The following is a 288,358-nucleotide window of genomic DNA, read 5'->3' as shown; positions in this document are numbered from 1 at the left end:
GCCAGACTCCCTCCATGGAAAACTAATTTGCATTGTGGATATTTCTTCAAAATCATCAACATAAGTTGTTACTTACACAGCACTGATTCATTTAAGTTCTGATGATCCCTCAAAGTTTTAATTAGTTCTGAGAAAATGTTTTATGTGGAAGTCAGAAGTCACTGTAAATTAGACACCCTTCCCCCTTATTACTGCAATTCAACTCTAATAGGAAAAGTCTTGTCTACCGTAATTTAATAAACAATGGTAACCTTTTTATAGAATGTTTAAGCCAACCTATAGAATTACCTAGCTCCCATAGTGTTTTGAATCTAAAAGCACTTTACCAAGGGAGCTAAGTATCATTATCCACATTTTTCTGATCTGCAGAGAGATTAAGTCACTTTCCCAAGGACCCTCAGCAGCATCAGTGGCACAGCTGAGATTACAACACAGGGGCTCCTTACTCTCAGTCCATTGCCCTAGCCTTTGGCCCTTGTTGCCCCTGATATATAGCATGGACAATCTTGTATTCAATTCGACAGCGTTATCTAAGAAACTCTACAGAAAAGAGATAATTGTCTATTATGCTCTATGGATTTATAAAGTTATTTCTTTAGAACCCTATCTTATTTCCCATAGGACCTTATTGGTTTCATCCCAATCAAACCCTACAACATTTTCCATAATGGAAGCTCTGAGCTTCCAGAAAGATGGTGCTGCTGTCAGCTTTACTCCAACATTGTGATTTTTACTTGTTTGGATTATGTCTTTTTTCATAGAAGGAAGTAACTGAAGTGCATGCTGGTGGCACTTGGCAACCCAACACCACACAGAGTTTCCTGGAAATGCTGTGCCTTGAGATTGATTTGCCACTAACAGCAGTATAATGGACTGGTTGTGAATGTTCAAAAGTTCAGGACAGCCTAAACAAATACAGATAATTGACTCAAATCTTGAACCCAAACCAAACCTAACCTTTCAGGTTTGAGCAATTTTCGTAAAATTTTTGTTTGCTTTATATTTAGTTAGTCTTGCCATTTCCAGGTTTTGTCCAATGCCAGAATGGCAGCAGATTGGGGGGTGGAGGGGGAGGAGGAGGACCTGTCCTCTTGCTGTTTCTAGGTGAGTAAAACAAGAAAGCACTGGAAACCCTTGTAAGAAATCATGGTTCTGCAAGAATTCCTCCTCCACTTCTACATCAAGGAGGCTAAAATATTTTAAGACTCCTCATTTTTGGATGCTTATCCTAGGTAGGGTTATCAGATAGCAACTATGAAAAAATGGGACAGGGTGAGGGGTAATAGGCACCTATATAAGAAAAAGTCCCAAAAAACACAACTGTCCTTTTAAAAATGGGATGGATGGTCACCCTAATCCTAGGTGAACTAAACCTTTCGAGGTTCTGCCAGTGCTATTAAAGAGGGTCATTCATCACAGTAGCTCATTCAACATTTTCACAGCTTCAGATCAAGTTTAATGTTAGAGAATTCTGTAGAGATGAAGAGTAAATCCCATGACCGATAATATTGTAAAGGAATAAAAGAGTCTCTCAATAAATACTTCTCTCTCACATACAGTATCTGTAAATTCATATTTTATGCCAAACCCAAAGAGTGTATTTACAGACATCACATTTATATCTAAACTCTGTCACTAATAGGTTGGTGGTCTGGGTTATAGTAGACTAGTATTATTATAATGCAGTGATTTACAGCAGCCTATTTAGAAATGCAATTTTTCTTCAGTTTTTGTGGAATTGCCCTGAAATGTGTTTTTTTTTTATTTGATACACCAACACTATACTTATGGTTTTGCTTATACCTTTGGCATTGTGGTCAATAGGTTATTCTAAGATATTGTATTTCCATTCATGCACAGATCAGAGCAGGCATTTCTCATGCTTCATTTATTGACCTCTATGTTATTAGTTTATACTCTATACTTCTTTTATGCATTAATTCTCAAGGGCTATTATAGTGATATACACTTTCCATTAGAAATTAAGGATTTAAGTGAACCTTTCATTCTCACTTATAGTACAGTAGATGTGTATCATGTTGCTATTTGTAGATCCTTGTTTTACTGTAAAAGGCTTTCTTTCTGATAAGGTAAGCGACATGGATCTTAATTCAAACTGCAGGCATGAACAACTTAATGTGATCATGACTTTTTATCTATCATGTCATCGTAACATTGGTTCAGCCACTTTCTCGTCGTTTTACTATTTCAGGGACACCGACGTGGCATCACGACCCATCTGAGAAAGAGATTCAAGTGCTCATCCAAGCTTGTTACATCCAAGTTAGATCAGTGAGACTCTATGGTAGCATCCTAGCAGGCATCGAACAGTGGTTCAAAACACCTCTGTCACAATTCTCCTTTCATACTGCCACCAACAGCCAAAAACATTTCTCATTTCCAATAAGATATTTGAATGTGAAATACTGATATGAAGCAGTGCTGATTGTAAAATGGATCCCATGAATAATTTTGAATTTTTATTTATGGACTTATTTTTACAAAACATAATTCCTCCCTCTCCCCTCCACCACACAAAATAATTTCAGGTCAACCAAAGCTTTCAATAAATTCAAAACATTTTTTTAAGATTACAACCATATTTTTATACATATAAAATAAAGTGAACTTTGGATCAAAAAGTCATTTTGAAATGAAATGATCAAGAGAGGACCGTCTGTAAGTGTCAAAATGAGACATTTTAATATTTTCTAAAATGATATTTCCAATTTTTTCTGAGCAAAGTTTCATTAAAATCAATATGATTTTGTGGGAAAAAATTCATTATGTCAAAACAGCATTTTCCCACAAAAAACTTTTGACAAAGTTTATACCTTTGGAACTGCTCCCTATGAAGCCAGTCAGGACTCTGGTGAAGTCTCCTCTCTGTGAGCAGACTGTCTTCAGGGCAAGCAGCTCACACGGCTTCACCTTCCTGGGTCTGACCTTGGAGCATTCAGCATCCTCTGCCCCTCCATGTGCTTCCCACAGCGAGTCCGCCCAGGCGGGGTCCTGGAGAAGCCACAGGGTCCTGCACCCCACTTTGCAGTCAGACGTGACTCTTAGCCAGCCAGCAAAATAGAAGTTTATTAGATGACAGGAACACAGTCTAAAACAGAGCTTGTATATACAGAGAACAGGACCCCTCAGCCAGGTCCATTTTGGGGGGCAGTGAGCCAGATACCCACATCTGCACTTCACTCCAGTCCCCAGCCAGCTCCAAACTGACTCTCCAGCCCCCTCCTCCTTTGCTTTGTTCCTTTCCCGGGCCAGGAGGTCACCTGATTCCTTTGTTCTCCAACACCTTTAGCTATCACCTTGCAGGGGAGAAGAGCCCAGGCCATTAGTTGCCAGGAGACAGAGTGTCGGCCATTTATGTACACTGACCCTTTGCTCTGCAACAATTACACCCCCTTATTCCACCACCTAGAGACTTAAGAAATGCATAGGGGAAACTGAAGCACCCCTACAGTATTCAGAGGAAACATTAAGAACAGTCCAACTTCGTCACACCCATGTAACTGATAGGAGGGGTGGTTATCTCAAGACTCAGTTCATTAATGTTTGCAAAGTGCTGGGAGGCCTTCTGATGAAGACTGATACTATCATGAGCAAGTTTGCACTAATTCAGTCATCAGTTACCCTCACTCGAGCTTTTACAGCAAAGATACATTTAATGGGCTATTCTTTTGCCATACAGGACAGGGTGTGATGGCTACATGTCAGCGTTGATGGTGTGCAAGTGCATCTATGGCACAGCGCATTAACAAGGTTACATTACCTAGAAACTCCCGGGAAGAGACGATGCAGTAGCACCTGATCATCTTCATCAAAGGTCTTGTGCTGTGGAGGAAGGAGGAGTTTCCTTTCCACATCACTGCAAGTCACGGCCAGGCATCCCAAGTGACACAGCACTGCAGCACTAACATTTGCTGATGTATCTAGCTAGAATGGAAGTTCTGTAATGGCCATTTGAAAATGTATATTTATTTTGGAGGTGAGAATTTGTGTGAAACCACAGTGCCATCATCTGGTCAAAGCCCCATAGTGGTCCTCGCAAACTTGTTAACACTGGGTTATTTTAAATATAAACAATGTTTTTATATCTGGGGGGTCTCTTGGTGCTTTACATTGAAATCTATCACTTTCATTTTAATTATGTCTGTATTTAAAAAAAAATCCATTTGATCACTACTCCATGTAATGTTTCATCATCATCGCTATCAACCAATTTCCCCCTAGTTCCAGGGCTGGCTTAACAATTGCTCCTTTTATTTAAATCTCCTAGGATGGCTTTTCAAAAGCAATAGATTTTTCAAGGGCCTCTGAAAAACCTTAATCCAAAGAAAAAATTCCCTATGCAGCCCTGCTGCCACAGTGAGGAAGATAAGTAAGAATTTGGTGATGATTCAGATTGCTGGAAAAGTCAACGGGTTGTTTATATCGATAAAAATCACAACCATACATACAACTTAACTAAAAATATTTATCAACTGTTAATTCTCACAAGAGGAAAATTCATCAACACTTTGACCTGTAGATTTGTGGATATTTACTAGATTTAAATCTGCACCCATTGAAGACAGTGGGAACTGGGCCATTGATTTCAATGAGAGCAGAGTTCAGCTCTACTTTATGTCTCGTTATCTGATGGATCCCAGATAATTGCCTGCTCTACAGCTTCATAGCATTCTCAGTCAGGGTGGCGGGAGCTGGAACTGGGGAATGAAGTGAAGTGGGCACCTGGTGGGTTATAAGATTAGAAAGCAAAATAAAATTAAAAAATAGAAAGCAGCACCCTCCCTTCCCAACCCCTCCGCTGCTCTGACCACCACCTATCCCACTGCAGTTCGTTAAGGCCTCCTCACCAGAAGCACCATTTAGGGAAGGCAGGGGGCACCCTCACAATGCACATATACACTCTAATTTTATTCTTTCAAAGTTCGTTAAGGACTATAGTACTGTTATTTTAGTTTTTTGACTCGTCTGTGCATTTCATAATTCTATTTCTCTCTTACAATTAAATTTAATTCTTTGAGTAGTGAGTTCTAAAATGCCTAACCTGACCTGGCTGGAGTAATTACTTTTATTACCATATTGTGCTTTGTCATTCATTATTTAAAGTGGTACAATCAAATAATTGTATCTGTCTAGAATGTAAATTGAGCTTATACTCACTTTAGCAGTGCCAGTTTTTAAAAAATGTATTAGCTAAATACAACTTTAGACACTGTGCAGATGAAGGTCACTTATTTTCAAATTGTGTTTTTAATTATATCTGTAAAATAATTTAAAATTTAAACAAAAATAAATGAGGTTCCAAGTCTGATACTAATAGTAATGATGGAGTCAAATGTTAGTGAGTCACGTATATGATTGTGATTGGTAAACATAAATGCCAAAATAATTAGAAAAATAAATACCCATTCTTAATAAAAGAGAAAAAAACCAATCATGTTAAAATTAAGTAAATACATTTTTAGTGGAGTGAAAAACAATTGACAAACAGAGCAGATAATGGCAGTAACATAGTATGTCTGTTAGAGAAAGTAAGCAGATTGTACACTATCTTTAGTGGGGATAAATATGAAGTATCAAATTTGTGTTTCTGATATCTATGTTAAGGCTCCAAAACTGATACCTCAAGGCTTGGAATTAGGAAGATCTTGCTGTATTATCTCTTGCTAGTTCTAAATTTATATATAAACAAAATATGGCTTTAATTGGTGTGTGGTTGTGTATATTTATTCTTTCTTGATATAGGAATTAGATTCAGTGCTAATTTCTAAATTATCTGTAAAAAAAAAAGTTTTCAAGCACCTAAATAGCTCATGGAATTACAGTTAAAGTCTGCCCTCCCCCCCCCCCCCCAAGTCTGAAATGACACCCCTGCTCCGCACTCATCATCTTTCCCTGCCCATGATCACTTCAGGAGAGAGTGAAACACTGCTCCCAGAGGCTGGATAGCCACTGGAATTTAAGCACATGGAAGGACAAGGAGGAAGAAATTATCATAACAGCCCCGTCCTAAACTTCAACCCTCTACATAGCCACGCTAGTCCTTATTTATTAATTATGTTTACTATAGTTGTTCCCAGGGACCAACCCAGATCAGGGCCCCTTTGTGCTAGGCACTGAACAAAGATAAAGCAGTACTTAGTCCCTTCCATGAAGCGTTTATAATCTAAATAGACAAGCCAGACAAAGGGTAGGGGGAAAGGATATATCCTCACTATAGTCTCTGAAGCCTAGCACCAGAATGCCCACCAGCTTCAGCACCTGTATCCAGTACCACCACCTCCTATCAGTATCCCAACATACCCATTGGGCTCCCAGCCCCATATCCCTTACACCAACCTCTCCTAGCACCAACTCTTACATTTGGATAGGACATGCTTTGGGGTCAGGGACCAAAACAGTTCAGTGATGACAATACTGATCAGAAGAAACTGTCTTAAAGCAGCCTAGCAGATTTGGACTCCAAAGCCCCATTTGTTTTAATTTTTAAAATTAATTTTAAACGCCAATTACTAAACAGGCAGCGACTGTATCAATATCATTTCATGTGCATATAAGAGCTTGTTCAGACATCAGGGCTCCACTGTAAAAAAGGGAAAAAGTTGAACTACTTCTGCATTAGAGAGGTTGACACACGGCTCCACTTTAGATTATTGGTTCATCTGGATTCCTCCAGTCTCCAGACAGAGCACATTAGCACAGCTGCATGTCTTCCATATTCACGACTTCTGCTCTGCCAATAAAAGGGATGAGGTCAGCCAAATACCTGAGCTATTCCTATGCTACCACATGAAAGGGGGGGAGGCGGATATGGAGCCAATGTAGAGCTGGAATTAACACGAGGCAGAATAATTTATGCATGTCAAGCAAGTTCAAATTTTTCTGGCCGATCTTCCACCTTTCTTTGTCCAGCGGAGCATAATTGAGCATACACCAAAGAGAGTCCAAAATCTGCAAGTAGCTTTTCTCTTCTGTCTGTGACACTTCTGAAATATCAGATCATTCTGGTCCATGTCTGGTGTCAAGCCTTGATGTAGATTCTCAGCTGTTCAAACTTCCTTTTGCTATCCATACCTCTTATGCAGGGCTTCTGATTTTAGGTTTAACCAAAAAAACACTGATTAAACACTCCCACATGAAAAAAAATGAAATTGCTATTTATCCAATAAGCACCAGAAAAACACCACAAGTGGTTACTTATATCTAAGGGCTTGTGCGTGCATGGAGCAGTAATGCGGACTTATGGGGATGTGATTTCTAAAGCACACTAGGGTGTTTAGCATTAATTGGCCTGTGTAGACCCCACTGGTGCACACTAAAGGTTCTCTACTGCACATTAAGGTAGTGCTTTTGAAACAGTAACACACTGGGGAATATTATGAAGAGATTACTCATGTGCAAAGAAAACCCCCCTCAAAAGAACTATTTTAGAAATCTACATACAGCTCAAAAATTGCTAAAGATCAACCCCAAAAGCTGAAAATAATAAGCCTCAAAAAACAGAAGATCTACTCATGGGCCACCAACATTCCTGAGTTGTATACAACACAGCTCAGCCCACGGTCTTTATAGAATCTATCCTCCCTCAAGACACCCACTTATCTGAGCAGAACATGAACCTAAATCACCAAGTTTTCTTCTGGATTTGAGAGAAATACTTCCATGGAATTATTGTATCATCACTGAATGAATGAACAAACCAACAATGGATAAAGCCAACATCCCTCAGTGGGTCAGCAACAGCAGGGATCCAACCTGCGAGCTCTGGATCTTTATGCACAAGCCTGTATTGCCTGAGCTAAAAGACACAGGTCAAAGCAGTAGTTGGTTCATCAATCTCCAGATGGCCTAGCCAGCACTGGAGGAGGAACAGTGCCCACCAAGTAGGAATGACTTACAAATGTTATTGCAGAGTCAAGGGTTTTGAAGCTGTGTGTGTTTTGTCAGTGTTCTCTCTGAACTCTTCATTCTCTTGACTGTTTTCTTCACCATGTGGCTTACTGACTAAAAAGTTTGGAAACATACCTAAGAGAAGTATTTTTTTCTGACAAACTCTCACAAAAGGCACATTGCCTCTTTAGAGAATTTTCTAAACTCTCCATAAAAGTAACAGTCTCAAGCCTACTTAATGAATTACTTTGCCAGCTCATGTAGGGAATATGCACAACAGAAAATCTCTAGAGTACAGTATTTAACAATAATTCAGGAGAAGTGAAGCCCTTGCGTCTACATATTTTGTATTATAAAGCATATTGGCTCTCATTTTTCCAAAAGGACTTATCTCATAGCAGATATCTATGCTTGCAATTATTTCCTGCTCAGGAACTAAAACTAATAGCAGATATTAATAGGCATTGCACAATGGCCCAGTGGGTAAGGCACAGGATGGGGGCGGGTGAGGAGCTTCAGGGGCGGGGTCAGTACATTTATGTTGTATTTTGTATCTGTCACAAACTTCATGTGTGACTTAATCTCTCTGTATCTTCGTTTTCCCCCTCTGTAATGTCACTCTACAGTTTATATTTTCTTATCTAGGCTAATTAACATGCAGCACCTATGAAAACAAAACTGATCATTCTGCTTAGCGTCTAATGACTATATATAGGCAGACACTATACATACACTTCCTCTCAAGCTACATCTACACTGAGAACAAAGGGTGCCACTCCTCTGTTCATGCAGCTAGAGCAAGTATAAATAGCAGTGTGGCCGCTACGCACTAGTTTCAGGCCAATCTGTACTCAGCAAAGCTAAGCCATGACTTTGCTGCTGCTACCTGTGCTACTGCGACTACTGTGTATATTTATACTAGCTCAATGAGACCTAGCACAAGTATGCATATACTACTGGGGAAAACACATATCTAGCTCATAGTGTAGACAATCTCAGAGCCTTGTATAAAAGCTTCGCAGTATGGATCTGGAATTTCAGCTATTTCACTTTTGGCCACACGTAAGCCAGTCAAGATGAATTGTTTTGATGTGGATAAAAAAAAAACATGTGGCGATTATATATGATCCAAGTCAGAAACCAGGGTCTCTCCAGAGAAATTGCTATGGGTTATAGACTCAAAAACTGAAAGAAGTTGCAAAAATGTTGAGAGTCAGCTCACCTAAACCTTGAAACAAACTGTTCCCCTTGAGATTAAATCCTCAGCCAGGATATCCCAAGAGAACACAGTGGCAAAATGCTACAACTGGATGCATTGATTTACCGATGCACAAAAGCTCCATATTATGACATTTTCTACTAAGGTCAACAAATGCAACCTCACTTTTAGGTGCAAACACAAACAACATACAGTCCCAGCACTACAGAGATGATTGTGTTAGTCCTCAACCTACAAGCATCTGTCCATGTAGATACAGTTGCAGGTCCAGAGGTTATATGGACAAGAGACACAAAAGAGTGGAGGAAATAAGCAAAACAATGCGAGATTTAGTAGCTACTTATGTTCATGGAAGAATATTTAATAAATACTTCAAAGCACAGCTCTCATTTATTTGAAGAAAATCTAAGAGCCTCCAGTTTGAATGAAAAATCCATGAGACAAACAAAAATGGACAAAAGGGGGCTATTAATCTGGTATTAACAGCCATTAAGATGTTTTAAAGCACTGAGAGTTTGTATTGAGTGATCACAGGTTTTTCTACCATACAAGAAGGATCTCTTAGCTTTTAGAGTAACAGTTCTTTTCCTAGACACATATTAGAGTCTGCAGGCATTTATCTCAACTAGCTAAAGTGAGTACAACTGTCTGTTGATAGATCAAAAAATGAAAAGCTGCCAGTGACACTTACAAGTACTGCAGAAAACATTCTGCACAAGTTCCATCTGGTGTTCATCAATCTAGATAGATTTAAGGATGGCATATGTTAGTGTACTCCAACAGCCTAGAGAAAACTAATCACCTAGCTGTCCTAAACTCAAATATATCATTTTTTCACAAATTAGACACTATTTTAATTGAATTAAGCTCCTCACACTGTATCATCTTAAATCAACCAAAAGCTTTTTGGGCATACCTACTAGAAGCAGTGGTCTGCCAAGACCACTGGCTTGGTTAACTTCAAGCTAGTCTGCAACAGAACTTTACCTATAAGCCAGTGATCCAGCAAACCGTTCTCTCAGTAAAATGCGCAGTGTCTTTGTCCGATGAAACTCTTTGGTTTGTGAGAACATGCTGGGGAGTTAGGGTAGAGTTGTTCCTTCCTTCTCCCACAGAGCAGACATCACCCTCCGTCTGTATGAAAAACGAGATCCAAACACATTTTGTTTTCCATCAGTAGCAAAGCTAAATTGGTTGTAAATCTTAAAAGCTATGTAGCCAAGCTAATTCTTCCAAGACTGAGGCAAATCAAGTCTTGTGCAGTGTTTTATTTATCTCTGTTAGCAAATATTTTCTACCATCATATAAAGTATAGCCCTCCCAGCCAACTCTGTTACAGAAGGGGAAGGTTCTGAATATGTGAAGTAAAAGGCAATCATAGATGCACATATTTGCTAACATACGGACTGAAGATTTACTTTAAAAAAGACTTAATACTGCAGCACTTAACAGCACAGCAAAGCAATGATCTAGTTGAATTCTTAATGGGACGAAGTTACATGTACAGAGCACAGGTGAAAAACAATGGTACCACACAAAGCCTAGTGAACAGAATGGAAAAATTCCTATCCGTTTCAATAAAAATTGGATCCCAAGTGCTCTTTGCCAAGGAGGCAAAACTTCTGTGAATTTTTATATATCTCAAGCATTTCATTTTAATCTTTTCATTGCTTCAATCATATTCTGTAACTGTTACTACTAAACAAATTGAGAAACAAGTCCCAGACACTGTTGCAGGAATAACCAGAAAAACAAATCCAGCAACCTGCCAATGACAGAAAATAGTGAACTCAGTCATTTTAATTCAATTGAAAACAGTGGGTTTTTTCTGACTGTTTTCTCTGAATCTAAAGCCCAAAGTTCAGTTCTCTACATTCCATGGTGTTAAGCTCCTCATTAGTGAATGAGATGCACGCAATCCTGAATGAAAAGTTGGCAGCAAAATTATACTGACTATGGTGAACTATAATAAAGCTTTCGACATCACCAGCCAAGAAGCACTAGAAATAATCCTTATTGGATTGTTTATATTTTGCAAGGAAGAGAATGTTTTAAGCCAACACAGAAAGAAGGTCTTGGATGAGAAGGAGGGATCTGCATAGACAACCTGGCTTTGGTCACCCTTTGTGGCCTTTCCAACTTTTTAAGTGTTGACATTTTATTTGTAGCTGTAGGACTTTCTTCAGACATGTAAACAGGAGCATCTGTGTTTTAGACTATAGATCCGGTTTGGTGAGGAAATGAGCTAATGAGGATAGAAAATGTGGGCAAAGAGTCACAATTTTGTGACAATGTATTAAGAACGTGAAACCTGAAGGCAGCACATCCTGCTACTAACAAAAGGGGTAGTAACTCAAAAGACCAGCTTCCCTATCCCATTGCTTTCAGTACTTGACGCAGGTCCACAATCTTATGTGAAGTACTGCACCAGAAGAGCCACATCCAACCATGCACTGAGAGTTTGGATTCATGGGAACACCCAATCCATGTCAGCATGGGGAGCTAAGCTGATGCCTTATCATTCAGAAAACACATCTCCAAACCATTGCAGACAAGTTGGAAAGGCCACAAAACTTATCCAGAGCCATTCCTACCAGGACATGCCTCTAAAATATTGCAATCCCGATACACAAGAAATGAGATGGAACATGATTTAAACCCACACCGATGTTCTTCATTGAAATATTAGACCCATATTTTTGCATGGAAAAAGCAGCAGCCCATGCAAAGTGAACGGAAATGCACAGGCATATAAAAAGCTGAGACCAACACGGATCTGCACCTTTAGACTGATTTAAATTCAGTGGATCACATCACTACCTTGTCCAACAATAACCAAACCCATGAGGTAGAAGAGTGGGAGTTGATGCAGGCAGAGCAGTGGTACTCAAGCAGGAAAGGAGCTGTTCTACTGAGTGGCTTGCCACTGGTTGCCAGCCAACCTAGCCAATTGATAGGGATGTTGGAACTTACCAATGGCAGATTCTGTGACGTTTCCTAGGAGGAAGAGGGGACCCCAGGCAAGTTTCCCCACAGCCCTAGGCAAGTTTCTCCAATGGTTAACTACTCTCTCTGTTAAAAACGCACCTAATTTCTAGGTGCAATTCTAGTCTGAATTATCTAGCTACAGCTTTGAGCCAGTGAAAAACCGGTGCCAACTACCGCAATAGTAAGAGGCAGTAATAAACTAAAGTAGTTTTAGAACAAACACTATGCCTGTGTTAATTATTGGTATCGATCCTCCCATAGATGTTTACAGTAAAGACTTCAGCAGTTACAGGTCCCTTCAAAAAGTACAGTAATCAAACATCACTAGTGCCGTTCAGAAGTCAATACCTATGGGATAAGAATAGAACATTCTGTAGAGAAATGATTGCACTGTTGTTTCCCTGATTTTTGTTTCAAGTGCCCCATGAGAGCATAGGAGTCTCATCAATGCAATATCCGTGTTGGCCTCTCTCAGTTCCCGCAAGGACTCCCACATAAGTTTTAATATAGTCGCTCTTTCTGCATTCTGCACGTCCTTTTATACATGCAAATTCTAGAGCAACTGCCTTTAAAACATCAGGAGAATTTTAGCAGATACTACAGTGTTGTAATCTCAAATGTGTTTATAATTTCCATAACCTGGCACTACTTTTCAGACTCCTCAAAAATTCTATATTGCCCAGGTTAACTTTCACGTACAATATTTACTCACAACCTTTTTAATGCTAGGGTACAAAATAAAACAGTAGCCACTGCTTTCTATAGCATCTGCCCATCATATTTTCAGCATGGCACAGTCCAGAAAAAACAAATGAAACCCCAAGAGTCATGTTTTACATCACAATCATACTAATGATCAGGAGACCAACTGAGAGTTATTGAGTTGAGTGTAAAAATATTTAAAAAACAGAGGATATGGCTTCAATCCGTGTTTTGTTAGTTTATTCAATGTGTGTCGTTTATTTCTACTACTTAGCACACTACGTTTGGTAGTGTACTTTGTAAAAGCAATTTAGTCTTAACAACTGGAGATCTTACTCTGCTCTCTGCTGTTTTGCAACACACATATTGTTTCACACAGGTCATAAACCAAACAAGAAGTTCAGAGATTGATGTCAATAATCATTCATCTCATGAATGTTGCATTTAGCAATGGAGCAGAGAATTGTAGCAGATTTTCCAGAGTCTTCCCTTCCTTCCAAACACTTGAATATTTATACATCGAAATGTCTAGTTATAATTTACTGAGGCATTCATTGCTTCTATAAGTGCAGGCTTAGCCTGCAGCAAAAACAGTGACTAATAGCTGTGATGGTACATTCCAATTAATCACTACGAAGTACAAATGTACTTATTGCTTGGTACTGTTCTTAGGTGCCAGTTAAGTCCGATGGGAAATTTTAACAACACACGTGTTACCAGGAGGAAAGGACATTTTGCGATGCCTGCAGTATCAATTTGTAGTTATACCATCGAGGACAATTTGCTTTTCTGTATATATCAATAACACAACCTGCTTTTTTAGGATCATCTTCCAGACCAGCGTGTGGAGAGCTGAAACCATAGCTGAAGAACTGGGATGCAAGGACTCTGGATTCTATTCCCATCCCTGGGACAGACTACCTAGCTAGGGTGTCTCAGCCTACCCATCAGTATGCCCATTTTCACCACCGTAGACCAGCAGGGTTGAACCTAGCCTGTAAAACATGATGTGTTTGAGAGTGTGCTAGTCATACAATTGCTTGGCTTAAATATCGCACACATTTATAGAAAGCTAAACCCTGGAAGGGTGCTGACAGCCACTGAAAGAGTGAACTGCAAGTCTCATTACACCCCAAAGTAGTTACAGCTCTGTATCACTTCCAGGTTATTGTTAATGAAGCACTTGCATAGAAGGTTAGAGTTGGAAGAGACCTCAGGAGGTCATCTAGTCCAACCCCTTGCTCAAAGCACCAGGACCAACCCCAACTAAATCATCCCAGCCAGGGCTTTGTCAAGCTGGGCCTTAAAAACCTCTAAGGAAGGAGATTTCACCACCTCCCTAGGTAACCCATTCCAGTGCTCCACCACCCTCCTAGTGAAATAGTTTTTCCTAATATCCAACCTAGACCTCCCCCACTGCAACTTGAGACCATTGCTCCTTGTTCTGTCATCTGCCACCACTTGGACATAGAGAACAAACTCCAGTCAAATCCATAATTCAAAGATAAGAGAAATGCAATAGCTTGGATCCAACTGTGTAGGCTTAAGGTAACATAAGGCATTTAGCAATTAAAAAATTCAAAAGATTCACAAAAACATTCTCAGGACACAGGGTCAGGATTAATATATTGCTTTGAAAAGGCATGTGAACCTTGGAAGTAGCATATGTATCACTGGGTTTATGGTGCCCAGGGGCCTTTTTATTGAACTACCAAAGCAATTCCATACAACAGCTTCAGTACATCCTTCCATTAGTCTAGCTGGTGTAAACAGTCTTACAGACATTTTGTGGGACATGTCATTTTTTGTTTAATATCTACTGTATGAGCTGGAATATGTTGAGTTCAAGGTAATGCTCAGCCAGTTTTAACCTAAATTCTGTCCTGTTTAGGTGTTTGAGCAGGAAGCAGAGAGAACAGAAATAGCTACTGATTCCAAAAAAGCCATCTTTGTTCATTAAAACGCATGTTGTCTTACTCCCTTCCTGAATATATTATCCTAAATCTGAATATAAATGAGAAATGTATAAATAGAATTGGGCATAAACTGACATTAGACTGGTAATTTTTATTTTTTTTTGCGAGGGGGGGGAGGAAGCGGGAAGTTGTTGTTAAAGGAGATAAAGCCTAACATCTGTTTTTAATTCTACCAACTTATTTTTCTGTTTATCCCTTCAGGCTTTCAAGACATAATTCAACACTGCTAATTAAAGCTGACAAGTTTTGTTCATTGTGATGCTTTCTTATGTCCCTGCAAGCCACTTACTCATGTCACTGCTGTCATTGGAGGTGACACAGCTTCTTGATGGAGGGGTGACATGAGGCTAGAGAGCTGCCAGGAGGGATTGGGAACGTTTCACCTTGTTCCCTGTCAGAAAAAAAAAGTGATGGATGCTAGTCACCACTGCGCTGTCCTCATGCCTTCATCTCCAGTCTGGGTCTGAGTCCAGTGATTTCCTACCACAGCTGAAAACACAAATCCGTGGTGGTGGTTCTGAACACATTCACTGAAATGCTACTACAGTGTCTATTCGATGGGAAGTCACCATTTATATATGAAATATACAAACACACTACACACACTTTCAAGTTCCACAACACTAAGGGCACCGCTGGATACCCTAAGGAAAGTTGCAATTTGCGGCTCGGTAAAAAAGCATGAAGCTGATTCAGTGGAGTAACTTGACCCATGTCCAAACATACACGAATTTGTGGGATCGTGTCCTGGCATTATTGACGCATACCCATTGCTTTGTTCCATGGAGGAACAACACTGACTGCTTCAATGTTTATTACTCCACATTCCAACTTTCATCTCGATGGCTTCTCTTGGATCCTTATACTAGTACCACCCAGCTCTTATAGAAAGCTTTTCATCACTACATCTCAAAGTACTTTACCAAGGGGGTAAACATCAATATCCTGATCTTATAAATGGGGAAACTGAGGCACGGAAAAATGAAATGACTTGTCCAAGGTCACCCAGCAGGACAGTAGCCAAACCAGAAACAGAACAAGGCCTCCTGAGTCCAAGCCCAGTATTCTGTCTACTAAGCCAAGCATGCTTTCCCCACCCCCCATCACTGTTTATGGCAAGGGTCTGCATGCTGTGACTGGTGTACTGAGCAGGCACAGACCTATGGAGAGGGCTGACCAATTACTGTGGTGGTGGTTTTTTTCATTCCTTGTGCCTATACAAGACCGGGATGAAGGCAGAAACTCTCAGAGGAGCTCATCAGTGCGTGGCTGAAAACGAATAAGGAAACACGCTTGTAGGAACAGTAGTAAAGTTCTTTGGGACATGCCTTCATTATGTGCATGTACAGCCCTGAGCTATAATGGGGTCTGGATCCCTGGCTGGGGCCTCTGGGCCTCACCTAGATAAATAATAAATAATGATAATAATAGTCTTCACAACCTAACAGTCTTATCAGATTTTTCAGTGTTAGCAGTCCTATACCTAAGGATATGATAGTAAAAAAATATCTACTACATCATTTGTCCAATTTCCAGTGCAAACCAGATTTTAAGCTCTATATAAGATGCTCAAATGATTTATTTACTCAAGAATAAGATCAACTTTCCAAGAAAGTTTGCATTAAAGTTAAAATTTGTCACATCAACTTGATTATGGCCATCCTAAAAATTATATTCAATCCAACAGAACTCTAAACCTTTAGGATACTCTGCACAACTCATTTTCTCATGGGTTTTCGATGAGGATGGGAATTAAAGATTTTTGGATGGTTAGCATGGAGATTGCTACCAAATATTATTTGGGGCAAGTAATGTTTTAATCTGAGTGATTTAGTAGGGACAATGGTATATTCTACCCATGAGGGCACTGTTAATTTTATATTTTGAATATTACAGACAGAGCATTGGGATACATGCTTTAACAATGATTAAATAAATAAAATAATATGAAAGTGACCGCTAATTTGAATCCCTACTTTTAAGATGCAGTTTTATTTGTATAAAGACCACACTTTTATAGCTCAATGCACAAAAATATTGTGACAGATATGCAAATCTGATTTTCAGGCAGGAAAGGTAAAATGCCTATATATGAAAAGTTGATGTGTGATCTTTGAAAGGAGCCTACAGCAGGTTTCTGTCATTTCTTTCTTTCTTTCTTTGACTCAATAAGCTGATCAGTTGCTAGAGGAAAGTTCCAATTTTATCTGGGGTGAAGGGGAAAGAGAGCTGTTCCCAGAAAGCAGATCATCCCAGGTTCGACCAAAAGAGTTCACCTTTTCTTTGCCGGAGAACATTTAGTGCTTCTCAGAAAAAGGGCACATGAATTGTTTAGAGCACAACGCAACCTGAACAAAAGGGTTGCTACAAACTCCCCCTGTAATATGTTGCACAATCATAGAAACAAAATATCTTTACCCATATTAATGCACACATTTTGATAACAATGGTTATATCACAGCTAGGTGAAATTTTTCAGATGAATAATTTATTTGCTGAAAAATGTAGTTTCAGGATGACTGAAACGATTCATGAATTCAGGTTAAATTCAGCATGTAGTTTCAGCCGAAAGATGAAAAGAAATGGAAAAGAAAGTCTAAATGAAATGTTTCAACTTAGTTTCATTTCATTTCAAACTATAGCTCGATTTTTAGAAATGAGTAATATTCCCCCTAAAATAAAATTAAATTAAATGGAAAAAACCCAAAAAATTCCCCAAACATTTTTTTTTTCAGATTTTGTGGTTTGGCCCCCCAAACGGAACCATCAGTTAATCACTCAGTTTTAGACGTAAAAGTGTAATTATTGATGTGGTTTGCTCACAACAGAATCACATCCAAGCCACCAAGTGGTCAATTTCCTTGTAATACGACAGCAAGATTATTTTGTATTTGTCTCCTGCTTTCTCCCTTCACCGTTTCTAGTACTGGTACCACTTTTCCATAGTTACCTAGCCAAAGGGTAAAGTTATTTTTGCAGCTGCCACTTCTTTCTTCTCCTGAAAATGAAAAAGAAAAGCTCCTTCCTCTTTCTTTTCTTCCTCACACTGATAGCCTGATTTTTGTACAGCCTTCCCAGGCCCCAGGACTAAGAGATGTCATTACCTATTAACGTTACATTCCTTAGGTCCACAGGCCAAAATTATATGATGCCTGTTTAAAAAAAGTATATTACTCTGCCATGTTTAGATGCTGAGAGGCTCTGAATTATTCTTTCACAATAAAAGTTTTAGTGCCACTGTAAAAGCCTTACTTTTCTTTTAAGGACTGTAAATTATCAAAAGATTTTTCTTTGTGGCTCTTCTGTTTTATTCTCTCTACTCCCACCCTGCTAGTGCAGCTCAGGACTGATCTAACCAGCCCAGCAGGCAAAGCCAAATAATGGAAGCCTATGTGATGAGCTCACAGTGAAAGTACATGAAGAGCTACTGCCCATTGGCTAGGGAGCAGGAGGGTGCTCTCCAACATAGAAAGCAGATGCATATCACCTTACGTGACAGACAGCCCAAATGAACGTAGCTCGATGAGTGGCTTTCCTTAAAGCGTAACCTCAGGAACAGTTGTACAATGCACTGCTAATGGACAGCATGGTGTTCTGAAGACAAATCACAGATAGAACTGCTGTGATCAGAGTCATGCAGCTTTTGTGTTACTGCCCATTAATACAAAATTGTTATAGCTGAAGTAAAATCCCTCAAAGAGCAGATATCTGTCTTAAAGATTTAAAATACATCAAATTTACTGTAACTGGAACATGGCTTTTTAAAAAACTATTCAATCTACAGCTAGCAACAGAAAACCAGCAAAGTGCATTTTTGTTCTGGCAATGCTTCAGGGATGTGATTGCTCTTCATTTCCTTCTTAAATGTTGAGTTGCCTCATTTAAATGCAGCTTGTATAGCACCCATGCTCACTTCTGGATCACTAAGAAATGGGTCCGATTTGAAAATGTCAGGATCTGGTTAGCAATTCAAATGACCACAGTGGTAATTACGCCTTTTCATGTTCCGGCATGTTGCACTGCATCAAAACTGACACAAATGCCTGGTTTTATAATATCACAGTGTGGAAATAAATGTCCAAAACAATATGAAAATGTACTAGTAAGAGATTAATAACTGTTCTTCTTGGAAGAAAGATGGCTCTTTTCAACCACTATATTTTAAAAAAAAAAAACCTCTCTGATAGCATCTCTCCTTGAAGGGAACTGAATTATATTATCACTCACAAGGCATAATCATTTCTGTCAGCATCAGTCAGAATATTTGAAAGAAGAAGAAGGGGGAGGGGTAGAAGAAACGCAAAAGGTGGGAGGGATGGGGAGAGAAGAGAGTAAGATCGTGTAATCGTATAAATAAGTCCAGAGAAATATTATTTGGAGGTTCCCCTCAGCATTTTGTTCTTTCTCCCCACCCAGTAGAGGAAAATATATTTCAGGTGTTTTATTTTGATCATAAACTGGAGGAATTATGTGTATAGGGAGCAATGCGCTGCGCTATACAACCCACAGCACCAATGTTTACATTTGAAATACAGGTCTGTAGCAATATGGGTAAAGGAAACTTTTTTGACGGGGGTGGGGAAAGCCTTTTGAAACCTAATTAATCCATTCAAGTGTGTGTCTTAAAAAAAACACACACAAACTTACAAAACAAACAAACAAGTGTCCTTGGTGATCTTTGGTACAACGGCTCGGAAAGCCAAGTCATAACCAACTTTCCAGGTTACCTCCCAATTAAGGACGATCTATATTGGCATGGGTAGCTGTCTGTAAAAAAAGGAAAGTCTTAAGGGTGGGAGGGACCCGATAGTTCCATTCTGGTTTGGTTCCCCATTGTACTACCCAAAGTAGGCATGCTCCAGGCAGAAACAAAGTCTCAGGGAGATAAGAACAAACAATTCATGACATTTTTGTTATTCAGATGTACAGGGCCATGTTCTGGCCTTTCAAGTGCCCATGTGTGCTCTCTCTGCAGCATCCCCATTGCCCTCCAGCTGCAAGAGGGACTTTCCAGGGGCAGAGGACCAGTGGAACATCTCTATGCTACCCCTTCACAGAGCTTGTTGTAGGGGTGTGCCTGGGGAAGCACTGGATTGTGTCAATTTTATGCTGCAGGACAGCTCCACAGGAACCTCTTGCAGCACAATAAGGGCAGGTCTACACTATGCGAGAAAATCGATATAAGATACGCAACTTTAGCTACGTGAATAACATAGCTGAAGTCGAAGTATCTGATATCGAATTACTTACCGTCCTCACGGCGTGGGATCGACGTCCGCGGCTCCCCATGTCGACTCCACTACCGCCGTTCGCGTTGGTGGAGTTACAGAGTCGACATGAGCGCATTCGGGGATCGATATATCGCGTCTAGATGAGACGCGATGTATCGATCCCCGGGAAATCGATTGCTACCCGCCGATACCAGCCCCTGCGGTAGCTCTTACTTGCACGCAGGCCATTCCATTTATCTCCTGAGCCTGAGACACGCAAAATTAGCACACAAAATAAGTGCAAGGCACATTTCTTTGGTCTGCCCTTCTCTAACACAAAGACATAGCAACACAAGTAGCTTCTGTAGATCAACTCCACTGCACACACCAGGAGCGCCTCACTCCATTCTTTCCCACAAGCTTCCTGTGTACCACCCTCCCATCCCCCTTTATTCCCAGCAGCCCCTCCCCAATTAGGGGCTCTGTGTGCCCACCCATTCCTCCTTATATCATGTGCACTGTCCATCCCCATTCCCTCCATGCCAGGATTCCCCATTCTTCCCCCACATCATGACAGGGTCTCTGTCTCCCCCGACCCCATTACCTCCCTCTTCCCTCCACCATTTTTATCTTTTTTTTCTGTCTGAGAGGCAATTCAGGGCTTGTGTTCACTTAAAATGCTGCAGCTGCACTGCTGTAGCACGTCAGTGAAAACGCTACCTACACCAACGGGAGGGGTTCTCCCATTGGCCTAAGTACTCTACCTCCTCGAGAGACGGCAGCTAGGTCAAGAAGAGAATTCTCCCATCAACCTAGTGCAATCTACACTGAGGAAGAAGGGGTAGGTTGGTTTAACTGTGTCGTGGATTTCTCACACTCGTGAGCAACGTACTTATACCATGTCAACATTTTTCATCTGTATTGAGAGGATGCACTGAGCTAAAATGGGTGGGTAGTCTTATGCTGGAAGGTGTTCATAGCTGCTATCAATGGGTTCATTGGCCTGTGGACATTTATAGAGGTGGCTCCAACTGCTGAGTCTGCTAACCAGATAGGTTCCTCACTTTCCCCTTCTGGTTTTCCAATATTCGCCACAGTCAAAGGAGTTGTATATATTGATACCTAAATCATTCCCTGACATTCATTATCTGTGGTGTCGAAAAGTTATCACCTTACAGACAAACTGTTGAGTTGAATGTGCCATCGCACTTTGCGACATCAATTATCCACAGAAAAAAAAATTGAAATCAACACACTGTCCACTACACACACTTCTCCCCCCAGGTAGAGGAGGAGAACACAAACCTGTGGCAGATACTAGCCACGTAGTTTCATGCACTACTGAAAGATACTAGTGTGATGGGCCCCGTACAAGAACCTGTATAGAATGAAATAGCTCTCGGCTCAGATGCAGGCCCAGAATTGGAGCATATATTGCAGTTCACTCCAGTGGTTAAGGCCCAGGAATACTGTTTTATAGTCTCATCTCTGACTTGTCATATCACCTCAGTTTTCCATCTGTAAAAGTGGGAGAAATGACGCTTTCCCACCTTAGCAATGCACCTAGAGTACAATAAAAGAGAGAGATGCGTTACTCTCCCACAGAATCCCAAAGCATTTTTGCAAACTACATAAGTTATAGACCACATTTAGTTTTTGCCACCTAATAACCTTTTCCAAGAGCGTGAATATCTGTAAACTACATAAGATTAACACCATCCATGAAATGCAACTATCTCTAAAGCAGGCTGTGGTAGCCAAGAGGTTGCACGGAATGCTGCAGGAAGGAGATATGGACATTTGGGACAAGGTGGCCATGTGCAAATCATCACTTATATGGCAAGTGAATTAAGAAATTGTATGTTCATACACAGCACTCAGGAACCCTGTTTTTAAGGCTCTAGACAGACGTCCCACCCCTAGCAAACTGCAAGGTGTTTAGCTGACCTCTCCTATTAGCAATCAGCCCTACCCAGACTGCTGAGTCAACCCTGCAAAGATACCAGGAGTCCATATATACACTTCCAAAATGCTGCAAGTGATCAAAAATTTCACCAGATGTATTATGGAAAGAGAGTTATGAAGTACCAGGCCTCTGATGCTCGTACAACCCATCAGAGGTAGAAGACAGTAATTCAGTAAATTTTTAATGTGCTAGAATTATCTACACATACATATAGAAGCCTTCATCCCAAATCTAACTGAAAATCCCGGAGATCCATCTTTTCTCTTCTGTTTCAAAGGCACATGCGGCTCCCACTGACGAGCTGCATATTTGGATTCAGGGCAGCATGTGGCCCTGAGTATGGCAATAAGCAGCAATGAGGTTACAACAGTAAATAAATACCTTAATTAGAAGGAGGGAAGCTAAAGAAAGGGTTTGCAGGGTCTTGCAGACATAACTAGCTCAATGAAATTACCTAGTGAAGACAATAGGCACTTTTGTCAGATGAAAATTGTGTGCACACACACACAGGCCCTTTACACACTCACTAATGCACACTGATGTCATGGTGGAAAGCTATGAACTTCCACTACAGCAGCTGTTCAATAGACTTCAGCGTACTGTAGCCCCTAATAAATAGTGTACATTAATGTGTCAGCCAGGAGCATTGTGGGATTTCACGGGGAAGGCTAGCTGAACAACTACACTGCAACACCTCAGGCTCCTGACCGCACTACCACTGAAATGGTTGTACCCGGCTGTTCAGAAATGGTGTGTGCACACAAGCAAAGGGAATGCTTGCGAAATGCTTGGTGCACGTCTGTATTAGAATACCAAGTGTTCCGCAAACATCCCAGGTGGTAATGAAAAGCCAAAGCCTTCTCGTGTAGACACAATGCTAGCAAGCAACTGGAATAGATTTGGGTGAGAACAGTAGGAACAGTAAAGTAGAGAGCAGCGGCTGTGAATTCTGGACAGTGCTCATTGCTGGTACTCTGAGGATGATGTGCCATATCAGCAGGTTATAGACCACATTTAGTTTTTGCCACCTAATAACTTTCCAAGAGCGTGCATATCTGTAAAGATAATTATTTGATAATCAAGTACCCCACACACAGAAGAGGCCGTGAAGAAGAGTTCCAGGCACTGTACAAACACATACTAAGACATGGTCCTTGTCCTCAAGGGCTTACAAACTAAAAATGTTGTATCCTTTATTTCCATGCCTGTCAACTCATTTCTTAGCCAGCAAGAAAATAACCAACTCCCAGAGTCCAAGCCTTCCTCATTGCCTGAAAGCCATGACAATAAGAAGAAATAATATGTACGCAGTGAGTGCCGTTGAGGCTCCCAAAGTAATTTATAAATATTTCTTTATTTAGATCACTTGGGGGGGAAAAAATCAGTTGTTAACAGTAAGCCAGACTCAACCTTCACTATAATTATGCTATTTCCCAATAGCCCTGTGAACGAGGTAAGTTTTACAAAGAGTTTTCACAACCAGCTGCTACCTTTGTAGCTACCACCAGCCTCAGGAGAAAAAGGACAAGAATCAATACAGAAGGTCACAGCTCCAGTCTAGCAATTCATAATACTAAAGACCCACTAAGAAAATCCTTGCATATCTTATATAATGTCTTGCTATGAAAACTTCTCATCTGTATCTTAGTCTTTACCTTTTCTGTTGTATATAAAAATGTATTTATGGACTCAAGGAAATTAATAAATTAACATCAATCAGTGCATTCCCCACCAGAAAACAATAGTCACTTATTGGCAATCCACATCTCCTACAACTTGTCAGCAGAGATTGCTCCTGCACTGCAGTTATTCATTCAACTATTCATGGCTATGAGTTGGTAATATACTGACAAAACAATGCTCAAACCTATAAACCAAAAAATGGCTACAAGGAGAGTAGATGTCTGAATAGGCACAAACATCGACATAGGACATGGTTATTGGGAGCATTTATTGTCCTGATTGCATGGAAAATGAAGCAGAAGATTTCAGAGACACTTGGAATCCATTTCTGAAAGGAATTCATTGCGGAGGCAGAGGGGAAACTTAGATTTATTCTCGAAAACAATGGAGAGAAAACTGCCCTTAGCTAGTACATTCATTTTAAACTTAAATATAAGCTGGAAACCTACATTCTCTGTGGCTGTTTACATGGAGAGGTGGGGGTTATTTAAATAAGCAATCATTTCTCATAAAATTAAGTATTAAAAGGCACAGATCCTCCTGAAACTATAAAACAAGGGGACTGTCCGTTATAATTTACTGAGCGGTTTTTATTTATTTATTTTTGTTAGGACCTGAACTGTCACAATGAGACCCATAAACATTTTCTTTGCCTATTCCAAGTCCTCATAAAAAGGTAGATCAAACATGAAGAGGCACACCAGAATATAAGAATCAATTCCCCGGTAACACTTGCCTCAAATCATGGCTTGGTTTCTTTGCAGGTAATCTTCTGAAAGTTCTACTTTAGAGAGGGCACAGAAGAAGAGATGCAGAAAAATTAAAGCCATTAGCAATTAGACTCAATATCGTAGACTTCACTTTTAAATGGATTATTTCCCATGAGTATTAAAATTAAATTAATACTCATGAGAAATAAAGAAATAAAGTATATTCAAATAGGTATGAGAGAGAGCATTGCAAAGGAGGGTTGATACTGCTCAGAAATTGTTGTTAAAGGTCTGATTCTGACATAGGGTGACCAGACAGCAAATGTGAAAAATCAGGACAGAGGCTGGGGGATAATAGGAGCCTATATAAGAAAAAGACACAAAAATCGGGACTGGCCCTATAAAATCAGGACATCTGGTCACCCTATTCTGACATCACTTGCACCAGTTCCCAACCTTTGTCAATGCACTGACTTCACTGGACTGATGCTGTAAATTCAGTCATTTCCAATGGGCGCAATATTCTTCAGTTCTGACCCTAAGCTGTTGTTTTGCATATTGTCACACATTGCTAAAGGAAAGCCGTGTCCCCATGCAAGAGATGGCTGGAAAGAGAGAGACAGGAGAGTTTGTAACAAGCCTCGTGGCCTTTCCAGGTTTTGTAACCCTAAACAAAGCCAGTCATTAGGTGGAATTTAGATTTAGACAAACAAATGTGATTTTGCTTGTTTGAGTAGAAAGGGAAACCAACACTTGGCTTACGAGAGCATATTCTTATGGAGCCAAATGAAAGGTCCTTAATTCAGGCAAATGCCCGCAGAAATCAACGGGAGTTTGCTTGAGTAAGAACCCTCACACGGTACCCGAGTTCAGCAAGTGCTGCTGGCATACAAAGAATTTGTAAAACAATCCCTGAAGGGCTCCAACTGGAAAAAATTGGAAGAAAAAGTTAAGGCTCTGATTTAAAAAAAAAAATCCGAATAAGAGATTTCTATCAAAGGGAGAGAGATGCTAAGGCTTAGATTGTAAGCGCCGTGGGGCAGGGGCCATTTTTTGTTCTGTGTTTGTACAGCCCCTAGCACAATGGGGTCCTGGTCCACAACTGGGCCTCCTAGGTGCTACCACGATACAAATAAAACAATAATAATAAAGGTAAACAGGAAATCTGGGCTTTTGATGGATGAACACATTTTAATAATTTACAACAAGTACAAGAAATGTATGTGCCTGACAATAGTGCAATCAAATCTAAATTCATTTTTTTAAAAGGTACAGAGAGACCGAGCATGTTTTTGACTGATTAAAATTACACCTATGTTACTGAGATCACAAGCCTCCTTTGAACATTAGCGAATATAGGCTCAGGTCACTTCATCAAGCAAAATAATAAATGTATGAGTTCAAAAGTCATGCAACAATAAATTGGTTTAATTAACGTATTCCTAGATTTACAGTCTCATTTGAATTTTGCAAGACCCATTGTTGTTCTCTTCAGTGAAAAGTCGACACAGACAAAATACGCAGTGCTTTTGAGCCAGTCAACATTAGATTTCTGTTCAAGTATTAAACAGGCTGAAATATTTTATCATGTGAAAACAACAATGTCTTTCTTTTAAGTACCAGGAATTACCCTAATTTTAAAATAATGAAAAGTATTTTTGAAATTCAAACAAGGCAAATTATGGATTTTTATCAACATTCCAGACACTAATCATTAGGAAAGCTGCACCTCCAAGATTTTTTGTTTGTTTTTTATCTAGATTATATTTATGAATCCCTTCCCAGGCAATATGAAAGCAAGACAGAGTCAGAAAAACTGGATGCTAAATCCAGATTATTCAAGTTATTTTATTAAGTAAGTCACAACCTCTCTGTCTCAATTTTCTCATATGTGATAGGATAAAATAAATTATGTGCTTGATGCAGGAATTACTGGGGAAGTTCTTTGGTCTGTGCACAACCTAGAAGGTTATCACAATGGTGATGGCCTTAAAAATATATCCATCCACAAGAAACAACACCTAACAGACACGGGATGCTGTGAAGCCTTGGCTAAGGTGTTCTATGTGAAGTATTTTAATTATCATTAGCATTGTGCAAGCATCACCACTTTTCAATACAGCTCCCTTCCACATCCTCTGCTCCCTTCCTTTAGGCAGAAGGATTCTACCCACACCACCCTTTCAATCTCTAGTTCTGGCACTGCATCCGCCTTGTAAAAAAAAAAAAACCCACATTGTGCATACAAACTGGTAGTATAATGAAATATTAAGAGTCTTGATTTTTAAAGTGGCACATTAGAAACTCAAACGTGGTACATTTCACTTTGTTGCTACTAATCTGGGCACAGAAGCATCTAAATTCCTAGCACTGGGCCTGTCCCAGGAAAAATAGTGGGGATATGGCGCCAACTTTGATAGGAAATAGGAGTGGCAATTTCCTGGCTGGAAGCCTGACTGGCTTTTTTTCAGGAGGGATTTATGGCAACAGAAACATAGGTCTGATGCAGCATGCTCAGGAAGGAGTTAGCTCTGGTGGCCTATTCATCTTAGGTCTTCTAATTACAAGTGGTTGAAATTTTTTTAATGGATTTCTTTTTTCCACTGAAAAGCAGCGTTTTTTCAAAAAAATAATTCAAAAAAAAAAGGGGGGGACTCACCAAAAATGTCCATTTTCTCCCTAAATTTTCAGTCTTTCCAACGTAACTGAAATGAAAAACGTAGTGTTTTCTGTTTTCTAATTTCCGGTTTTAGTCCTGGGCCCCCACACACTTCTTTTTTCTGAGAGCTTATGGGGGAGAAATGACAAGACAGGAGAAAGGAGAAAAAAGGAAAATGGAGGGGAAAGGAAATAAAAGGAGAGAAGGGCGGGGGGGGGGAGAAAAAACAAAAAACAAAATTGAAACCAAAAATGGTCAATGCAATGTTTCACAAAAACTTGGAGTAAATGAAAAACTGAAAAATCATTGAGATTCTTCAGGTGCTTATAGTTAAGCACCTACCTAAGAACTCTGCTGAATTGGGACTTTAGAGTGCAGTTATCAGAGCAGGCCATGCCATCATGTCATACTCAATGAGTCTAAAACTGACAATCCACTGGCTGGGACAGTGCCATGTCACAAGGCTTATCCTTCTGCTGGAACTGAGTATTAGCTCCAGACAAAACGGATGGAGTGGGCACATCAATCTTTTTATTTGGACTGGGATATTTATACCAAGGGTAAGAGGTCTGCCCAGCAGACTTTCTGCACTGCATATTATGCTCTATCACAATAGACTTTTCTGTTTTGCAGGGTCTGTATCTCATTCTCTCACGTTTTTTTGTTTTCCCCCTACCCCACCCCAAGAACCCCTTTTTGTAAACAGGCCATGGGGAATTTGAACCAAATTCTTTACAAGTAGTCACTTCTATGTATGATGAAAGGCTGTTTCATAATGCACACTCTCAAAGGCACTGAATTCAGGATGCACAGTCAGTGTTCATTCTGGCATTTCTTATTTTGAGATGACTCGACTTGCAGCCTTTTAATCTGTTTTAATCCTGAATGTTGTACTTCCTAATATTCTATGGTTTAGTTTGTTGATGAGAGGAACCTTAAGTAACATTAACCAACATTTTTTTGTTTGCGTATACATCAGTTAGTTAGATGTATTGAAAATAAAGCTCAGAAGGCAGCACTGGACAGGAACTCAAGAGAGCTAGGCTCTATCCGAGCTCTGCCACAGAATCCCCGTGTGACCTTGTGCTAGTCACTTAATCTCCCTGTTCCTCAGTTTCCCATCTGTCAAGTGTGGATAATTTTATTTCCTTTCTCCCACCTGGTGTCTCAGCTATTTAGATTGTCTCTTTACTATGTCTTTGCACTGTGTATAGCACAGTGGATCCCTTATCTCAGTCACAGCCTCCAAGCACTACCATTATAATAAATAAATAGATAATGCGGGAGAATGGGCCCCCGTCCTCTCTGCAAAGCATACATGTCCTTGATCAAACACGTCTCATGGAATTAGTGCCTCTCTGAACAAACCTAACAGCTAATCACTCAACATGCTCCTACTCTATCACATGACCATCACCAAATTTTTTTTTTAGCATATTGGCACTAACAAACTCTGAAAATAATCTCCTTATGTCACAAAGTAAAAGCCTCATTTTACCAGACACTGATCTGATTACTGCATAAATACAGCTAATCAATGTAATTACACATTTAAGAGTGCATGCTGCGGCTCCACAAATCGACACAGATAATATATCCTTATGTGCCAGCTGTGTTTCACACTTGCTAGGCTACAGTTTTTCCTATAGTTATTTCCTGCTTTAAAAAATTGTTTTGAAATTCTCTTTTAAATTTAAATTATTTGAGAAGGAATGAACTAATTGTCAATTTACAATACAAAATAAAATATTGTCATTTTACTTATTAGCTTATGACTAGATATTTTTGTGATTAAACATAAGCCTGCCAGAGGAGCCTACTTGCAGGAATGCTAATCAGATTTTTTTAAAATGCCCCAATCATTAATTTAGCTACAATTTGACCACTAAACATTGGAGTCACTTCCACTGAGATCCTTTTAAAAGCTAAAAAAGTGGAACATTCATTGTAATATGCTTTCCCCTCTGAAAACCTGCAGCAAAATCATTTTTATCTAAAACTTTCCTTCCAGAAACATGTGGTTTTGGAGCTAGGCGCTTACCCTCAAAGATAATCCCATTTTCAGATGGAGGATCAATGACATTCTCCTGCATGTAGGTTCACCATTTCCAGGCAGAAAACTACTTTGACATTTCTGGCTGGGTAACCTGCCCTCAACAAATGCGTTTGATGCACATACAGAGCTTCTTGGCTGCTTACTTCCAAAGCCATCTGTCAGGATGGCATAGAGCCTGCTTACTAGGGTGGCGTGCCAGCTTTACTAGGGCAAAGATGCCAACCATAGGTGGTTTTAAATGTACAGCCTGCATAATTCATTCATTACTACCTCATCTTTAAGAAGTTCCTCCTCCATGACAGCACCGAGCATAGGAACTTATCCACAGGAACTTAACTGCAGGAGCAGACCAGTGGTCCAGTTAGTCCTGTATTGGATTCCTGGCAGTGGAAGTGCCACATGGTTCAAAGGAAGGTACAAGTTAAACTGCATTAAAGCTCTGGGTGGATATTCTCATTCAGAATTAAAGTGGCTTTAATTTGGTTTAGTTCAATTCACAGATTTAAAAAAAATTAAGGCCACTTTAATTCTGAATAAGCGTGCTCACCCAGGGCTTGAATGCAATTTAATTGATCCACTTAAAATTTACATCTTCAGTTAATTCAGATTAACTTTCCTCTGTGACCCTGTGTAGACACACCCTAGCACAGTTCTTCTATATAACAATAAATATGGATGTTCTGATTATCTATCTAAATGTCTAATCCTTCTGCAGGTTTGTTTGTTGTTGGGTTTTTTAAATACCACAAAAATGTATTCCCTTGTCTCAGTTTTCATTTTTTTTTGATGCCCTATGACTCTATACCTGCCTCACACCCATTGATGCCTAATGTGCAAAACCAAATTACATTAAAAACATATTGCAGATTACAGAAAAGAATTAGACTGTGTGCGCAGACCCTCATGATTGAAGGACATCCACTAATTGGAGCAGCGAGCAACACTGTGCAGTGAATTAATAATCTAGACTTTTAATTCTGTATACAAGGACAATCTGACATAATCTCAATGCCTCAAAAATAAATTTGTGCTAAAATTAGTCCCATGGCAAATGACAGGTACATGGCACAGGTCCATTCACAAAATATTAAAAAGCAACGATGGAGGAGCACAGTCAGACATGGACCTTTTGCTATGGTGGTGAGAGCCAGCCAAGCTCAAATCAACAGGACTGGCCCTTTTGGTGGAGTTTAGGAGAGGAGAGATATTGCACATACTGCATATTGGGTTGCGTAACTTAAAGGCACCGGGATGCCAAATTTCAAATGACTTCAGTTTCAAAATATATCTTTTCCAGTCCTAAATTAAGGTTTCCACCCTATTGGGACAAATGGAATTGCCCTTTTCTTGCTATGCTCATACCCAAAATTTCCTATTTTTTACCCATTCTTCCCCGGATTTTCTTCTTTCCTGTTCTCACCATACCCTACATGCGGAATTCACATTTTTTGTTTGTTTGTTTCATGAGCTCATGCAGTAATGCCTCTTATTCACAGATGCATTTCTATTCCTCACTCTGTCTTTTCAAACGTTAACTACACAGATGTTTCAGTGTAAACAGCCCCATCTCAAATTATTAATGAAGATGTTAAATAGTATTAGTCTTAAAACAGATCTATTTTAGGATTTCGTACTGCTGTCCATCATTGTATTAGCTGACCACTTTCCACGTGATCCCTGCTATATCCTAACAGAGAGTTTCCCATACCACACTGATTAGTCTGTTAGTTTAAAACCCACATGATGTGAACAAGCCAATTTGTATTATTTTTCAAGTAAGGCTCTGCAAGATATCAAATGCTTCACTAAAATTCAATTTCTTCTCCCTCGTTTTCTCCATCCACTAGTTTGTAATTCCATTAACAAAACAATCAGGATCATACCCTGACTTTGAGGAATACCTTACCAAGACCTTGCTGAAAGTAGACAAGAAACAACCCCATCAACAAATTAGCTGGTCCCACCAGGATAGCCAGTGCAGAGATACTACAAAATTCTGGGCTTGCCTTGTGCTATAGTGTAGAAGAGTATTGCTCCCCCATGTTGCTCAGCTCTTTTCACACAGGAACAATAGCCTCTCAGCTGGATGCGACCATGTGTATAGTATCAGGTACCATGAGACCAACCAACCTAGCCTGCATGCTGGTCTTATCCATCATCCACCTGACATCAGACAACAAGTCACCTTGCAGAATCTGCTCCTTATGGTGCAAGACATGCCAAAACACCACCTCAGCTCAAGGTACCCCATTTGGACAATTCCCCTAAGGATCCTCAATAATCACCTCCAGGCGGCGTACTATGTGGGAAGAACAAGCTTCAAACGTAGCCAATGCTTATCTTGTGACTGTCTTATGAGAGTCTAGTCCCCCCGGTTTTGACCTTCCACACCATCTTTGGGTAAAGCCCAGTTGCATCAGATGCGAAGCGATCAGATGTGCTGCTACTGACCGGTGGGGCCTTCATGATGCCCCACATTCCCCATGTCCAGCTAGAAGATGTAGGCCACATACTTGCATGTGCCACCAACTGTCAACAGCTGCCTGGTTCCCTCATAGGCGTGTGTGAAGTCTCTCCCTCAGTTATTGAATGGTTAAGACACTTCGACTAACAAGCTTGATTTGATTGAATATGTAGATGCAATCTCTCTCACCCCACTCTGTAGTTATTTAGGGGGGAAAAAAATCTTAATATTTGCTGCATTATATTATTAGGGACAAAACATAGAGAGTTACCAGTTTGCAATTTCTAGGATCATGCCTTCCTTTTTGAAAATTAAATAGGACATTTGATTATTCCAATTCAGAGAAGCACTTAACCACATGCCTAAAACCTTTCCGATTCAGAACAGCATTTCCGCTACTGCTTAAATTTAAGCTCAGACTGAAGGGCCCTCCCGAACACGGGTGCTTTTCCCCAACTGGCTCCTCAGTCGGTGTCACAGTCAATCCACTGATAAAATTCTCTTAGTACCAAAGAATGCCTCATCCAGACTGACTAACTGGTACATATTCATCTTTTTCAACAGTTCTCTTACTTGCTTTTAGCAACAGATATTTTTACAGGATCTCTCAGTAACTGTGGATACTTCTTTCAGAGAACATGTGAAAAAAAAACAAAAAGATATTTTGGCAAATTCAAAACCTTCTCTTTCATTCCATTGGGTCTTTCATTTAATTACAATTGTTTACTGTGTTCTGGAAAAAGAGGTGCATTTGTGATTTATCCTCCACAGAACATTCTAGTTTTCTCTAAGAAATACCCCTTAAAAGAAGAATTTAAACCTTAAGGACAGAAAATAAACATTAAAAATTCAGCAACCAGAAATTTGCAAAATGTCTCAAGTTACCAACCAGACAAAAAATAATCTCATTAGGATATGAGTGCACACTTATTAGCACTACAGAATTTTATTCCTTCAAAAGCACAAAAATCCAATTCTGTAACCACCTGCTCCCAAGAGGTAAGAGATTCTACACCACGTGTAACCATCTTTCATCTCATGTGATAGATAATCTTGTACACCATTTTGGAAACCGATACACTGGAGGTGCCTACATAGTTGGATGATCTACTATTTACTGTACTTATAAGGTTCCCATTAATGTACTATATGAGCCTCTCACAATCTGTCACTATATTTATTACAGCTGGTTGCAAAAATTCCAATGAAATATTGTTTGCCAGAATTTGTCAACTTGCCAGAACCAAAACATTTAGTGGCGATAGCTAAATTTCAACCAAGTTCTGACAGAACCCAGGTGGGTTTCCAAACCTGTTTAGTTTCCTGCAAGCCTGTTTACCTGGCACCTTGCCCGACAGACAGCTGGGGAGCCTGGCCTTCTGGGGTCTGCAGCTCCAGGGCAGCTCACCAACCAGATTGCCCTGGAACCAGGGTTCCATACCCTTTCACTGCTAATTTCACAGTTTCTGAAGTATCAAAATCCACTGTGAAATGCAATTGCCTTTCTCCATCCAGCTCTAGTATTGTGGAGGAAGGGTGATGCCATTATCACCATTTCACAGATATGGAAGTGAAACACAGAGACATGAAGTAACTTCGCCAATGTCCCACAGGAAGTCTGTGAACTGAGCCCAGAGGGAAAGGCTACCACTCAATCCACAGGACCATCTTTCCTCTGACTTGGTTTTAACAGGCCCCAGGAAGCTCTGTTTGCAATGGGAATTAGATTCACCTATTTGGGACGGGAAACCACCTGATTCCAAGGCAGCATGAGCCTTTGCAAAGCAATAGTTACAGATCTAGAATCATGTTATCCAGTCCTATAGGATTAAGGAAAAGAACAGATCAAAAAACAAAATAAGAAACATATTGCGTCTTCTCGATACAGCGGTTGTGTTTTGTGATGAGGGAATTCATGTCAGATATAAATAGAGTTGGAAATCAGATTTTAGTACCCTTTCAGCTGATAGCCTTTTAATAAGAGTGACTACTGTAAAAAGCAAACAACGCTGACAAGCAGAGTTACCGGAATAAATCTTACACTGGCATGGCTGTTACAAACCAGGCAGAAATAGGTCAAGCACATGCTCAGATACTATAGTGAAAAGCAGGATATAAAGACATAGACAGACCGAGAGGCTTGCAGCTAACCAGAAGGACAGGTTACCCCTCAGCTGTATGTCACAGCCTGTTATGGCAGTTTCAAAAGAAATGAAGACCAAAGAAAGTAATCAAGGCTTAAAGCTAGAAAGCAGAAATTATCACCATGTCATACAAACAGAGACATTAATCCGGGATATCCATTAGCTACAGAAAGGTGGAAAGAAAGTCAGATCACTGATAGGAGGAGACATGGAGCCAAAGCTGATCAAGAGGTTTAACAAAACAATTACTGAAGCCTGTGCTGAATCCACCACATAGAATTACAAAGCAAATGAGCCCTATTTGAAATGAATACATATTAAACAGCTTTGAAAACAAGGCAATGCCCAGAATATGAAGCCCATCGTAATGTAATATCAAGACATAGCTATCTAAACAATGGAACCACAAATTCCTAGTAGGAGCAGAAATGTATATTTTATAAATTGAATCTGAGAATTCTTGCTGAATATACTCCTCTGATTACAGCTGTTGATTCTCTAGAACAGGAATAAAGTTGCAGCGGACCTTTCTAAGACTGTTCAACATGGCATATGCTAGCTGGATATAGTCAGGGAAGCCTGTCCTACTGCACTTCTTAAATAGTCGTAGAAATGAACTGTACACAGCTTCATTCGGAGTGTGTGCGCAGCCATAACAACGCTAAAAAATATACTCTTGTACCGTTCACACAATTTTCCATACGTTCAGCAATAGGGCTCAGTTGGGAGGATTTTGACTCCGGCTTTTTTAAAACCGCCTCCAATTTCTATGCTCGTTACAGTTAGCTCATTTTCTTCATAATTTAATCCTTTTGAGTCAAACATGCTGGGTTGTCTCATGAAGTCTGAGTCCAAATAGGACTTGGTCAAGTTAACTCAGTAGCCAAGCTCTCTATAAGGAACAGCACTGAAAAATGTGAGCTTTATCATGTAACTGGAGCGTAGATACATTTGTTCTTGGTTCCATTGTTTTGTAGATAGTACCAATCATTTTAAATTCCTAAGGGGCTCATTATGCGTACACACGAGATTTGCCTATGAAACTTCCATTAGCGTTAATGAGAGTAACCCAGGAGATAACCCACCTCAGCTTTTACCTTTATTCAGTTCACATACTGTCATTAAGACGATTCACATTTTCAGTCCTTTCTCTAAGGCAGTTCATTAGACAAAAGGCCAGTGATAACAACAATGAATGGATAACACCGTACAAAGAAAGTGTTCATTCACATGCAACATCTTTCAGGACCAGAGTTTCATTTAGACACCTCACTCTCTCCTATTCAGGACTTGAAATCTTTTACCTAATTATATCAGACCCCACTGGATACATTTGGTCTTGGAAATATTTCAATAATCATAAAAGCATTAAGGTATTAGCAGAAATAGCTTTAAAACCGTCTTGCAGTACTGCAGGAAATAATTGCACATTAGTTAGGCAAATATCAATTGTAAGAGACGGGTACTATAGAAATTATCCTCTTAGCAATAAAAATCAAGCTTTTATACCTTCTAACTGGCAATAGTTCAGGCTCCTAATGTGTTTAAAGGGATTTCATTCAACTTAACTTTCCCAGAATTCTTAGCTACTTCAGTTTGGCCTAGCAGCTGTTCAGGCAGGTAGAAATCTGAGGCCCGTAACTGCTGTAGAGTCCATTAAGAGCGATCCATGCACCTGGAAATATGACGGAACAACCTTAAGAATTACCAGCTTGTATGAAGTATTAGTACAGCAAACTGGCAGACCTACAGACTATAAGCAAATGGTCTTCAGAGCTTTAGTTCATAAAAGGGGACAACCATTTTATTAAAACTTCTCTCGCACCAGGTCATCTAAAATTGACTTTGAGAGAAATGTTGATAATTTTTTCAAGACACTGGTCTTACATTAGATCCAACACACATTCCGTGTTCAAGAGAAACCGAAGGAGCCAGATGGGATTAGAAATGGGTATACGTTTTGTAGGTAGAACCCATAAATGAACTTCAGAGAAGTTTTGATCTGTTCAGACAGTTCCAGTGTCTTACTTCAAATCATTTTTCAGGTAAAAGCCAATTGTGAAATATGGATCTAAAGTCCAACTGTGCTCCAAAAGCTCAGGTGCATTAGGATACAGAAAATCAGGAGCATTAAAATACACAAAAGTCAGGTCACATCCCTCTCTAGTTATGGATAGCTACCATGCTAACTTTGGTCACTTGAGTATTCTCAGTTCACTTCAAAAATCATTTCTCCAAACCTTATAAATGAGAGAAGCTGGGAAAGAAATAATCTGGTTCTTTGGGCCTGTGTTCTGATGCTTGCCTCGTTTTGGCATAAGCCAAATACTTCTAGAACTGTGTGGACAATTAATTTTTTGGTTCACTGGCAATTCAAAAAAAAAAGTTGGGGAAAAAAGTTTCTTAGGGGGTCAAACTGAAAACCAAATGTGTCAAAATTTTCAGCCAATCAAAAAGTTAAAAAAAAAATCATTTAGGGTTGAACAAAATCTTTTGTTTCAACACTAAGGCCTTGTCTACACTTACTGGGGGTTCGATGCATGGCGATCAAAGCATCAGCAGTTAATTTAGCGGCTCTAATGAAGACCCGCTAAATCAACTGCAGATCGTTCTCCCATCGACTCCTGTATTCCACGTGAATGAGAAGTGCAAGGGGAGTCGATGGGAGAGTGTCTCCAGTCGACATCGCGTAGTGTGGACCCCACAGTAAGTAGATCTAAGTATGTCTATTTCAGCTACACTAGTCACGTAGCTGAAGTTGCATAACTTTGATCAATCTCCCTCTGTAGTGTAGACAAGGTCTAAGCCTTCCTAGTTATTTATGGCTAACATAGAAAAATCCTATTTAAACAGGGACCACCAGCTGGAAAAGAACACTTAAATACACTGAGTCACTGAACAGTGATTACATCAGAGCCTTTTCAGAGTTACACATCAATTTAGTTCCAGCTTCTAACCCTCAAGAGCAAATTCTTCGTTTGCCATTTGGTAACTTAAAGTCCTCTATAATTAAATGACAGTGTAAATCCTTGAAGGATATATTTTTATATGAACCGAACGAGCCACCAGATTCAATCCAAGCAGAATAAATCATTAGCCTCTGCTATTTGCAAGTAGATAAATAAGGCCTTTAAATCCAAATCCCTGTCTGTTTAGACAACATGATGGTGAAACCCTCAGAGCTAATGAACAGACTCAGGGCATCTGCAGAGATGGTCCTGGAAATCAGCAGATATCAAGAGATTTGCAGTTTTAAGCAGCAAATGTAACTGTTCCAGGAAGGCAAATTTCTGTTCCTTGCACACAATTAAGCTCCACTGAAGAAATTATTTGGATGGAACCCCCATAGTGTTTACCTTCTCCAGCTCCAACAGGTCTGTTCCTTATCCTCCCTACCTTTGCCCTTCAAGAGTGCTCTCAAGGGATTTTCTGCTCTCTAGAGTGTAACGTGGTTTAGCTTTGTTAAAACAGAAAGAGTATTTCAGGCCTAGGTACTTGAACAGATTCCATTATAATTTTGTAAAGGAGAGCACAAGCCCAAAAGCCAGAAGATGTTCAAGGCTTGTGACAGAAACCCTTATGCTATGTTCTCTTTAGGGCTGATGCCACATTTAGTCTAACTCATGTTCAGACATTTCAGCACAGTCCAGTGTTTCAATGGTGTTTACATCTTTTAGTTATGAATAAAAGGAGACAACTATTGCACTGATCTACAAATATTTTTGGGGTTTCTAAGAGTCAAGGTCTCCCGGGCTCAATGGCTTTCACCTGAAAAGCTGCTCACGGGGTAGCTGGAGTAAGAGCATGAATGGCTTATAAAAGGGGGACCAAAGTTAAAACCCCGGGTTTAAACCACCATAAACTATGGGGGAAGTTTGGATCAGAATGAGCTTAGCGGGGTCCAAACAGGGCTTGGACATTCATATGGATAACTAGAATACTCAGCATTACAACAGTAAGAAGAATCATCCTCATGCTGTAGGGCATAAATCAACCTCTAACCAACTGGAGTGAGGAACAAACTTTCCCTGCAGGAAAGTTTCCCTGCAACTGCCTTCTTCAGAGTTACTTACACCTTCCTGTGAAGCATCTAGTACTGGCCAGTGTTAGAGATGGGACAGTGGACCAGACAGATTATGGATAATTCTAACGTTCCTTTGAATCTGAATGCTGTGACCAACCTTGACTTTAATGGCATGATAAAATCAAAACTGGAGCTTTGGGAAAGTCAGACTCTGGATCCTAACTTCAGAGGAAGAAAAGAATGAGCAGCACTTCATAGGAGCTGCCTGATATCCGACGATCAAGTCCCACACCTCTTGGACCCATTGCCACTTTTAACAACCTGGATTCTTGTTTTGTTTCCCTTCTTCTAATATGACAATATGGATCCTTCATTTGTTTCCTTTGGTTGATGCTATTATTTTCTGGGGAGAGACAATACCATGCAAGTGCCTAAGCTTATTTAACATTTGGCACTTCACTCCCCAGTTACCTGTAGCAGGCAAACAGCTGTCCTTAGTGTTAGCTTCATGCAGTCAAGAAGTGGTCATTGGATTTAGACAGGGTGAGACTCCATTAAGGACTCCATGGATTGTAAAGACTATAATTCAGAGCACAATGACTGATTTAAGTTAGCTATTGAACAGCTTATCACCAGGTGGTCAGAGTAGCTACTGACCAAAAGTTTTAATTTCTAATGATTAATCAGGCACTGATCTGAAGCCAATACACCATTATTTCACATAATGTCCTAACAGACAGACACATCCCCCACAACTGGCACAATAGGATATCCCATTGATGGGGTCAGTGAAGCGGTGGAGTACTTAATGGGCATAGAGCAGGGGTTCTCAAACTGGGGGTCGGGACCCCTCAGGAGGTCGCGAGGTTATTACATGGGGGGGTCGCGAGCGGTCAGCCTCCACCCCAAACCCACTTTGCCTCCAGCATTTATAATGGTGCTAAATATATTTTAAAGTGTTTTTAATTTATAAGGGGGGTCCACACTTGCTATGTTTTTAATTTATAAGGGGGGCTTGCTATGTGAAACGTTTGAGAACCACTGGGTAGAGACTAATACTCTATGTCAGGGGTCGGCAACCTTCCAGAAGTGCTGTGCCGAGTCTTCATTTATTCACTCTGATTTAAGGTTTCGTGTGCCAGTCATACATTTTAACATTTTTAGAAGGTCTCTTTCTATAAGTCTATAATATATAACTAAACTATTGTTGTATGTAAAGTAAATAAGGTTTTTAAAATGTTTAAGAAGCTTCATTTAAAATTAAATTAAAATGCAGAGCCCCCTGGACTGGTGGCCAGGACCCAGGCAGTGTGAGTGCCATTGAAAATCAGCTCGCGTGCCGCCTTCAGCATGCGTGCCATAGGTTGCCTACCCCCTGCTCTATGTTCTAGAGGTGGTATGTCCACTACAAGGCTGAGATAAGATGGAGCAATGTGAGAAAGATTTTTCTGCTGCTGTCTGCCAATTACCAGCTCTATGGATAAACTTCTGTCTCCACTGCTATCTATCTGGCATCCTACCAAGCACTACATGCACTTTTAAATAATATTTTTTTAAAAAAGTTTTAAAGTGATGTTTCAGAGGCTTGCAGGAGGCTGATATTAAAGAGCTGCCTTCAGCAGGCAATGAAGACAACAGAATATTAAATGCTAATAAAATATCAAACTGCCCTGGAAAAAAATGGAAATGGTACTTCCTAAGATACCTGAAGAAATGGAGGGATGCGGAAACAAACTGGAAAGAGATTTGGAGGATGGGTTATTTTCAAGTTCCTTCTATAGTGTGTCATGACAGCTTGAAAAGCCAACCAGAGTGTAGCAGGTTTATTCTATACTGCCCTGTTTATCTTTGCTATGGGAGACATTTATGGCAAAACAATTCAAAATATGGGCCTGCAAGATGTGTTGCTTTTTCTGTGCCACAATGAGTTGCCAGCTAAGCTGTTTTGCCCATAGATGCAATGTATTGGTTTCCAGCCTTATAACACTGAAAACCCAATCTTGCATCCCTTGTTCTTATGATTTAACCTTTACTCAAACCAGTAGTTCCAGTAGCCTTAAGATCAGAATCCGAAGCTGAGATTACACACACACACACACACACACACACACACACACACCCCAAGTGTCATGCTTACCTATAGCACATGGGGTTGCATGGAAATAATGACAGATCAAAGGCAATTTCCCAGCTGTAATAGATTCTCCTTTTTAGTGACTCAGCTTGTTTAACAGCCATGCTATTTTGTTACAGCTTTTATTCAGTACTAAGTATTTATTGGACTAAATGCTGGATAATTTGTTGCAATTTGATTTTTAAAACAGTGATACAGGGCCTAATGTTGCTATTCATGTTATTTAAAAAAACCACTTCTTTAATTTGACAACAAGGTTTCTTGACCTTTACTAATTCACAATTTGCTCCTAATTCCTTGGACAACATACACAGAGTTTTCTACTTGCCTGAAATAAGGGAACATCTGCTAAAGTTCAGGCGCAGCTGGTCAATGAAGCAGTGCAATGGTAGCATAGTCAGTAGTTAAATCTCTCCCTGCAATCAATAAGAATTCCATAAAGGTTTTGTGGAACAGAGGGAAGCATTTGCCCAAGTTCAAAGAGGTTTTTTACAGAAAGTACTGACAACTTTGCAGTCATTACAGCTCGTGTGTGTGTGTGTTCCCAGCATGGGCACGGCATTCTGTTTATTTAAGGTTGTTTCAGCTGAGTAATATAGTTCTCCCATCACAAGCCCAAAAATCCTTTGTTCTGTAGCATTCTTCATACAGCAAGACTTCTACATTTCCAATCCAGAGGTGACTGCATTGCATTGGTGAGCAAAATGGTCCTCTCAGATAAGTCTGTTAAACACTTTGGGAATTCTTCTGTATGAAGGGGTCTGTATGCCTTTATATGGCAGCATAAATTTTTAATTTATATAGATCAAAGCTATTCTCACAGTTTTGCTACCAGAAGAGCATTCCTTCAACAACTACTCCACATGAAAGTAGCACAACTCATATGTTTGGAGCTGGAACACAGTACCTTTTAGCCTTACTTTTCTCTGGTCTCTGTGCGGCTAATCTACATTTTTCTTTGTCTTTAAATGAGAAAGCCAGTCCCAATGAACATCTGTACCCTGAGCTATAGATTATGGGGTGACCATTAGGTCATTTATCTGTGCCAAAGTTCATAGGCCTCAAGACTTATGCTAACTACTGAAGATAATGTCTCACAGGATACAGGCCTATAGGTTCCTTTCATTACTGCTGAATACAAAGACAGAATGGAATGAAGGCAGTGACTATAATAAAAGGCAAGATAGCCCTATGGGCTACCCATCTACACATTCTCTATTTTTTCAATAGCAGAATGAAGCTCTGGCTACATATATTGTGTGATTGGTGTTGCTGTTAAAAATGACACAATCTGCTTAGCTGGACAAGTTACTCTTATTCATCTGTCCTATAGTAGTCCAAGCAACCAAAAATAGAGGAGAGAAAACATAGGGACCTCCAACAGCTTTCTTTGGATCCTGAAACGTACACCTATCAACATCATTTTACTTAAAGGGCAAGGATATAACATATGAAAAATAGGTTTCAGAGTGGTAGCCATGTTAGTCTGTATAGCAAAAAGAACGAGGAGTCCTTGTGGCACCTTAGAGACTAACAAATTTATTTGGGCAAAAGCTTTCATGGGCTAAAACCCACTACATCGGTTTGCATTCAGAATTTACTAGTCTTCAGAATGCTTCATCTTGCAACTGCAAGATTTGCTATATTTTGTACATCCCCAAGCACATTTCACCACTTGAATAATAATACATTGCATTCATGTGACATTTTTAAAAAAAAAGCTAAATATAAATTATTGAAACATCATTTAAGGACTGGTCAGATGATTACTAGAGAGGCATTAAAGCACATACAGTACTGAAAACTATATCCTTGGCCAGAAAAATGGCCAACAATTTAGGTGGGTTCTGGCTCATAATTCTTGGATTCAAGTTCAGAGTTGAGCACACCAAATTTCTGAAGAACCACACTTTGTCCTTCCCAAGGAGGAAATTGATAATGGGCACAACAGGACCCATTCAAAGCCTATTGAAGTGAACAGAACTATTCCTTGAATTCAATGGATTTTGGCTCAAGCCCTATGTGCAGGCAACCATTAACAGGGGTAACATTTCCAACCAGTGTAATGGTCTCTCTATTTATGTCTATTAGACAGGCCATCTGTCTTTCTTCTCCTAGCTTTTAAATGTAAGCCATATGGAATATTAAGGAATATTTATGCCATTTTCCTGTATTTCAGAGGAAGTCTGCCCTGTGCTCTGCAAAAAGTGGTACAATTTGTGATTTGTCCACCCTAGAACATTTTAATGATCACTAAGAGATCTTAAAGGAGCAATGAGAGAAAATACATTTTAATATTTCTGCAACCAGGAGCTTATAAAGGCTTTCAAGTAGCCAATCAAAAAAGTCTCTGACCTTTGCATATAAGTGAACACTTATTAGCGCTACAAAATTTTACTCCCTCAAAACACAAACTTAGTGGGGAATAAAAAAAAACAACAACCAACAAATCCCTGTATTCATCTGTTCCTTAAACCTATGAGATAAGAGAAATTCCACACAAAGTTTAAGAACCTTTCATCTCAGAGACAGATATAGTTCCATGCTATTCTGTCTAACTGAAAATATATTGATACTAGAGTTGCCTAGACAGTTTAATGATTTGTCTATGTACGGTACTGGTATGGCCCCATTAACATGGTGCATAAGTGCGTCACATATTTTTTTATGTATTTATATTTGCAATCCCCCTAAGAGGTAGGCCAATGCCATTATCCCCATTTATAGATGGGAACTGAGGCACAGTGAGATTATGTGACTTACCCAAGGTCAACAAGGAAGTCTGTGAAAGAGCAGGAGATAAAACACAGGTCTAACAACTCAGTCTAGCTCTTGCAGCCTCCTTTCTCACTAACAAGTACAACCAAGAGGCAGAAGGCCCTTGGGGCTCCCAAGAGATGCAACACATCCAGAAATGTATGAAGCAGTAACATGGCTGTATTCAGAATACTCACCATTTGGTGTCATTGAAAAACCCCTCCCGTTCCATAAATTGGCAGCTATCCAGTTTCATCAGAGTATTCCTGAGCATTCTCACAGAGAAAAGGACATGGTCTTGTGTGATAAATGGGAATGTAATACCTTAGAGAAAGAAACCACTCCATTAAATTCTCTGTGCTTCAGATAAAAATATATATATATTTAGTTTGAAAGGAAAGATTGTCCCGTGTTCGGGCCTAGCCAGGGACTTAGGAGATCCAGGATCAATTCCCTGCTCCACCACAAACTTCCTGTGTGACCTTGAGCAAGTCTCTCTGTAAAATGGGGATAATAGTACTTTTCCATCTCACAGGGGTTCTGGGAAGATAACTACCTTAAAGACTCTGAGGTGCTCACATACTATGATAACAGGGAACATATAAATAGCTTTGCTACATATGTATCTGAAGTGTAGTTTTATTTCCCTACCTAAAAGCTCATCTGGTACATTTTTTACAAAACCAAGGTGTCATCAAATGCAGATGTGTGTTTTTGTCCTACTGATACATGGCTGAAAGTAAATGTCTACATTTAATCAGGCAGAGTTCACCACGTATATATCTAAGCCAGATTCTCAGCTGTATTTGTTCTCTGCAGGATGCAGCTGAGTGAAGGTGGCTCATACCACCAACCCCAAGTGTTGAAAAATCATAAACTGGTCCTTTTCCTCCCCAATAAATCATGAGATTTTTGAAAAATAATGTCAAGTATCAGAGGGGTAGTCGTGTTAGTCTGGATCTGTAAAAAGCAACAAGGAGTGTCTGATGAAGTGCGTATTCACCCACGCACGAAACCTTATGCTCCAATACGTCTGTTAGTCTATAAGGTGCCACAGGACTCTTTGTTGCTTTTTGAAAAATAATATAATTTTGGCTTCTTCATATTAATCTTTTGGGTTTTAAACCTTCAGTGTGCACTTAAGTCATAAGATTTTGTCTCTACAACCATGATGCCTAGAAACTATTTTTAATGAAAGTTAAGATTCTCATGTATTCACATGAACCCAATAGAAGGGTCTTTAAAGAAAATAAACACCAAATATGGTTAGAATTGCAATGAAATCACAAAAGCAGACAATACTGAAAAAAGCCAATTGTTGCTCCATGATTTTGGGGCCAGATCCACATAAGCCTCAGCCCTGGCAATATTTAGAGCAGCGATTGGGGATACTTCAAAGAATGCTGGCTGGTTTTCTTCCCCAAGGGGACCATTATGACAGCACGTAACAGCTGGAACATAATTGCACAAAGCTGGTCAGAACACTGAAATATGTTGTTCTGCCAAAGCAGAAACATTTTGCGGAGACAATTGCTTTCCACTAGCAATGTTGCAATGATTTTTCTGAGGTCCAGAGCTCTCTGGTCACTTCTGACCAGAGAGAGAAAGACATGAAGTGAAAACCTGAGCTTTTCTAACCCAAGACTGCCATTTTGACACACCTTTTATTTGTAGAAATGTTTGAAAGGTTGCAGTTTCATTCCAAGGTAGAAAAAAAAATTGAAACCCCGAGGACTTCACAAATGGAATTGTCGTCCTCCAGACAGCTGTCACTACAACCATCCAGACCCATCCCATCTCTGAGACCTCCTACACTACTGGCTGCATGAGGAGGTGCTGAAGGAACCAGTCATGCCAGCCTCGCCGATGCCAGGAGAATCCCCAGCTGAGGAAATGAGTAATGCAAAGGGGCCAGATGCCCAAGAGACAATCAGCCCTTCTGTATTTCAAGTGCATTTTCTCTCCTTGACTTTCAGGTTGATTGTAAAAGAGCCCAGTTCCTGGTTTTATTTTTTCCTTTAGTTGGGTCAAAGGAAACTGGCCCTTTCACAAATAGCCTGCCTCCTGTACAGCATGTGTTTGTGACAGCAGCCACAACCAGAACAGTCTAGTGACTTTTAAAAGACTTTGATGGATATTCCATCCTCAAAAGGATGCTGGACCAAATCAATGGACGCCAACTGAGATCATTATGTATGACTTACCTTGCCCATTTCCTTCCATTTCTGCCTTTGAGGCTCTTTTAGAACACTGAATGTCTTTCTGGGGAATTTCATTTAATATCTTGGCAGCATACTCAATTCCTCCTGTCAGATCCTTGAGGCAGTCCTATAAATAAAGGGCAGAATGCTTTATTACTGGAGTCAGCAAATGAATTGCGCACAATGATGTCCTTACTCATACTACAATATTATTAAAATGTGCAGAGAGTTTGTGGGTGGGAGGAGGGGAATTTAGCCATTGTAGTGTAATGCCTTTGGTTTCCACTCCTTTGTATACAATGTACGTATACATTTTGTATTTTAAAGCACAATTAACTTCTTCCTCTAACTACTTTCTGTCATGAAGGCCCACATTTTAAAAGACTCTTGAATAAACCTTTGCACATGATTTGTTTTGTATTTCACCCTGCATGTAATTATAGGATTGAAGACTGGAGGCTTCTATTTGCCAACTGTGTGCTTTAAGTTCTGTCAGATGCAGGCAGTGCTGTCTAGTGATTAGAACATACAACTTTGAGCCAAGGCTCTGGAGTTCCATGCCCACTTGCCACTCACTCACTGTGCTACCTTGAGGTAGTCACATAAGCACCTGAGGCAAAGACCACAGAAGTCAATACGCCCTGATTGTGTCACCTTTACTTGTGATGAATAGAAGCCCAACAACTGAGCAGTCCCATTAAAATTAAAAGGAACCACTCACAGAACAAGTTCACACTCAACAAAAGAAAGAATGGCAGAGTCAGGCCATTAACATGCCTGTAGCTTAGTTTATCATCGGTAAAATATTTGAAATATTTGCCTGAAAAGGAGTCTTCAGACTTCATACTACACACCAGTTTTACAGAACCACTCATTCATGGATTATTTACAAACAAACAGTGTTGACAAACATCCATGATTTTATCATGATCCTCATGACATTTAAAGCCCAACTCCTGGAGTCATGTGATTATGTAAGAATCTTGGTTTTCATTTTTAAGAAGTTTCTAGTCCTCATGGTTGTGGGAAAGACTCATAAGATGAGAGAAAGAATGAACCACATGTGGCAGATGTTAGTCACATTGCTTAATGCACTACTGGAAGGTGTTTAAACACTATGGCAAAGGGAGCAGTATAAAAACCTCTGTGGAATAGAATCACCTATTTTTTATGTTCCTCCCATGCCCCCACTCATAGCTACTAGGCTACACTTCCAACCCCCTCTTGGTCTGTCCACGACGCGTGCATCCCTTTGAGGTGTCATGCCTCTCTCTAAGGGTGAAATCACACAATTTTCCCATTCTCGGACAAGGTGTTGGGATGCACTCCCCTGTGTATTCACCTGTCATGACCTCAGCAGGTCTGACTCATGTCCAGACCCTGCAAGTCTGTGCCCTCTGATAGTGGTAGTTAGCAATCAACCAACCAAAGTATCACTTATTTAGAACAAGTGCATTTCACACCTGAGTGACGTAGTTGAGCCGACCTAATTCTCTAGTGTAAACCAGTCTTTAGATTCTTACAGAGCAGCTCCTGCAGTGTGCAGAGCATTAATACGTATCAGCTCAACTTCTGACACAACTCAGACTGTCTCACCACCATTAACAAACTCTTCCTCACAAAAGCCACTGTGAGGTAGGAAGTATCACTATCACCATTTTATAGATGAGGCACTGATGCACAAAGAGATTAAGCGACTTAAGGACAGTCTCCCACAAGAAACCACGAATGGAACCTCATTCTCCAGAGTGCTAGCCCGTTACCTCCCCCACAAGATATCCTTTTTCTCTGGCTCGTGGGCCATAAGTATGCTGATGTTGCTTGAAAGGTAATAAGCCAAGGCTGAACTTACTTTCAGTAGAATTAATTCAAATCAGAAAACTAAATTAAATAAAATGTTAAATATAACTTGGAAGCCTCTGATAAATCTATAGAAAATACATGATCAGTAGTGGCTTATTTATGTGCAATACATTTTCAAAGGCAAAAATGTGAGCACTATGTACAGTTCAACATTTTTCCCTGGGCAAGCTATCCGCACATCTCCCCAACAACTTCTCAAAAGCGACTATTTTCCTGGGGTGAAAAAAACATTTAAGAAACCTAATTCAAATACTACATGTTTACCCAAGGCATATAAAACTTTGGCCAGACATTATGCCCAAACAGCAATATTACAGAGCAAGTGCTCACCAGCAATCATCATGAGCCTCTTCTGTGAGAGACGAGGAGGTCATGAGCATTGTGGGAGAGGAGGCTAGTAGCTATGCTGAAGTGAGTCCAATGAGCTTTTACTCTTTGCTTCTAGGAAGTGAGCTGAGATGGTCAAACATTGTTTTTTAATGAAACATCAACAAAGTTTTTAAACTACAATGCGGTCATCTAGAATGGCCAGTAATGCCATTATGACAGAAAATACTTGCCAGGGAATGAGTTACTGGTAGATAGAAATTCAGTTCTGCAACAGATTTTACCCTTTGCCCCCTATTTCCTTGGTCTCTCATTCTTCCTGCTGTAGGAAGTGACCTGCACACACAGAGAGGCTTATGTGTTCCCCTACTAGAAAAAACTCCTCTGCTTCCTTTCCAGAAATTGTTAAACTGATGCCTTCTGACAGTCAGTTTTATGAGAGAAAAATATGAGCCAAGTGGCAATAAATCCCTCATAGCTGGACTGCAATATCTATATTCCTGAAGGTGGAATTTGGTAAAGACTAGTTTGATTAATTGCTTGATACCTTTCTCAGGGTGAAAGAAGGGCTGCATACTGGTATTGTGTACTCTGTTTCTTCTGGCTGTACTTCTGCTCAAAAACGCAGCATTTGCAAGGTTATTATAAATGTGATCACAGTGTCGTTTAGCAGAGAACAGGGGAGCAGTGATTCAAAGGGATAGACCCTTCCCCCCACCATCCTGAACTTTGGACAGGGACAAAAAAAAAATCAAGGCTCAACTCTGCAACCCATCTCTATTTTTTATTTGGTATGGAAGAGCTTTATTATTTACTACTGCTGATCTTATGATGGGAACTCTGTCAGTACATGTCAGACTGCCTGTATGGTTCCAAATGGCCACATCTCTTCATAGAGCCACGCTGTATAAATGAAATTGTGCTTTACTTCAAAAAAAATAAATGACCTGAACCGTCTCTGATTTTCACCAATATAACTTGGCTTCAGTGGAATTGCTGCTCTTTAACATGCAAGAGAAACTGGGGAATGTATGCTCTCTAAACAGCAAGGTCATTACTGACACAACAAAATGTCGGTATGAATGTCCTTTTAGCCAACCATGTTGCACCTCCAGCAGCACAGTTTTCATTCATCTTATGCAGCAAATCTGCCAGATGAATCATATTTCTCAAGTGAAGAACCACTGGCATTAAATCTGAAAGCAAGCTAGATTTGTCTTGTAGTAAAAAGAGAGAGCCTGGGGCCGGGTGTAAGACCTGAGGCCTGAACCAAAGTCAGCAAAAGGCAGAATATGAGCAACAAGGCAAGCCCTGTCATAAAGCAGATGGTTGCTTACAAATTCACTGTCTGGCACACAAACTTGGCCAAAACACAGTTAGCACTGCTGAAACACAGGGACTCTGAAGTACTAGGTGCTGGATATTCATGTAAACACATTCCTGGAAGATGGTACAGGAACACACAGATGCCAACAAAGATGGGAGGACAGTGAATGGGGATGTTTTGTTCAGACCAGCCAGAACAAGGTGTAGAGTTGGTAACTAACCAGGTCAGGAGTTTAATATGTAACTTGCTTATATCAATGGAGGGGCATCTTTGTCCAGCCAAGGGGGCAGCAGAAAGTCCTGCTGCTGACTGAGCTGAGTCCTTGCCACTGGGCATTCACGTGTTCGTGTACCTGTAGAGAGCCTATGGGACACTGGTACTGTGTCTTGTGGACAATAAACCTGGCCAAGCGCCTCTGCCACCGAACTGAGTCTGTGGTCTTTCTGAGTAATCCTGTCGAGGTTGCTGAACCAGCGATCTGCACAGAGCCGGGCCGGCACATGGAGAGAACACACATGCATGCCAACTGACAAGTCTTACCAAATGTCTAAGTAAAAACGCTTCCTCCTTATACTCTTCACCTTCGTGCCCAGCCACATGGGCCAAGCCACAATCCTGCTGCCAATAACTAATTTGACCAGCACTAATTACTAGTTCTGAGCAGACTATTTCCCATGTGCATTCTTCAGTACCTGTATGCAGTAGCTGTACATTTACTCACCAGTATATTCTTCTCCTTCTTAAAGCACTTGCATGGTACTTAACGAACATTTTTAAAAATCACCTCCTCACTCATGTCAATCTGTATAGCTCTGTTGGGTCTGGCCCATTTTATTTGGGGGAGCACATTATTTTGTTCAACCCACTCAACCCTTCAATACATACCCTCATATTTAACTTCTGTATTCTTAATATATGGCTTCCATAAGGCCTTCCGAAGTTCCATATCACTCCAGTAAGTGGTATTTTATGGCTCAACCCTGCCAGCACTTAGGTACATGAGTAACCTTTACTCACATAAGCAATCCCACTGAAGCCAATGGGAGTACTAACAGTCAAAAGCATTATGGTCCAGACTTCTAAAGACATTTAGGAGCCAAAAGTTGCATGTAGAGGTCTAGTGAGATATTCTAAAGCCCCTAAATGCCAAGGCATTTCTGAGAATCCCACTATTTAACCAATAATAACTTAAGCATCTGCTGGATTAGGCCATATGAATGCCGGGATCATAAGTATTGCATGAATATTGTCTTAATACAATAAGCAGCTGGCTTCCATTATTTCACATCAAGTAAAAAGCAATATTATACATGGTTCCTAATTTTTACAAGCCACATATCAAACCCCTTTGTAGACTGAACTCATTTAAATTATTTGACCTGCGTCCATATTAGATGCACATATATTACATAACTCTGTGATAGGAAGGCAAAACTTGTGTTGTAATTTACAGGTAAAAGCAATATCTTTTGAATAGACATCAGTTGATGGTACGTGGAAACTTAATTTTCATGTGATCCTTGCAACAACTATAAGAACAGTAGTAAAGGTTTCAGACAAAATGAAGCTAGAGAATTTGACTCTTGTTAATTTGGCTGAAAAGGCTAAAAAACAAAATGCGCCAAATTAATTAACAAATCTATGCCTATATCTTTCAACAGCAAAAGCAAGTAACACGCCTATAGACTCTGAGCAAATAATTTATTTCATTAATTATTTGGAAACTCACTCTCATGATTCCAGAATATATTACAATACTGAGGCTTCATTAGTAAGAATTAGTTTAACAATGTAGGGCCATTCAGATGCATTAACAAAGAAAGAAAATCCTTTAAATACACTGAATATGCAAGCGTGTGCACACACAGGTTCTTAGCTCTTTTTTAGGATAGACATCAATGTCAAATTCAAGGCTTGAAAGTCATCGCTGTTGACAGGACTCTACTGTGAGGAAACTCATGTATGCAGCAGCCCCACTGACACCATCAGGTGTTGTGTATGCATGTTCAGAGTCTAGATGTCAAGGCAAAACAGAAGGAGTAAACAGGGAATATACCAAAAAGAAAGGGGTGATAAAAGGATTAGCCTTAGTTCTTTGTACTTTTGTTCTTGCTTCCAACTGCAAAGTTAAGCAGCAAAAAAACCACCACCCCACACACACCCATAAATATGAAACCAGATTCTATTTTGTAGTGGAAGAGGAGCTCTTCAGAACCTTAAATTTTTTTTTTAAATAGAAACTGCCATATATGTTACAGGAAATCTTTGCATTAAGGGTTTGCAGAACATTCCATGCCCTGGGGTAAATCTGAGGCCCATATTTAGGTCAAATTTTATAGGGTTTTGTTCTAAAACAGAGCCTTTCTGCTCAAAGAAACACCATTTTTTGAGTGAACTATCCTCATTCCCACACTAAGATTGCCACATTTCAGTCAGCAATAGGAATCCTTTTTCCACTCTAAAATGGCCCTATCAACAGGGCAAATTTGACATTTCCACTTTCAAAATAGGATATATTTTTTAAGTTCTTCCTGGAAGAACATCAGTTTTCACAGATAATTGATCCTGTGGCAGCAGTGAAAGCTCTAGCGCTTCAGGGCTCTCGCACATCTTTGATTTAAATTGCTCCAGCTCTTTATGCACTTTCCGGGGGAAAAAAACAGAGTACAGCTCGGTATATAACTAGTGACCCTGGAAACTGCTCTGGGAGAGCTATTGGATGTACATGCCAAACACTAAAAGACTTCTTCTCTTCTTGTATAAAGATCTGCATGTACTAACCACCGTTCCCCACATAGCAAGACATACTCTTTACTCTCTTGTGCAAAACATATCTACGCAGAAAGGACAGTTGAGGCAATGGGCTAAGATTCAGGAGACCTCGATTCAATGCTCCACTCTGCTACAGGCTCCCTGTGTGACTGTGGGTGTATCATTTACTCTCTTGGTGCCTTGGTTCCCCACCTGTAAAATGGGGGATAAATATACCTCTCCCTCTTTGACTTGTCTATTTGGATTGTAAGCTCTTAACGGGAGATTCTTACTATGTGTATGTACAGCACCTCACACAACAGGACTCTCCTCTTTGTTGACATGTCATGGACTATAAATACATACATTAATACATTAATACAAAACGCTCTTTGTTAAAAGAACATTGTTTAGGATGCAAAGTCAGTAGCTATGAAATGCCACATTTAACATTGTCCATGGAAGCACTATTGATATTCATTCAGTGCACAGGTGCACCCAGGGACCGAGGTTCTGGGGAGGAAAATAGCATGTGATCAGGTCATTAAAGACTGTATCATGCATATGCCCTTTTTCTCTATTGAATTGTTATGGCCTGCTGTAAATAATGGAAGCGTTAGAGAGTCTCAAAAAAGGTCACCTGGAAAGCATTAGGCAACTAAATATAGGGGTTGACTACTAGATCTGAGCGAGGAACGGTTTTCCTGTCCCGTGAGAATTTTTGAGATTTCACAAAATTTTCCTGTCCCCAATTGGGACAAAAAGTTGAACACTAAGAAGTTTTAGCCAGGGCCGGCTCCAGGTTTTTGCAGCCCCAAGCAAAAATAAAGGGGGGGGGGGCGTGGCCAGAGTGCCACCGCCAACGCAAAAAAAAACAAAAAAAACAAAGAGCCGCCCCAAGCACATGCTTGGAACACTGGTGCCTACAGCTGGCCCTGGTTTTAGTCAACCCGAATCCTCCAAAAAATTCAGATCAGTTCAATCAAAATGTTTCATTTCAATATATTGATGCATTAGGATTTTGACTTTTTTTTAAAAAAAACAAACTATACATTAAATTTAAGCAATGAAAAGTCATTCTGAACCATAAAAAAGAACGTTTCATTTTGAGAATATCAAAAGACGTTTCAAAACATTCAAAACTTGTTTTCAAAAATTTTTCCAAAAAACAGGAAATTGATCAGAACTGACCTAATTCCCATGAAGTTTTGGCGAACCAACATTTTCCATCGGAAAAATGTTTTGCTGAAAAACTCTCAACCACCTTCAGTCCCTACCACCTCCCCCTATAATAAACAGCAAGACACTGGGGTATCCTCTTGTGGAATGCACTGTGCTTACGTTCCATTGAGGATTCAAATCATAGGACCTCTGCAAACAGACTCTACTCTCATGTCAAATTTAGTGATGTGTAAGTTTGGCTAATTCCCCCTTACCAAAACCACATTACCTGTAAGGGCCAGCGGGTAACAAGCTTGCGCTCCACTACTCATTGTGGATGCAGACCATAGGAGGTCCCGCCTCAAGGAGTCTGACAAGCAGCAGCCTCATGGCTCTGATTGGCTCCCTGCCCAATATAAACACAAGGGATGTTCCAAGAAGTGTCCAGGCAAAAGCGTGAATCTCCTGTAACTGCCATGATCATTCCTGTTCTTGAACTCCTGGCTTCGACCTCACCTCCTGACCCAGACCCTGAAATCTGACTCAGACTCTGATCCTGGTTATCTACCCCAGCCTGGAACTAGACTATGAACTCCTCTGCTACACTCAGCCTCAGGTTTGACTTTGCTCTAACCATTGGTCCCAACTGCCCTTGTCAGGATTCTGATATTATCGTCCCAGTGTTACATATCACACCATACATCATGGGAAACATCACTGCTGAAATTAGTCTCCTACTGTAGACACATCTGCCCTTGTTTATGGGAATCCAAGCAGGTGTGAATACAATACTGGCTAAGCCTGTCCAGAGAACAACTGGTTGAATTATGGAGGTAAAATCTGCCTCTGCCTGCATCTCAGGGCACTTTCAATTCCCCCCTTTTCTAAAATTCACAAGGACCTTCATTAAAGAGATGAAGGTGCATTAAATCAAGGCAAAAATTAGAGCTTATTTTAAATATGCACTGGTCAGGTGCATTACTCTTGTGAGTCCCTTAATGATTTCAAAAGGTAATCAGTGTTGTTCAGAAATACTCAAGTTTTCCCATGATGAAGTAAGCAAGTTGTCTGGAGAACCAATTAGTCTGACCTTCTGTGTGTCCAGAAATAAGAAATGGTCTCTCTTTTCATGTCAGGTCTCTGTTTTCATGTCAGAGTCTGTCAATTAAAGCTCAGATTTTCTATTAATGTGCATTATCCTCAGGAATATTCACTACAAACAAAATCAATGTAAGCTATGCCCTACCCACCTTTCCTCAGACAACTAGGTAATAGGGTTTTGCTTTGCTTCTGTTGCGCGAGTGGATGGAAACATCATGCTTCGAAATGCACACAGCTTCTGTGAGCACCGTCAGATCAAATACCTAAATCCAAATGTAAATTCAGAAGTTGTGTTTTGCTATAGCAAATTAATGGAGATAGCAAAAGAGGTAACATTTTCACATCCTAAGAATCAATGGAATGTGAACTAAGCATCCAACTCAATAGGCAAACCCTTTTTTACAGTACCCCCAGGAATCCAGCACATTTCCTCTTATGTGTAATCCACAGATCCTGATTTCGCTAGCACTCTGCTGAGTAATTGGTTTCTGATGGATCCTTGGGTGACGATAAAAACAGGTTTTACCACCTATAATAAATTCTTAAACAGTCTGGATTTCTCATCCCCCCAGATCTGTATGATCAAGATATCTTTAAGGCTGTTTAAAAGAACCCACATAGGGTAATAGTCATCAATGGTTTTAGCTCACTTACCAGTTTATTAAGGTGATCTTTATTTCTGTCCAGCAGCGGATGAATGATTTTGCCGCCCCTAGGCCCTGAAATAATTGCCGCCCCCAGCCCCATATGAACTTGTTTTAGTTTTTTTACAAATTCGTTTGAACTAAAATGAACCTAAATATCATTAAAATAATTGAACATTTACAAGTTTTATTATAAATAAAATTACAAGTACAGCACACCCTTGCTTGAACACGTGTCTGTATAGCGCAATTTCACTTACAGCGCGGGACTGCATGTGGATCCAAAACCCCACATTCCAGCGGGGTCTGGTGTATATCAAATATTTATTTTTTATTTTATGTAGATACAGTAAAAGAAATGAAATGTGAGTAGTAAGTACTTACATTTATTTATACCTACACCTCTGAGCGGCAAACTTATTACATTAATTCAGAGAAGTTGTTAGATCCTTTTCAATTGTCAGGAGAGAAAGGGAGTTTAATTTTTTTTCACTGAGATTAGCCCTCAAATAGTTTTTCACTCTTTTTAATGCTGAAAATGATCGTTCCGCTGAACAGTTTGTAGCAGGTGTGCAAACAAACATTTGGAAGGCAATATCAATATCTGGATATACTGAATGAATGTTTCAATTTCAAAGAAGGCTGCAATACCTTAAAATTGACTTCTTTTCATTTTCAGGAATTTTGACATCTTCCAAATATGATCGAAAATGTAAACACTCATTCACGAATGATTCTTATAAATCTCCTTGGTCGCATAGCTGTAATTTTTTAGCATGAACTGTTATATCTGTTGAAGTATAGGTAATGTTAGAGAGAGAAACTGAAATATGCCATAAATTTCTTGATACACATTACTTCTGCGTTTTAATTCGGAGCATACAAGGTTTAGCATTGTTAAAAAGGTATCTACTTTAAATTTATCTCTACCACACATTTCCACTTCACCTTCGTGTGACTCATCAGATTGAAGTTTACGCTTTCTTTTTCACCTTGTGTCAAATTCATAGTTTTCAATTTCAGATTTTTCTTTGGCTTTCTCTTCGTACATATCAAACAAGTCCGGTATAGAGTTAATGTATCCTATTACTGAGTTGTAGAGTTCTACAACTGTCTGTATATCAGTATTAACATTCTGCAGTTTTTGGCTAGTTATATGAAATCGATCCAAGACTGAGCTCCAAAATCCAGCCATAAAAGCTGCCTCAAGTTGATCGAGTTTTCGCTGCAGGCCTGCAGCTTCATTACGTGCAACAGGTTTCTCAGTAGCATCTTCCTTTATTGTATTTAAGGCTTTAATTATAGCATTCCAGTTTTCACTCAAATTATGACAAGCTTCCACTCGAGATGACCAGCGAGTCTCAGAAAGTCTTTTTATTACTTTACTGCCTGGCTTCAAATTAGATAGTTAAATCTCCCACCGGTGAGTAGAGGCAGAAAAAATGAATAAAGATGTTGGACAGTTGAGAAAAATGAACATGCTTCTTGACAACTTTCTGCTGCACATACTCCAACCAGATTTAAAGAATGCGCAGAGCAAGGCACATACACAGCATAAAGATTTATATTCTTACTCTTGCTTGCAACCCGCTATATATACACACCAGACATGTTAGTGGCATTGTCGTACGACTGGCCACAGCAGTTTGCGATATCTAATCCATAACAATTAAAAGTTGAAAGTACAGCATAAGCTAACTGTTCTTATTTGTGGCCAGTATTCGGTAAAAAACAAAGAAACCTCTCCAGTGATATGCCATATCTCAGTACAAAAGCCAATTGATCAACATGAGATATTTCGGGAGCTGAGTCAACGCTTATCGAGAAATATTTGGCTTCTTTTATTTCTTTCATAATATTTGAGATCACATTTGAAGCCATCAATTTTATAAATTCATTACATATATAGGATGAAAGATAAGATACGTTACCTTGACCTTCATTTCTGTAACATGCAATGTGATTTGCTAAAAATGGATCAAATTCTATGACAAGCTCAAGGGCCATCATGTAATTGCCGTTATAAAGTGATCCAAATTTTTCCACGTCTAAATGCTTGAAATTTTCTTTACCACTGCTACAATCCTCTTCAACACATTCCTCCAATAAATAATTTCTTCTTCCATTTGAAATTTTAAATTCGTATCAATTCTTCTGGATCTCTCACCTCTCTTCACCATTGTCAGTACACACATTTTATGTTCAGTCAAATTTTCATGTTCACGTAGTTGAGCTGATATGTTTTTCCAGTCACAGTATCCACTCATCGCCAGACTAGAGATCCCTCCAAATAATCAACATGGGGCACAAAACATGGCTCCTTTGCTCTCTGAATATACAAGATATTGCCGTGGCTTTACTTCACCATTTAAAAGATGTCGTTCAAACACATTTTTTGTTAGAACACACATTTTATCAGTATATTCTGTTTTTGAGTTAGTAAAATCACTATCAATATTTTGTTTAATACCATGCATTGATAAATACTCAATTGTACCATCATTCAATATCCATTGGGCCGGGTCGTCACTTATGATATTTCAATGTCAGATTGAATTTCTGATTGACGTGATTTGTAAATCTCTGCAGTATTGTCAAAGATATCCAGATCAACCTGATTCCCGGTAGTCTCTGACATGCTAGTATTTGGAGCATTTTCTTCAACACTAACCGTAGCCAGAATTTCTTCATTAGTTTCAACATGTATTTTAATCACATCAATATTTTCAATATCAACACCAATATTTTCAATTTTTACTTCACTACTACTCTCAACTATTTTTTCTGTCTCACTGTCAGCACTAACTGATAGAACAAAAGAATCTATTTTGCGCATTTTTGCTATCATTTCATTTTCCCCCTTTCTTTTGTATAGCTTTTTTTTTTTTTTAAACTGAGAACCGCTTAATTTCTTCCTTCCGGTCATATTATTAACATTTAGGATTCTCGCAAGTATGTTTACTAAATGGTGTTGTGCCGTCACTGGTGGTTTCAATACATGCTATTATTGGTAGAATCGCGACGTCACTGATGCCACAATTACAAAAATGCTGCTATTATAAATTTGCCACCCTGCAAATTTGCTGCCCTGAGCCTAGGCCTTGTTGGCCTAAGCGATAATACACCGCTGTTTCTGTACTATTAAAAAATTCACTAAATAGTGTATACTGGTAGTCCTTTTTCACTGTAGTTTTTGAGAGCTCCAATTTATTTTTATTTGACTTGTAAAGTAACTTCCTTCTCTTCATGTGCCAATATATATCTATGCCTGTATCTGTAATTTTCACTCCATGCATCTGAAGAAGTGGGGTTTTTATCCACCAAAACTTATGCTCAAATAAAGCTGTTAATCTTTAAGGTGCCACCGGACTCCTCGTTAATTTATTTGTAGAACATCCCTGGTTGGTAGGAAGCATTATCAGTCCCATTTCAAGGATGTTCAACTGAGGTACAGAGAGAAGGGCCAGGTTTTTAAAGGTATTTAGGCAGCTAGCTCCTATGGACAAGTTACTTAAGGCCTATAGTGAGCCTGTGGCTGAGTGAGGACTTGAACTTGGAATTTGTGAGTCTCAACCCAGTGCCTTAACCATAGAAATACCCCTTCCACAATCACCTAATATTGCAAGTGTGTCTCTATAAAGTTGTACATGTTTTATGGGGAAAAAGAAAAGCACAGTAAATTACTAATATTTCTGGGAACATTTGGCAACTGTCAAACTCATTTGCTTAGTTATTATTTATTGTGTATCGAGAATGTGTTGAACTTTGTACAAGACACAAAAAATAAGGAATTCAACTGGAGTTAAAACAGTCAACTACAGAGGCAGTATGGCCAAGTAAACAGGGCACTAAAATGAGACTCGGAATATGAACTTGAGCACATACATTTAATCCCTCTGTGCCTCAGTTTCCCTGCCTGTAAAATGGGGAGAATGATACTGACTTCCTTGGTAAAAGTGCTTTGAGATCTACAGATGAAAAAAACCACTACAAGCAGCCATTAATATTGAAGAAATTCAGCACCTCCCAGAATAGCTTACAGTTTTGGCTCTCTGCAAACAAATACCTAAAACAACCTCCACTAAGCTAATGGCGAAAAAAAACTCCCTTTTTTTTTAAATACTCCCATTATTTAAAAAAATAAAAGACAGAAGTTGGTGCAAGTTCCCAGTTCTTATCCTGATTTTCAAAATAAAAACTAAGACCTGACTCCCATCCTTTGATCTCTAAGGCCTCATGACACCCAAATGCAGATGACAGTTGCTCAAGTCACATGGTAGGCCATGCTGCCTACTAAAGAGTAGGACTAAGCCCTTAAGCAATATTCCTTCACGGATGTAAAGATCTGAAAACCTACATTTCCTCTGCTTCCCCTCCTCCTCCCCGCCGCGCAAAAAAACCAAACCACTGGCTGGGGGGGGAAAAAGTCTGCTATTTTTATAATTAACTGGTAATATCTTAAAGGAACTTGTGGCAAGGGCATCTGTCAGCAAAATACAAGCTTCTCCTCCACATGTGTTATCCACATCTAATCAGAACAGACAACCAAGATGTTTGGATGAGCATGCTGCTGGGTGACATGAGTTCGAAAGGCAGCCACATTCATGTGGTGCTGTGCAAGATAATGTGATAAAGGGTACAAGAGAAGGTCTCTTCCAAAATATTAACAGGCTATTTTTTCATTGCAAAACCCATTCGGGGGTCCTTTATTTGATCTAGAATTTTAAAAATGGGAAGGAACTTGAACACAACTCCCCACCACTTTAGCTGCATAATAGAACAGCCTTGTTCCCTTGATAATTTATGGCACTAAAAGAAATAAGTCTATTTCCCTGGCTTCCCTTTCATAGAAGAAAAGATCCCTTTAGCCGTGTACCTCCTACTTTCAAGGCCCAGTTCTCCTCTAGAACACGTTAGAAAAATGTTGTCTACAGACTGTTTTTATGTAAAGAAGGGAAATTAAACTCAAGAAAATATTCATTGAGTGTTGTTCCCATTTTTTAGACTAGGTTGGTTCTCTTCTCCCATCAATTTTACACTAGCGTATAATCCACTGGATTCAGTGGAGTTACTCTTGATTTACATTGCTGTGAATAGAGAGTCACAAGCCCATTAGCAGTAATACACTGAGCCAGCAAGCTTCTAAATAAGAAAAGCGGAAGAATTTAAAGTGCTCTATATGCTGCAGGCGGGGGGAAGTGCACTACCACCTAGTTTAAGTATTATTCATATTACAGTAGTGCCTTAAGATCAGGACCCCCATCGTGCTAGGTGCTGTACATACCAAGTACAAGACAAATTCCCTTCTCTGAAGATGTACAATCTAAATAGACAAGACAAAGGGAATATTTTTGTCCCCATTTTACAGCTGGGAAACTGAGGTATGGAGCTATAAAGTGACTCGCTCAAGGTTTCACCCAGAATCTGTGGCATAGCCAAGAACTGAACTCAGACCTCTTGACTCCTAGTCCAGTGCATTAATCTCATGTCTCTCTGTTTCTATTTCCTCTGAATACAACCTCTTTTAGGACAGCAGAGAGGTTTTATTATAAATCAGCAGTCTCTATGAATAGCTATGCAACTAAGGCTATAATTTTTATACTTACTACATATTTTGCCTATTTATATTTTTAGGGGGAAAATGTCCTGAAGAGGGAGTGGGGGGACGGACCTATTTCATCATTACAAGCGCACACATTAGAAGATTTTTGCTATTCAAAAAAGAAGAGAGAACTAACAAACAAAAAAATCAAAGGCTTGCATGTTATCTCACTAAGATCTGGGTCTGAAATAGATGTAGCTGTTACGCTTCAGTGACTTCACTGCACCTTGAGGCAGAAATTACTCTTCTGCAAGACCTCAGGTCAAATATATTGCTCAACCAGACTTCACAATTTTTCATTGTACTTTTAATTAGCACATTTCCAGCTACTTGTAAAGCTATGGCTTTTCCACATGGTCTGAGCATTCTAAATGAAATCACTGTTAGAACATCCAGGTCCAATCACGTACAGCACTTTGGCAGACCTCCGACATCAAATACAATGTTATTAATTCTAGTAGTATTTGTTTCATGGTTGATTTTTTTTTCCCTTTCAAAAGTTGCCGATCATTTTTCAGATTAACACCACTTTAAATTATACATTATTAGATGCAGGGGAGAAAAGACTCATACTCCCTAACTGTCGCAATCTGTTGTGTTACTCTTTCCTGACTGCTTTAAGCAGTCATTTTCCAGCATACTGCTAAGCGGCTTTCCTCACTGTCCAATTTCATCCCTTCTCCTACCAGCATATAGTAAAAACAAATCTCCCCCTCTCTCACACACAAACTCACACTTCATGGTCCTAGGACACTGACAAAAGCTTACTGCTTTGATTGAAGACCTCCTTGTATTTCTAGGTACTGTCCCCAGCCTTCCTGATACTCCATTATAACAGTAACTTTAACTGCATTATAGTAGTCCCTCGAGGCCCTAAATGGACCTTCAATGTACAAGGCGCTGTACAAATACAAAGTCAGAGACCGCCCTGCCTCAAAGAGCTTATCATTCAAGTCCACAAATTAGACAAGGGATGGGATAGGGAGACAGAAGCCAAGGGGGGGGAAGTATCATGCCCAAGGTCAACCTGCAGGCCAAATGCCAAGCGGGAATAGAACCCAGATTTCTTGAGCCCAAGTCCAGTGCCCCATGAGGGTGGACTACATGGTTCTCACTACAAGTATAACTACTCCCTATATTTAATATGGCTGTAGATACACAAAGGGAATGTTAGCTTAACTGGTCTTGTATTACATTAATATATCAGCACCGCCTATTCTGGTGGCTTAGTCGGCATGCTCCATTTGCTGCGCCTGGAAAGAATGGCCACTGTCACCTGGTTGAACTTCCTGGCATTGCTAACAAGCCAACTCCCATCTGGTGACACGTTAGCAGACAAATCTGACCTGGTGATTTGTGGCTCTTATCCTTCGACTACTGGCTGACACAAATGATTTAGCTGTGGGTTCTGCAGAATTTGTTTCCAGCAGAGAAAGTGAACTAAAATTAGGAGTTTGCAGTTGGCTTACTGATCTCTTTCCCTCCTCTTTAATGCAGTCACAGGATGCTTTTCATGTAAATCCAATCAGTGGTTGAATGTGTAGGTATAAGGCTATATAAATGCCAAAGGAGAGCTTCTGGGACATCCTCCACTCGGCAGGTCAGCTGTGCGCAAGAGACATTTGGGCAAGGCTAAGCTCTGACTATGCAACAGCATTTTTCTCTAATGGGGGCCAGGCTGGCCACTGAAAGTCAACGGGTGGGATTTTCTTACAGGCCTTTAGCCAGCCAGAGCTCTGGATACAGAAGGACCTGCTGCCTTCTCTGCCCAAATCAGTTAGGGCTTATGGGAGGTAGGACTGGCTCTTTCACACATCTGACATGAGGAGTGGGGACCTGCCCTGCTGAAATCTTCATAGTTCTAAGTGTCATGCTCATTCGGAAGTTAATGGGAAAGTTCCAGTAATAATCAGGGGATCTAATTTCTTGCCAATACAAAGCATGTATTGCTGCCTGGCTTGAACAAAGAATATTCTTCCATTGTCTCTTGCCTGATTTATATCTACATACATGCATGACAGATACTCGCTTTACCCTTTTGCAATTAGAAGCTGTGCAGCCATCTGCCAGTCTTTCTGTACTCCAGCAACTCTGCATGTGGCGTGCTACAAAAATCACTGGAATGCTGCGTGAGGTGACAAACTATAGCAAATATCTTACAGGGAGACAGTCTGTTTACTTACATCTGGTGGGGTGGAGAGGAGAATTGTATGGAACTTAAAAAAACAATATCTAGTGGCAGAGGAGACGAGATGAAGACACAGGAAACGTTTTCCTTCCTACCGTACTATTTTCCATCATACAATGAACTTTGTGACTTTTGTGTTTTCAAATAGAAGGATTTCTTTACATTTTGAGAAAGAACTAACTGTTCATTTACCTTTTGCATACAGCACTGTGGTCACATCAGTGGTGCTACAGATAAGTTACATAAATAGTAATACAGAGATTTTCAAAAGTGACTGGTGATTTTGCATGCCCAGCTTGAGGCGCGTTAAACAGAGGCCTGATTTTCAAAGAACGGGTGCTCAGGACTTTCTGAAAACCAGGTCCCTTTCCAAGTGTAAAGTTGAGGCCCCAAAAAACAGAGACACTCAAAATTGTTCCACAGTCTTGCAAAAACATACACCCCATCTTAACTTAAGCATATGAGCAGTCCTCAAGGGAACTACTCAGGTGCTTAAAATTTGCCACATGTGCAAATGCTTTGGCCTCTCTGCCTAAATCCCTTTTGAAAATGAAATGTAGGCTCCTAAATCAGTTAGGTATTGCAATGCTGAGCGCAACACCACCTAAATACCTTTTAAAAATCTGGGCTCAAATCTGTAGCACAGCCAAAAATATATCGCTGAGCCTGTATTTAATTATTAGATGATTCTTCTGCCTCTACTAAAACAAAATCACTCATATTATTAAATTATGTCTTTCAGCAATGAGGCAGCTCGACAAACTAGGAATTTAACTGGAGATGTGAATACAATGATGTTATCAAGACTTGATTAATCTTGCTTGTCCGATTGGAAAAAATACCATTAGATTAATTGGCACTACATTCCATTATCATTCTTTGCCTAGAAAAGTGGTCAGCACTTGGATACTAGATGGGAAGGGAATCAGAACACATTTTGACCCCCTAAGACAGTTCCAACTACTGCACTGGTAATTTACATGTGCAGGGGCAGGCCTTTAAGAGAATGAGCCTGGTCATTTGGGCGTTTAAAGCAACAGTCAATCTATTGTGATAGAGTACAAGGAAAGAGGATACCACTGGATTCCAAGTGAAATAGGAGGTTAACCTCAGTTTAACTTCCCCCTGGGATCCATATCTAAACAAGGTAAATCAGAGAAGGAAAATGGAATCTAATCCCATTTTAAAAAAGCATAATCTTGTAAACGAGTGAGAGACTAGGTTCATCTACACTCACGCTGAAGGTTCATCTATACTCACGCTCTGATCAAGCTAACACACTGAAAATAGAAGCATAGCTGCGACAGCATGATGGCTAGCCACTCCAAGTACAATACCACCTGGGACCCTCGGTGCTTACTCAGGCAGCTAATCTATCCCACCACCGCACTCACCCGTCTATTTTTTAGGCCATCAGCTCAATTACAGCTAGTACACATACATCTTCCCGAGCTGGAAATTACATCTCAACTACAGACATACCCTGACTCAGCAGAAACAATACACAGATGAAGTTGGCAAGGGGTTTCTTCAAAGTCTCAGACTAGCAATTTAGTTAAGTCAAAAACGGGCGGGGGGGAGAACAGATAACTTCCATAGGTTGGGACTCAACCCAGTTCTATGCCAACCTTCCCACAGTCCATCTCACTTTCTATCTATGCCCAAAAGCAGCAAATTTATGACCTTTCCCGTGAGCATTTAGGCAAGGGCAGGGAGAAGCTAAGCTGAGATTAACCTCTTGTTTCACTTGGAATCCAGTGGCATCCTCTCCCCTTGTACCCCATCACAGTAGCTTTGAGGAAGATAAAAATTCCCTCTCACCAAACAGGAATGAACTTTGCCAAGCTTACAGAAATGACTCCTATTGAGCTGTTGCCATTAGGCAAGCTGGAATTTACAACCAGTTCCACTTGAGTATGACCACAGACTTTAGACATGGATACTTAGGTCAGCTAGTCCAAGCCCTGGCCAGTTCGCTAACATTTGTACATTTTCTAGTGCGTTGGCCTAGCTAGAGTCAAATTATATGGGGTTTCAACTCTTTCCCAGGATTAATTTTCTCTGCATAAGCACAAGTGAGCCCAAGTATCCTGTCTAGCATTTTGTTTTAAGTGGTCCTTATTTAATAATTGAAGTCCTCAAATTAAGGCTTACGTGGCGTGTGGTTCTCTTGCTGGCCCTCTGCACATGGTGGTTTTTTGTTGTATTGGTGTTTTTTTTAAGTGGTCCTTATTTAATAATAGCTAGAGTTTATGAGGTTAAACCAGGAAATATTTCTAAGCACTAAAATACATTGATAAAAATGAATCATATCTAAATTATGCCAGCCTAGAGAGAGCTGAGATACAGAAACCTGGTGGTAATTTAAGGGTTAACTCAGAGCATACACGGTCTGAATTTTAACGGGTTTATTAGCAATTCATATATGCAACAGAGGCAGGTAATTTATTTATTAGCAAGAAGCTTGAGACAGTACATACTTTACCATTTCTCATCACCCAAAACTAGTACTTTTGTAATATCTTATGCAATTCTTTATATTGTCACAATACTATCTGCTTTTGTTCACTGTGGATTGTGTTTTCAAGTACAACAGCAGCGATACATTAGTGATATTATTCACTGTTCAGACTGAAAAATTGTAACAGATTTTTCAGAAACATCCAGCTGCCTTGCAGAGGCCACTGCTCAGCAATTGAAATGTCCACACGCCCTGAAGCAAAATAAAGTTTGATCCACTAAACCCTATGAGGTATTATCTCCCCATTTTACAGATGGAGAAAATGAATCACCGACTAACTAAATTAGTGTAAATGGTGGGCTTAGAACTCAAGGACTAGTAACTCCCAACATCACGAGTGCATCTCCATAACAAAGATGATCGGTACCTGCAGATAGTGGGGGGTGCAGACTGAGGACAGCAACATCAGCAGATGTTTCTGAGCATGCTCTGTACAAGCCAAGCAGCAAATCTTGGAGGGGGGGCAGTAACCCCACATCCCCCACCCATGCATCACCTCTGCTCCATAGCATGCTGGCAACTTACCAACAGCCTGAGCCAGCTCCACTCCAGCAAATGGGAATATTGCTATTGGCTTCATTGAAGGCTGGATTAGGTTCTGAATCTAACACTAAAGGTCAAATTCTGCCATCATTGGGAGTTGCATGTCTAAATCTGATGATAGAATTAGGCCCTAAATACTAACAGTGCTGTCTGTGAAAACACTCTTAACATGCATGTAGTCTGTACTATTTTAAATATTACTACCATACGAAGACTACCTGTTTCCCCTTTCACCATGCTGGTATTATCAATGAGTATTCCAATTAACAACAATGTGAAGAAAACACTGGTACATCATGTCACATAACACTTCTCCAAGCACTCTAGGTCTGTCTTAGGGCTAGTCTACACTGGCAATGGCTTGTGTAGTCGTGTCAGAGCTCTGCCAGCCCTCTAAAAAAACCCACCTCCACAAGGGGCATAGCTCCCAGTGCTGGTGCACTGTCAACACTGGTGCTTTACAACATGAAACTTGCTAAGCTCAGGGGGTGTTTTTGCACCCCACCCCCCCCGAGCGAGAAATTTGGGATTGTTATAAACCCAGGCTTAACAACACCTCAAAGTCCTGCTGTGCTGCATGGAAGCTATTACTCCACCCTTCCCACACATGTCCATATTCTCTGGTAACAGAAATGAGGGTGGACACGGAGTGAGAAACTAGATAAGACTGTTAAACCAGACAGACCTACGCAGGGTTTTACTAATAGGCAAGCACACAGGGAGCACATTTTGTGACTGGATATGCCATTGTTCCAATTAAGTCAAGAAAGGGTCCTTCAGTACAATCTGTATACTAGTAATAAAAAAAAAACACCAGTACAACAAAAAACCACCATGTGCAGAGGGCCAGCAAGAGAACCACATGCCACGTAAGCCTTAATTTGAGGACTTCAATGGTGCACAGGCCTCCTGCTGGTATGAATTTCACTCATAAACAGTAAACAAAACAGGTGTGGGAGAAGATGATCAGTGACTTGGGCAGAGTAGATGAATAGTCAGGTTAATTTAGCTGACAGAAACCAGCAGTGATTGGAAAGTATTAACAAAGTAGTTATAAGCAATGGAAAGTTTACAGTCATTTAAAGGAGGGACATGTAAATAGGTAACCAGTTCCAGGCGACTATAAAGATTTAAGTAACAAGTTCTACAAAGATGACAAACTCATCGGGTATTAAGTCCACACTTTGAGACATAGCCATTATTCAAATAGCTTTATGCCACAGGAGAGAAATTTATTTGAACTTTCAGGATGATTGCAGCAATATGTAAATCTGACTACCCCAATGAAAGCGTATGGTGTTAATGCGTTGGATGAGTCACAGGCTAGGAATCTGAAATAAGGATAAAAGAAAAATGATGCGATTACTTTGGTCAGACATTCTGAGGGCCTCAGTTTAACAGACTGAGCAAGATGTAGTACATAAAAAAAGTCTAGAATATCATTGCTCAACAGTAGAGCATCAATCTCAGGTACTGAGTATGGTACATCAAATGTGGGTATATTAAGATGGAGACACAAAGAGACAGGAAGAAAAGATGAGTTGTACAGTCCAGAAACTGCAAATTCTACCAGCAGTAAAATTTAGTCAAAGAATTTTGTAAATCTTTCAACTTTGTATTACCAAAAGATCATTTATAGCAGCTTGAAAAATCTGCACAGGCAAAATATATACAAACCTCTTCTGAGTCAATTAATAGTGTAAACCAATTTCTAAAAACAAGTAATTGTACCATGCAGCTAAAAAGCAGGCAGGAAGCATTAGCCAGCACTAGACGAACTGTTAGTGTACTCCTTTAAATATCTGCAAGTCTTCTTTAGCTTTAAAAAGATTATTTTCAGGGGAAATTTTCAAAAAATACTTCACACTGGCTAAATTCTGCTCACACTGAAGTCAATGGGAGGTTTTTGCATTTAATTCAATTTGATCCAAATTAGACCAACAGTGAGTGCTTTTGAAAATCGTATGCAATGTATTTTTCAAATCTTTCAACCACGCATAACAGCTCTTGCCAGCACTGCCATCTTATACAGCAAGATCACATCATTCCTTTCATGCATATCACATAAACTAACGGTTGTGATCTAGAGTTTGGAAAAAAAACACACACTCTACAGACCATCAGACTTCAGTGGCAATGAAATTCATCGAGTCAAGAGCCCTTCTGCCATGAGAAAGCCTTGCTACCAGTCCTAAGCCAAAGATATCTAGGGATTGACAAGTAAAGAGAGATTTTGGCTGCCTCCATTTATTTCTTGTTTTGATGCCTTACAAGATCTCCATGTTCAAACAATGCTGAGCACCTTTCTCTTCAAAGAATGTTCACAGACATCACAAGTTGGACACTTGGAAATGGAGGCAGCCAAAAATCACTTGCCACTTTTGAAAACCTTGGGCCATTTCTTCCAACTTATCTCAATTGTCAGGATAAAAAGTGGCCAGAGGTTGTGTAAGACATCTAGAACCCATACCATGCTAGGACTTGTATAGATCAAAATGGACAATCCAAACTGCATCTGGAAATAAATTGGAAACCAGTGCAGCTATGGGACACTCAAAGTACACGCCGTGCATGAAGCATCATTGAAAGCAAGCAGCTGCATTGCACTAGGTGGATTTATGAAGTGACCTTCAATCATAGCCTCAAGTAGAGTGCCCTGCAATAATCCAGTGTAGATTAGCTAAAGGTGTGGATTGCTGTGGGAAGGTTTACACCCAGCAAGAATGGTCCTCACCTTCAGGCCATGAACAGAAGACTCTTGCCTACCTCTGCTATCTTCACATCCAGGAGCAACTGAGGGGCCACACAAGATCCCAAGCCCCAAGGAGAAATGATGGACATGGCCCTAAATCGAAGGGGCATCCATTACTTTGTCATTTCCGATGCTGGGGGAAGCAGCAGGAAGCTGGGTTGAGTTTCAGCCAGCCAGCTTTCATTCAAGTCCTAGTCACCACAGCACTTGAGTCCAAAGACACAGATGAAGTAGAGGTGTGGGTCATCTCTGCATACCAATGGCACTGCAGCCCAAATCATCTCTCAGCCTCCCATAGTAACATCACATATGCATTGAATAAAAGGGGTGACAGGACCCTATTGTACCTCATAAGCGGGCAGGTGAGCAATCACCCAATTCTATCCTCTGCATTTTCCAAGAGAAAGAACAACAGAACCGCTCCAGTGTGCCCAAATTATCCCCGACAGGCTCCAACAGACACATCATCTTATCTCACAGCCAATGCTATTAAAAACAACAAGGAGTCTGATGGCACCTTAAAGACTAACAGATTTATTTGGGCATAAGCTTTCGTGGGTAAAAACCCACTTCTTCAGATGCATGGAGTCAAAATTACAGATGTATGGAGTTAAAATTGCCTGTATCTGTAATTTTGACTCCATACATCTGAAAAAATGGAGTTTTTACCCGCGAAAGCTTATGCCCAAATAAATCTGTTAGTCTTTAAGGTGCCAACGGATTCCTTGTTGTTTTTATGGATACAGACTAGCATGGCTACTTGACACAATGCTATCAAAGGCTTCTGGCAAAGAATCAGTGTTGATACCTGGTCTTTATCCATAATCAACCAACAACATGTGCACCTAGAATCTGCCTGGCAGACTTAACACTAACCCAATTATATTGCTGGCATGGAGTACCTTGAATATTCTCCACTGTCCCCTGCAACCTAAATCAGCAAAGAAACAGTGACTTATAATAATTCAAAGTGACAATAACGGTCATGCAATCAATAACTGTTATCCTTTCTTAAGATGAACAGAGACTGTCCAGATATCTTCTGGAGCACACTCAGAGCTGCATTCCAGCACGCTGGGTCTCAAGACATAAAACCAAAAGGCGCTTATTGAATGACTGTGCCACAAAACACACTTGGATTCCCCACACAACTGGAGAAATACTTATCTTAGTTTAAGCCTAACTACAAAAAGGAGCAAACAATTACATTGTAAGTTCATTCTTTGCTGGTTATTCCTCATTATGGTCCAGATCCTGCATGGTGCTGATGCTCTTATGAGATCTGGTCTCATATGGTTAACTGCAGCCAGAGGGATTTGTAATTGTTCCACCTAGAAGGGGCAGATGGCCAAAGTGGATCCACCAGCCCAGGTCTTCAATGCTCCCCAACTCAGTGAGGTGGAAAGGGGTGAGGTAGCACCCGAGGGCTCCTGAGGGAAGTCAATCAGCAGCCAAGACCAGTATAGGGTCAAGAAAGAGCCAGGTGGTTTTTATTGGGGGGAAAATGGTCACCCACTGATGTCCCATTGAAACAGATGTCCCACTGAAATCTTGAGAAGGAGAGGTGAAAGGGAGTGGTTTTCACAATTGGCTTGTGATCGTGGGCTTCCGATGTGAGACACATTGAAGAAACCTGATTGTCAGAGGGCAGGTGGGGCTCCACATTTTCTGAAACTTGGCCCTTTGGATAAGTCTCAAACTAGGGACCCAAGAGTCACTGGCCAGTAAAGAAAACTGAGGCATCGGTCCTGTTATCTAACACTGTGAACACAGTCATCATGGCAAAGCTTAAACCAAGACTGAATGTTTTTCTACAAGATATGGTCTAGTTCTAACAGGAATTATTTTGGCGTGGGTTATACAATATAATCTGTGGCCCCTTCTGGCCTGAGAATCTATGACAAATCAAATAAAATAATGGACCATTTTTCAAAGACTTCCCTGAGCTCATTTCAAATTAGGATAAATGTTTACAAGTTAAATACAAAATACTTACATAAGACAGGGAATGTATTCCTGGTGCGAGTAAACTTAGAATATTTATAGTCAGCCTGATCTCTAACTCATAAGGGTGGGGAAGAAACTTGCCCTATGAACAGGTTATTCCGCAAGTACCTACTGCAGGGTTCCTTGCACATTCCTGTGAAGCAGCTGATACAGGATAGGATACAGGACAAGATGGATCATTGGACTGGTCCGGTCCAGTCTGGCAACTCTTACAATCTTCAGGAAGATGTCTTAACACTCTCATTCAAGAGACAGACATATACAATTATATATGCTGAGGTCTCAGAAATGAGTTCCTCCAGCAGAATCAAGCAGAGTTCTTATCTGTTGCATCCTTGGGCTGAAGGGGCGGGGGAGAACTGGGGGATGGAGGGAGAGAAAACCAGTGCTTTCAGCTTCAATCAGCAGCATATTCTGAGATCGCAGATTGCTACTGTGTCTGCTGCAGGATCTGAAATGCAAATGATCAAGAGGCCATTAGAGACATTAAAGATTTAGCAGGCATATGTTCATCCTGCTTTTATTGTGTGGGGGGAGGAGAAGAGGCATTAATTCCAAGGAAATACACAATGAAACAGTTACCATATTCAACCTCTCATGGAAAAAGTTATGGGTCTCATTAAGACTTATTGTTCAATCAGTAATGTTTCATGGAGGCAATAAATAAATATACATACCCCATTAGGCCCTAACAGTTCTGCACATCAATGATTGGGCTTATAGGAGGTCCAGGACATAAAGCATTAAGCTGGAGGCATCCGTTTACTCACTGACCTTAAGATGACCTTCAATTTAACCTGAAACAACCATATTTCCTCAAGGACAAGGAGTCATTCAAATTCCTTTGCAGTTCAATCTTAGGGCATTCCAACAGGAGTGCTGTCAGCTCTGTAGAGGATGAACTAGTGATACAGGTCTTGCAATATGTAATTTCCAGAGCAAAAAGAAGCTAGAAACCTATTCCACCATGAGACCTAAAGGATATTCCTGCAGTTTCATGCTGCAGAGACATAAAGGCAGCCCTTTATTCACGATGTCATCCAACAGCATTTAGGCAATTATATATGTGAAAGGACAACTGAAAGAGCTTTCCTAAGGTTGTTGGAGTTTCAGCATCCAGCTACCAATACTGATCAGTCTTATACAGGTTAAAAAACAAAATCTACTTTTCAACTAAAATGGGACCTACACATTTCTATTCTCTGTCTGCAGGCTTAGGGACTATATTATCATCACAGTCACATCATGTTATTTCCACCAAAACAGCTGGAGGTTTCCAGTGTAGGAAGCAATTATTATGAAAAGTGTCAACGTGTCATTCTCCCCAAGTCAAATGTTTAACTTCATGCTATAGCATTTGACAAGTATCCGGCCCTTAGCCTCTACTGGGGGTGGGAAAAGTCATAGGAGAAAAGAAAAGAACAGTTCACCCACTGCGATGCAAGCAAACTTCTGACATTGCTGGCTGATGCCACAGCTGCGGTACATTTCTGCAGTTTAATTGCTCCGGTGGAAGGCAGTTACCTCAGCAAACTTGAGTCTGTGTACACCAATGATCTCACTGTTTGACTTGGCACAACATTAGACACCACAGGTTTCTATTTAAAACATGCCAATTAATTCTGTACCCACCAAGTGATGACACTAGAAGATGACATTCAAGATTCTAGCAATCAGCAGGGAAAGGCTTGACCTGCCAATCGAAGATATTATTCTATGCCAGAAAAGGCGTGTTAGTCCCTGATGCAGCCAGGCCCCAGCTGTGAAATTCAGACCCTCAAACTGACAGTAAAGAAGATATGGGCAGACCTGGCTTTAGGCCGATTCCCCCGATACCCCGGAATCGGGCCCCGCGCCTTAGGCGCCTTTTACATTTTTTTTACATACCCGGTGGTGGTCTGGGTCTTTGACAGCACTTCGGCAGTGGGGGGTCCTTCACTTGCCCCGGTCTTCGCCGGCATTTCGGTGGTGGGGGGTCCAAAGCAAGTGAAGGACCCCTCGCCACCGAAGTGCTGCCAAAGACCTGGACCACCACCGGGTATTCGAATCGGGCCCCGCAGTTCCTAAAGTCGATGCTGGATATGGGATCCAGCATGGGAGCGAATGGTGCCAACGTAATGTCTTCTCTGTGTCTTTTCCTACTAAGGGGGAAGGGCTATTCTGTACTGTACAAGTTGGAGCGATCTGGTTCACCCCCAGTGTCAGTATTCCTCAGCGGGTGTCTCTTTCCTGGGTCATGGGCTTAACAAAACCTGGGGGCCCATACTCTGTGCATGGCCACCAGACAAGAATGCAGAGTTCCACAAAGAGATTTCCCCCCAACAAATGGGAACCTATTGAGAGAAAAAAAAAGCATGAGATGGACATTATAAGTAAACTATAATCATTCGAGGACCCTGAACCACCTATTCTTCTTTCCACCTTAGCGCCAGAGCTAGCATTATTCTTCTTGAGGTTAAGAACTTGTAAAATGAACTGACGGACCAAAAAAAAAGAATCTCACCAAAAAGCCCTTCAGTATTTTTAAGTGGAGTCAAGACAAGAAAGGGATACAAAACAGATGAGATAGTGAATCACAGTTTCTGTTTGGAAGAAGTGATCTAATGTTAGCATAGTACAGTCTCCAGCTACATGTGGTAAATTAATGGAAACTATAAGATTTAATTTGTGTTTAATAGCCCCAGTCTGGTTTTGAACAGAGTGGTAGGACTTCCTTATTGCTTGAAAAAGACACACATACACTTATGGTGAACAAAGTATAGTATTCTGGATAAGCCCATGCATGTCCTGATATTGTTCTACTATACACATAAGTCTAAGGGTTTGCCCACATCCTGCAATAGCAGTGCGCACCAGAGGGGTGTAAATCTTAGTCCATACTAGTGTGTAACTCACTAACTGGCTTGTGTGGATCCTGAGGATGCACACTAAAAGTTCCCTAGTATGCATTTAGTACAGTTTGAAATAGACTGCATTAATGCACACTAGAGAACTTTTAGTGTGCTGGGTCCACACAGGCCAACATACTAGTACAGATTAAGACCCAGGGTAGACAAGCCCTAACGCAGTCTAAGGCAGTGTTGCTCAACCCAGAAGTAAGTCACCAGAAGTTGCCTGATAGGCCAGACCTAGAGCGGGTCAGAAAACTTTTATCCAAATATTTTTCTGCTGGAAAATGCCATTGTGACAAAACTGGTGGGGGGGGGAGGCGCGGTTGTTTGTTTGTGGCTAGCACCTTGGCAATTTGCCTGAGGGTCAACAGACCCAGGTTCTAGTCCCAAATTTCCCTCTGACTGTGTTACCTAGCATAGGCCCAGCCTGACCATGCCTCATTTTCCTCACAAGCAAAATGAGGAAAATGATACTTGTCCACATTTGGGTGTACAAAGTACATCACTTATTATAAGGCATTATTTTGGGTGATTGCCTAAACATAGAAACATAATTGTTTACTCAGATAAGTTAGTTCAGACTTCTTGCTGGGCAAACCTCAGAAGCCACGAGTTTCTGTTCATGAGAGAGAGAGAGAGAGAGAGAGAGACACGGATCCCTACCCTCCATAATCCAATCAATTTCATGTGTTGGTTTTTGTGATCACAGGCATTGAAGAATTAAAGAGCATCAGTCCATGTTATCACCCTCCCCTCTCCCTCTGAATTATTTCTACTCCAGATTGCGAACATGAAATATTTCACCAGCATCAAGACACCTGTGATACAGTTAACACAGCACACAGAAGTGGGTAGGGATTAACAGAGTTTACCAGCAGATCTTATGGAACAAATGGTTTCTCATTACACCGTCCTCTTTCATGAATCAAGAGAGACATCTGGTGACTACATGGTATCATAGCAGATGGAATTTAGCTCCTCATCTGCAAGAAATTGAATAACACCTGAAATACCCCTCACTCATGCTTCCCACCAAACCCAATTAAGAATTTGTCCAAATATCAGAAGCCAAGGCACCATAAGCTGATACCCTGTTTCTACAGGAATGGGCAGTTACTGAAAACTTGGGGGCTAAATAGACTAAATAAAATCAGAGTATCAGACATTTCACCTCACAGAAGAAGTGATCATGCTTCATAATAGCATGTGGCGTAGCAAGACATATTGTGTCCATTTTACAACTATGGGGACTGAACCACAGAGCAGTTAAGAGTCTCCCTCAAGGTCATATAGCAACTCAGCCTCAGGACCAAGAACAGAACCCAACTCTCCAGAAAGCCAGTCCCGTTCTTTACCCACAAGATCACGCTGACCAGTCAGATCATGAGTGGAGATGCAGCCTGTTGTGATTTCAGTGAACCATTTCTCCCACAGGCTGAAAACTGGCAGAGGAAATGAAAACGGGATCAAATGAAGGAGATGAGGAGATCTCTTATGCAGTACCAATGCCTGGGTGTTCCCTCCAGTCTCATTTATCATCATCACTGAAGAGTTAAAAGACAAGCAGTAACTAACAGGTTTCTGAAACATCTAGACATTGAGAAAGATTGTCAACTGTAACCTGGAAAAGGAAAAAGGATCATACATAGGAATCTAAACAAGCTAGAGAGGTAGGCAGAACAGCAGCAAGATGGGAAGCACTGTACCCGAGTGGATACAACACTGTCCTGAGACTCAAGTTCTAGTCCCATCTCTGCCATTAGCCTACTGGGTGAGCTTGGGCAACTCCCTCCCCTCCCTGTGCCTCCATTTCCCCATCTGTAAAGTGGGGTTAATGATACTGACTTTTGTAAAGTGCTCTGAGATCTATTGGTGAAAAGTGCTATGTAAGAGCTAGATATCACCGTTATTGTTGAAGAAGTGTGAGGGTGTACCTCTGGAGAAATATAACCTGAAACAAATATTCTAGAAGAGGAAAACCTGGAAAGAGACACTGAAAAAAGGGTGAAAGTGGACACCAAGTTATATATTAGTTTGCAATGGGATATGGCAGCAGAAACGGCCAATATAAAGGCCCCAAGCATCATATTAAAGAATGGGGAGGAGTAACAGTTCCCAGACTACTCAACTTTGGTGCCAACGCAACTAAAAAAATTGCACTTAACCATGTGCACCTTCTTACCAGAAAGACACAGGCCTACCAGAGACTGTTTAGAGACTGGCAATGAAGCGATTAGGGGGTTGGAAGGACTGGGAAGATTAAAAGAGTCCAACAAAGTTCACTCTGATGGAAAAGTAAATTCCCAAAGAGTTTAAACAATGAATAACCACCTTTCTATATGGGTTTTGAACCTTCATATAGAAGGTAAAAGAGAATTCTGTCTATTCTATTGAACTCTCATAGAAGGAGATCATTCTCTATTCAATGTTCTAGGCTCTTAGAGGAATTTCTATGGAATCCTATTAAATTCTATAGGCCTTTTAAAAAATAGTGGCTAACCCATGACTAAAGGGCGAGGGAACAAATATAACCAATCACACAACTCATTCCACAATCTCCACCAGGGATAACCACTGGCATTCAGTACCAACTTGGACTCAATTCAGATATGGGGCCTTGAAGCGGAAGGCCTAGAATACCATTATTCAGACTCCCAAGCCACGGATACTCTCATGCAGAGGTGGGAGTAAAGAAGGAAAAATTGAGCCACCTCAGCAAGTTTTCAATAAATGAATTTCCACCATCACAAGAAACAAACAAACACACACACTGTTGTTGGTCATTCTGCAGCTGTGAAAACAAGTTTTTAGCTACGTTAGGCTGAAGGTAAAATGAAAGAGCAGTACTGCCACCTAGTGTTATGATGAAATCTCTACAACTGATTTGCCTTATGCATATGACACAGGTCCAAAAAAATAAGGCTTTTGTTCATTTGTTATAGAAAGAGAATGGAAGATAAATCTGATAGTCTCATTCAAAATACCTTTAACAGCTGGCCCAGCCCCATTTACTATAAATAGGAATTCTGGATTTTATTTTTATTGTTCTTTGGTTTGTTTGGGGGGGGGAGAAGAGTGTTTTTGTAAACAAACAGTGTTCGAAAAATGCCCATGTTCCTTTGAAAGGATTTTTTTAAACTATTATTCACTTCCAAGACATTTATAGCAGCAGCATAAAAGGAGCGAAGAGACATGTAGTGCGTTGGAGCATGTAAGCTCCAAAGATACAGAGTGACACCTTATGGAAACACATAGAATTTATTAGAGATTAAACCAAATGGGATCTATGGAATTTCAAGATTTCTACAGAAATTATATCTAAAGGCTTATAAAATGTAATCAGAAAGGATAGTCCATAAAGCTTTTGAACCATCTTAAATCATTTGAAAGAAAAAAATATATAACTCTATAGAAAAGCTATTTTCTGTTAAAGAATTCCCCATAAAGATGGATGTCTGAACATAGCTGTAATTTATTAAATCTACTTTTTTGTCTAAATTGATGCTTTTATCAAATCTGGTATTAGTTCTATGTATTGTTACTGAACTAATGTTTCAGCTAGAAATGGTTTTAAAAAAAAATCAGGAATTTTTTTTCACAGAATTGTTAGTTAAAATGTGCCCCGTTTTTCTCTAAAAATTTCAAAGAAAGTCTCAGCATGATCTAATTTCAATTCAAACAGATGCATTCTCCATATGGCTAACTTCTATAATCCTGCCCCAGGAGACTCTTGCCTCATTGGAAGAGGGACTTTAAGGAGCCCCTTTACACAGCTCCATCCTTTTTACATAGTGTAAATGGGCCAGTGCAGGGACAAAACATCTAAAAATCAATGAAAATAGAAACTGAAATTCAGAATCCCTTCATATAATTCTGACTTTTGGCTTTACCAAAAGAAGTTTTCAATCTAACAAGATTTGATTGATACCCTACGCCAACTCCTGAGCTGCTCTTTTCTTTCTTCTTATTTCATAGGACTCAGAGAGCTTAGAAGCTTTCATGAGATGAGTTTTCTGCTGACTACTGTTCACTTTCCTTGTTCTGCACTCACCTCGAGTACCTTATTACTAGAGCTGAGTGGGAAGTGGATTTTCCCTGGAAATTCTGGGATTTCAATTTTTTTCCCTTTATTCTGAAACAGAACGAAAACAAAATCATTTTAAAATTTCCTGGTAAATTAAAATTCTGAAAAAAAATTCATTTTGAGTCAATTGACAGTTCTATAAATCAAAACATTTTGCTCAGATTTTGACTTAATTTTGTACATTATAAAAGAAGAAAAAATTGAAAAGAAAAGGCATTTCAAAACAGAAACAGTCCCATTCCAAAAAAATTACTTTTTTCTAAACAGAATGGTGTCAGAATTGACACATTTCCACAAAATGTTTCACTTTTGACAAACTGATATTTTCCAATGGAAATAATGTTCTACTGGAAATTTTCCAACTAGATCTACATATTACTATTGGTGCTCAGAATGTAAAGTGATGGGTTGGATGTTTTAAAAATAAATAGAAGAAGAGAATCTCTTCCCATTTTTTCCCCCTCCTCACTGCCCTTCCATCTGCTGTTTATTCCTCCCTAATTTTCTTCTTCCTATTGTTTCTTTCTCTCCAGCCCTTTCTCATCTGCATCTCTTTTTCCTAGTGTGCAGATTCAACACTTCAGCAAAACAGAACTCTCTTCCAAGGTCATATGCCAAGAAGGACAGACAAGCTTTCAGTAGTACAGATTCAACAGCAGCAAAATAAAAGCTGCAGGGAGTATAGGGACTTAAGGGGGGGGGGAAATGCAGAATTAATGTAGAGTTCAGAAAAAGCCACAGAATTTTCAGTTTCCCCAAGACCAAAATGTTCTCTGATATTAAGTCATTCATAGTGCATACTAAAGCACCAGTGAGCCCACTGGGCATTTGTATCATGTTTTTCACCTTCAAAACATATTATGAATTTGAATCGTTCCAGATCGGAACTTGACACACAAAAAAATCTTTCTTGCACAGGAAGAGTCCACAGCATGTTTATCTGTAGAGTAAAATCTCTGTACAAGTATCATAGATTCACTTTTATTAGTTTAAATTTGAAAAGAAACATCCCTGGCTACAACCTGAGCCTCAGTTAACATCACTTTTCCTCATTTGAGCATATTATCCTCAATGTCAGCAGTAGTGAGAATAGGTTATAGACTGTAGCCTGGGTCATGTAAAAACACACGTACTCCACTTTACAACACAAGTAGTCCCATTGACATCAATGGGATCATTCACATTGGTAATGTTTGCATGATCAGAGCCTGTGTCAGTTTAACTAAAGAAAAAGTACGTGTCATATAATCCCATTCACAAACTGAACAAGGTGGCCTCCTGTAGTAAAGTGGTCATCAAAGGGCTGCATCCATGCTGTACCTGTTTAGTTAGTGGGAGTCCTGCCTCCCCCCACCATATACCAATTCCATTAGAGTCTAATGATTAGATAAAGCAGCGAGTTCTCAGCCTGCAGCCGTATGAGTAGATTTTTGTTGCATTGAGCAGTTCCTTTACAAAAAAAAATCTACAATAGCGGAGCACAGAATTCAGCGAGCCAAGAGATCCCTTCCAGTCCTACATTCCTTACTTTTCCTGTCATCATCATCATCATGAAGAATCTCACACTGGACTAAAGCGAACACTCCTTTTCATTGTGGTTCTATACTGAAGAAGTGGAGCTGGTGAGATACATTAGATGAGTCTTCCTCTAACAGCTGGCCCACATATAAGCTAAATGCCCATAACCACCACCACGAGAGAGTTACTGTTTTAGTTCAAGCAGCAGAGACCAATAGTTCTGGTGCTTTAGTTCCTGGGTTCCTAACCTCAGGCACAACCCATGGCTGAAGGTCATTGCATTGCCATGCAACCCTATGTACACATAGGGTGACCATATATGTCCTGATTTTATAGGGACAGTCCTGATTTTTGGGTCTTTTTCTTATATAGGCTCATATTACCCCCTACTCCAGTCTGGATTTTTCACACTTGCTGTCTGGTCACCCTATGTACACAGAAGACTTCAGGGCCTACGCCTCCAGGAAGTACTAATGGTTTAAAAATTATTTGAAAGGTATATTTCGATAATTTGGCAAAGAATATAAATAGTGTTCCTGTCTTATTCCTAAATGGGAGTACGAATATGAGGGAGGTGACCAGATTAGGGAGTTCAGACAGCTCTAGTTTTATACCATATGTAACAGTAACGTAATTATTCTGCCTTTCTTTTCTGTATATTCAGGGGCGGCTCTAGCAATTTTGCTGCCCCAAGCACGGCGGCATGCCGCGGGGGGCGCTCTGGCAGTCGCCGGTCCCGCGGCTCCGGTGGACCTCCTCCAGACGTGCCTGCAGAGGGTCCGCTGGTCCCGCGGCTCCGGTGGAGCATCCGCAGGCACGCCTGCGGGAGGTCCACCGGAGCCACGGGAGGCGGGACCAGCGGACCCTCCGCAGGCACACCTGCGGGAGGTCCACCGGAGCTGCCTGCCGCCCTCCCGGCGACCGGCAGAGTGCCCCCCGTGGCATGCCACCCCAAGCATTCGCTTGGCGTGCTGGGGCCTGGAGCCGGCCCTGTGTATATTGCAGCTTTAAGTCTCTTAGTCGCTGTGCTGTCTACAGAGACAGGCAGTCATTTTGTGTTTGCTTCAATAGACAGTTGCTGAAGAGTCTCATTCATAATGTGCTCCGGCGACCCCATGTTTGTTCACAAAGAGGTCGCTCCAAAAAAGTATGTGGCAGGTCTTCATGCGTGGGAAAGATATTAGCATTTATGGATATGGTATCCACTGGTGAATGTGTATTTCAGGTTCCCCTCTGTGCCAATCCACAGAGCATGAGTTGTTAAGGCACACAATCATGGCTCCTCAGCTCCAGCAGTGCATGGTTTTAGCCCTAAAGGTACCCAGTTCAGTCCCTGCTGTGTTAGATGATGGCCCACCACACACACACACACACACACACACAGTGGAATCACCACCAGTCACTCATATGAAAATACTACAGCATTCTGCAATAACTGCCTAAAATAATGCAAAATTATCATTGTAAGATTCAGTGGTTCAGACCAATACTGCAGTGCTAATTTTTATTTTTATTTTTTAAGGGGATTTCAGCATCTTATTCTTGCTAGTTTTCTAGGAGCTATTTGGGTACTAAGCAGTCATGTGTCCTCTTGCTGTTATGGCTAAATCCTATCCAATAGGTAAGTTTTCTATATGGTATTCAACGCAGCCCCTAGCAGAACATTGTACAAAATCATGTCTCAGATTAATTCAGGGTGAAATTCAACACCCACAAAGGGTCCGCACAAGATTTTATACTCCACCTAAACTCTTAGATTAAGGAAATTAAGAGCTACATTTTGGCTGGTACAGTTCCTCTACAAAAGGCAAATTTAAACAAAGTCTCCTATAATTGGCTATAAATGCCATAGTATAATGTTGTTTTAGCTGCTGGATTAGATACATTAAAACGCTACAACCTAATTCCATTCATTGAGCAGCATGGCTACTCACAACCTCAAAATGAATTGTGTAATGAGAGTCATTTCATTTAATGTCAGAGTTCTGTAGTTTTTATACAAATGCCACAGATGTTGTGGTTAACTTTAGTCATTAACTATGATCCGATTCATCTTGCTCTGAATGGTAGCAGAACAAAGTATGAACTATCAGAATTACTATCAGAAGGGTGAAGGGTCAGCAGAGTTTAGAAATTTGCCACCTTCATGTGTTCATTATCTTGGATTTATCTGAAATGCTTTGCTTTGTAGGAATCAAGTTGCTTCTGTGGAAAGATCAAAATCTTGACAAAAGGGTCAGCTTTGATACACAATGCATGTTAGTATGATAAAAATTACGACATTAAATTTCTCAGTTAGTTGTCACAGTCCATGAGTCAAAGTGCTTTGTTATTAATTGACAGATTCTGTACATTTGTAAGTTTGTAGAAATAAAGACATATTTCAGTAAAATTATTATTAATTACTGTATTAATGTAGTATCAACAGTTGTGCCCCATTGTATTAAGCACTGTACAGCATCACAGATGAAGGCCACTGCATCTGTATGTCCTCTCATTGGTCCAGCCAGGACATCCAATCTCAGGCTTCCAGCTCCAGAGTCGCTCCCTTTCTCTCTTCCTTCTGACCAAAGTGTTTCCAGGATGCACAGTTCACTGCCTTCACTATGTTATCCCCCATTGAGACAGCCTGTTGGCTGGCTTGCCTTCTCTTCAGAGACCGGTAACAGAGTAATTGCCAATAGTTATGAATTACCCCACAGTTCTTTTTATGTGAGCCCATTTTATTCTTAAGGTAAATGAACTACAGAGAAAACATTAAAAACAATAAAAGAACCTGCATACATGCTAATAGGCTTAGCAAGCATCATTCCAACTCTAACATGGTCTCTGGCAGGATCAGTCCAACACTACACCCAAGAAATGTCCTTTGTGGACACAAGTTCATTACAACTTGGAGCTTAAGCTCAGAACAAGCACAAGCTCATAACATGGTAAGTCCACCCTTTATACAGTTCAGGGGTCCTTGTTGTGGAGTTTCCAGGAGTAGGTAATTAATTAGGGTGACCAGACAGCAAATGTGAAAAATTGGGACAGGAGGTGGGGGGCTATAGAAGCCTATATAAGAAAAAGACCCAAAAATCAGGACTGTCCCTATAAAATCAGGACATCTGGTCACCCTGTAATTAGTAGACAATGGATTTTCCTCCCTAGGGCATAACTTCAAAAAGGTACATTTGAAGTGGGTCATTGGTATTCCCCTTGCCCCCAGATACTTCCTAGGAAAGCCACTTGTTCTAAAAAGCCTTTGAAGTTCTCAATAGCTTCCAGAGAGTGCATTAGTCAGTCTCCTAGAGAAGGGACCCACTTGCAATTCCACAGTGGCACACAAACAATTGCATCTTTAATACAATGAACTCCAAAGAAGTTTAACTTAAGTCAATAAATTTCATTCAGGATATTGCGAGAAACTGTCTGTCACCTCTCCCTCCTACAGAAGTGGTGTAACAAGGGTGCTGATCAGCACCCACTGACTTATTGCCTGGATGGCTGTTTTGCCATTACTTTTCACATTTAACCCCCCCAAAAGTATTACAAGCAGCTATTATTTGGAAAGATAAATATGTCAAGGCTGTCTCCCTGAGCAGTGGCCCTCAATCATGCACTGCTTTTAACAGCAGATGAGATGGGCAAGGGAGAGTCACCAAATTCCTCTCTCTGCCCCTGCTCCCCTGAAGTCAGATCCCAGGGCCTCACCTCTGCTTCTCTGAGGGAGGTAGAGGAGTATTGGTCCCCCACCCATTGAGGTGGCCTTTTGTTCTCCACCTACTGTGTTAAGGTGAGCAGAATGCTCCCCCCCCCACACCCAGCTCAACATGGTAAGTCTATCCCCAAAAGGATTGAATAGCTCAGATTTCCTTTCATCCACCAACCACACTCTTATCTAGATGTTCTGTACACCCTTCTCTCCAAACTGGGTTTCCTCCAGCATGCTTTCCGTACCGTCAAACAGTGACAATTTAGCACATGGGGTTTTTAATTGTGTCTTTGAAACACTCCACTTTAATCCTTCCAACATAAGAGTGGTATTCATAAAGATACATACGCAGTCTTTAAAAAAAAATCCTAAATGAGTAAGATTTGGCTGGTCTAAGGGCATTATTTGCAAGCTCTTATAGATTGGGGGGCAGCCCAGAAAACAAGGAATGAGAGTCTGTGTTACTAATCAAATGAGACCTTGGCTCACCCATGCAACACCCATTCAACAGACACTGGCCTTACAGCAATTAGCCTCATCACCAACAACAACATACCCCCAGGGACATTTATGGAGCTTGTTAATGGGCAAGAATTTGAGCAAGAGTTTAAAAAAAACAAACCACACCGCTAAGGAATCAGGGTTTTTACCAGAGATGCAAATTTTAAGTACAGAGAAGAGCTGAGGAAATGCCCCTGCCTCACTCCTAAACTCCAGGACAGACCTTGCAAGCTGCGCAATGGGGACTGATTTCTACACACCATTGCTTTCAGTGAAGCACCACTCACATCCAAGGCTTCTCCCCCACAAAGGAGCTTGCAGATTCCTTTGCTTTATGCACTTACTAATTTCCCAGGTAGGGTACGTATTCTTTTTATACACTTCCCGTTATCATTTCCTTATGATGTCTTATTTAGTTGACTCTGTTTCACTGATAGAGAAAAAACCCTGGTCAGAGGGAAAGACCTCAAAAAATAAAGTCACTTAAAACTAAGTCTTTCCCTCCATGAAACCTGGCAAGTCTGTTATAATGGTAATAAACTAAAAGGTATACTGTGCCCTAAAACCAATCTATAATACGCCACAAAGTACAGAGCTCCTAAACCTGGGATAGAGCTACTGGCACCTGGGATTAGTTTTCCAACAACTTGTTAAAACCCTCTCTTCCTGTGAAGAATATGGATTTTCTTTTTCTGTGTTTCAGTGGGCCATGGGCTCATTTACCATGTTTTGAAATCACCCTTACTCAAATTAGTACAGCTTATAGCAGAGTAAATGTCCAAATTACATAGAAACTGAGCAAAGAGATGCTTATAAACACTGTAGCTAACCCACCCACTCTTTGCAAGCCACCAGGGAAATTGCTTTAAATAATATTACTTTCATATATGGGATGTTTGGTGTAGAACTCAAAGCACCTTAGCAGGCAAGCATTAGCCTCGTTATAGTTAGGAAAACCAACGTGCAGAGAGAAGAAATGACTTGCCCAGAATCACCCTGCAGGCAAGTGGCAGACCTATAAATAGAATACCAGTCTCTGAGTTCAAGTCCAGCTCCCTAACCACAGACTCCTCCAAGTATTCTGAGGTAATATTGGAAACACACCAGACCCCACCAATTCTCTGAGGGGAAAAAAATGGAGGGAAAATCCAGCACTCTTTATCCTTTCCATCTTAACAACCAAAAACACCACAAGAGCAAGGAGACTAATGTAGCTTACAGACAACAATAAACTTAAACATTAGTATATTTCCTTTCTTTTACACATAAGGCTCTTCTTACCTGTTACAGAGACTCTGAAAAGCAGGTAAATGGTGTCTAACTGCCAAGGCTCACAGGCTAGTTCTGTTCCAGGTGTCTGAGACAGTCACTAATTGCAACAACCACAATCACTGCAAATGTTTTTCACCTGGGCAGAGTGCCATGCCCTGAAGCTCAGGGATAGTCAGGCTCAGAGGGTGAGAGGAAAGGATTATTTTTAAATATCATTTTTTTAAAAAAGGGGAAGTCATTTGATTCATCTTTTAGAATGTTTTCTATGGTATGTAAGCTGTGTGACCGTCTGGCAGGCTTTACTGAGGTAACAATTACCCTAAAGCAGTTTGGGGGTGCACCTTGGAAGTAAGTTCCTACCACAGACAACAATAGAGTGTAAAGGTGATAATGGATAAGGGCTTCAGGCCCTGCCATGAAATGAGTTCTGTGTGGGTTTGGTGAGGTGAGAGGATTTAGAGATGAGGTAAAGGTGGTGGAAGGAAAAAAGACAAGCTGGGAGGGGGGTTGTTAAAACTTGGTCTGACTAGAAGTGCTTTTACATTTTTGTCTCTCACTATGTTAAAAATTTCATTTGAAAATGTGGTGTGTGTTTTGCCCCCCTCAAGCATCCCCTACAGCACTGGAAACCTAAGCACCGCAGCAGAGAATAAAACAGAGTGTTAAAAGAACCTGCCCATTGGAGAAATCCAAGCTGAGTAACCTCCTTGGTTGAGCAGGGAAAAGTGCACCAGACTTTTGAAATTCATTGTAAACAATCCAAAGTGATGCTCACTATGCAGGTAAGGATTTTGATTTGCATCCCTAGCAACCCCCCTAAAGAAGATATAGTTGTAAGGGGTTAATGCAAATTAAGGAGCAGGTTCGGCTTGCAGGATAGGGTTATAGGACATGTATGGTTATGAAACATGCTGATTTCGCTGCTACTGTGTCAGAAATTGTCTTCCTGTCAATCAAAGGGAAGAAAGGAATAGCTTTTTTGTGAGGGTGCCAGGCCACATTTTTCACATTGGGTAAATAATGGTTGTGTAAATTAGGGGGCTGGAATGGAACTGGAGCTGGTAGGGGATTTTTCAGTGAGACATTTTCCCATAGGAAACTCATTGATTACTTTAAACTGAAATGGTTCATGGAAAGGGTTTGTTTCAATGAATACCTTGACCAAAAATTGTTGGCAAGTACATTTCTGAAATGAAAAACTTCTGTTTTCCTCTTCAAAATGACTTTTTTCATTTAAAATTTTAAGCTAATTACAGGTTGAAATAAAAAATGGTTAAAATCTGAACAAAGCGTTTTTATTGGCCCAAACTAAAATTTTGTTTGGTTTGTCAGTTGGTGAAATTTTTTGAGATTTTGACTTTTTTTGTCAAAGTTTGGGATAGGAACATTTTTTGAAACCTCAAATATTTTCCCTGGATGGGAAAATCATTTTCTACCTACCTCTAGCTGGGACTAAAGGGTCACCTTTTAATGCCCAATCTCTAGACTATTCTAAATATTGTGTGTATAAATTAGTAGAAGTTGCTTATTCTTGCCTACTGTAGGGCAACTTCTTCTCCTGATGCCATCGGCCCAACTGTTATGCAGGCCCGATGGAGGCTAATCCATAGAAGAGATCCCATCACTCCAAATGAGACTAGGCTGCTAACTAATGCCAGTGAGATGGCAAGCAGTAAAAACATGGCTTTTACACTGGACAGAGATGCCAGCTGGATCTCACTGAATGGTGTATTGATATGAGCCACAATCATGCTCACTTATTAAAGCTGCAGTTCTGACCTGGGTAGACTAACTCAGTGTTTTCACTGAAGCACATGGCTCTAGTTTAAAAGCCTACAAGAATATATTGTGTAACCAACAGAGTAACTGGGTCAGGCCTGGAGCCTGCAATACAGTACATGTTATACGTGAAATTTTCTAGTGATAAGATGGACTTCAGTCAAGTAAATTCTCTCCTGGGTTTTTACTATTGCACGCATTCCCTGTAAAAGTAAAACAAATGCATCAGTTACAGCAAAATTGATGGGACCAATTGTAACCTCAGATGTACAGCTTACACCAGAAATTTCAGCATCTTGAATATCTGCTCCTATCTGAGCCTACACCTTGCTGCAAATCTGAAGTTCAAATCTAGCCCTTAAACCATGTCTTGATCTTCTCTGCAGATTCTTTTACTGCCTCCTTGAGAAGCTATCTAGTGCCTTTCAAATGGTGGTATGTGATTGGCACACAGTTCACTGTAAGTGACATCTTCGATTGTATTTTCATTTGCTAATAGCCTAAGATTCTTTGGTTGCTAGTTGTGATGATATTGTAGTTCCTTAACGGTGAAACAGAGCTCACTGGTAAAGAATATTGTGAGGCTGGTAGACCAGGTGCCAACTCTTGCACCTGATGTAGGCATCAGCAGAGCGCTGACGAATTCATAGCTGGAAATGAGAACAGTTCACTTGTATGTTAGTATTGTTCAGGATAGGTATTAGACTTATAAGAATGTGTTTAGCCTCTATAAAATGATTGTAAATTGCTGCATGCCTTAATCTTATAACATCTATATCCCATGTTATAAAATAATATACAAATTTTGCTTTATAATTGTAAAAATGCCTGCTCTGAACTTTGGAACCCAGGCAGGAGGAGTATTTCCCCCACCCATCAAGAAAGAATATCAAAACTAAATGAGCTATTGTGGAACATCAAAATATAAAGACTTGGTTAATGAGCCTCTCACCCATGAAGGTGCTATATGCAAGAAAGCCTGCCCCATCAGCTTGACTGCTGGGAGAAGGGGATAGAAAATGTTCTCCTATCCCTATTTTCTCTCTCTTTTAATGTTTGGGCCTTGACAAAGCCAGAGACACTAAACTGAATTGACTGATTACTACAACTCTGTCACCTCTTGGAACCACAGACAGTAACTCGTTAGAGTATATAAATTGCCTGCTTAAACCTGAAAATAACTCTTTCCTAGTTAATAAATCCTTGGTTAGTTTACTATAGGATTGGCTACAAGCCTTGTCTTTGGTGTGAGATCTAAGGTACAAATGGACCTGGGGTAAGTGACCTGAATATTTTGTGATCTTTAGTGTAAGTGACCATTGGTCACTAAGCCCAGCTTGCCTGGGCAGCAGGTTGCTTAGGCTGAGGGAGGCTTTGCCTCCCCAAACAGCCAGGCATGACCCTGCCTCCTGCCATGACATTCTCTGCATGCAGCTCCAGCACCCTAGTACTCAGCTGCGGCCCCGGACGCCCGCCTTCCCATGCTCCGGAGCCAGGGAGGCTGCGGCCCCGGACACCCGGGCGCCATTCGGCAGCCATCCACCCTCCTCCCCTGCCCTGGACTGGGGACGCCCACGCTCTGGAGCTGGAGCACATTTTATACTGGGGCAGTGAAATCAAACTATAAAACATAACCCCACTTTGGGGTGTCTGCCCTGCTTTTTGACAGTCTGCCCTGAGATTGACACTCATGGTTGTGAGCCACTCCAGACACTATGGCAAACATCATAAAGGATTTTTTTATAATGAGGCCATTGGACAGAGATTAGGTTCTCCCAAGCTCTGTAGTTTCCAGACTGACTACACACAGCCCGTGCTTTCTAGGGTCTGCCTTCACTGCACAGTTAACTCCAGCTCTTACTCAGGCATTGCCTCTACCATCCACACACACAAATCTCTCATATCTAAGTTTGGGAGTGCTTTAAACTTGGCCTAACTGAGGGTATAGACTAGAGCCCAGGTGCCACTTTCACTTGGGCAGGCAACCCACCACTTTGCAGTGAGGGTGCAAGCTACATAGTCCTCCGCTGCTCTCCCACAATTTCCCCCATGTGCCCAGAAAGATAGACAAGTTCTCCCACCATTGGTGGCGAAGTGGTTGAGTTTGCTGCAGCACAGACAACCAGAGGATATGCCCCCAGAAGCCCTAGTGTGACATGTGGGCAAGTGCAGTGCCAGTCAGGAAAGAGACTAACCCAGTGCTGAATACCTGAGTTAACTCTGGAGTGAAACCATATCCCTATTGTTTTCTGAAGTCCCTACTCCTTATGTTCCTAAACGTTCATAGAAAGGAGTTCTAGTCATCCTACAGTTATGACTGGACTGCATTATATTTAGAACTAGTCAGGAGTTTTCTGACGAAACAATTTTTCATTAGAAAATGTTGATGCATCAAAACCGAAATGTTTCAGGGACTCTGTTGGTTTTGACGAACTCCCTACAAAAATAGTCACCTGGTTTCCCATCAGCTCACCTGGCAGACTGCTGGGGAGCCCGCTGCGCTGGAATTGGGGACCCCAGAGCTTTCAGTGTCCATAGCTTTGAGGCAGCCTTGTTATATAAACTGAACCAGGGTTAGGGAACTCTGGGCTTCCAGCCTTCCTGATGTACAGCTGGGAACCACACCTAAACCAGGAGTCTGGGAGCTGGCTTAACTATGGTTCATTTTTCAGTGTCATTTTTCATTTTTAATTTTTCAGTTATTTCAGAATGAAATAATGTTAGGTTTTTATTTCCTCGGGAAATTATGAAAATTCTACTTATTCTAAAATGCAAGGTCATTGTTTTCAGCTGGAAATTCTGACTTGTGCTAATTTAAATGGTTGGACAATTAGCATTTCTTCTGCTACAGAACAATGAACAAAAACAGTCAACTTAAGTTAGCAGTCACCATGAACAAGCTTCTGCTCATGTTGCATCAAGGCTGTTCTGTTTGGAACATTTATGTTCCAAAGAAAGAGATGATGTAGAAATTACAGGAGTGGTGAGGGGGTGATATTGCAGAGTCTGCTCCTAAATAACCTCAGTAGTCTGCTGATTTTTTCCATGCTGATCATGACTCCTGCAACATCTCGGTTAAGAATGCTGAACAGTGAGTGACTTTCCACCTGTTTGGAGAGCCTTGCAGCAAGTCTGAGTAGTGATCATTTTCTTTTTTGAAAACAGCTGCAGCTAGGAATATATTAAACTGCTAAAGATTCTGTTGACTAATAACCCCTCTGCATTTCTTATCTGTCTGGTAGTGTGTTGTAGTCATTCGTATACTAGAAAATTTCATACATCTGGTAGCTCAGTAATGATGTGAAATGGTGTGGGTTTTTGTCAGCTTATAAAACATTTGTGTTTCAGGTGCAGAATTTAAAAAATAGATCAGAGATTTCTTATGGGCAGTTTAAATAATAATAATCTGCAATGGGAAAGAATCCTATATTAATGCTGCTCTCTCTCAATGGTTCTTGCTTGTAGTTGACTGGTTACTTGTTAGTATGTTCGAAACTGAGCACTAGTGTCTTACTGCATTTGTAACACCTTTTTAAATAGGATCAACAGGCTTTTTAGAAAGTGGTACTTCCTAATAATGAAAGCACTGGGCCATCTTATTTGACATCTCTGTGTGTGTATATATAGCATCATGAGTGTGCCTGCAGCATTCTACAGTAAGTAAAGATATGGTTCCTGTCCCATCAGCTTACTAACCAAATTGTCTCCCCCGTTGTCCTGTGGTTTTTTTATGATCAATGTGTGATAGCTCTGTGTGCGACCTTGGGCAAGTAGCTTAACTTCCCTGTGCCTTGTATTTGTTATTTGTATTACTGTTGCATCTAGGATCCCCAGCTATGAACCAAGTCCCCTTTGTCCTACGCACTGTACAAACACGGAACAAAAAAGGCAGTTACTTCCCCAAAGACCTTACAGTTTCATTATAGGACGAAAGAAAACCGTTGGATAAGGACTGAGGAGGAAACAATGAGACAATATTGTCTAAATAGATAAGATAGACAGAGGGTGGGGGAAGGGATAGAACACCGAAGCAGAGTGAACAATGTCAGCAAATGTCATGGTAGTTCCATGACTTCTTGTTTTGTTTGGGGCCAGGGATGTTTCTGGTGGATTTACTTAGGAGGGGGTTAGCTAAATGGAAAGAGAGGGGAAAAGGGACAGGGGGAAGAGCAGATGTGGAGTGAAGCTGGGGTGAAGAGGGGATGGGAGAGTTGGAGCAGCCCATCAGCACAGGCGGAGACAGAACATGGTACAGACAGTTCTGACTGGAATAGCCCAAGGTCCCTGCTTTTGCCCCTACCTGCTAGAATCTCTGGCTGGCTCCTCTCTGCTCTTCTCCCCCAAGGACACATGGTGGTTTGGGAGTGGGGAAGGGAGGCACTGCTTGGTTCCTAGTGCTCCCAGAGTGTGTGGCGGGAAGAGGGTCTCCCCTGAACAGTTCTGAGTCCAGTAGGGTGCTTGGAGGAGGTTTGATCCTATCTGGGTCCCATTTTACCCCTGACCCACAATGGATTGGTCCCTGCTTTCAGGGCCAGCCCTTAGACCAAATGGCATCCTAGGTGAGGAGCATCTTTTGTGCGCGCGCGCACACACACACACACACACACATACACACACTTTGTTAAACTTTTGAATGCTTTATTTTTATTGTATTTGTAGGCTGTTTCATGATTTCCATGCATGATTTATCCATGTCATAAAGACAATAAATTTGCACGCTAGGATCTGTACATCCATATTTATTCATGCTGTATATATGCAAATAAAAAAACATTTCCTCTAAGCTTATAGAAACTTTTTAATTTTAAGAATAACTGACATGTCTTAACATCAAGAAATTGAACTGTGCACCAGCATTGGGTGGACCAGTATTAAATGGTGTTACAGTAGGTGACAGCCTTAGAATGTTAGCCCTAGTCCTTTAGTTTAAAGGGTTACTTTTCTCACCTTCAACCTCGCGAACTGAAGCACAACATCAGAGAGACCCAAAAACTGGCCAATGGCATTTTCAAGTAATTGTTACTGCCTAAAACCCAGGCTATGTTGTTCTGTACCAGATATTTTCCCATTGAATTTGCCCCTTGCTGCAAGCTGGATTGGAATTGAGCTTTTCGCTTCCTATACTCAGCTCCTGAAAGTGTCTTTGGAGTCATCTTTTATTTTCTACGGGGGGAAACAAGGAGAGCAAAAGTCTCTGTTCCGCAGGCTTAGAAAGACATTACATGTTAAGCATGGCAAAAGGAGTCACAGTATTTCTTTTATGTTGTTGGGTAGATAAGGATTTGACAGATATCTCTAGTGTCTCATTAAATATGTCCTTTATTAGTCGCTACTTATACTCTTCAAATCTTAAAACACAAGTATGCTTTCACAATTACACAGTAAAACAAGGGTTCACAATATCGCAGCTGGGCTCTCACTTCACTTCATTCTTACATCTCATTGACTGGCGATGCACGTCCCCTTAGACACCCACCAGGGCATGGCTGACAACACTCTAGGAAGCTCAAGGAAAAGTCTGGAAGGTTCCACAAGATTCTGCAAAGGTCCAGGACATTCTAAGAGGTTAGTGAAAAGTGAATCCACATACATAATACCTCTGAAACCTTCTACTTCAAACATTCTTTTTTCCCTTTTGTCGCTAGCACCAAAGACAGCACCCTGAGCCTGGTGCTGGCCCCCCTCTCCCCCCGCCCCAGGTGGTCACCTGGATTGCCTGCCTTTAAATCCAGCCCTGCCTGCCTTGGCTGTAAACAAGGTGTGCTGCTCAGCTACTTCACAGAGTTGCTAGGGGAAGTGTCCCTCATTGTTAACATATCTGGGATCTGCATGTGTAACTCCACTCTTTGATTCTTCCCTGATGTACTCTTTGATATGCTCTTTCCATATTTAATATTTCGGGGAATAACATATGGGCCAGGTTTAGGTCACATTTAGCATTAAGGAAAGTTAAACTCACAAGGAAACTTCTACAAACTCCTGTCGAGGTAAATGTTGCTCAGTTGTTCCTCTTCCCTGTGAGTTGAAGATACATCTTCAGTTTGTCCCTTCTAACAAGCAGCATTAGGTAAAAATGCCATCTGTGTCAAGATAATGCAACATGCTACCATGGACCTGATACAAGTTAAACTTGTGAGAGTCGAGACACTGCCTTTTTAATTACTGGGCTGAATCACCCATCCAGTTTTAATTTAGAAAGAGAATCTGACAACTGAGCACATATAAAGAAGTGGAATTCCTCCTGGACCAAATACAAATTTCTCTATTGGTCACATTAACAGTTTACCATAATATACTGCTAAAAATGTGTTTTAAAAATAGGCTATTCTCAAAAACATTTCCAGGCAATGTTAGTTCATTTGATGTTTGGTGTTCATGTTTTCTTCCCAGATAACCATTTATTGTAACTCCTGATCTATGTAGAGAGAGTGGCCACAATCCTGTTAACCAAAATCTCGTTGACAGAAAGCATTATGCAGTGTATTGCGAGGGGTGTTTTGGTTTGGTTTGGTTAGTTTTTTCATATTATAAGTGAATTTGCTATGGGCCTGATTCTGTCACCCTTGTTCGGGTTGAGTAGCATTCTACTGCATGAGTACTCCCACTGAAATAAATACAGTTCATAAAGTTATTACCCAGCATGAACCGGGGGTGGCAGAATCTGGAACTTTATTATCAGATCAGAATGTCCTCTCATTGTGCGAGGTGCTGTACAAATCCAGAACAAAAACACAGTCCCTGCCCTCAAGAGTTTGCAGTCTCAGTCATCATGGCATTTAAATCTAACCTGCACTGTTTTCATCAGTTTTCATAGCCACTGGCTTCACAAATGGATTTACCATTTCTTAATCACCTGGAGAGCTTTGCTATTTTAAAGCCAGATTGTGAATCCTTTGGCAAAGAGTTCCTTATGCGAGTCATGTGGTGATTGCAGTGGGGCTCCTTGTTGAGTGCCTGCTCACCAGTCTGAGTAAGAAATTCACAATCTGGAGAATTTACATATTTAGTTGATTGCCCCTTAGCATTCACGTTGTCCAGGCTGTTGGATGCTCCCAAGGAGGAGTAAATGATTCCACCACCTGAGGTCTGACTGAACTGCTTGACTCCTGTTAAATATGTGGGAGCCCCATGGTACAGTGTCTCTACATATTTATCCCTGAAATGGAAAAAATAACATGAGTACAACTTCATATGTGCACTGTGTTGGCTAATCCTGCAACTTCTGCTAGCAATGGACTCAGTAAATCTAAAGGGATTAAATTTGTTGACAAGCAACACATCTGGCTGACGGACAGCACTGGACACCAGGGATAGACATCTGTCCTAACTTAACACACCAGCTGGTGCATTCGTCCAGCTCTAATTTATCCAGATGTGTTGCATGTGGACAAATACAATCTTAGTATCCTTGAATAAATCAGAGTAGCGCTTGGCCCTGGTTTTGTTTCTGTAGATTTTAATTTACCCTTAAGTGGTCAATTTAGATAAATATAGTTGGTTAGCTGTAAACCATCACTGTCCTGTAGAGGGCAGTGGTGTACATATGCACTAAATTGCTGTTAATAATAATAGCTATCTATCAAGGTTTGTGGGGGGAGGGGTTGTTTACATGTAGAGAACATTAATTTTTAAAATGGATTGTGCATGTATGGGCAGTTCCATATTAGAGTCTTGTTTAGGGTGACCAGTCAGCAAGAGTGAAAAACCGGGACAGGAATGAGAGGTAATCGGTGCCTATATAAGACACAGCCCCAAATATCAGGACTGTCCCTATAAAATTGGGACATCTGGTCATCCTAGTCTTGTTAAATATTCCATAAACTTCCACCATCATTCTTGCATTGTTACCATCTTTATGTACCAGGCTGAAATTAGGTACCCTACTTAGCAGGTTGAAATTTTGTGATACCTTTCCTGTTAAATCTACAGTTTCTTCATCTCTAAATTCCATTTACAGATGTATATTGGGGGGAAAAAAATAAATAAAACTGCCACTTATTAACCAGCTTGAAGTACTGCAGTAATTTGTGTCTGTAGAAGGCAGGATAAAAGACAACCTGTAATGGCACAATTATCACTAAATAGAACTTCCTAGCTTTTTTTGTCTGTCTGACGGAGAGGTATTCTGTTACATTTAAGAAAGTCATTTCCAGTAAATTTACCTTGAAACTTATGGAAAAATGGTAAGATTCCTGTAAAGGGAGGAAGACATAAACAGAGATGGGTCTGAAGAGCAAAAGTTCTGAAACAGCTCCAGTGATCTAGATTGTTTGGAGCTGATTTTTTGGAACTCATCTGTAGAAGCAAATAATCTGAAAGCAGTTCAGACCCAGCTTTTTAAAAATCTCTTTGTAGACTTCTTCTGCAGTTAAAGATGTAATAGTCTTGTGTGTTTTTATTTATATGTATTTATTTTATGTATAGATATTTTATAAGGCAGAAAAATTAATTAAACCAATCTTGTAATTTAAGGGATGAAAATAATTCCAAACACACACCAAAAGAGCTGCAATTAGGAGGCAATGCATCTTCTCCATTGCATGCTATGAGTGTTTCCCCTGCTGCTTATACATGGTTTAGCATATTTATTCTCATGAAGGTTTTTGTTAAAGATTGTTCACTGCATAGATGAATTCTTGTTAGCTTGTTGTTGCTGACTTCGGAAGCATTGCATATATCGGATCCCCGTTTGTAAGAGAAATAGAGCACTTTCTGATAAATACTGTCTGTCATATTGGGAATATTTCTCAATATATATATAGGTGTGTATATTATATGGTCCCCATAAAAGTACTATCACAGTCTTTAAAGTATTTATCCTTTCAACACCCATGTGAGGCAAGGAAGTGGTGTTATCCCCATTTTACAGATGAACAACTGAGGCACAAAGGCTAAGGCCCAAATCCTGATCCTCAAAGATATTTAGAAACCTAATTTCCATTGCTTTCAATGGAACATAAATACCTTTGAGGATCTGGGTCTAAGTGATTTGCCCAAGGTCTTACAAGAAGTCTGTGGCAGAGTAGGGAATTGAACTTTTAACTCCTGAGTCCTAGGCTAGTGAGCTGTCTTTTCTCCTATACACACCACATGGAATAGTTTCTATTCCCTCTATCTTTGTAATCGTACAGTTGTTGCCAATATACAACTTTAAATTTGGTCTGTGTGCACGTGTGTATGCAGGCACTTCTGTATATATTTCTCTATATATGTATGCCATATGCCCCAATCTTGCTAACACTTATGTATCTGAATAACTCTGCTAACTCTTATGTATGTGAGTAGTCCCCCTGAGTTTGCATGTGTTAAGTTACTCATGCTTAAGTGATTGCAGGATCAGAGCCATCAATCATCACATTCTGAACTTGAGAAAAATTGGATGAGAACTCCTCCTAGAGTAATGAGCATTGTCCATTGAACAGGACTGAAGTTCAAGAACCTTGGGGTTTTAATTTCAACTCTGGCACTGGTCAACCTTTTGGCTTGAGAATCCCACCTGTAAAATGGTAATCACTAGGACTCTGTCCCTCTCACAAAGTTGTTGGGAGGCTTAATTAGCACTTTGAATATGTCAGCCACTAAAACAGGTGCTGCATTATTATTGCGCCAAACGCAAACTTCCCTGGACATTCAGTGTGATCTCAGATTTGAGGGATGGCCTCAGTCCCACAAAATAACCTCTCAACACAGGTAACATTCTGGCAAACCTGTCAGGGGAAGGGTATTTTTTTCCTGTTTGATTGGTTTTAAGAGTTTGGTTTTTTTTGTAAACTTTTTATTAATTTACAAGTTTATTAATGTCTCCATTGTAACTTCCTTACACTGAACAGACCAGTTCTTCAGCTGGCAGGCTCCACTAGTCTGAAGTATATTTTGCTATTTGAATGAACAGTAGCAGTTTCCTGGAATCTGTATTTTAAAAAAGTGACAGAGACAAATTGAAAGACTCAGAGCTGGGTGTCTCACTTGATGAACACTTTCCAGCGTGTTTAAGTGGGTTTGGTCTGTTTTATCTCTTCAACTATCTGTCATATACCCTCCCTAAACTGCCAAAAGGAGGGGGCAGGGAACAGCTGCACATATACTATATCAATACTATCTAAGCAGCATAGATTACAGCTACTGTTCCCAGGAATGCAAGGACATAATTGACAATAAAACCTTTTCTACTCAAGGTACTCACTTAAATCCAGCAGCCTTTTCCTGCTAAACAACATATATGGGGTGTCTATTAAGAGGCAGTATGGCCTAGTCCCAGGTCTGGGACAGTGGGGAAATCACTTTGTCTGTTTCTGTGTTTATCATCACTAAAATAAAATGTAAAACACAGGGGTGTTGAGTGGATGTGTTAATTAAAGTCCATACAGTACTTTCAAGATGCAAGGAATGAGTCTCCATTCCATTATAAGGGTTTAAGTGGGTGTAATTTCATTGACCTCGGTGGAAATATGCTGGTATACAAGTGGCGCAATAGAGTGGAGAATCTTTTGCCCATAGCGCACTGTATAGACATTGCAGCAAAAGGCAGATTTTATTGGCATTAACTGTTGTGTGAGTCCCTAAGAAGGAGAGGTTAGCAAATATCATAAGATTTTTATTTGCAAATGGCAAATATTTGATGGTGGACCCTTGTGCAAGTATTATTTGTTACAACCTTTTCAAATTCTCTCGGTAGTGAATATGTGTAGTGAACAAGGTAGGCTGGTTCAAGAGAAGTAGTTGATGACTGCATTATTCAGACTGAAAATCTAAAGGATTTTTCATGTGTTTATACTGAAAAGAAGTTTGCAGTGCTGATCTAACCATTTTAAGTCCTATTCTCCTGTAGCCAGCAATAAACCTATTAATTCTGTTCTATGCAGGTCAAGCGCGCACGCAACTGTCAGGTAGCATAGATCCAGTTGCTAGATCACTGATATCATTTTAATAGGCTATAAAGACCATGGTACTCACAATAAATGTTTTTGCACTGTGAAATTTTGTCTGGGAATAATATGTTTTTGTGTGTCTTGTGTAATTAAAGTGACAAGTTGCTTTCAAATAAGATGCCCTGTGGGAGCTTAGCAGTACAGTGCAGAAGGTGGTATATTTTCTGTGCAGAATTTCAAATAAATAAGAAGGGAAATTGGCTGTGTGCACGGCAGTCCAGATCTTGGGTTCCGAGCTTTTAGCAAAGATAACGCTCCCCATTTCTGCTTTGCCCAAACAAGCTGACAAGCCTGCTGAGTGGAAAGCCTTGTATTTCAAAGATTCATGGAAAGCTCAGAGATGCACTCAGCAAACATACTGTCCTGAATGCACTCGCACTATCAGCGGTAGCCTAACAGCAGCTGAGTGGTTGGTTTGCCCTTCAGAATATGGCCTGCTGAATGAAAGAGAGTAATGTAGTGATGAATCTGTCGGAGTCAGATGGGTTATCTTTACCCTACAAAGGCTGTGTCAGAAGCATAATGTATTTCTGGTACTTTTTAGTATTGCATCTATTCTTTCAAAAGCCAAGTTCCTAATCTGTTTGTTAGGCTCTCACTGTGTTTAAATATGAATTCCAATCTATTTAGGTTCTTGCACTATCTTCATCATCATAGTATCAGAGCAACTAAGTGACCAGTTTCCCCCTCAAAATGACAGCACAATAAAATTCTATAAAGGCAGCATTATTGTGATATACTATATTATTATACTCTGGCCAGCCTAGGCTTCCCCCTGAAACTTCACCAGCAGCATGAGCACCCCCAGTCAGACAGGAGTGCAAGCCCACCAAGTGACTGACAATGGAGAACAGGCGTCAGGTAGCTGATCCCCCTAGTGGCTGAACCAGCCAGGACAGAGGAAACAGACACAGGAATGAGAAGTGGCCATGTGATGAGGAGCCATGGATGTTCAGAGATGGTAATTTTACTGATATATTTCCATTCTATACATGTCTTTGTATGTGTTGTTGCATTGGATTTTCCAAATGGGATTGAGGATGGGAATGTAACAGTAACTCCTGGAGCTCAGAGATACTGACTGCTGCTTGTGCAATTACCTTGTGCAATCCTGAGTCACATCATGTGGGACTGGGAAATAAAGATCAGTCCCTTACCAGCATGCTCAGTACAAATGGTGAGGTTTAGGAACAAATGGCTAAGAAAGAGACCTAGAGAAATCTTAGGCAGAACGTTCTTTGCAGGTTATCTGTGTTTAATGCACACCTCTTATCCCAGTGGCTGCATGGAAGATATTAAGCGGATTAACCTTTTATGAATGATGTCCAGTGGACTGCAAAAGGGCAGGGAAATAACAGAAGACTTAACCTCCACTGTCTTTCATGTCCAGGGTTTTACTGCTAAAAGATAACCCGTCCATGCAATCTTATTTTATGAGTGTGTGGAGCATTTCTGATTCAGATAAGCAGGACAATAGTATAGAATCTCTTACCTGGTTTCGTTTAATTTATTTCCCCTTTTATCTTCCTTGTAATACAGACAAGTAACATTTAAACACCAGTTTAAGGTCAGAGCGTTCCATTTTCCCTATTTCCCCACCTTGCCTTCTTGTCTCTACTTTAGTGCACCTGCTTCCCTGTTAACATCTCACTAATCCATACACCTTCATTAGCCCATGCTTGGTACACCTCAATCTGCCTCCTTTCTCATTCTGTAACCTGTGCCATTTACCTGGTATTGAGTATTTAGTACAGGGACAAATGGCCGGCATCGCAGCATGCTGTAATATTGAAAGGAGTATGGGCTGGTGATTAGAGAAGAAAACTTGGAGTCAGGTGTTCTGCACTATATTTGTAGCTGTGCCACTGCTGGGCTGTGTGACTCATGTGAGTAACTTAACTTTTGTGTAACAGCTGAGGAAACCGAGGTAGAGGAGGATAGTTTATTTGAATCACCTCACCTTTTTGTACTTCAGTTTCCCCAGCAGCAAAAGGGATATGATTATGTTGTATTTTTTTCAACTTTGTTTAAACAAAAACAAACTAAGCCTGGAAGTCAGTTAGTTGAGGGCTGATTAAGACTTGCAAGGGCTAAAGGTTAAGCAATCCCCCACTGGCGTGAGGGAAGCTTGGCCTATCCGCCGTTATTCTGTTCTTGGCAGGGGAGCTGACTGAGCTGAACTCGTGTGCCCAAGAATGTTTCTTAAGAAATTCAGACTTTTCTGTCAGCTGGACTAACCATAGTTTCATTTAGTAACATTTAAAACTAGTATCTGCAATCCAGTGACTGGGAGGAGATTGGCTCTTTGCAAATGCAATCTGTAGATTGAAGAACTTGTGGTTAATTGACGTGTGTGCTACTGGCATGTTCCATGTAAACAGTCTGTCACCAGAGGGATTGAACATGCACCAGAGTGCAACTAAAGCTGGTCAATGTTTTTCATACAAAAAGGTTTTTAGGTTTTTGCCAAGAACCGTTGACGTTTTTAGAAATGTTTAATTTCTCTGCAAAATTGTTTGCAATGCTTTTAAATCAAATTGGATATTGACCCCCAAGATGCAGGAGCAGAAGCTGCTTGGTTTTTGTTGGTAAAAGAAAAATTTCTATCTGTTTATGGATCAGGACCCCGTCGTGCTACATCCCATATGAATACAGAACAAAAAGACCCAATTCCTGCCTTGCTTGCTGTCCAGGAGTTCAAGTGAACATGGATAGTGGCAAACAATTCTTCAGTATAGACTCAAAATATGGGGTGTAATCCTCCACTCTCTTTCATCTTGGGTATTCAATTACCCCTGCACAAAGTGGATATAGGACATTACTCTTCTGATTCAGTAGTATTGTCACCCCTCTCCACACCCTTGCTTGGAAGTGGTGTAAATAACTACACAAGGAGTGGAGAATCAGATTTTGGGGGGCAGGAGGCTGGATTGCCTTGCTCATGGTATAAATTTTATACAGAGCTTGCATTGTAAACCTCTGTAATTGTGTAATTCACTACATAGGAAAGAAGCATTTATTAGTGTAAAGTGCTGGTCCTGCACACAAGAAGGCCCATTGAAACCAAATGAGCCATTGTGAAACATTAAAGGACAAAGACTTTGCTGATTTCAATCCTCTTCCTCCTCCTCCCCCCCCCCCCACTACGGAGAGGGGACCTGCATGTGAATTCATCCCCAGCAGATTGAACTCTGGAGGAAAGGAATAAAAATACCTGACAAGAAGGAACTGTATCACTATACTACTTGGAATTCAGATAGGACAATATTTCTAAGCATAAGCAAGGGATCCCCAAGCTGCTTGGCTTGGGTTAGCCCTAAAGCCCATATATGTGTATTACAGCAGCTACTATTACCTTTTGGAACCTAAGATAGTATCTCCTTTGTGTGTGTATATTTACCTACTTTAACCTTGTAAATAACTCTCATTTCTTTTTTTTCTTACTTAATAACTCTTTAGTTAGTAGTATAGGATTGGCTACAAGCATTGTCTTTGGTTTGAGATCTGAGGTATAAGTCACTGGCCCTTTGGGACTGGGAGTAATCTGAATATTGTCACAATTTTTAGTGTGAGGGACCATCTATCTCAGAGGTAGGCAACCTATGGCGTGCATGCCGAAGGCAGCACGCAAGCTGAGTTTCAGTGGCACTCTCACTGCCTGGGTCCTGGCCACCAGTCTGGGGGGCTCTGCATTTTAATTTAATTTTAAATGAAGCTTCTTAAACATTTTAAAAACCTTATTTACTTTACATATAACAATAGTTTACTTATATATTAGAGACTTGTAGAAAGAGACTTTCTAAAAACATTAAAATGTATTACTGGCACGCAAAATCTTAAATTAAAGTGATTAAATGAACACTTGGCACACCAGTTCTGAAAGGTTGCCGGCCCCGATCTGTCTCAAAGGCAGGCTTGCCCGGGTGGCAAGATAGACTAGAGTGCCCAAGGGGACTGTCTGTGTCTCCGTGTTAAGGCTCTTATAGTGTTTAGGAGTTCACACTTGTTGCTTGGTGAAATCTAATCACAGAGCATACAACCGATTTAGGATTTGTGCCCTGTTCCTTGATGGCCTGCCCTGAGGTTGGCACTCACGCTCATGAACTCTCTAGACCACTTAACACCTTGCCCTTACCAGCTTTTTCAGCAGAAAGTTATTGTTCTAGTTCCAAAGTCTAACCCCAGCCTGTGGCTGCCTGGACTAGCAGTGACACGTTGCCTGATCCATAAACACATGATTATGTACTAAGAGTCTGTAATACATGGATCCCTCCATGTTTCCACCTGCTGTCCTCTGTCAGAGCACGAATAATATTTATTCATGAAGTTCTCTCTCTTGCCAAAATACTTGGGGCAGCCACAGACACTTAAATTGCATAAATTATGCCATAAAAAAGTCAAACAAAAAAAACCCAGTTGCATCACCTAAAAAAATTAAAAGGAAGGATAGGGGGATTTTTTTTAAAACACAGATGTACAATTCAGTGCAGTTTTTAAAAATCCAGGGCAGATTCTGCCAACCCCTTCTCCAGGGCCGGCTCCAGCTTTTTTGCCGACCCAAGCAGCGAAGGGGAAAAAAAAAACACAATAAAAAGACAAACCCGATTGAGCTGTCGCTGAAGTGCCGCCGAAGCGGAAGAGAGGGTTTGAAGGACCTGCCGCTGAATAGGATGAGCGGGACTGAAAGATTCGCCACCGAATTGCTGCTGCAGACCCAGACGTGCCACCCTACTAATGGACGGAGTGCCGCCCCTTTCTATTGGCTGCCCCAGGCATCTGCTTCCTTCGCTGGTGCCTGGAGCCCGGCCTGCCCTCCCCCCAGTAAAAATGGTAAAGTCCAAACAAATATAACAGACAAAGATTATTTTCATAAACACTCACTCAAACTGAAGTAAGGCCATAGTTGCTGCATTTGCACTTTCTAGGCCACGTAAATATCTTCACGAGAGCTTCTCTGGGAGTCTCCAACAAGAAGCTACACTGATATCCAGAAAGAACCACAGGCAATTCCTTTTGTCACTTTCTGTTCAGTTAACTTGCTGAAGTTGTGAGCTCTTTGAAACAGGGCCTGTCTTCTTGGTTCACATGTGTACCTTGCCTACCCAATAGGGGCCAGTTCTCAAGCACTACCATTAGACAGATGGTAGATAAGCATTTAGGGAGCTGTTTTTTGTTTTACCCTTGCGGCTCATATGACAGTGAGATGTGAGTTTTTGGTGCATGAATTTTTCAAACAAAATATTTGTTTGCAGAGTTGATGTAGCCAGGTTGGTCCCAGGATATGAGAGGCACAAGACAGGTGAGGTAATATTGTTTATTGGACCAATTTCTGTTGGTGAAAGGTACAAGCTTCCAAGCTACACAGAGCTTCAGGTCTGGGGAAGGAAGCAGCTAAGCATACCTTCCGCCAACTTCTGTTGGTCAAATAAAAGATATTACCTCACCTACCTTGTCTCAAACAAAATACTTGTAAACCGTTTAATATAAACATTGTGAATATCCCTGTACATTATGAACTATGGTTGAACTCTATTTTAAAGTTAGAGGTCTGATCACAAGGTGTGTTACAATCCCAAGTTATCTGTGGACCTTGTGCATAAGAGGCTATTGAGGGGCAAAGCAAAGGGAAAGAGACTTTTAAATTGTCCTTTCTGGAAGAAACACCTCTGACTGTAGTCAAAGGTAGGCTAGATCATCTGTCTGTTAGTCAGAGATTAAGACAGCTAGCTGTAAATACAGGAGGCATTAGCCGAGCTCTGTCAGGCACAGGGGCGGTTTTAGACATTTCGCCGCCCCAAGCACGGCGGCATGCCGCAGTGGGTGCTCTGCCGGGCGGCAGGCGGCTCTGGTGAACCTCCCGCAGGTGTGCCTGCGGAGGGTCCGCTGGTCCTGCAGTCCGCAGGTCCCGCGGCTTTGGTGGACCGCCCGCAGGCACGCCTGCGGGAGGTCCACCAGAGCCGCAGGACCAGCGGAGCCTCTGCAGGCACGCCTGCAGGAGATCCACTGGAGCCGCCTGCCGCCCTCCCGGTGACCGGCAGAGCGCCCCCCGCAGCATGCCGCCCCAAGCACACGCTTGGCGTGCTGGGGCCTGGAGCCACCCCTGGTCAGGCATAAGCAGCAGAGATGAATGTTTCTCTTTAAGGGTAATCAGCTGCAGCTTTGTTGTCAGCATCATATGACCTTGGAGAGCCTTCACTCTGCAGATATCAGTGGGTGGTTTTTTGTTTTTTTTAATATCATAAAGCGTGATGCAACTTGCAGATGGCGGTTTAGGGGAGGCGTCTGAGTGCACGTTCTGCAGGGAGTGCTTGAATCTTAGTCTTTCAATGCATAGGGCTAGATTGCATGTAAAGGCCAGTGTGAAGGTGGGCTGCAGGGCCCACGAGGCTCATTAACCAAATCCAGAGGGCTCAGACCTGTTACTAACCAAAGTTCTATTTCCAAACTTTCCTATTGTTTGATCTAAATATTGTTGTGTATTGGTATCTGCGGTTGAGCAGCTGTTAGAGCCCCGATGCACTGTTCTCTTTCGTCACTTGCTTTGGTAGCAGAAGTAGATAATTCTACACATGACTTACCAATACCAAATGAGTTGCTAATGTAAAGCATCTGACCTATCCCAAGCTCAGAGTCAATGAGTAGTCATTTCCCTTGACCAATATCACTAACTCTGTGGGGGAAACAGCTGCTGAATGATTTTAGAATTAATAGTCTCTTATAACCTTGGTTTTGCATCTCAGACAAATTTCTGCGTAAAAAATTGAAGGTGCGTGTGCTTCATGTTAGGGCCATCATCTAATCTGTGTTTAGCAGCCCACAGATTCAAACAGGTGTCATTGTAGATACTGGATCAGTTACTTTGGCATTTTATATCTTCTTCCCCTATTTCCACTTGTACTGTACATACGTTCTCCCTCTAGCTTCCATAAAGCAATGACTTCATTTTGGTCAGCACTGGGAGATGAACCCAGGACCTGTAGAACTAAGAGCGAGAGCTTCTGCAGTTTAAATTGACAGAAAAGGTCTCCTAGCTGGGAGCTAAAGCAAGCTCATATCATCTCCGAGTCATTTACAGAGAGGGAAATGTAATAGTGGGGGACATGAACACCCTCTTTCGCTGCACTCAGCAGGAAGAAATTTAAACTGAAGGAGCTATCATGTACCCTACTAAAAATGCACTAGTTAACCTAAATAATGTAACTTGTGTAGTTACTTATCTTCCCTACAAATGTATTCGAAATTGATGAGTAGGAGGGACTTTTTGCAAAATAAACTGAAAATTTTCGTTAGATAATGCTGATAACCATTGCTGTCTCATTAGGCTAATTTGTGCCTAAAAGATACTGGGAAATGTCTTTCATGAGTCCTATATTATTAATGGATTACAATTGCTTTCTGAATCTTGCTCTGGGAGGGGCAATAGGAGCGGCTCTGAAGCAAAGGCTGAGTGGAATTTAGCTGTTGCTTGTTACTTGTTACTTGACTGTACAGGCACACTTCCTAATATGAAGACAGTAGCGCAAACAGGGAAAAGTCAAGACCAAGGATGGGCTCCAGGTGTGAAGTTTGCCATTTAAAAATGCCATAGTTCAGGCCTGTTCAGATCTGTATTGTAATTTAAACTTTCAATCGAAGTAGCACCCTGAGGACCCAGTCGACATCTGAGGATTTATATATATAATTTTCCCCACTGCCAAAGATTTAATTTCTTCATTACATTGACAGCAAGGGCTCTGGTCGTGAAATGAGTTCTGTGTGCAAGGACAAGTTGAAAATTCGCAGGACTGAGCCCTAAAATCTAAAAATACCCCTGCCAGGGGGTAGCCTCTAATTTTATTGCAAAAAAAAAAAAATTTTATATTTTTATCAATGGTGATCCCTTCTGAATCTGAACAGCGTTGCCTTTTCAAGATACTTGGAGAAGCTTTTCTAAATACTAATAGCAGCCCATCTTTCCACTTCTTCTGTGGCAAATAAATTTGAACAGTTGCACACAGAAACCCATAGAATCATTGGCCAGTGGGAAGACAGGCAACCAGTTTTATCTTCTACTCCGTATATTTCTTAAATCTGAGCAAGCATTAGCAAGTTAATATGCACAGATGTGTTCAGGCTGAGTTTACCTGAGGAATCAGATAAAATTTCAACTCCAATATGAGGAGAAAGAGGCTAGATATTTCTGCAGAGGAGAGATGCTAGCTAGCATTATACCTATACCCAGCAAAGTACTTGGGTTTAAAAAAATAAATCTTTAAAGGATAACAAAAGCCAGTGAAGAATTTTTTTTTTTAAATCCTCCCTCTTCTCCCCCCTCCCCCATACTGCTATGCGTCTGCCCCACATCAAAAAGGTTCAAGGAGCAGCTAAGACACCCTCGAGAGGATCAAAATGAAATGTAATATACAGTCAAAGGGGAAAATGGCGGGGAGGGGCAGATTCTGATAGCTTCATTCACACTGTATATTCCCTTTCTCTGTTAAAAGCCCATTGACTTCATTGAGAAGAAATTGGTCCAGTTCAGTCACTAGGAAATTTGTTCGTTGATCTGATGAAGTCACTTGTAGCTGGAGTGCAGAGGGAGAGGAAAGCGGATGTATATCATTAGAAGTGCCAGGGTCATGTTTGCATGATGCGTGGAATATAGGCATGGGTACGGGTCACTGGCTGGAGGAGTCTCTGCACCTTGAAGTCTTTAAACCGCAACTTGAGGACTTCAATAGCTCAGACACAGGTCAGGGGTTTGATACAGGAGTGGGAGGGTGAGATTCTGTGGCCTGCCTTGTGCAGGAGGTCAGACTAGATGATCATAATGGTCCCCAGGGCCGGCTCCAGGCACCAGCTTAGCAAGCAGATGCTGGGGGCAGCCACTCCGGAGAGGGGCGGCACGTCCAGGTATTCAGCGGCAATTCGGCGGAGGGTCCCTCACTCCCGCTCGGAACGAAGGACTCCCGCTGAATTGCCGCAGATCCGTCCCCTCCCTGCCCCTATTGGACTCCTTCCCCAAATCCCCGCCCCGGACCCGCCTCTTCCCCGAGGGCTCCACGTTCCCCCTCCTCCCCCCTTCCCCGCGTTTGCCGCATGAATCGGCTGTTTCGCGCCACAAGCACTGGGAGCCGGGGGGGAAAGCGGGCACACAGTACGCCCAGGGGAGAAGGTGGAGCCAGAGCGGAGGCAGAGGTGAGCTGGGACAGGGGGGCAGGGTTGGGAGCTGCTGGTGGGTGCTAAGCACCCACTGATATTTTCCCCATGGGTGCTCCAGACCCAGAGCACCCACAGAGTCAGCGCCTATGGTAAGTTCCACAGAACATACTCACCCTATTTATGTCTGCCCCTCACCAGATATTAGGATGAACTTAATAAGCTGATGGAGTCCTCATCTGATAGATGGACACGCTTTGTGCATACCCTTCATATTACCACAGCTGAGGCTCCAAATGAAGGCCCTCTGCTTAATAGGGCCGCAGCACTGCATTTCCCACGGCTGGCAGAAATGATCCACCAGGGCTGCTGTCCGTGCTTCCAGGGAAGACGTTGATGGGGGACATAGTGAGGGCTGCTGAGGCAGGGCTCACGGAGGCGGTGGGAGCATGGGGAAGGAAGATGGTGCGAAACAAGGAGTGGTGGAGAGGAAGGGACTTCACGCTCCTGGGAATAAGAAGGAAAGAGGCAGTGAGCTGGGGATGGATACAGTTGGAGGTTGGACTGGAGTCTTTGTGGGGACTGGCTGAAGGATGACATCTTTTGCAGACACCAAGGGATCATAAGTTGGTAGTGGGGAGGGGCGGGTTGAATTAAGTGCTTTAACAGGGTACATTAAGGAATTGAACGTGAGTATTCCCAACTGGGCCAGATTCTGTGCCGAGGGGAAGCTCTGTGTGGTTGCACAGGCTGTGCTTACGCAGGATAAGGCCTCCTTACTTTATGGCAGGCTTCAAGGTATACAAAAGAAGAGCCAAAAGAAAAGGCTTGTTTGCTTGCCAAACATGCAAAGGTAGGAATGAAGTTCCAAAGATAAGTCAGTGCCCTCCAGAGAATTCATCCCTGCATCGCTCTGCATGCAAGCCAGGTAGCACCCATTAGCCACAAATATTTGAATTTGCGGCAGAAGTTTGACTCTGCATGCTCAGTACACAAGGCAGAGGGGAAGTTTCTTCAGTTTTGTTTAATGTCCTGTTCCGCATGACTGAATGGAGTCCCCATAAAGGCATTCAGAAAAGTCCTCCTTTTTAAATGAAGAAAAGGGTGTTTACCCTATTGTCAGAGACCTTGCTTTCCTGAGTATTTATTTAATTAAGTCCTTATAAAATAAATGCACAGGAAAGAAAGGCATCAGACGGTACAGTAAATACCCAGTGCAATTCCTTCCTCATTATCTAGCCCAACCATGGTAGAAATTAAAGCTGTTGGAGTATTACAGACCAGAAGGAGAAAGAGTTTGAAAGACACTCCCCAGTTGAACCAAAACTAAAATTTTGGATGAAAACAAGCCTCAAGGTGTATTGTGACCTCCTCTAAAGGCTGTTTTACATCAGAGAATGGCTACCACCTAATGCAGACTCTGTATTAGTTTGCATGGGGGAAGTCGGGGCTATTCAGAATGAAAAGTCCTGGGTTTAAGCCCCACCTATGACCCGAATGGGGACATTGACTCCATGTTGATGGGTCGTTTCACAAGGGTGATTTTGATCTGGATTCCACTTGATTTGAACCTCCCCCATCCAAAGTTAGTGTCCGGGGGTGTTACAGACAAACTGTTCCAGTCAAAGACATATCTGTAACTGAAATTGCTGCCGCCTCTTTTCTGGGCTCTTCCACTTTTTCTTGGATGCATTCAACAGATTTCAAGCTCAAATAGAATCATAGAATAAAAGGGTTGGGAGGGACCTCAGGAGGTATCTACTCCAATCCCCTGCTCAAAGCAGGACCAACACCAACTAAATCATTCCAGCCAGGGCTTTGTCAAGCCAGGCCTTAAAAACCCTTAAGGATGGAGATTTCACCACCTCCCTAGGTAACCCATTCCAGTGCTTCACCACCCTCCTAGTGAAATAGTGTTTCCTAATATCCAACCTAGACCTCCCCCACTGCAAGTTGAGACAAACTGCTGCTTGTTCTGTCATCTGCCACCATTGAGAAAAAGCGTAGCTCCATCCTCTTTGGAACCCCCCTTCAGGTAGTTGAAGGCTGCTATCAAATCCCCCCTCACTCTTCTTTTCTGCAGACTAAATAACACCAGTTCCCTCAGCCTCTCCTCATAAGTCACGTGCCCCAGCCCCCTAATCATTGTCATTGCCCTCTGCTGGACTCTCTCCAATTTGTCCACATCTCTTCTGTAGAGGAGGGACCAAAACTGGACACATTACTCCAGGTGTGGCCTCACCAGTGCCGAATAGAGGGGAATAATCGCTTCTCTTGATCTGCTGGCAATGCTCCTACTAATACAGCCCAATATGTCATTGGCCTTCTTGGCAACAAGGGCACACTGTTGACGAGAAGCTGGATATGAGTCCACTGTAATCCCCAGGTCCTTTTCTGCAGAACTGCTGCCTAGCCAAATGATCCTCTTTGTCCAGTAAGATTACAAAAGAAACCCCCTTCAACCTTTGGGGCATAAGGTTGCAATAATTTCTTGGGTTTTAGATTTTTTAATAACTATACACATTTACACAATAAGTCACTTCACCCTTCTATCTACAACAGTCCTGATCTTGAATTTTTATTTACCAGTGAAGGGAACTGCCATCATTTTTAAAAAAAACAACAACAACAAAAACACCCTTTGCATTATTTTAATCATCACATCATATTTTCAGTTGGTTGGAGGAAAAAAAGTGGATACTTGGCACAGAAAATTTGCTCTGTTTTTCTTGAATCCCTTTATTCTATAGCAGGATTAGTTAGTGCAGTAACTCTCAAATTATTTTACTGGTGACCCCTTTCACATAGCAAGTCTCTGAATGCGACCCCCCCTTATAAATTAAAAACACTTTTTTATATATTTAGCACCACTATAAATGCTGGAGGCAAAGTGGGGTTTGGGGTGGAGGTTGACAGCTCATGACCTCCCCCATGTAATAACCTCTTGGGTCCCAACCCCCAGTTTGAGAACCCCTGAGTTAGTATATTGTGCCTGAGCTGTCTGTCTCTCTAGCTCCAGGCATGCAATGAGTTACGTTCAGGCAGACCCTCCACTGAATTCTGTGGTGCTCCACACAAGCAGAGCTTGTTGCAGGATCAGGGTCTAGATTTCTACATTGCAGGAGCTGCACAGATGGTGTCCTCAACAGAAATTTGCATCCCTCTCTGACAGAGCCTAATTCCCGTTGACCTTCAACCTGTGCTGTTTACCAAGACTTTTAATGATGGCAGGTTGAGAGGAGATGGTGTCACATTTGTAGATTGGGAATCCCCCCCCCCCATGACATTGCACCCACTTACACTTCCTTGCTAAGGGTGTGTTTTTTTGTATTTTTGACAGGCGCATCCTATTTACTGAAATCATTCTCTTTTGTAGCCCTTCCTTTTGAGTCTTAATGGAAAGGACAGTAAAATATTGTATTGGCTGTTTTTGTTTTGCTATTTTAAAAAATCTGTTTTCCTTGATTTTTAAAGCTGTGGAGTAATTTCTATCCATCGAGGCTTAGGAAGCTGCAGTCTGCACTGTGTCTCTGATCCTGTACAGGAGGGTGGGTGAGGAACTCACTAGAATCTGGCCTGGCTGGGATTTTTTTTCTTTTTTTCTGAAGCAGAACTAGCAGAGGCATGCCTATCGTCCTCCTGCTGTCTGTAAACACCTGATAAGGAGGAGGAAGCACTAGCAGATAAGGAGTTGGAAGCTGCCACAGTTTTCAGCCTTGAGCATTTGAAAGGGCAGCCAAGTCTAATATTGAAAATGATGAGTTTACGTTTTGGAGGGGGACGGCCTCAGAAATGTGATACTTTTCTGTGCCCTGAACATCGTTGCTGAGTATGAAGCAGTGGGAGGTGCCCCCGCCTTACCCCACACAGGCATGGCCCACTGGCACTGCAGACCATGAGGCAGGCAAGGAGGCAGAAGGTGCCATAGGCTAGGAGATGCATGTTGTGCAGCTGCAGCTGCCCCTGCTCTGCAAGCACCAGGGGCGGGGGGCTCAAACCTGGCCAGCTCACTCCACCCCTTCCCCCAAGCCCCCACCCTTAACCTGCCTCTTCTCCCCCCCGCCACCACCTCACTCCTCCCCCCTTCCTTCTGAATGCCGCAAACCAGCCGATTGCCGCGGGCAGGAGGTGGGGGGAGCAGGGGGGAAGGTGCTGAAATGTGGGGGCAGGCGGGAGGTGCTGGGGGGGTGTAGGGGACCTGATGGGGGCTGCCAGCTGTGGACAAAGCAGGCAGCTAAACGACATTATAGCGGAGCACTGCACAACTTTTAACTAGCATGTTCTGTCATGGAGCAGGAACGTACGCTCGAAACAACGTTAAGCGACAGGACTATAAGTGGGGAGTTACTATATGCTAAACAATATGTTCCACCTTGCATTTTGCTGGGCGTTCCTTTCCCAGACCTGAAGAAGAGCTCTGTGTGACTCCAAAGCTTGTCTCTGTCACTAACAGAAGTTGATCCAATAAAAGATATATTACCTCGCCCACCTCATCCCTCTATTGTTTGGCATGTGATAAGAGACAAGAATTCCCTTTTTTTTTTCTTTTTAATATTGCTCTTCTAACCCAATTAAACCTAATGCAAACCAGGAGGCCCAAGTCGAAGGCAATAATGTATTTAAAACATATGAGGCCTATGAAGCATTTCAGAATCTTCCAGGACTCAACACAGATCTTACTTCCCGTTAGGGATATAACTCTTCGCAAGCTTGTCACAATAAATTAACAAAGCCTTGACACTTTTTAATAGGCAAGTGTCAGACACCTAGTTGCTTTTATTTAAGACACTCAATATCAGAAACCCAGAAGCCAAAATCAAGTAATCCATTTTTCTGTATAATATAGTGAATTCCAGATAAGTTATCCAGTGGGTTTTCTGTTGGATTTTATGTAATATATATGCATGTGTATGTGTATGTATATGTATATGTGTATGTGTATGTATGCGCCCCTCCAGGGGTTGATTATGCTCTTCCATATGCTCAGTAATGAAATGATACACTCATTATGTTGCATGACACAAAGGCATCTACTCTCAGACATTCAGTTCCCACCCCCGTGCCCTTGCCACCTTTTGTTCCCTACCCACAATGCCATAGTTTGGCTCTAACCTTTTGGTGCAGAGGGATGAGTAAAAGTCTGGATGCTCACTGTCAGTCTGGGTCAGCAGCTGCCCGGAACGGGTAGCAGTGCAGCTGAGCTGCCTATAGGATCACCACTCACAGCAATGCATGGCCATAGACTCCTCAGGGATGTAACTCTGTGGCTGGGCCTGAGTGAATGCTGATTGCGGCTTTGGAAAACAAAACGCATGTCTGTCAGTTGTACATTCTGTAGCCTGGTGGTTGGGATACTACTGGGAGATGTAGTCAAGTCCCCTCCCTGCATGATTCCAGGCAGAGTTCTTCATCCCGGATCACTCTCAGGGCTCGATCCCATCTCCCAGACTGGTATCCAAACCACCCAGCTATCAAGTGTGTGTCTGTCTGTGTCTCTCACTCTGACTCTAAAACTTTCCCAGATAACATCTTGTGGAAACAAGTACATCTCCATGAAACTTTTCAGCTTTGGCAAAGCAGCAGATTTCGGTGAAATTTCATTTTGATGAAAATGTTCTGACCAGCTCTAATGGAATCCGAGACTATCTTAGACAGAAGATACTGATTATATAAAACTATACACACAAACAAAATAAACCAGTCTTCCACACAGCTTGAGTTCTAGCTTTATGTCCTTTGTTTACCAGGTACCACTGCCTGACTATAATTCTTAAATGAAAGGGAGACATATATAGTGTCTGAATAATATACTGCAAGTAAATCTATCATTACATCATTGATAGTAACAAGATAAGGAAGGAAATTTTTGTAGTATTTATTTTGAGGTGGGTGATTGGTTTTTTTTTTTTGTTTGTTTTTGTCCTCTAAAATCTACACAAATATTCTGTTACTGCTTTGGTATCTGAAACAATAAAGACATGCCCTTTTCCATAAATCAGGTAATATCATTTTTTATGCTAAGTGCATCAAAAGGATAGTAAAAGACTTCTTTTGAAAATAAGCAAAGATTTTGAAGACATGACAGGACTTAGCATTAATTGAGAAGTAAGAAGAGCCAAGGTCCTTTTCACAGACCAAAGCAAAAGTTAAAATCACAAAAAAGTTTAAAAGCAAGGCTGCTGGTGAACTTCATTTCTTTATTCCTTCAGTGAGTTGATTCCCTTGGGTTTTCCTTGAAGAATAGAGGGGGTGGCAGGTGCTATGCATAATGATTTATGGAAAGGGAGGAGGAAAAATGGAAACCAACAGTGTTTGCCTCCCAATCTAAAAGTACGTTAATCAGGCTGACAAATTCAAGGTTATCCATAGTTCATTAATAAAAGAACAATGGTCATTTCAGTGTGGAGAGAGATACTGTACCTGCTGCAGCACCTGAGCTCAAAGTCTGTAGTCAAAACTATCTGTCTTTTGGGGGCCTCTGGAAATAACCACTGAGAGGTCAAGGTCGTTGAAAGCTGTTTGGATAATAGATGTTCTCATCACAGGACAGGGAAAGAAATTGCTGATGTCAAGAACAGGACAGCTAATAGGGCTCTGTTTTACACGATGCTTGATAGGTAGCAGGTGAAATACTCAGGTGAGTGTTGCTTTTCCAACAGAAGGTAGCACCATTCTTCAATAGAAGACTTTGTAATGCTGAGTTATATAAAGAAATCACATGTTCACAACATGTTAACTAAATGCAATGGAGTGAAATGCAAATTCTATGTTACACTGGCTATGTATACCATATTCTTCTGCACAGGCTGTACAAGCCTGCCCAGAACCCAGGTAATTACTCATGGGGCTAGTCTGCGCCGAAGCCCAAGCTAGCTAGATTAAAACTGGCTCAGGTAGGTCTGCTGAGCTTCAGCCACACCCCATGATTGAAGTCAAGACCTACCCCTCGGCTCCCAAGTGACTTACACACCCTCTTGAAAATGTGATCATTGCTGTTCTGCCTCAGCATTTGATTCCCCAGCCCAGGCTATTTCTGAAGTGACATGCAATATAAGCACTAGAAGAGAAAAGAGTGCAAACTAACTTCTAATACTTAATTACATTTATCATGGGGCTATCTGGCAAGTGGCAGCATAAAAGTAACGTTGTGGGAGCCAATACATACTTAGGCTTTGTTTACGTGGGAAATGTCCGACATAGCTATTGCATATAAGATATTCCAGAATAGCGCTCAATATGCTCTATTCTAGAATAAAAGTGACATTATTCAAGAATAAAATCACTTTTATTCCTGAATAGTGTGTCCATATGGGAGGGAGTCGTTTCTGGAATACCTAAATCATATGGGAATAGTTATTGTAGAATTGCTATGCCTGTCAATTTCCACATGTAGGCAAGGCCTTGGTGACATCCCTATCCAATCTGTCCATTAACAAATCAAGAGTTGATTTCTTTTCCTTGCATTCCTGCAAACTCAAACTATCTGGATCTTATTTTATATTAAGAGAAATTGTGAAAAAGAAAGGGCATATAGAGTCTCTGTGAGAGAGCACAGGAAAAATATGGCTTCATAAAATCAGCTTCATCGAAATAAAAAAATTTAAAAAAAAAACTGAGAATTTTCAATTCATATTAAATTTCTGAAATCACTCATGATGTCCTATCCCCACCTTAACCAAAAATACCTCCTTACATTCTGGGCCTAGAATTAAGTGTCCAGAAACATCTTTATTCTAGGGATTTTTTTTTGGTTGCTGTCTTTAAAAGTCAAATTGAACTCCAATAATTAAGGCCATGATTCATTCAAGCACTTAAAGTATGTCCTTAATTTTGTGTATGCGTAATTCCATCCCTATCCAGCATAACCTTCAAGCACATGCTTCATACCTATTGATTTCAGTGGGACTTAAACATGTGCTTAAACAGAAGCTTAAGCATCTTGCTGATTCACAGGTTAATTAATTACCAGTCTTATTGTTCACGAAAGAAGTGTAGGCTCAAATGCAGTGTCTGTGTTGTTCTTTTTGCTAGTAGCAAAGAATATAAAGCCACTTGTTAGGTTGATGAAGTGAGCATAGTCTTGTAATGCACTTGAAAACACAGACAAATATTCAAGACAGGAGTTGGTTTTCAAAAACATATTGGTTGTATGTAGATTAGCAGAAGCAAAACTTTTAAAAAAACTCTTACGTCTTCATCAAAACCTCAAACCAAGGTAAACCTAGATAATACTTAGTCCTGCCATGAGTGCAGGGGACTGGAATACATGACCTCTCAAGGTCCCTTCCAATTCTATGATACTATGAAACCCTTAATCTTAGAAAGAGTCTCACATTGGTTAAATTGCTGCTTTTCTAATAGAGGGGGACAGGATTTAACCCCCTTATAGCACAAAGTTTAAACACCAAAAATACTTCGTTGCTAGAAATAGGGTCCAAACTGAAACCCCAGTCTAAGAGCCGTAAACTTTTCTGGATGTGAATTGATATTACTTTATCTATTAAGGGTCTGCCATATAAACACATCTGTAAAGATATTATTGAGGTTCAGACATAAGAACTATGCATACCAAACAGAAGATAGAGAATACAGTGGGGAACAAGCTCCTTGACAAACACACACACATATATCTGAAGGGACATTCCTGTAAAATGCTGACTTTTTTTTCCCTCCAAAGTACTGGCAGTACTAGCTGCTTCATTTCCTTTCCTCTGTTTCGTGTGTGAGTTGCAGCACTGTGGCCTGGCTCTTACTTTACTCTGTGAGCCAAATCCCGGTCCTGTTGAAACCAGCGAGAGTTCTGTCCTGCATGGGAGTGGCAGCCCTGCTCATGAAAAATACAATCTGGCTCTCAGACCTGAACAGCAAATGTAGCCAACAATGTAAATATAAAACCAGAGCTCTGTATTTCCTCCCAAACTGAGCGCTGGTCAGAGGTCAGGACTTGCTACTAGGTGCACATTGTTTTTGTTTCTATCTGCTTTTATAACCTTAAAATCCCTATAAACATATTAAAAAATTCTATATACAGAGAACCCTAATTATTTCTCTTAAGGGGTAATGTATATTTTGGAATTAACTGATGTCAGAAACAGGCAGATACAGAAAGCGGCTGCCTATTTGCTGTGCAGAGTATCCTGCTGGAAGCATTTCACACACTCATTCTGTGATCTGCACTGGCTTCCTATTAAATTATGGGCATATGCTGGGTGTGAGCCCTTGCCTCAGCTGCATTCAGTAGAGGCTGCTGCCCCCAAAGGTGACGAGAAGGCTTCTTATATCAGAGTCTTTAATTGTGGAATTCACTCCCACTATCTCGGTCTAAAGAAGTGCTAGCAGATTGGCAATGCTTAATTTGTGCCAGGGCTGAGCCCCAGCACCCATAGGTGCCAACTCCCACAGGGAAAAAATCAGCTTCCCTCTAGTGCCTCCTGCCTGCTTGCAGGCCCCGCTGATCAGCAACTCCCCCTCCTTCCCCGCGCATGCCACAATCAGCTGTTCAGCTGCCTGCAGGAGGATGGGAGGGAGGGTGGAAGGAGTGAGGATGAGACATGCTCAGGGGCTGGGGCAGGGAGAGGGCAGAATTGGGTGGGAAGAGTGGGGTAGGGGCGGGACTTTGGGGGAAGGGGTAGGGTGAGGGGCAAAGCCAGAGGTAGAGCACCCCCTGGCACTTTGGGAAGTCGGCGCCTGTGCCGTCACCTCTAGGCTTGGCAGTTCATACCCCTGGCACCTCTGTACTTGCAGCATCAGTTATGAGAGTAAAAAAAAATTTGCTTGAGCCCCAGCACCTCTTTCATTACAAATTGAGCAGAGCACGTTGGCCTTCAATGCCTGCTGAAAGGCCCGTCTGTTCCTAAGAATTTTGGGGAAATGGGGCTGGTGCTGGTTTAACTTTTTTGGGCTGATGCAGCTGTCTTCTGGGTTGTTTTTAAGCTGTATTATTTTAATTCTTATGAAAACACCTTGCAGAGACTATCTTGCAGCACATTCTGCTGCGTATTGCTTACAAATGCCCAGCAGCCATTTTCAGGCTTGACAATGCTTGACTACTTGGGAGCAAATATGGCTATACATACCAAACACAAGCAAATATTGTCCATCAATCGGAGAAGATACAAGTACAAGCAAGTATTATGATTGTCTTGCACACACTCTTTTGTGTGTGTTAATACCAAAGCTACATTGAAACTGGGTGTGGTCTTGAAAAGTTTGCCGACCCCTGCTGGTAAATTATTAGAATTAAACTTGTCAGACAGAAGCTTTGCCTTGGATGACATCTCCTCATGCCTCTGCACGTTTCTACTTGCATCTTTCAAAGATTTCCACACATTGTGGACAGATGCATTGCTTATGGCCATTTGCTCTATTAATATGCACTAGAGTGGCAGAAACATCTGCATGTGCCATGAAAATTTTTTGCAGACACATCATCTTCATTTCCATCAAAATTCTTTATAAACTTTTTCCAGGTTTTTGTTGGAAAAACAGAGACCTGAAAACTGTTTACAGAACCCAAAATTTCATGAGAAAATTTCCCTTTTTTGTCAAAAAGCCATTTTCATTCCCCAGGAAAAGTCCAGTAAATTTTTTTTTTTACCAGCTCCAATGTGCATGTAAATAGTGGGAAATAGGTTGCAGAGAGTAATTAAGACACCAGTTCCTTTTTATTGTGGCTGCAGCTGCTAAGTAGCTATTTGTATATTTCCTCCGTTAAGTCAGTACTAATGTCACATTCAAGGTATGATCCTGAGAGCTGCTGAAAACCTTTGATTCTATCATTGTCTTCAGTGAGCAATCAGTACTTTTCCACAGCAGGTCCGCAGTATGGTTTCTGAGATGAAAATATAACTAGGAAAATAGCAACACAACATGCTTCCAAAACTGTTCATGGACCTGGCTGGCTTATTTTACATATTGATGTTTCTCTCTCTGTCTCCATAGGAGCTGGAACTAGGGGTGCTGCAGCACCTCCTGACTTGAAGTGGTTTCCATTATATACAGGGTTTATCGTTTGGTTCAATGGTTCTCAGCACCCCCACTATAAATTGTTCCAGCACCCCTGTCTCTCTCTGTTTTTCTCTTTGAATATATATAGTCTCAGATATATGGCCACTTGATCATACTTCCATCATTCATGTTCTCTTGGGGGTACACAGTCAAGGGATTGTGGGTTGGCGAGGCAAATGCCAAATCAGAGAGAGAGAGAGATGGGGGAAAAAATGTCATGTTAGATGGGTGGAGGTTTTGAACATGGGGTTTGACTAGACATTCATGATGATACCGTCTGACCTTACCACCTATAATTTGATCTCCTCAGGTATGGTGATATCACTGGCAGCATAACTTACAACCTCACTTTTTCGGTCAATGGCCACGATCAGTGAGTCAAGTGTATTCATTATCTTCCTCGTATTTGATGTACTTGCTGGACCATCCTGATGCGCACGTGTCAAATCTGTGTAAACATATAATCCTATGGCTGTTACCACCGTTCTTTCTTACCCCTTTCCTTCCTATTCATAACCCTTTACTCATCTAATATTTTAGTGGGTTAGCTCTTTTGTCTTTTCCAAAGTTCTTAGGGCACGTTCAGGTGTAATGCAATAATCACTATTGATAAAAGTAGGCTTGCCAAGTTAGGATACTGGTAGAAATGGTCAAATCCATGTGGAGGCTCTTAGTGCATTTTATCCACCTGCTTGCAGGTGGGTTATGTGGACGCAGGAATTGAGCCGTAGATTCCTACATTGGGGCATTGGTGGGAGTGTTTTTTTTTCCTGGACCTTGTTCTGGCCTGATGGTCAAATGCAATGCAATGTTCTGTGGAAGAGATTCATTTTGAGAGCAACGTTGGTTACATGGTCCCTTGAAGTTGAAGGAGTGAGGCATGATGCAGAGATGATGGGTGGTTGTAGCGTACATATCTAACATATCAAGACTTTCAGGGTCCTAGATATGGAGATTTTTTTTCAAGAGGTCACCTGAGGAGGAAAAACAGGACTAACTACTGAAAAAAATCTAACCCGACAAGAAAGGGGTGTGCAAAGTATGATCAGTTTGAAACTCTCTATAGCAAGAGCTAATTCTCAGTGCTTATACATCAGTGATCCTTGATGTGCATGACACTGGTACCTATTGCTGTAAGAATATTCGCTCCCTGCTTTCTCAGGGAGAAAAGACCCTTTACTTAGCATATGTCCACTTGTGGCCTTTAGACCTTAATCAAAAAAAAAAAAAGAAGAAGAAATTCCCTCTATGGGAATTTCACCTCAATAAGGATTGCAGGTTTACATGTTCTTTGCTACTGTGCAGGAAACCTATGTTCTGTTCCTAATCTAGTTTCAAAACCAACTCATGTACACCAAGGGAAGCTCGGTGTAGTGGTGCCCTATAGATTAGTGGCCAGTATTCAGCACTACCATGACAGAGATCTGGATTAAAGGCCAAGTGGTTTGTAGATCACCAAAATCTGAAACAGTTAGGCAAAGGACATACCTGAGGGGCAGTGACAGAAAGAAGAAAGTCATTAATTTTTAAACCTGTCACAAAACTTCCAGTTTATCACATCTGTTCTATGCTATATATGCCCATCTCGATATGCAGGGAATGTGATGTTTCATTTCCCTGACTGTCACGATATTATTATACCTCTTGGTGGATGGGAAGTTGTGTCCGAGACCATGGTGGAAACCTTGTTAGTTGCCAAGAAGGATTTTTTTTAAGAGTTCTCTAGTTAAGATTGAAGTTTTATTGATGTAGTTAGTCAAGGTACTTGTTTTCTATGCGTTGCACTTTGATTCCCTGCTGGTTTAAACTAGTATTGCTCCATTAAAGCCAGTGGAGCTACACTGATTGACACCAGGTGAGGCTATCCTGTAAGATGCACATATTTGAATAAGCCTAAAATAAACAGATGCACAAAAATGACTAAGGGAAGGGACAGGGAATGTTAACAATATTCTCCCAGCTGCCCGAGTTCTTTGCTAAAAGATTCCACTAGCCACTGGAGCAGAGAAGAAACAAATACGAAGCAGCAGCCTGAAAAAGGTTTCATTTGATGTTTCTTTGCAGAAGACAGTCAGAGCTTGAACAGTGTGTCCTCCATCTGCCTGTTAGGGCTTTAGGATTAAATTTACATTACAATCAAGAGCCGAGGGACAAGAGGAGGAAGACGCATCGCTTTTCTCAGGGACATGCTATTCTGTTACAAACTATAACATAGTTTTATGTTAATTTTGAATACTAGCCCCATGCAATCTCCTTGCTTCACACAATAAAATACTGATTAGGTCAATGTTAAAGACACACCCTGTAGTCCACTTATTCAGTCATTTGAAAAATGCCGGTCTTTCAATATAGGACATTTTAAAATAAATTTTTAAAGCAAAGCAAATTTGCTATAATTTGTTCTTGCCGTTTACGGTAGGGACATCAAAAAGCTGGGATAGGATCTCCTATTTGTATCTGTACTTATCTAAAGAAAAAAAATTACACACTTGCAAAGCCAACAGGAAAGAACTGGACATGTTGAATGTATAAATCATTCAACTATTTGTGATCAGAGAAGTTAAACTTCTGACGGGTGTGCTTAATTCACCTGTCAAAATCCTGACACTTAGAGTCATCTTAGACGTCTTCACTGCAAAAAAACAAAACAAAAAAAACCTAAGTGTTTTCTTAACTTGGGCTAAAATTTCCGGGAAGGCACAAGAACTTGGCTTTTAACTCTGATTAGCAGCTCCAATTAAAGCTGGGGTTGAAGTTGAGCTGCTAACCAAAGTTAAAAGTCAGTTACCATGCTGCATCCGACGAAGTGGGTATTCACCCATGAAAGCTCATGCTCCCAAATGTCTATTAGTCTATAAGGTGCCACAAGACTCTTTGCTGCTTTTACAGATCCAGACTAACACAGCTACCCATCTGATACATGTTTTCATTGTTATTTTAACCCTTATTAGCTAACCTGAGCTAGCTAATCCATGCTATGAACACACATTTGATTTTCAGTGAAGATATACCCTTAGAATCTGCCTTGACCATCAAGCTGTCGTCTGTTTTTCTTGGCTCCTGCCTATCGGATGTAACCTTCTCTATTAAGTCAATTAACACAAATCTCACAATTTGTTACCCCACATTGCTGAGGTTTTGGACTTTATTTTTAGACTAGGAAATCCCCAGTATTGTAAGGCTGTAAATTTATGTCTGTGGTGTTTAAATTCTGTTTGTAAAAACACATGCAACACTGCCAAGAACTAGATTTGCAACATGAGTGCCTGAATCATATAGGGTTATATCAAGGATCTCTGTCTTTCCACAAAAAGCTATAGCCAAGCTGTAGCTTATATGAAGCTCTCAAACATTTGGATTGAATAACAGGAACCAATAGGAAGTTCCATTTTCAGAGAAAGCTAAAAGCTACTACAAGCAAAAAAATAAAAAATTATGGTTGGGTTCATTAGGGCATATAGCACATGTTTTAGAAATGTATTTCTTTTTATAGCATATGAGAGCCAATGGATTTGTTAATCTTTTTTCAGATATGCTGTTTGGGTTTAGGATAGACTGAAAGACAGTTATAAATATTGTTGCCCCTTTGCCAATCAATAGCAGATTTCAGTGCCTTGCAAGTGCGTTTGCTGTTGGAGGAGAAGTAGGTGTCACAATCAAGGGATTTTCTCAGTGTAATTTGTTTCTTTGGTGAGCACAACTTGCCCACAGGCTATTCCTCTGGCAAAAAACTCGGCTACAACCCATCTCTTGAGCCTCAGTTTCTCTAGTGCCTTGTGTATGCTTATGGTGGCCTGTAGACTTCAGACACTAGATGTGTAGCTTTGTGCCACAGTGAAAGCAGGCTGCGTCCACGCCTGTCAGGCAGCGGGGAAAGGCTCTGGCAGCTGGGAGGCAGCAGGAAGCTACTGTGATGGGTTGGATCACAGAAACCCTCTTGGGAGCTGCCACCTGATGTGCCAAGACTACCTTTACCCCTGCTTTCCCTGCCAGCTCAGGATTCCAGCACCCTGTCTTGCTGAGCCAGACCCGTCTGCTCCAACACAAACCCAGGGTCTGAATTAGTTGCCCCAAAGCTGCAGGTTTACCTGAAAGCAGCAAACAGAAGTGTTCCTGTCTTTAACACTCAGATGCCCAACTCCCAATGGGGTCTAAACCCAAATAAATCCGTTTTACCCTGTATAAAGCTTGTACAGGGTAAACTCATAAATTGTTCCCCCCTATAACACTGATAGAGAGAGATGCACAGCTGTTTGACCCCCCCAAGTATTAATACATAGTCTGGGTTAATTAATAAGTAAAAAGTGACTTTATTAAACACAGAAAATCAGATTTAAGTGGTCCCAAGTAGTAACAGACTGAACAAAGTAAGTCACCGAGCAAAATAAAATAAAATGCGCAAATCTCTGTCTAATCAAACTGAATACAGATAGTCTCGCCCTCAGAGATGCTTCAGTAAGTTTTTTCCTCAGACTGGACACCTTCCAGTCCTGGGCACAATTCTTTCCCCTGGTACAGCTCTTGTTCCAGCTCAGGTGGTACCTACGGGATTCGTCATGATGACTCTCTCCTCTGTTCTGTTCCACCCATTTATATATCTTTTGCATAAGGCAGGAATCCTTTGTCCCTCTGGGTTTTCCACTCCCCCACCCCACCTGCCTCACTGGAAAAGCACCAGGCTAAAGATGGATTTAGTTCATGTGACAGGATCACATGTCACTGTAAGACCCCAAGCCTTCATTCCTCCCAGCCTGACTCACAGGAAGGCTTGCCTGCAAACAGAGCCACCCAGTCAATTTTCCTGGTTGATGAGAGCCATTAAGATTCCAAACCATCATTAATGGCCCACACTTTGCATAATTACAGCAGGCCCTCAGAGTTTTATTTCATATTTCTAGTTTCAGATACAAGAGTGATACCTTTATACAAATAGGATGGCCACACTCAAGAGACAATAAGCTTTGTAATGACACCTTACAAGAGACCTTCTGCATGAAGCATATTCCAGTTACATTATATTCACTCATTATCAATTTTTTATAAAATCATATAGACTACACAACATCACAGCTACACTGCTAAAATTAGCAGCGAAGATGGGGTAGGCATTGCGTGGATGTGTAGAGAGCCACGTAGGTTATATACCAGGGCTTTGGAGCAGAGCCTGGAGCTGGAGCGTGGAGCAGCTCCGGAGCAGTGGAACTGCAGATTTTTGCCTGGAGCTGGAGCGGAGCTAGGGCACAGCTCCAAAGCCCTATTATATACCCTAGGGTTCAAGCACATAGGGCGTTCTGTCTACTCTCCCCTCCTCAGCAGTGCCGCGACATCTACACTGCTCTTTATATCTGTGCTAACTCGGCGCGCAGTGTCTGCACTCTACACACTGCCCTGAGCATAACCTTTGGGCTGTCCTGGAATCTCATGGCTTCACACTTGGTACCTGTAGCTCCTTCAGCTCCTGAACTTTACGGATGGGAAGGAAGCTCCTTAAACAAAAACTGATCAGCTCGGATCATGTGGTCTCCCTCAACCTTCCTATTGTGCAGTTACTCAAAAGGTTCCGCTGCCCGTCAGAGTGCTTTAACCAATACAGTCCCTCCCATGGCTTTCTGTACATGGCCACTGCATGGTTAATTTTAAATCTTCCTGTAGGGAGTTTGATTCTGAGTGCTTTGACATCAATGATCCCTAATAAGGTTTCTAAAATGTCAGTGACTCAGTCTTTAATGCTAACTGACAGACCAGACTCAAGGTGGCTGTGGACTTTTCTTCATTGTTGCTTTGGAAACTCAATTTGATTCAGCTAAGCTGCCTTTTAAAGGCCTAGTGCTAGTTCCCCCCGCCCCACCCCCGCAGTCCCGTAGATGCAAAAGAACCCACTCTCAAGTAGCCCATCCACACAGAGGAGTAATAAGTGTTTCAACTGAGCTTTTATACAGATGGGAATTTAGTACTGCTGAAAGATGCGGGGTTGACAAGGGCAGAGTCGAGTTTAGTCCTGTTTTTTTCCCTACAACAAATATAGCGGAAACAACAAACGTGTCATCTCTCCCTGGCCGCCCCCATGTGCATTGGTCCTGTCCTGCCCCGCTCTGCCCACCTGTAGAAGTGACAACATGGGGAAGTCTCCATAGTATTATAGTGCTTAGGTCCTGTGTTCTTTAGGACTACACAAGAAGTTATTTGAGAATAGCCATTTCTGATTAGCTATTCCTGATGAACTCTGAATTAGCTCAATCCACTGCTTTAAATTCACACCCTACCTTAGTCTGGATATTTTGGATTAACTTCCATGTGCAGACAATCTTGGCCTCTCATGGCCAGGACTAAAAACATGATTTCATACAGCCAGGATCTCTTAAAGCTAAAAAGGAATAAGTCTTGCTACAGCCAGAGTTAAACGGGATCAGGCATTCCAGCAAGGATCCTAAACTCTCTAAACATCGAGGGATGGCTGGCTGGGGAGGGCACCGTACACAGCCTACAATGGAGGGGTGGCTTTTAGCACGGACAGCTGAGACGGGAGGGGGGGGGGTAGGAAACAGGTCGGTGATCTGGGGAGGCCCCAAAGCAAAACAGCACACCCACACCCTGCCACCAGCAACTGAGCAGTTCAATGGATGAAGATGGGGGTTCTAGATTCTCCCTACTGCGTTTGTCTGGCATTCTGGGTCTGCTAGGAAACAGTTCCTTTCTCTGTGTGATTTGTGGCAATTTCTCTCTTTTCTTTAAGCTCCCCATTTCTCCCCATCTTTCCTAGTTGCTAAACATGATTACATGTTCTCTGTCCTCATTTCCATTTCAAGCTATTTTACAGTAATGTGCAAAAGTTTTGCACAGCATAACTGTTCTGAAGGCTTGCAGGATCTCCTTTTACTCAAATGATAGGGAAAGCTGAGTTCATTAAAATAAATAACAGCATAGCATGAAGAACAGCCCCAAAGTAATCAAAACTGCAATTTGAAAGAGTGACTTTGTGTAAAGAAACCTGCCAAAGACAGCTCAGTAAGAGTGTCCTGCAAAACAAGTAGCGGTTTCATACACTCTATTTAAACCTGTCAGCTTTTCAAATAGAAAGAGGGCAGAGGGGTGATGCTTAGAACTTCTAAAAGGGGAAACTGCAATCACTTTATAGCCTCAAAAATGTAATCCCTCCCCATGCTTCCTAAAGTTGGGACATTCTTCATAGTATTGTTGTTTATCTTGGTGAAGGATACAGCCAAGCCACAATTTAACCACAGTTGCAGAAATGTCATGTAAAGTAAACGTCATCTTAATCTGCCTCCCTTCATTTGTTCCCTCTTTTTTTTAAGTCTCCACTCTTCCTGCTGTATCCTAATACCTCATTTCTTTATTCTTCTGTTGCTTTTTGTTCAGTGCCTGTAATCATCCATCTAAAAATATTTTAGTGGGCTCCCCATCCCGCAGCTGCTTTAAAACCTTCTCTCTTTCTTACTCAGATTTCAGCTTTTTCCCCCCAGTGTATTAGCATTAAAATAAATGAAGATCCACCCAGGTTTGCCAAGAAGTGAGCATGCATTTTCACACCTATAGCTGCATGTTCCATCACTGCGATTGCATGAGCCTGTCAGAGCTGTAACTAGTCATAGATTCCAAGGCCAGAAAGACCATTGCAATCATCTAGTCTGACTTCCTGCATGGCACAGGCCATAGAACTGCCCCCAAATAATTCCTAGAGCAGATCTTTTAGATCAACATCCAGTCTTGATTTTAATATGGTCATTGATGGAGAATCCACCACAACCCTTGGTAAATTGTTCCAGTGGTTAATTATAGACAGTAATCAAATCACCCCTTAACCTTCTCTTTGTTAAGCTCCTTGAATCTACCCCTAAGACATGTTTACTAATCCTTTAATCATTCTCGCGACTCTTCTCTAAACCCTCCCCAATGTTTCGACATCCTTCTTCAATTGTGGGCAACAGAACTGGACACAGTATTCCAGCAGTGCCAAATACAGAGGTAAAATAATTCCTCTAACTCCTCCTTGAGAGTCCTCTATTTATGCAAACCAGGATCCCATTCGCTGTTTTGGCAGCAGCAGCATCTCTTGGGAGCTCATGTTCAGCTGATTATTCACCAGGACCCCCAAATATTTTTCAGGGTCACGGCTTCCCAGGAATGAGTCCCTGCAGTGAGGCGGAGTGGCCTCCCACTGACCCAGAGGGGGAGGGGCCACTCGCAGAGCCCTGGTGGGCGGAGCCGGGCCATGCTCACCCCGCCCACTACAAGTCAGTGGACAGGACAGGAAGTACAAAAGGTGGATCTGATCTGAAAGCTCCCAGATGGGCTGCCGCCACTGAAGGAGCCAGATGCCTTCTGCCCGCTCCCAAACTGGGAGACTGCCGCGGACCCCTGCGATGCTGAGGACTGGCCAGTGCTGCTCCTGATCAGGGCTGAGGAGGAATTGCCAACTAAGGGCTCAGCTTACTGTTTGTTTGCTGCTTGCCCGAGTGCAGGTCCGAGCCACCAACCCTTCACTGCCCTGATTGTGGGCTAGAGACTGCCAACCAGAGCTACAGACTGAGAGTGACTCCGCTACGTCCCCAGCTGCGAGCAACACCCCCACGACGTAGTGAGGAGGGGGGGTCTCCCACTCACTCAGAGGGGGAGGAGCCACGGCTAACCCACTACATGTAGTCCCCCATCCTATAAGTATGGCCTACGTTCTTTGGTCCTAGATAAGTTACATTTAGCTGCATTAAAATGCATATTGTTGGCTTGTGCCCAGTTAACCAAACAATCCAGATTGCTCTGAATCAGTGACCTGTCCTTTGTTGTTTACCATTTCCTCAACTTTTGTGTCATCTGCAAACTTTCAGTGATAATTTTATGTTGTCTTCCATGTCATTAATATGATTCCCAATTTATGATTACATTTTAAGACCTATCAGTTAGGCAGCTTTTAATTCATTTATTGTGTGCCATGTTATGTTATGTTCTAGTTATTAATGAAAATGGCAGGTAGCACCAAGTCAAATGCTTTACAGAAGTCTAAATATACCAGGTCAACACTATTACCTTTTATCTACCAAACTTGTAATCTCATAAAAAATCAAGTTAGTTTGACAGAATCTATTTTCCATAAGCCATCTTGATTTCCATTAATTATATTACCCTCTTTTAATTCTTTATTAATCAAGTTCCATATCAGCCACTCCATTATCTTGCCCAGGATCGATGTTAGGCTGACAGACCTCTAATTACCCAGTTAATCCTGGTTACCCTGTTTGAAAGCTGGCACAACATTAGCTTTCTTCCAGTCTTCTGGAACTTCCCCAGTGCTCCAAGTCTTATTGAAAATCAACATTAATGGTCCAGTGAGTTCCTCAGCCAGCTCTTTTAAAACTCTTGAATGCAAATTATCTGGACCTGCTGATTTTAAAAATGCTTATCTTTAGTAGCTTCTGTTCAATATCCTCCGGAGATTCTAGTGGAATGTGTCACTTTTACATTTTCAAGATTCTTTCTTGCAACCGTGAGGGCTAGAGGGCTAACCGTGAGGGCTACAAATGTTTGTTTATTTTTAATAAGTGAAAAGGTGGGATTCTGATGTAATCACCTGACTGCAGTAGTTGGAACTCTAGGCATGGACCTATAATGTCTATGACTTAATCTAGTCCTACCTGGATGCTTTCTGTGTAGGAAAGGGTGATTTACTCTTATGCATTATACTGTTTCTAACAATATTTTTAGATGCCTGGTCTTAAAACAATTATTAAAATGTACACAACAAATATTTCTGTTTTTTATACCTTATTACATTCATAAATCTTTCTAAATTAGAAAAATCTTGTTTGGTTTGTATCCAAACGTAAAACAGAGATTTCACAGGGGTAGTAAACTATGACAAGAGGGACCCCTGTCCATCACAACTTGCTATCATAGTACCAGCAGATAGGGAAATAGTGGGGTAGCAAACTGCGATAGGGCAGTAAAAAATAATACCTCTCCCTGCTGGTGGGAAGCTCTGGTGGGTAGCAGTTTATATTGGGGGAACTGTCAGCAAATAGAACTGAGGGGTGGCTTGCCAGGAATTTTCCAGTGTTTGTGACACTACCTCATCCCTGGGCCTAAATTCTGCCCTGTGCTGCACCATCACACAACAGGGCATAAGGGATGTTCTTCTCATACAACCATCAAGATGGAATCTCTCCACAGGGAGTAAAACAACCCTGGGAGAGGCTACGTGCTAACGCTCTGGCCCACGTGTCGGAGGTCCCTGAAGGGGCACGGTGTGTAGGCAAGGAGTCATGGCTAGCCCATGGCGCCATAGATATCTAGCACATGTGCAGCAGTCAGCACAGCAAGCTCTAGAAAGGGGCATGCTCTTTGCTTCGAGGAGCAGCAAAGGATGTATATCCAGACATCACTCCCAGCCTTCCTCATGGAGTCCTACCCCAGCTAGCAGGAGACTTTTGCAAAGGTTGCAATAGCCAATTCCTCCCTCCTGTGCCAGCAATGGCAGGATTTGGACTATACTATTCAGCTGGTTTTCCATACAGCAGTTACATGGTGTTTCAGTTTGAACGTACTGTGCAATGGCAGGGTTAAGAGGAATCTGTGGATAAATTTCAGGTAAGATTTTTATCCTAACTCTGCAGATCATTAACTTCACTTTGTAACCCTTTAAAGACAAGGTCACCTGTTTCATCTGTTGGGGAAAGAGCTCTTGCAAATAAGGTATTTGTTCAACGTCACAGATCTCTACTGATCCATCATTAATGCCACATTAGTTACTGTACCCACACATTTTATGCAATAATTCATGTGATGCATTGTGATTCAGTAAGCAACAGGAGATAAGGCAGGCTACAATCTGGATAAATTTCCTTAGGTTTGCAGAACATATTTGCAGATTTATTGATCCTTGTGTGGGGGATGAACCTTTTCTTCACTTAACTATTCCATTACAGTAGGAGAGAATATGAGGTCAGGCTTAATGTGTTCCAATAGCTGTTAACTTTTCTTTCCCACATACTGAAATGTGCTCACTCATTCTCTCTCTCTCTCTCACACACACACACATATAAGGTCAAATTTAGCCTTGATCGACAGGGACACTGCTCTGATGACTTCAGAGCCTTTGGGTACAAGGGTGAAATTCTCCTATCTATGCCAGTGCTGATTATGGCCTATGATGTCAATGCAAATCGCAGGGGGTGGGTCAGTATAGCTCACCTTATACTAGAAACTGTGTTTTCTTCATCAACCATTAGCACCTGGACAAGAAATCTTTATTGGCCTCGAAATTCTTATGCTGTACTATAAATAATGTATTGGGTTAATAATATGCATTACACTGTTTGCCTTTCTAAACTTCCTAACTCTAAGCTCTGGAACAGGCTTCCAATGGGGGATTGTGGAATCCCCATCATTGGAGGATTTTAAGAACAGGTTGGACAAATACTTGTCAGGAATGGTCTGGGTTTCTGTGGTCCTGCTCTAGTGCAGAGGGCTGGAGTGGATGACTTCTCAAGGTCCCTTCCAGCCCTACATTTCCATGATTCTATGATTAATAGTGGTTTTTCCTCCCAGGGCTTGGGACATGCATGGGACATGCAAATACTACAGTGAGCGTGTGTTACAGAACCTATATAGAATAGAAAGCATTGCTAACATAGTCCTTGGTGGGAATGTAGCTCTCTTTCTTCGAGTAGACCCTCTTTTCTCCATCCTTCTAGAAGCCAGCCCCTCACTGAAGTAAATGAGGGCTGGAAGCAGAGTGGAGAGGGTAGAGGTCAGGGACCAAATTCAGCTGTTCTAAGAAAGCAAGCCACCCATTGCATCCACTTACGGCAGATGTGGCTTTTTTGTTTGTTTTGTTGCTTTTGTCTACTGTGTGACTTGAGAAAGTTTTCCTCTGGGTGGGGCTAATGGGCCAACAATATTGATAGAAAAGTCTGTAGATGCCCAGCAAAATGAGTGATGATAATACCTAGCTCTGTATAGTGCTTTTCATCAGAACTCAAAGCGCTTTGTGAACGGGGTAAGCAGTGTTATCCCCATTTTTGCAGATGAGGCCCAGTCTAGTGTCTTGTCCACTAGGCCTCGCACAGTGGTGCTTATTCTTTGCAATAAAATTTTGTCTTCTGTAGAGTATGTGGGGGAAAATGCACAAAACTATGGAATTGGTACTGGGAGGGGGGTCTGCCTACCTGTAATGTAGTGGAATGGCTTTTAGCTGACCCTACTGTGTTTTATTTAAAAACCCTCTTAGTTACTTAAGCAGCACAATAAACAGTGTGCAATAGTGGGCAAATGCAGTCCAATAACCTTTCCAGTAGTACTGCTACAACATGAATGGGGTGCCTAAGAGAGGTATACAACTGATACTTTGTCTGGCCACAATGTGTGGCAATTAGACATCTTGATTCTGTTTCCACCTCTGCTATTCATAAACCATGTAAGTTTTGGCAAGTAACTTTCCAGTGCTATTCCTTGCTTTCCCCATCACCACTTTGGGGACAATGTTACTTGCTGTCTTCTACCAACTGTAAAATGCTGTGATCCCAAACCACTCAGCACAAATCCCATCTGATTAGAGCTGTGCAAATAATGGATTTTGCTGTTCACTGGCTATTCTGAAAAATTGAAGAAAAAAATAGTTTTGAATGAAACTGAAAATGAATTTCTTTGAAATTTTTGGTGAATCAAAAGTTTTAATAAATTGTTTCAGGTTGAACTAAATGTTTCATTTCGATTTTGAGCTTTTATAACGTATTTAATTTATAAAATAAAATTAAAGAAAATTCTGAAACAAAAAGCCATTTAGAACTGAAAAATCAAAATGTCAGGAAAGTCCCAAAATGAAATGTGTCCATTTTTTCAGAAATTTTTAAACTTTTTTACCAAAACAATTAGACAAAATCGACAAGAATTCGCAAAATGTTTCTGGGTCACTATATCATGGAATCAAAGAATATCAGTGTTGGAAGGGACCTCAGGAGGTCATCTAGTTCAACCCCCTGCTCAAAGCAGGACCAATCCCCAACTAAATCGTCCTAGACAGGGCTCTGTCAAGCCTGACTGTATCTGCATTTGTTGCAGGAAAAAAGTTTCAGCTGAAAAACTTGGCAAGCTCTACTTTGATTGAAGGCTCTATAGAAGTTCAAAGTACAGAAGTCAGGAACTGGAGCTGAGATTTCCAAAGCTGACGAGAGAATTTAGCCAGGCAACTCCCATTTTCAAGCTGGGTTCTTAACAGTTCATTGAAGTCATCTTATCTGGCTTGCCGTTGTTTTGGGTCAGATAAAACATGATCTTAACCCAGTGTTGTGAACTGCCTCTGAACATGCTGTACCATTCACATGCCAGCTTTGCCTCCTTAAATCTTCCATTGGAACAGTTGCACGTTTCTCAAGCGGTGTTGCATCAGAGAAGTTCAGCTCTCATCTGAGCTGCCCTGGGGGCTAGAAATGCCTGACCTGTTCAACCCATTTGGTACTTGAACAGTAAATTAAAGGTCTTCATTATCTTATTGGATAGTTGAATAAAACACTTTGAAACACTGGCATATTAGCAGCAATCAGGTTTTGAAAGGTCTCTTGTTGCTACAAGGAAATTAGCCTGATAAATGGCTCTTTTCAATTAAATGGCTATTTTTTCACAAGTAAGCCCAGAACCTATCATTTGGGGAAGATTTTTGAGTTTTTATGGAAGGTTTTTCTTAAAGGATTGATTTATTTAAAGAGGCTAATTGTAATTGTAGCACAACATTGCAGCTCATAAACTGTCCCGAATTCATTTGCCTGAGAGACATCTTCACTGAGGCCCTATGGCCTAGTGGTTAGGGCAGTGGCCCATGAAATCTGTTCCCAGAGTAAGAAACAACTCGCTCTATGACTTTGGATGTGTCATTTACCACTCAGAGCTTCAGTTTTCCCATCTGTAAAATGAGCACGATCATACTTGGATGTTAAGGGGCTTGTTTAACTTTTGTAAAGTGTTCCACAATAATGAGAGAGTACCTTTCATCTGAGAATAAACTAATTAATGCTATTAAACCACTTCGACAATAGCTTGATGGCTTCCATCTTGGCAAACATTAGGGAGTCACCTGGGGAGACCTCCTGAGCTAAAAGCATGCATCTCCATTGCCTAGCTGAAGAGCCAGGCTCTGTTACACATTTGTGTTCCCTGTAGATTGGGACATGTCAACACACACTGACCCAGGGGTTATAATAGCACTATAGAAATGTGAAGTATTTCTTCATATGCAGTGTGTATCTCCTGTACCAGTGCACAGTCTATGCATTTACCATGAAAAGTACAAAGGAGCGAATAATAATAATACTACTTATATGTTTGTCAGTAGATCTCAAAGCCCTTTACAAAACCTGATAAAACCTGCTTTGAGCATATTTATCCAAGATAGTAAAATTGTCATTTCATTGTCCATATTAAGATTCATATTGTTTATACTAATTTTAGATTTCAGCAGCTGATAAGTCTCCTGTTTAGAGGTCAAGACATTGTTGGTGAGATCAAAACAACACTGTTCTGACATCTGCAGAATGAGAAGGAAGTGGACACATGTTTGCAGCAATATACTATTGGACAAATGATGTGAAAGGGTTTCATTCTAAATAATGCTTGATTTATTTCCCAAAAACAGGATTGTATTGGCTATGAATTTAGATATTGGATACTGAAATCTATCCTTAAACGGTGCCAGATAACTGCATCTCTGCTTACTAAGCAGGGTAACTTTGGTGGTTTATGACATCAAAGGGACTTCAAAGGATTGAAGTCTCTACATAAAATAATAATATATCCTACAGTACTCTGGAGTAGGGGGTAGCTCGTGATCAAAAATATTCCATTTTTAAAGAACATAGTGTTAAACCTGGGGAAATTTCATTTTGGGTAATTGCATCGTGCTTAAGGAGAATTCCTTTTTTGCAGGTTTGTGCAAGGTTGTGCCTCAATTTCCCAATTTGTGGTCTGCACAGTGCTTGGGGATGGAAGTTTCTGTGTCTTCCTTTTTTTACTTTTGTAAACCGAGATTGTAAGCTATTTGGAGCAGGAAGTGTAGGCTCTTAGCCCAAGGGATGCTGATCTCTAGCTGAGGCCCACAGATGATAGTGATATGGATAAAAAAGGACTAGGATACAATTTGAAACTGTTTTAAAATAATTTTATATATTCCACTTTTCTCCCTGAATGAAAACTCAGGGGGAAGTCTCAATTTATATGTAGCCTTCTATCTGGTCAGATGGGAGATTTGAATGCTAATGACGATAAGAGGGACCCAGAAGAATTTTTTGGATGTGGCTAATTGCCAGTTTGCATGCTGAGCTAGGCACACATTTTCTTTAAATATCTCCCAAAGAGAGACTTCTACAGTCAGCCATATGAAGGTTCACATAGCTATGTGGGCCAGCATCTCCAACTGAAAAGAAACCTTCAGGCATTCTCTTAAAGGCTTGGGAAATCTTGGCAGCTGATCAGACCAAACAGAGAAACAGAGCCAGGATGGCAGTTGCAATTTTGGAGAATACTAGATGTAGAACTCTCCAACTGAGAAACTCTCTTGTTTAATGAGTCCAGGTGACTTAACTCACTGTCTCTTTTCTTCTTTCCCATAGGCAGTGTGAAAGTGTTTGATGATTCACCTGCTGCAGAAGGTCCTTCTCTGGTAGAGTGACCAGTCAGGAAGTGTGAAAAATCGGGATGGGGGTGGAGGGCAATAGGCACCCATATAAGACAAAGCCCCCCAAAATCAGGACTGTCCCTATAAAATCGGGACATCTGGTCACCCTACTCTGTGGCTTTACGTTTGGGTTTGTCCTGTCACCCATCACTTCAGTATCTGAGCACCTTCTACATTAATTAGATGAGTGATAGCAAAATCTTCAGCAGATTTTATGGATTCTTTGGCTCTTCTCCTTTTTTGGATTAAAGGAAGCTGTGCTGCTTAGGACGGGTTTGTCTTTTTAAGTGGGGAAGTGCATGGTTAAAGTTATGAGTGGTGCTCTTATAATGGAGGGAACGCATTATTGAAGAGGAAGGTTTTGCAGGATTTTCTATGGGTGATTGAGTTTCTGCATTTGTCTGATTTCCTCTGGAAGCTCATTTGCAACCAGATAACTTGGACTGAGAATGCCTTGCATCCGCCTGTTTCCTTCTGAACTTTATGATCTGCATTGTCCCAGAAGAGCTCAAGCATCTTAGTGACCATCTCTGAAGTGCTGTTTGTAGCTGGGACCTCATCCATCAATGGCTTTGAGGATTAGGACCAAGCCCTTAAACTGGCAGTGGACACTCTCTCTGAGAACCTGTTTCAGCTTCCAGAAGGAAAATTTTGAGTAATATATCAGCATTAAAGAAGGAATATGACTGCAGAAGTTTGATGATGTTTTAAAATACAGAAAAGCAATGCTTGAACAGTGCTTTAAAACAAATTCTTTATAGCTGGTCAGCACCTTTCACCCCAAATGCCCTCAAAGTGCTTTGAAAACTATCTATAGGCATTTATCTGTTTTCATGTTTTATAGTGCCCATCTTAAGCCTTTCTGTGAGTTACAAAATTATAAGAGAGCCCCCACTGAAATATGGCTGCTGCTCTGGGGTCGAGTTCAGTGGTCTCATGACACACAACATGCTGCACAATGGAAAGAAGTGAAATTCTGCTCCAGGGAGAACTAAAGGGTGACTTGATTTGATTGATCTGGGATTTAGAGCCTTATCCCGCACAATTGATCTCAATAGGAGTTTTGCCATGGGAGTACAATCAGACCTTTAATGCTTAATTCATTCCAGTCTTCCTATGACTTCTGCACAGGCAGACTTCCTGTATCGATGTGTGAATAGAGCATCAGACTGGGACTCAGGAGAGCTGGCTTCCATTGCTATGGGCCTGCTTGGTGACCTTGGGCAAGTCACTTCATCTCTCCGTGCCTCAGTTTCTCTCTTTGTAAAATGGGGTAATGATTTATTCTCTCCTTTCTCAAGTATTTTGTGATCTACTGCTGAAAAGGACTATATAAGAACTAGGTGGTGGTGGTGGTTGTTGCAGGATCAGGGCCTGATCCAAAGCCCATGGAAGTAAATTGGAGCCGTTCCATTCAATGAGCTTCAGATCAGTCTTTGAGGCCCAGATCCCGTGCTGAGAACAGTGCAGGGCAGACCCACCGTGGGCTCTGTGTGGGCAGACTCCTGTGCCTGCCTAGAGTACCACTGAAGTCTAGTGGGTGCACTAAAATGCAACCACAATGCCCTCAGTGCAGTATGGCTTGTGAAGTGGTGCATGTGGACATGCACTGTCTGTTTTAAGGGTCCAGTCCTTCAACTCCTTCCCTCCTTGTGCTGAGGACTGACTTACCTGAGTAGTCCCATTGATTTTAATGGGGCAGTCTGCAGGATCTGGCGGAGGGGACAATGCCATGTTTTTTATATGTTACATGTGTATGGACTGTAACACATGAAAGGGGACACTTCCACAACGGTTTATATGATGGATCAAATTGTTTGAAATTCAGTGTGTAAAACAATTGCTGCATCCTCAGCATTTGCTGCATCCACAGTATTTGTACATCAGTCACATTTTTGTCTCTATGTAGGAGCAGGTAAGTGACACACTTTAAACATGACTGTGAGAAGAAGCTGATGAGATTTGAAATATCATAACTTCTTATTTAGAGCTTCCAAATTCTTCCCACCGCTGGCTTTTCTGGTTCGTGCATCTTCTAGCAGTCTTTCAGGCCCTGTCTTACTTTACATCAGTGGTTCTCAACCTGTTTACCATTGTGGGCCATATATAGCTCTCTGAGAGTTACGTGGGCTGCATCCTCACCTGTATGTCCCTGAAGATATCATGTGGGTCGCAGCTGTGTGCCATTTGGGCTGCAGATTGAGCACCACTGCTTTACATACAGGCTTAACTTGACATAAGGGAGTTGCCCCATTGCAGTCCATAGGACCACTTGTGTATTTTTTTGTTGTTGTTGGATCAGGGCAATGTAGGGTGACCAGATGTTCTGATTTTATAGGGACAGTCTCGACTTTTGGACTTTTTCTTATATAGGTGCCTATTAACCCCCCCCCCCCCCCGTCCTGATTTTTCACATTTGCTGTCTGGTCCCCCTAGTAGCAGTGTTTGCAAGAATTGCCTGTGTGTGTGGTGAAAGACAGTGAGGGTATATGCACATGCATTGTCAGCCAGCTGAACACTACAGCAAAACCTAGGGGAAGATGCTTCCAAAACTGCCACAGAATAAAACTCAGACACACTTCCCGCGGTAACTCCGTTGGGAGGTCTGAAAACACGCATGAGACCTCTTTGCTCCCGGTCTGTATTAAACCCATGGAAGCCCAAGGCTACAGGTTCCCTTCCCCCCAATGGACTACAATTCCCAGCATGCACCAACCGGAGAGCGCATGCCCAGTGGAGGTCAGTTTGAGTGGCAAGTTGTTTGTTACACTGTAACACCAGCTGCTTTCTGCACTCTGGAGCTTTTGCTGCCTCTGAGCTCTCTTAACTCCTTTTGCCTCTAGTCCCTTGCTTAGCTTCCCCCTCTCCCCGTTTTCTCTCGCTTTAGATCTCTCTCTAACTTTCACATCGGTCTCTCCCACCCACCCCCCGCTCCCTCCCCTTTCCTGGAGTCTTAAAGGGGGAGAAGAAGAAAATAATTTTAAAAAAACCTCCAATTTTTTTTTAAAAATTGATGATAAAAAAAATTAACCCCCAACATAGATGAACTACAAATGAGAAAAAGGAAAAGATGGAGCTGCACATTTTAGAGCACAGACTCAAAGTAGCCAGCATAGCCAAGGAGAGCATCCAGTTGTTTACCTATGGATTAATCAAACTTGCTTTCCTTTCCTCCAAGACCAGGTAAGTGCCAGATAAATAAGGGGAGCAAAATGAAAGATAAAAGAGGCTGCAAGTGAGATCAGATTCCCGTGGCTAATTCCATTGCAGAAGCCAGGCTAGCGAGGGGAGGAGGGAGGTGGAAAACAACTTGGTTCCTTTGCATTTTTTTTCTTCCTTGTCTCCAAACGTTGGGGGGGGGTGTTTTTTATTTTATTTTTTCTTTGCTTTTTTTTTTTAAATATATTTTTAAAGAAAACCTCAGTCTGTCTGTCCCCTTGTTTTGTTCTTTTAACATGCATATGTCGCCTGGGAGCTGCTCCTTGTAAATGAATGGATGAATGAAAACAGGTGTGGGGAATGTGCGGGGGGAGGGGGGAAGGCTGTGGAAAGTTTGTTTTTTAATTTAAAGAAAAGTAAATAAATAAAAAGGCGATTGGTCTGGACAACAAAGACGAGAGCAGAAGCAGGAGGAGTGGTGTGGTTTTTGTTTTTTGTTTTCCCCAGCACTTATTTAAAACAAACACCCCTTACACGATTTGCTCTTTTAAGGGTGCTTTTAAATGCTGACTACTCTGGAGTACGAAGGGATTGAAGAGCATGCATTGTTGCAATATTAGTCTTGTGTTTTATTATTTATTTATTAAGCATTGTGGTTTGTGAGAGGTATCTGAAGGGGGGAAAAAATGCAGTAGCAGGCAGTGTGTGAGAATATTTTTTTTTCTTATTATTTTGGCCAGTCTATAAAAATACATGTGTATTCTGCAGAGGCGTCTCAGAGGAAAAACAATTTGAATTGCAAATGCATACTATATATATATATATATATATATATATCAGGTTGTTGACATTTGTTGGTTTAGGTGGATAGAGTGGGAGGTAAATAATCCAAACTCTTTTTTGGTTTTCTGAGCCTGATAATTTGTATTTCACTTCTCTTCACTGAATCATCCCAAATAGCATTTATGTTTAAAGACAGGGGACTTTTGCAGGCAAGAGGAGAGAGAATAAGTTAGCATTATTTTTCTAAATGGTTTAATTCCATTCTGTAATGCAATCTGCTCTCTTCAATAATGCTTAGGGATGAATGGACCTGTTTGTGGTGTAATTTGATTGCAGTCCCTTATCTCTTACAGTTAAACTTCTTGCATTGAAATTTCACTCTGATTTGTGGCTCATCCCAGTTGGCTCAACACTGGCATTGTTTGCAGTGTAATGTATACCAGCACCTTGTTTACTGCTGCCTCTGAATACTCAACAGGGTATTAAAGGCTTAAAGCTTAAATGTCTTTTTTAATGTACAGTTTCATTACTAATTAAAAGTGACTGCTAACCTTTGTTCCATTTAATTGCTAATCAAGTCATTGTTTTCTGATGCTTCATGTCAGCATTAAAGTCTTCCATTGTTGTATGCAGTGTTGTTGTAGCCCTGTTAGTCCCAGAGATTAGAGAGAAAAGGTGAGTGAGGTATTAATATTATTATTAAACTTTTATGCTATGTTAAAGTCAGCATTTTGAACCTTTAGATCTGTGGCTCCTAACAAACAGATTCTTTTTCAAGTTCAAAGATTGTCCAGTTGTCTTCCAGCTTAAAGTTACATTTCTTGTCCACAAAATTTGGCAACCATGAATAGATTTAGGGTTGCAATATACGTTTGTGTGCAGTACTGTATCTTGCATTTGGGTTGTACTTTATCAACCTTCAGGTTTCATACTGTTGCCCATCACTGTGGTATTGGAGCACCTTCCATGTATAATTAGAAGCAATAGCAAAGTCCCTAAGAATCTTGATGGAGTCTCTGGCACGTGTCCCTTTTCAGGGTCAAAACTCTGCTTGGGGAGGATTTTATGCTTTCTTTTTTAAAAGATTTCATTCTTTCTCTCATTTTTTAAATATATATATTGCTGCTGTTGGTAGGGATTTAGGAATAGAAGGTGGCGCCAGTGTAGTGTCAATCTTCTGGTGACGCACTCCTTAAATAGTGTTTTCTGTATAGAGTGTTACCATGCTTAGGAAACCAAGGTCCTTGCCCCAAGGAGCTTCTGTTCTGATGGAGGTAGCCCTCACAATGAAGGATCAGGCATGAAAGTGGGAGCAGATAACTGGGTTGATCCATCAACACACTTCGTCTCCCCATTCTGATCTTCTTTAAAGTGAACATGATGGTGGCTTGATGATCATGAGCCCAAAGCTCTCTACTTACCCACAGGACAGAGTTCCTACTTCTTCCCACTAGTGTTACTGAACCTCATTTTGGAGTGACCAATCTGGAGGATGAGTAGGGAATTGAACCTCCACACCCATTAAGTCTTTGTGCAGAGATATTAAAGGTGCCAGTTGCTGTGGTAGCCTTTGCTATTTGTGTATGTGTCCAGTGAGACCTCAGAATGAGTCTTCATCTTTGCTGCCATATTGCCGTTAAGCGGTGATGACTTTTGGTACACATTGGTCTGGGATGGATTTGAACCAGGGACCTAGTAGTGGAGTGATCAAGATCCTGAGATCAGTAGTTTTGAGCTCTTCAGACTCACCCTCACAGTTGGATTCTCATTCTGGGGGAAGATGAGTGAACGGTGGTGAATTCTGAAGCATACATCTGACCCACTTGTAGCCCATCCCAGTTCTCATGCCTGCATTCATTATTCTTTTACTTGAGCTTGCATTACAATAAACACATTTATTTTTAAAAAGAAGTAACCGTGGAAGTAATCTGATGGCTATGAGTAAGAAGGCAGTTAATGAAAGGAAAGGGTGAGACCCAGTCTGAACATGGGATGAACTGAGGCAGGCCTCTTTTTTTTTTTTTTTTTAAGTTTTAAAAATTTAAAATTAGCAAATGTTAATTTTGAAATGGCAGATGGGAAAAGGGTAAATAACAGCAAAGCTCTCAGATAAAGTCCAGTGTGAAAATATATCTGTGAGCCAGGTCCTCAGCTGATATTAATCTCTTTAGGCCTACTGTCTTCAATGGAGCTACATTGAAATATGAGCCCGATTCGTAATTGGTGTAAATCGGTGCACTGCAATGAAGTAGGTAGACTTACAGGGATTCACACCAGCTGAAGATCTGGATCATGTATTTTTAATGGCACAGTTGAGATCTGCACATACCAAAACTGAGATCAACACAATTTTCCTGCTGTTACCTTTGTTGTTTCCCCCATTGCTTGCTGTTCTCTTTTTTGCATCAGGTCTAGGCTTGGAAGAATTAGGTTTTTTGTTGGTAAACATTAATTGCACCATACACACACGAACCAATGAAAAAATATTTCTATCAATGATTATCAGAATTTACAGATAGGTAAAGTACGAAAAATGCTTCTTGAGAATTTCTTAGAGTTTGATTTCAGAGTATTTACTTTGTATATTTTCATATGTGATGTTGACAATTTCTGTGTTAATGGTTAGAAAACTTTAACTGTTTGAATCTGTGTCTACTGTAATTAAATAATGATTTTCTGATATTTCCTATTGTCTGACCTCCCCCCATAATTTTCCACAACTCTGAAAATCTAAATTGCTAAAAATTAAAAAATGTTTAAAACCCATACTTTTGTGCAACTGTGAAAATTTCAATCGAGACAAATCTTTTTTTAAAAAAAAAAGCTTAAAAATAAACATCAATATTAGCCATCAAAATTATAAAACCAAAAAAACCTGAATTCTCCCAAGCCCAATTGTATCTAAATTTGTCTTGTAAACTTCTTGGTGGCAGGGACCTTCTCTGTTTGTATTCTGTAAAGCACACAGCATGCTTTTGGGTGCTGCAAAAATCACCACCACCACTGCTAAATCACTTACCGGTAGTTTTAATATTGCACCCTTTACCTCTCTCTCTCCTTTTTGTGCATGTTGTCTTTTTCAAATGTGAGCTCCTTGGGGAGCTGGTTTCTTGTATGTCTGCAAAACACCATGCACATTTACCTGTGTGGTGCTGTATAAAGAGCAGCTTCTATTCCACCAGCACCAAATACCCCCCACCTCCATCTCCCATTCCTTCTGCGGTGGTAAAAATTAAACTGCTCCTTACAATGAGGTGATGCACCACGAGTGACCTATAGGAGGGCTTTCAGTTTAATAAATCCTATTCACTGGTTGATACATTGCCCCGTTTGTCACCTTCGCTTACCTCCTGATTCAGATGTTCTGATTACATCCTCCTCTCCTGTCCAGGAGTTAGAATCGAAATACCCACTTTAAGCACTAGCAAGGAAGATAACAGGGAGAAGGAAGGCAGAGGCATCTTGTCTTTAGAATGAGTTTAAAAATGCAGTCACAGAGTTGAGTTTGAGTCCTGTGAGACATCTGGGGGTGAGGGCTGTGGTGGTGGGTGTCTCCCAAACCTTTTGAGCAAAGATTCATCCTGGAATCATGATAATTAGTCTAAGTCTCTCCCTTCTTATCATTCATGATCCAATCCAATTTTACAATGTCTTGAGAGTTTATATATAGTGTGTGTATAGTATACATATTTGTCTACATATCTTTTATTGCTCTTGATATTTGTGGCTTCTGAACAGTGCTTCACACTATCAACTTGCTGGGGTCAATAGGTCAACATGTACCCCATCCCTTCTGAGTTGTCAAACGGCTAATTAAAAAGAGAATTCATGGGTGCTGGTTTTTCAAGAGGGGTGAAGTAAGCATAAGATGATCTTTTACCCTGCCACACCCCTCATCTGAGACATTGGCCATGCAAGACCATGTGACAGCTCCCAAATGCAAAAATGAGAGAGACCAGAAGAAAAATGACTTTGAGATGAGGTAGGTAACATTGATGGGATTAATTTATTGAGTCTCTGTAAAGATTTCTAAACCCACCAGTTGCCTGATTTTCTGCTGCCAAGGTTTAGTAGTAAAGAGTGAAATAAACCAGTCTGTGGGTCCAATCTGGGGCTGGAATAACATTACTTTATAATCAGGGTGAAGATGAAAGGTATTGACTTGGGGTGGAGGGTATGTTTACAAGCCAAAAGATTGATTTATTTATTTTGGGGTTTTGTTTTTAAACTTTGGCTACTCAAAATGTAACAAGGAGACCAGTACAACAAACTACATATCTGTGTCTAAATTGATTTCTCATTGGGAAAACTAAACAGAGGCCGCTTTATAGTAGAGATGTGAGTTTATTTTTTGAACCAATCTTAATATGCCTGCAAATGAACAATTTGTTGGTGCTTTGAGTATAAATGTCTTCTCTTGTTTTCTCATAAATGTCTGGGCTGGACATCATTTAATGGAAGATGGTTTAACACTCTCTTAAGTTTCAGACCTTGTGATGGAGTAGTGTGAAGATTTAAAAATGTATCCAGTTATGTCATTTGGGGGAACACTACAGCACGTTCTAGATGTTAGGAACTGGTATTCAAGAGATCTGTGGTCCATTTCTAAATCTGCCATTGTGTAACCCTGGGCAAGTCACCCTCTTATGTCTGATTCCCTGTTGTGGGCTACATTAGTTGGGGGGTTCGAACTATTCCTGTAGCTGAAGTAGAAGTATCTTCGTTCGACTTACCTGGCCATCCTCACGGTGGCGAGTCGACTGGCGCAGCTCCCCCGTCGATGCTGCTTACTCCTCTTGCCGAGGTGGAGTATGGACGTCGATTAGCGGATTGATTTATTGCGTCCAGACAAGACGCGATAAATCGATCCCCGATGCATCAAACACTACCCACCGATCCAGCGGGTAGTATAGACATACCCAGAGATAGTGTCCAGCTTTTGTCAAATGTTAGATCTTCTAGCCAAAGGCAAGTTCTTACTGCTACTCAATGACTCTTATTTCCAGTTCCATAATTCTGTAGGTTCTAGGGCAGTGGTTCTCAAACTTTTATACCTTTCACATACCAAGCCTCTGAGTGTGACCCCCTCATCCCCCATAAATTAAAAACACTTTTTAAATATATTTAACATCATTATACGTGCTGGAGGAAATCAGGGTTTGTGGTGGAGGCTGACAGCTCGCCACCCCCCATGTCATAACCTCATGACCCCCTGAGGGGTCCCGACCCCCAGTCTGAGAACCCCTGTTCCGGGATCACCAAAAGGCTTCTAAAGATAAGAGAGTACATTTAATCCCAAAACATTGGGAGGGATTTGGGCTTTTTTGGGTTCTCTCTTCCCCCCCCACCCCCCGTGAATATTGGTATGGAGGAGATTTTTCAAGGACCTGTGTGTGACATCAGAAATGTAAGGACTGTGACTTCTCAGTCTAATCTGTCTCTGCACTATCTACTATGACCACACATTGTTGAGGCATGGGGGTAGTGGATAGGTTAGGCCTTAAAGGGTCATGGAGAAATGGCTTCTTTTCTCCTCCCTGTCCTCCTCTCCTTCCCCCCCCTCCCCACCAGTTCAGCGATTCCCCAAAACTCTCGGCCATGTGCCTCTGCATGCTCTGACTGCTGCCAAGAGCACTGGCTGTGTACAGTTCTGAACTCAGCAGGAGAGGCCCAGCACCTACTATACAGCAAGCAAGTTTGGGGTGAGCAGAAGGAGCAGAGAATGAATTTCACTTTGCCAGCCTGAGAACATGGCTCTGCAACCAGGAAGAGCAGCCATTTATGCGTATGAAGGGTAAACTCCATTGACGGCTCTTAGAGGACATTATCCAGTGTTTATAATACTTAGGACCTTGGAAATAACAGGTTTCCTCCCTGCTGATCTGGTTTTTTTTATAGATTATCTACAAACATTGTTTCTCATCCACCTCCCTTCCTCTGTTCTTCTCACATATGACCAGTGTGTCAATGTTTGTTGTTACCATTGCCTGAAGCCTTGACCTGTGAATCCTCTCAGACCTTGCAAGTTGAGCCATGTAAGGTCATGTCTATACTGGAGAGCTTATAGAGGCACAGCTGCACCACTGTAAGATCTTGTGTGTAGCCGCTCAGTGCTGCCAGGAGAGAGTTCTCCCGTCAACATAATTAAACCACCACCACCGAGTGGTCATAGCTCTGTCTGCAGGAGAAGCTCTGTGGACAGTGACATGCCGGTGAAACTTGTCGCTTGGGAGAGGTGTTTTTTCACACCCCTGAAAGACACACGTTTTGCCGATGTAAGTGGTAGTGTAGACATGGCCTAAAAAGTTGGGAGAACGTTTAGAACCTGCATGGAATTCAGTTGAAACTTTCAAATCCCCATCTTTGTGCCATGAAGCATTGCGTTGTTGGAGAGAGATGCTGTCTTCCAGACATCAAGTAAACCTGAGGTTCTGACCAGTCTTTGTCATTGACATAGGGCTGTTAAACCCAGGCTTCTTTCTAGATTTGAATTTGGGCAACCACATTCTGACCATCTAAATTCCCGCTGTAGTTTCAAATGAATGTTGTATTCTTCTACGCTTTCTATCCTAAACTGTTTGCATTGGCACAGCTGCTGCTTTGCCCCACTGCATTTCCTTGGTGTGTGCGGTGCAAGATTAGTAGGGTAAGTTAAATGCCCAGTGATGTGTGAACCCTACCTACCTCATTGAAATATTCTTAGGCTTAATGTTTGTTCAACACTTTGAAGTGTTCAGATGTGTTTGTTTGTGTGTGTGTAAATGAAAAATATGATCTCTTCTGATTTCTAGCTGCTCCCTCTGCTGGTTGGATGTCTGAATCTTCAGCAACAGAACAACAATATTGTATAACTTATCATGGACTGAATAGAGACGCTGGATTTATGACTTATTGCAACAATCTGTAACCCACTAACAACCCCTTCTTCCAACTGCTCCTTCCCCTTTCCTTTCCTTCCCTTCCTATGACTGGAGGGATGTTAACAGGCCACTTCATCTTGAATTGTCCCTTGAAATGTATGTTAACTACTTATGCTAAATAATCTGTTCCACCTTGTATTTAGCAGTGACATTCTGGGTTAAGCCATGTCTACCTGTACAGCGCTGAAGTGGCACAGCTGTGCTGACACAGCTACGCCACTGCAACACATCTGGTGAAGACACTCTATAGCGATGGGAGATGGCTCTCTCGTCAGCATAATAAAATCACCCCCACGAGCAGCATAAGCTATGTCTGTGAGAGAAGCTCTCCTGCTGACATAGCCCTGTGCACATGACTGCCTATGTTGGTGTAACTTATGTCGCTCCAGGATGGTGGAATATTCACACCCTTGCATGACATACGTTTTGCCGACATAGGCAGTAATGTAGACATGGCCTTAGTTTCCCATACTGGAAGAAGAACTGAGTGTAAGCTCAAAAGCGTGTGTCTCTCACCAACAAAAGTTGGTCCAATAAAAGATATTACCTCACCCACCTTGTCTCTTACATGAACTGTGACTGTTGTGTTTTTATGATGACTTCTTAGTGACAATGTTGTCAAGTTGTTTTTTAGACTCAATAGGATATTCCCTCAATGTATTGTAATTTTAGATTAGGTCCAGTTTTTAAGGCCTAGACCTATTTGACAATACCCCATTTCTGTTTTATAAAAATATAAACCATTCTGGTTTTTACAGTGGAATTATCTGCTGGGCATACTAATACATTTATTTAATACCTCATTTCCTACTAATCTCGCATGCCTCAGTGTTACTGTTTTAATACCTTTGGACAAGCATTGCCATTTCTTTTTTCAGCGGAAACACAGCACAGATTTGTTCTTTTACTAATGTTGGCAATAAACAAACTCTGGCTCTGATCTGCTGATAATTGAATGCTGGTAAAGGAAGAATTACACAACAAGAATGTTAGTGAGGAAATAACTCTATTCATTTCAGTTTAAAATCAACAGAGCAAAGCTTGTAAGTAGCAGTTGTCATTTCTAAGTAGAAAGATCTTTCTTTTCCAGAGCTCAGCTTGCTTTTATGTAACTAATTAGAAGATATTATTAAGAGAGAAAACAATTAACAAACAAACATGTTTCGTTATAGCATAAAGGCACTAAAGATTGTTTGGTTGCAAAAGAGATCTAATTTCCTGTTCGTTCCAGATCTTCTATGCAAAACTTACTGTACTGGCTAGGCAACTGGAATCTAAGTTCACTTTTGAGGTTTGATGTATAATAAACATCTTATACTGCTTGATACAAAGATTTATTCTGCCATCCAAATAAAGCCATTAATGCCTTAGAGGCCAGAATTCACTTCCATCTGTTAAATATATGTAACTAAAGATAAAATAAAAGCTTGCAGTTTAGAAGCAGTCCATCTTAGAAGGCTTGTGCTGGTAATGTTGAGGTGTCAAAAGTGCTGTTTAGCTCAAGCTGGCAGAATCTAGAAATGATGAAGTCTAGATTCATGCGGTAGTCAAACTATTTGGAACCATTTTTGGGGTGTCTTTAGTGAACTACACTTACGGTATTATAGAAATCTCTAAGGACCTGCCTGTCTTGATGGGCAGAAAGCCAGCATGTTTCAGTCATGATAGACCAGGGGTAGGCAACCTATGGCACGGGTGCCGAAGGCGGCACACGAGCTGATTTTCAGTGGCACTCACAGTGCCTGGGTCCTGGCCACTGGTCCGGGGGGCTCTGCATTTTATTTAATTTTAAATGAAGCTTCTTAAACATTTTAAAAACCTTAGTTACTTTACATACAACAATAGTTTAGATATATATTATATATTATAAACTTATAGAAAGAGACCTTCTAAAAACGTTAAAATGTATTACTGGCATACGAAATCTTAAATTTAGAGTGAATGAATGAAGACTCGGCACACCACTTCTGAAAGGTTGCCGACCCCTGTGATGGAGCAATTGAGTAAGCTTAACATGACTGCAAAGCTCCATTTAAGATGCAGACTAATATGAAACACTGTATAACTGCAGGGAGATGTTGGGAGGGACCGAGGAATTGCAGGCTGTCATTGTCAGTGAACTCCACAATCAATCTGTACTGAGGTGTCAAGGAAGATAAGAAAAAGCTGCTTATATATGTGTAGATTTGTTTTTTAATAAATAATAAATGTGATTCTAAATGCATTGTGGGTGTTTTTCTCGTTGCAAAGTTTGGGCACCTCTGCTAGTGATTTACTGTAACTGTGTATCCAAAATAGTGCCAGCTAAGTTATAAAATGTAGCTTTAAAGTCTTCCTTATAAAGTACTGAAATAGGTGGGTTGATTTTTTTATTTTTTTTTTTAATTCGTTTACTTGCTCCCAGTGGAATTTCAAAACCTAGACGTTCTTGCTGGTTCTGTCAGTCTGGGGATTCACAGGTATTAATACTAAAAATAGGAATGTTTACAAGTTGGGAGGTGGGTAAGCCAGATAAAACTCAGGTGTGGCTGTCTGTCTCTGAATGTAACAAGTTGTAAAGAATGTACAGGCTTTATAAAACTATCTGGGACAACGTCACTGTCTTCTCTCACCCAGGGTTTTTCAAAATAGCAGCATGTGCCAAAGGATCTTGGTCACAGAGACACCTGAATATTCCTCCCAGTTGTAGGTGGAGGAAGGACTGTCCATTGGTCAGGGTATCAATTTAGAATCCAGCTTCAGTTTTCTATTCTGCCACAGACTTCTGCGTGACCTTGGGCAACTAACCTAGTGCCAGATTTTTCAAGGTATTTAGGCATCTAAAATTCATTTGAAATCAATGGAAGTTCAGCACCGAGGCACTTTGGAAAATCCCACTAAGTGGCTGTTTGAACTTTCAGATGATTAAATACCTTTAGAAGTCTGGTCTTCAGTCTCTCGGGGCCTTAGTCCGCCATCTGTAAAATGGGACTGATAGCACAGGAGTGCTGTGAGGATGAATACATTAAAGACTGAGATGTGCTTAGATTCTACGGGGAGGGGGCCATATGACTATTTAAGGTAGAGAGGAACTCCTATCCCTTGGTCTTGTTCACAGGCCAGACCATGTCTTAAACAGCATTTCTGGCTCGCTTATGTGTGCTCCCCTAGGCAAAGTGTGAAGTTGTGCACACTTAGCTAGTTCTCTCCTAAAGCCGCATACGGTTATACTGTGGGTGAGCGTTAGAGGCAAGGCCTTTAAAAATACTTATTTAGCTGTCTGTGGACCAAAGAAAGATGCATTGAAACATCAGTAAATTTTATATTTCTATTTTTAGGAGGTCCTAAATTTGGGGGCAAAAGTTAGCAGTATCAGGAGAGGCTGAAAATGCTTCCCGGTGAATAAAGTTGATGCATTCTTCTGGATTTCTACAGTGCAGTGTGGAGTTGGGATTAACTGCATTGTGTGTAGGAAGATGGTAGTTAGTAATGGGATAGAACAATGAGAATCCTGATGACCATCTACCCGCAAAGGCAGCACATGATTCCCAGAACAAAGGATGTATCAGAGAGGCCTAGTAATTCACAAAGTGTAGTTGAGTTTCATTGAATCTATACTTACACCTTTTCATACGATGTAGGAAATATTTTTTCTTTTTGCTTTGTATCTGACTGACATGCAGATGTCATAATAGTCTGATGGCTTGATGACTGCCTTGAACAAATCTCTCTGAAAGTACTGAGCAGAGTCATATCAATTGACTGCCGAGGAGGTTAGAGAGAATGTGGGATGACCTGGCACCTGACTTGATTGTTTTCCTGGAAAAACCAGAGTGACGAGGTACAAGTTTAGCCAAGTTGATCAGCATAAATGTCTCAGAACCACTTAGGAGTTTCACTCAGGATTTTTGACAGTGAATCCCATAGTGGAATCTTGATACCTTGGGATCTAGTGCTGTTGTACCAGCTCCAGGTCTGGAGTCTGACCTTTTCCATACAAAATGCTATTCAAAAAAGTAGAAGGAACCACACACAGATCAAAGTTACATTAAAGTTTACATGTTATCACACAGGCATGTTGCGATGTTCTTGTTATCACTGGATGATATCCTAGCAGTTTGGTTCACTTGGTATTGCTTTCCATCCAGTATCATTAAGTATGGCTGTTAATCTCTATTAACAAGTGAAAATATTTTCCAGCTGAGATTACACAACTTAACCGTTGACTTTGGAGATGGGATATTAAAGCAAGGCTGGAGGTATAAGAATGGGGAGGGGAAGCTGCCTTCTTCCTAGTTTCTTGGGTCTTTGAGTTTCCTTATAATGGTTTTGCATGACCCTAGTTCCTAAGCTGTTAAAAACTAGGATATGCTACAGAGCATTTTCAAGGCTGCTATCTTAAACTAGAGGTCAGCTCAGGCCCTAGCTTCTTGGGCATTCGACTGGTATAAAGGAGCTTTGGGACAGAGCTCTGGTGCAGAGGGTCTGTATCTGTTTCCATACCTGTGAAATGGGGGTAAATGTTATCTCCATCTCACTTGTATTGTGCAGATTGATTGATTGATTTACAACTTGGAAAGGGTCTATACTGGTGTTTTTCTTACTGCAGTTGACCACAACATTAGCCAAACTAACTAGTTAACCCTTCCTTGGAAGTTCTATTTATGTATTTGATAGAATTTAGCAGCAAATATTATGTCTGCACTACGTCCTATTCTATCTTGGTTTGGCTCTGTGATGGTATGCCTGTCAGTAATAATAATCCTTTGGTTAATGCAAACTACTTGAAACCCTGGCCCTACTGTGATAACAATCAAGTGATGAAACCGCACTTCACAGAATGCTCTCCTTAGTTTTTCTATTGAAAACCAGCTACTCCATGTTCACATGTTTCTTGGTGGTTATTGTACTCCTTGTGTAGGCATTCAGTCTCCTTATAGTGAATCACAATCTAAATGAGAGTCATCAGTGTAACACTGTTGCAAAAAATGGAATATCATTCTGGGATGTATCAGCAGGAGTTTGTAAACAGGACACGAAGTAATTCTTCCACTTTACTCTGCACTGATTAGGCCTCAAGTGGACTATTGTGTCGAGTTCTGGGCACCACATTTCAGGAAAGATGTGGACAAATTTGGAGAAAGTCCAGAGAAGAGCAACAAAAATGATTAAAGGTCTAGAAATCATGAGCTCTGAGGGAAGATTTTTAAATCTGGATTTTAGTCTGGAGAAGAGACGAGAAGACTGAGAAGGGACAGAACAGTTTTCAAGTACATAAAAGGTTGTAACAAGGAGGAAGGTGAAAAAACTTTTTCTCCATAACCTATGAGGTTAGGACAAGAAGCAATGGGCTTAATTTGCAGCAAGGACAGTTTAGGTTGGACTTTAAGAAAAACTTCCCAACTGTCAGGGTGGTTAAACACTAGAACAAATTGCCTCCAGAAGTTATGGAACCTCCATCATTGGGTTTTTTTAAGAACAGGTTAGACAAACACCCATCAGGGGTGATCTAGTTATTACTTAATCCCGTCATGAGTGTAGGGGACTGCACTAGAAATCAGTGTTTCCCCCATAGCCTGTCCGTGAGATCACCCTGACAGTTTAGGAAGGCAGCAAGCCAGTCCCTGGTATCAAAAAGGTTGAAAAACACTGGTGTAGATGATCTAGTGAGGTCCCTTCCAGTTCTGCACTTCTGTAATTCTATGGCTGGGAAAGCCTTCTGCCAAACAAAGAATAAGAGTCTTTAAGGAAAGGGTTTGAATATAGTTGTCACCCTACAAATCAGTAGTTCTGAAGCTGTCACAGCTCAGTAAAACTCTACTTGCGTCCCCTTTGTGCAATTATTGGAAAGGGGCCTGGAATGAATGATGCACAAGGAGTCTTCCAGCCCTACGATTTAGGAACTCATGTTGGTTCATTAAAGGCCTGAGCCTGGGCTCATTGGAAAGACTCCTGTTAATTTTGGTGGAGGTCAGATCCATCCATTAGACAATAATTTAAATATGAAAAGGTCCCCAAACTATATGATCAGTGATGGATCACTTATTACTCGATTTTAATGGTCCCATGAAGCAAAATGACTATTTGAATGGGCTTCAGATTGTTAATGTGATCAATGGACTTTAGAAAAGGGCTATTAAAGAAATCCATGAATGGGAAAAATAGTGCAAAATGCGAGGCATAATAAATGCAGAACACTGTGCATGGTGTGTGTGTGTGTGTGTACACATACTTGAGCATATGCTTTAACTTTGATTTTTCCTCATTATTTATAGTATTTTGAGGTGTCAAACCACATTTGACAGTGTTCCATGGCACATGACTATTCATCTCCTTTCCAGTTAAATCATTCCCAGTGATTAGAACAATACTGTAATGTTCTTTTTTAAAAACTCTACTAAAATGCCATAAGTGGGTTTCTAGATGTTCACAGTTATTAGCTGTCCTAGGCTACAGCCTCGTTTGCCTGTGTCGCTGATTAGGCTCTACTGCATATGATGATGGAGGTTGTGCTTTGCTAGAATTGTAAGAAGGATGCTTTCTTGACACCTACCTACATACCTGGCAGTGTTACTAGTATAATGATTTGAGTATTGCATTTCTTCACTACTTTTAAAAAAAAAATCCAATAGAGACAAATAGGTTTTCTTTCTCTTTTAAGATTGCACTATTTGGCAAACTCACCAAGACGGCTACAAATGTTCCTGGACTCAAAATACACTGGATCAGTACTTGGGTTTTTTTGTTGATTTGTTTTGTTTTTTATTGTGTTTAAACAAACTCTTGATATATTCTGTGCAGGACGAACATAAGGAAAAGGACAATGAAAGGATTTTGTGGTGCTACTTAAATAACTCTTGCACAAAATAAAGTTTAAAATGTGCTTTAAGCACTTGTCAAATCTTTAGTGGGAAGAAAACCTGGTATTGATAACATTTTAATGTTTATTTTATATCAAACTAACTGAGACGCATAAGGCAAAATTTTCAAAAACAACCAGGTCCCATTTGAAAAAGACACTTGGACACTTGACCCTAAGACTCCTTGAAAGCCAGTGGGATTTAGGCTCCAATGTGCCTGTCACTTTTGAAAAATGGACTTAGACTCCTAAATCACTTAAGTGTGTTGAAAATGTTGCCTGCTGGCTAAAGAATACCTCTCAACCTGCAACATGCAATGCAATGAATGATGAAGACCCAGAATTATGGACACTCACACAGTTGTCGATGAAAGAAACTGCAAAGATAATATTTCTGCAGCCTCTGATAGGAGTAACTTAAAAGTGGGTGGAAAGCTTAAATAATAATGCTTTTAAACCTATGTGTTCATACAGAGCCCATACAATGAGCCCCTGATTGGAGCCTCTGGATACCACTATGATATACAATAATAAACGTTTGCACTTCTCTGCACACCCCACCTCTTTGGCGATCTCATGGTACATCACAAATGTGTGTTTCGCTGTGCCTCGGAGAGGTAAGGAAATACTGCTATCCTTTACAGATGAGGAAACTGAGGCATAAAGGAGGTTATTGACTTGCCCAAACTTTCAGAACAACTCTGTGGTAGAGACAAGAACAGAACAGAGTTGTCCTGTCTCCAACTCCTACACTTTCTCCAACAGAATATTCTTTGTGTGTGTGGGGGGAGGGGTTGGGGGTGGACAGCTTCTCTATTTTCTGTTGTACCAGCCATCTGAGGTTCGAACGCTTGCCTCTTTTTGTCCCCTTTCACATTCCTAGTTCTTCTAGTTTCATTAGTTAAGTACTTTGTTCTTCTTTGCTTGCGCCTTGAGAGATACTCAGGTAGAGTTGAAAGATGCTGCTAGAAACCCAAATGGACAACAGAAACCTTCCCAAGAGTCATAAAAAACAGAGCTACAAACACACCCATGAGTTTGTCTCATTCCAGAGTGAGAATGCTCTTGAAATGGAAATTGACTCAGCTAGAAATGAGAGGCGGTGACCAATGACAAACAAAAACATGTGTTTGTAGGGGCGCTAATAGCTGTGCTTCAGGACAGAGAATGTTTCATTTCCCAATATCAGATGACAGCTGCCATCACATGGACTGAATATGAAGAACACATTTTCAGGCTGCTTTATATAAAATGCTATTAAGACTGTAGCACTCAGAACAATAACAGAATACTGAACTACCAGCAGGGAGTCTCCAAGTGGACAAGTGTAATCATGCACTGCTCAGCTTTCAAAGGAAATTGCAGTTAGTGCATTTGACTTGCTCATAATAGTGATGCATTGTTTAGCCTAATAACTAAGCAGCTCTCCAGGACCCGGCTGCTCAGCATTGCCATCTCACACTACTAATCATTCTGTTCTCATGTCATCCCAGAGATGAACTAATCACCTGCCACATAACCTTGTCAAACTGGCAGATTGAGTGCACTGTAATTTTTTTTTAAACTAAAGAAACAATATTTCCTCCCTTTTTTTGATCAGCTGGTTCATTTATACACCTTTGTCTTACCATGTGTGGCTTTGCATTAATGCGTAAAAATGTGTTTTTAATATAAAGTTGAGCATGGCCTAAAAAGGACTCAGTCAAACTTATTTTTTTCACTATGCACAAAATCTTTCTTAAATCACAGTTGCTTCTAATAGCCACGTGGGAATTGAAACAGGCATCTGTTTTTTTTATGACTGTTTGTTTTCCCTCCATAACACATGCTTTTTTTTTTATTAACATTTCCGTGGTGCTCGGTGTTGGATCTCGGCTGCTCTCAAACATTCATGGATTTAACCTCACAGTATTCCTCTGAAGCACAGAAGAATTACTATTGCTGTTATGTACACGTGGAACTTGGAAGCACGGGGAGAGTAAATGACTTGTCCAAGGGCCCACAGAGAATGTGTGGCACAATGAGGAACAGAACCAGGATAAGTCTGAGTTCTAGTCCAATGCCTGATCCCCAAGGCCATCCTTCCATGTTGTATGTACAGTGGCTCCTTATTGAAGGGTTGTTTGTGAGAGAGGGTTGCCAGTATTGAAAGAGCAACATTTGTTGTGAGGGAAAGGCTGCACCACCATATAAATGGGGTTTGCGCCCATACAAAAAGGGGGAGGCGGGAAGGGCGGGATTTGAACTTGTGATGCTTTGGAGCCATTGAGCTTGACTCTTATTAATGTTCAATCTTTCATTAGCTGGTACAGATTTAGGCCAGGGGTACCCTGTAGACTTCTGCTGCCATTGCTGTGTTGGTGAGAGTTGTGAAAAAGTGTGATCCCTGACAGCTATAGCTGTGCTAACAGAAGTCTGCAGTGTAGATGCAGCTATACTGGCAAAGTTGTGCTATCACATGTTTTGTTCCTAGGAGGTAGTTTCGCTATCCTGGTATGAAGTGCAGCATTGTCGGCATAGCTCCATCATCACAAGGGGTGTTTTGCCAGTAGGGTACTGGTATTCCTGTAGGGTTGAAGTGCTCCTAGTGAAGGCATGGCCTTTAATTCTCACGCCATGCCCATGTCCATTATGATCTTTCCACGTTGGAAGGAATGTCGTCTTCTGGCTAGAAGTGTGAGTGTCAATCAGTTGCAACAGGGAATTAAAATAGGAATTCTGTTCCAAGGCTTTATTGCTTCACTCACCATCTTAGCCTGATATGGCCAGGGACATGTGTATTGAACATCTGACTATCATTGAGACATGGGGGGAGGGATAGCTCAGTAGTTTGCTGAACTCAGTAGCTCAGTAGGCCTGCTAAACCTAGGGTTGTGAGTTCAATCCTTGAGGGGGCCATTTGGGGAACTGGGGTGAAAATCTGGGGATTGGCCTTGCTTTGAGCAGGGGGCTGGACTAGATGACCTCCTGAGGTCCCTTCCAACCCTAATATTCTATGATTCTATGATCTTTTCATATTGTATAAGAAGGTACAGTTGACCACAGTATTTCCAAATAACACAAGAAAATTGTATGGTCATGTCACACACTGACTGTGTTGTGTCCAGAGCTTGAGTCTACTACTGTTGCCAGCTACTGGAGTTACTCCTTTAGCTCAAATGGTAGAGGTCTGTGCTTCTGATGCTGAAGAATTGAGGCCCAGTCTCTGCTGATAAAGCATGGAGGTCAGGTTCAGTACAAAGTGGTATTTGAACTACTGTGTACTGCAGATGGCCAAGCTTCCAGCAGTGGGGAGTGTGTAGCATCCTGAATAAGTATGTTTTACTCCAGCTTTCATGAAAGGTGAAGAAATACCTGAAACTTTCGTCATCTTGTAAAATAGTCAATAGGTTTGTGGCTTTCATTGGAAAGTTCCATATTGTCTCTCAGGGAGAATTTTATTCTTTTAATATATGTTTTACTTTTGAAACACATAAACACACAGTTTTCTACAGTGATAGAGGCTGTCAAGCCACCAGATAGTATTAGGACCCAGACCCAAGGGTTACATCAGTTAATTATCATTTCTTAGCACTGATCAGAAATAGGGTTCCAAGTAATCAACACTCTGAGTGGGTGAGTTACAGGCTAGAGTATGGTCACACCAAGGAGTTATATTTGTATAACTGCTCATGTTGAAATGTTACCAGTTTATGTTAGCCTATGGCCACAGCTTCAAGCTTATACTAACTTCCATATTCATGGAATATCAGGGTTGGAAGGGACCTCGTGAGGTCATCTAGTCCAACCTCCTGCTCAAAGCAGGGCCAATCCCCAGACAGATTTTTGCCCCAGATCCTTAAATACCCCCTTAAAGGATTGAACTCACAACCATGGGTTTAGCAGGCCAATGCTCAAACCACTGAGCTATTGTCCCCCCCCAAGACACTGGTTTTGTTTACCCACTCTACGGAAGCAGGAGTGTTAATGTCAGAATAAATCTAGCCAACAGGTCCCTAAATACCTGATGCTGAGTGCACTGGAGACAGTGAGAGTCTTGCCCTTGACTTCTGTGGGATGTAGATCAGGCCCTAACTGTCAGTTTAGGTGGAACACTTCGCTCACACAAAGTGGGCATTGGTAGACCAGACTTTTCTGTAAGGTCTCTTGGGACAGGTTTACATTGTGGTAGTTAGCACTGCTCCCAGCAAGTAGTTCAGCTGGCTCCAGAATGATTTGAAAACTTCCTACACCCAGGGGTACAGTAGGAAGATACTGGTTATCTGCAAAATGGTACAGAAGTTACTTGTCTCCTCGATGCTCTTCTGACTCTGTTTGTAACTCTCTTTGTGGCTGCAGGATTGGATGTTCTGAGGCTATTTATACACTTAAAAAGCTAGAGTGGCATAGCTATACCACTGTAGCGCTTCAGTGTAGACGCTCGCTGCAGCGATTGGAAAGGTTCTCCCATCCCTATACTTAATCCCCTCCTCCAAAGGCACAGGCTGTCTACCTTGGGGGTTAGGTTGATTTCTTTGCACCCCTGAGCGACATAGCTGGGTTGACCTAACTTTTCAGTGTAGAGCAGTCCTTAGTGTGTATTAATGAAATAACATCCATAGTGGAACTATACCATATTTTCAGAGCGCGACTCCACACCAGTCTCTGAGACAAAGTGGTCTAAATACACAGGTAGACTTCTTGGGCTTGTATAGGCCAGATAAAAACGCTACCAATACTGGAGCATAGGAGTGCCTTTGATTTCAATCTTTGGTCTCTGTTTAAGACTCTACTTCTCAGCACCCAGGTTAGTCACCCCCAAAGACATGTTGTTTTTAGTCATCACCCCCGGGTACCGGGGCAGCACCTGTTGCCCAACAGGGGGAAGAGTCCACAGGGCTTTAGAACATCTCCAAAGGTGAAAGACAAAAGCACTCATGCAACAGTCTGCTGCCACAGGAGGTAGGGATGGGGCAGGATGGAGGGGAGGATGGATGCCAACTGTAGAGCTACTAAAAAGCTTGAGGTTAGCAGGTTATGCATTGCCCAGCAATATGGGGAAAGGGAGGGAGATACCTCTTAGTTTTAAATCCATTATTGGGCTTAGTTAAGGAAGCTTATTAGTCCATAACCAGTTGTGAGCATGGTACTGTTGATCATCATAAATTACCTTTGTGTTTGATCAGGAAAGATCATGGTTTGAAAGCACTCTAATAGAGGTAAAAACAGCATGCTGTGGTTATTTTCTTTTCCTAGTCCTTATTTTGTTTATCATTTAGGAGGCACATTCAATCCTTCTATCAAGGTCGAATTACCTTGTGTCGGTAGTATTTCAGCTAGCACTGAAACAAGCTGATTTGTGTGATTTGAATAAGGGTAATTCAAGAAGGGGATTAAAGGAGCCTGGCTTGGTATCAGATGGTTTTGCTCGACAATGATGAGACTAGGCCTGTATTTCAATAAGAAGAATCTTGGTCCCATTGAAATCAATGGGAGTTCTGCCATTGACTTAATTAGGAAAGATGGGGTTGGCCTAATCCGTTGATTGTTCCATACATTGTTTCTCCTACACCTAGCACACCTAGTCAAGTTATTTATGGCTTCCTCTTCAGGTAGGCATAGTGGTTTGTGTGGGTGCTGCCTGTTGGTTAGCTATTTCCAAAAGTACAGAAATGGAGATGAAAGATACACCATAGATTTGTACACAGCATTGAAGCCCTGTAGCAATTATAATTTGCTCACTGCAGCATTATTAAGTGAAACTGAGATTTTGTTTTTACAGAGATCCATTGAAATGTGTTTTCGTTCCACTTTGCTCATCTTGGCAGTAATCAGCTCTGGAACCTTGATACTCTCTATTAAATTTCTGATGAAAGGAAGCTTGTTTATGACTTAGGGCCATATTTTAAAGGGTATTTAGGCACCTGGTGGGATTTCAAAAGCATCTAAGTACCTAAAACCCATTTAAATTAATGGCTGTTAGGCACCTAGATGCTTTTGAAAATCCCACTAAACACCTAAATACCTTCTAAAAATCTGGCCTTTATAACATGTCCACTATTCTACTGAAAATTAGCTCTAGCCTAGGAGAAGAATGATGCCTTCCTTCTTCAATGCGTACATCATTGCTAATAAATGTACAGGGGAAAATCACTACTGAGCTTATCTTCTAGATCTGCTAGCTTCCTAGCCTGTTCTCAGTGAGTTCAGCTCAAGTAACATCTCTACAAGGTGGGCTTCAGTATTTTTACCTGTAGGTTCATATAGCAATGTGGTCTCTCCCTCATTGAGAAGTTTTAAATCTGTGGAGCCCTATGGAATGGATTCTCCCTATTTCTCTGCAACTGGAATCATAGAATCATAGAATATCAGGGTTGGAAAGGATCTCAGGAGGTCATCTAGTCCAATCCCCTGCTCAAAGCAGGACCAGTCCCCAGACAGATTTTTACCCCAGTTCCCTAAATGGCCCCCTCACAACCCTGGGTTTAGCAGGCCAATGCTCAAACCACTGAGCTATCCCAAGGAATGTTATCCCTATAATGCCATGTAGAGAACTAGTGTGCCCTATTTGTTACATCTCCTCTCTTAAATAATCCTTGACAAATCAGCGCAACTGGTGAATATATTTTGAAAAGTCCAATAGGAAAACAGGACTCCTCCTTGTGTTTGTTTTTTTTTCCTAGAAATTTCCAGTCCTTCAGGTTATCTGAAGTTCATCACTGTGCCAAGAACTCTGCCATCCTTATTTTGACGATTTTTTACACCCAGAATTTCTCTTTGTTGGTATCTCTCTCTTTCATTAAAGAAGTTTGTTCATCTTGAGACCATAGCAGATCTCCTGAAAATAGTTTTTTCCACCTTGGATAAGAGAAGCCATTGATGAGTTATCATCTGAGTCTATTCTGCTTTGGATAGTACCTCTGGAGGGTCAGTCTCTTATTAAAAATCCATTCTTCTCTGGGATTGGGGCTTAGGGATTTGTTTTGCAACAAAAGGGTTCACTTCCTCAACTGGCAAGTATTTTTCAACTTGCTGCAGTTTGATTGGCTAAAAAATTTTCTGTACTGACAATATATCAGTCTGATATGCAAGATGTTAAATAAGAGAGATTACCTGTTTCAACATATTTTAAAACATTTCTGATGCCCTGATAAAGGAGGGCTATGTCGATATTAATTTTTATATTTTCTGTATGGGGGTACTTTTTGGACCATACCTCCTTTTATTATTCATGGCTTTGAGGCTTTTTGTTCTTGCAGCTAGACCCAAAGACAGATGCTTCAGAGAAAGAAACGCTGCTTATGTTGATCTGGGTAAAGCGATCAGCTGCTGTTCCTGGGATTCTACAGCTCAGGTGAGACAGCTAGCGAGTATAGTGCTTATAAAATGCTTTGTTTGGATTGTAAGCTCTTTGAGGCAGGGACTTTCTTTTTGTTCTGTGCTTGTACAATGGGGTCCAGAGTATAAGCACTACTGTAATGCAAATACTAAATAACAATTGTATAGTGGGCAGCATGGATGTTGTAGCTCAAATAGAAGTTATGGGTTTGGTGCAAGAATTTCAGGGAGTTCTTTGTTCATGAAGGAGATGATCAGTGTCCCTACTGACCTTAAAATATAGGGATCTATGGAGCCAAAACTCACTCACCTCTCTCTCTTTCTCTCTCTCCAAGATGATCTCTTTCCTGGGGCAGCAGAAATGAAATTCCTGCGGAGACATGCTTAGCATAAAAACCATGAGACTGATCACACTGGCACATGGTACTGAAGTATGAGCTGAATCTAAAACTGCTTAATAGTTTCCATGGCAGGGCATTTGGACGTGTGGGCCACATTTTTTTATGGAAGGTTCTTGAGTTCAGATTTTCAAGGGCACAATGTCCTTTGCTGACTTTTTTTAGCCACATTTGCGAGGTCAAAGATCAGTTGTCTGTGTGAAGAGCATAGCAGAATCCAATGGGGGAAGTGTAGAAATTTTGCTTACTGGTAGCAGGCACTGATCGTGATGCCCTTTGGCAGTATTGTCTAGTGAGCACAGGTTTGAGAACTAGGAACTCTATGAAGGTCTAATCCTGGCACCATCATTGATGCTTCATAAGTAGGGCCCTACCAAATTCATGGCCGTGAAAAACATGTCATGGACTGTGAAACCTGGACTCCACCCTGAAATCGGGCTATTGTAGGGCAGGCCACGGTATGGCCAACCTTACTTCTGCGCTGCCTTCTGAGCTGGGTAGCTGGAAACCGGCTGCTGCTGGGCACCCAGCTCTGAAGGCAGTACCGCTGCCAGCAGCAGCACAGAAGTAAGGGTGGCAATACTGTGACCCACCCTACAATTCCCTTGCAACACCTCCCTCCCGCCCCAACCTCCTTTTGGGTCGGGAGCCCTATGGTTACAATACTGTGAAACTTCAGATTTAAATATGTGAAACTGTGACACTTCAGATTTTTAAAATCCTATGACCATGAAATTTACCAAAATGAACCATGAATTTGGTAGGTTCCTTATGGCCTGATATTGTGCCAGTTGAAGCAAAGTGCCCACTGATTTCAGCGATGATGTGGGATCAACCTTTTAGATTCCGTTTAGGCGCCCCTAGCTGTGGAACTGGGATAATGAAACACCTCTGCTTTGCAGAGGTGCTGTGAGGCTTGATTAGTTAATGTTTGTGAAGCACTGAGTATTCATTTCTGTATTACTGATAAAACAACAAGAAGTCTGGTGGCACCTTAAAGACTAACAGATTTATTTGGGCATAAGCTTTTGTGGGTAAAAAAACTCACTTCTTCAGATGCAAGTAACACGGCTACACCTGATACTTGTATTACTGTTGTTATTTCTTGGAGACTGGCATCAGTTAAGGGGAGTGATTGATTGCAGTCATCAGTTGGGTCCTTGGAACAGGGGATTGTTGGCTCATCTCATCAGAATACAATTTTACTTGATTATAGAGGATAATGCTGGAAATGCCTCTGCTCTGGGATGACCACATGTCCAGATGGTGAGGTCAGCATTGTACGGACCCTGCTCAATTACTTTGTATGCTGGGATAAACGCTGCTATTTAATTTTTTTTCCCCTGTGGGCTCAGTAATCACTGAATCCCATGATTGTCTGTAAATATAGGGAGTGGGGGGGAAAAATAATAGGCTGCACTACATTTCTATTTTAATTGGAAGTAATCGGTTAATTTCCCACCCTTTCTGTAAACACAGACATAAGTTGAGTGGGAGCAACAATCTTGTGGTGGTTCTTCGAGTGTTGTCCCTGCGGGTGCTCCACTTTAGGTGTTCGTGCTCCCCTGTGCTGGTAATGAGAGATTTGTGGTAGCAGTGCCCAGCTGGATCGCACATGCGCAGTCCCCGTCTCGTGCCTCTTCAGGCTGTTAACTGGCGCCGTGTGACCAACCCCGCCTCAGTTCCTTCTCTACCACCTTTGGCTTAGAGTTGGAGCACTTAGCAGCGCCTTGCTATTTAGTTAATTTTGGCCTATTTACTACCATTATTTAGTTAGGCAAGTTGGTTAGTTTTTTCTTTGTCCTCATTACCTCATTTAAAAATTTTTTATTATTAATCTCCTTGTTAGAAATTAGGTTTCTGTTGCCCCTTTAGAATAGTAAGCCTCTCTGGGGGCAAAAGCATTTCCTGATGGGAATACCTGGTTCTCCATGTTTAAAAGTTGCCTCTCCATACCGGTTTCAGATCATAGACTCATAGGGTTGGAAGGGACCTCAGGAAGTCATCTAGTCCAACCCCCTGCTCAAAGCAGGACCAATCCCCAGACAGATTTTTTGCCCCAGTTCCCCCAATGGCCCCCTTAAGGATTGAACTCACAACCTTGGGTTTAGCAGGCCAGTGCTCAAACCACTGAGCTATCCCTCCCCCATGCTCAGTCTGTTTTCTGCCTAGGCAAAGCACATATAACACAGAAGTGTCCTCATTGCCACAAGTTAACTGCTCCAACAAGAAATGCTAGAGACTTACAACTAAAACTCCTTCTCATGGAGAAGTCTCTCAGATCGGCACCAGACCCTGCCTGGACAAGCCTCGCCAACCACGGCTTCTGACAAGGGTCCCTCCTCCAGCACCCAGGCTTCTGGTCACCCTGCTAAAAAAGTGCCCAAAAAACAGGTAACCATGTCTACAATGCAGGAATTGGCCAAGAACGGGCACATAGCCTTGGCACTGACCGCTCCAGCCGTTCTAGATGCTGAGACAGTGGGACCATCCAGCACCACCGGTACCATGAGAGACTTTAAAAGAGCCAGCTCAGACACTGAGGGGAAATGAAAACACCATCCTCGGCAGCAACTCAGGCGAAGCTGCGATCGACACATAGCAGCACGGCACCGGTCCAGACTATGGCTCCCTCTTGGACCTCCACTGAATTCTCAGCCTCATAAAATAATATTGTTACTTTCTCAAGTCTGTCATAAGCCAGTAGAGCAGAATTAACAAGATTTGATAATGTGCAGAAAGTAACTATAAAATTAGCATTATCTTATCCTGCCCTTTGCTAACTGTTGATTTAAAAGTGAGATTTTACTCCTGTTTGGTACAGGAGAGAATTGAATTCTACTCAGGCTCTTGCATCATCTACAGAATCATTAAGTAAATTCCTTTTGCAGAATCTTCGTTATCACTGGTGATGCACAAACCAGCAGGAACCTAGCATGACTCAGTATGTCTGCACTGCAATCAGAGGTGTGATGGCAAGACCTGTCAGCATGTAGCTTTGATCTCACTAGGTCAGGTAACTATAGCAGTGAAGCTGCAGCAGCCCAGGCAGCAATATGAGCTAGTATCTCAAGTGCATACCCAGGATACTGGGGAGGCTTATACAGCCTGTGGTATGGCAGCTGGTACTGCTGTTGTTACTCAAACTGGCTAGATCAAAGATAGCTCAGATATGTCGACACCTGCAGCAGTCACCTCAGGCTAGGACTACGCTGCGCGTAGCTGAAGTTGGTGTATCTTAGGTCGATTTACCAACAGTGAGGACAGTGGCAAGTTGACTGCTTCCACCTCTCGCCACGGTGGAGTACTGGAGTCGATGGCATAGCGATCGGGGATCAATTTTTATCACGTCTACACTAGACGCAATAAATTGATCCCCGATAGATCCATCACCACCCGCCGATCTGGGAGGCAGGCGATCCGATCCGCCCTGCCTGACACCCCACCCCTACGACACTCCCACCCTGAGAAAATGTTGCACTGTCCTCTACAGCCGTCTGAGGGTATGATGGCTCAAAGGGCACTGGCAGCTTCTCTGTTCAAATCTTGGAAGTAAGTTTGCTTTGTTGCGAGCCGGATAATATACAGTTAAATACACTTACAGATCAATTTGTCTTTTGCCATTTGGCAATTTCTTGTTTTATTGGGGCGGGAGGGAAGAGATGGGTTGAAATGATGATGTTATGGGTGGGGATATGGCCACACTGGTAATTCCCAGACCCTGTAGCATATCCCAGCAGGGTGCTCTTGTCCTCACAAAGTTCTGGAACTGCAGGAGCATCTTCTTTCCCTTGTGAGCCCTAAAGGAACCCCACTTGATGTGCTAGGATTGCCATTCTGGCTTTGATACGGTGCCTATTAACCTAGTTTTATATAATGTAAAAAGTCCCCTAACGTTGTTGTAGTTAATGTTTTAATGAACATCCTAAATTTTTCTACCCCTGTGGCCTAGGAATAGCCTACTTATTGGCCACTCTGCAAGTACCATCTTGTTCTCTTCCTCCTGTACAGCTAGGCATGGAAGGATTAGATTTTTATCGGTAAATGTTGGTTTCAGCCTACATACGCAAACCGACAAAAAGATATTTCCATTGATGATTGAAAAACATTGAATCAATTTGTTTCAGTAATGTTGAAACAATACAATATAATTAGAATGTGCTAAATATAATATGCACCATATGAAATATGTCAGAATGAAATTTTTATCTTCTCAAAAAGAAAATGTTTCACCCTATTGAAATCAGAAGTCAAAGTGATTCGTTTAGGCACTTTTCCTTTAGAAATGTCACTGAAATTGTTGTTTCCCATAAAATGTTTAGTTTTCAACAAAACTGCCTTTTCTGACAGAAAACCATTCTTTTAACAAACTTTCAACCAGCCCCACAAAACAGTGAATGGCAGATGAGATTGAGTTTTTCACATAGTTAAAAGGTTTTTAACAATGAAGATGAAAGGTAGGAACAGTCTTTGTTCTGAGTTTGTACAGTGCCTAGCACAATGGGGTTCTGGTCCATGACTGGGCCTCTGACGTGCTAAAATAACCTTTACTTATTATTGTTGTTTTGTATTATTTCAGCAGTGTCCCTTTAATATCTTGATTTATGGAATGGGTACAGATCCGGTCCAGGGTGGTTGAGCAGTTTATGAGCACACACAAGGCTTCTTGTTTGACTCATCTTGCTGACGATCTTTTATTAAAGCTCTCCAGGAGCTGTTTTTGAAGATTAAGGCCGTCCCCGAATTCCCAGAAAGGGGTTAGTTCTGCTGAAACTGGTTGTGTTTAACAAGTGGTGGTGACCTCACAGGTGGGTCTGTAGAGTGTAAATTGTAGGTTGTGTTCGAGACAGCATTTTACAGCAGGACTGCGTGTAGGGAGCTGGATGGAAAACTTTGTTGTGGTTTAATGTTTAACCATCTTTTGCCTTCGGGTGAGCTTGCTGGTTACAATAGCTGGTTTGTTCTTCTAGGCAGAACAGGGCTGGGAATAGCAGGAAAAAACCAGCATGATACAATATGGAATGGTGGTTGCTCAAGCAGACAGAGAGATTTGCTAGGCCATAGGAAAAGAATATGATGCCATGTGCTTGTGCAGCAGGAAGTGTCATTGATACATGGAAGGATCCTAAGGTGGTTTCCCACCCCTCCCTTCTTATTGTGGTGCAACCTTGGAGGGCTGAGTGCAGCCTGAAGTACCTTGGCTTTTGTTCTTCGCATCCCAGTTCAGCCTGGGGCTCAAAGGACTGTTGCTGAAAGGGGACCTCTCACTGGCAAGTGCTTTATTTTAGAAACAGCATCCCCACAGGCTCTGAATAGTAGTAGTTATATTCATCGTAGGACACCAAGATACTTTACAAATGTTGGTTAACACCTGTTTGAAGTAGGTGAGGTAGGGTTGCCAATTTTGGCTGGACGTATTCCTGCAGGTTTCTTCACGGGACATAATCTTTAATTAAAGGTTAATTTTTAATTCCTGGAGACTCCAGAACAGTCCTGGAGGGTTGGCAACCCTAAGGGGAGGGCATACCGTTTTCAGGGTTGCCAACCCTAAATGTTCAAAAATGATGAGTCAGGCCCTGAAAAATCTTGATTTTATTTTAAAAAATAGTAAATTGGGGGTTCTTTTTGTTTCTGAGTTTTCAAGGGGGCTTTCGGTTCACAGTTTCAGGCTTGTCTCTGCAACCATAAAGGCTAGTGACTTAATATAAAAGAAAATAAGAAGAAAATTCAGATTTCTACATAATCACCTGACTCCAGGAGCAGAGGCTTTTAGGAAGATCACCAAATATCACAATAGAATTGCTAGAGTTGGCAACACTGCATTTTGCAGCTGGCAAAACGAGAGGGGGTGACATGTTCAGGGTCACAGACTGAGTCAGTGAAAGAGACAATAATAATATTGTCATTGTTATTATTTGTATTATCGTAGTACTTAGAAGCCCCAGTCATGGACCAGAATATTCTTATACAAGGCGTCCTGGGCCAAATTCATCCCTGGTGTAACCTCCATTGAGATCATTAATCGGAATTTGGCCCACTGCTTTCACAGAAGAGCGTTCCATCCAGTCATTGGCAATGGGCACTGGAGGCCATGGTGTGGGTACCATGTGCTAATATGGTTTAGGGGAAATCAAGTGGGAAGCCCAAGGATCCCATAGGAAAAGGGGCAGGTGAAATGACTCTGAGACCAGAAATGATTATCGTCATGGTCTGTGAGTAATGGAGAACGAAGGTTGATGCACATAGCTAAGAGGGTAACCATGTTCAGGGTGCTTTATGTGCTGTCTGAACACAGAGTTTAGGTTTCATATCTCAGGCTCTGTGTGAGCAAGGTCAGGACGCTTCCTTTATTTGGGATTGGAAGGATTAGATTTTTGTTGGTAAATGTCAATTTCATGCATGCAAACCAACTAAAAATATTTCCATCAATGATGATCTAAACTGACAGATGGGCAAAGTTGGGAGAATGCTGCTTGAGAAGTTGGTTTGATTTAAGGCTGTTTACTCGGTATAGACTGACACATGATGTTGACAGTTTGTGTTTTAATGGTTGTTAAGCTTTAACTTTTTGAATCCCAATGTCTGCTGCCAAATCGCTGTCACCATTCGGTTCAGATTCTTTAGCACTAAGAAATGTAATTATTTCTGCTGTGGTGGCTAGTGCTTGGATGGATAATATGACTTCACACCTTGGACTGTGGACGGTCAATACCACTTTCACTTTACTGTGGTAGCTTTTGGGAAGTCCCTGTTTGTGAGAGTCCTCAAACTTGACAAATGTTCAGTGCAGTGGACAGGGCAATTCAGGGCTCAGATTCTGTAACTGCTGGTGCCGAATGCATGACCGAGTCCTCCACTCTCGTGACTGCCATCAGGTTTTCAGTCAGCCTGCAGGGTGATGCATGTGCATTACCTGCCATCCTGCCACATTATCCTGAACGCTGTCTGAGTGTTGCATTCTCTCCTGGGGCTCTCAGTTCCCCAGACTCTTAACAGGATCTGTGGGATCCTTGTGGGTTTCACACTTGCTGATCCTTTGCACTTTCAGCAAACTTATAGAGCTCCCTGTGGGATTCTCTCTCTCCCCATTGCCTTGTTCTCTTCTCCCACTATTGCTCTGCAGAACTCCTGCACCCTATAGGTGGTTCTGCTGTGCAGGGCCAAGAGCCACTGAAAACTTGTCCTACCCAAGCATGTAAGTAGCAATGTGCCTTCCATCTATGGTAGGGTGACCAGTTCCTCAGCCTGGTCTCCTTGGAGACATCAGGCTGCTACACCTCTGTTTTTAAAATAGGGAATACAGAGCGTGTTTAAGCTCCAGCTATTGGCAGGGTGTGGGGATAAGGGAGTACAGCTGCAGAAGTCAGAATACTTCAGTTCAGTAATTGCAATTGGCTGGTACTGAGTGTGATAGGTTCCCCCCAGAGTGCCACCTGGAACTTGGGTATCACTGAGCCCCCCGACCCACCAGCCTGGGCTCCCTTTACACTGTACTGCTGTGACAAGCTGCCTAGCCCACATACGGGTAGGGATACACCCAGCTGCAGTTACCAGCCCTGTGTGGGAAGGCTCCAGCGAGCAAACTTCCCAGCTCCTCAGGCACGCACCTTCCTCTGGAGTGTAAACCCAAAATGTGCTGCACAGGGAACTGTACTGAGTAAGCTCATGAAATTCGCCCCCTCCCTCAATGTGGAGAGGATTACAAAACAGATTTCTGCCCCGAGTTATGACTCTCCCACACTGGTTTTAAACAAAGCAAAACCAAGTTTATTAACTATAAAAGTTAGATTTTGAGTGATTATAAGGGATAGCAAACCGATCAAAGTAGATTACCTAGCAAATAAACAAAAACGCAAACGAAGCGTAATATACTAGAGATTGGATGTGAAGAGCAGATCCTCACCGTAGGTGATGACACCAGCAGGCTGCAGACTCTTAAGGAGCAAGCTGCACTTGCTTACTGCTTGGAATCCCCAGATGTTCCCTTCACAGGCTAAAAATCCCTTTAGCCTGGGTCCAGCACTTCTCCCCGTTCAGTCTTTGTTCCTCAGGTGTTTCCAGGAGTCATCTTGGGTTGGGAGTAGGGTGACCAGACAAGAAGTGTGAAAAATCGGGATGGGGTGGGGGGTAATAGGACCCTTTTATAAGAAAAAGACCCAAAAATTGGGACTGTCCCTATAAAATCGGGACATCTGGTCACCCTAGTTGGAAGTCAGTGAAGAACCACGATGATGTTACTCCCCTGCCTTATATAGCTTTTGCATCTGATGGGAACCCTTTGTTTCAAAGCTTGGTTCCCAATCATTGGAAAAATACTGATATCCCACGATGGAGTCCAGCACCAGGTGACCTGGTCACATGTCTCTGTAGCAGGCATTACTCCGAGGTTGTCTGCAGTGTCCTCAGAAAGGCTCCCTAGGTGGGAAATAAGCTTTTTGTAAGGCCTATTGTTCTCGGTAATAGTTGATTAACTTGAATGGGCCCTTCCCAGCCAGCCATCTAGACTGAGAGCCTTTTGACTAGTGGGCGTTCCCCATCTATAAACACATTTTTAATACAGATTCATAGTCAATATGCCTGACTTCAAAAATGATACATGCATAGAAATAGGATAATCATATTCAGTAAATCATAACCTTTTGAATGTCATCTCCCATGAGCTATCTGGCATAAAATACATCATAATTATGCCATAATCATATCATATATCTTTATGTAGAGAATGGGGTGCAGTGTCACACTGAGATCAGTAAAATAAAAAGGCAATGAATTAAAATTAATACTTGGGGAAGGAGGAGCAATGTGAGCTTGAGGCAGAGTTGTCTGGTGCTAGTTCTTTACAGTTCACGGGCCTCTGACTTTGCTGCCACAGTGGTGTTTGTGTAGACTCTCTCTGGCACCTGAACTGCATGTAAATGTGACAGTTACCAATGGAGCACTACACTCGGATGCAGCAGGCGTGGTGGCGGTAGGTTGGGTGGCTAGGTTATTTTATTTTGCAGTTGCTTTGCTTGTGCGGTCCCTTATTTATTTTAAGGTCTAACCCGATCCCTTTAGCAACTTTCACAACACTTTTTTATGGGAACATGAACTTTTATGGGTGTTCACTGTAAGTGGGAGTGGACCAGAGCATCGGACCTTTTTGTTTCCCTCTGCTGCATGTGGGCGTTGTTTTGGCACCTGATCCAGTTGTGGATCAGAATGTCATGACTTGGGCCCAGCATTAGCAAGTTTGCCTCCTACTCTTTTTGACAGGTGGTTGTGGGCGGAAGCAAGAAGAGAGGCTAACTGAAGATCTGAACATAATTTTGTGTTTAGCTCTTAAAGACCCTCTTCTTGTAGATTTGTATTTCCTGTGGGATCTTCAATTTCTTCTGCAGAGTGCATTTGAATTTCTAACCACATTATGAGCATAAGTGTATATAATCAACCCCCCCTCCTCACCTACTGTATGAACTTTCTATCAACTTGTTTGAGATTATAGCCTTAGATACCAGATAGTCTCCTTTTTAAAATTCTCGCCTTTATAAATAGTATTTATTTATCCAGTACACAGATGTGTTAAGGCACCCGAAAGATCTCACAGAACAGTGAAACCTGTCTTAAAACTTCATTCTCGTAGCTGATAATCTGGAACAAAAGAGATCTTCTGTTAGGTTGTACTTGGCACTTTTGGGGATTTTTGAAGGAGGAGATGAATTTGGGGAAATATTCTCTTAAAATAGTTTGAATTTTTGGTTAAATCATCAGGACACTTTGGAAGGGGAGGGAGGGATGAAAGACCAGCACTTCTCTGTAACTTGATATGTGACTTAAGATGAGGTATATGCAAAGCAATTTAAAGAGCATCCACACCGCAATAATTCCCTATCCTCCCTGGTAAATCCAACCGTCTGTTCTGTAGATCTGGATGGAGTTGCTGATGTGTGAATAGTGATTTATGGCGCAATTACACTTTGAAATATGCAGACTTAGTCCAGGTATCTGGCAATTAACTCTGCAGATGCATGAGTTCACCCACATGCAACAAGTTGCAGGATCAGGGCCTTAATGCCCATTTGAAAAGTAGCCTCCGTTCCTATGTGCTTCCAGAGAGTACATGCCACCTCCTCTGCTAGCACAATAATCTGCAGCCAGAACTGTAGGGAAACTGCCCATGGTAGTGAAGTACAGAGAGACTCCAGCACAGATACTGGGAAACAAGATTAAAAGGAAACAGTCCCACTTGCTGAATAAGGCCTTGATCCTACTGCTGAATCTATAAAATGATTTCATGGGGATTCCACACACGGTGGATGCCTATACCCATGAGGCAGCCTTTTGAAATCATTGCAGGTCTGCAGGTACAGATCAGATTGCAGGATCAGAGCCTAAGTGGTTACAGTGGAAGTTTGGGCAATGGGACTGTTAGGCCGTTTCCCACTTCTGCTACTAACTTTCTCTGTAACCTTGGACGTCTCCTGTAAATTCTCTGTGCCTCCATTTTTTGTCCCTTCAGGGATAATTTCCCTACCTCCACAGTGGGGTTGTGAGGGTTCCCTGAAATGTCTCTGAAGTACTTTGGAGATCCACCGGGGAAGGTGCGGTAAAGCCGCAGTATCCCAAACTGCTCGTGTGGACAGACTCCTGCTCCAATGCAAAGCCCCACTGACTTCACTTGGACTCTACATCAGCCCAGCTGTCTGCCCACACGGGACAGTTTGCGGAATCCAGGCCTAAGTGCTTCTTAAATAGCCGCAGAGATCAGTGTTGTTAATGTGATTAGGTGAACGGAATAAAATTATATCCTGATAACATGAGTGCTGAGAAATAGAACGTATGAGAGACAGCATCTATTAATTTCTGTTCCTAAGGAATCAGACATTGCCACGTGTGGCTCCTTTCCATCTACCACGTCAGTGAAGTCCGGTCTGTCCTTCGCACAAGTAAATGAATACACATAGCAGTCACAGTACTGTCAGTAGTTGGCCTGGGCAGAAAGTGTACCATCTAAGATGGAAACAAAAAACGTTCATTCCGTTGAAAAGAATGTTTTAGGGTTGTTGGGGGTTTTTTGACAAAATTAAGCAAAAAGCAGATTTGGTGGCTTCAGTTCTCTTCCCCCTCCTTTTTTATCCCCCACTGTTGAAACCAAAAAGCTTTGACTGAAATGAAAAATTTCCAGAGAGAGACCATTTTTGTCCCCCCTCACCCCCACTCCCTCCCGCCCCAAAAATTGCTCCTGGGAGTAGCTGTGGACTGCCACATTTCTAAGGTCTGGATTGTGCCATTTATGGCGTGCAGGCAAACTGCTGCCATTGCTTCACTGGGGCTGAGGGTAGAATCAGCTGCATGTTTTAAATGGCAATATCAGCACCAAAGAATGGATCCATTCAGTGTTCAGAGACGGAGAGCCTTGTAAATATTTAGCTGAATGAGTTGTAGAGCTGGTTGAAGACCCAAGTGGGGGAAAAAACTGCAATTTCCCTCCCTTGCTTTTTCATCAAAATTTTGAGGACAAATTTCAGCAGATGTGAATTTCAAAATCATTTCTGCTACCTCTAGAAGCAAGTTTTCATCATAGGGTAATGGAAAAGCTTATTAATGCTTTAAAGGGCAAGTCAAATGACTTTTTTTAAAAAAAGCAAAACAAAACCTTTTTGCCCTCTTAGAGTACTTTGAGAAATATGTAGTGCTCCCATAGTCTTGAGTAGATGCTCAGTCCTATTTTTCAATATTTAAACCAAAACAGTGGACTATTTTTCCTTCCATGTACATAGTAAAAATCCAGAGTCCTAATAAGTGCATTATTTTTATTTAAATAAAGTATTTTTCAAATTCCTTTAATGTGCTGTAATGTTTTACTCAGCAAACATGTGCAACATCTTGTGGACATAGGGCTGAGTTCTGAGACAAGATAAACTGTATGTCTCCATTTATCTCAGAGTTTTAGCTTCGTGTGCAAACTGGAAAGGAGGGATTCCAGGCCAAGTAAATCTCGGGTGACTCAGCGCGAATCCGTGTGTGTGTGTGTGTGTGTGTGTGTGTGTGTGTGTGTGTAATCCAGAGGGATTACAGCATGCACAGATTAAATTATTTTACAACCCCATGATATGGGGTTGTAAAATTGGAGCAGTTAGTTTGGGTAAATAACATGGGAAGCAAAGTACGTTTTTAACCAAGTCAGTAACAAACTGTCGCTGCTCCCTAGTGCACACTTAACCTGTTCTTAAAACTACAGTTACGCAAGCCTAAATACATATTTACCTGAGAAACCACACCATAAATAAAAAAATGATTCTGGTCTCTCTGGTAAAAACAAAATAACATTGCACAGATTGTTCCTTCCCTTTCTATTTAAAAGCGGGTTATTCAGGAATGAGACAGATTTTCAAGTGCCCAGCATCCATAAGCGGGGTCAGGTTTTCATACCATGCTTTTAAAAATGTGGTCACTTATTTCAGTGCTCGAGTGGGAGCAGAGGTCTGAAACTTTGGTTTCTTTCCCGTCTATAAACTAGGGATAATAATCCTTCCTTTCTCCCACCCTCTTTCTGTCTTGTCTGTCTCAGACTGTAAACTCTTCAGGGCAGGGACTGTCTGTTATCCCGTGTATGTGCAGCCCCCAGCACAATGGAGCTCTGATCTCCACTGAAGCCTCTCTAGGCCGCACCAGAAAACAAACAACACAGTAATCATTTCAGAACCCATTTCTCCCAGCTAGCGATGCTGCTGGTGTCGCCTGCTCTGTTATATTTGTTTGTGTTTTTTCCCATCTTTCTAATTATGCTGACACTTACTACCCGACAGCTGTAATCTGGGAAGGAAAGAGGCAAGCGGCAGGCTCTGCAGCTGACAACCATGTTGTGCCTTGGCTGCTTGTCAGCAGAGGGCCACAGCTGATCCACTTCCCTCTGGAGACGGGCTTGAATGCCATGGGGGCTGCAGCCCCCGCTTCTCCAGCCTCCATGTTTGCAATGCTTGTCTTGGAGCTCACCGTCCACCAGTCTTTACACCTTGAGGGTGTGTATCTCTGTGTGGATGCAGTTTAGATCTCTTCAGCTGTCGGTAACGTATTTTATGGGACACGCATGTAGCTGGTTCGTGGCTCTGCCGTTCTATAAAGGGCAGTTTCATTTTCTTCAATGGTGGTAGCTCCTCGTTGACCTGGTAGCTGGCTGAGAAGGTGTTACAGGGAGGGAATGAGTGTCATCCCCTTCCTATGTGTAGGTGTGTTGTGGCGGGATGGAGGCAGGGGAAAGAGGGTTGATTTTGAGAAACACCACTGAAATGACCATGCATTGGCATTTCCCCGTCAAAGCCAGACTTGATGAGTTTCCATGTAGGTGGGGTTTTCTCATGAATGTATGAACTCCCAAGCCATTTATTGCTGTCTAGAAACCTGTGGCTGATCCAGGTTCATTGCTTTATCCTGCATGAGGGTGTACTGAGTTATGACAGTGCCCACTGTTTTCCTACCACACCCTTTCTGCTGCTTTCCTGGTCTAGAAGATAATCGGAAACCCAAGCACCATGGTCCATCCTTGAACAACCTCCTGTTCAGTGTGGTTCACTCTGTTAGCTAAACCACAAAGCTCGCCAATTTCTCAAGGGCTTTGAGATCCTGCAATAAATGATGCTGTATCTTTTAAATCACATTTCCCATACCACTGCTCTTGCCGCTAGACTGTATTATAGATGTCGTCCTACTTTTTGGGCCCTTCAGAGTTGCTACACTGTTCTAGAGGAGACAGAGTTCGATAGCAGACTGTAGTGCTCTGATATTTCTAGACCATGCATGCTTAGCAGGATGTTTACGGCCTGTATGAGAGAGGTAGAACTATAGCACCGCAGGGGCTTGGGATGGGGATGGGATGGCCCGAGTACATGATTGGGGTCCAGAAGCTCCTAAATTTGAATCCTGGCTCTGATCTATGGCCCTGGGCAAATAGTGTACCCTCCATTTTTCAGTTCCCATGTATAATGATGATATTTACTCACCTGCTTCAGAGAGGAGATGTGAGGTTTAAGTATTCTTTGTCAAGTGCTTTTACAAATGGGAAACGTTCTGTATTGGTGAGTGGTAGGAGGCATGATTTAACTGGTCATTTCAAGAGGGTCATGTTGAGTCATGTTGGACATTCCCTTTATTCTCTTCCATTTTGTGAGCTCCTTGCTCCCCCATCTTTCCTTGTAAGCATGAGACGGGGTAGCTCTTGCTACGGCAGTCACATCCCATTCTGTAGTGTACTGCAGAGTCCTACCACTGGATCTCTGGGCTGGCAGGCAGTAGCATATTTATCTCTTCCCCTTTTTCAACCAGGACTTCTAATGCTACAGCTCTGCCACAGGGGTATAATTACGTAAACCATAGATGTGTACTTCGGTGCCCAAGCAAATGATGTTGATTTTGCCAATAGTTGAAACCTCTCATTTATTCTACTGTTGAAGTAATATAATTAAAAATGGGACGGGGAGTTAAATTTGTTTTGACCAAGCCAATTATAACTCTGTGTTTCTGTCTGTCTGTCTTAAAGTGCCCTATAAATGGCTTGTTTGTTCTATAACGGACAAGGCACTGCAGTGCTGATATGATAAACAACCTCCAGCCCCAAACCCTGTGCTATTTAAAATGCACAGTTATTGGCATAAACATGTGCAGAGGTAATTGGAACCCTGTGTTAAAACAGAGCAAGCCTATGTGGTCTTGACGGGTGGAAAGGTTTTCCTTCTTATTCATGTCCCAATAGTGCTTTGTCTTGTTCTTTTTACTGGGTATAAATAAAGGCTCTGGTAATTCAGCAGAATAAACAAGCATTCAATGACTGCTCCAAGAATGTTGCTCTAACGCTGGGTGTCGCTGGCCAACATTTACAGTATTGGAATGGAAAATTGTTTTCTTGTGCTGTGTGGAATTGACAAGGAGGAGTTGGGGTGGGTGTATGCTCCTCTGGGCGTGGAAATATTTTTTTCCTTTTGGGTTGCTAAAAGAAGAATATCTGGAGGAGTTACTTTGCCTGACTGGTCTCAGGATTTATGTGAATTAATAGGAAGCTTCTTCATTAGTTCCTGCGGTGCAGAAAGTGCTGCGCCGGTGTTTGTCTGGCTAGAAATGCGCTGCCAGTTGTTTTGTTTGCCTTTCTGGCTTTCAGGTGCCTGTGGCTGTTTTGCTGTCTGTGCAATCAGTGTTCCACTCATGCACAAGGGCTTTTCGTTTTACAGCTGCTAAATATGTAATCACTGCCGTCCCCATGGAAACACAGGGACTACATTTTTGACATGATACTGATTTTGAAGCTTTGCTTACACCAGTAAGCTTGGCCATGAAGGTGAGCTACAGAGCAAGCATCTAGTTAGAGAGCTAAGTGGCAGCTATTGTTTTCAAGGCTCTTTGACGGGGTTCAGGGACGGTACCACTTCCCCTTCCCTTTGTACGTAGGAGGGGGGTATGAAAAAAGGCCAACAAGGAGTCAGAGAGCAGAATGCCTGTGGAAAAGGCTCATCTCCACACCTAGGTTCTAAGCTTCGGTTTGAACTATAGGCTGGGGGATGGTTTTGCAGTGCCGCATTTGTTCGTGGCATACATTGACTTGTTCTTCTTTGTGATTATACATATTTGTTTTTGAGGAACAGCCCTTGTTGGTTCTTTCTCTTTCTTATTTCTGCTCAGTCATCCCATTCTTATTTCTGCTCAGTCAGGTTTTTTCATGTTCCTAAAGGAAATGGGTCAGTATCTTTAGGCGCATGGGTGCCCAGGAGTACAGGCACTCCTCAGTAGTGCAATTTCCAAGACTCGCTCTTCAGTTTTGAATGTTAACTTACCAGTCTGCTAATTGCTTTCTAGTTGTGAGAATGCCATTCAACCCCACTTCCTTAAATCCTTTCTGGAGTGGGCTTGATTTACCCAGTTTGCTCTAAAGAATGCGTCTGGCATTGGTTAGGCCGGCAGCCTCTTAAGATTACTTTGACCAATGAGGCTCCTTGGTTACGCAGAGAGGAGTAAATCAGGAGTCGCTCCAAGAAGTCAATGGAGTGAAACTAGTGTGAGTGAAGAATCAGACCCTTAGTCTCTGTGGAGTATTTCCTGTTGTTCATATGCTCTCCCGAATACATTTTTTAAATTATCATCTTTGTCCACAAGTCAGGTTTTCTGAGATCAGCATTGCGTTCTACATCTTAAAATAATCTTCAAAATTCTACACATATGTTTTCCAAGCAGTAAGAATTATTTGCTTACACACAAGATTTTATGCCCCGATTTTTCCTTTTGGAGTGTGTTTGTGAAAGGTGCTGATTGACAGCACAGGTGACTATGAATTCTTCTGGGTTTTTTAATGCCCCAGCAGTGGCAATGTGAGCTTCCCCATAACTCTGTACTGGAGTGTCTATCTCTTCAGAGTCCATGACTCACTCATTCCGTGGTCTCTTTATTGAGACTGATGGCAACAAGAGGACGAATTAGTAGAATTTGTCATCTGGACACTAAACTACTAACACCAATTTATTTTACGTAGGACAATAGCAGGTTCAGACATGGCAAAGAATGTTCATTTATTGCCAGCCTGGTCCAGATTTGAACTAATGTCCCAAGGGGGAACCTATCCATTCTATAACCTATTCTCCAGGCCATCCAGCCCCCTTTGCTTTACATGTCATCAGTCTTTGAAAGTCTTTTTTTTTTTTTCTTGTAAGTTACAAGCAACTGAGTCACAAGAAACAATAATGTTTCAGACTCATTTACAGTTCTGTTTATTTAGAAGTGGACAAGAAAAGGGATTTAGTGTTGGTTTTGCCGAGAATGAGAGATGCCTTCTTTTAAACCCAGAGATTATACTTCCAATAATCTGTTAAAGATTAACCACTTTAGAGATGAATATGTGCTTTAGGATTCAACTGAGATTCATTTTTATGTTAAATGTGTACCAGATATAAAGCAAAAGTAGGGTGCTTTGATGATCTGTTGTTTTTTAACTCCATTAGCAGATTATTAATCAGTCCAGAATCACTAGACAGAACAGCAATATACAAAATCATCAGAAGAGGCATCTCATGAAATGTATTCTTGATATGGATCATTAATGTGTTTTATTGGATGGATTTCTCCCTGTGGGATAGATCTACTGTCCATTATCTAGCATCAGGGTTTTGTGAAATTATTGTGCAAAAGGATCTAGCAAGACTTTTATTGGACGGAAGGAATGTAAAAGGTTTAGATTTATAGAATTAATGGCTCACAGAGCTGGAAATGTTAGGAGAAATACTGCAAGTCCTACAGAGGATTTGTATGTTTTTGAAAGGGTTTTGTTCCCTGATTTTTCTTTTGGTTGAATGTACATCTCCCCTCTCTCTGGGGCCATCGTTATAGATCAAGACATCTTGTAATTAATAGCCTGTCTTTTCCACCGACCTTTTTGGATAAAGCCATTCCATGAAACTGTAAAAAGACAGTGTTTTGATAACCATATTCATGCTATTGAACATCAAATCCTAAATGGCTTGAGACTAGGTTACCTGAGAAATAGTCTTTCTCCTCATGATACGTTGCTACAGCTGAAATCAACAGACGTTCTCCACCTAGAGTCGCCTTGATCTCATTGGGGTACGACCGTTGGCAGGAAGGGGGAGGTAATAGTACTGCCCTACCTCACAGGGCTGTTATGAGGATAAATACATTGAGATGCTAAAATACTATGGGAACAGGGGCCATATAAATAACTAAATTAGATGTGCCATTATTTTGGTAAGATGTTAAGCCAAAGGTCTCCTTTGTCACTAGACAATAAGGATAATGTTCTTAAACTGTAAACTCTTTGCGGTAGGAACTACAGTCTTTTGTGCAGTATATATATATATATATATATAATCACAGTGGGGCCCCAATCCTGTTTCAGGCTTTGGAGTGCTAGTGTCACATAAATAATATACTTCTCTAGTATCTGTCACCCCAAAGGATCCAAAAGTGCTTTATAAACGGTATACCTACAGCACGACTGAAATGCAGCTGACCCGTAGGCTGCGTGTGGAAGCTAACCAACGGACACCACTCTTCAGTGGGATCAAGATGGGAAGTTTTGATTAAGGACACTAGTATCAACTCCTATGCTTTTGAAACGTCCCGTAGGGATGTTAATGTGTACACAGAGCAGATAGGAGCTCAGTTTTTAATCCCACACTTCCTAAATCCTGGGGAGTTCCCTATATGGAGTCAGAGGGCAGGTGATAACTTTCAACATCCTGGCCAGCAGCCCCTATTTCTGTAAAATCAGAGCTAATGCCCATACTGAGTGAGAGCTATTGCTGAGCACATAATGGTGCTACATCTAAATCAGCCCTCTGTAAAGTGTCTTGGGATACACAGAGCTACTGTATTTTAGAATCCGGCTCTGTTCCCCTCGGTGTAGACAGTTATTTGAGAATACAACTAGCAACGAGAATCCCAGGCCAGAGAATGTTACTATTGCAATAGATTTTTGTTTATTTGTTTTACAACTACCAAGTACTTGGGCAGAATATTAAGAACTGGGACCAGTGTTTTCCAAAGACAATGCTTAAATCAATATTGAGGCAGGTGGTCTAATTTTTTTTCCCCAGGGATGCTGAGCACCTGCAGTTCCAGCTGACATCAGGGGCTTTGTTGACTGCTCTGCACCTCTGAAAAACCAAGCTATTTATCAAAAACAAGGAGGAGTCCTTGTGGCACCTTAGAGACTGACAAATTTATTTGGGCATAAGCTTTCGTGGGCTAGAACCCACTTCATCAGATGCATGGAGTGAAAAAAAGTAGGAAGGTATAAATATACAGCACATGAAAAGATGGGAGTTGCCTTACCAAGTTGGGGGGTTAGTGCTAACGATGCCAGTTCAGTCAGGGTGGATGTGGCCCATTCCCAACAGTTGACAAGAAGGGGTGAGTCTCAGCAGAGGGGAGATTATTTTTTGTAGTGACCCAGCCACTCCCAGTCTTTATTCAAGCCTAATTTGATGGTGTCAAGTTTGCAAATTAATTCCAGTTCTGCAGTTTCTCGTTGAAGTCTGTTTTTGAAGTTTTGTTGAAGAATGGCCACTTTCAAGTCTGTTATTGAGTGTCCAGGGAGGTTGAAGTGGTTTTTTTAATGTTACAATTCTTGATCTCTGATTTATGTCCTGTATATTTATATCTGCCTACTTTTTTTCACTCCGTTCATCTGATGAAGCAGGTTTTAGCCCACGAAAGTTTATGCCCAAATACATGTGTTCGTCTTTAAGGTGCCACAAGGACTCCTTGATGTTTTTGCTGATACAGACTAACACAGCTACCCCTCTGCAAGCTTTTTATGTGCCTGAATGCAGATCTAGGGGCCTCACTAGGCACACAGGTTTGGCAGTGCTGGTCTGAATTACCAAAGTAGATGCATGTGGATAAATAGGAAGGAGAAGGAAAATAGGATGAGGAGGGGGGAGAGCTGTTCCATCTATTTTTTCTTCATTTAAAAAACCCCCATGCTAGAATTAAATTTGTAACTGGGATTCATTAATTGTTTCCCTTTTGGGCTGCAGCTCAGCCAGTGTGAACTCCAGCTCTATTAAACTGATGTGTAATATTTAGCTCAGGAGTTAAAAGGGCATTGCCCACTAACAGCTCTACTGCATTGATCTAATTTGATCTGATTGTTCCAGATCCATGAGTAGCAAGCTTTGACTTCTGGTTCCTCCCCATAGAGCCTGCTCCCGCTCCCGTTGAAGTTCATGGCAAAATTCCCAATGACTTTATGGGCTTGATCTTGTGTCCAGTAAAGATTTATATTTTCCTGCCACTGTGCTCTCCCCTCCCAGTCCTTGCACTGTTCTGCTTGGGTCCCGAGGAGAGAGAAGGGCACTGCCATGGAGATAGGGAGGGAATTGGACTTTTGGGGGGAGTTTTTAACGAGGTGCACTCGTTATTCTCCTCAGGCTATAAATCTGAGCAAAACTTTGTTGTGTTTCTGTGCAGAGGCTTCAGTGGGGGTTAGCCAGAAACAGGGCAATTGTAGCGGTTAGCATGTCACGTATGAGGGCTAATTGCTCTAGAGAAGAGGAATAGGAAAAAGCAGAGGTAAGAGGGGCTAGGCAGAATCTGCAGTTCTCTCCTTTCTACCATCCTCATCTTGGCTTATACATCTAAGACAGTCATGCTGACTAAGGTAATAGCAGAGTATTGTGCATATAAGTACAAGGTAAAAAGCGATGAGTAGGATGAACTCGATTCTGCATTGAGAGTGCTGCTATGTAGCCACCACATTCCTCCTGCCTGATCGCAGGAGAGAGACCTATGAGGGGAGGTGCATAGCTAACCACTCCATTAGCATGATGAGCCTCATGCCAAGCACCCGTCCCCAGCTCTTTCTGCCTTACCCTGCCCTTGTTTTTTCACTGCAAGTTTACAAGTAAAAAGCAGACCTGCAGGGGGATTATGGGTTACCACTGCCTAGTGCAGAAGAACATGCCTAGCCATTCATTGTACTTTAGCGCGAGTTTGCACTTGAGCGCAACATCCTTGCATGCTCTGTCATGCACCTGGCACGTCCATAGCCCAGGATAGTGACGTTCTCCCTTGGTCTCCTTCTCTTTAATCCTTCGTTGGTCTTAGAATGCAAGAAGCCCCACTTTCCATTCTTCTCATTAACCTGCAAGGGCTCCTTATCAGAGCACCAAGGGTGAAGACAAAGGATTCTTCTGAGAATTTCACAGCAGCCTTTGCACCTATTGGTGGGTCCAGACTCAGCATAGACTTCATCATTGGAGCTGTTTGATTCAATCCCCTAGTCAGCTTTGACAATGTCAATCCACATCTGCAGAGTGTAAGTTTCATGCTGTACACATGGCAACCTTATGGCCCTCAGATTCCATTAGCATAGACCAAAGTGTAATGGACTGCCGGCCCATCTATTGTTTTGTTGCGAAATAAAAAAAAAAAATGCAGCGGCTTTTTAATAAAGTAACGTACTGAATGTGCTTGGGGATTTTTTGATCAGCCCAAGAAACCTCTTGGTTATTTTTGGCAACTGCTCTGACTTCACATATGCATCTACTGAATTCAGCCTGCAGACCGTTTCGGTGTGCACAGCTGAGTTAGTCTGGGAACAGATGTCTCCATCTTTTTGCTTGTAGGTTGCGCTGCTTTCATGGATATTTTGCTGCTCTTCAAATAATCTTCAGATCATTTAAAATAAAGAGAGATGCAGAAGCACATACACAAACCCCTGTCACCAAATAAACATTAACCTGGCAAATTTTCCATTAAAAGAAAGTTAGGGCTCCATTAGCTAATGACCAAGACAAAGGAAAATGCTCCAGGACTCTCCAGTACCCAGCTGCAGACAGGACACTTGACGTTGCTTAATTGTTCTGCCTAGAGTCTTCAGAATTTGTTTTCTCCCCCATCCTGTCACCTCTTCCATAGCTGTGGAGTATGGGCCAGTGCTGCTCAGCTGCAGGTTTTTATTGCTGTTTCTGCTCCCCAGCAATTTCTGTTAGAAGTTGGATCAAAACTTCAGGGATGTTGGGATTCTGTTTCACATCATAAAAGAAGGAGCCATTTTCAGAATTAGCATCTGGTTCCCATTTTGGATTTCAGACACTTTCCAAATGTTGGTATATTCACATGTTTATTTTGGGTCTCTCTCTCTCTCTCTCTCTCTCTCTCTATTTCCTATCCATATGTTAACTGGAAACGTGCAATAATAAAAATCATACCACTTAGCTGTTCTATAGGACTTTTCATCCATAGAGCTCAAAGTAATTTACCAAGGAGATCGGTATCATTATCCCCATTTCACAGATGGAGAAACTGAGGTACAAGATGGTAAAGTGACTTCCTTAAAGTCACTCAGCAGGCCACCACCTGGAATGGAATCTGGGTCTCCTGAGTCCTGGTCCAATGCTGTATCCACTAGGCCATACAAAATGGATACATCTGTAGATATTTTCATAAACACAGCATGGTGGCTGAGTGGTTCAGGTGCTTGACTACAGTCCTGAAGGTCATGGGTTTGAGTCTCACTCTATCTTATACTGAAAAGCCACCTCTTATTCACCCAGCTGCCAAATCAGTACCAGATCCATATGGTATGGGCTGTCAAAGGCAGTTGGAAATGATGCTGGCCCTATCACAGTCTTGTATACCATTGACTATGAAACTGATGTGCCTTAACCGTGTCAGCCCAATAAGCCATTGGCTTGGGGGAATTTTGACTTTGCCAACCCCAAGTATTCAAACATGGGAGCTAGAAATGTGCTGTGGTTGGTGTGTTTGTTTTTAAAACGAAAGCTGGAAGTCTCATAATCACATGCCTCCAGGAGCTGGGACTTTAAAAACAAAACATGTCAAGACTTGAGATAAAACCATGAGAGTTCGCAACACTGAAAACATGCAAGTTGGGCAGGCCCTATTGAAGCTACAACAAATTGCGGTAACATGGCAAACAAAAGTGACGATGTTCCTCGCTCTGGTTTTCATATTTCTCCACTCTTATCGTATGGTATCAAGAGTCTGTTAGGCTGTGTGTGTGTGTGTGTGTGTGTGTTCAGAAGTACAAAGAAAATGAGGTTTCTGAAACCATGGTGATCTGTTAGATTTCAGAGACTTTAAGGCTAGAAGGGATCATCGTGATCATTTAGTCATTTCCCATAGAGTCTGGTTCTGGTTTACTAGTGCATGGTAAATTGCTCTCTACCGTCTGTCTTGGTTGGCTACTGTCCTTGGGACAACTTTTGATACATAATCCAGTTCTTGATTTCTTCACAAAAGAAGCTGATTGGGTAGGAAGTAGCAAGGGGGCAGGGAGTTAGGGGGAGGACATTCTTTGGACCAAACTGCAGACTCCTCAGACTCATGTCAGCAAAGGCTTTTGGCTGACCACAAAGGAAGCTGATTTTATTTAGGTTGCTAATAACTTCTGGAACATTATTGGAAACATCTGATAAGTTACTTCATTCTTTTTATATCACAGCAGGGCAGAGAAAAAGTTAGTATAAAGCTTTCCTATATGACCGAGCACAATTGGTCTCCTCACTTCACGGCAGTTGAGCCAGAATTCAGCATTCTTTATCAGTTTGGCGGAATGGCATTACCAAAGAACAACTTGTCTTTACGGTTAGAAAAAGATCAACTTGTTGATTTTTGTGTGTGTGTGTCTCTCTCTGTCTCTCCAATGGGCATCCAGGTTTGCTTGCTCTTTCTCTTTGGACAGGTGGGTGGTACATATACAGTTCTGGAATGAGATATACAGTGCTCCCACCTTTACGTGTTTCTGAAAATTCCTGTAGATCAGCAAGGAACACGCACACTCATTTCAAGAATACAGCAGCATGCTGTCAGCACTAGTGTTTTGTAATATGGATTGGAAACCGTTCATGTTTGAAACTGAAACACTCTAAATTAACATGATAAAATTACAACAATCTAACCCGAAGAAGTTTTATCTTTAGGAACTAGTGTATAAACACACATGCAGAATGTGTGTGTTTATATATGTGTATATATAATATGTTTATATAAATACTGTAAGGGCTCTCAGATATTCCCATTCATAAATTTATCAAGATCCATCTTAAACTAGTTAGGTTCTTTGCCCCACTACTCTTTATTGGAGGGCTGTTCCAGACTAGGGTGACCAGACAGCAAATGTGAAAAATTGGAACAAGGGGTGGAGGGTTATAGGAGCCTATATAAGAAAAAATCTGTCTGGGGATTGGTCCTGCTTTGAGCAGAGGGTTGGACTAGATGACCTCCTGAGGTCCCTTCCAACCCTGATATTCTATGAACCAGATGGCAACCTCAGTTTTCACCATACTTTCTCTGGCACTTTTTTTTTTCTGGACAAAAATCAAGGGTTAGCAATTTGCCTTCTCTTGGACTTAAAAGAGTGGGGGGAAAACCTTCACCAACAGATCAAAGAGAAAGGAAGGGGAGAGTGTGTGGGATCTGAACATTCCATTCTTATCTCATTAGGGATATTTTCTCAAAGTACAAGAGCTGGTATTTTTCCCAAGGGAATTAGACTCTCCTTAGTACCTTTTTGGTGGAGAACAAGAGCTCACCCTTCACTTGCACTACAACAAGACTGAGCATCTTAAAAAGGAAGAGCATCTTTTGTTCAATTATCTATCCCTTAAATCCGTGGGACCATGATTTTTCAGAGGGGCTGAACACCCACAGATCCAGTTGACTTTAAGTTTGATGTGTTCTAGCTCAACCAGATGGTATGGGCTTGATGTGAAATTCAATGGCCTGTGTTATGCCAGAGGTCAGACTAGGTGATCATTTCTTCTGGTCTTAAAAATCTGTGGCTCTGCTACTTCCACAGGGTGCCCAGTGCCTCTGAAATCAAATCCAGCATGCGTGGTTTTATTTTTATTACATTTGGCTTGAGAACTAAGGGAAGAAGCTGTAAATCAAACCAAAATAAATATGGTTGATCACATTGTGTAAAAATAGATACCGTGTTACATCAACAAAGGAGACTGGACGTGTGATATATAGGGTGAATTACAAGTATCGCCATGTCAAAACCTCTTAAATTCTGCCTTTTATTCTCTTGTTTCTGGTAAGCGTTACTGTTGTTCTCCTAAACAAATTGCTGCACATTTCATAGAATGGAATTGATTTTTATGTAGCACCGTTCGTTCACTGATACCACTGATTTGCTATTCAGGGGTCTCCTTTCTGGTCCAGCATTGTAATGAGAGATTAGCAAAGCAATGAGGCTGATGTAGCCAATTCCCTGAGATCAGTCACACGAGGAATTAATCTTGCTCCTAGTCTGTGATGATGCCCATCGGTAGTCGCTCGGGATGCTACGCTGATTTTAGGAACTTAGCTTTCTGGACTTCATTAAACCACTGATTGGACTTAAAGGATGTTGAAAGCATTATAAAAGGAAGGAAAAATACAGAGCAAGAGTCTTAACTGAATCATGTGTTAGTATGTATTTATGTGTATGTAGGTATACAAATATATGTGTTTCAGAGTAGCAGCCATGTTAGTCTGTATCCACAAAAAGAACAGGAGTACTTGTGGCATCTTAGAGACTAATACATTTATTTAAGCATAAGCTTTCGTGGGCTACAGCCCACATCATCAGATGCATAGGTAATAGCTCATCTTAATTAATTAGCCTCTTACAGTTGGTATGGCTACTTTCACTTTTTCATGTTCTCTGTATGTGTAATATATATATATCTTCCTATATGTTCCATTCTATGCATCTGATGAAGTGGGCTGTAGCCCATGAAAGCTTATGCTCAAATAAATTTGTTAGTCTCTAAGGTGCCACATGTACTCCTGTTCTTTTTGCAAATATATGTGTGTGTATTTATTTAGATGTTAAGTCCTATATAATTTATGCAAGAGGGAACTAAGTCCCTTTACTGGGAAAAGAAGTCTGAAATATTTCCTACAGTTGTTTTGTTTGGAATAATACAGAACAGCTGAGCAGAATTTCAAGTAACAAATTTGGATTCAGATTAATCTGGTGACTCCAGATGCAGCTAACTATTTGTAAATCTAAAACAGATCTTGTTGGTCACTTCTCTTGCTTGTATTTAGCGTGTCTACGAAAGAACTGCAGTTTGAGTATATCTGAAATTCATGCAGATTAGAGAAAAGCCGCTAAAGGAGAAGATTGTGAAAATTAACCAGAAACTAAATTCTGCTCCCTTGCCTATCCCTATAATCACCATCCACAGCATGAAGGCTTTTGGCACCATGTATTAACTTTGTCACTCTTCACTCTTTTTGCCTCCTCTCAGCCTTCAGTAGAGCAAGAACTGTGTGTACCTGAGTGTAACAACAGGAAAGCTTTCTGTTCAGCTGAGAGTATGGCAACACTAAACAATTCAAAGGTAGAATGAGCATTTGGGAAAAAGTTAAATTGACTTAATATTAGGGACCCAACTTTTGTGTCAACCAGAATTATATTTTGTGGGGCCTCCCCGGTTTGACGCTCACACTTGGTGATGCTACAAAGATGTTCTTAGAAACCTCATTGTTAACAGCGTGACTGACACATCATTAATGGAAATCCATGTATGCCTCCCAGGATAGAAAACTGGAGCAGTGGAGTAAGTGAATTCCACTCAGTTGGGAGTTTGGTGTCTAATCTGCACCAGCGCTGTTGTAAATCTTACTTGGCACTTAGCTGCATTTTAGGTGCCTACACGCCTGTCTAAATCTGGCCCTTGGTCTTTGTTTAAAGTTATTCATCTCACAGGTAATGCTTGTCTGACCAAGTCAGTCAAGGACCTAGAGACGGTTCTAAGCTGGCTTCACTTCTCTATCACTGGCTGAATCAAAATCCTCCATCCAAACAGCCCCTCAACATTCTGGAAATTGATGTCCAGATCCAGGGTTAATCAATTTTTTTAGGTCAGGGTCCAAATTTCTTGGTCAAAGTATTGGCAAGGTCCAGACTCCAGAGACAATAATACAAAAACAATAACAATAATGATAATAATAATAAGTCAATAAAAAGATGTCACGGTCCATTTAAAAGCATCTGGCGGTCTGGATTTGGCCCACCTGTTGACTACTTCTATTTTGTAGCCTGGACCCAAGTGTACTATATAGTAAGGAAATCCCGAAACTTACCACCCAGGCTGCTGGGTGGCCATTTCTAGAGGGAGGATACTAAGAAGCTTGTCTGTAAGGGGTTTATGACAGTGTTATAATCCAGATGATGGAAACAGCTGAAAGTGAAATCTAAATAATACTGCATTTCACTGTCCCGAGCCCTTAGGTCCTATTGCTTATGCGCCTGAGGGTGGTCAAGAGTTTCCTCATTACCACCTAGCATGGCCCGTCCTCTGCTCCCCCGTGCTTGCACATAGGCTAGTCCCGCTCCTCTTTGCGGATGGACGCCCGTCTTGTTGTGTTTTTTAAGCTTGCTGGGTCTGGACAGAGTCCTGTCACTGTCTCAAGCTCTGGGCCTCTAGGCACGCTCCCGAGGTGCAGATCCTCTGCCTAGTGCCCCTTCCTGAGAGATGGGGACTCTGTAGTCCAACCGTCCTGAGGCTAGTGCAGGCTCTCCCAAGCCTCCCCAAGAGCTCTTGCATACTCCCCAGAGTTCCACTAAAGCATTGGACCCTCTGGATTACGTTTCACCCCTCCGGGAACACGTGGCAGTTAAAGCAAGGAAATGCACACGTTGTGCGTAGGAGTTGTATCTTTTTAATGGCTGGTAACCGAACCTTGAAATCCTGCCCCCTGCTCCGCCTCTTCCACCAAGCGCTGTCCTCTGCTCCGCCTCTCCCCCACCAGACTAAAAAAAACTGGACACCAGGGCTTGTTAGATGGCACTTGGGCACACAAGGTGAAACCTGGACTATCTGGGTGATAACCGGATGGGTGACAATCCTAGTGCTCCTCCTCCCCCCCAGCCCCAGTTTATGCTCACCCCTTGTGTGCGTTGTTAGGCCCCGTCTATGTGTGAGGTGGGTAGGCCCCTCTTTCTGCTTCCTCCTGCACAGCTGGTGGTTGATAAAGTCCAGTCCTCTCTGTTAGGTGGCCCATCCTGAGCAGGTTCGAGTCCCTTGTCAGGTGATTTGTTGCTTGGGCCCAGCCCACCTGAAATCCCAACTGCCACTGGCTCCCTTCGGCCACAGGCAGCTCGTTGTTTTAGAGCGGTTCCGTCTGAATGGAAGACCAGCCAGGTTGACAATTCTTGATTGCTCTTCGCTATTGGTCCCCTGCAGGTGGTCCCACAGACTGTCTTCTAAAAACCCCTGGGTAGTTCAGTCTAATATGGAGCATAAAAGGGGTGATTCTAGAAATGAGGGTATAGGGAGGATTACTATCAAAACAAAATGGGATTGTAGTTTGATGCACACATTGATCTGTCACAGGAGCTACTTAGGAAATGTGCTCTCAAGCCCCTCCTCTAGATTTCTAGCCCAGGAACTGAGCTGATCCAACCCTGCGCAGTGAGACTTGATTGCTCTAACCTTGTCCCCTACTATCTGAACTAACCAGCATCTCCATTGGCTGTTAGCAGTATGGGACCTAAGATATGCAATTGGCAAGTTGTGATTCAGTCCAGTAGAGGGCGGTGGTGCGCATCTGTAGTAGCCAACTCATTACAATGCTAAGAGCCATATTCATATTCTCTTACACTGAGTAGCACCTAACTCTTCAAATAGCCACTACTTGTGAAGTAGAGTGCTATTCAGTAAAAGGGGTTAGGATCGCGGTCTAAATGTGTTTAATTTTCTTTTGCCTTTTGTGTTTCATGGAACTAGGGTTTTCAACAAGAAGCACAGGGAAAGCAGAAACGGTCCTGCTGCTGAATGAATTAATGACGTGTCCTCTCTGTGGGATTTATTCAACTAAATGCATTGGGGAGGGGGGAGAGGCAAATCAATCAATCTGAAGTCAGAATTTTGATGTGTTCAAAATGTGTTTATGAAAGGCTGTAAGTGGATCTTGAAACTGCTCACCAGTTTGCATGCTAAATTAAGTGCTTGAATATTCAATAAAGGGTTTTTTTATAATTGTTTTTATTATAGGTTAACCAAACTTTAAACGTATATTTTATGTTTTATATATAAAATGAATAAAGACCATTTTGGTCATTTTTTTACTTCCAAATCAGTGCAAGTACAATAATCACCACAATCACCCACCAAATGTGTCTTCTTGACCTTCGCCACCTCTCCGCTGTAACCATTGTTTCGGTACATTCAGCAATGCTGTCGTTTATTGATACGGTGGTACCAGTGGGCTTCAGCTATGGGTCAGGACCCCATCGGGTTAGGCCAGGGGTCCCCAACGTGGTATCTAAATGTGCCTGCGTCCTGGCCGGCGGTGGAGCATCCGCTGAAATGCTGCTGACAAGTGATGTCATTGAGAGGCATCGCCGCCGAAATGCCGCAGAAATTCGGTGGATACTCCACCGCCACCACGGTCCTTCGTCTGGTGCCCGCCAGACAAAAAGGTTGGGGACCACTGGATTAGGTGTTGTACAGACACAGAACAAAAAGATGGTCCCTGCTCCAAGGTATTTGCAATCCTAGTACAAGGGTTATCATCATTTCCCATGATGGTAACCATGCAGTAGGCGACAATTGGTTGCTCCGGTGTGGTGATCACCCAGCAGGGGTTGCTGCATCATGAAAATTTGAGCAGTCGGAGGACTTGAATTGGAATGGCATGTGGTAGAGTAGGCCAGAATTGTGTGTTGGCAGATCAGGGATGGGATTCCTGGTCCAAAATAGCAGTGAGTGCTGCAGATCTGGACTGAGGTGCACTGGCAGAATTAAATGTCTCCCTGGACTGCTGCAGGTTCGGGGTTGAGCTCTGAGGTGCCGTGGACTGGAATAGCACGGGGGTATTACAGGTTGAGAGTCAGGTCAGTGCACTGGCATTGCTGTAGAAGAAAACTGTGCTTGCTCAAATGTACTCAGTGTTTTTTAAAAGGTTTGAAAAGCCTGCAAATGATATGTTGAAGGAAGATGATACACTTGGGTTTCTGACCTTCTGATAGGTTTTGAACCTGGGTATCTAGTGATGAAGTAACCAGTCAATGTGTCACCTAGTTCCTTATCTGCCTTTCCCCTCCTTGTCTTGTAGCCAGTGCTGAGATCAAAGGTCCATTTCTGATTTAACAACTTTCTGTTCTTTGAGCTGCTTCCTCAGTTTAGCTCTCTGAGTCTGCTTGAAAAACATACTATTTACTTGCTGCCACAGGTCAATGGCGGCAGGGGAAAAAAAATTGGTGACTAAGCCAGTTAACTTGCTGCCAGAACAAAGCCTGCAGACCATATCTCGGAGCACTGGCTTTATGCAAACCTTTGGGCTCAGCATAACTTTAGAAATCTATTATTGAAGCATAGACAGATCTACCCTGCCCATATTGTCTCTGCCCCACCCCCTTCCCTACCCAAAAAGAGTGGGGACTAGGGAGTCACGTTTCTAAAACACTTTTACTCATCTATAAAGGTTTTTTTTTACGCCCGCATGCCTGCACTGAAAGGATGCTTGGGCAGCTGGTATGCAGCAGCGTTGGAATCTGTTCTCTACCCAGGGGAGCGATGTAGAAAAGAAAAGACGATGGCATCAGTGCATAGTGCAAATACCCCATCTGGAACTGGATTATTCATCAGTTCATAGATTTTTAAGGCCAGAAAGGACCATTCTGATCATCTAGTCTGACCTCCTGCATAACACAGGCCATAAAATTTCACCCGTGGTATGTGAGGGAAATGTCACTGTTACGTTAGGTATTGACTCTGAAAAAAGGACTGAATCTAGATATAGTATGACTCTGTGGGAACGTGGGTTTTAGATATACACCTCTACCCCGATATAACACGGTCCTCGGGAGACGACAAATCTCACCGCGTTATAGGTGAGGCTGTGTTATATTGAACTTGCTTTGGTCCCCCCTGTTCTTTGTTCCCTGACCGTTCCCTCCAGAGACCCCACCCCCTATCCACACCCCCTGCCCCCTGACAGGCACTCACTGGCATCGGCGGGAAGCGGAGCAACATGGCCCCAGCCCACTCCACTCTACCACCACCCAGCCGTGGCACTCCGCTTCCTGTTGCCGGTGAATGCGGGGAGGTTGGGGAAAGAACGCCCTCCCTCCCCCCCCCCGTAGTACTCACCTGCGTTGGGAAGTGGAGTGACACGGCCCCGGCCGGCTCCGCTTTCCTTGCCCCGGCCCCAGCTGTGTCGCTGTGGGGGAGGGAAGGGGAAAGTCCCGCACTCACCAGTGGCGGGAAGCAGAGTACAGCAGGCTGGGGCCGGGCTGCTCCACTTCCCACTGCCGCTGAGTGTGGGGAGGTTGGGGAAAGGACGCCCTCTGCACTCACCTGCCCGGCGGGAAGCGGAGCGATGTGGCCCCAGCCTGCTCCGCTTTCCTTGCTCCAGCCCCAGCCATGTTGCTGGGGAGAGGGCTGGGGGAAGGTCCCGCACTCACTTGCGGCGGGAAGCAGCATGTCAGAGCTTTACCGCCTTGTATGTGAACCCGTGTTATATCGGGTTGCATTATATCGGGGTAGAGGGGTATTGGAAAATGAGTTTATTAGAGAGAGACTTGGTTCAGAACACCCCCAAACTGTGGGAAAGATTCAGACCTGGATCTGAACTTACCATTGGCTTCTATTTGCAAAATTGGCTCGACTGAAATCTTGGATCTGGATCCAGACCCACATTGTGCTGCCCGTCTTAGCAGTGAACGTATTTAATTTGTGTTTTCTGTTTATATTGAACTAGTTGGAGAAGAAGCGTGAATTGGGTGTGCTGTTGAAAATAAGGGAGTCAAAGTACTGGCTCAGACAATTGGGGCACATGCTTCTACATCTTGGCCACATTCCTGCCTCCAGCTTCCTTGAATATGATGTACCTATTGGATCAGGTTCAGCCACAGGGCATCTCCCATTCAAGTCAAGCATTAATTTGTCCTGTGGGGCCCAATTTTGGATAACAATCTTGTGACATGGCCTAAAGCTTTCAGAGGCTAGACTGGGACCACCAAACTGATTCTACTTCTGGCACAGTCTAGGCACTTGAGGGTAAAATTCTGTGTGAGGCCTATGTACCACTGTTTTGAGGACTTTAGTGGTTCGTCCTCTGTACAAGACTGAATTTAATCTTAGTGAATGGTTCTCAGTATTTTTTTCATTTGCGGACTCCTAGAAAATTTCAAATAGAGATGCAGACCCTTTTGGAAATCTATTGTCTGTGTATATATAGTTGAATTCTGTTCAGTAAGTTTTTAGTCTGTCTTTTGCAGACCCGTAGAGTCTGCAGACCACAGGTTGAGAACAACTGTCTTAGCGCATTAGCCCTTTATCCAGCATTTACTGTTGTTTAAGTTTGTCTTTGTGCTTATGTGGGGAGTTGGGAGATTAAGTGCTCGTCTTGATTATGCTTGCAGTTATTCTCGTATCTGATTGTCTATCTGGGTCAGTGACTCTCAACCTTTCCAGACTGTTGTACCCCTTTCAGGAGTCTGATTTGTCTTGCATACCCCCAAAATCAGACACAAAAATACAAAAGTGACAGTGCGCTATTACTGAAAACTTGCTTACTTGCTCATTTTTACCATATAATTATAAAATAAATCCATTGGAACATAAATATTTTACTTACATTTCTGTGTATAATATATAGAGAGGAGTATAAAGAAGCCACATGAAATTTTAGTTTGCACTGACTTCACTAGTGCATTTTCTGTCACCTGTTGTAAAATTAGGCAAATATCTAGATGAGTTGATGTACCCCCCTGGAAGATCTCTGCGTGTCCCCAGGGTGATGCACTAGTTTCTAAACCAGCGGTCTTTCTGACATACCAGCGCTCTACTGTTCTGTCTCCATTCCTTTCTGGCTATAAAAATGCAAATGTTGAGCTAAAAGCAAAGTAAAAGCCTCATAAATCATCAAAGGGATCCGCTCCATTCAGACGATCTCGCCCTCCGCGTAGTCAAACAGTATCTAGCATTTAAAGAAGACTTTTGTTCCACGAGCATACTTGGTGGAAGAGCACTGAGAATTCAGATTTGCATGTGATGTGCTAGGCTGGGAAGAATTACTACTTTACACTTACCGTTCTGCAAAGCAGGGATGCCATAAAGTGGGGATAATGGTATTTACCACATTATCTTACTTTGAAATCTGTTCACAAAAAGCAGTAGGTACTGTTCTCCCTCTCAGAGATTATTTTGCTTTTGTTCGTGAAAAACTCTCATGTATTGCTCTCCTAACCAGGGTTAACTTCTTCCTTTTTTTTTTCTCTCCAGTTTTAACATTGTCTCCCATTCTTTCCACTTGTGGTGGTCTTAGCACAAGATTGTGTCTGTTTGCTTATGCTTCTTAAGGACATTTTCATGTTTTCTGTCACCTGAATACATTTTAAAACGGATTGCTTTCCAGTACTGCTAATCACTCTTGTTTGCTAGCTCTGGAGAAGAGGGTACAATGTGGGTCATTCTACACTCTTTAGTGCTCTACTGGCTTGTATTGTTTCCCAGAGCTCAGCAGTGCTGCTTCCTCCATATTCCTTTGTCATTACTCTGAATGCTGATTTCCCTAGCAGAACAGATTAGTCATGAGGATTTCAGGAAACCTAAAATAAAATGTGGAGCACAGATGAACAAACAATGCTCTTTCCCATGACAATGCTAGTTAATGTACTGAAATGCAGTAGACAGAAGAGTTTGCATAGACTATGAAAGAAATTGCTTATCTGTATGATAAAGCATGTTGTTTTTAAACCCTGCCTTGAGAAGAACCCAACTGTTCCTATACCTTTAAAGTGTCCCACATTTTAAGGGACATTGCTCGTGTCAGTCTCATCCTTATGTATGTTCCACCCAGATTTGGTGTCGTCCTCAATTTCGTTGCTAAAAATTTATTTAAACCAGAAATACAGAATCACAAATCTTAGGCTATGGAAAAAACTTATTACACTAAAGGAAGGAATTCCACTGCATGTTAAGGTTCCTGCATGAATAATTGTGTGTCTTGTGTCTTTGTCATCATGGCACCCCAGCGTTTGTCCTTGGCAGGGTAAGAGGTCTGATTGTTACAGGAGAAAGTCACTATTATCTTCTGGTGGTAAATAATACAGTGAAGCTGGATAATACAATCTCCTATACAAGATTTACTGGTGAAAAGCACTTGTGACAGACCCAGACCAGTGGGCTACAGGAGTCTGGTAGAAGGCAAATCCACCAATAAGCCCAGGACCCACCAAGGTAGAGGAGGAACTTTGTCACACACTGTCTGTTACAGCAGAACCCCTATTTTACAAACTGATTGAGGAGTTTATAGAATCAAAAAGTTTATAAAACTGAACATTGCAACATTACAGTAGGTCTGATGCATGTGTTGCAGTGCACTGCATCACGTTGCTTTCTTTTTGTCCTTCAGACAATTGCAAAACGATTTCCGGTGCACTGAAGGCATCAAAATATGAAGGATGTCAACTTGTTCTTCATCTACATCACTTTCATTATGTGGTTGTTTTTTTTCTCCCCCCTCCCCCCCGATCAGGTGTCTTAAGGCCAGACTGTAGGCTATACAGCATGCTTGGTGGTATGCCACCTTGGCTGATGTGAATGGTTGGTGGTTGCACCTTCTCTCCTAATGGCAGGTAACTGCAAGTGATGAATTTTTTTTATACTTCCTAAGGTGTCCGGCCCATCTTTCGCTTTTGATTGGAAAGGGGTAAAAAAATGACATTCGAAACATTCACTACTTTCCAGTTAGGATAGAGACTGTATTATCAACCACCCCTACTCCACATGCCTTGTGTTGTGCACGTCTCGTCCCATCCTCATGTAGGCTTGTATGAGGGACACAAATAGAAAGGTCGAGGTCATTACTGGCTAATTTTTTAGCCCCTGAGGTGTTTGCTTAACAGGAGGATTATGTGGCTTTGCAGCATTTTGTTTGTTTGCTTTTAAGAGAGATCACAATCCTGTCTGCATTGCACTGATACTAGGTAGATTGGGGTTCTCAAACTGGGAGTCGTGAGGTTATTACATGGGGGGGTCTCAGGCTATCACCCTCCACCCCAAACCTGCTTTGCCTCCAGCATTTATAGTGGTGTTAAATATACTAAAAAGTGTTTTTAGTGTATAAGGGGAGGGGGGTTGCACTCAGGGGCTTGCTGTGTGAAAGGGATCACCAGTACAAAAGTCTGAGAACGCCTGATAGATGGTTTGTCCATTGACATTTCATAAGGCCTGATCATGTTGCAGTCTATGGTTGGCTGTTTTCTTGGAATATCTGGACTTTGCCAATTACAAGAACGTTCTCTCTCTTAAAAAGGGAATGGACAATGCAATCAAATATTAACTGAAAGGGATATTTGAATTTTTCATGTCAATTCATCTAAATTTCAAAGTAAAGTAAGGAGGGTGGGAAGTCTGTTCAGGTACTAAAACATGCCTGCAGCACAGCATCTCTTTTCACTTCCAAAATGCTTGTCCTGTTGGAGAAACTTGAAGATGGAAAGATGAGGTCTGTGCCTGGAGGCGATTACTCTTAGAGCTACTTTACCTGCTCCCTCCCTCTGTTTGTTGGGAAGGTTTTCCCAACATGTAAGTACACTTTATTTGTTCCAGCTAAAATCTAAAGACCTTATTTAAGGTGCACACAGACTGCTGCTATACAAATGCTCTTTAATTTGACTGAGAAAACAGCCTACATTCATCTATGGTGGCTAGAGACACTGAACTCTTACTAAAATGCCAGCTTTCCTCTTGGATTAGTTTCAGCTAGAATCATAGGCATGTGGGGCTGGGAGGAACCTCAGCTGGCCAGTCACAGCCCAGCAAATAGCTTTAGTGCAAAATAAATAAATAAATATCGAGTTTACTAAATATTTCTTACCTATGATAGCTAATATACACATTACGATTATAAGTATGAAATAAGTACGCCATGTGTACTATAGTGACTGCTCCTTTCCTGCAGGGCTGGCTGGGCTCAGCTCTCTGCTCCCAGCTTGTAACTTCCAGGCTTGCAGCCAGCATTGCTCAGGTTTGACCCTTCCGTTGAGAAACCCTGACCAAGACCACCCCGACAGGTGTTTGTCTAACCTGTTCTTAAAAAACCTGCAGTGACGGGGATTCCACAACCTCCCCTGGAAGCCTGTTCCGGTGCTTAATTATCTTATAGTTAGAAAGTTTTCCTAATATCTAACCTAAGTCTCCCTTGATGCGTATTAAGCCAACTACTTCTTGTCCTACTTTGTGGGCATGAAGAACAATTTATAACAGTCCTTAACATATTTGAAAACTGTTTTTGGGTCCCCCCTCAGTCATCTTTCCTCAAAACTAAATATGCCCATTTTTTTTTAACCTTTCCTCATAAGGTCAGGTTTTTAAAACCTTTTATCATGTTTGTTGCTCTCCTCTGGATTTTCTCTAGTTAGTTCACATCTTTCTTAAATATGTGGTGCCTAAAACTGGACACACTACTCCAGTTGAGGCCTCACCAGTGCCGAGTAGAGCAGGACAGTTACTTTCCATGTCTTATATATAACAACCCTATTAATACACCCAAGAATATTTGCCTTTTTTGCAACTACATCATATTTTTGGGTCATTAAATTTGTGATCCACTGTAACCCCCAGATCCTTTTCCTGTAGTACCACTACCTATTTCACATTTTGTATTTGTGCATTTGTTGTTGTTGTTTTGTTTTCCCCTTCCTAAGTGTGGTACTTGTCTCTCTTGAATTTCAACTTGTTGATTTAAGACCAGTTTTCCAATTTGTCAAGTTTGTTTCAAATTCTGATCCTGTCTTCCAAAGAACTTGCAACCTCTGCTGGCTTTGTGTTATCCACACACTTTATAAGCTTATTCTTCAATCCGTTATCCACGTAATTACTGAAAATATTGACTATTAATGGACCCAAGACAGACCCTTGCGGGACTCCACTAAATACACCCTCCCAATTGGACACTGAACCATTGATAATTACTCCTTGAGTATGTTTTTTCAACCACTTGTGTATCCACTTTATAGTAATTTCATAAATACCACAGTGTGTTATGTGGAACTGTGTCAAGATGCATCATGTGAATGCTTCCCCCCCACCCTGCCAAAGAAAGAAATAAGCCTGGTTTGGCCTAATTTGTTTTTGACGGATCCCTGTTGGCTATTCCTTATCACCCTGTTATCCTTTAGGTTCTTACAATTTGATAAACAATTTGTTCCAGCATCCTTCCAGGTATCGAAGTTAGGATGACTGATCTGTAAATTCCTAAGTCGTTTTTGTTCCCCCTTTCAAAGGTAGGTACAATGTTTGCCCTTCTCCAGTTCTCCCTGTGCTTAAAATTTGTTTTAACTATCATTGGAATGAGGCACTTTTAGCGGTGGTAAAAGCCAAGCACATTGTAGGCAGAAATTGTGTATCATCCACCAAGGCACTATGTTAATGAAGATCTCCAGTCCTGGGGATTTCTTCAACAGAGATGGACAGTGTGATGGAGAAATACAAATGCAGAAATATCCACCTGAAGCTCAATTAAATTTTTTTTTATCTCAACCACAGTTTCAACCCTGCTTTCCCAACTCCATAGCAGCAGGCAGTTGTCGTCCCTTTACTCGGTGAAATTCTTAACCTGGGGAGACCTACATACACTTGTATTTTAGCAGTGCCTAGAGGTCCCAGCAAACATTGGGGCCCCATTGTGCTAGGTGCTGTACGTTATAATAAGAGACGGTTGATGTGCTGAAGAGTTGACAATCTAAATAGACAAAGGACGAGACGGGAGACAGCAGCACAGAGTGGTGTGATTTTTCCCAAGATCTCAGAGCAGTTCAGCAGAAGAGATGGGAGTAGAACCCATATCTCCTAGCTCACGGCCCAGTGCCCTGTCTGTTAACCAGGGGTGCCCTCCTAAGTACCCAGGAAGGGATGCTGCCTATTAAAGTAACCAACAAATAAACCCACGACCCCAGAATAAAGAAGAGAATGAGTAACTTCTTGAAATTTTGGAAGCATCTAGAACAATGTTTCTCAACAACCGATCTGTGGACCAGAGCCAATCCCCGAGATCTCCCTGCCACAGTTTGCTTCCCTGTCAGAAAGTCATTTTTCTGTGTGGGAAGCAAAGAAATCTGCAGGGGACATAAATTCTGTGCATGTGCAGTGGCACAGAATTCCCTCGGGAGTAGTAAATGCACTCATCAGTAGCCATTCTAGTCTACAGTCGTTTTGCCATGTCTTCCGCGTAGCTTTACATCTCTGACCAATATTGAGAGCTTCTTGCACCCAAATGGCAAGTTTTAGTTTCTCCCATCCTAGAAACAAAAGGCACATGCTATGAACTGTCAGTGTTTTCAGTGTTTCCCACACAATGAGCCCTTGGTTTTTGGCTGAGCACAATAATATCAACTACATACCTAGAATGTTTGGCTTCATCTACTAACGTCATTCCTAATGTGTAGTAGCTCAGTACTTATGAATATTCAATTGCATTTTATTGCTGGTAGGATTTCAAAGTCATTTTTTTGCAGCAGAAGGTTTTAAAGGAATACCAGAAGAGGAAGAACAGAACACTTAAATACTGATGTGTATTACCTTATTGGGTGGGGGAGAGGAGAGGAAATGTTGTTTACTTGTTTCTGCATTGCATTGTCTGTACAAGATAATCTCGTCAGTAAATACTAAATTTGTTTGTGACTTCGTTAGATATTAGATTCTTTTGTGCTGTAAACCTTAAATCCCACAGCCATGTCTGTAATGTAGTTCTCATCCCTTTTCTAATTTGTTGAGGATATTTATGTGGTTTGGATAAATCCCATATCTCACTCCACCACCTCTTGTCTTGCACTGAGTTTACACTCCTGTGGCTTTTATCCTGAAGACGTGCTCAGAGGATGCCATTATCTGGGTAAGGGAGAGGAAGCTGTTAAAATATGACCTTCCCCATAGAGAAATTGCAATGGAAAGGAATTCAAGTGCCCCACCGCATCTTTTTTGTGGACATGTTGCATCCGAGTTGATGGGCTCTTTAAAATATCCGTGTAAGGGTGGGGAAAGATGTGCCTGTATCAATTGTATGAGTCTGTTAACTTTGGTAAGAAATTAATTGTCTCCCAATGCAGATGCAAACTGTTTCCTTGCCATTAATAATTCCCTAACTATTGCACCTTTGGAGATTTCATTACAATCCTCTTTGCAGAGCAAGGATAAATTGACATTTTCGCATAACCATTTGTTGTTCCTCTATAGAGATTTGAAAAAATGACTTTATGGGCACCTCCCTGTCATTAGCGGCGATACAAATGTAAACAATATATTAAAAGAGGCATTAGGGGGAAAATCCAGCCAGAAGGAACAAATGAAAATCCTTGGATCAAAAGTGAAGCATGATTTTACAGTTATCCACAGGGAAGGATATTAACATCAGACAGTGTTTTGCTGCACATTAAAAGGTAGTTTTGCTTTGCAAATAATTTTGATGTTTTTTGCAACTTCTCAGACTGAAATATTCAGCTGTTTTCTGTGGTGTTTTGGAGTCAGACATGGTTCCAAAATTAGAAATAGCAACAATAAAAGACAGAGTGGATTGTGTAGACTTTCTGTCTAAGGATTTTTATATAGCCTCCATAACCATAGCATCTGAGCGCTTCACTTTTTTTGTTTTTGTTTTATTTAATCTTCACAACACCCCTGTGATGGAGCCCAGTGCTATTATCCTTCTGTTAGAGATGGGGAACTGAGGCACAGAGAGACAAAGTGTCTTGCTCAAGGTCACAAAAGAAGCTTGTGGTAGAGCAGGGGAATTGAACTTTGGTCTCCTAAGTTTCAGGCTAGCAACATAGCCACTGGGCCATTTAGATCACATTCTGCTGTCCCGTCCTGCCGAGTAGCTCCATTAAAGTCAGTGGACCAAATTCATCACCGATGTAACTCCACTGACTTGAATGGCGTTTTGACAGGAATGCACTAGTGAAAATGCAGTCAGGCTGCAGGCAAATGAGTTTTGCTTATTAAAAAAAGAGCATCTCATTTGTGTGTGTTCTTATTAGCCACATGTAGCTTGGCACTTAGGATAGAGGGAGGAAAATAGATGGTGTTTTATCTAAATATCCATTCTTTTCTGAACGTTTCTGTGACAGGCCATTGTTAGGAGTTGGCATTTCAGAGAACTGGGTATTGTAACATCGCTTTTTATGCCATTATGAGGTCCGCCCTGCAACCGGGAACAGAGACGATGTGGGGGAGAGGAGGCACGTGGTGTCATGTGCCCCCCACCTCAGATTTCTGCCAGGGTTTTTATCTCACACACTCACACCTCTCTCTCAACAGTTACGCATTGCCTCTGCCCAGGAAATCAGTGGGAATTTTGCAGTTGCTTTAAATGGGAGCAGGATGAGCTTCTTAGACTGGATTCTCTTTGGGGCAGATAGCTGTCGCCTGCTCGGCTCATCTGTCCGACAGTACTGGGATCCCTAGCACTTTATGAAGGACAGGATGAGGCTATCGCTTACTGGTTGCTGACCCCCTTCATCTTTTCCGTAGTGAGATGAGACGAGCAGCAATTTCATCGTTCTAGTCTGAAGCATAAGGCTTAGAACCTAGCTTCTGTTGCTTCATTGAATGTAAATGTTTTAGGAAACATAGATTCCAAGGCATTCCTTCTGGTTTGGGCATATTCTTTTCCATTCCGTCTCTTTAATTTGCTTGTTGGCTTTTTATCTGTTTACCTTCCGGCTGTAATGTGCACAGACGCAAACAGTTCCCCGTGAAGCCCCCAAATACACAAAGGATGCTGATGATTTATGAGTAACTGTATAATGCATCTTTATTTCATGGCAGAAGGATAGTGGAATAAGGCAGCAATTATAATTAGTTGCATATGAATTGAGAAGGGCTGGTTTGGCCTGTTTAGAATTCATGTATGGAGAAGTGGATTTTTGTCATATTATTCCTAAAAACGCGTCTCCCAAACACGCCATCTTTTGGACCTGACTCTGCAAGCTGCAGGTGACCTCCTGGGCATAGAAGTCAGTGGGAGTTCAGGATTGAGCCCAGGGCAGTCATGTCAGTTGGGGAAGTTCAGTCTAGGGTGTGGGTATTTGACAAATGAAGGGTCTAGGGCTGTGATTTTCAGAGGGACCTAAGGGACTTAGGTGTCCAGCTCTAGAGTCCATATTTACTATTTGCATCAGCTGGTGGTGAGGGCATTTAATGTGCAACACTGTTTAGTTTTTATTGAAAGTTCCCCTTTTCCCCTGAAAAAGTCTCGAGGTGTGTATGTGTACAGGTATAGTTAGAGAAGTAGATAAATGAAGGTATGTACATATATGCACGCAGAGCAAGTCTAGCTGATGTGGTGGTTAACATCCATGGCCTGCCTGCCTTCAGGCTACCAATGTCGCTAACATCAGTGGGACAGAATGGATGTTAGCAGCGGGTGAGACATCTGCTGCTGTAGGCAAAGCTGTAGGTCCAGTATTTTCAATTGTACTGTGGATCTTTAGAAACTGAGCAGTTAGTTGCTCTGATTGGGTTTTGGTGTGGCTGTGTGCAGTGCCAGGTATTTCATTTTAAGGTGAATGCACAGCTGTAATATCCCAGTAGTGTTGTGCTGGATTACAAAAACTCGTTGACATTTCTTAACCAGCTCCGCAAAAAAAAAACGGACCTGTAACAACTATGGCAGCCAGTTATATAAGATGTGGAGCCTCCACAGTGGAGGGTGCTCTTGAGCAAAAGGTTAAGATAGAATGAATGGGAGGGGCGTAATTCACATTTCATGTAATTCAGAGGCATGCTAGTAGTAGTGTTTCCAGTGCTCATATTAAAGGCACAGTTCTGTAAAAGAAATCACCAGTTGCTTGTGCCCTTTACTCATTTATGTTGGATAAAGGTCGTCTCAGATTGGTTGTTTTGTTTTGTTAGGGAATTGTTTTGTGATGGGAATCGGAGCAAACTGGAACACAAGTGTTGTGTTCGGCGATCGGACAGCCTTTCAGGACTGCCTGTGAAATGGCTCATGAAACCACATTTAAAATACCTAGGATTGTTCTTGATCAAAATCTGGTATATTTGCTGTGTGCTTCAAACTTGTTTTTATATCATTTTGTTGCTTATTGGTTTAAGTTTATATTAGTATTGCGTGCTCGCTCGCGCTCTCTCTCTCTCTCTCTCTCTGAAGGTCCATTTTGTAAATTGAGTTACTGTAACACATCATCCAAGTCTGTCTGATGTGGTGACAGTGGAGAATTCCACCAACTGTTGGAAAGCTCAGAATAAAAATATGTTGTTTGTGTTCTGCTTGGCCTCCGCAGAATATAGCTCTGTGGCCTGGTATTGTCCAAGAGCTGAAATTAGTATAAGCACGTTCCGTTCCCTCAGAGCCTGTAACTTGGCAAACACAAATCTGTCAAGGTTTCCCTTATGCTTCCCATTGACCCAGAGAGACAGGTGAACGGATGATGACGGGGTTTGCTAAACTGCTTGGCTTTGAATTCTCTTCATTTTTTGCCGTAGCTTCATGAGTGTGAAAGTGAAGCAAAGCTGCTGAAGTAGCAAATGCAGTGTAGATGAGCCAAGGGAGTTTTCTTCTGGAGGAAGCTCAACAGTAGCGTCCATGATTTGTGCTTAGCAGTTTGTAAAATACAAAGAGATACAGAAAGTGTTCTTAAGCCGCCAAGTTGGCTTCTTGGACCTACTGTGGTTAGCATTGCTATGCATCATATGAAGTGTCCTGAAACAAATTCTAATTTTAAGACCAGTTCATTTTACACAGCCATGTGTCCTTTGTTTGGCAGAGAAGGAAAAGCTCCGGAAGCTTCCACATATTGGGAGATCTCTTTTTCACATGTAGGGTTTGTTACAAAGCACAAGATGAACTGTGTGTGTATAACAGCGCTTGCACAAATTGAAAGGCTCCCAGGATGAAATCCCATATTCCATATCTGGGCCAGTTGCTGGGAATGTTTCAGCCAGATGTGCCTGTGTCAGCTCTGGTTCCTTTGGATGGCATGTTTGTTAAATACTTAACTGAGGCTGGACAGCATTCAGCTTTTCTTTTCTTCCTTTTGAAGGTTGTCTAAATGCAGAGCGATACAATGGAACACAATCTAGCATCTGCTCAGTAGAACCAGAATGGCAAAACTGCTTCTGTCAGACATGCTGAAATTGTACAACATTTCAGTGGGAGTCTTAGGAGTCTTGCCATATAGACAATGTGCCTTCTCCATAGCAGAGCTACCTGTTCCAGTTGCCAGGTAACTTCACCTCTCTCTGCCACCTCCCAGTTCTTAATAGCAACAGTCACGGACTCGGCAGCGAGAGAAAGGAGGAAACCTCTTATCTCTGCAACAAACTCCTCTTGAGTTTCCCCTTTCTTCCCTCTACAGCCCACATCTCTAATTCCTCAACTCCGCCGGCTCTGACGGTGATGCTAGGTAGAATAGTGCATTGTATCCTTTCCAAGTGAACATGCCCTCTTCCTGGAGATAAGGTTGTGCATTTGTAGGGGGTCCTGAGAAACCAATGTATTGGTTGTGGATAGCTGTATGTTGGCATTGAAAGGGAGGTGGTTGTGGAGCTGAGGAGGCTATGATGGATCTCAGTGTTACCATCAGGATGCTAAGGAATGTGAGCGAAGGTTGGGGCAGATGTGAGTGGTGCCTTTACTGATTTCTTTTTTTCTTTTTCTTTCTTCCTCAGTCTGTGTGTTGAGGGAAATTACTTGGGCAACATTGACTCAAAACAGATGAACTGATTTTTATGGGAAAATGTGTAGAGAGAGACTCACACGTTCCAATGTTCTTGAAGGCAAGAGTCTTATTCCCTATTGCTTAGCTTTAGCTAGCAAGCTAACTGTGTAAGCTTCCCCTGCCTACTTTAATTTACCTCAATCAAGACCTAAAGCTGTCCTTAATTTTCCAGACCTAGACTTCCCCTCTGCAGCAGCTGCCAATCATATCAGCTTGTGTGCGGTGGTTTTGTATTGTGCGCTGATTGAACCAAGAAATCCAGAGGTGTGAGAGAGGCTTGTACGCCTTCTCCTTTAATCAAAGCTCTCCACACATTTTGATTCCTAGGCAGTTAGGAGCTCAACTAACAATTATTCTCCCCATAAAACTCAGAGGTGCCAAATTTGTGTTGTGACCAAAATAAGAAATCAAGCTGTTGGAGCAGAAGGGAGAGTTTATTATTTACCCTCAGGATTTCCTGTTTGTCTGCAAACACTCAATCCCGTACTCCCCTTATAGTCTAGTGGACTTAGCTGTATGGTTCATTTAGTTTTTTGCTAACTCATCGGCTTGATGAAGTGAGTCTAAAATTACTGCAGAACCACCCCAAAAGACACTAACGTCTTTCAGCATGTAGTAGCTCTCGAAGCTTGTGGGGCCAGTGGAAGATGAATGGCTTTGTAATTCTCTTCCATTTTGTGTTCCTTGCCTTTGGAGTATTCAGCAATCTGCTTTTAAACACACAATAAAGAAAGCAGTTGGTTGTATTCACAGCAACATAGGACATAGAGTGGGAAGCAGTGGCGGCACTGGGCACCTGCAACCCATGCTATCAAAGGGCACCCCAAGGCTGCAAGGGGGGCCCCCTGATACAGTGATATGATGTACTGGAGCTGGAACATGCCCTACCTCTGCGCTACAAAATGGCGTTCTCCATGTGGCATGACCTCACATGCACTGTACGTGCGAGGTCACGCTGCATGGAGTACTCAATAGTGTAGATCAAAACTGTGTCCTCCGCACAGTTAGGGGTCCCAGAATTGAGCTTTGGGGGGGGCGGCCCCATAGGACAAACACTGCCATCAACTGGATGGAACCTCTTGGGCCATCAAGTCCAGTCCTCTGCTATCTCAAGCAACCCCGCTCAATTTATATTGTTGACACCTAATTAAACTAGGACATTCAAAGCGAGGTCAGGAAAGTGTACCTTATTCAACAATTCACCACCACCACCACCCACGTGTATTCAGTGTTGTCTGCTTGTGTCAGGGACAAAGTGAGTTTGTCCCCGTTTCTACTTGTCTGAGCAATGCAGTTCCCAAATGGCTGTGGGACAGCGACCCTGGGCTCTAACATGGCTCTCAGAGCGTCAACAGAAGTGTTAAACTCAGTCCAACTGCAGAATCATTAGTGCGGGTGACGTGTAAGCCAGCAAGATAACTTTTTGATTCCAGGTTAAGTTTAGCAGGTGCTAGCGGTTAGGAAAACCTGTACACTGAATGGATTTACATGGAAGTCGCTGATATAATCATTGTGAACTCAAGAGTGATGTTTTCATGGTCCTAAATGATAATAGAAACACACTCTCTGACCTCCCTCCACCTTGAGCAAATTCTTACCCAAATGCAATATGTTGTTTCGGTAATTCTTGCTTTACAACTGGTGGAAGAACTCACTTCCGTCTGAGATTCTGACACATGATCTCTGCAATATTTTCCTATTGTAGGTTACAACTGAGATGAACATGCATTTCTGAACAATGAGGGATTAAGCATTGAGGCTTCTCCCTCTGGTTAGTTGATCCTCCAAAGTCCTGAGTGTTTCCAATTAGGGCTGGCTGAAAAACAATAAATATCTTCCATGAGCATTTTTGAAAGAAATAGAAAAACATTCCCAGACATTTTTTGATTTTGGGGTTAAATGAAAAATGTTATTTCAATTCAAAACAAAAAAATTGTTTCAAATGTAATATTTTTTTCTGATTTTGGCTTATTGGGGTTTTGTTTTCCCCTTTTTTCCTCACCCTCTCTGCCCTCCCACCTCATCCCTGGCGAAGGGGGGAAGGGAGAAACCTCCCTTCCTCCCCAAAATGTTTACTTCATTTTGAGTCAGTTGAAATGAAAATTTATTTTGTTTCAACTACTTTTTAATTTAAAATACAATTTTTTTCCCTCAGAAATAAACTTTTCTAAGCCAACACTTCACCCAGCTGTATTTTCTGTACCCGTAGTGGGAACCTTCGACTCCTATTGACTGGAATATTACGCTTGAGAATCAGACCCTGAATAGCAAATGAGACCACAGGAGTGACATGGCTACACTGCTGTGGTCTGTCTCATACAGTGTTGAAGAGGGCTGCCAAGCAACTCGCCCTAAGAAACAATGGAGAAGTGTCTGATCCATGAAGTTCAGATGCAGAGTTTTGATTCTGGCCCATCTCTAGTAGATCTAGTCTAGGAGGTAAGTGGTGGTGGTCCCAGTAGAAACCACATAGCAGAGCTTATGTGAAATAGTGTATGTGATGGGGGGTCGGCGGGGAATAGTGGGGAAAGCTTTTCAGGTCAATAAATTCTGCTGCAGGTCCATGCCCATGACAAGACATGGATAAAGCAGATGTGTTGCCTCCAGTATGTCCATGCCTAATCAACCACCACCACTTCATACATTGTTTTCATTTACTACGTGGGGAAATTGTGTACATTTAACTCCTTCAGTAGTCTATGGACAAATGCAAGATGAATGCAGTAACGCCTAAGGATGCAATGCATTTGTTCCCTGCAGAGTGTGCCACGGTAAGTACTGCCGGTATTTTGCCTGTTGACAGGCATGTTGTGGTGGAAGACTTTTTTGCTCATACCATGCCTAATGGATTTATTTAAAACTAAGGAAGCCAGCACTGGTGGACCCTTAGACCGTCTCATCCTTTCTTTGTGTTTCATTAAAGTTCTTAGTACATATGATGTTATAATGCTCCAGGGGTTAGCAAATGCCTTTCCTTTAATAGGTGAGCTTTATATTGTGTTTTGCCTCAGAGAGTGCTGAAAATTTATTTTTTCACTTAAGGTATTCATTTACTAGGTATTTGCTAGCACTTGACTTTAATTTGGCTTCCGATTTCTCCTCTCAAATGTAGCAAGCATATTTCCTCCCTCTTCTCCTCCAAGTGATTTTAGGAAAGGTAGATTTTCTGGCAGAAGGGAAGATGGAGGAAGCCTGTAAAAGCCAGAGTGGCATGTTCAAACTCTCCCTGCTAAATGCTTTTAGTGGGTATGTGTAAAAAATCTGGTGTGGTGAGTGAAACAAAGATCATGTGGTTGGCTTCACGTCAGGGGCAAAGATCTGGAAAATAGCAACACAACAGATCTTCTGCTTTGAGAGGCGAAAACACCATAATTTTGTCATGACGCCGTAAGAGTCACGACTTAAACTGAATACACATGTTGTTATGACCAAGAGAAGATTGTTTGGTACTTATGTTGCAAAATAGGTGTTGAACTCTTCCACCATTGTAGGTTGTACTCATCCAACTTGGGAAGTCTAGGTTGACTCTGGCTGAAAAATAAGAAAAGGAAATTTTATCACAGTTACCAGTCATAATCATTTCAGGCTATTAATTAATCTTTCATTTGAATAAGTATTTTGATTTGCCTGGGCTTGCGAGGTCCATACCAGATGGGATTGTTTTCTTGGAGACTTGAACCAGGGTTGATATTAATAGACTAACTAGGGTCCAAGCCAGGTTGACATTTTAAAACATTTGCATGTTTGGTAGGTTAGCAGGGTCTCTTCACAAATGAAATCAATATCTTTCCTGTTTAATCCATCTCTCTTCCGAGGCTTTTTATATTGTGATACAAACATCTTTTTTTGTTTTATATTTGCCCTTAAGGTTTTCACTGCCTCAGTGTTGTAGGTCCTATTGCTATTGCTCTGCTGTCAGTAATGTTGGAGCCTATGTGAAGGTTTAGATATTTTCCCCATCCACAGGCATGAATTACTGGAGTTGTGTGTTGATTCCTCCAATCAGTTGTTGTTGTTTATTGTTTGTATTACTCTAGTGCCTGGGAGCCTTAGTCATGAGCCCCATTGCAGTAGGTGCTGTACAAAGAGACGGTCCCAACTCAGTTGTTCTCATTGACATCTGTGCTTTCAGCGCATCGGTTACTAGATTCTTAGATTTTAAGGTCAGAAGGGACCATTATGATCATCTATCCTGACCTCCTGCATAATAGACTATGCAACTTCCCTGAATTAATTCCTGTTCAAAAATTCCTGCTTTGATATGTCAGAAAATAACTAGTAGTGTTGGCCATTCGTTTGGGAAAAAGTTGAACATTTTGTAATGAATTCGCTACTGTTATTGTAATGACTCTCTAGGCAAACGTTGCAGCCGTTATGGGTTCAGCACCTGCTCTCCCGCAGCCTTGGATGTGAGGCGGACGTGTAACCAGAACATAGGGTCTGCCCCTCTTCTCCAATCCTTTTCTAATTGTGCCATGAGATCTTTAATTTTCACTTGGACAGCCAGCGGGGGCTATAGAAGGGAAGTTGATGTAGTGTTTCTTTTGATGGATGGTCCTTTTAACAGAGTAGCAGCCTTCTAGTACTGCACAGCAGCGTAAGTTTCGGGGATCAGTAACTAAACCTGGTAGGATGTGAACCTGCAACCTTGATGCCCCAAACTACATGTGCTCCCAACTGACACCTCCATGAAGGGTCCTCTTTTGCCTCTGGAATTAGTTGAGCTGCACATTTTCTTTGTTACTCTTGCCAGCAAGGCAGATAAGTGTTTTGACTAGCAAATAAAGACGGCATTTAGAGACAGCTAATCAATTCGCTCTTTGCAATTTTCATTGACTGTACAGTATAGTAATTAGATGGTGTAAAGTACTTAACATGTTACACAAATGTGTCAAAATGTATTAACAGCATCCGTGTTCTTTGCTGCTCTAAATAAGTTTCACGGTATGTCATGCTAGAATTCAAGTCCTGTCATTATTTTAAAAGCAGTGAAAAGATTGAGATTGCCAAGAGGGTTAGCATGAGACTCTCTTCTTGCAGGAAAAGATGTATTCTTATCATAATGTAAAGACAGATGCCAATAAATCCCCTGTTGCAAATACATGAAGACAGACTGGAAGTTGCTACAAACAACACTTTTTTTGATTGTTCAGCTCAGATCTTCTTGCTTGCTCTTCCGTTCCCATTCAGATTAGCCACGCCTGGGCCTGCTCTCTTTGATATGTGGAGATGCTGGCAGCTCACTTAATCCTGTGAATGCTGTTTCCACAGACCAAACTGCTTGTCTGCCCTTCTCACTCTTCCCAGACAACAAATGTGCAGCATCATTTCTTTCCGGTCAAAAAGGCTGGACTTATGACTTCCTCTTACAGCCATCTTCTGTGCTGATCTCTTGACTGCCCCACTGCTTCCAAAGCAGTGCCCCTAGCAGGCCTGACCCAAAGCCCACTGGTGTCCTGTAGAATTCAGTGGACTTCGGGTCATGTTCTAAATTCCAGGTTCCATCCTACTGGCCGAGTCGTACTTACTCTGTTTTGGATCTGGGCAGGCCGGGAGAGCAAGTATCTTGTGGACACCTCCCAAACCTAAGGCTCCCAATCCAGACCTGTTAGTAAGGCTGACATGTGCTGTTTGAGAGCCAAAATTATGTTCTGCGACCCTAAGAGCGCTTTCCTAAAGCTTCAGTATTGCTTCAGCTTCCACACACAGTAAGTTGGACAGATTCAGTGATGTAATCTAATAATAGATTGGTCTACATGTACTGTGTTGCCAGAAAAAGACGTATGTTGTCAGACAGTCAGAGCCAGCAACAGTGCTGAAGTGGAAATGTGCTGAAACATGAAGAAGGCAAAAATCCAGAAGAATCCATATATGGTTTGGTTATTAGTGTACTAAAAATATTCCCTCTTAAATGTTTTCTCTCCACACTCACTTAGAGATACTGATGACCTGATGTCTCCCGTCTTCCTCTCCTTGATTGGCTTCAGTGTGATGTTTAGGGATGCTGCTATTCTTCAGTTCTTCCTGAACTGGTATAAGGTGAAAGAAAGATCCTCTGTATACATTGGGTGGAGGATGTATGATGTACAACACAGCATGTGTCACTGTGCAGGAGAGGAATCCAATGTAGGGGTCCGTTGTATCACTGATGAGTCTCAAAATGAAGCAAAGTCAGTCAGCTGAGACTTATGAGGGGTAAAAATGGTTACATTACATTCAAAATTAATGTAGATCCTAGTTGTAGAGTATCTAATTTAAGCAGAGCTTTTTGGTTTCTTTTGCCGTTGTGATGGTAAAAGTTTTCTCTGTGCAATATTTATCATGCAGAGTTTTCAATTCAGAAGTTTCCTTTTCCCTTTGTACCAGAGGAGAAGGTATCGTACCTTGAGCTTTGTGGATGTGCACCGTACACCACAAGACTAGTAATATCTTTGATAAAAGTAAAAAAAGATCCATGTTTTAATTGTGACTGCTGTATGCTGCTGACTCTTTGAGGCTTTGCTGTGAGGGGCGGGTTGGGCTTAGGATATGGTATATGGAAATGTCAGTTTGTGACTCACAGAATGAATGATGTTAGGGCCAGCGATGGTCAGGTTTCAACTAGACCCGTTCTTTGAATATCATCACTTTATTTAGACATGTGCAGAGAAAAATGGCATCTGCCATGTGTCAGTGCAATTTCGGGTGGAGCTGTCAATATTTGTGCGCTTGCATTAGAGAGAACTCAAGAGCAAAACTCCCCCAGAAAGGACTTCCACTGTAAGAAACTTTTCCTGCTTTATGACCATCTCTTCTATGTATTCAACGCGCACGTGTCAAGGAGGGCTGTGGGGTAGCAAAGCACCAGCATGTAGGACTGGCCTGTGTGGACCCTGAGGATACTCACTCAAAGTTCCCTAGTTAATGTGCTAGTCCCTGTAACAGGACTATGTTAACGTGCACTAGAGAACTTTTAGAATGTGCCAGCAGGGTCCACGCAGGCTAGTTAGCATGTGACACGCTGGCATGGCTAAAATTTATGCCCCTCTCGTGCAGGCTAAAGCACTGTGTTGAGGATCCCTAAGAAAGTTTGGAATTTGAACTTTTTTTTGGAACAGACTTTATTTTCACATAACGTTACTTGTTTGCTTTATGGCTCTTTCCTTTTTCCTCCTTTCCTCCCTCTTCTTCCCCTCCCGCCCCCACCTCATTCTCCTTTTGTCTCAGACTCTCATCACCCTGTATAGCCCTCTGCCAAGAAGTCACCAGGAGAGGTAATGTCAAGTATTGATATCACAGATATAGGGCATGGTTCTGATGATCTGCCCGGGTAGCACTGGGAGCATACCATTAATAGAGATGGAACCAAAACAAAGCAAAATTGGTCTGATCTGAATAGAGACTTGCAGGTATGTTGCCGTTTGGTCACCCGTGGCCTTAACAAAGAAGCCACCAAATTCTTCTCTTGATTTGGTGTCAGTCCAGTCGAGAAGAGAGCCATGTTGCAATTGACACCAGTTGGCAATCTCTGTGAAGGACTAAATAGAAAATGGAAACTGAATTAGTATCTTCCCATCCCAGGTCTTTTCCTCCAGATCATGGTTGAGGCACACAGGCTGGGGGAAGGCAAGGGAAGTTTGTTCTCTGCCTATGTTACCTCCATCCTGTCGATAAACAGAAAACTGATCTCCAGTCAGTTGTTCCACACATTTTATCCATTTCAAATTCATACAGTGAATATAAGCTGAACATTTATTTAAGATTTAGATGTAAAGTACTGTATGAATGAACCAAAAAAAAAAATCTATAAATCCAAGTTGCTGTAAAGTGAATCCAACAAGAACATCCCTTACCTGCAGTGTGTGTGTGTGTGTGTGTGTGTGTATGTATGTATGTGTATATATAGTACGTTGAGTGTGCATATACCCTTTCCAGTTTTGCTAGGTGGCGTCATAATGCATTGTAACTTGTTTTATGCATGGTAATAAATTTACTTGGCCAGAAATCAAAAGTTTCCTTTATAAGCAAGATTAAAAAATCCTTGTGAGACGTTAATTCATGGATAGCCAATGTTGTGTGACAACTCTTTCCCTTGGGGCAATAAATCTAGTCTGGGGTGATACAAAGGAGAGCACGAGGTCTCATAGGCAGGTTCAAGATTACTAATTATAGGGGAAACTGTTAACAGCACCTATAGTTAGGCTGTCTAACACTTTCCATTTATAAAACATTATTCTTATACTCTCTCTTTTATTAGATATTCTATCGCCTCCATTGTTGCAGTAGATAGACCTTTCAGATTTGGCAGAAGGAAAGCCCTGGGGCTAGAGAAGTGCCTTTTCTTTGTCTCTCATAATTCCTTTCAAGTTTTGCTGAGCTATTAAACTTTTGAAAATCACCATTTCCTTTCGGTTGCTTGCATTTCTCAGGAAACATTTTGGCAGCCTGTCAGAATAATCACTGACCATGAACATTCTAAGGCTGGACACCTGCCACCCAAAGCAGCAGCTGCAGATGCTCCACTGGAAATGTCCACGAATTGCCAGAGCAGCTGTTGCATGGGAAAACTGGGCCAGGTTACCCAAACAAAAACCAGCACATGCCTTCAGTGACCCATCCTTCCATCTGGGGGCACCACATGGGGAAGTGGGGAGAGAGTAGTTGGGCCTAGATCCCCCTGACCACTCAGCAACCCATCCCTATCCCGGGATAAGAGTGTCTTCTCTGATAGCTAATGTAGTTAGTCCTGCAGCTCAAGTGGTAGCAATCAGTGCTGAAGATTCATGATTCAGATCTTTGCTCATGATGGTGCAGGATGATATGGTTCTACATAAGAAAAATTTTTGTATCTTTTTCCTAGGAAATTACATACAAAAAACTATGTTAAAAGAATATTGTTGAAGAACTAGAAGTCAAGCACATGAAATTTAGAAAATGGCAGATTTAAGGTTGCTTGTGCATCCTTAACTCTATCACCTTCTACCTATGTACTATGACAGTCGTTAATTACATGATCACATACTTTTTTCCCCAAAGGGTCCCGCCTTTTCCATTGCAGATGTTGGATGACGTAGAGGGTAGAAATAACTTGGCCAAACTTAATGAACATGGTCAATCTTAAATCTAGCATTTCCTAGCTTTTGAGTATTTAACTTTGCAACCTAAACAATGTTTATAATAGGATTTTTTGTATGTAGCATGTGTATATTATGCTTAAATTGTTTAAGATTATGATGATTAAAATCTACTTGAAAAAATATAATTTGGGAACTTCAAACTAAAACATTAGTCTAGATTCTGATCTCGATTTATGCCATCCTAAAACTGGATTAACTACTTTTTTCAGTGGATAGTGAAACCAAAAGAGTTACTTGAGATTTACACTAGTGTTACTGAGATCAGAATCTGGCACTGTATTTGCCAAAGTTAGCAAAACCAGCACTCTAGTTTTTGTTAAGGCTGTATAGAATATTCCATGAGAAATTAAAATTACTCAGAATTTGCAGTATTTTTGATTACTGGCAGTGTTCACAATTATTCATACCTGGCTATATTGAAGTCTGTGAAAATATTGGGACAGTTTTTTTCATATCATAGAGCGGGTTGAAAAATGTTTTTTATTTCCATGAAAAATGCGGACCAATATTCCCCCCCCCCATATTTGGGGTCAAGAAGGAATTTTCCCCTGGGACAGATCGGCAGAGACCCTGGGGGTTTTTTCGCCTTCCTCTGCAGCATGGGGCATGGGTCACTTGCAGGTTTAAACCAGTATAAATGATGAATTCTCTGTAACTTGAGGCCTTTAACCCATGATTTGAGGACGTCAGTAACTTAGCTAGAGGAAGTGAAGTTCTGTGGCCTGCAATGTGCAAGAGGTCAGACTAGATGATCGTGATGGTCCTTTCTGACCTTAAAGTCTGAGTCTATGAGTGACAGTGTAGTGAGAGAGAATTGTATTGCTGCTCCACACTGTGATTCCTAGGGGAGATGAGCCCATATTTGAATGATGTCGCGTAATATGACGTGTTTCTGCCATTGCTGGGAAGCAACCAGATGATGTCTGGAAGCAACTCATTGAGTCTAGAGACCGTTACACGCGGGCATGTTTGTGTGTGTGTGTGTGTGTGTGTGTGAGAGAGAGAGATCTCGTTGCACGCTGTTAATTGTTTTTCATTTACGTATCCAGAATGGCAGATCCTAAAGGTCTGTTTATGACAATGTGTTTGGTGCTGCACAAAATGGAGAGGCTGTGCATCAGATGACTCGCAGAGAAGATAGGATCCTTTTGTTTGATTTAATGCTGCTGCTGTTGACTCAGCTATGCTGAGAATCACAGATGAAGAGCAAATCATCAGGAGGTCCTGGAATGAGGGAAAGGAAAGTGGCTTGGCAGATGGGGTTGCCCCACGCAGAATGCCCTCCCAATGTGGAAAAGGGTTCTGAGATGGGAGGAGAAGGAGCTGTCAGGGCATCATGAGCAGAGTGGAGAGGTTCAAAGGTCCGTTTCAGGATGTAGAACCTTGAAGGTTCAGACAAGAAATTTTGAACATGATTCCTTGGACAAGGGGGAGCCATTGGAAGGGTTTAAAGAGGGGAGTTACATAGTCAGATCAACGGACAAAGAAGATCGTTTTAGCTGCTATATCTTGGCTGGCTGATGGGTCACTCGGCAGGTAAGTGGAAGATCCAGGAATAGAGCCCCTGGCCCTATAGGCTGGGCACACTGACTCCTTACAAAGAGAACAGGCAGTTTTGTGGGTACCGTTTCAAACAAACATAAATAACTCCACTCAGTCCATTGGCTAATAGAGCTGCTGTCCTGTTCCCCTATGCAGGTGCAAGTTCTTCAGTCTCACGGAAACGCCAGAGGACTATACGATCATTGTGGATGAAGAGGGGTTTCTAGGTACGTCGCAGCACCTGCTGCTTTCTACTCCAAGCTGGGGGCAGAGGGATGCATGTTCACTGTTTTTTGTCATTCTCCTGATCAGACCATAAACTGAAATGTTTGTACAACGGTTCTGTTTGTAAATACCAGAAACACAGTTATGAAAGATGCTTTGATCATTTAAGCAGCCTGTCTCCGCTGCTCCGCTGTAAAAGACATTTAACATATGGAATGTGAATAATTTGTAATGCAAGTTGCCAACTTTTAAAAAAAGAAAAAAAAAAAGAAAAAAAGGGCAGCATATTGGAGAGCTTTTTTGAGGGAAGGGTGTTAACCAGAAAACCACCACATAGAAAGCGGTGGTGGACTTCTGGAAATGCAGCGTTCAGTCTTTTACCGACCCAGAGCACCCCCTCCTGGTGTGCCATGGCATTTCTGCCCCACTCTTTTGCTCGATTCTTCTGTTGTCTGGTACAGTGGTCGCTTGGCTCTGCAGCCAGGTCACATTCTAGTTCCACCCCTTCGGGGGTATCTGTGTCCCAAACAAATAATGTCTGACAAAACAGCGGGAATCAGCACACTGTCTTCCGCCCTTCCTGGGCTCCTCTGGAGTCTCACTCTTCTTCTAGAGCAGTGGCTCATAGGGCTCCTCCCAGGAGTAAACCAAATGAAAATGCAAATGAAGCCAATTTCCTCACCCCAGGCTTGAGCGTTTAAGGTATCCCTACAAAGTGTTTTGAGGTGAGCCACCCAAGCACGGGTTGACAGTCAGGCTAGCAGGGCTCGCATTAGCGCTGTAAAAACAACTGTGTAGCCAGTGCTCTGAAGTTGCTGCTCAGGCTGGAAGGCGGGCTCTGAAGACCACTCCTCTCCTTTGGCTTTGGAGCCCAAGCCGCAACGTCAAAGCACTGTGTACACAGCTATTTTGAGAGCGCTAGTGTGAGCCCTGCTAGCCTAAGTCTGTCAACCTGGGCTTGCTCCCGTTCGCTCCAAAATGCTGTGTAGACGTGCCCCATGTCCATATTAACTTCTCCCTCCATCTGGCTTCTCTCAGGCCCTTCCCACAGAGAGAGAACGCCGGACCCATCTCCCTCCTGGGACGACTCCTCCCAACTGCACTGACTGGATTGCTTCCTTTGAACTCCCTGAGCCCGAGGCATCCTGCAGGTGTAACAAGGCGGAGCCAATGCAGCTCTCAGGCTTTAGTTAACCCTGCCTCGATTGATATGGGGTTTATACACCTCATCACAGAAGACTAGTTACCTGCATGTTACCTACTGAACTAGTTCATCATCAGCTCCCCATGAGCATATCTGATCTTGCGCCTCCTTATTGTCTTGAGCCCTCCCATCAAAAGAAGTACTCGAAGATAAATATTTTATAGCCTCCACACCTATAAAAAGCCAATAGCTAGTTAACTCCTCATCCAACCCTTGCAATCATGTCACCTTCTCCATCTCTGCCATCCATAATACACACGCTACCTCCTTCCACACAAAATGTGCTGCCTTCCACCTGACTATGTGCACTGGGCAGAAGTGGATGTTTTCTCACTGGAATGTTTCATCAACCTTGTGTTGCCAAAAGTGTGTTTGTGAGCTGCTGTAGTTTGTTTTAAGCCTGTGGTGTTGGACAGTTGCTTAATGGAGGGAACGGTTTGGCTTTGTAAGTGGAAATAATTTGTAATGGTGTTTATCATTTTGAGACGTTTTTATTTGCAGCAGTGTTATTTAGGTGATAGAATGAGGAAGTGTAGCACTGCTATTATTAATATTTTTAACAGCTGCTCTTTGTGGTTGCACTTAAAGGTTACACAATTTGCAAGTTTGAAGACAAAATTCAGTCATTAAAGTCTGAAACAGGAATTTATTCTCTATAAAACTTATAACTATGGAGTTGCTTCAAATGCCGCCATAATATTTAGGTTTTTTGGTGAGTGCTTATGGCTTAAGAATCAAAGCATTAGGAGGAAAAATTAAATTGCATGCCATTGTTATTAGTGGTAGATTAATAATGTGTAGCAAATGATTATTTCTGTGAATTATACCCTTTTTATAAAAGCAGTCACGAACAGGTCACAGTTTTCTTGATTGTAAATTGTTGGTTTAAATAATTTCATTAAGTATTCCCTGGTCTGTAAAGTGTTCATGAGAGATGTTGGTTTTGATGGAAGATGCAGGTCACACGGTACTGTTCTGTTCCCTGATAGGAAGAATGTAACACCTCTGTTTGTGTTTCTAGAGCAGATGTTCACTGTAACTGATTCAGAACGTGTTTCCTATGAATGTTCTGTAGTGTTTGTATTGTCGTGACCCCCAACTGAGATTTAACCCTCAGCAGAGTAGCATATAGTCCTTGTCCCTGAGAAACAGTGTTGCCCCAGGACACCTCGGTGAGTCAGACAGTGCCACCACATTCAAGTAGCAGTTCTTTCTGATATGATGATTTGGACTTAATTTCCCCTTTGCAGGCATATTGCTGCTTTCCTGGTTTCCATACATGTGCATATCTGCTGATGACTGTCCTACTAACACTGCATCCTCTATAATGTTTTGGGTTCAATGACAATGGATTAAGTGGTGGTGGTGGTATCAAGAGGATAATTATAATGGCATTTTAGCCTAGACAATCTTGCATGCATCCATCCATCCACACATACATTTACTCTTTCTCTATATTTGAATATGTTGTCTGTGGCTAGCTTCTCCAAGCAAGTGGGTAACTGCATTCCGTATCAGCTATTGCATCTAAATGGTATTTAAGGAGAGTCATAATGCAATAATCCACAAAGCGTGACTCACTCCCAGGCAAATTGCTGTGGATGTGTAACCAGTCGGAGACTGAGGAAAGGTGTTTTGGCCTCTGATCGCCCCTGCAATTCCAGAAGCAACTGTGAATGTGAAAGTATCCCCACCCTACAGTCTGTTGGATGAAGGGGGAGACAAATGCCCTAATTTCTTCCTGCGTTACTCACAAGATCTGTCCCCCAGCTTGTTAATATCACCTCTGTCTTGTCTGAACTGAGTTCAAATACTTTGTCCTCAACCAGATTCCAATCTCAGCCAGGCTCTGTGACAACAAAGACACTGCACCATCTGGGCCTGATGAAAATGAGACCAAGCTGCAGGTAGTCATTGTATGGATGGCAATTCAGGCTGAACCGGGTCTCTTCCCCCATCAAACACACAGAAAACAGGAGGGATGATGAAACAGAGCCTCGCAAAACCCAGTGGGACAGAACTCACCTTCTGCATCTCTGAGAGGAATGAAAGGGAAGCACTCCAAAGTGAGACTGCCTATCTCAACCGGGGACTGGCTGCCAGTTACTAAAAACAGGATCGGCAACAGTATCCAGGGCTACTGACAGCTTGGCTGAATCGCGGCTATGCCTAGCTAGTAATTGTCTATATGCTGTCAAAAGTCTGCACGTTTCTGGCCAGTTCTCAACCCAGCACACAAACACACTGGGCTAGTGCCTGAAACTCAGGCCTCCTTCCTGAGGTTTTCCCATTATGCTCAAGGAATAACAATAAAATCTCAACCTAAGTTTTTCCTCTTGAGCTTACCTCTTTTACCATTGTCCCAGCTGGGTCCCGTCCTTGCTCCCAGTTCCCTTGGTCAGTTTCAAAGCCTTTAATGTATCTGGGTTGGGGCCAGTAGCACTTACCTAGGATGGCTGTGAGGTTAAGCTGGCAGAAGGGCTCTACTTTTCTTCGCAGGGTCTTAGTGCTGCACTAATGCAGCCTGATCAAAGATACGTGAGGACTTCAGTTTGTCTCACCATCACCTTCAAAGGGAAGATCAAAGGCTAAAGACTTGTTTGTTTGTTTTTTGAATAGGGGCCTAACTTTCATTCATCTGGGAGATGCTTGCACCCTACCTTCCTGTAGGGGGGCATTAATAGTCTCAGCCTAAAATGGGCCTGCTACACCTCATTTTGATTTAAGTAGCTGTGAGGTGCCTGGATCCAACTCAAAGTTGATAGGTGGAATCTTTTCCCTTGGTGAGCAGTGCTGGCAGGAACTCCCCAAAGAGGAGACTCACGGGTTCTTTCCAGACATGTACCAACCTGCCACCAATCCCTGCTGCTGTTCTCAACAAAGTGGGAGATCTGACTCTCTGTCAACTGCCCTGGGCGAGACTTTGCAGATGCAACAGCAAGGAGGATGTCCTATCACCCAACACCCTTTTGAGCCATCCAGACCTCTTCCACTGCTAACAGCAATCAAGAAAAAATTAGGCTGGAAAAATATTAGCAGTTTCAGCTATGCTTTAGGTTGAGATTTTTGTAGGCTGTCATGTTTGTTAGCACTCCACACTTAATGATGTGCTATAATCACTGTTAACTGCTCTGACTAAAAAAGGCATCTCAGGAGTTCATTTGCCTGGGAGAAAGGCAGGCTAGTAAAGATGTCGTGGTCATCTCTCCACCTCAGAAAATGACTGCCATTCAAAGCCCTAACCTCCTTAAGCATTCATTGTGATGGAATGAATCCGCTGTAGCCTACTTCTTAGCTTTAATTCCCTGGTGGTGGCGTGGGGGTGTTATAAACACTGATCCTGATTGGTTCCAGTGGTGGTTTCTTGGGTGGTTTCTTTTTACTGGGGAAAGTCCTTGCACTAGACTGGTAATGCAGGGAGCTAATGCAGAGAAAACTCTGTGCCCGAGTTGCTGCTGAGTCATATTAGCAAAAAGAGTTTGGTCATGAGCTTGTCCTGTGTGAAAACAGGTTGACTGAGTATGTCAGGGGCTGGAGCGCTTGAATAAGTATTGTGAAATCCTCATGCACGTCACCTACAGCATATTCAGCACATGGCAGAAGAGGAGGTGCTATGCTTGGGAATATACGTACACCATTACTGTGCTTTGCATTTTTGTAAAGGTTTGGCTGGAAGCTTCCTGAGGTTGGTACAAATTCCTATCTCCCTCAAACATGCACACTAAGGCCAGATTCTCCACTGCAGCTTCATCTCCAATGGAGCTGCACAGATCTACAGCAGCTGAGTGTGTAGCCAATGCTGTCTTTACATCTTTGTTTTTTTCTTCAAGCATTTTAGCTTTCATGTTCTCTAAAAGGGAAACAAAAACTGCACATCTGGAGGTAGCAGCACTCTTTGACATCCTGAGTAATGCATCCTGGGAATGAGTTGCTAATGTGTTCTTGTCCCGGAGATACCATCAAAATAAAATAATGGTGGTTTTGGTTGGGTCGGGGTCGGGGGGGAGGCTGTTTTTCCTGAAATGGAATTTCCAGTCAGCATCCATGCTGCAGCTTTTAGACAGCCTATCTGCTTTTTACTTCTCCATATCTAATACCAGCTGGCTTGTCTGCAGTCCTGTTCATCCTTTTTCACTTGGGGGTCCACTACTAGGTTTAGTGATGGTTCTCCTTGGGTAGCTTTGTGAAATGCCATCCATCTAGCCTCCAGTTTGACAATGCTCCTTTATCATTGCACAGCATGACATGAAATGAAGACCTGAGTCACTACCTGATCTGCCTTCTCTCCTAGATGCTTGAGCATAACTAAAGAATGGCAGTAACTGACAGGGCCTGTATAACTAGAAGCCACGGTATGGAGAAGAGAGGATCTAAAGTTTCTCCCTGTTGCATTTCTTCATGGAGGGTTTCTCTCAGTTCTCTTTAGGTCCAAATATCTCTCTGACTTCCCCCTTCACGCTGACAAGGAGAAGGGATGGCATGTGGCCAGTCAGTTCTACAAGGAACTAACTTTTGCTGGCCCTTCCCAACAATTTTGACAGTGGTACTTATAGGGTCAGTATGGTGATCACTCACACATTTCCAGAATACCGGACATTTGGTACTTCCAGGAATGGTGTGGGCCCACGTACGGTTTTGTCACAGTACTATATGGAGGAACAAACCACTGGAAAAGAGGGCTGTCCAGCTGAAAACCATACAAAGGACCTGCCTAAGAATCAGAGGAACTGGTATATAACTTCCCACTAGGTGGTGGATTTTACATCATATCGTCTATTGGTTTTCAACCTTTTTTGACTTGCAGACTCCTAAAAAATTTCAAATGGAGGTGCAGACCTATTTGGAAATCTTAGGCATAGTCTGTGGACCCCATGGGTCTGTGGACCCCAGGTGGAATACCACTGGTATAGTCACCTTGACATAAAGCCTGTCTGCATATAGGCCACACGTGCCACCTGGACTTTCACCACAAGTGGAATGGACAAGATTCCTTCTGAGGGCTTGTTAGCATCACTGTGTAATTTGGGTGGAATGATCGTGATGATGCAAAGCTGCTTTGGCCCAGTGGATAGCATATGAGACTGGGAGATGGGAGACCTGGGTTATACCCCCTGCCTCCAACTTAGCCTTGATATGTGATCTTGAACAGGACACTTAACCTTCCCTTGCATCACGTTCGCTCAACACCTGTATCAACAGGGACTGTGATGGTCGATCACCTGAGTGGCGCAGTTTGAGATCTGGAGAACCACGCTCATCATTTTCATGATGAGATGCTGTTTCCACAGCAAAGGTGGAAGGCCTTTGAGTGTGATCCTCACCTGCTGAAGTGATGGGCGGTGGCTTTGACCTCGAGGGAGTGTTGCAGGTGGGGGTGAGAATTAAAGCAAAGAGCTGGTGCGGGGAGTTGCTCGTAGCTCACCAGAGGTGAAGGGTAATAGTGAATGCCAATTTGGGGTCAGTTCATGTGTTCCTGGGCACTAGACTCAGACCACCAAACTCATTTCATGTAGGTCACTAAAGGATAATCCTCTGCTGGCCTGGTCTGGATTTGAACAAGAGAGGGAAAAGGGTCTCGTGGTTGAGACACTGGATTGGGACTGGGAAGATCTGAGTTCAGTTCCTGGCTCTTCCCCCAGGTTTTCTGTGTGACCTTGGGGAAATCAGTTAATCTCCCCTATACCTTATTTTCCCAGCTGAAATGGAGATGATGATCCTCATTTTCTCCCTCCCTTTTCCTGCCATGTTGAGATAGTAAACTCTTCAGGGCAGGTCTCTCACTGTGTTTGTACAGCACCTGACACAGTGGGATCCCAGTCTCAGTTAGAGCCTTGAGGCACTACCATAGTACAAGTTAAAACAATCCAATAACATAACAGCTATAAAGCTGGTGGTTGAAAAATCCTACAAATTTTGGAGATGTGGGGGGGCGGAAGTGTTTTTGACATTCACAAGTCCCAATACATGTCCTCAATATGGAAGTCACTCTACCTGGTTACCAGTTCTCTTCAGACATACTCTGTCCCAGGTGACCTTGGAGTCATGGTCTGTCTGTTTTTTCTATTTTGCTTCCAGTGGCTAATTCAGTAACAGAAAAACATTGTGTTGCTTTCACATCCTTTCCAGTCCACTAGTAGAAAATGGACAGAAAGCCAGGCCTGTAAATTAGTACAAGCAGTAAGCATTATTAGTTCAGTTTATATTGTAAAAAAAAAAATCTTCACAAGGGGGAAACAAGCTAGTAGATGAAGAGATTTAAAAAAAATCTATCTTTTTTTTCTTCCTTTTTTTTTTGCCTGGTAACTAGCCCTTTGTATCTCAGACACAGTTGCTTAATTTGCCACCTGACATTTCTAACCACGAATTCCTTTCCCTGTTCACCACAGTCTGGCCATTAGGAGTGTCTGTAAATTGCTAGGCAGAATATATTTTCTCACTTACACACTCTATCTCCCTGGTCTTTTCACTGACCTAACGTGTGTGTGTGTGTACTTTTGAAATGATGTGGTGGTAATGGTATAAATGCAAATTAAACATGTTGGGAACTGACAAGTGACTACTCAGAAATGTTTGTTTGTCTGGAAAGTACTTTCCTCCCCCTGATATTTGTATGTGTTCTGCAGGAGGCATCATGATCTAGCAGTTAAAGCCCAGTGGCGAATCAGGATAATATGGATTACATTTTGTCCTGTGTCACCTTGGGAGGAGACTTAACTTCACCCTTCCTCAATTTATCCTGCCTGTAAAACTGAGATAAACTATCCTACCTCACAGTGGGGTTGTGGTGTTTAATTAATGTTTGCCAAGATTATTTATTATGCCTGTTACCTTCCTCATAAAGTCTTTTTACCCATTTCCGCTCCTTCCCCCTATTTAAAGAAATACTGTACAAATAATAGATATTTTCACTGTTTCCTCCAGAAGATGGGTGTGTGCTGATATCTATTTTTATTTCCCAACCCCAGTGAGAAAGCCAGAGGTCTCTTCCTGAAGCACTTGGCTGGCCATGACTTCCTCCAAATCTCTGCAGTTTCCATACTCTTTCCAAAGCTTAAGATAAATAGATGCCATGTGTATCTGTTCATCTATTCACTCTTAGGAATGAAGGACTTTAAAAAAGTTGTTAGAACTGAAATGGTGGAATGATTCATTGGGAATTTAGATAAGTTTCTGGGAGAGAAAAAGAGAGAGAGAATCCTGCATGTTTACCTAGTTAGGGTAGTGGTTGGCCATTTGTGTGCTGCTCCATTGGTGGATTTTTCTAGGCTGGGATTTAGAGGAGAGTGGATCCTTTTGTTTATATTTGCCATCAGTAAAGAGGCTATGGCTCGCCAGCCTGCCAGCCTGATGGAAATGAGTCAGTCTAAGAGGATTATACACTTGATGACTAGGAAAGGAAGCAGGTAGTGTTTTAAAGACCTTTTGTAATATCTGTCTCCATTGTGTATTTATATGGCCCCCATTACTTTGGTATCCGAGTGCCTTACAATCTTTAATTAACCACTCTTCCTTGAATGTTCTCTTGCGACATTTAATAACTCCTCATGATTAGTGAGCTGTTCCACCTTGTCTTTAGCTGTGACACTCAAGTACATGTAAAGCTTGTCTCTCTCACCCACAGAAGTTGGTCCAGTAAAAGATTTATTACCTCACCCACCTTCTGTCACAGTCTTTATTATATTTATCCTGGCAGCATCCCTGTGAGGCAGAGCAGTGGCATTATCCCCATTTTACAGAGGGGTGCTGAAGCACACAGACATAGGTGCAGGAACTAGGGGTTGCCACACCCCCTGGCTTGGACTGGTTTCCATCACATAGAGTGTTTACAGTTTGGTTCAGTGCTCTCAGCACTCCCATTGTACTGATTGCTCCAGCACACCTGCACACAGAGGCTAAGTGACTTGCCCGAAATCACACAGGAAGCTGGTGTGAGAATTACATTTCGGTCTCCGAAGTATTGAGCTAGTCACATAACTGCTAGAGCATCCTTCTGCCAAAGGGCGGATTTGCAAGAGGCTCTGCTGTCTGCCCTCTTGCACAGACGGGGTTGTGTGACTGTGGCAATTGCTCTATGGAAGTTGAGGGCACTCAGCACCTTCCCTAATTTTATTTACTGGCCTGTTCTTTAGGACAGCAGTCTTGGATATGAAGGGGGCTTCCAGGTCTTGGGCTTGCTAAGGATCAGCATGCTGTTGTGAAAGTGACAAAAACCATCTGCTGCTGGCAGACTTGGTAACCCTCATAGGCCAGTCCTCCCTTCTGTCTGCAGCTAGCCAGACCCTAGCAGCACCTGCATTTCCGGAATTTCTGAGGCGATAAAACTCAGCACATTCATGCACAGTTTTATCCTCAACTTCCGCTGACTTTCTTGCTGCAGTGAGGTCTCTTTTTCAGCACTTTTTGTCAGCCTAGAGTTTGCCTTTCCCTTTCGTGTGACTGAGAGCTTCTTAGCGCCATCTGATTATCCCAGTGCCACCCTTCTAGCACAGCAGGTTCTGTCTAGTCTTACAGTAGAGTCAGCAGTTTAATTATTTGGGTGTTCTTGACTTCAGAAATGCAGAGGACTATGCTGGATGAATTTTGAAGTCCAGGCTAGCAGCAGGTAGTCTGCGCAAAGGCCATCAGCATGAGCCAATTCTTGTATAATAAAAGAAGAGATTGGGGTGGGGGGAAATGTTCTCATTCCCATGCACTGATTGCATGATGGCAGTATGTCATCCCTTTGGCTGACCAGCTGCCCCCTCAGGCTTTGGCTTCAGTGGTCTTAGAAAATACAGTAGAACCGCAGAGTGAGCTACAAACACCAGAGTTACGAACTGACCTGTCAGCCACACATTTAGAACCGGAAGTACACAATCACGCAGCAAGAGACCCCAAAAAACAGTGCTGTGTTAAACGTAAACTACTAAAAAAATAATGGGAAAGTGTTTTAAAAAAAGATTTGACAAGGGAAGGAAACTGTTTCTGTGCTTGTTTTGTTTAAATTAAGTTGGTTAAAAGCAGCATTTTTCTTCTGCGTAGTAAAGTTTTGAATCTGTATTAAGTCAATGTTCATTTGAAACTTTTGAAAGAACCACCATAACATTTTGTTCAGAGTTATGAACAACCTCCATTCCTGATGTGTTTTTAGCTCTGAGGTTCTACTGTACTGTTTTGGTTTGGGGCTGGATCAGTTAACTGGATAACTAAGTCTTCCTTGAAAACATTGCCCTGCAAACAGCATTATTGATTTAATGACCGAAGAAGAGAGTGTTATCCACCCTCTAGAAAAGGAACCAAAGTTCTTGGATTCAGCTCTCAGCTCTATCACTGACTTCTCTGTCTGACCCAGGGCAAAGTAGAAACATTTTGAGGAGGGTGGGGAACTCTGCTTTAAGAAAATAATTGCAGCGTTTCTTTTGGTTTTTATAATCTCATACCTTTTAATACTTGTATAAGTCTTGTGTGGGATTCAACCACACAGTCCCCAAGGTTCAAGCCACACAAATGCTAAACCCCACCCTGCCAGGAATGTATTGGCTAATTCTTAGAAACAGTCTAGACTTACAGAATCTTTGTGCCAGTCCAGCAACATTTTGTCTGAAATGCCATTTATTTTTTTTAAAAGATTAATTTTTCTTATTGCAAAATATTTAATAGGAAAATAGAAGCGGATAGAACGGCAAGTTTTAAGAGTCAGACTGTATCTACTTCTTTCTTTTTCTTTTGATTTGTTTGCTAGAAACTCATTATGTACTTTTTTTTCCCCAGCAATAACCCGAGAATATATGTCCTCAGTGTCCCTTTCCCACACTGTCTCACTAAAATCTGGGCTTGTTCATTCACTGGTGCTGCAAACTCTGTGAGCAAAGCGCTTGCCAAGATATGTAGAGAAAGTTATGTCAGGAGGTGGGAAATCTGCTGATTTTTGCAATTTGCGTACCCTAATTACCATAAACAACATACTTAATCCTTTTAGACTGTGAAAAACCATTCATTGGTGAGGCACTAAATGGGTCATTGAGGGCTGGCTGCTGACTCTGATGCTGAAAAACTATTGAGCAGGGCTTTCCTGTCTAAAAGCAAATAGCAACGGACAATAGATTGGGAAGGAATTGGTATTTGATCACTGTGCTGGGTGGAGTGGGCATTTCAGAGAGGGTGTTGTACTTATTGTGCGCACACATACACATACATCGTCCATGTGCGAGTCTCAAAGGAGGCCTTCCAGTACTTATAATCAAAGGGGAGACATTCTTTTCTGGATCAAACTCTGTCCTGGAGCTGTGGCTACAGCTACCTGGAGGATGACAATTCCATTTGCTGGCAACTTCTGAGGTTTCGAAATTTGTTTTCATTCTGCAATGGAATGAAAACAAAAACCTTTTGAATGTTTTCACAAAAGTGGAGTTGTCAAACTGTCTGTCTTTTTACTTGTAAAGCTGAGGGAAGAAATGTTGCAATGTCCAGGAGAGCACACGTGTGCGTGGTGGGGTCCTGGCCTAGGAAATGATCTAAGCAACTGTAGTTGTGGCTCAGGTTCCAATTTTTCAGGTTTAATTGTTAACATTAATGTTAAGTGATACATTATGATTAAGTTCTTTTGAGGAAAGGAGAGAGCAGCCTGTATAGCATGGCCTGGACTTGTCTGTCTTCACCATTCTCGCAGGGTGCAAAGCTCCTTTTTTTTCCCCACTGCGGACAAACATAACAACTATTCTGAGAACTCGCTTTGTCCCTATTCCACTTTTTTGGCCAAATACAATGCTGATACGTGGGTCATCTTCAGAGCACTTTAGAAGCCTACACATTGACTGTCTTGTAATATCCCTGTGAGGTAGGAATTCATTTTCCCATTTTATGTATGAGGAGACTAAATGACTTGCCACAGGTCACGCAAGAAGTCTGTGTCACACTAGACATAGGATCCTGGTTTCCTGGTTCCCAGTATATTCCCTTAACCACACTTCCAAGTTTCTCCCCATGTCTACATTTGAAAATTGGAGATTCCTGAAATTCCTGAAAATTAAACATCTTGAAAGATGGTGTTAAGGATTTCTCTACCATAATACTGATATTTTCCAATAATCCCCCTATCAAGCCATGGTTAGTCATCACCTTAACCAGGTAGGAATGTTAACCAGGTAGGAATGTTAACATTTTATTGTCAGTGAATCCCAGGTCCATAAAAAGAACTGACTATGCAGATGCACTCACTTATTTGCTAATCTGGCAGAAGTATGCCAACACGCTGGAGTTTTTGCAACTGGTGCACCTCTTACTCCAAAATTCATTATTAGAAAGTTCATAAATGAGGCCACAATAATTGGAGTTTTTTCAGGTTGAAATTGTTCCTTGTTTGTTTTACATGATGGCACCAATCACATGACTGGAAACACCCATTTTTTTGTTTTTAAAAATTAGCTGGGAAAGTCTAAACCACATATTTTTCTAGGGTAGGATCAAGTTTAAAATGACAAGCTTGATAAAAGGAGAAATCATTGATGATAATTATATCTGAATAGGGTTTTTGCAGGGCCGCCCAGAGGATTCCGGGGTCTTCGGCAGCGGGGGGCCCTTCTGTTCCAGGACCCGCCGCCGAAGTGCCCTGAAGACCCACGGCGGGGCCCCCCCTGCCGCTGAATTACCGCCGAAGCGGGACCCGCCGCCGAAGTGCAGCCCGGTCTTCGGGGTTAATTCGGCGGAGGGGCCCGCCGTGGGTCTTGGGGCACTTTGGCGGCGGGTCCCGAAGGAAGGGCCCCTGCCGCTGAATTACCGCCCGGCGGGACCCGCGCGAAGTGCAGCACGGTCTTCGGCGGTAATTCGGCGGAGGGGGGCCCCCGCCGCGGGTCTTCGGGGCACTTCGGTGGCGGGTCCCGGAAGGGAAGGGCCCCCCGCCACCGAATTACCGCCGAAGACCGAGCTGAACTCGGCGGCGGGTCCCGCTCCGTCTTCGGCGGTAATTCGCCAGCGGGGGGTCCTTCCGCCCCGGAGAGGAAGGACCCGCCGCCGGCGAAGACCGGGAGCAGAAGCAGCTCCTGCGCCCGGCCCCGCAAGAGTTTTCCGGGCCCCCGGAGCGAGTGAAGGACCCCGCTCCAGGGGCCCCGAAAAACTCTCGTGGGGGTCCCTGTGGGGCTCGGGGCCTGGGGCAAATTGCCCCTCTTGCCCCCACCCCCCTCTGGGCGGCCCTGGGTTTTTGTGAATCTGTTTTTAGCCTCAGTGCTTGATAGCTATTTGAACATTCTTTCTTTTGGAAGATGCTGAAGGTTTAAAGGATGTGAGGTATCTTAAAATGTGCATCAACTGTACGTTCATGCCAATTTCCAGGTCACTAAGGATGGTATCTTAGACCTATCCCTCACCACTAAGTAGAAACTATTGTGTGTTACTGCATGGCATGATGCAAAACTAAAGGGCCTGATCCCGCATACCTTATTCATCCTTGTCGTTCCATTGAAGTCACTGGGACTCATTGCCCAAGTAAGGATTGCAAGATTGGGCTTCGTCCATGGGCAGCTTCATTCCATTCCAAGTTACCTCTAGTTTCCCATCTGCCTTTTGCCAAAGTTTTGTCCGTCCTTCTGATACTCGATGTCTAAAACGATTGCTCTGGAGCAGGGCTTCTCGTACGTCATTGCACCATGACCCCCTTCTGACAACAAAAATTGCTGCACGACCTCAGGAGCGGGGACCAAAGTCTGAACCCTGCTGCCCCAGGCTGCGGGACCAGGGCCAAAGCTGGAGTCCCACTGCTCTTGGTGAGGATGGAGGGCAAAGCCAAATCCCAAGGGCGTCAGCCGCAGGCGGGAGGCCTGTAACCTGAGCCCCCCTCCCTGCCCCCAGCCCACTCAGGGCTCAAGCCCTTGGGCTTTCACCCCAGGCAGTGGGGCTCAGGCTTTTTGGCTCTGGTCCCCAGCAAGGTTAATGCCAGCCCTTGGTAATGGGGTCCCGACCCACAGTTTGAGAACTGCTGTTCTAGAGAATCAGGCTCGTCATTCTTCTTAGACCTGATCTGCACTACCAAGTTTGCTCACCATGGCTGTGTCAGTCAGAGGTTGGGGGGGGAAAAACACCCTCCCTAGCTAACATAGCTGTGCTGGCAAAACCCGCAGTGTAGATGCAGCTATGCTGAAAGACGAGTGCTAATGTCATTTAGGGAGGTGGTGGTACTGTGCCGACAGAAAAACTCCTTCTGGTGGCATAAGCTGCATCTACACTAGGGGGCTTTGCTCGCAAAGAGTTTGTAGACAGGGCCTTCGCCAAAAACTCAAGTGTCCCTGGGGTTAAAACACTTTTCTTTCCCTTTTGTTTATCATCAAAAAGTTTATTTTTCAGCTGCAACAGTCATCCAGAAGTGCTTTCAATTCAACACGCTCCAGTAAACAGGACATGCTGGGTTGAGTCTGCAGTGTATTTTGGACACAAGCAGGCGATAAGAAAGCATGCAAGGTTTAGCTGTAGTTGAGAATTGCAGGTTGTCAGGGGTTATATTATACCACAGAGTTGCCCATATGTTGTCTTTCTGCCTGATGCACTTAGTACACCATCAGGCATTAATAAAAGTCAACATACAAGGCCACTGTTCTTCCAAGTCGTTTATCCAATTTGGAAAGTGTGTTAGCATCGAGTTAACTTAATTATATGTGGATTTGGGATTTGTGCTCATGGTAGTTTTTAACCATTGAACTATGCAGATCAGTTATTTTTAAATTCCTTTCTGTGATGGCAGAAAATGATTACCTGGGAATCCTTCAAACCTCACACCCTCCATTTTTCACTGAACCCAATGGGGGAAGTATTAATAAATCATTTAGGATTTGTTTGTTTCCGACACGGAAAAGAAGAAGATCCTCATGACAGACGTCACGGTGCCATTCGAAAACAGGTCACCAGCCTTCCGCGAGGCCCAAGCCCGGAAGGTGCTGAAATACACCCCGCTGGCCAACACCCTGAGAGCCAAGGGCTATGAGATCCAAATCCACACCCTGGTTGTGGGAGCCTGGGGCGCGTGGGACCCCCACAACGAGCCAGTGCTCAGAGCGTGCAGAGTCGGCCGATGCTACGCCTGGCTCATGAGACAGCTCATGGTCTCCAACACCATCAGGTGGTCCAGAGACACATACACGGAGTACATCACAGGAAACCGTCAGGACCAGGTTGAGTAATCGAGAACGCCGGTCAGGGAAATAGCCCACTTCCTTTTGGTGACGAACCAAGGGACGCACCCCACCCATGTATTTATTCACTACACCAATACTGACTTGGACTCTAAATACATTCCCTGGGTGGCGTACCCGAGATCACTTATCCATTGACGTTTTAAAAACTCCCGCACCCCAGTCTGGGTGTATGCTGGTTATGTGCTATGTGTATATTTTATGAACCTTGTAACCGACACTTGTAATCCCTCATAACCCAGGCCTGACCCCAGATGTACAATACCTTCCTTCTTAACTTGTGTAAATTTGATTTTAAACATTAACTTTAATAAAAATTTTTACTCCCATTGTTACTCCTCTTACAGAGCCCGAACTGAAGAACACTAGTGAAAAACTGGTTCTTGCGGCTATTTCCCTCCAGGCTGGTGCACATTTCTTACTAGTCTTCAGGGCCGGCTCCAGGCACCAGCGCAGCAAGCAGGTGCTTAGGTCGGCCAACGGGAAGGGGCGGCACATCCGGCACTTTGGCGGCAATTCAGCGTCGGGTCCCTCAGTCCCTCTTGGAAGTAAGGACCTGCCGCCAAATTGCCGTTGAAGAATAGAATGAAGTGGCAGCAGTAGAGCTCCCGCCGAAGTGCCTCCAATCGTGTCTTTTTTTTTTTTTGTGGCTGCTTGGGGCAGCAAAAACGCTGGAACCGACCCTGCTAGTCTTACAGCTTTCTCCGCAAGAAACGTCTTCATGTCTTAAGATACAGTCACGGTTGCATAAGTGTCATGTTCCTGTATAAAAGTCATGGAAACTGAATTAAAGACACTTGTTTGCTAACTTAAGGCTGCACCATGGTTAGAATAGTTGCAGTGGCCAAAGGTCTGCTTGCATGATTAAAGATTGCAACACTGGAGTTCCTGTTTGGCACCCATGATAGCTCTGTAAAGGGATGGAAAGCTCCTTGCACTTTTCCTTTTCCCCAACCCCCCCATACACTGTGCAGCATGCAAGCAGAACCCTGGCCCTGAGCATCTTGCAATAGACGTTTACTATTTTGCATAAGCCTGAGCTTTGCTAATTTTCAGCTGGGCTTGTTTTCAGCAGGGTTTGCATAATTACACTTCGTAGGGCTGGTTTAAGATTGGCTGATTCGTCTTCAGCTGAAGCTGCCTTGCTCCATCCTCCGATTTAAACTATTGGTCAGTTATTTAATTTCTGCAGCAATAATTACCTGTGACATTGGAATACGAAATATAACATGTGTAGCTCTTGGAGTGTAAATGTGTAAATTAAACAGTTCCATAAACCTGTGTTCAAGTCCTCTTCTCAATGGGCTAAAGGGGTTGCTAATAACAGTTATGTGGACTGTAGGTCCCTTTCAGGGACCCGGTCACCTGAGCTCTAGCCCAGGGGTTCTCAACCTTTTTCTTTCTGAGTAGAGTGACCAGATAGCAACTGGGAAAAAACGAGGACAGGGGGTGTGGGGGGGGGGGATAATAAGCGCCTATATAAGAAAAAGTCCCAAAAAAGGGATGGTCCTTTTAAAAACGGGACATTTGGTCACCCAATTCTGAGGCCTCCCTGACATGCTATAAAAACTCCACGGCTCATCTGTGCCACAACATCTGCTTTTCCTCATAAAAGCCAGGGCCAGCACTAAGGGATAGCAAGCAGGGCAATTGCCCAGGGTACCAAACCACAGGCAGCAACGGGAAGCTAAGTTTCTCAGGCTTCTGCTTCAGCCCCAGGTGGCAGGGCTCCGGGCTTCAGCCCCATGCAGTGGGGCTTAGGCTTTCAGCCTTGGGCCCCAGCGAGTCTACACTGGTCCTGTTTGGCGGCCCCTCCCCCCCCGAAACCCACTCGCGGCCCCTCAGGGGGTCCCGGACCCCTGGTTGAGAACCACTGCTCTAAGCATGTCTTGCACAGCACCTGGCAGATTGTTGGCACTAATAAATAATAATCTTTCCGGTCCCAACGAAATGAGTCTGCTAGGTCTTCATTTCATATTTGTGTCTCTTTTCTGCTTTTTTTCCCTCTTCGGAGGGGTTGTAGCAAGAGTGATGATTGATGGAAAAACAAAAGGTTTTAGGCTGAAGATGGAGGTGGAACCAGCAAATGATGGGGGGGGGGGGGGAAGGAGGGGTCAAGAGAACACCCAACAGCAGGAGTCGGAGGACAGAGCATAACAACAAGAGAGGAGCAAGTAATGGTGTGCTGCTTGGAGTCAGAGGGGTTTAGAAAATGAATGAAAAGGAGCTGGGCCTATTTGAATGGGGCTGAAATATGCAGCAGAGAGGATCCAGCTGGGATGTATGCGGTACGGGGGTGGATGTGTCTTCGGTGCTGTTTTCTTCCTCTGCCTTTTGCTGTTGTGTTTTCGGTTTGCAAGCACTGCCTCCTCCCTCAGTGCAGCTGGAGGGTGTATTTGGGTCACCTTGGTGGAAAGGTCTCTGGCGATATTTGTTCTGGCACCTTCTGCCAATGAAGGTGGGGGAATAATCAAAACAACCGCCTCACACACACAAACTCTCTGCTGTTCGGAGTGGGCAGAAGTGCCTGTTCTGAGGATGTTTATGGTGCCTCCCCATGCTCTAAACAGGGGAAAGATATTTTTCCTTCCAGCCAAATTTGTTTTTGGAATTTGTATAAACTAATTTTGACTTGTATGAACGCACTAACATGCTGCAGTGCTTCCTGTTCTTAGTGGTTTGTATGTACTTTTATTGCCCTCAAAGCCTCAAACTGGGACATGTATTTATGTATTCAGGAAACCCAAGGCAATCTGTCAGCTACTCAGGTTGTCTCACAATGGGGTAGAAGAAAACTAGTCAGAAAACAGCTTAGTTTTAAAAGCACAGGCTGTGCAGTTTAAATACAGAGTTTGAAGGAGCTACAGAACATACTTACCAACTAGAAAGAGAGACACCCAGAAGATTGGAGGATTAATAGTAATGTTCCTTACATAGCAATTGCTTTACAAGCTGTGGGCTCCGATCCTGCAAAGACTTGTGAGCCTGCGTAATTTGAAGCATGTGAGTAATCCCATTGAGGCCAGTGAACAGCTTGCATGTAAGTCAAGACCTCGTTACATACAGCCCCATTGAAATGCAGCTGCCTCTGGGGCAGATGGAGGCAGCCAAGGGGAACAAAGCAAGACTCCTTAGAGTTGGGAGGAGGGAAAGTTAAACAAGGAAACTGAGGCAAAGCCTTGCTCTTATGTAAAGTGCCAGTGGAGTGTTTAATGTCCCTGCTGAGCAGGCAGCTTTGGTTTGTCAGCTCTCTCTTAAACCCTTGCACAGATAAAGACCTAGAACAGGCAAATACTTAAGTACCTTCCAAAGTGGGATTTCCTGAATTGGCACCATGGGGGGAAGCGTGACACCAGTTGATGCTCTCTGGTAAGCATGATGGGCTGCCTGGATTTAGGGCAGGGATTTCAACATTTAAATAAAAACAACGAGGAGTCCTTGTGGCACCTTAGAGACTAACAAATGCAAGGACTCCTCGTTGTTTTTGCTGATACAGACTAACACGGCTACCACTCTGAAACCTGTCAACATTTAAATATTTACTTTGCGGCAAATGATTTTTTTTCATTAAATTTTGAGGGTTTTTTCCTCCATAAAACAGAATTTCAGCCTGTTCTATAAAGCAGCTGGATGAAAATGGCTTTTTAATTGGCTGAAATTTTATTTTTTCCCCCCCCGTTTTTCAATTAGCTCATGACAATGGAGTCCTGGTCCATGAGAGGGATTCCTAGCCACTACCTCAGTACAAATAGTATTTATTATTTATTAACTTGTTCCAAATACAGTTCTTCCAGTCTGCTTCTCGGGTGTCTTCCTTTGGAGTTGGTAAGTGTGTTCTGTAGCTCCTTCAAACCCTGTATTTAAACAACACGGTGCTCTTAAAACTAAATAGATTGTCTATTTAAATATGTTGGCGAGTTCTGCCTCTAAAGCAGCCATTGCAACTGGTGTGTTCTAGGTGGCAGGAAAGGTATTAAAAAGAGCACATAATAAGGCATCTTATTTCAAAGGTAACCACAAGGAAAAGAGGCTTAATATACGAGTTTGTTATACACAAAGGTGCAGGCTTTATAATGAGCACACAGGATAGCCCATTGAATAGTTACTAGAAGTGGTATAATTTCTGTGATGATTAGATAGGATAATAAATCTGTTGTTTTCCCTGCTTATGTTTGCAGCTTTTAAATGGTTTGGCTAAAGAGAGAGAAAAACTCTGTGGGGTTTACAGAATAAAATTAATGCAGCCTTTTTCCATTGAGGGGACTAAAACAAGGCAGTCTATTGTAAATGTAGGTTTGCTGTGACCTGCTGTTCTCTCAGGTTTTGCAAGGTGCCGGAATAAGAGCCCAAATCACTGAAGCTCATTAAATGAGAGGCCTAAGCCACTCTGCCTAAAATCTGTACCACTTAGCAGAATGAGGAAGCACGTGATAAAAAGAAGGCCCTTGTACTTATAAAATGCCAGAGATAAATTGTGTGGAAAATTCTTTCAACTAATGGTCTGAGAAATATTCTGCAAAGGCTATTTTCTACCCTTAGTTCTAATTGCATCTTAAACATTCATAGCCCGAGCAACCGGAGAATCACGCACACTAGTGTCATGGTTCACTTGGAGCAATTTGTTTTATAAGATAATGAACTGTATCAGCAGAAGTTTAAGACAGATGATTATAGGTGGGGCTTGTAGCACCGCCTATTATTAAGGTTGCCTGACACTTTCCTGTTTTTTTTCAGTTGCTTATAACTTTGTCAGACTTTAACTGATGTCTCTGTTGGATGTTTGCCTCCGGCTGAATTGTTGTGGAAGTTTGGGGTGGGAATCTGGCGACCTTTTCTTTGAAGTGTTCTAGTGGCCCCATGCATGGGTGGCGTGTGAATCGCCAACTGGGGCCACTGCATAGGGGAATGGAGCCGCACACGGAGTGGGAAGCGGTGGGTGGGGGAGAGTGGAGTGGAGCATGGGCGGGGCCACACCTGCCTGTTTGGGGAGGCACGGCCTCCCCCAGGCTATGGTACCCATGCTTTGGAGAAAAGACTTGAAATCTGGCTGAAAGGTGCCCTTTGTGTCAGCCACGTGCCCTTTGCCATGCCTGTGAAAATCCACCCAAACTCGGCCAATTCAAAAGCTTTTTGAAAAATCGAAGTTTGCACATGCTGAGTAGAGACCTGCAAGAACTTAACAGCTGAAATCTCTGAGGATTCCATGCTCCATCCTCTCTCAGCTCCTCCTGCTGGCCAGACTGTGCATGTCGCATCCTATAGCTCAGGTCTACAGGGACTCCGAAAGACTTTCCATGTAGGGACTTCTCTGGGGTTGGGGCGAAGCCAGGCACTGCGAATGAAAGCAGAAAGCCTGTCTGTCATGAGTGCTCTGTACCCCTCGCCCTGCCCCCCTGCTGCCACTCAGGCAGCGTGGAGCAGGAAGCCTTGTAATTTGAATGCAGAGGGGACAAAAGCTGGACCAGAGGCGAAGGAAAGTAGTAGATGGGGAACAAGCAGTCCAGTGAGACTGGGATTGGGGGAGGGGGCAGGGAGAGAGAAATGGGACTGGGAGCCAGGAGGGGAGAGACTAGCAGTCAGTGAAGAAAACACGGGGCCCGCGGGTGAACTAGTTGGCTGAGGGGGGCAGCTGAGACCAGACAAGGAGCCGGGGAGAAAGGAAATAGGCTGGGACTGGCTGGACAAGGAGACTGGGTTTAGGAGCAAGTGAGGTGGGAATAGAGCAGGGCGTAGAGAGGAGAGAGAGAGATCTGACGAGCCGAGGTGCAGGAGGAGAACGGGGACTGGGACCTGGAGCCAAGGAATGAGGTGGGGGAAGGACTGAAGTTGGATGAGGAGCCCAAGGAGGAAGACTAGAATTGGGGAGCCATTTAATTAGTGCCTGGAATGGCCCCCAGAAGAGCAGTGCCCTCTTCCTTCTCCCCATCTGCCGAGCTTCGTCTCAGAAGAGTCAGTTGCCATGTGGAAAACAGCTGTGCAAAAAGGCAGGTCTTCCAGCATGCCCTGAAAGTAGCAAAACTTGGGTCTAGCCTCCCCTTGCGCGGATGTTCCATTGCCTTGGGTCCTCCACCAAGAGGACACCTGTCCTGGGGCACGCTGGCAGCCAGAGCATCCCAGTTACTTAAACACGGCCTCTTGAGGAGCCATCCTGGAGACGGGTGGGCGCCAGCACAGTTAGGGCTTTGTGAAGCTGGGGCTCTTGGTACCTCCTTCAGGAGGAAAAGTCTTGCAGAAGTGGAGAATGACCAAAATGTGACCAGTCCAGTTCAGGAGGCGTCCAGACTCGTTTACCCTAACAAAGAGATTGTGTCTGCCATTGGATTCACACAATGGCTTTATTCATCAGCACACATCATTTCTGTACTCCCTTTCATGCCATGTGTCGCATGGAGCTTCACAGCAACACTGGGATACATTGGAGTGGAAGTAGTTAGCTCCTCCTCCCGAGTGCTCAGGATTGGTGTCATTTTGTGCAAGTTAAAGCTTCTGCTGGCTCTGTATAGTATTTGAAATAGGACAGGGAAGGATGTCTCTGGAAACCTGGGCTCCGAGCATCCTAGCTAGGACACCAAGCAGAATGGAACCGTGCAGGTGGGCAGCGAAATGGTCATTTGTGATAGGTTGATACCTGTTTCATACCAGACACATCCATCGCTCTGGCTGATGGTGCTCTCCTGCCTTCCTCTGGGAGGGGTGAAACTAATCTCAAGGCAACACTTCGGTGCTAATAGTGGTTCCTGTTCTGCACCCCCTTTACGCACCAGTCTCCGTTCTTCCTCTGTAGAATCCTCTCCGTCAGTGGGTTCTAATCTTGCTGTTGAGGTCCAAAGAGCACGTGACCATTTCTCTTCACTATTCCTGAGCTAGCCTTGAAGACTTGCAAAATCCCATCGTGGGACATATAGCTCTTGGTTCCCTGAAGCACATTGAAAGTAGGTGGTTTTTCCCTCCATGTTTCATCTTTTAAGATGAATTTAATCCATTCTTGTCTGCAAGAGTCTCAGTAGTGACCTAAAGCTTCATTAAAAGTAGGGGCATTTCCAGCAGATCAAGGGATGTGATCATTCCCCTCTACTCAGCACTGGTGAGGCCTCATTTGGAGTACTGTGTCCAGTTTTGGGCCCCACACTACAAGAAGGATGTGGATAAATTGGAGAGAGTCCAGCGGAGGGCAACAAAAATGATTAGGGGGCTGGAGCACCTGACTTATGAGGAGAGGCTGAGGGAACTGGGATTATTTAGTCTGCAGAAGAGAAGAATGAGGGGGGATTTGATAGCTGCTTTCAACTACCTGAAAGGGGGTTCCAAAGAGGATGGATCTAGACTGTTCTCAGCGGTAGAAGATGACAGAACAAGGAGTAATGGTCTCAAGTTGCAGAGGGGGAGGTTTAGGTTGGACATTAGGAAAAACTTTTTCACTAGCAGGGTGGTGAAGCACTGGAATGGGTTACCTAGGGAGGTGGTGGAATCTCCCTCCTTAGAGGTTTTTAAGGTCAGGCTTAACAAAGCCCTGGCTGGGATGATTTAGTTGGGTTTGGTCCTGCTTTGAGCAGGGGGTTGGACTAGATGACCTCCTGAGGTCCCTTCCAACCCTGAGATTCTATGATCTCGTTCTTATTTTGCTGTGGGAGTAAAATGTTCTAGTCCATACTGTCCTGCTGTGTCAGATTAGCTGATAAGAGTTCTGGGGACAGGGACCATGTTTTTGTTCTGTCTTTGCACAGCGTCTAGTGCAGTGGGGTTCCGGGCCACGGTTGGGGCTTTGAGGTGCAACCACAATACATAGAATACATCATAATACATCTACCTGGCTGCATCTTCTGGAGTAGCTTTGGAGTGAGCTGCTCAAGTCTCTGTTTGAGGAAAATCTGTCTTCCCATCTAGGCTTTGAGGCGTCTCCTGTCTTGCGTGTGCTCAATGACTGGCGTGTGGGCACAACTCAGGAATGTGCACGCACACACATGGCTATGCATGTGTACCTTTGTGGTTGGGCCCACAAAAGCAAGGCGATAACGGAGTGCTCCAGAATCAGTGTGAGGGAGCCCTGTGCCAAATCCCTCCTTTGGAGTAGCCCATTTTTGGACAGGCCCACTAGGACAGGCACACACCCTCGATGTCTTGACAAACGAGAATCTGAGGCTGTGGAAATTAAAGAAACAAAAGGCTGCTCTGCTTTAGAACACTGAAGTTTTTCTCACGTTTTAAGACTTTTGGTTACATATAAATAATTGGAAAAAAGCTTATGTCGGGCAAGTAGTACAGTTGATACAATCCAAGTATAAATCAAATGACTCCAGTGTGGTTTGGCAGGCAGCAATCTGTGCCTTCGGCTTTTCTGCTAACACAGTTCATTTGATTGCTACCTCCCGCCCTATCCAGTATCTTTCATCCAACTGTTGTAACCTGTCTGACATGTAGAGTGTAAGCTCCTGGGGCAGGAACTAACCTCTTACCTGACTGTACTGTCATTTGCACAATAAGACCCTGATTGGGCTTCATAGGTATTATTGTAATGCCAGTAATTAACAGCAGCCATCCTGATCGTTTGCTGTATTCAAAATCTCTAGCAGCTGGGGAAGAGAGTAGGTCTCTATATGATATTTCTGGGTGTCCTTTGTACACAAGAATCACAATTATCCAAACATCCCTTGCTAAAATATTTGGCACTCAGATTCTGTGATGATAGATGATTCAGTAGATGGGTGGATCTGTCTCTGTCTATAGATTCTAGATTATTTGAATGTGTTAGGTGTTCTCCAGAAGTTTGGATACTCAGACTGTAGTAATAACACTGATTTGTGTAAGCCCTTTAATCTGAGGATCTCATGGAGCTGTACAAATATATTGGTGAGTTTGATCTCCTAAAACTCCATTTTACAGATGGAGAAACTGAGGCTTGGCGGTTTAGTAGTTTGCCCAAAGTCACACAGTGATTCAGGACCAGAATTGAAACTGGTACTCAAGAAGTCTGATTCCCAGTTCCATTCCATTCCACTCTAATCACCAGTACACACTACCTTTGAGCCCGTTATAGCTACATTGTATGCAAGCGTTGTTGAAAGTGTGTCGGTCCCGAGATATTAGAGAGACAAGGTGGGTGAGGTAAAATCTTTTATTGACCCAACTTCTGTGTCAAAGAAGAAGAGCTCTGTGTAAGCTCAAAAGCTTGTCTCTGTCACCAACAGAAGCTGGTCCAATAAAAGATATTACCTCACCCACCTTGTCTCTCTGCTGCTATATTGGCATTAGATGAGCGCTGTTTACCAGTTTACTTTTATCAATAGATAATTTTTCAGACAGACCCATTTTAAACCCTTTTAGCAGCTTAGTTTTCCAAACAGTTACATTTTACTCCCACTTAAAACATTTGCTCTTCTGTTGCCTCCAGTGATAATGCTCCGTAGCAATACAAATAGCATGCACAGCATGGCAGGAGAGAGTAAACACTGTTTTTTTGGAGAAGGCGTTTTATTCTGCACTATATTTGTATTGTGAATATAGAGCACATTTTTAGTAATGACTTCAAACTGTCAAGTTAATTCCATATAGCTTTGCCACTAGGCAGGGTAACATTTTGTTTCTGCAACGTGCCAGGCAATTTGCTAATTATGAAAGAAATTAAGCGCATATTTCTCCCAGCCAAATTAGCAACGGACCACTGTTTGGAAGGATACATAGACTATCTTAGTCTACCTGTGCAGGTAGGTCTTAGATTGAGTTTGATGGCCTGATTCTGTAGTGAAAGTCACATGCATTGTTTGTTTGAATTATGGGAGCATGTGGAGGCCTCCATGAAGATTGGGGACGCATTGTGCTAGGCTTGGTACAAACACTTAAGCTGTTCCAACACTAGAAACACTGCAGCTACACTACTATAGCGCTGCTTTGTAGGCACTTATTACAGCGTTGGGAAGGGGTCTTCCGCCGTTGGAGAGGTGGAGTTACTACAAGAGGCAGGAGCAGGGCCGACAAAAGGGGGAGAAGCTGATACAAATTACCGAGGCCTAGCGGTCTGGAAGGGGGCCCGGGGCCCGGTTTCCCAGCTTTGTTGGCCCTGTTTAGCCAGTCAGCCCTTGCTGCTGATACCCCTCCCTTGAGTTCAGTTAGTTCATCCACTCCGTCTTTTATTGCCTTTTCAATTACACATCCTTTTTCAATAACTCCCTACAGCAGGGAGACAGACAAACTGCTCTTCGTCGTTCCTGCGTGGTTCGCAGCGGGCGGTTTGCTGCGGACTAAAACAGAGAAGCATTGCAATACCAACTGCAATCTTCTGTTTGATAAACAGCACCCAGACCATATGTTTGCTGTTGATTTCCAAGGATGCCTTTTCCATTTCACATGCACTCACATGAACAGATACTGATACAGATCCACAGCTACGTAGTCAGGTTCATTAAGAAGGGACATAGGGGTTGTGCTGCTTTGTGCGCTTGCCTGGAAAGTAAGAGCTTTGATCCCTACAGCAGAAGAAACCGTCCATCACAAGCTTTGTCAAATTCCTTTGTCACTGCACCTGGGGCTGTTCCCTTGCAGGTTTGAAATGACCTATGAATATTTGTTGGTCCTCAGAACCGGAAACCTTTTGTCTCTGTTGAGGTGGGTTTTTCTTTTTCATCTCTCAGTGCTGTGAGTGATCAGATATTTAAAAATCCGTTAGTGGCTTTTATAGAGGAGAAGACTACCAAGGCAAATGCAACAAAAATACTGGCCTCTTGCTTATTTTGAGACATGCCTCTCTAATGTTTGTCAGTCTCTAACAATAAACTACCTTATGATTTCACTCGTTAGCACAGACCAAGTGTAGAGTACTGTGGAATGGAAGTATCTTGCTATAATGTGTGTGTGTTACATATTTAGGTAGATAAAACCTGGGCAACTTTTTGCACCAGCTTTTGTCAAATGCTTTTACTCTCTGTTGTTGTTAATTACTCAAGCTCATAGTTAGGGCCGTGCCAAATTCACAGCCATGAAAAATGCATCACAGCCCGTGAAATCTGGTCTCCCCCCGTGAAATCTGGTCTCTTGTGTGCTTTTACCCTATACTATACAGATTTCATGGAGGGAGACCAGCGTTTCTCAAATTGGGCATCCTGACCCAAAGAGTGGGTACAGGGGGGGCACAAGGTTATTTTAGGTGGGAGTCATGGTATTGCCACTCTCACTTCTGCACTGCCTTCAGAGCTGGGCAGCTGGAGGGCAGCAGCTGTTGGCTGGGCGCCCAGCTCTGAAGGCAGCACCCTGCCAGCAGCAGCACAGAAGTAAGAGTGGCAATGCCATACCATGCTATCATTGCTTCTGTGCTGGTGCCTTCAGAGCTGGGCAGCTGGAGAGCAGCAGTTGTTGGTCGGGCGCCCAGCTCTGAAGGCAGTGCCTCGCCAGCAGCAGTGCAGAAGTGAGGGTGACAATGCCACGCCACGCTTACTTCTGCGCTGCTGCCTTCAGAGCTGGGCAACCGGAGAGTGGTGGCAGCTGACTGAGGGCTCAGCTTGGCAGGCAGCAGTGCAGAAGTAAGGGTGGCAATATCATACCATGCCATCCATACTTCAACGCTGCTGCCAGTGGCGGCTCTGCCTTCAGAACTGGGCTCCCAGCCAGCAGCCGCTTTTCTCCAGCTGCCCAGCTCTGAAGGTAGTGCTGCTGCCGCCAGCAGCAGCAGCGCAGAAGTAAGGGAAGCAGTACTGCAAACACCCCTCCCCCCCACCCCAACACACACAAAACTCCTTTTTGGGTCAAGACCCCTACAATTACAAAACCATGAAATTTCAGATTTAAATAGTAAATTTCATGATTTCAGCTATTTTAAAAATCCTGTGACCGTGAAATTGACCAAAATGGACCATGAATTTGGTAGGGCCCTAATCATGGTGGTTGAAACTGGCAGAGGCCTATTGGGCATGTCAAGTTATTGTTCCTCCTATAGTAATGTACCTCAATGCTTTTGATCTTCCTCTTCCCTGTGATTTGGCCCAAACCTGTAATTTTGCGCACACTTCTGCTGGAGTGGGGGACTCCTTCTCTGTACACACGATGCTGCTGTCTTTGTCCTGTTCTCCTGTGCTGTTCCTTACAGGTTCAGCTGTACAATTCTTGCTTATATAAATGACCCTACAGGACATTCCTCCTGGCAATGGCTCCCCTAACAGTGTCTTCCCTGGGCAATGATAGCTTTTAATGCCAAACAGCTTCCCTTTGGCTTTGCTCAGTGTTTACCGAGCAATGGCATCGATATTGCTCTCTCTGCTCAAAGTTAGGTTTTTCAGACTGTGTGACGACCTGCATTGTGCCTGTCTGGTCTCCTTCACATGTAGCTATCAGAGGGTTGGTTTTTATTTATAAACCTAGGGCCAGTCATTGAAGCATCAAAGCGGAAGCACTGCAAGGCTCTGGATGCGGGGAGAAGTGGGGTTTGGAGGATGGAGCAGTAGAAAGAAGAATCCTTAGTTAACGACCAGTTATTTGTCATACGATTTTCTTTCAGTCTTTCTTGGAACCAGCTCATTTATTTGAAATAGGACTTGACCTTAAAAGGACAGAGTTACTCTCACTGCTGTGATTGTCAGAGAGAGAGGCTCTGTGATGTTCCGATAAACCAAAAAAAACCCAAAAAAACTCTCACAAGTCAGTGGGGTGATGTGAGCACACGTGTCATGTTAGTGGGCTGATCTTTATTTTTACATTCAGAGGCTGAGTTTAGCACCCGATGCTGCAGTTTTTAGGTGCAGAGATGTGAAATGATGGATAGGGAAGGGAATATTTGTGGCTTTGAAAAGCTTTATTTCTTTCTTTATTTCTTTTGGTGTGGTGGTTTTTTTGTTTGTTTTTAAATAACACCTATTTTTTTGAAGAACTAGTCCCTGTTGCTCAGCCCATTCAGCTGTTAGGAAGAATAATAAAAACTGTGCCGAGGGAACTTTTTAAAGAACAATTTGAGGAGTACAGATTTGAGATGATCTTGTGAACAGGCAAAGAAGCTTCCTTCAGTAGCAATTTTTCCTCACCTCCTTTTAAAAATAACTTTTTTGTGCCATCATCAGGAGATTTAAAAACCCTTGTGTATTGAGAATTTTGGTTTATGCACAAAATCCCAGTGTGTGGCTTTAAACTATAGATAAGCTTTAGTGGAATTTCTATTTTAGGAATGGTTAATTCTTTTTGAGTTTGGCCGAGAGAGGGAAGTACTAGCAAGCTTAGCAACAATATTTTTACTCCATTTGATTTTTTTATAAGGATTTGCCTCTCTTATTTGATGGAAAATGCACTTATTGATCGACTCTCCAGTAAGGAGATTTTCTTTTTTAAGCCATGCTTGGAGGAATTCTGTTTGGACAACTACATGTTATGCTTTACCAAACTAAACAGAATATTTGTGTCTGTAGTGCTGTTATATAATAGCTATTATATAATGGCTGTTGGTGCCAACTAAAAATATACTCCAAGATAACTTCCAATTCAATGAAGCATTTAACTAGTGTCCTCTCAAGGTTTCTTCTTCCAGATAAAGGTTCTTTTGCAGACTTTGAGGAATATGTATGTGATGCATGTTGGATCTCATAGAAAGGCACGTGTAAAACATCACGTGGCATGGACTTTGCAAGTGTTTGTGCACTATCCGTTCAAAATTAGACCACTTCCTGTGCAATATTTTAGAGTAGATTTTCCTCCTGTATCAGAGCAAGAGTTAAAAGGATGGTGGCTTTTTCATTATGAGCCCCTCTTTTAACGACTATTTTAAGCTGTATAGAGCTGAAATTTGGGGCGCACGCGCTTAACACCAATGCAGCTTTTTTGTTGATGGTTTTCTAAACAAGTGAAAATGTAATGATGCCATTTTTAAGCATTAGAGAATTGAAGATCTATTCCAGATTGCTTGTCCCCCTCTTCAAGTCCATGAAGCTAAAAATGAGTGATGGTTAGAAGCTGAAGCTTTGTATACTCTTCAGGCTCCATTCATCCTTGACTCATACCTGCCTTCAGTGTGGCGGCACAGGGTGCTGTGGGAAGAATTTGCCCCTTCCATCTTCAGCGTTGCCCTTTGTTGTTTTTTTTAATCTTAACAGCTGAATTTTTTTAACCTGTTTAAAAGTGGCACCATGCTTCTGTGGTAGCAATCTTTCGTCATCTTTATTTATTCACTCCACTATTTACACACACGGTGAAATCCTTGCCCAAAACTCCCATTGGCTTAAATGGGGCAAAGATTTCACTCCTTGGATGAAAATTTATAGCACCCCCTTGCACTGATGTAGCAGCTGCTCTCTAAGAGTCTTATGCACGTTCCGTTAAGAGTCACTTCTAGTGCCCCTGGGTCAGTGGTAATTGGGGAAACTGAGACGCAGAGACGTGAAGCAGTTTACTTGAGGTCACATAGTGATTCAAGGAATAGAGCCCTGATTCCCATACTCTTGCTGTAATCAATAGATGGTGTGCGCAGTTTCATAACCAGACATTAAGGCCAAAATTTTCAAACCGTAGCTGCCTAAAATCAATATTTAGGCATCTTAACGTTAGGCACCCAAGTTTGAAAATGTTGCCTTGAATAGGAATTATGGGTGTCAATAGGCATTTCTACAGTAAGATCTATATCCTCCCGTTTCCACAGAAGGAACCGAGGGAGATGCATCTTGATGGTCTAAGGATCAGGTCTGAAATATCCAACGCGCCTGGAACCACGGGTGCAGAGTCAGCCCAGCCTTTATCCTTCCAAGGTGGATAAGCTGAGTTCACAAGAATAGTCTCCTTGGCCAAAATGTCCCCTTCCAAACACAGTAGTTCAGCATGTTGTACTGGCTGCATTTCAGCAAGTACTTAGGGTGACCGTACGTCCCGTTTTGGCCAGGACAATCCCCTTCTTTAAGCCCTGTCCTGGCCATCCCAACTTTTTTGGCAAAACTCGGCATTTGTCCTATTTGCTCTTGCCAACTGATCACAGTGGTGTGGGACCCCTAGTGGGGCGCGGAGGAACGTGTGGGAGTGTGTGAATGGCAATGCCAGCCCCACGGAGGAGAGAGGCGTGGTTTGGGCTGGCCTCGTGCACGGGGGAAAGGGAGGCCATGGGCAATCCCACCTGTAGTGCGGGGGGGAGCCTCAGGCTAGCCCTGTCTGGTGCCCCATTTTCCCTTTGGGAAAATATGGTCACCCTACATACTGTATGTGGTGTTGAAGCATTTTGTTATTAAAAGGGCTTTTGAAATGTAGGTTATTACTGTTTGTCGTAATTGTTATTGCTGCTGTCACTGCGCTGTGATAGAAGTATAATGCGGTATGGCTGGAGAGAAGTTCTGTGCGAACTGTCACCCCTAGAGGAGCAGAAGGTTCAATAAAATGACACAGAAAACGAATAGCTTCTTATGCTCACCTGGGTTCTGTGTTGGCTGCGATGGCAAGTGCTTTTACAGCGTGCCTGAGAATTTGTTCCATTTTCAAAAACAATAATAATAATAATTATTCTAGATAAATACGTGAAATTAGGATTTTGTGAAGTATTAAAATGAAGCTTTGAGTGAAACCACCTTCGCTCTGCCACTTCAGGCTTCACGCACTCAGTACTCTGGCTGCAGGGTAGGCACAGAGAAGCCCAGTCATTCTTGGAAGATAAGTGCAATCAGGAAAGATGGGCTTGTGATTAAGGCACTAGGCTGGGACTTGGGAGAACTCTGTTCAGTTCCCGGCTCTTCCACAGACCCTGTGGGTGTGTCTACGCAGCAAAAAACAGCCCCTGCAGCTGCAAGCATCAGAGTCCAACTGTCCCAGGCTCATGCTGCAGAGCTCAATACAGCAGTGTAGGCATTCGGGCTCAGGCTGGAGCCTGAGCTCTGAGACCCTCCCACCTTGGCAGTAGTCACAGCCCGAACATCTACATTGCTATTTTTAGCCCCGCAGCATGAGCCCAAGTCAACTGACCTGGAATTGGTCAGGGGGGTTGCTGTGTAGCTGTACCCCGTGTGAGTACAGGCAAGTCACTTGTTCTCTGTGTTCCAATCTCTGTTTGGGGCAGTTGGGGGCTAGCATAATATAAATGCGTATGGATGATGATGGTGATGATAGGCAAATAATTGCGTAGGGCTCTGGGCGTTGGCTTTAGGATCACGTAACCTGAAGCTTGTATTCTTGTACTTTGTTGGCGGAGTAGGACGCTGTCTTCATTGCTTTTTCTTTAAAATAAAAAGAGAGCGAGAGAGAAATGAGTTCCAGGCAAAGTGATTTCTACTGGTGTGTCTGTTTGCAGAGGCCACTAACAATTACTCCTGCCTGTGTGCGTTAAAGACCAGCTGGCAGATGGTTCTAGAAGTGAAATACAAAATCTGTGCAGGGGGAAAAGACATCACCATTAACAATGCCGATCCGATCCAGCCATGCACAGTTACAGCTCTATCCTTGCTGTGGCTCTTTTCCCTGGGTGACGCCCTGCAGTGCACTAATTCAAGTGGTGGCCATGAATTTTTAGTGCCAGCAAAGACCTGAAAGACTGAAACATTAGCGCCCAGAAGTCCTACAGGTGGACCCCAGAAGCCAGCAGATCTCACTCCAGCCCTTTCTAGTTTATTAAACAAAAGTCCTATAGGTCAAGTGATAGCAAGTAGGAGGAATAAAGAAGGTTTGAAAGAGTTACAAACAAACAAAAGTAAGAGTACCCTTCTAAGACTAAAACTTAATTTCAGCCAGTTACAACTGTTTGATTAGGCAGTCGCCTATAATCAATTTTCAGAGACTGTGTTGCCAACTCTCATGATTTTGTCATGAGTGTCATGATAATTATTGTTTTGCTTAAAGCCCCAGCTCCTGGATTCAAGTGGATATGTGAGGATTTCAGCATTCATTCTTAAAAAAACCCATAAATTTCTTGCCCTGGTGGCTGTGGAGGAAGCGTCAGAATGTGATCCCGATGCACCCTAGAGGCTCAAAAAGCAGACAGCAAATAAGAACAGCAAATCTATTCTTGTTACATAATCTCATGATTTTTGGTGAACCTGACTCATGATTTTTTTAACATTTTGGGGTTTGCAATACTGGAGACTTCAGCCCTCTTGGTTGAAGGACCCATCGTTCTACCGTCTCAAGAGCCTCTTAGTCCCTCAAGTGATGGATAACTTAGGGGTTCTCTGCCCCTCCCTTTACAGTCCAGGAAACCTTTGAAAAGCATCTCTCAAAGTGCACCGACCTTGCTTCAAGAGGCAGGAAGTCTTCCCGGAGCTGCCATCTCCGTCCCCTGGCGAGATTAAGTGGTCTTCTTCTCCACTCGCTCTCATGATGGCTTTTTTTTAATCTGGCATGTTCATTTTCCTTCAATGTCAAATAGACATTGCTTTGTGATCTAGACAGGCTGCCTCCCCAGTGTTCTTGAGAACTTTGATGGTTCTGTTTTCTTCATATGTAAATTGCATTGCCATGGTCACTGGCTGCCCTGCTTTTCTTTTTTGAGCTGGGCAGACCTGTTTTCTACTTCATTCAAATACAGAGAACATCTGTAACTCCACATAGGGTGTTAGTACATACATTTCACAATGAGATTAGTCACCAGTGTGTCTTTAGTTTTCCAGGGATATAGTACATGACACCTTTTAGATACAGATCATGATGCCAATGCGTCGGGGTGTACTGGTGAAGCCAGCTGAAGCTTTCTGTCAGAGGGAGCCCCTTGGGATGCTCTTAAATTCACACCTCCCCCTTTATAAAACTTCAGGCGAATTAGCCACTAGCAGGTCAGAACCCTCTTTCCAGGCTAGGCGTCTGCCACCATATTTTCTTACCCTGTTTCGCTTTGTTTGTCTGTTTACAGTCTCCAGGACGTACCAGAGCAGAGAATACACATAATTTCACCTAAGAATTGTTACAAGCATTTCACAGTGGCATTAGTGACCAGTGTGTTGTTAGATTTCAAATGATATATTACATGTCCCCTTTTAAATAAATATCATGACAGCAGTGTGTGAGATGTAGTGAGTATCTCGGGCCTGACAAGAATTGCTGACAGAGTAGTGAACTGCAAAGGGGCCTCTGTGTCACACCTGCATATCTTTAAGTATTCAGATGAGTTCTCCAAATTAATCTTTTAGGATTAGTCATTTCAGATGTGCAGCATCATTGATGGGTTGCCAAGGACCCGAGTTTTGTCACCATGACTACTAAAACAGTGTTATTGAGACATACAAACTGTGCTAAAGTTTAATAAACAGAAAATTCACACGGCAGAAAATGAGTGGGTGGATGCTGAAGGTGCATCTTTCTTAGCTGATGGAATTCTTGAGGGTTAATGCTAAAAATTCATCCATCAAAAGCGGGGCTTCTGAAGATGGAAAAACACATTCCTATTTTGCATCAAAGAGGCAAAGAGTATTATCGTGTAAATGTCATGTACTACATCGTTCCTTTTCAGCAGATGTTGTGTTTGGATTTGAAAAACACTACACAGAATCAAATTGGGAGAATGTGTTTTAGTTCCCCAAGGAGTACTGTATGTTTTATCACTCCTTAGGAAAACTCATCCCCAGGTTGATTGGGAGGCTGTAGGTTATTGGAATGCAGCTGAACTTTTGGGGATTTGCTGCTATGATGAAGCAGTTGTAATTATAGCAACAATTTGTTGCACTGCAGTTAATTGATGTGTCATGAGAACCACCTATGAGAACCGGGAAGACTTGCTTTTTTCCAACCAGGGAGATGATCTCTTTTGATTGAAGAGTCATGTTTGTGCCATTTGTTTTCATTGTTGTATACAACATAACACACAAATGTTCCTTTTTGTAATCTTGCTTCACCATGCAGGCCTAGATCAAGAAACCAGCCCTCTGAGTGCTTCGTCTCCTGGCTGGAATTCTACCCTCTGTCTTTCTTTTTCGTATGTGATGGAGACAGCATAACTTGAGAGGTGGAATCCTCAGAAGCACCCAAGTGATTTAGGAGCACAGGTCCTAGTGACTTTCCTTGAGATTTGAGCTCCTAAATGACTTAGGTGCTTTTGAAAATTCCACCCACCATCATCTTCTCATTCCCTTGGTGTTGGTCCTCTGACTCCTTGTTTCTCTCTTTGGTTAATTGAATAAATATTTACACATTATCATTTGTATGCTTGGGACTTTACAGACAAGATAGGAGGCAAGTCCCCTTGCTTGAAAAGCATAAAATCTAAGGACTAGTCTACACTAGAAGCGCTCCAGCTGCATTGATGCAGCTGCGCTGCTGTAGCACGTCTGGTGAAGATGCTCTGTGCCAACGGGAGAGAGCTCTCCTATTGGCATAACAAATTACCTCCCGAGAGGCCGTTGCTGTGTTGGAGCTTCTCCTGCCATCATAGCACGGTCCACACCGGGACTTAGCTTGGTGTAACTAATGTTGCTCGGGAGGTGGCTTATTCACACCCCATAGCAACATAAGTGACAGTGTGTACAAGCCATGAGCAAGATGGGTGATAGAAGGGGAAATATCAACAGGCCCTGGTGTATGTGAGGTGTTAGCTTCAACCCAAGATGTTTTCTGTGTTGGTGACATACCTGGCTACGTCTCTGAAATTGTTCTCTCCTGTCCATCTGCTGGACTTGACTCTATCAAATGCAGGTGACACATTAACTTCCTATTCCAAGACAGATGCCCTCTTTTTGGGTGAAATGTCCTCTTTGTCACATGTCAATCGCTCTCCTTAACTTCACTCTTAACACTAGCAATCTTGATGTTCTCCTTGGCCCGTGAGAAGTTTTCACGCCACATCTCTAATGCTTAGCCATGCCGTTGCCAGAACTTGACCTTGGGCAGTCTGCCAAAATCTGTATCTGTGTTTTAATCATTTCCTGTCAGTAGTACAGAACTTTCTAGCCTACAGGTCACGTGGGCCATGATGCTAAGTTTTTTAACACTAAGAAGTAGGACAACTGTCACCTCATTTTCCTGTACGTTTCCAAATTCAACTGAAAATCTCCTTGCATATTTTCAAAACTCCCCATTGATTTGCCCCACTATAATTTCCTGGTCTCATTTCCTGCCCGCGGCTCCTCTCTCTTTCATTCATTTCATGTAGAAATGTATAGGTGAGGCAGCTGGCAGGACATTCTCAGAGGGAGGGGGGCTCCCGGGCTGTGGATCTTACTGTGCACATCCATAACATTGTGAGCTTGCTGAAAAAGACCTCTGTTTGATAAGGGGTTTGGAGATGGCTGAGCATGCGCTTCCTGAAACAATGAAGAGGTGGAAAGGAGTCTCTGTAGATGGCTGGCTAGTTGAGTTCCTGTTGAAATGACGAATGCTCCTGGGATTTTATTGTGTTCGCTAATGATATTAGTGTGCCTGGGGGTTGGGCATCTTTTTATTATTTTAAATCCAAATAAACAATTGTTTTAAAAAATTGAAGGCTTCTTTATTTTTGGATTAATCCATTTAAGGCCAAAATCTCATGAAGATGGCTTACTTGTTGAACTCAAATCCAGCCTCAGGTGCTAATACTAACCCCAGATGTAGCTCAGTCGGCATCAGAACATTGCTCTGTAGTACAGTTCTATTCCGTCCCTTTCTCCACCCCCACACATGCATGTGGGTTAGCTACCACAGTGTCAGTGCTTCCTCAGTCTGAGGTTTCCCACTGAAGCCATTTTGGTTTCCCTCCTGTTTTGTTTATACCTCTAATTTCCCACAAATGGGCAGGCAGGGAACTTGCTCTACCACACTGCCCAAGATTCACTTCTGCAGGGGATTTTTATTTCCGCAGCGCAGAGCTCGTTAGAGGTCTGTATGGGGGAGTAGATCCTATTTATTTTCCAGTTTTCACGCTGCTCCTTATTTGTGTGTGTCTTGGGTTGTTTTGAATGTTGTAGGGAAATAAAGAATAGGCTTTAGGTTCAAACCTATCACGGTGAAAATGAATTGCGCTGATTTCTTCGGAGACTGGCTATGTCGATCTAAGGGTTAAGAGGGCAGAGAAAAAGATGAAGAAGCCTGGCCTACTGTAATTCTGTTTGGGTGAACTGGGTGCCTCCAAAGCATCCAGCAAGATTTTTGGAATCTCATTTTTAATTACGAGTAGTGCTGCTGCTTCTGTGGAACTTAATGTTGGATTACCTCAAAGCTTGACTTTATTTCCATGCTGGAGGTCATAAATACTCCCTCTCTTAATTTCTTCTATACATACCCTACGTCATTTCATTCATTCATTCATTCATGCCCGTCACCCCAACCGGGGTATGGGCCGCCAACCACAGATCTCCAGAGTCTTCTATCCTGGGCCATTCGCTCTAGCTGGTTCCAGGTATACCCTACGTCAGAGAAGATCAAAGATGGCTTGGAAATGAAGAACAGAAAGGGAGATCCAGAGGATAAAGCATTGGACAGGACTGAAGAGCAGTTCAGTTCCTGCCTCGGCCATTGATATTCTGTGTGGCATTGGGCAAGTCATTTCACTTGCATCCCTCCTCCTGCCCGTGCGGTATGACTATCCTACAATCACAGGGCATGATTGTCCGTCTTGACTAGACATATCTGAGCTAGTTTTACTCTTGCAAGCTTGGGTTGCAGAGCAGGGAAGCTGTGGTAGCATGCACTTCGGTGCCGGCTGTGCAGACTGGACCAGAACCAAATTATTCACGGTACCCGTCTGCACTGAAGCAGCTCTGGGATCCAAGTTCACTAGATTAACCCAAGTTAGCTAGAAGAGCGGCAATCACACTCTATTGATTACACTGGACACCTCATAGACTTAAAGGGACTTTAATGGCCAGAAGGGACCATTGTGATCATCTTCTAGGCTGACCTCCTGCATATTGCAGGCCACAGAATCTCACCCACCCACTCCTGTAATAGACCCATCACCTCTGCTGAGTTACTGAAGTCCTCAAATCATGATTTAAAGACTTCTCTGTATCTGTCTTATCTATTTAGAGCAGCAGGGCCTGTCACTCACTAGTGCATGTGCGGCACATAGCACAATGGGGCTCGGATCTCAGTCGGGGCTTCTAGGCGCTGGTGTAATAGTTACAAGTAATAGGTTTTTTTAAAAAAAAACTGAGATCAAGGAACTAAAATGTTGCTGAAAGTTGCAGCAGCTTTTTGCAGTCTAAACCAGTGAACTTCACCCTTCTTGCATGGAATCACTCTGATGTTTTAGAGACCAGCTGGGTGAGGGGTAGTATTTTTTATTGAACCAACTTCTTTCAGTTGGTGAGAGAGAGATGCTTTTGAGCTACAGCCCAGACCTGACGAAGAGCTTTGTAGCTCAAAAGCTTGTCTTTCTCACCCTGCTTGTCTCTCTAATATAGTCTTTACTGCAAACTGGTGGTAATATTTAGATGGGCCATTTCATCTTCAGTGTTAGTCAGTCCTCACAGCATTCCTGGGGGGGAGGTAAGCAGCAATTCAGGGGCACTGGAATGGGAGAGGCCTGGGGGCCATGCCCCCCCCCACACACTTTTAAAAGTGGGAGAGCACTTTTACAGGCCATAAGGATGAGCGACGTGGGGGGAGGTGAGGGGCGGAGCCTTAGGGGGAAGGGGCAGCATGGGGAGTGAGGCCACGGTTTGGGCCCCCCCCCCACTCTTGGGAAGCTTCTGCTCTTCTGCAGCAATTACATCCCAATTATAAACATGGGGAAATTTGCAGGAGGGAAGTTAGAGACAAAGTTTTTTAAAAGCGTCCACTGACTTGGGGTGTCTTCATTTTTGGAAGCCCAGTTTACAGCCTGATTGTTCAGAGGTGCTGAGCCACCCAGAACTCCCAGTGCTGTCAGGTCAGTTTCAGCATCTCTGATAAATCAGCCCATAAGTGTCTTACGTGGGGCGCCTCAAATTTGCGGACACTTTTTTGAAAATTTAGGCCAAAGACCTAGTGGAAGTTGATGTTGGAGCTAGGATTAGAACTTGCAAGTTCCTGGCTCCCAAGCTACGCTCAGATCACTAGATCGTGCTTCATATTCTTGTGTCTTAAATAATTTCCTTTAGTCCAGTCTCTTTCTCTCTCGTGGCGAGGCTAAGGGCTTACTTTGGTATAACTTAAGTCGCTCGGGGTGTGGAAAAGTTATACCCACCTAAGCACGGGTATGGACAGTGCTTTGTTGGTGGGAGACACTCCCACTGATATAGCTACCACGGTTCAGGGAGGTGGAGTAATTATGCCAAGGGGAGAGCTCTCTCCCATCTGCATAGAGCATCTGCACTAGCAGCGCTGCAGCTGTGCCACTGCAGCGATTCTAGTGTAGACCTGCCCTCAGTCTTCTGGAGAAAAGTTCTCCCCAGGGAAATGACAAACAAACTCACAGGAAGTGGTAGCCGTGGGGGGGGGGGGGGGGGTGGGTTAGTCTTGCTGGATGCCTACCACAAAATGGAGCCATCTACCCAGGCTGGATTGGGTAGATGGCTCTTCTGCTTAGTGCTAACCAAATGATACAAGAAAGAAAAACAAGACTTCTGTCTGAATTTCCTTCCCAAATCCCCCACTGGTTACAGGCATCTCTTCCTTCTTGGGGCAATCCCCCCTCCCGCCCCATATAATGTGTCTGTCTCTTTATCTATGTATGGGGGCAGGAAATATTGTAATAAAATGTTAACACTTGGGCGAGCCTAGCTGTGAGCAGGTGTTTCATTTTTCTTGTTGCAGGCTACATCAAACAGTGGTCAAGGCAGTATCTGGCTTCCCCCTTGCTGAAGGCAGCCAAATCCCCTGCCAGAGTTTCGGTAGGGAACAATGTAAACCATTATTGCTGCTTCCTCCCAGGGAGAGCTAAATATATGGAATGCCTATCTCTAATGCTCCTTATCAGGAACCAGCTTTGTTTACCCGCTAATTCCCTGGGTGACTTATCAGATCAGCGTGATTTCAAAGTGTTAAGAGCGTCTGTGCTTGCAAGAATTTTGCACTTGGCTGGCCTGGGCCCTCCCTGTGTTCAGATTAGATAGAAACACATTCCTGACATTGGACAACCACGTGGGCAAAGGAGATGTGCTTCCAACATAGCCTAATAATAGAAGTGTGGGGACCTGTCAGAGGAGTCGGGCTTAACTCTGCAGTTACCGAAGCCTTGTACATCTTTGATATCCAACCCTGCCGGAGTGAGAAGGAAAGTGCACCTGACACGGATTCACGGGGTCTGATCTATGCCCCAGCCTGCAAACAGGCCCTTAGGAATGCTCCCCGCAGTGTGCTGGACCTCAGGCATCCACACAGTTCCACAGGGGCAGGCCCATGGCCCCGAAACTGGGCCTTGGGGCACCAGCGATGCCTGTCTCTTTCCATGGCCCCATGCAGCAGAGTCCTGCCAAGCCTGACTCCTGTGGGAGGCTTCTCCCTACCCCTTTCAGGGCGCAATGCTCCCAGTGAGTGTTTGCAGTGACACTGGGTGGCCTTTCCAAAACAAGGTGACAATTTATTAGTTACTTGGTGTGCAGCAGGGGAAAGTCCTTAGGTCAGCATAGAGAAACAAAGGCAAAGACCACGTTCAGACTGGCCAACACCAGGGCTCCCTTGAGCCGGGCTGCTGGAGGAACCATCTTTGCTTCCTGTCTGCTTCTCTGTTCCTTTCTCTCTGTCGCAGGTGAGAACCTCCTTTGTCTGTGTGCTACGTCTACTCCGTGATTAAAAACCCACAGCTGCTTGGGCTGCGGGGCTGTTTAATTGCAGTGTAGACGTCTGGGCCCCAGCCTGAGCTCTGGGATCCTCCCATCTTGCAGGATCCTAGATCCCTGGCTGCAGCTGGAGCCAAAACGCCGACACCAGAGTTAAACAGCCCCGCAGCCAGAGCCCTGGCAGGCAGGTGTCTAATTGCTGTGCAGACGTACTCTGTGAGATCAGCTCTTATCACGGCCACTGTTTCCCTTTGTTCTTCTGCTCATGGCCTGTACCCTGCTTCCGTGCTGACAGATGGAGGAAATCTCTTTCCTCTTGGCTGTTGGTTACTAGGTGTGAAAAAAGAACAAGTAGTACTTGTGGCACCTTAGAGACAAACAAATTTATTTGAGCATAAGCTTTAGTGGGCTAAACCCCACTTCATCAGATGCATGGAGTGGAAAATACAGTAGGAAGATATATATGCACAGAGAACATGGAAAAAATCGGTATTGCCATACCAGCTATAACGAGACTAATCAATTAAGGTGGGCTATTAGCAGCAGGAGAAAAAAACTTTTGTAGTGATAACCAGGATGACCCATTTCCAACAGTTGACAAGAAGGTGTGAGTAACAGTAGGGGGAAAAGATTAGCATGGGGAAATAGTTTTACTGTCTTCCTGGATGATCCTCCATTTATATAGGTTGGTTTCAGCCAGTTCTTAAAACCCATTCATAACATTCCAGACACTTCTGTGTGACACACACCCACACGCCTCCTGCTCTGCCCTAGGATGAGCATGCTAAGCCTTCTGCACCCTCTGAATAGCAATCCCCTCTCCCATCAGTCACTGCCATGCTTGTCGTTCATAAAAATGTTGCAGAAAATTCCCACTTTCCACACAACACCCAGTGAAGCCTTCTTCAATGGCATAGTAAAAGTTGAGCTTAGTCCACGGCCTTGATCCAAGGCCAGGGATTTCAGCAGTCTTGGCCAAGTGGGCAAAGCGAGTTGTTGGCTCTTGATAAATTTGGGGATTTGATGTGACTTGTTTTAAGGGATGCCTCTGACACCTCTAATTTAGATGCTAACCTCAGGGTTATTCCCCTCCCTACCTTGGAAACTAAAGATGAAACACGTTACATGCGTACAGAGTAAGAGGCATGTGTATAATAACCACACACAACAGTTTAGCTTATTTGCCATTAATATTCTAACCATTTTCCAAAGCGGGGTTGGACTAGCCAGACACCTCTGTAGCGCCCAGTAAAATTAACGTTACAGGTTGGATGCTGTGTTACGAGCATAATTTAATAAAAAGAGGGAGAGCATTTGATCTCAGTGGGACTTCAGCACCCACTTGAGGTGTGATCCTGGGTGAGGTTGCCTTCCTCAATTAGAGCTCAGCTGGTTGTAGACATGGGCAAAGCTCTAATCAAGAGGAACTGACCTGCTGCTGTGCAGGTTTTCGATGGGTCCAGCTTGCCTTCCATACCCCTGATGCAACCGAGTCCTATTTACAATCCAGCTTTACCCTGACCTGATTGCAGTTTGTTATATAGACAGGATGGTCCCCTGCTTGGAATGTGGTCCCCTGACTTGCTTATATATAGGTGGTATGGGGTGTCCTTAGTCCCTCATAGTCATCGCCTTGAAAACTTCCTCTGCTTTCCAAGTTTGTGTGCTCCCTTCTCTCTTCTCCTTCCCTTACCCTCCTACACTTGTAGCATCATCTTTGACAGCATCCTCTCCCTGTACCACTTCAATTCTGTATCTTAGCAGCCCCCCGTCTCTGCATTCCATCTTTTTTCCATCTTGCCCGGCCAACTTGCAAGGACGTCAGATGACAAGTTTCCTACAATGGCTTGGGTTATTACTCATATTCAATTGAGATTTCTAGAGTCAAGTATTGACTTTCATAACTGTGACGATCTATTATTATTATTCTCCTCTCCATCATCCCCTCGTCTTGCTGAATAATTGCAAGGTGTTAATTGCCTGCCCCAGCAATCAGTCCATTGATCTGGAACACAAACATTCTTGAAATAATTTTCTGTCTGAGCCGCTCTGTGGCTTACGCAAGTGCCAGTGTTTGTTTCCTTGTTTTTCATTTCCTGCAGAGAAAAGCTTTTGTATTGTTCTTGACAAGATGCCTGTGACTCTTTCAGCTGTCACTCCTTCAGGCCATGTGGTTTTCACGGAAGTCTGCCACTAGTAGTATCCACTTCTTGTATAATTTAAGTGTGTGGGTGGGAATTACAAGTTCTGCTCAAGCGTGTTCGTTCTTAGAGATTGCTGTGCTGTGTTTATCATATGCAGTAACTGCTAGTGGCTCTATTACTCACCTAGAAACCTTAGATTTGGGTCAGGTTGGGAGGGGAATTAGGCAGTTTTTGCTGTAGGTCTCTTGAAGAAGTGTCAAGATTTCTTCTTGTAAGTGTAGTACTTCCTTCCTGTGATGTACATACCATAAAAAAAGAAATGAAGGATAATTGCTGCAGCAGTTTAAAAATGTGGCATGCATCACCCGCACCAAGGGGATGATTTTCGTAAGGCTAATAGTTCCGCAAGCAACCCGCAGAAGTGTTATGCTTTCACAGTTTGGTCAGTCTGTGCTAGGGTGGGGGTATGTGCGCTTTCTGCAGCTTACTTGCGTAGTTTTAGTTAAGCTAGAGGAATTGCTCTTTTCCCTTTTCAATCAAATACTTTGTTATTTTGTGAACTTCCCCCCGGAATGTTCAGTACCGTTACTCCAAACGTAGCGCACGCAGTTCGGGCTTGTCGCCCATTTGAAGTAACTGAGATCAGATGCACACCTGTTTGTTGTGATGGCCAAGGGGGATGGATACAAATTTCAGTAATCAAAGCAAAATGGAAAGCAGGTGAATGTGCCTGTCTTTGTGTTTTTAAAACAGAGGAATTGATGACTCGGAGGAGAGATGGCTCATAGGACAGATGAGCTTTGAATGTTGCATCACTGGACAGTGTAGTGTGTGTGTTTTCAATATCCAGTTCTCTCACCAGACCTTTTAAAAGTATAGTATCCCACCCTAAAGGCAGCCTGTATTTTAAAGACACAGTACCATGGACAAGCATGGCATTGGATCTTAGCAGTGAGCTGCTATGCTAACTCAGATGAGAGACAGTGGTGAAACTAGATAGATGTTAAGGATGGCTCTGAGGTGTACATCCGTGGATGTAACTGTGTAGGAGGGAGGGGAGATGTTTGTGTCATTTCCAGTTCCAGCCTCCTTCCACGCTTGATGGCAAAATACTATTTGGTTTGGCAGATGTCTCTCCTATGGGTTTCCATTCTCTGCCATTGGCTTGTGTAATACTGTTTCAGGGATTCGGGCACTACTGCAGTAAGTCTGTGAGCAAGTAGTTTTTAAGTGAGGAGAAACTTGGGGGTATGCAAGACCAATCAGACTCCTGAAAGGGGTACAGTAGTCTGAAAAGGTCGAGAGCCACTGATCTAGTGGTTCTGATTTGTGTTTCTGTAGCACCTGGGAATCCCAGCATGCACAGGGACCCTCTTGCAGTAGATGCTGTACAAGCACAGAATACAGAGCCATACTAAGTAACCTCTTTCTGCTTCCCTTTATGATGACCTCACATGAGGGTCATGAAGTTCGATCATGGTTTGTGAAGGACATTGGAGGAAAAATCTCGCTTGCTGTGATGCCTTCAAAAACCTCACCAGTGGTTTGGCAGTTGGCATGTGGTGACTGTAACTCATCCTGCTGGCCAGTTTTGTCTCATTGCTACCTTGTGCGTCCCAGGCTTTGTGTCACAAAACTGTTGTCTCTTGCCTTGTACTTGGGTTGGAAGCGCCGTGGGGTGGGCAGGGGCTGTCTTTTTGTTCTGTGTTTGCACAGCACCTAGGGCCATCAGGTCCTGCTCCATGGCTGGAGATCCTAGGTGTCACGGTAATACAGATGAATAACGATGATTATAACGAAGGTGACACGGAAGTGTGCAGGTTGGTGATATTGGTCATGTACAAAGCTTTAGTGTCTGAGCGTAGCCATATGTGGGAGGATGCGAAACGTTGTGTCCTATGGAAAAAAGGTGTGTAACTGAGCTCACTTGGACCATTTGCGGTTTGGACTCGGCACATGCAGACTGAACTTTTGGTGTTTGAGCTGAAGGACTAGTACCACCAGACGCATGGGTAACTGAGTGAAATTTAGGGGCCTGTTATATGCGGGAGGTCAGCCTAGATGATCTAATGATTCCTTCTGTCCTTAGCAGCTATAGTAGACTCCTCTCCTCTTATGTGGACTTGCTAGTAGAGTGGGACAAAGACCTATCCTCTCCTAGTGTGGGCTGCGCATGCAGGAGTTTGGCCATCCTGCATATTTTCCAGGCCATGCAGTTTTGGTGTGTGTGTGTGACGCAGTCCCGTGGTAAGACTGCTCTATGGAGATGTGTTAATTCCCTAATTCCAAGTCGTTGGGGTCGCCTCTGCTCGCAGGTGCTAGGAGGGAGCACTTAGGGATAAACAATGGTGTAATGTGTGAGGTTCCGCTCTCCATCAGGAGAGCCGAACAGTGGCTTTTAAACTCCTTCCTGAGATTGAAAATGGGGGTGGAGATGGGGAAGGAGGAGCTATTTGCAGGTGGATGAGAGACTGTAGCTTGCCTCACGTGGCTTGAGACCATTTGCCTGTGAGCGGAAACTCATTCACGTTGCAAATAGGCTCTTCCCCCAGGGAAATCCTGGCCTTTCATTAATGAAACTTGGGTATCCAGCTGTTGATTTCCAGGAGGCTCAGGAGCCATTTATTCTGGTGGTAGATTGAAGAGCTAGAGTTGGGGGGCGGGGAGGGGGGGACTGATTGGATTTTTGCAGCAGCTGCTGTTTTTCTGCCTTCAAGGAGATGGAAAGGGCATGGAGACCCTCACCTTAATGGAGGTGTTGTCCTGTATTAGCCGAGTATGTCTCAGCTAATCCCCTGGCTGTGCCAGCACAGACAGTGTTCAGAAGCTGCAGGGACAGGAAGCATCAGGAAAAATATAACAGAGTTGTAACTTGGAAGTGTACTTGGTCAGATTGTTCGTCTGACTTCCCCTTCGTCGACTGAGTTCTCTGCTACAAACCCTTTTCTGGGTGCGCTTGCATACTTCTGCTGTTCACAACTGCCGGGGTGTCCTACCAGGAGAAAGGTGATCTCTTAAGTAACCAGGGCCCCCAAACCTTTACAGGCCAAACCCAGCCGGTTAAAGTTCCCCAGGAAGTCAGTTGTCAGGCAGCCCTGATCACGGAGCATCGGTACACTGCACTCCCTATGCGAAACCCATTGATTAAATAGGCAGCTGCAGTCCGTACTAGCTGTAATTTCTAAAATGGTTTAAAGGGTCATCTCCATGTGGAGCATGCTGTAGAATCCAGCCTGAGGTGACACATGCCAGGATAACAGCAGCAAGGGCCTGCCCCTGCTAGAAAATAACAAATTGTTAAAATCACTCTTAGCAGCCCCCGTTATGTAGATGTACAGAAGCAGCTGGGGATCCAGCAAGAGATTGCTAAGCTGCGTAATGAATGGTGGGCAGACACTCCCAGTCAAGAATGTAGATTGTTGTCTCCTCCATTTCTTCTGGTGGTTTGTTTGTTTGTTTACTGTTTTAAGCAATATCTCTGTCTCTTCTGGATTAAGGCAGCCAGCTCTCTCTCAGCCATGTCCCATTCTCCATTAGACACCGGGAAAGTCATGGCACCGCACATTTTAAGAGATGGAAACCTAGAACTGGGCATCCTCATTATACTGAAGGATATCTTCATTTCAGACCAGGTCTGCTCGCTAATGGCCCCATATGCATACTGAGCAGGAAGGGCAGCAACAGAGTTGTATGGATCCCTACACGAGAACCCTCCATCAGTTGTCCAGTGTTATAGTCTGTGATCTCCAAGAAAGAAAGGAAAAGAGCAGTTCCATTATTATTGATTATTTTGGTATTGCAGCCCAATCACAAACCCGACCCCATTATTCTACGCATTGTACAAACACAGAACAAAAAGATCCCCCTTTCCCGGAGGAGCTTACAGTCTAAGTAGAAATCTATGGGCTGCTGCTTACGTCCTTCAGTAGTCAATAATATCGATAAGAGATGAAAGAACCTGATCTTTCTCCATTGCTGTAGAGGTCATCGTCCAGTGGAGCTGCTGCTTGGCCATGTGAAAGGTCATTTATAAAAGTTGATATTGGCCAATAGCAGTTAGTTCTTTGTGTGCTTGCTCATGTCCGTTCCAAGTAGGTGTGCACGCACCGCATGCACAGTCATCAGAAGATTTTTCCCCTAGCGACCTGTTGGGTCAGCTGTGGAGCCCCTTGGAGTGGCGGTGTATACAGGTCCCTGCCGACCCGTCGCCTCTTCAGTTCCTTCTTACCGCCTGCGACGGTCGTTGGAGCTGATGCTTCTCTCCCTTGCTACGACAAGTGATCCCCTAGTGGATTTTTCCTATTTGTACCTGTAAATAGTTTTTACTTAGTTGGCTAGTGTTTCAGTATTTTATAGTTAGATATGTTTCTGTTGGGGTTTTCCCCCACCATGTTCTTTCCCTTCTGAGGACCGGGGCATGCCTTGGTCTTAAGGTCAGAAGCCTATGCCCAGGGGCAACCCTCACAATTCCTGCTTAAAGTGCTTTGGAGAAGCCCACCAGACTGACAAGTGTAAAATCTGTAGAGGCTTCTGCCCAAGAACCAAGGAGGTTCTTTAGGTTAAAACTTCTCCTCATGGAGTCAGCTCTCCGTCTCCACCTGACACAGCCCATGTCAGGCCCAAAGCCCACACTTTGGTGCAGAGTACACCAGCCTCAGTAAGGGAGGCTGTGGCACCAACAAAGGACTTGGGGTCTAGAGACCCGTGGCACCGCCCCTTTCTGGCACCGAAGACAAGCTCACTGGTGCCATAGGAAGCATAAGAGAGCCAAGAGGAGGCGTTCGCCCACCGTTAGAGCAGTCGAGCGCAAATGTGCCCACGAAATGCGTCCCGTGCCGGGACACCCAGCCCCTGCTCTGGCAGAACTGGCACCGTTGACTCTGGCCTCGCAAGGAGGGCTGTCGAGTCCAGTCTTGTTAGACTCCCCTGCACAGGAGAGCCAGAAGGGGGAGCTGGATCTTCCATCCACCCCGGACACGTTTGAGGCCTTTGGATCCTGTAGCAGCAGCATCCAGGTTAAACAGCAGCCCCTGTGTAGTTCTTTATTTGGAATAGGTTTTTCGGTTTGTTTTGTTAGTATGTTTTTCATACATCTGAAAGAGCTGGGTAGTTTATAGTGGGTTAAAATTGTTGGTTGTTCTCTCCAGTCCCAGTGATGTGCCAGACACATTGGCTTGCTGGAACCAGTCCAAATTCCTGTTGGCGCCTTTAATTGGAAAACAGGGGCTGGGATAAACAGGAGACTCCAGAGTTGTAAATAGGTCAAGTGGCCACATGGCACCATCTCTGCTCTATACAAATGCAGCCGAGGACACGGCGTTGACCAAAGATGGCCGTTTTAAGAAGTTTTTCCTCCCACCGCCCCCAAGCATGAATTCATTGCCACCTCTGCTTCCACTAATCAACCCATTAGTAAAAACTTTCAGTGGAGGAGCCTGCTGGTTCCCGACTCTGTATGCCGTGCATCCATTAAACAGGCAGGTCTGAAATGAGGCGCTCTGCTGGAAAGGAAATGAGTTGGGAAACGGAAGCGGGATAAGCCAAAGAGAAGAGACTGTTAGTGCAGAGGGAAGCTGTGCTCCTCCTAGAGGTGCTGAGATGAAATGTCTTACACCAGGCACAAAAACGTTGTGTACTAGAAATAGTCTAGGGCATGACTGCCGCCTCCTGTTTTGTAACACTTCCAGCAAACAGTCATACCCAGAAAGCTGGAACAGCTCCTGACCTTACATTTCCGACTAGCAGAGCAAACACCAAGTACATGAGAGCTTACTGTTCTGGCTTCCCAGGGAAAATGTATTCTAGTTCTTCACCAAGACCTTTTGCCATCACCTCTAGATATCTATGGTTAACTGCAGCTTCTGTATTAGTGCTTGTAATGTACATTATGGTTGGTAGAGCTCATCAGAAAATAGAAAGTTTTTCCTGGAATAAATGTTCAGTTTTATTTTCAAAATGTGATTTAGTTGTTTCAAAAACCAAAAATTTGTACAGGAAAATGCCAGATTGCTTATGGGGCCATTGAAACTTCAGCAAGTCACACTGCGCCAATACCGTGTTCTTCTAGCAACTCTCTAGGCTGCTGATGGTTTTTGTTAACCTACTTGATAATACAGGTTATAAGACACTTCTCTCTGTTTGACATCTCAGCCGGGTGGAATGTTTTGATTGATCAGAGTGGTTTGGAATCAGCTTTCTTCGTCTCCTAGTTTTTATGAAATAAAGGTTGGACTAATGAGTTTGAGATTCACTCAAGGGAAGGGTGTAAATAGCTCCCACGTTTGTGAAATAAGCAGCGCTCTTGCAGTCAGATGAAGATAGTAACTTGGGGTCATGGTGTGAAATTCTCTGTGCGTGTAATCTGTAGTATCCACATGAATGGTGTGAAATCCAAACCCGTTATTAGGTGGAATGTTGTTTGAATCAGACTCATGCTTTAGTGACAGACTATTAAACTGGATCTAGTTACTCGCTTTAATGTAGCCCTTCACATAGCTTTTTCGGACGAGTTAATCCTTGGTGTACAAAAGCCTGAAACAGCATTTGGGGATCTTGAGACAAATTTCGCTTGAAAAATGTACCGGATGCACCACAGACCACTAAAAATACAGACATCCTTGTTCCTTATTGTCACGGGCCAAGACGTGAGTGGTCAGGCCTAGTGGCAGTCAGTCAGAGCCAGAGTCGGGAACCAGGAGTCAAGCCAAGAGCCAGAGTCAAGAACCAGGAGGAGGGCTGGGACAGAGTGAAGGCAGGGCTGGAGCACGGCTGGAGACGAGGCAGATGCGGGAGAGATCGCAGCTGCAGATGAGTGCGCTGAGCAGCCGCTGGCCAAATGCTACTGCTGGGCTTAAGAGCTGTCCTGGCAATGCTGCTTAGCCACTTAGGGGTTTCAGCTGTGGTTAACTAGCTGGTCCCAGGTCTAGCTGCAGGCCCTCATTCCTGACACTGATTATATGTATTATGGTAGCACCTAGGGGCCACAGGCATGGACCAGGACTGCATTGTGCTATGCCCTGCACAAGCACAGTTCCAAGAAACAGTCCCTGCCCCAAGGAACTTGGGAAGGGAGATGGCTGGTCATGTTTCTCATTTCTGTTTTTCCTTCATTTAAAGGTAACAAATCTTTCCACCTCTTATGGGCTGACAGTCGTGTGTTTATTACACTCCATCTTCTCTGTCTCTGATGCAAAGTTATGGGACTTTCCTTCCTGGTCTCATTATAACACTCAAAACGCACATCTCCCAAGGAAAACGTTAGGCGACTGAAGCGCATGTTATAGGTGCGGCTGGTGGTACCGCCCATTAGGAAGGTTGCCAAACGTTTCCCATTGTAAGACCCTGTTTCAGTTGCTTACAACTTTGTCAGACCTTCACAGTCAGGGCTGAAATTTTCCATGCTGGAAGTCTGCCTCAAACTGAATGGGGGGTGGATTTCAGTTAAAATGTTCTCCGAAATGGCTGAACCAAGGCTAGGGGAAAATATGTTGTTTTACCCATGTTAAAAAACACTAGCAACTATTAAAAAAAACAACCACCGCCCTTTGGTGCCTCCACGTTCAGGAGGAGTGGCCTTTGCATCAGGAATGTGACATTTCCTAACTTTTGAGTGCTTGACTTTACAATCTTAATAATGTTCTTTTTAACACATCTGTGTGTGTGTGTGTGTGTGTTCAAGTGTGCAATAATATCTAAATATGTTGATGAGAATTAAGGTTTCACAGCTTGCTTTGGGGCGGGGGAGTTGGAATAAAAATTTCAATTTTCTGTGCTACTTTAAAAAGAAAGTATTTAAAGCACAGTGACACACATTTAAAGTTGTTACGGTTTTAAGGGGTGTGGTGCCACTGAAGTTCTCCCAGGAATGAAAGTGGAAGATGTAAAGAGGTAGGGGAGTGTCTGTGTCTGTGCGCAAACACATATAATATAAAACTGAAATTTATATTCCACCAGGACCCCTGATAGTCTCATTTGCAAACAGTGCTGGTTCTAACACGTGCTTTCTCTCTACCTAATGCTTTAAAAATGCCTAACGAGCCACTGGGTGAGATATAACTACTGACCTGCCAAGTGCCACCTGTGTATGACTATATGTCTTTGTTCCCATTTGGGAAACTGGAGTGCCCACCACTGTGCAGAAATGTGATTCCAAGACTGTTTCTCTTGAACAGCGAAAGGGGCCTTTCACATCATTACTTTTATGGCTCACACTCAAGGTGCTATCTCCTAGAATTGATTGTGATTCATGCTGTCTTGACGTTGCCATTAGAAGAGAAGTGAGGGTGACAGATGACCAAACGGCGAGAATAAATTTTTGTGGTTCGCTTTAATGGAAAAAATTGCAGAACCTGCCTGGTTGTGTAAGAATTGATGCATAGCAGTGGAATACAGAAATCTTTTCCCAGAACCAAGCCACTGATGAAATCAGAATTAGAACAGGACTGACAGGGGATAAGGTGATTTTTAGTTGATCAAAGTTGTTGAGGGTTTTTTGTTTTCCTTCCTCTTTCCTTCATGCACAGACACGTTTATTCTTTGGATATAATCACTTTATTTTCTAGCCCTAGATCAAATTAAGTCCTTTCATCCATTCGAGCTATTGTGTTTGGGTAAGACACTCGCTAGAGGAGCTAAATACGGCACTCAACTCAAACTGAAGCCAGGGACTTTTCTGCCTAGCAACCGATTTGCATCACATTGGTGCCTGGAAATTGCCAACTGTGTTCATGTATAGTTTGTCTGGCAAGTAAAATGTCTTTGGTGACCAATTATTAAGCTAGAGGCAAGTGGACATTAAAAATAAAGAATGGGGGAGAGCTTTGCTTCCCCAAAAAGGTTATTATTTGAATTGTAAAATCCCTGAGGTATTTAATCCGCTGGTTAGATGTTGTACAGCTGCCCTGGCGGAGTCCCTGCGAAGTGGGCTGTAGCCCATGAAAGCTTATGCTGAAATAAATTTGTTAGTCTCTAAGGTGCCACAAGGACTCCTGTTCTTCCTGTGAGGAGACTGGCTGGTGGGTTGATTTTGCTTCTCTTTGCCTGCTTTTCTCTCTCTGCTACGCTACATCGTACAGGAATAGCTGTTTCCTGAATGGTGAAGGCTAGCTCAGACTCCTGGCTGTGAACGGCCTTCTGTGTACACTATAGAAACCTTTCTTCACTTCCCTTGTCACAAAGAACCTTTTGCATCCCTTTTATGGCAAGGGGAGAAGCAAGCTGCTTCATTTCCTAGGTCAAAGTAATAATTGTTTTTTTTCCTCCCCTTGTTGTGCATTCAGGGGCGGCTCTAGGGATTTTGCCGCCCCAAGCACAGCAGGCAGGCAGCCTTCCGAAGCTGCGGGACCAGCGGACCCTCCGCAGGCAAGCCGCCGAAGGCAGCCTGCCTGCCGCCCTCGCGGCGACCGGCAGAGCGCCCCCCGCAGCTTGGCGCCCCAGGCACGCACTTGGCATGCTGGGGCCTGGAGCCGCCCCTGTGTGCATTCTTCACAATTGTACCACGTTGCAACCTCCAGCAACCTAACCGACCTTTCTCAGTGTAGGCCTTGTCCAACACCCATTGAAGTCAATGGAAAGACTGCTGGGTGTTGAATCAGGCCTTAGAACCAAAGATAATCCCTCACTTCGTTATGAGCCAGGATTTAAAACTGCAGAAGGATGAAAATCTTCTTTTTTTTTTTTTTAATAAAGAGCCTTTTTATTGAAATCTGCAAAAAAAAAAATGTGCTTTCAAATAAAATCCATGGGAGCGGTCCACATTTTGTATCATGAGTCTTGCAATTATTAATGCTTTTCTTAAAGCTCCAGCTACCAGAGTTATGATGATGCATGAGAATCTGAACATTCATGGTTAAAAAAGTAGGTTTCTAGCCCTTGTGACTGCAGAGAGAAGCTTGAAAACGATGCAATTGTGCCCCAACAGCTCGAAAAACAGAAGGCATTTAAAAGGGGGACAAAAATTATTTTTAAAAACTCATGATTTTGGAGGGCCAGACTCATGATTTTTGAAGATTTTTAGAGTCTGCAGTACTGCAAATAAGCATTCAGCCATATAATGAGGAATCAGTTGAGCAGTCATTTACTATTGGGTAATATCATATAACATATGCAGTTCATCAATGTAATAAAAATTATTCATACACTGAATTAAGATTTGACTCTCACTGCTAGTACTTATGAGATGAGCCAGTGTATTAACCCAAATACAAAAATTATTTATGTATAAACAAACAAAGCATCTTTGCTTCTCTCCCTTCACCAGTACAAATCTGTCACACATGTACATTTTCATCACTAACTAACATGACTCTTAAATGGGTATCTAACTGAAGAAAGATTGAAACCAATGCCATATAAACCAGCCCACAATTTACTCTTTCTAACAAGGGAACCTTTTTCTATGTGGCTGTATCCAACACAGACTCATCCAATTTTCTGTGTGAGCAGATGATATGTACAAAACTATTTATTTTCCAACTACCATTGTGGCCCCTTAATTGTAACCCTTTCATAGAACCTTTGGAACAATTTACATCTTAACTATAGGAAGAAAAATTGATGCATTATTATAGTCCACTTTCTAATATTTTGTATGTGTACAGTGGCTTTGCTGGAGGGACAGTAGTGTGCAGGTGTTTTTCAAACATTAAGTAAGCCCTGCAAGTTTCTCTTTGGGGTAGGCAACAATTTATTATGTGCATTTTCCAAATTGGGGACACCGGGGGGATTAAAGTACAGAAAGATTGACTTGGCCAGGGTCACAAAGGAAAGCCATGAGAATGTGAGGAAGAACTTTGGTGTCTGTGTAATGAACTGCAATAACTTATTTCCTGGCAATGAATACTCGAAAGTAATTGTCATGGTTGTCTGAAATTGTCCCAAACATATTTCGGAAGAGTATCATTCCATCTATGAATACGTGCTGCAAGAAGAAGCAATTTTCACTCATGCTTCTAAGCCAGTCCATCAAAGTTGGTGGTAAGTTATTCATTTTTTGTCTCTGTGTGGTCAACATCTGGTGTTCCTTTAACATCCTGCTGAGGGGAAATCACGTATTCTGTGTTTAATCTGTCTGTACTCGGTGGCGGTTGCGGATTTCAGAAGATCTGGTGAGAGTTAGAGGAGAGAGACATAGGAGTCTGTTATACCAGAACAGAACATAGATCTGTCTAGTCCTATATCCTGACCCCAACAGTGGGTCATAACTGGTGCTTCAAAGGAAGATGGAAACTGGTGCTGTGTTCTGCTGAATGACCATGTGGGTGGTGAGTTCTTGAAAGCACATTATTTTCCACAGCAGTTCACTTAACATGAATGAAAGTGACGATGTGAACCCTTTGGCTCATCCACGCGTGCCAACAATTAGTGGGTTACACAGTGAGCTTTTTTTATGGGGACATGGGCAGCTGAACTGAAAGACTGTGCCTTGCCCAGAGAGCATGTCCTGCCCTGCAGAACGTTACCCTATACAAACCTTCACACACAATTCAAACCTTATTGGGAGCTTCATTTAAAAAAAAAATCTAGCCATTCCCAAACTTTTCTAAAAATTATTAATTATAAGAGAGGTCATTGTTTTGATTAGACATGGGAAGCATGGGACATCTGGTAGGAGCAAGGGAAATATGATTGAGATTTCCATGCCAGTTCTGCAAACTTGAGAACATGGAGGTAGCATCTGAATTCCTAGATGTTTTTCCGATCTGCGCTTGCCAGGCATTTACTAGTGAGATGTTGTTGCTCACCTCTATTCAAAGCTTTGCAGGTTACCATTTGGGGTTTCTCCATAGAACCATAGAATATCAGGGTTGGAAGGGACCTCAGGAGGTCATCTAGTCCAACCCCCTGCTCAAGCAGGACCAATCTCCAACCAATCCATCCTTGTTCCTGTGTGGGGAGAGGCATGGTTAGGGTGACCAGATGTCCGGTTTTTAAAGGGACAGTCCCATTTTTGGGGACTTTTTCTTATATAGGTGCTGTGATGTTATTGATATAAACTGGGACCATATAGAACATGGTTTGCAACCAAGGTCCTGTAGTGGCACCAAATCTTAGGTAAAGGGGGTCATGTAAGGTGTCTAAGACCAGGTTATGGGTTGCTGGTTATGATTATGCTGTCTATCTGTATGTATCATTTCGTAGTTGAAGTTATAAGTATTGGCTCTATTTGGCTCTATACTGTCTGTATTTTGTATTTGTGCTCTGCTTCTGGGTGACATCCCAGACAAGTTGGTGTTAGCTCTGCCTAGCCTGCTTGATGGGCCATTACGGACCATCAGCTACACAATTGACCCATGGAGAGAAGGCAGACATGCCTTGTGACTCAGCAAAGTATGCAGGGACTTGCCCATGTGACTCCAGACTCCATTTTGCTGTAATTTTCCACAGTAAGGACAAAGAGGTTCTTACACCTGGAAAAGTCTATAAAAGGCTGATGCCTCATCTGCTCCATCTTGTCTTCAATCCTGCTTCTTACCTCTGGAGGGACTTTGCTACAAGCCGAAGCTCTACACAAGGGACTGATGACCCATCCCAGCGGGGGATGTTCTCCAGAGACTTAATTTGAACCTGCAGTTTACTCCATCACTGCTACAAGCCTGAACTAAGAACTTTGCCATTCCTGTATTTGATTCCATTTAACCAATTCTAGCTCTCATCTCTTATCTTTTTCCTTTTATGAATAAACCTTTAGATTTTAGATTCTAGAGGATTGGCAACAGCGTGATTTGTGGGTAAGATCTGATGTGTATATTGACCTGGGTCTGGGGCTTGATTCTTTGGGATTGAGAGAACCTTTTTCTTTTATTGAGGTGTTGGTTTTCATAACCATTCATCCCCAGGACGAGTGGGACTGGTGGTGATACTGGGAGACTGGAGTGTCAAAGGAAATTGCTTGTGTGACTTGTGGTTAGCCAGTGGGGTGAAACCGGAGTCATTTTTGTCTGGCTGGTTTGGTTTGCCTTACAGGTGGAAAAACCCCAGCCTAGGGCTGTGCCTGCCCTGTTTGAGCAATTGGTCCTGAATTGGCACTCTCAGTTGGGTCCCGCCAGAACCGCATCGTCACAGGTGCCTATTACCCCCCACCCCCTGTCCTGGTTTTTTCACAGTTGCTATCTGGTCACCCTAGGTGTGGTTGGTTGCTGACTTTCCACTGGTGGTGAAACACCAGCACTGCTTACTTCCCTTTTCACTTATTAGCTTATTCTGCCTCATTGAGTCTGTGTTACTGTTGCATTTGGTGTTTCCAGCACCCTTTGGACCTCGCACATTTTACAGCTCTCTGGGCCAAGCACTTCTCTCCACACCCCCCACCCACACCCCCATCCTATTTGATGCTATTTAGAAGAAATTGTCACGCCTCCCATCCGTTTGTTTCATTCAAACTGGGGTTGCACTTTTACCTCCGGCTGCCTCTTGTCCAGAAGTGGTCATTTAGTCATTTTCCATACTCATTTTTTTAATGTTAATTGAATTACGAGATGCAGGTTACTTAGGCAAAGAAAATGACTGTACGGCACGCTTCATAGGGTTTGTTAAACCCAATTAAACTAACATCATAAATACTTCACAGTAATTACAAACATAAATGGCAAATGGCCCTCGTCCACCCTCGAGGATAAGGTTGTAGAGGGATAAGAGGTTCAGTCTTCCCCACTGCGGCTCTCTGGTTCACCTTCCCTGGTGACTTGCAATATGCTTTTCAGATTCATTTCACAGAACTCAAAGCTCTTAGATCCATAGAGTTTAAGGCCAAAAGGGACCACCAGATTCTCTAGTGTGATCTCTTATATGTCACAGGCCACGAACGCCACACAGCACCTGTACGTTAAACCCAGCAACCGAAATTAGACCAACATGTCACAGCCTTAGGGATCCCAATCCCAGAGTGTGTCTGGCCCGGCTCAGCTCTGTCCCAGCAACCCGTTGAGCCCATCAGTGCAAGATGCGTGGCATGATTGCTTTATGGTCCAAGTGTTTGCATGGGACTGGAGACTTTGGGAAAGAGGTGGGAGAAGCTTGACTTTTCCATGGCTTAGTGAGATCCAGGGGGACGTCTCTGCTTTAATGGTTTGGTGATGTCGGAGCAGAGCTGTGAATATGCATGACATGCAGGTGGCCTTAGTGTGAGCTTGTCTGCTGTGCGCTGCCAAGAAGTAAATACATGTCCTAGAAGGAGCACTTTGTTTCTGGAGAGCGGAGCTGGGGTGGGAATAGAGGAAGAAAATGCATCAGTGGCTTATTAAGTCAGACCGGGTAATTTTGGGACCTGGTTTCTCCCTGTCAATTGATGTTGTGTTGGGATTTGTTTTGTTTTGCTCTGTGATGCAAAGCGTTGTCTGGTCAGAAAACAAGCTTGGATACATGGCTGAAATAATTTTCCATATGCGGCTGGTGCTGGGGTCTGAAAGGTGATTGATATGCCAACTTATCCAGCTTCCCTGGTGCCTAGTTTTGATGCTGTGCAGCCAGCCTTAAACTCTGCTATCTCAGTAATTGGCCTATGAAGCTAAATGGCAAAACACAAGAGCAGAGCTCTCCGCGCCTTGCTTGTCATTTGTTTGTTCAGGGTTGTTTTTTATGTTACGTACAATTGTGGCTGTTCAGGGAAGCGAAGTTAACACAGGATTTGTCGATGGGGCTATTAAAGATTTGCAAAGCTCTCCCTTACTTATCATGGTAGTACTGTGTATTTATTGCGTTACAGTGGCCCTTTTGTGCTACGCGCTGTGCAAACACACAGTAAGAAACAGGCCCTGCCCCAAAAGAACATACAATCTGAAAAGAAAAGACGGACACTGAGTGGGATGGGAAACCAAGGCATGGGATGAAGGGACGTGACCAAGGTCACACAGCAAGGTCAGTAGTAGAGCTAGGAATAGTAGAGTTCCAGCCCTGTGCCCATAGCCATTAGACAGTTCTGCCTCTCATACGAGTGATTGGTCTTTGGAAGGTATCCAGATGAAGTAGATGATTTTGCATTTTGCCAAGGACACCGTAAGAAGGCTGTGAGCCTTCACTGCTCCTGTTTCTAAAAATACTGCCGTTAACAGAGCTGAAAATGTTGGCCAGCTGGGACCACTTCTACTGGCCACCTTATTTGTCACCATTGACAACAAAATAAATACTCCTAAGGCTGAGAATTTCAGAATAGCCTGAGAGATTGAATTGCTCAGTTCCCATTGAAATGAAGGGGAGTGGAGTGTCCGAAGCCTGTTGGCATCTTTGAAAATCCTACCTTCTACTTACACATTCTGCAAGGCTCTAGAGAACATGCATGTATGCCTGTTACCTTGCCATCCTCTCTTCGTTTGCTTCACTCACGTGTTACATCTTGTCTTAAATGAAGACTGTAAGCTCTGTGGGGCAGGGCCTGTCTTTCACTGCATGTCTGTATGGCGCCTCGCACAGCGGGGCCCCGGCTTCTTTTGCGGCATCTGGGTGCTGTTGTGATGCAAATAATCTGAATCCCGCATACAAACACAACTCAGCTTTGGGTCCAGGTCTGAACATTGCAGCAGACGCTTTTATCCCTCTGACTGCTTGAACTGAAATCCTGAATCTGAGCATTCCAGGACTACGGAGAAGTTCACAATTCGGTTGCTGAATCTTTCCCTAGTCTGATGAACTATTAAATTTTTTGGAAAATGAATGAATAAAAAAAACCTATTAATTAAAAAACTTCACCATGAATTAAAAAACACTATTAATGAATTTTTTAAAATGTAAACTCACCAAACTAGAGGTAAATAAAAAGGAATAAATATGAGAGTTCTCTGTCTTAGGTACTTATATGGCATCCATTACTGTAATATCTGAGTGCCTCAATCTTTAATGTATTTATCCTCACAACAACCCTGTGAGGTAGGGCAGTGGGTTTCAACCTGTGGTCCGTGGACCCCTGGGGTCTGCGGATTATGGCTAAGATTTCCAAAGAGGTCCACACCTCTATTTGAAAAATGTTTAGGGGTCTGCAAATGAAAAAAGGTTGAAAACCACTGAGGTAGGGAAATTCAATTACCCCCATTTTACAGGTGATGATAATACCTGGTTCTTATATAGCCATTTTCATCAGTAGATCTGAAAGCACTTTACAAAGGAGGTCACTCTCATCATATCCCCATTTTACAGATGGAGAAATGGGGCACAGGCAAGTGAAGTAACTTGGCCAGGTCACTCATCAGGCCAATGGCAGAGCTGGAAGTAGAACCCAGGTCTCCTGAGTCCCAGTCTAGTGCTTTATCCGCTAGGCTATACTGAGGCAGAAAAAAAGCTAACTCACTTGCTCAAAGTCATACAGGAAGTCTGTGATAGATCAGGGAGTTGGACCTAGGTCTCCTAGTTTCTGGGCTAGTGTCCAAACCACTGGATCATCCTTCCCCTCTAGTTAGGGGTAGTTATGTATAGAAAGAACTCGAGACAACTGCAAAAAAACAAGGGAAAGAGAAATTAGCTGAAAGAGATCAGAGAGCGAAACCAGTAATATTACAGGGAATTGATGCCACCTTTTATGTCGCAGCATCAATGCTGCATCCCACCAGTGCTTTAGCATATGTCTTAGGCTCATAATAAACTTTCTCCACATCATTCCATATGGATTCAGAAATGGATCTGATGGTCACATAGTGACCTAGGTTTCTCTGGCACTGAAATTTACGTCTGTTTTCTCTCCATCTCTTTTCAGAGCTCCCTTCGTCAGAACACTTGAGTGTGGCAGATGCTACGTGGCTGGCTCTCAATGTGGTTTCAGGCGGAGGCAGCTTCTCCAGCTCCCAGCCCATCGGGGTGACCAAGATTGCCAAGTCAGTAATAGCGCCACTGGCTGACCAAAACATTTCTGTGTTCATGCTCTCCACCTATCAGACGGACTTCATCCTGGTAAGACCAAATAAGATGGCCAGGGCTGCTTGTGATTCCGTGTTCCCCAGCAGAATTTGCTGGAATGGGGACAGAGGAGAGGTTCCAACTACACCTTAAAAAAAAAAGGGGGGGGGGTTGCAATCATTAAATACTTGAAGTAATGCTAAATTGGGGGTTCACCACTTTATTGTTGGCAACGTCCTTGGACAACTACAACCTGATGTGAATGCCGCTGAAGTCGATAGGAGTCTTTCTGTTGGTTCCAGAATCAGGCCCACCGGTAGTTGGACGGAGGCCACCAAATTCATTTAACCCAACACCCATCGGATTGCGACAACCTCCAGGCCTTGTTGTTCTGAGCCTGTGTTGTGTGTGCGTTTTCCTACGGCTCAGCAGCGCATAAGGACTCCTGTGATCTGATCCATTCTCCAGTTCAGACAGTGGGGGAGTGGGTGCACTGTCACAGCCCCGTCTTTGTCCCTGTCCTCAGATACGTGAGCGGGACCTGCCCTTCGTGATGCATACGCTGGCTGCTGAGTTCACCATCCTTAGGGTCGTGAACGGGGAGACGGTGGCTGCTGACGACTTCGGGATAACGAATGGGTTTGTCAAGCCGAAAATGGGTAAGGACCTGCATGGGCCGTGCTCATCAGTGCTTTTGTGGCAGTGTCAGTAGGCTCCAGAGCTACTGTGGGTTGGTAGCATGGGGGTGCATTTTCTGTATTTCTCAAACTTCCTGTGGGAATGTTCATGCTATTTCAGGCCATTAATCCCCTTTTCAGCATGTAAGAACACAAATAAAAAGTAAAAACTAAAAATGCATATTCCATATTCTGGAGAAAGCAATTTAGCCTATTTTCATTAGGTCACTTTAGAGCATGGGGGTGGCAAACTTTTTGCATACAAATAGGATAATCATATTCAGAAAGCCACAACTTTTCCAATGACACCTCACATGACCCCATCTTGTGCAAAATGTATCCTAATTATGCCATCATTATATCTTCATCATGTCACTGTGAAGAATTTGGGGTGCAGTGTCACATCATCAGTGATCCACAGAGCTGTCAGTTTTCCCCCAAAATGGCATTTTTCATTTTCATCATGAGAACGTTTTAGTTTGGTTGGAGTTTGGGTTCCAAGGCCTGTGAACACTCATCAGTCAAATGTCATTTGCGCCCCGGGATTACGAAAGATCAGAGCAGAACACCATTTTTTTTTTTTTTTTTTACAGTATTACCATTTTCAGTTGCCACCACCTCTGCCTGCCTCTTACCTCATTTGAATCCATCTGATAGACAGTATGTGCCTCAGGGAAGGGGACTGTCCTGGTGTCTCATACCAGGGGAAGCACTTACACAGGGCTAATGTGGCCCACCCCTACTCTGTGTGGTGCTCTCTCACCTTCTAGTGGTGTCTGGGCCACACAGAGAGATCAGTTAGCCAAGGGTGTAGCTGAATGAGTCGTGATGCTGAGCAAATGAATATTGATGATATAGTGACATCATCATCTAAATAGTCCCACTGCCCTAGAAAGCCCTTGCTACCCGTCTTGCAATTTGAGATTCCTGTAACTGTCGAAATTCACACACTGACCAGAAGTCCCCACTTGTTTCCAATGTGCCCGGCACTGTAGCATTTAGGCTCTATGGGTCAATTAGGAAGAGGGTGTTAATATTCAGATGACCTTGTCCTTCTCCCGCTGCTCCCTAACCCTGGTAACTGATTACTCTCAATGGCTGTCTGCCAAGAGGAATATTGCCAAGACCTTGTTGATGTGGGGATGCCTGACTGAAGAAAGCAGCTATCTTTGGGCCTTACCTGTTCCTCGGTTTACCCTGATTTCTAGTGGTAGGCAGTGCAGCAGCCAAGGGCCTTCCACCAAGAAGACAGTGTCCTCCCTTGCCTGAGGGTCATCCTGTTGACCTTACAAAGTCTGGTCTGTGGCACTGAGGATAACAGTGTCTGAGCGGATGTGACCTTGATACCAACTTGGCTTTATATCTGTGTGTGTGTCTCTCTCTCTTTCAGTTCAGAGGCCTGTTATCCATCCTCTTTCCAGTCCCAGTAATATGTTCTGTGTCACCAGCCTGGATCCAGATACCCTTCCAACTGTCGCTACACTCCTAATGGATGTCATGTTTTACTCCAATGGGTACGTTTACACCAGGGGCCGGGGCACACAACACCCATCTGTGCAAGCGTGTGTGAACATACAAATATGCATCACTCTCTTCAAGACTGGCAGGAATACAGGGCTGGTGCTGTGCAATATAAAATGCATCCTGTATAGTGCAGGCTTCTTGAGGGTGCAACCGTCAGTTGAGATTTTTTTCAAAAGCCCGTGGGAGATTAGGATGCCTAATTCCCATTAATGGACGCCTGCTTCCTGTTTAGGTGGCTTTAAACATTTAAACCAGCAGGACTAGCTCATGCCATGAGCTCACGTGGGCATATTGCAGTGTGACAGCACTGGATTGCTACCACCCATTAACACCTTGCAAGCTAGGCTTGAACGGCATCAGATTTCTCTGCCAAAAAGCAGGCCAATTCCTGGAAAAATTGGACCTAAAAATAGAACCCTTCTTCTCAAAATGCACCTGATAAAATTAGCACATTTGTGGCAGGAACGAGAGTGTTAGTCCATATAAAATGTTTGCCCCATGGCGGAGGGAGGGAAAAGCACAAAACTAGACACAACTTGCTCTCTCAGAATAAGCTGAATGCATGAACTGCTTCTGATTTCAGTGGCTGGGTCCTCTTTGAAAGGTTAGGATTTCCAATACACTGCTGGCTGGTGTTAATTCTGTTTTGTTTTGTTTCTTCAGAGTAAAAGACACAGTGGTGGGCAGTGAAGACTCTGGACACATTCGCTTTTTCTCCTTCTCTCTCATTGAGGGTTACATCTCCTTGGTGATGGATGTACAGACACAGCAGAGGTGAGGCCCAAGACTGACTTCTGCACAGGGCTCATCTGGACCCCAAAAGACCACAAGCAAAATTTTCAGAAGCACCTACGTGACTGAGGCTCCTAACTCCCATTTTCAAAACCGATGAAGGCACTTGGGAGCTTGAAAGTCTCACTGAAAGTCAACGAGTTTTAGGCTCTTCATTGCCTAAGTCACTTTTGAAAATGGGACTTAAGCTCCTAAGTTTCGTAGGTGCTTTGGAAAGTGTTAGCCCATCATTTGCAGGTTGAACTTGTGCAGACAAGAAAATCTCTCAGAGGAGAGTCAAGATTCCCAAAGAATAGGAGCAGAATGCCGGCCCCTTTAAATGACACCGTCTTCTGGCATCGCTTTCACATGCAGTTAGTCAGTGCTGTGTCTCATTGTCATGGTAATGCCCTGCATCTTGCCAGTGCAGCCCCAGCTCAGAATACATTTGTCCCGCAAGCCAACAAGCTGCCTCGAATAAAAATACTATCCTGTAATGTTTGTATTATTCTCCAGCTTCCAGTCCCAGATGAGAGCACACAGCTCTTAAAGGGCTGAGGGGCTAAAGGCTGCATCAGATGTTGAATTCAGAAGCAGTTTGAGGTGTTGATCACAACCTACGAGGCCATGTCTGATTTGAGTCATGACTGTCTTAGGGCCTGATTCTGCAGGGTGCTAGTTATCTCCTGGGGAAGCTTCTTCAGCTTCCACTGACTAAAAGCCTTCTGTGCCTGGCAGGATCGAGCTCCTAAAGTGAGGAAGGATAGCTAGGGTACCAGGAGAGGGATAGCTCAGTGGTTTGAGCATTGGCCTGCTAAACCCAGGGTTGTGAGTTCAGTCCTTAAGGATTTGGGGATTTAGTTGGGGATTGATCCTGCTTTGAGAAGGGGGTTGGACTAGATGACCTCCTGAGGTCCCTTCCAACCCTGATATTCTATTCTATATTCTGTGATTCTAACTTGTGACGCTGGGGACCTGGGCACAATTCCCTCCTCTGCCACAGACTTTCAGAGTGACGGTGCACAAGTCACTTCATCTCTCTGTGTCTCAGTTCCCCATCTGTAAACTGACAGTAATAGCACTTCCCTACCTCGCTGGGCATTGTGAGGATAAACACGCTGAAGACTGAGGTGCTCAGACACCTTCTGGGGGCCACCTAAATACCTAAGAGAGACAGATGGAGGGCAGCTTCTCTCTCCAGGTGGTTCCATGTGTCAGCTAGGGCTCTTGAACTAACGGTCCCTGTATTTGGGGAGCAGAATTTTTTTCAGAAAGCCCCTTCTGTGAGTCCTCCCACATTTCCATACACGTTCTCTCTCGTTCACACACACGGCTTTCCCGATTCAGAGTAATGTTTACAGTAGAAAACCTGAAAACATAGCTTCATCTGTACCAATTGCCTTGTTTTGCCTCATCAGTTTTTTAATCCTGCTGTTCCTTGTCCATTTCAAACCAGGCAGGGCTATGGCAAAATTCCATATTTTTTAAAAATAATTTTGACAGGTAATATCGGTGTATCAATTGTATCGATTTAAATTTTCACAGATCGCACACAGTTATGGGATTTAAGCATTTTTTACTGATTTAAACTTTCACAGTTGCAAAAATTGTCAGATAAATGTGTCAGACAATAACTATGTAATGACAGTAGATGTTGAGATTCAAAAAGTTAAAAGCTTTATAATCTTTAAAACACAAATTGTCAATGTCACGTATCAAAATGAACAAAGTAAACTTCAATGAAACTCTAAGTTCTCAAGCAGCATTTTTCTCGTTTTGCCTGTCTGTAATGATCATCGGTGGAAATAGTTTTACATCAGTTTGCGTGTGTCTGGTGAAATCGACATTTAGCAATAAAAGTTGAATCCTTCCAGGCCTAGTTATAGATCTGGAAGAGCCCTTCTATAAACTCTATAAACCAGCATTTCTGATCTTCACTGAAATACAGGTTTATAGTCCAGTTGGCGTAGGGCCAGCTGGGGATATCGAGCGCGGGCTCTGGGAGAGAGTTTTGGTGCAGGAGGGGATGCATGGTGCCAGATCTGGGAGCCGCTCACTTCGGGCAGCTCCCTGCAAGCGACAATCTGTCTCAGCTGCTCCTAGGTGGAGGCGCGGCAGGTGGCTCTGCGAGCTGCACCCACCCCCTCCTCCCGAGTACTAGCAAAGCAGCTCCCACTGACTGGGAACCACGGCCAATGGGAGCTGTGGGGGTGGTGTCTGCGGGCAGAGGCAGCATGCAGAGCCGCCTGCCACGCCTCTGCTTAGGAGCAGCCAGGACAGGTCACCACTTGCAGGGTGCTGCCTGAGGTGAAAACCCTCCCTGGATCTGACCTCTCACACCCCAACCCCCTCCCTCGCACTCCCTCTCACACCCCAACCCCCTCTCTCGTAATTAACCGGCATTTTTCACTTACTGGCATCCTCTCCCCCATTGCCCCAACATGCTGGATAAAACAGCTTTTACTGTACTTTTAATTGCAGTCTTTCCCTTTCCCTTTTTTTCTGATAGGTTTCCTAATAATTTGTTGTTTACAAGTGCATCTGGAGAACTCTGGAAGATGGTTCGGATTGGCGGGCAGCCACTTGGCTTTGGTATGTAAACACTCGGAGAATCAATTTGGTGCAAATATAGCCACTCCCACGTAGAGATTGATGACGAGGAGGGAAAACAGTTGCGTTGGCTGAGCCTGTTTTTTAAGAGTCTTCAGCCTATTGTGGAGTTGAGGAACAAGATTTTAAAAAATAGTTTAGTTCCAACTAAACCCAAGGATAAATGGTCTGATTTTCAAATGGGCTGTGTGTCCGGTATCTCTTGTTGCGGGCCCCCCTCCTGATCAGATTGAATTGCTGGACTATGGAGTTAGCTAAATTTAGGCCCCTGGTTTCAAAAATTTTGTCCAACAACCTTTCATGTCATTGCGAAACAGGAAAAGGCTAGGCTGGCTCAGTCCATTTTAGAAATCAATTAGGAGACAGATATTACTCTGATTTACACCAGTGTAAATCCAGGGCAATTGCGTGGATTTAGTACGAATGCTCACAAGTTGTGAGAGCAGAATTGTGATCCTAAATTCCCTCTTCGCTCATCCCATTTTGAAATCAACATGGCTTTTACAAAGTGTATCTGGCAGAAACAGCATGGAGAAAGTGCCCAAGCTTTTCAGAGGTAACCTGTTATTTGGGGTGAATTGTCCAACTTGAGATCTTTTAAAGGGTCCTCCCTTGCAGAAAATGCTGAGTATGCGCCCTTTAAAAAAAACTTGGGCCTTTAAAAATGTCTCAAGTTGGGCACCCAGAGATGAAGACACCCAAGATTACACGTTTGAAAATTTGGGCCATTTGCTTAAATAACTGACTTTTGGTGGTGGTCATGTCAGCTTAGAGCAAGTGTTCTTGGGGCTTAGGACCAAGTGACAAGAGTCGCTCTGAGCTACTGGAAGTTGGCTTTGATGCAGCAGTGGCTTATCCTTGGATTTCAAGTGAGCAAGGTACCTGGGTTGCTAGGTCAGCATGACCACCAGTCACTGTGGCAGATCCAGGGTTCATGTGAGTAGGGCCATGGGAGGTCCAGCATTTACTTCTCCTCAGGTGCAGGTCAGATGGTGTGTTATCTGCCGCTAATGAGGGAAGGAGGAAGACAGAGCGAAGGGCACGTGCGGGAGCCTGAATCTCATTAGTGGTTTCTTGTTAGACCCCTACAAATACTTCTGAGTATTAATGTTCTGTGCATACATTTTTGGGATTTATATTGATCCAATAGAAAAAGGAGGAGGTGTGGCAAATAATGCAGTAAGTTGTTCCTGCTTATAGGGCCTGATCCTGCAGCACTTACTCCCGTGAACAGTCCCGTTTATTACATGAGCTGAACAGGAGCATTTTAGCATAGGTGGGCCCGATTCTGCAACCCTGCTCAGTTCTGATTCCACACAGGAAGAAAATGGTTGGCTGAGATTGTGCTGCAGGTGTCTGATAGGCAATCACTCCATAGGTCAGAAGAGAAGGGTTCCAAGTTACAATGTCCCTTTTGATCTACTGTTACCTTCCACTCACCTCAAACCAAACATTCCTAAACCGCTTCTGGCCTTTGGACCAAGGACTGGGGATAGGAGCTTTAGAGATGATGGTTATGGGTTAGAGTGTTGACGTGCCAAAATATTTCCAGGGCAAACCTCAGCCGTCCATGACGCAAAGCAATGCCTGCAGTGCAAGCAGTCAGGAAATGACAGGAAAGGGCAGACTTCACTAATGATTGAATAGTGTATGATTCAGGGCAGCCGCAGCTGGTAAAGAGAGGGGATGAGAATTAGCACTCCAGATTGGTTGGGTGCTCAGGCTTTCCCTTACTGAAAGGCTGGAGTTCCACCTCCATTTACCATTTCTTGGAATGGCGGCTGGATACCAGGGGCTTCGCTGTGTCTGTGGATCTGTCTATACTGCAGTCCTGGGGTGATTGCGGCTAGTGCAGACACACCTGAGCTACCTTTAATCTAGCTAGCTCAGGTCCCGGAGCAGCGACGCCCTGGCACCGCGTGGTTCAGTGTGGGCCATCCCCGCTAGCCACAGCTTCACTTCTCCAGGATCCAAGCTAGCTCCAGTGCGTCTGCTCGAGCTGCATTCACGCCCTAGGATTGCAATTTAGACACACCAGCGGCCTTTAGTCAGTCAAAGGGCCTTGGAAGAGGAGATTAGGTATGCGCTGGGGCTGCTGTGTCACTCCCATTCTTATTCATGATACAAGAAGGTCACAGCCTTTTACTAGTGGGAAGTGTGTCCTCTTGGAGCCCAGTTTATTTTCTCTCGCTTCAAGCATCTGCCGTCTCACTTGAGTTGTTAAACAGGCCGTAAATACTCATCCAGCCAGCGAAGGGCCTTATGCTACTGTGTGTTTGGGGGAGGAAAGAGCCTGCCCACTGAAGCGAAGGGTATCGTTTTTTGCGCACACAAACTCACACGCACACACACGGTCAGGTCACTAATTACAACGCTACAGGGAGAATAAAATCGGAAGGGAAATAGCACCTAAGAAATGATCAAACAGCCTAATCAATGGAAATGGGTTGAATGACAGAAGCAAAGTGAAAGATTGATATGGGCTCCCCTTTTATAAGGGAAAAAAAATACTACGTGAGTCTGCCGCAGGAGTCCGTCCATTTTGGCTCACAATATAGAGCCCTGCAGTGCTGTCTTTCACAAAGAGTGTGTGCCTGCCAGACCCACGCTCGCGCCTTAGTTCTTCTTGTTCAAGGTTTGTCAGTCCCAAATAGATACTAGGTCTCTGCCCCCAAAGGGCTTGCAATATAAAGGGCTTACAACATTTTGCAATTTGTAACTCTTTGGTGAGGCTAGCTGGAGGGAAGACAGGAATGGTTGGAGGTTTGGGCGTGGCATCCTGTGATGGACGCCATCACAATAAAGAGCCACCAACGTTTCTGCTTCAGCACAGTTGTCAAGCCGTTGTTTGGCGCGCTGCAGGCCTGCAGAGAGGTGGCTGTTCGCATGGGTCTGGCTCCTCCTCGCTCCATCTGTTGAGTCTCATTAAAAGCAGCTGAAAAGAGGTTTAAATACTTCCCTGATGTCACTTTTGCATGTAAGCGATTGCTGTAGATGCCACAGGTATGTTACATGATCACCAGTGTGAGTGGCACTAGCCAGTGGACAGGGAAGTCATGCGTGGATGATAGCCCAGGGGAGGTATCCATGAGACAGCGTCTTTATATTAAAGTGTGTTCCATGCTAAAAAGTTCCCTGCCTTTAGCATGAGGAGTTGGTCATTCATTTTTCAGAGCTTGTCCTGTCAGCAGAGAGATACCCCTTCAGTATTAACATGGTATTTTGAGTCGGCACAATATGTCCACAGTGTAATTCAGCAGCTGTCTGAATCCAGATTAAGTGAAAATCCACAAAACACAGTCGAATGAAATAGCCTTATTAGCGCAGATGCTTAACCCAGATTCCTCCAGGAAACCCTGGGATTCAAAGGCCAAGCAGTTGGAATTAAGCAGCTGTTTAGGGAATCGTATATAACTGTGGCATTATCCTCGATATTTCTAATTCCTTTTCTCACTTTTAATCACCCTCCGGCAGTGGCACTGGAAGGCTTGCAAAAGTGAGGGGACCAAGCAACCAAATTGGGCCAAATTTGAGTGTCATTGAGACCTCGCACATGGGGCTGCAACGCCACTCGCTCCCATTTGGCCTGCTGCTGCACTGGTCATACTAGCAGGGCAGGGGCTCCACCGTCATGCCACCCATCGCCCAGCGCCAAGAAGGGAGCTTGGGCCCCCATTCTCTTGCCCCTCGTTGCCCTTCTGGCAAGTTCAGGTTCTCAAAAGTTGGGGGGGGCATGGCCCTTTGCTCCCCCATCCCGTCTCCAGCATCTATGCCCAGAGTTAATGCTGGTGGGTTTCTTAGCTCCTTTGGCATCGTTACCAGGGGCTAGTCAGACCTGCAAGTGCTTTCCCATGGTGGGGCTCTGTTGGGAACATTCTTTTTGTTCTTTGTCTTCCTCTAGATGAATGTGGAATTGTCGCTCAGATTTCTGAGCCTTTGGCCGCCTCCGACATCCCAGCCTATTACATCAGTACTTTTAAGTTCGATCACGCATTGGTAAGTATCCGAGTAGCTCAGAGGAGTGGGGAGGAGGGCAGAGCTAGTCCTTTTTCCCCCACGAGAGAAAATCCTTGGCGTTTCTCTTTACAACTGCTTGTTAAAGTGACTCGGGCCTGGTGTAGCCGAGTGCGGAGGGGCCTGAAACCTCTCTAGTGTGTCTTGTCAACTATAGACTGCTTGAGCGTGATCTTCCTGATGATTTTCATCCACTGCTGAGTGACCATTTAATTCAAGTCAGTGTCAGAGGGATGGGAGCGTGTGGGGTGGGGGAATGAGGGGTGCCTCATCTCTAGTCAATTTTCACTCTGCCACCTCGCTGCACCCCCACATCGAAGACTTGGCTACCATGGCTGGTCAGCAGGGCACATCAGCAGCTTGAGGGCTGTCCATTGTTTGAGCCTGGCTGAGGCTGATGGTGGCCTGTAGTCGGCACGCAGGGTAGTTTGTACCCCTCTTTCTGCCATGCTCGCTCATCTTCGCCCAGTTCCCTCTGGTCCCAGGTCCAGGTGCACGCTTTCCGTATGTGGCAAAAGATGTCGAGTGCTTCTGATTGCAAAGGCAGCTATTTCTTCAAGACCCTTTAAATTGTACATTTTACTACCAACGTAGACCTACAACCCAAGCGCTCCTTAACGAGTGACACCAGGGCTTGTGCTGCATCATCTGATTACCTGCATCCAAAAGCCCTCCTCGTTTTCCTGTAAATCGGGTCTGACTTGACACGCCGGGCAGATGATACGCAGGTCTTTGCAGCTGGGTTTCAGCTACTATTTGTCAAATGCGGTGTAAGTGCAATGAGGGTTCGGGCAGGAGGTTAATTCCTGTAATGTGTCGTACCCGTTGGGATACTGTTGAGATGGCTCATCCTCAGGAAAGGGGGAGAGAAGCCAAAGCTTTTGTTAGAGTAGGGACACTGTGCTCTGTATGCCCAGTGTTAGCCCAGATACCCTGACTCAAGTGGGGAAGACTATACCGCTTTTATTTCCATCTGTATTTTTGCAAATTCATGTGAAAAAAGCTGCCACCTTGAGCCAATGCAGAAAGAGCCGAAAGCTCCATTTCTCAGCTCCCCAGCTGTCCTGGGCCACGTGATCTGCCACCTTGCAGGCCAGATTTTAAAACCCACCTCCGTTTGGTTTCTGTTTGAAGCTGTGCAAACAGTGGGGAGGGAAAATCCAGGGTTGGATTTTCTAGAAAACATGCACGCAGTTGTGTGACTGCATGCACAGTTACTACAGTTGCATGCACAATCACCACAATTGTACGTACAAAGTAGGTGCAGTGTACAAAGTTTGAATAGTGGTGCACCTGCAGGATGCAAGCAGGATGGAGTTTGGCTTGGATCGGTTCCTCAACAGGGAAGAAAATCAGCAGTCCCTGTGATAATCTCAGCTAACATAAATCTGTGACTGGAAGGGTTTTTTAAATTCTGTCCTTTATTGTTTGCATTACAGTTCCCATTACATCACCAGACACTTATTACACTGCCCTGACTTTTGACCTGTAAAAGCTCAAAGAGCAGATTCAGGGTTTTTTTTAAAAAACTAATTACTTCAGCCTTTCACAGTTGACACAACCCATTTACAGCCCACAGGCCGTATGTGTACAGAGTAAAAGTAAACATTATTCCAGATAGCAAAGGTCAAATTGTTGTATACATTTGGCTTATTTTCTTGAACATTAACTACACTGATAAGATAAGCCAATAAAACACCATTTTAAAGTCAATACTGTTAGCTTTGCCCTGCATTCCTGGTTGTCATTGGGGGTCCAGGTGTACGCTTTCTGTATGTGGCAAAAGATGCGGAGTGCTTCCGATTGCAAAGGCAGCTATTTCTTCAAGACCCTTTAAATTATACATTTTACTACCAGTGTAGACCTGCTGGCCACTTGCAGCCATGCAATCGCAGTGATTCTGCAGGCAATTTGCTCATCTAAAAGTCTCTCGCCACTTGCCCCCTCAAACCACCTTTAGGCTTTCTTTTCTTGGCCAGGATTAATTCAGCTGCTTAAGCTCCCCACCCAGAGAGGCCTACTGATCACTCGTGCTGGCCAGCATAAGTTAGTGTTCTCTCATTTTCCTTGCAACGTTTTCTTTCATAACATTGTCCAGAGCCCCTTTTCAACCAAGGAAAATTGTTCCATTTGGCCCCTCAAAACTCTCTGCCAAGCTGCATTATTGCAAGTTAGCCTTTACTGTGCCACGGGAAAGCTTACCAATGACTCAGCTCCAGACTGATGGGCATCCAGCACTGAGTCTTCTGGCTTGAGATGGCCTTTGATTGGCAAGGCCTCACCTTGATTCCCGGCCCTACTTCTCTTGCTTGAACTCCACCCTTTGATAACTTGCAGGGTTGCAGGGGCTTTGAGGCCTGGAGACTGATTGGCTCTGAGGTCCTCCGACTGTGCAAACACTTGGAATGGCTTTTCAGTGCTCTGTTGTTTTGGACAGCTCTCCTAGACCCACATCAGCTCCAATCGACTACAGGGATTCTTCAGGCCCAAGGGGAGATCCCTCTCTAAAGGCTTGCCAAAATATTTGGTATTCTCCTCAAGAGCACCTCTCATCCTCAGTCAGTTCTTTTTATTTGGTGCAGTCTGCCAGAGCTATTATGATGAAATAGGAAAAAAAAACCAGCTAATTCCTTCCATCCCTTTCCCTCCTCTTCCTGATTTATGAAACAACTGCCTAATCCTACCGTCGCCTCCTGGCTCTGCATGGGGGCATCCTACCTACGGAGAAGGGTGAATCATCTCCCCTCTCTGCCTGCCAAAGGCTGGTACCCCGTGTTCTGAGTTGCTTTGAAGCTTGTCTGTGTGAGCAAAGCTCTGAGTTTGTTCCTTGGAAGAAAGACTTTCTCTATAATGGGGAGATTTGGACCCCGCTCTCCATTATGTCGACGACCCTCCTCTCCCTAGATGGAACATTCGCACCAGCCTGGCCAGGCACCGCTGCATATAGATGATGTTTCTCAAGGATTAAATTGCATCTTGTGTCCTTTCCCAACTGCCCCCTTCCTCCCTTCAAGGTCTCTCGGTATCGGAGCACCTGGCAGAAATGAGAACGTTTTAGAACAGCAGATTGTTCCTTGTTCGACCTTGCTCCTTTTTCTCCCCCCACGTACCATAGTGAGAGAAAACTTGGTCATTCGAATTGTTAATACGTGGCTGAATGTCTGTGTATAGATATGAATAGAAAATCAACTCGTATCTCTTCCCATTAGCTGCAGAATCTGACATGGCTGGGAGTATTTGTCCAGTCCCTGGAATTAAAGAGCCTGAGGAGAAAACCACCCTGGGAAGGGGTGACAAGGCTTCAAAGTGCTCTCTAAGCCCTGGCATGTAAGGGGTTACAAGGGCCCGGCCTATCCCTTCGATGACCTAGGGTGGGGCTTTGAAAGCCATAGGAGCACCTGCTGCAGGGGCAGCTGCTGGGGGAAAGGACGTATCCTCTACCCTCCCAGCCTGCTGACAGTTGTTACCGGGGGTTGTAAATTGCTTTGCTCGTGTTTTGAAGCTGCTTTGTGCTGTAAAGCCAGTGCCGAGGAAGGGGCCTTGAACAGAACGATAGCTGGGGCTTTCTTTTGCCTTCCCTAGCCGGTTTATCTACCTACAGATGGGCTTGTTACAGCTATCAAACTTGTTCCTGCAAATGAAGCTCTTGCAGGCCAGGTGAGAGGTTAAAAAAGGCTACACCAATGGAAACCTGGATCCCCGTGGGGGCAGACCCTTCAAACCGGGACTGTTCGTATTCCTGGCCAGTAGAAAAATTTCACCTGCCTCTTCAGTTGATGATTGGCATAGCTTCAGTGGACGTCTTCATTTTTAAGCCAAGAGATAAACCAAATGCATGTCCTCAAAGCCCCCTGGCCAAAACTGGGGCTGGCTCTGTCGTCTTGTGATTCTGCCTTGCACAGAAAACCGCCTGATGTGAATTTTACTTGCAACAAATCTTGGGGAATTCATTGTTCATTTTTGCCTCTGACAATTAGCCTATTTGCATTTTCATAACGATGAAGCACTTTCTTGAAGGAGGTGTAAAGGAAAACATCCCACTACAGATCTTGCCTGTGACCCACCTAGGGTTAAACTAAGGGCATGTCTACACTGCAGTTGCTGCTGTTGTTGCAGCTTGGGTATGTCTATGTAAGGCAATTGCCCCCGTGACTGCAGTGCAGACATACCCCGAATCGGTGGGATTGGGCAAGAAAATCTACAGGGTGGCGTTTTCAAAGGTGCCAAGGGAGTTGGGCACTCCGCTCCCATTGGTTTCCGTGCATTTCATGAAATGCAGATCTCTCGCCCTGCTGATATTTGAGCACTGATCATAAACTAACCTGAAACAGTAGAATCAACACTTTGGCTGTATCTTAAGTTAACCATGGTGGCACAGAAACTCATCTTATTTCTGTGCAAGGGTAATGGGACCCTTCCATAACAGGATGAACACTTTGCTTCCAGATCAAAGTTATAAACATTGGGGTAGAGGTAGCAAAGCATCCAGTGTCAACAGGAGAAATACACACCTTCACAACAAACAAAATAGCGCCGCGCCCTTCCAAGACTAGACAACGCATCCGAGCATGAAGAGGAGGGAAGAGGTTTTGAGTTAGGATTTAAAATGACAAGTGCTCTTTAAAAAAAAAAAAAAAGGGGGGGGGAAACCCTGATGGAAGGGAAGGGAGTTGGGAGAACAGCATTAAATGTCAGAGTGCAAATTTTAAACCAAGGACATGGATGGAAAGCTGAGAGCATGAAAATGGTGCAAAGCTGCATGGTTCTGGGCTGATTTAAAGAGGATTTTGGAAGAGCAGCATAGACAACATTGCAGAAATCGAGGTGTCCTTTTGTTGTAACCAAAGGAAGAAACTCACCTCACCATCAGTAGGGGAGTAGCATTTCCTTGAAAGGATATAGGGGAAAGCCAGGAAGTTCAAAAGACTATAGCAGGTTTCTCATCCTGCCCCACTCCCCCCTCCTTTTACCCACTAATTTCATTGCAACCTAATTCCAGTCCCACTCTCCCCAGCGCTAAACAAGCAGTGCAAGGCCCACTCTGGCCATTACCCTCCAGTTCTAGACAGGATATTTAATATTTCACTAGTTCCCCTCCTAAAAAAAATACTGCGAAGGCCTCAAAGGTGCATGTACTGCTCACCAAAGCACCCACCTGGTCCCATACGTTACCCTCATTTTCTCTTCCCTCTAGTGTTTGCCGCCATCTCTCATTTTCTCATGTTCGCTTAGGGCCCGATCCTGTAAGATACCCTGTGCAACTTCACCGGGCTCCCCATAGGTTTAAGGATCCGTCAGCACCGGCCTGGGCCTTTAGAGCGCAAACGCTTTGAGACATGGACATTGCCTCTTTCCATGCCTCTCTGTGGTGAGAGATGAGCAATAAAAACTCTGTTAAGGCCCTCGGAAATGTACCCACATTTATGTGTCCCTGCCCTTTCCAGCTCTTCTGTGAAAGTGGTATCGTTAGCCGCCTGAAGTGAGGCATAGACCATGATGTTGCTGGTGGGACTGCAGCCCCCTTTGGCCAGACATGGTGTAGGAACATTGACAGAGTTGTCAGCTGCATTCCCCTTAGGGGGTCATCACTTTTCTCTTTTCTTTCTCGCCCCCATTCCTCTGCGCTGGCCGGTGCTATCAGCATCTGCTCCTCCATCTGGCAGTGCCAAGAAGCATGTGGTGAGAAGGAGAGTTGTCTGCAGCTGCCAGTGGAGTCACTGCTGATTGCCCAGAGGAAGTGCTTTTAAAAAACAGAGCGGCCAACGTGATCTTCTGCTTGCCAGTTGACTCTGTCACTGCTGGGAAAGACTCAGGAGGGGATGTGGGGGCAACCAACCTGGAACCTAAGAAAAACCGAGTTCCTTCTTTTCCTGGGACTTCCTCAGCCCCAGTACAATGTGCAACGCCACTATTTACTGCCTAGTCATTTGTAGGCAGTATTGAGAGCCAGCTATCCCAAGCTATCCAGCTGTAACACATAGGACAAAGCAGTTTGCTACTAAGACCACTAAAAACCAGACTAAGAACGTAAGATGGAAACATCTGTTTTGTATTAACTGTGGAGCTCAAGTATCCTGCCCAAGGTAAATACGATGTTCCCCATGGTTCACATTAGCTTTGTGTGCTGCCTCCTTTAACTAGCCTCTCTCTCCACAGTTGCCCTTCAGTGGCTTTTACTGGAAACATTCCCTCTCTCTTTGGTTTTCCACAGGTACCCGAAGAAAATATAAATGGCGTAATCAACGCACTCCAAGTCAGTCAAGCTGAAAAGCATTAGACATCGTCTGAGCTGGTTGCAGATGCTTTTTTATTATTATTCCTTTTCTCACAGTATTTCTTGAAAAATCTGACTCCAGAGAGAGAGATTGAGGTGCCATGAAAAGAGACTGTGAACTGATGAGCAAAAGTCGCTCCAACAAGCTTTTTTTCTTTCTTTCTTTCTTTCTTTCTTAAAAGTGGGAGGGCGGGGAGTTGTTATGATGGTTTCCTGACATTAGACTCCAAAGCAAAATGCTTTCTTGCTTTTTTTGGTGTGAAAGGAATTGCAGGTAGAGATGTAGCCTCTCACTGAAATGCAGAGGTATAGACAGGTTGCATACACAGCAGCTTTAGGGAGAGCTTCAAAGCAACACCTGAGGGGGAAGAGCTGTTTGTTTTTTAGCAGAAAGCATGAAAAGCATAAAGGAAAGAAATGTGGAATTAAAAGGAAAACAAAATGTTGAACTGTATTGATCTTTCTACTAGCATCAGACTATATAAAAATGGTAACAATCCCTTATGAGCTATGTTCAGATTGGATACTGTTTTCCTTCACAATTCAATGTTGTGAGAGGGTGGGAAATAACTATTTTTTTTCTTCTGCAATTCAGAATTGGCTGCACAGAGAACATTGCAGCATGGTTCTTTATTAAGGGCTGTCTTCTGCCGATCTGTACTTCAGGGGCCTGTGTGAGCCATTGGAGTTATGTATATTAGCTCCATTTTCCATAGTCCCCTAACATCCTCTTGCTACAACGTTGTGCCCAGGCATCCTTCCAAGCTCAAGAAAGTTTGCCATTCTCTGATGTCCGTTATCTCATGCCATCCCTTCCCTTTTCCCCGATCCCTAAACTCTTTAACATGTAGGGATTGAGGATGGTTGTCATGAGGCCCAATTGCTTAACCAGCCTCGTAGATGCAGGTGATGTACGCTCAAATCCACCCCCTTCCATTCCTACTGAGCCACTCTCGCTCCCTGATGCTTTCCGCCAGTCTCTATTCACAAGGGTAAGGAAGCATCTGAAAGTCCTGAGCTCATGGAGGCAGCACTGGTTTTATCAGTATAGCTCAGGGCTGTTGCCTTTCTACACCCACTCACGGCCTTCTACAGCCAAGGCTCTTGGTGAATGTGTTGTCAGCCAGCAAAACAGTTGGCCAAGAGCTCTGTGCTTTTGTCCTAAGCAGGGGATGTTAATACCCAGGCCCTTGGGGTCCTAGTTATTTCACCTGCTTCATAATTTCTTTGGTGAAACATGGTTCTGGCTTGGTTTGGTTTGGCTGCAGAGCTAGGTTCCAACCCAGTGGGAGTCTTTTCATTGACTTAGTGGCTTTGAAGCAGGCCCTCAGGGCTTTGTATTTAGAAAAGGCACCGAGTTCTACAGGAATGTGCTGAAACATTGAGCTGGTTCCTTATCCCAGTGTTACCAGCTCTTTTGGAGGAAAGTGATGTTGGTCTTTAATAGAGAGCCCTACTGCCTGCAGTCCCGCCGGGAGCTGCTTACATTTTGACAGCCCCTTGCAAAAGAAGCGATGAGCCCGTGGGAATGAAACTCAGTAGCCCAACATTTTACCTGGTGCCATGCATCTTCTTCAGCCCATTTCAGAACTGACCCACGGTCAGGACGGGGGTAAAGCCGAGGGTGAGCGTAGAGCAGGGAGGGCAAGCATTGCACAGGAGTCTGCAGTGAATGCACCTGAAATGCCGTATGTCTGCAACAGCCCACTCTCTAGTGAGACTCAAGATCTGTGAGGAGAAAGGCCACATTCAGAGATCTTGTTTTATCGGTGGGAACCTGAATTTCCCTTGCATCTTTTAACCTGTTTTACCTCTCCCCCCACACTTTTTTTTTTTTGAATTAGGAAATTGCGGATTCTGTAGCTTTAGTGAGGATTTACAATCCCAATGTAACTTGAGAGAGAACCACCTACACAGACCTGCATCTTGCAGATTTTCTCCAGGCATATGACACACACACACACACACACATATTCATATTCATGTGTGTGTGTGTGTATGTTTATGGTACAGACGTAGATACACACATGTTGCTTACTGTGTCATTCAGATTACACAAGGTTT

The 288,358-nt window shown here is 42.8% G+C and overlaps 1 protein-coding gene across 10 annotated transcripts; it reads left to right on the top strand.

Moving 5' to 3' along the window:
- Nucleotides 1-82,615: 82,615 nt before the first annotated feature.
- On the top strand, nucleotides 82,616-286,884 carry CASTOR2 (cytosolic arginine sensor for mTORC1 subunit 2). Of its 10 annotated transcripts, none has more exons than XM_039508281.1 (13): nucleotides 82,616-82,634; nucleotides 84,160-84,333; nucleotides 85,717-85,790; nucleotides 150,254-150,396; nucleotides 157,018-157,112; nucleotides 211,498-211,568; nucleotides 270,285-270,478; nucleotides 270,951-271,083; nucleotides 272,492-272,615; nucleotides 273,289-273,399; nucleotides 275,906-275,988; nucleotides 279,908-280,002; nucleotides 286,232-286,884. In XM_039508281.1, exons 4-13 carry the CDS (start codon nucleotides 150,370-150,372, stop codon nucleotides 286,295-286,297), a joined length of 999 nt encoding a protein of 332 aa, XP_039364215.1. In that variant the 5' UTR covers nucleotides 82,616-82,634; nucleotides 84,160-84,333; nucleotides 85,717-85,790; nucleotides 150,254-150,369; the 3' UTR covers nucleotides 286,298-286,884. The 10 variants fall into 10 exon arrangements, with proteins under 10 accessions (XP_039364215.1, XP_039364210.1, XP_039364209.1 ...); XM_039508276.1 differs by lacking the exon at nucleotides 82,616-82,634 and adding an exon at nucleotides 83,628-83,736; XM_039508275.1 differs by lacking the exon at nucleotides 82,616-82,634 and adding an exon at nucleotides 83,723-83,858.
- Nucleotides 286,885-288,358: the final 1,474 nt, after the last annotated feature.

Source organism: Mauremys reevesii, linkage group 20 (assembly GCF_016161935.1).
Source record: "Mauremys reevesii isolate NIE-2019 linkage group 20, ASM1616193v1, whole genome shotgun sequence".
Taxonomy (NCBI): Eukaryota; Metazoa; Chordata; order Testudines; family Geoemydidae; genus Mauremys; species Mauremys reevesii.
This window is presented reverse-complemented; position numbering and strand designations above follow the sequence as displayed.

Excerpts from the sequence above, each read along its gene's own strand:
- CASTOR2 (XM_039508281.1), top strand. The coding sequence starts at position 150,370 with ATGTGTGTTTCGCTGTGCCTCGGAGAG. Across the intron at positions 270,479-270,950 it reads ATCAGACGGACTTCATCCTG|ATACGTGAGCGGGACCTGCC; the intron begins GTAAGACCAAAT and ends CCCTGTCCTCAG. Across the intron at positions 272,616-273,288 it reads GTCATGTTTTACTCCAATGG|AGTAAAAGACACAGTGGTGG; the intron begins GTACGTTTACAC and ends TTGTTTCTTCAG.